This window comes from Vicugna pacos, chromosome 1 (genome assembly GCF_048564905.1).
Source record: "Vicugna pacos chromosome 1, VicPac4, whole genome shotgun sequence".
NCBI lineage: Eukaryota > Metazoa > Chordata > Mammalia > Artiodactyla > Camelidae > Vicugna > Vicugna pacos.
In genome coordinates this window covers 122,980,158-123,254,468 of record NC_132987.1, presented here as the reverse complement: position 1 = coordinate 123,254,468, position 274,311 = coordinate 122,980,158, and the positions used below count along the sequence as shown (strand labels likewise).

Sequence of the window (274,311 nt, the reverse complement as noted above, 5' to 3'; positions counted from 1 at the left end):
GCTGTTTTAGTTAGTGCATCAGGCAAGGTGAGCGCAAGCTGGAAGGTCAAGGGCAGTGGGGACATGGAGCACTTGATCCATTTCCAGCAGCAGCAGGCAGGTGACAGTGCAGGGACGGAGGGAGGGGTGAGTGTACCCAGCAGAGCAGCCCCTGCCCTTGCGAGGAGAGGGCCCTGTCAGGTGCCTTGAGTTTGGAGAGCAGCTCTGCATTTACTTGGGAACATTCAAAGCTGCCTGAACGTCCACCCACAACACCCGATAGAAGAGGAGCAGGGAATGTCCTTAAGGTAGACTTTTTTCTTAGAAGTGTATGCAAATTGTGCATTTGGAGTAACAGACCTGTTGGTATTCAGGTTTTTAAAATGTTGTTACATGAACCTAACTCCCAGGATCTTGGGTCAAATTCACGATTCAGGAGGAGACAGGCCCTCTTTATCCTGTTCTTGGTGCCCTGGGTCCCAGTTTCAGCACTGGAAGTCCCACATCCCAGGAACCCTCAGTCCCAGGCACACGGGGTGGTGCCAGCCTAGCAGTGCAGCTGGGGAAGCACGTACTAATATCGCTCTATGGTGAAACAGGAGATCATTTTTATACTTCAGGACTTTGGTTCCCAAAGATTTAGAAGATACTAGTTTTATTCTGAACTTGCTGGCCTCTCCTGTGTGTGAAGCCTTTTGGTATCACACACCTGCTACTCAGAACCCTTGGGACATGAGAACTGACTGACCAGAGCTGAGGGTTGCCAGCTTTAGCAAACAGAAACACACTTGACACACTTGAATCGCAGATAGGGAACAAGTGACGACCAGGAGGAGGAAGACTCCTGGTTCCCTGGAGGCCCCACCAACCATACCGAGGAGACTTCCAACATGTTGACAACTCATATTTTGGGTTTTTGCCACTTGAAAGTAATCCTGGTACAAGCTGTGCACCACATTGCTGAAAATAATTGAAGAACACACAAGAAAGTGATGTCTAGAAAGATATCAGTGATACAGACATAGATACAGTTCAGAAAATAACCAGCAACAGACAGGCTGTTACCTGAGTGTCATGATGATAATGCTTGTCCTCACCCACACTTCCTGTAAGTGAACAGTGGCGTTTTCCTTTAGTAGGCATGGGAGCCACACCCTCTGACACCTGACTGGCTTTGGGGGGTCAGGGTATGGTTTGATCACAGAGGAGAGGGCAGCTACTTGGACCAGAGGAGGAAACCTCATGAGGATTTGTACAAATCCATCACTCTTTGAAACTGTCTAAAAGTACCATGTTGTTTTCAATAAATCACCATGGTATTTAAAAAGACCTAGTTGGACTGAGTTTTTGTGACACCTCCACCCTAAAATACGCATAATTGTGAGGTTTGTTTGCACTGTTTAATTTTATTCAACTCAACAGATCCTTCTTGCCACGACCATGCCCTGAGGCTGCACCCAGGAACACAGGAGACAAAAAATGGTTAAGTTATATGCCATGCTAGAAAACCAGACAGGACATTCCCGTGGAAAATCCTGCAGAAGAGTATGTAGAATAAGTGTTGTGAAGACAGCCTTTTTTTAAAAAAGGTGCATATACCCTTGCGTGGCAGAGACACAAAGTACTAAAAGTGCTTGCTTTCTTTAAAGTCAATGGAGTTCTAAGAAGCATGAATAAGTCACCGATCACAGTGGGTCAATCAGCAGGAGAACCACCATGAATATTATGAAAGAAAGGACTCAGTAATTTAATCATCTGGGTACACATCACACAGCTGAGAAGCCAGAGCAGCCAGGGGCCTGATGGGGCTGGAGGAAGATGACAGCAGCCGCCCCGCCTCCTGAAGCAGTGGCCTGGGGGACTGCCAAGGGGGTGGGCGGGGAAGTCTGGACCTGCAGCCTCGGGGTGCTGCTGGTCGGCGGGCTGGCGGCTGGGAGGGAGCCCACTCAGAAGCGGGGACGGTGCAGGGTGTCTGCTGCTCTGCTCCGTCCTCAGTCTCCCAAAGCTCCTCTCTTGGTCGAGCTGAATCCAGAATCACACTGACACGATTAAAACGAGCACAATCGCCAATCTTCTTACTTTTTCAAACCTAAAACCTGTGTGAGGACAGCCACGGGGCACCAAAGGACTTCTTCGTGGATGTTCTCACTGCAGCTGCAGCTGGGCCTGAGTCACCTCCTCTGAACTACACGGGGCGACGGCCGGTGAGCCCCGCCACGGTCCACCAGCCGCGGTGTGCACGTAGCGGGCCGGCGGCGTCTCCGTCCCTCCCCTTCTAGAGGCGCCCTCAGAAAACAGTCTGGACGGTGTCTGCTCGGCCAGCACTCGGCCCGGGGCGGCCGGCCCCGCCCGCCCCCGCGCAGTCCTGCGTCCTCAGTCTCCACCCTCCAGCCCCGTCCCGCATCGGGGTCTCCGCCCTCCGTCTCCATCCGCGTCCCCGCCGCCGACCCTTCCCTGAGGCCACGAGGAGGGACCAGGCGGTTCCTACGCGCTCAGCCGGGCGCCCGCTGCTCCGGGATCTTCTGGACAGTCCCCTACAGGAATTCGGACCCCTGGAAGCGGCCTTAACCCCGCAAAGCGGCTTAGGGCCGCGGCGGAGCACGGGGACCGGGACGCGGGGACCGGGACGCAGGACCCGGCACCAGAGCCGCCCCGCCCGCGCGCGCCGCTCCCCGGCGCGACCTCCCGCGCGCACGCGCCCCGCGCCCCGCGCCCCGGAAGGGCTTCTGTGCCCCGGCGGCGACCCGGAAGCGGCCGCGGCGTCAGGCGGGAGGGACGAGCGCTGAGGAGGCGAGGCGAACGGCGCAGCTGTTTCCCGGACGATGGCGGGGACGGCGCTCAAGAGGCTGATGGCCGAGTACAAACGTGAGTTCGGGGCCCCGGTGGCCCCCGCGCGGCCGAGCGCGGCCCGTCTGTGCGCGCTCCGGGCGGCTCTGTCCGCTCCCGGCCGCGAGCCCGGGCCGCGGCGGCGGGGCGAGCCTGGACGGTCGCGCTGGGTCCCGAGCGCAGCCTCGCGGACGCGCGGGGGGCCAAGGGGAGGGCCCCCAGGGGCCCGGAGGCGTCGCAGCCGAGCAGCAGGAGAGGGAGCGCGCTGTGAGGAGCTCGGGGCGAAAGGTCGGGCCCGGCGTCCTCTTCGGTGAGCGGGCAGGGCTTCGCGGCGCCGGCTGCTTTCGCAGCCAGCGGGATTCCCTCACTGGGGAAGGCGGAGGGAGAGGCGCGCCGAAGCCTCCCGCTGGGCTCCCGGGACGGTTGCGGGGAGAAGGCGGGCTGCCCTCGCGTTGGGCGCGCTCTGCCGAGCGGGGCACACGGGGTGGGGGCCCGCCTGCGCGTGCTAGCGGCCTGACCCTCCGCGCCGTTCCCGCGGGGAGGGTCAGGCGCAGCCGGGAATCTGGCGGGTAGCTGTACGTAGTGTTGGCTGGTTTTGTCGTCAGTATCCTGATGACACCCTCGAAAGCTTGAACACAAAGTAAAGTAATAAATGTAGCAAAGTTCCTTGGGAAGGAACACGTGCACCTCAGTTTCCTAAACCACATTGGTGGCCGTGTTGCTGTCTGGCTTGAGCAGACCGGTGTCGCAAAGGCAGGCTCATTAAAATGAACGTTTCAGTAACACGCATCATCCAGTGTCTCTAAAGGAGGGGCGTGGATTGAAGGAGGGCTTAAGGGGCAGAGTTGGGAGAGATGGTTCCCTCCCAGCACAGGCTCGGATGTTGGGGGGCTGTTGCCTCTGTCTCCTCGTGGGACGCCTGGCTGGGGGTCAGATGCCCGGAAACCTGTGCCATTTCCTGCCCTCCTGGTCTGCATTTCAGTGTCTGTCTCAGTCTGTTTAGCCCTGTTTCGAGACTGCGAGCAGGTATTCTTTTCTCATTTCTGTAGCACAGGACTCTTGGAACCCCTGCTTAGGGAATTAAATTTAGGTGGCTGTTTCTGTCCAGTCTTGGCATTGTTCAGCTTGTAGTTCCTAATACTTTCCCCCTTATTGTACTTAACAAAAACCTCATCCAGTAGTTCTACCATATTGTCAATTTGTGGTGATAAAAAAACATAAATAGCCGTTGACTTCCGAAGTTGTATCACATAAGTGTACTGTGTGTGTTTTTATGTGTAAGTATATGACGTTTTGGAGTATGTGTGGCAGACAGAGCTGTGCAGGTGTCTCCCTAAGGCCCCCGTGCCCTGGCTGCTGGGTCAGACTCTAACCGTGGCCCTGGTGTGCGGGGGCCTTGGAGAGTCGTTCACAGGTCACACGTGCTGAGGTTAGGACAGGAGAGTGTCCTGGACTGTCGGGGTGGAACTCCGTGCTCACGTCAGGCCCCCACACAGAAGAGGAGGCGGGAGAGGAGGTCGGGAGATCCGCAGGGTGAGAAGGCCTCCACCCGCCTGGACTGCTGGGCCGGGAGCTGGGGATACGGTGGCCTCTCGAACCTGAGAGTGACCCCTGGCTGACAGCAGTGAGGTATCCAGAACCTCTGTTCTACAGCCGCAGGGAACAGGATTCTGCCAGACACCTTAATGAGCTCGGGGCAGCAGCCCTGCCAACACCTTGACTACTGCCTTGGGAGACTCTAAGCAGAGAACCGTCTGGCCTGCACCGTGTCCAGCCTTCTGACACACAGAAACCATGAGCTCATCAGTGGGTGTTGTTTTCAGCCACTGAGTTTGCGGTAATTGTCACATTACCGTAGAACGTGGATACGGTGCGTTAAAGAGGGGAGTTTTGTTGTTGGTAGTAACATGATAAAGTTCCTCTTAGTGAGTCTTCCGTGCCTTAGCGTCTGGTTTGGCCTCCTGCCACGTTTTAGGCGGCACTAGCAGTGGGAAGGTAGGTTTTAAAGAAACGGCTTCTGTGCGGAATGGGCTTAGGTAGATGTGTGTGGGGCTCAGGCTCACTGTCTTGTATTTGAGAAGAGTCAGAGCAGCAGACACAGGTGGCAAGACCTTAGAAATGATTCTGTTCAGGCCTCTGGTTTTACAAATTTTACAGGAAATTGCATAACAGACAAAATGATTTGCCCGGGTTCTTAACAACCGAAAAAAAAGGAGAGACGGGAAAAGAACCAAGATGCCCTAGACTGATACCTCTCCATGATGTTTTATCTTCGTGCGTCATCTGGCCTTTGCTGGGAGTGTCAGAGATGGACCTAGGGACTGGTTTCCAGGGCGGCCCTGGCAAAGCAGCACAATGTAGGGGGCTTAACACAGCGGAGACTTGCTCTCTCCCGGCTCTGGAGGCTGCCAAGTCCCACATCAAGGTGCCGGCAGGGCCTCGTTCCCCCCGAAGGCTCTAGGAAGAATCTCTCCTCGCCTCTGCTGGCTCCTGGCGGTTGCTGGCGGTCCATGGTGTTCCGTGGCTCGTGACAGCCTAACTCCAGTTTCTGCCCCTGTGTTCGCGTGGCCATCTTTCCCCTTAGCAAAGACACCAGCCGTTGGTTGAGGGCCTATCCTAATCCAGTGTGCCCTCCTTGTAACTTGATTACATCTGCGCAGTCCCTGTTTCCAGATGAGGTCACATTCATTCACAGTTTCTAGGGGACACTATTAAACTGAGTAATAGCAACTCCAAACTTCCGCTTCTAAAACTGAGCCCCTGTGCTCCTGCCCCATTGTGGCCCCGCAGTCTCCCCCTCTCAGTTGGTGGCAGCCTCATTCTTCTGGTTGTTTGGGCTCAAAACAGATTCATCCTTGAAGTCTCACTTTCTCTTTTGTATCTGTTGTTTGGACTTTATCCAGAGTCCCACACTGTCCTGAGCTGCTACCTCTGACCTGTGGCTATGGCACCGCCCTCACGGTGGTCTGCTTCTGCCCTGCCCGCAGCACAGCAGCACCTCAGATCCTGTCCCAGTGCCCAGAAGTCCTCGCGTTGACAGCTCAGGCTCTGCTTCTTCTGGCCCTTCTGCCTCTCTGACCTCGCCTCGTTCCCCAGCCCAGCGCGGCTCTCCAGCCCTAGTGGCGCCGTTGTTGGCACACTCCCCTCTCTCCGAGCATCAGCTCTCCGTTTCACTGGTGTCATCATTACTCTTGCCCTGCTGCCCAGAGACGCCTTCTCTGCACCACCAGTCTCAGCCGGTCCTTCCCGCTACTGTCTTCCTTCCCTGTAATTAATCCCTCTCAGCTTTCTAAAGCATCTTTTATTGTGAAGTATGTCATATATGTAAAGGCTGTAAAAGGTGTATGTTCAGATGGAACAGTAAAATGAACGTCTGTGCCTGTGACCCTGCTTACCAAGCAGAACTCTAGCCGTGGCTGAGACCTCTCGGTGCCCCTTCCCACCCCCGCCGGGGTCACCGCCACTCAGTGCCGTGTGCGTTGTTCTTTCCCTTTTCCTCATAGTTCTACCCCTCAGTATATCCTAAACAACGTGTTACTTACTTTCGCCCGTTTTTATATTGAGTGGAGATGGAATTGCACAGTGTGTACTCTACAAGTTGAATCTTTGCTAAGTGCTGTTTCTGCGATTCATTTATGCTGAAGCATACAGCTGTGTTCTTTTCACTGCTGGGTAGTATCTCACTTTGTGAATAAGCCCAAATTTACCCTTTACATTGCTGCCGGGTATGTGGGCTATTTCCAGTGTTGGAGGATCATGCACGTAGGTTGCCGTGGACATTGTGGTGTGCCTGTGCACGGTGTAGACCTGGATGTAACGCGGTCCTGGAGCGTGCTCACGTCGGCTTTGTGGGTGGTTCCCCATGTGCATGTTCTGCACTGGTCACTTTCCGTGTTCACTGACCCCTTGGTCCCATGCAGGTCTGTTTCCACCCACCCGATGGGTGTGACGTGGCTCCTTGTGGTTTTAATTTGTAGATCATGATTAGTGAATGAAGCTGAGCGTTGTGTCATGTTAATAGATGACTTGTGTTTTTCCCTTTGTGAAATGTCTGTTCGTGTCTTTTAACAGATTTTCGTAGTGTGGTTTCTCTCTCTTTCTGATTTGTAGGAGTTCTTTGTAAGTTCCCTGTCCCTTTTTATGTTCCTAATTCTTTGTTGGTTGTATGTGTTACGAGTATTTTATCCCTGTTTGTGCTTTCTCTTCTCAGCCTTCGTGGTGTCTTGTTCCAGCCACCTTTCTTTAAAAAAGGCAGTTGTATTGGGGTACAGTTGACATACAGGAAGCTGATGTATTTAAAGAGTACATTTGATGAGTTCTGTGAAGCCGTCACCACAGTCAGGATGATGTGTGGAATCCCCACCCTCCTAGGTCTCCTGCCTCTTTGTAATCCAGCTCTGCCTTCTCTCTCCTGCACCCCCAGGTCCCAGGCGGTGACTGATCTGCCTTCTGTCACTCACCGTGGTTGTTTTGACTTTCCTTTCGTCAGACTTCTCTCACTCAGCATGGGTGAATCTCGCAGGAGCCAGGTTGTTGACTGCGTCCGCGGTCCACCCCTCTCACTGCAGAGGAGAGTCCGCTGTGTGGCCAGACCACGGCTTGTTACTGCACTCACCTGCTGGTGGACCTTCGGGTATTACAGATAAACCTGCCATGAGCATTTGGGCACCTGTCCTGCTGTGGACATCTGTTTTCATTTCTTTTGGGTAAACAGCTGGGTCTCATGTGAACTGTATGTTTGATTTTTAAAGCAACAGCCAAGCTTTTCCCAACCAGCTGTGTGTTAGGAGTTCCAGCAGCCCCACTGCCTTGCTTGACACCTGCTATGGTCAGTTTAAAACTTTTTAGCCATTCTGTTGGGTGTGTAGTGGTATCTCATTGTGGCTTTACCTCACATTTTCCTGATGACCAGAGATGTCACGTATCAGCCCATGGTTTGTACGCCATCCAAACACCTTTTTTGTTGATGTTCCTTGAGTCTTTTGCTTACTTTTTACTGGGTGTATTGTTTCCTCATTAAGTTGTAGGAGTTCTTTATATAATGCCGGTACAAGTTATATGTTGGATATTTTGTAAATAGTTTCTCTTAGACTCTGGCTCGCCTTTTTAGAAAACAGCTGGCGCACTGCTGCCCTGTGGCTCAGCGTGCACTGTGAGCTGCTTCCCTCTGCTGGGTGAACGTGTGCCCCTTGCACCGCAGCTCCTGTGGCCTGTCTTGTCATTTTCATAACACTGCCTTTAAAAGAGCAGGTTTTAAGCATTTCTGTGACGTCCAGTTGATTGACTTAAAATATTTCTTGCTTTCTGTGTTATGTTTAAGAAATCATTGCCTAACATAAGATCACTAAGGTTTTCCCCGTGATTTCTTTATACCGTGAGCGCCTACGTTTTGATCTGTGGTCCACGTCAAGGGACATTTTGTATATGGTATGGGGAAAAGGTCAAGGTTTACTTGGAGCTGGTTTGCAGATAGCTGTCCAGTTGTTCGAGCGCTGTGTCAGCCTGCCTGGGGGCTGTAACTGAGAGCCGCGGGCCGGGGCTTGCATCACAGAGGTTCCTTTCTCACAGTCCGAGGTCCAGATGTGGCAAGGCTGGTCCCTTCGAGGCCCCGCTCCTGGGCATGTGGACAGCTGTCTCCTCCCTGTGTCCCTGCCTGGTTGTCCCTCCATGCGTGTCTGTGTCCTGATCTTCTTATAAGGACACCAGTCAAATTGGATTGGGGTCCACCCCATGACCACATTTACCTTTAATCGCCTCCTCAGAGACCTTCGTTAGAAGCTCGTCTCCGCTTTACTCTTCTCACCTGCCGCGCCCTGGAGCTGGTGCGGTGCCAGCACCCGGCGTAGTCGTCATCCCTCTTCGCAGCCGCAGGTGTTCTGTCAGTAGACGTGTCATAATTTGACTGGTCTCCTGTTGATAGAGATTTGGGGCTGTTCCCAGCTTTTTGCTATTACAGAATGTCCTGAGACGCATAGCTTTATGCACGTGTCTTCTCTTATTTTTACCAATGTACCTGTGGGTTAGATTCCGAGAAATAGGACTGCTGGGTCAAAGCATGTATTTTTATTTCATTTTGTGTGGTGTCTATTTTTTAAGCCACTATTTAAAACAATGTTTTTTTAAAATTCAAATTAACATTCTCAAGGAATCAGTGGCAAAGAATGGTCTTTGCAAATTTCTGATAGTGAGATCTTGCTTCTGTTTTTGAGGTTGTTTTTATTATTAAATCTGAAGCTTTATGGGTGTGTGTGTGTGCATGTGCATGTGTTGACAACAAAAAACAAAACAAGGAAGCAGAATGTAGTCCTGAAGTTTCCCTCTGCCTGGAGAACCCGAGCACTGTGACCCCTTGTTGACCAGTAGATGGCGCTGTTGACTAAGGACGCAGGTGGGAGGGCGGCGCCCTGCTCCAGCTGCAGGGTTCAGACTCCAGCTGCAGGGTTTAGACTTTGCTTCTCCCAAAGGGAGGCTGTGGGGGAGGGCAGTCCCCAGGGGAGCCCCACTGAGGAAGAGGAAGGCCGGCCCTCTGGTCCAAGCTCCTCCTCGAGGCTCCGGGCCCCTCTCCCACTAACGGTGTGCCCCCCCCCGCCCCCTTTATCAGCTTGCAGTTCATCTGCCCCCATCTGTGTGAGGCTCTTTCTCACGATAAGGTGATAAGTCCTGGGGAGTGTCATGGACACATGGTGACTCTGGCTAATAATGCTGTGTTGTATGTTTGACGTTTGCCAAGAGAATAGATCTTGAAAGTTCTCATCTCAAAAAAGTTCCGTAGCTGTCTGTGGTGGTGGTGAGGCCGAGTAGACTTCCTGCTGTGGTGACTCCACAGCAGATACAGCGTGGCATCGCTGTGTGGCACCTGGAGTTAGCATGCGGTTACGTGTCAGTTATGCCTCAGCTAAGAGAAGGCCCACCTCCGTACCACCTGCATGGCAAGGCCTCTCCTGATGACCTGGCCAGCCTCTCTGTCACTTCGCCCTGGTCCTCGCTGCGCCCAGCAGCACCTGGAATGCTCCATTTACGTGTCTCCTTGTTTACTGCCTGTCTGCCTCCGCTGGGACTTAAGTGCACTGAGGGCAGGACCGTGTCTCTCAGTCATCACGACCTCCCCGCTGGCTGGAGTAGGTCTTGGCAGAGAAGAAGCAGAAGTGATATTTGCTAGCTGGTACGTGGTTAGTGGTTGGCCACTTCTGGACATTTTGGCCACCCAAAATGGTCGCCCCGTTGCCCTGTGTCTTGTAGAGCCCCTCGGAGCTTCAGATACCACCAAGAAGCACATGGAAGGGGAAGACAGCACCCTGGAGCTGAGTGACTCTGTGATTAGAATTGTAACCGTGCACTTTTCAGCACATAACATTATATAGCAAGACAGAGACACACGGCAGACTTTTAAACCACCGGTTGGAACAGTGTTTCATGATGGCGGGAGGATATTTAAACTGTCCTTTGTCCTGTAAGGTTTATACTCCCTGAGACCTCTCATCAGTGGTGGCTTCTCCTTGCTCCTGCTTAGGCTGCTGTCCTTGGTCACAGTCCGTTCTCAGTCTCTCTTGGGAGAGTGCCCAGTGTTACAGTGTAAAGCTCCTTAATCACATGCAGTGACATTTCACCTGCTATTTCCCCATATTTTCCCGGAGGTTGATTCATATGAGGATCGTTATAATTTGTTGTAAGTTTATCTGCACAAAAGCATGTTGATTGCTACCGAGACTCTGAAGCTAGTCTTCTAAGTCATGACATCAGCATTAAAAAAAAAATTCTTAGACATATCTCTTGGTGCACGTGTGCACATATTTCTATGAGTTTGTGCTCCGGCGGGGAGTTTCTGGGTCGTAGTAGACAAGAGCAACCTCATTTCTAAAGTGGTTGTGCAGTTTACCCTCCTCCTCCTCTGTTTCTGTGGCTCCTCATCTGTGTGGACACTCCTTGCGGTCACCTTCTCAGCTCTGATTACTGGGTTATCCTGGCAGGGGTGGAGCTCTGACTGTGGTGGTAGCTTGCATTTCCCCATGATTAATGAGGTTGAACACCGTGTCGTATGTTTACTGGCCACTTAGATGTCCTTTGTGTGTGTGAAGGGCCTGTTCAGGCCTTGTGCTTGGCTTTCTTCTGGGCTGTCTGTTTGTTCTTAGTGATCTGGGAGGCCTCCTTCAGGAGCTGAGACGGCCCTTTGCCGGCTGTATGTGTCACAGGCGTCTTCTCCTCTCCGGGGCTTTGTTTCGCTTGGGTTGATGTTCACCAGTGGAATTGCTGGGTCTCAGGGTAAGCGTATGTTTAAACTGTTTTCGTTAGAAGTGGTCCAACTGTTTACCAAAGGGGAACGAGACCGTTTGCATCTCCCGTGGTGCATGAGAGATCCGGTTGTTAACTCAGCAACTCTTGATACTATCGGTCTTTTTAATTTTAGCTCTTCTGTGCCGGCTAGTACAGACATTTTACTGAGAAGGTGCACAGCCATGCCTGTCAGTGGCTGTGGCTTCCGTTTCCGGACAACTCAGGGTGCTGAGCACCTTTTCATGTGCTCATTTGCCCCCGTGTCTGCTCTGCTGGTGGGTCTGCTCGTTCTTCTGCCGGGATTAGAACACCTCGCTTCTCCTGTGTTTCCCCTTCACTCCCCCACTCACAGCACTTCTGCCACCAGGCATGTGGGCTTTGTCCCCACACCAAGCAGTTCTTGGACACCAGCTGGGTGTCCTACAGTTTAACGACCTACCTGGAAATCACGGGCGGAGGGCCCAGTCCCACAAGACTCCCCCCGCACCCAGCCTGGAGGTGCCCACTGCAAGTCCGGGTTGTCACCTCTGCTTCTGACTGACGGGCTGTAAATTGGAGGTCCCCACAGCCCCTCCTCAGGTTCGGTTAATTTGCCAGAGCAGCTCCCAGCACTCAGGGATCCTTTACTTACTGGGTTACCAGTTTGTTACAAAGGAGCTGACGTAGGAACAGCCAGATGGAAGAGGTGTGGGGGGGCGGGTGTGGGGAAAGGCGCCGAGCTTCCTGGCTCTGGGGCACTGCCCTCCCAGCCCCTCCACGTGCTCACCAGCCCCCAAGCTCCCCGATCCTTATGCTGTGGGGATGTTATGGAGGCTTCCTTTGTAGGCGTGACCCACTGTTAACCCCAGTTCCAGGCCCCTCACTACCTTGGGGGCTGGGGGTGAGGCTGAACCCGAACTGTGGCCTGGTCTTACCCCCCCCTTCTGCCCCGAGTCCCCCCGGAGCCACCTCATTAGGACAAAAGACCCTCCTACTGCGCCTGCCCTTGTGAATTTACGAGGGATTTAGGAGCTCTGCTGGGACCTGGGGCAGAGACCTGTGTATGTGTTTTCTGTTATGTCGCCTGCCCCTTCTCCCTGTTTTCTCACGCGCTTTGATTTTGTGTGCAGGGAAAAGGCTTTATATTTTGTTCTTAAAGATTAGCGTCGTCTGTGGGCAGGCGGCCCTTCTCCTCCGTTCTGGGTGCTGCTGCCCTCCTCGCGGGCTGACAGCCCGCTCCGGGCGCGCTCCCTTCTCTCCCCCGGTCTGCCGTGTGCGGTGCCGTCGCCTGGCTGGCTGTAGCTTTGTCGGAAGCCTTGATGGCCCGTGGGTGCAGTTCTCCATCTACTCCTTTTGAAGAGTGTCCTGGCTGTTCTTGGCCGTTTGCATTTTCACAGATGTTTTAGGACTAATTACCTTGTAAAATTCCAGGAAAACCTGCTGGGATTTTGGCTGAGGTTGCACTTGGTTTCAGCATGAGGAGGTTTCAGCGTGAGGAGGATGGGTAACTTTGCAATACTGAGTTCTTTAATCTGTGTGATAAAATCTCCACTTATTAAGGTCTTTTAATACTACGTGTTAATAATTTCTGTTCTGTAACGGGTCTTGTACATCTGTGAAGCACTTGTTTCTACACATTACCCGTTGTAATGGTTGTCTTCCCTAGGTTTCCTCTTCTCACTTGCTGTGTGTAGAAATACAACTCAGTTCTGTTTGCTGACCCTGTATTCAGCAGCTTCGGCAGACTTTTTCTCATAATTTACCTCTAGATTCTTCTGGACTCTCCGTGTCGGTACGCACAGCATCTGAGGACAGTGACGGCTCTGTTTCCTCTTTTCCAGTCCTTACGCCTTGTGTTTGTTTGGCAGGGACTGTTAATGGTATGTCTGTCTGGTTTTGTCGCGCTCCTCACTATTCTAGTAGCATCCTGGCGTGGCACTCGGCCCAGACGGGAGGCACTGGCCGTCTGGCCCCGTGGTCCTGCGTGGCTGCCCGTCTCGCCCGCGTCCCCTTCCATCTCCCGTCATCCACTTTCCAGTCCGTCCACATGCGTGGTTTCACGCTGGGGCCTCCTGTGTGCACAGTGAGGAGGCCGAGGGTGGGAGTCACATTCCTCAGCAGCAGCTCCCAGGCGGCAGAGCTGGGCCTCCAGGCTTTGAGCAACTTCTCACCTTCTTAAATTGCCAACAGACGCTGCTGCCGACTGGTTTTCTCCTGTTTCTGCTCCCGGTGTTGGTCTGATACCCTGTGGGGCCTCACGCCTGGGGGCCCACAGGTTTTGTAGCCTGTAGTCGGAGGTCGACAGCCAGCCTGTAGACCACTTGATGAGCTTGAGGATACCAGGCTTTTTAAACCTCAGTGCTATTCACAGCTCTAGTTTATCACCTTCAGAAAGATTTGTTCCAACTTTCGCAATGACAGAAAGTCCATTTCAGTTAGGAAATAATATATTGTGATTGATTTATGAGCTTTAATCAAAATATCCAGAGGGAGTATTTTGGAAAGACAGTTGACTCTCTTGGATGTTTCTTCATTTGTAAGTGTTTACAGTTCTGAAACTGCTCTGCTGTTATAAAGGACTGCTTACAGAGTCTTGGTCAGAAATGTAACTGGAGCAGGCATTCACTTGGGACAAGCAGCATTTTCATCTGTTAATATGTGTACCATGTAATTGATAGTCTTTGGTATGCTTTACACTTTTTAGTTAAAATGCAACATAATCATTCTTTTTCATAATGGTTTTACTTTTTAATTTTGTAGAATTAACCTTGAACCCTCCGGAAGGAATTGTGGCAGGTAAGTTTGGTGTGGAATTAGCCTCTTTATAATTTGCTTCTGGTTGCCAAAGTTGCCCTCAAAGTTAAAATGTGGAATTCCTTCTTTCCCTGCAGGCCCCATGAACGAAGAGAACTTTTTTGAGTGGGAGGCATTGATCATGTAAGTTCATCCCATGTGCTGTTCGGTTTTAAGCCTTGACTGGAAACTAGGCCTGTGAGTCACCTCCAGCGCAAAAGTGTCCACCGGCAAGAGGCCAGGTGTGCTCTTAGGTTGAGGCTTTCTCTCACCTGCTGATCTGAGAGCAGGAAGCAGCACAGACATCCATCCAGAGCAGTGAGAGTGTTTCCTTGGAGCCGTGAGAAGGGCGAGCGTGAGTATTTGTATTTGTGGTTTCAGGATAATGAAGTCTGGGTGTCGTGTGGCTGGATGTGCTGGGCTAGCCGCCGAGTGGGCTTTGGCTGCAAGAAGTCCTGTGAGCCTGGGGCTCTGACCGTGGGCAGGGGGCCTCAGCATGTGGGTGCCGCCCGGGCCCTGCCCTGCCCACTGTGCGCCTGGCTTCCTCCTCACCTTCCTCTCCCGCTCCTCCCCTCTGCCCCCCCCAGTCTCCTCCCCACTTCCTCCTCCCCCCACTTCCTCCTCCCCCCACTTCCTCCTCCCACACCCCCATGTTGCACTCCTCCTCTGCTGCTGCTCCTTTTCCCCTCTGCCTTGTCTGGCCTTCCCTTGTCCCTGACTCGAGACGTGGCTTAGTTCAAAGGTGAGCAGTGTGGTTCCTGTCCCCATTCCAGAAAGATCTGGACTGGATTTCACGGTATTTCCCTCATGGTGATGTTGCTTGAAAAGAGCCCAGTTGACCCCAGATTCCAGCGTGTTCTTTGGCCCACGACCCAGGCCCTTTGTGTCTCTTCTACTTTAGATGTGCAGTCCTCGGCCATTTTTAGACTCAGTGAATTTGTAACAAAATGTGGGCAGGTGTAATTTAGGAAGTTGGGGTTTATCATCAGTTTTGGTATTCTCGCTAGTAAAATGAGGTCCTTTAATTAGGTAGGAAGTTTTCAGGTTGGATTTCGTTGATGGAGAGGTACCCTGGGGGAGCCTAGAGGGAGTGTGACTTTGCTGGAGCAAGCATGAACTCTGGTTTGAGGCGGTAATGTTGACATCGTCAGACTTTCTTCGTTTGCCTGCTGCTTACATCACATTTAGTCTGAGAAACAAGTTGCTGCTGAATGTTGTCTGTGGGTTAGATTAATACATGGAAGTTGATGTGAAAATGAAATTTTTTGAAAAGCAAATTATTTAAAAAATCATCAATAAATGCAGTCCGGAGAAAGGGCATCGAGACTAATGCTTCCCGGTGATCTGAATGCCCTGATTGCTTGGGCCTGCGATGCCTGTCTTTCCTTCGGTGTTTAAATATTTCTGGCAGGAGGATGACTTCGCAGCCTGTATGTGGGTCTAACATGGTATTGTGTCTTCACTCCCCGAAAGCAGTTACGAGTTGGACGGTGAGTCTCCTGGTCAGCAGTGTCCTTGTTTTCATGGAACAGGACATTGTACACTCAGCCCAGCTGCAGCTTTATTTTTAGAGAAACAGGAGATCATGTCATATGAACTTGATTTGTAACCTGTTCTTTTCCTTTATGACGTCATATTCATTCTTTCTGTGTTCGTGCAGACACATAGGCACACCACCAGGGCAGCAAGCCTGGCGGGGGTGCACGGTTGTCGGGGGGCCTCTGTGGGTGCGGAGCGCACGGTCGCCTGACAGTTCTTCCGTCTGTGGCAGTGGTGCCTGAGCACGTCCACGCAGACTTCTTTAGAAGGCCTTACAGGGACGCTTGAGCCTTCCAGGGTGGTTCTTTAAGTGTTTGTGGTTGAGAATCTGTTAGGGTAAAATTACTGATTATAGGTAAAGAGCATAAAATTAAACCAGTATTTTGAAAACCTGTCTTAAAAAGCAATTAGGACTACTTCTAGGTAGACCACTTTTATGTTGAATGAGGCTTTCTGCATTAGTGTGGAATTCCCCTGCTTCAAGATCTGGTGAGTTTGTGGTCTTTGGTCCTGTTCCAGACCCTGGCAGAGCAGGAGGCCGTTCCCAGATGTGCTCAAACACCCATTAAGGAATTAACTGTCCTCCTGCTGGCTCGCTCCCCCTGCTCTTTGGCAGACAGCTGGCTGAGTCCCACTCCATAGCGATGGGTGTTCTTTTCTCTCTCTATTCTTTGATCGTTTCCAGGGTTTCTTCCAGACCCTCGTGTCCCTAAAAGCCATGCCGGCCTCCACCTCTGGGTGCCTGCTGCGGTCGGCCTCTGCAGGCGTGCTCACCTCGGGGCCTCCGTCCTCTCAGCTGTGCAGTGAGGAAAACATCTTTTCCGGTGCTCGAGAGACAAATACAGAGTGCCTGTTATGTGAGGGGATGCAGGCGTGTCCTGGGTGACCCCAGATCTCTACCCTGGAAGAAGAAGATTAGGGACTGGGGTGGGGAACACAGCAAACTAACAGTAGTGACGTTGCCACAGCCTGTTCTCTGATTAAAAGTTGGAAATAAACCTGAGTGACTCCCAGCCGTGCTCACTGTGAAGCCTGAGCGTGTGACCCAGCAGAGGACAGCCGGGCCTTCCAGCCCCCCCGATGGGCAGGCCTCCTGAACTCTGCCTCTCTGACTTTGACTCATTTGGGCCAGAACAGAGGTTCAACGTGGTCTTAGACCCTTGACTTCACCTCTCCCAGCTCTGGGGTGTCTGGCCCGCGTCACCTGTGGGCCTTGGCTGTGGTGTTGGAGGTGGACGTGCCTCTGTCAGGCAGGAAGAGCCTGTGGTGGCAGGACGGCGGTTCAGCCTCAGTGGCTCGAAAAGATGTGAAGTGCCTTGGAGTCTCGCCGCCCGCCTCTGTCCCGCCCCGGCCTTCGTACAGCGGCCGGCGTGGGAACCTCCCTGCCTGCTCCATGGCCAGGCTGCGGTCCCATCTCCAGATCAGGGCCCAGAGGCTGTGGTGAAACGAGAAGGCTCCTCCCCTTCCTGAACGGCTGGGACCCTTGGCTGACCGCACCCCCGCGTTACCGCCAGCGCCTGGGTGAAGCCAGTTCACACCTGCGGGTGCCAGGGCTCCCGGCTCTCGCTTCACCTGGACTGTGTGTGCCTGGCCCGCGCTGGGTGCAGAAGTCATGGTCACCGCCCTTTAGATCAGGCCCCTGGTTTACAGAAGACTGTCTCCTCTCAGCATTGTGCCAAAATAAACCTGAGATACTAAAATAGATGTTTATAATTTGTACTGTATGTTCTCTGACCCAATAGTTCCCACCGTGGGAATTTCTTCATCAGAAGTGTCACAAAGACCTCTGTGTGAGGAGGTTCATTTCAACATTCACTATAGTAATAAAAAAAACCCCAAAAGCATCCTTGTCTGATACAGTCACGGACATCCAGTCGGCAGGATGCCGGCCACACTGCAGCCGTTCCGGCAGAGTCCGTGCGCTGACTGCGTGGACGGGGCCCCCACGTGTTCAGCAAGGCTGCAGCAGACGGTGGGCAGCAGGTCTGGACCAGTGTTGTCACTACGGGTGGCCTCGCCCCGCGGGACATCAGGCTGTGCCTGGAGGTGGTGGTGGTTGTCACGCGGGGGGCGCGCTTCTGCAGGCACCGGCCAGGCGGGCGCTGAGTGCCCTGTGACACCCAGGACGCCCGAGGTGGCAGCAGTGTCGGGGCCAGGACACCCTGAGGTGGCCGGATACGCTTAACAGCTTTACTGAGATGTGACTGACACATCGTAAGTTGTACCTGTATTAAGTGTACGATCAGTAATTCAGCTTTAGAGCATTTATTTCCAAAAGGTCCTCATGCCTGTTTGCGCTCAGTCCCCCTCCCCGCCCTCGGCTGTCCACCTCTTACCTACTGACTCGATCGATTTACCTTTTCTGGACCTTTCCTGCAAGTGGAGTCATCGCTGTCTAGTCCCTTTTTCTCGGAGATGCTGGTGTCAGCGGCTCCTTCCTGTCACAGCCGAGTCACATCCACCGCGGACGGGCCTTCGGCTGCTGCCACACTCACATGCGGGTCGGAGGTGCCCAGTCCTTCCTCCCGGCCGGGCCCGCAGCAGCGGCGCTGCCCCAGCAGTCAGTTCATGTTAACGTTTAGGAAGCTGCCGGACTGTTTTCCAGAAGAGCTCACCGTTGTAGGCTCCCACCGCGCTGTGGAGTTCCCCCCTGCACCTCCCTGCACCTCCCCGGCCCTTCCTGCCCTGCTGGCTGCTGGGTGCTGGGTGCTGACGGCTGTCCTAGTGGGCGCGGGGGTCTCCGTGTGGACTTGTTCCGCGTTTCAGTGCCCGGTGGTGCGGAGCGCCCTTTCCTGGGCTTCTTGGCCATTCTCATGTCTTCTTTGGTGAACTTAAGAACTTTTGCCCATTTTTAAACTGGGTTGTCTTCTTATTCAGCCCTCAAGGTCTTCGTGTATTTTAGATACAAGTCCTTTGTCAGGCAATGTGAGATTTAGATGTTTTCTCCCAGGCTGCAGCTCTCCTGTCCGTCTCCTGACGGGGCACTTTGAAGCTGAGGCGTTTTAATTCCTGTGAAGTGCAGAGCGGCGGTTATTTCCTCGTATGGGTCATGCTTTCGGTGTCACACGACCCCAGGTTACAGAAGTTCTCTCAGACGTTTTCTTTCAGAAGTTTTATATTTATAGCTCTTACATTCAGGTTTTTGGCCCATTTTGGATGATTTGGGGGTGTGGCTTTGGGTAGGGGGCCAACTTTATCCTTCAGCGGGTGGCAGTCCAGTTGTCCCGCACCGTTTGTCGAAGAGAAGATCCTTGCTGCGTTGGGTTACCGTGGCACCTTTGTCAGAATCCGTTGACCCTGACTGTGAGGGTCTGGCCGCGGGCCTGACTTCTGCTCCGGTGCTCTGTCCGTCCTCCCACGAGCACCACACGGTCTCCATCACTCTAGCTCGTAAGTTCTGAAATTGGGAGTGTGGTGTTCTCCCTTTTCAAGATTGCTCTGCCTGTTCTGGGTCCCTTGCCTTCCTGCTGGAATTTGGGGAGCAGCTTGTCAGTTTCTGTGGAGAAGCCAGCTGGGATTTTGAGAGAAGATGCTCTGAGTCTTCAGACCAGTGCGAGGAATACTGGCACCTTAACGATCCTGAGTGCTCCAGTCTGTGCATGTGGAATGTCTCTCCATTTATTTAGGTGTTTTAAAATTCCCCGCAGCAGCGCCATGAGACATTTTTAAAAAATAACCCAGTTTTGTGGGTGCGAGCATGTGAATTCACGCCCACAGAGGCAAGCCTGGGAGAAGAGTGGGGCTTGCCGTGGCTGCGGGGTGACTTGGGAGGGGCAGTCCGCGAGGAGTTCGCCTGCTTTCCTGTGTATACTCGTGTGTTTGAGTCTTCTCTGACCCTCCTACTCATTCTGGGCAAGGTCAGAGTTTATGTCCATCCAGAATGCACTATGAAATTCATATGATTGATGGACTTACTTTGTGCACTTTAAATATAGTTAAAGTGTATTTGATTTGAAGTTTTCAGAAATTTCTGTTGCAGCCAAAATTCGGAGATGACTCTTGGCTCCTTTTGAGCAGATTAAATCCTGAAAATAATCACATGGAAGAAAGCCTGTGTTTGTTGCTTCAGTGATTCCTGACAGAGGCGCCTGTCCTGCCCTCCCCCAGCTCCCAGCGTTGGTTCTTTATGTCCGGGTCCGGGTCGCTGGGGTTGCTTAGCGCGCAACAGAAGAGGAAACGGCAGCAAAACAGCTGCCCGGGTCGTTCCCCGAGACACGGCGCTGAGGCAGGGCTGCTGCCAGCTGGGTGTAGACGTGTAGCCCCGCTGGGACCAGCAGACGCCAGGACACAGGCTGCGGGGGCACTGCCTGGGTGACAGCTCCCTGCGCCCGGCCTGCTTTCCTGCGGTGGGGGCAGCCCCTTCCCGCAGTGTCTGTGCAGCCCGCTGCCGCAGGGGCCGCCTCCGGCAGATGCAGCAGGTGCCGCTTCAGCCTCTTCTTGGGCTGAAGCCGGGCGCCCGGCCCGGGGCTGGGGCGGGCGTACAGCCCTCCGGCGGTGGGGAGACGGGCGTGGGAAGGAGTCGCAGCTGCACTGCGGGCAGAGGGAGCAGGTGGAGCTGGCACCTCTGCTCTGACTCCGTCCCCCGCACGGCTGCCCCGCTGGGTGCTCGCGTGGGCGCTGCAGTGCAAGGGGGGGCACCTGGCCTAGACGGGAAGGGGGTCTGGGGAACCACGCTCCCTTCTTTTCTGTGCTTCAGGTGGTCGTGGCTTTGGAGAGTGGCTGCCCCTCAGTAACCCAGTTCCAGCTGAAGTGCCAGTGAGGGCACTCACGTCCCCATTAGTTAAAGCCTTGTCGCGTGTGTGTTTGAGACGTTCTGTGCACACGCTGGGACAGCTTGGAAAAGAGAACAGCACAGACCAGCTGCCTCCACGCTTGCCGCAGCCAGAGTGACGCGCAGGCTGCAGCCCTGGACCACGCCGCCGGGCAGGCGGCCCCCCTCGCCCCGCGGCGCCCGGCCTGCCTGCCGCCTCCGTCATCACGGAGCGCGGGTGGGAGTGAGGAGCACAGCGCGGCTCCTCTTGCGTTTAACGTTGGAAGACTAAGCAAGCGTGTCTCCACTTTCTGTTGGCTCCGCGATGACTGACTGTTAGTGACGGCATGGTGGCGGCGCCGCGCTGGGCACTGTCCCTCTGGAGGGCGAGCGCTGCTGGGTGGCGGTCGGGCGAGACCAGGGCTGTGACCTCCACACCCCCTTCCCCCGAGGCCCGCACGTCAGCGTGAGCTGTGTGACGCGCGGTTTCTGCGCAGAGTCCAGGTGGTGGTTGAGCTCCACTCAGGTGCTCGCCTCAGAAGATGAGCACACTCACCTCCGAGCTCTGAAGTCACTCAGGCCGTTGCTTTAACCCGTTAAGACAGAAAGTGACCTGCGGCCTCGGAGGAGCTGGGTTTGCTTCTCTCTTCTGATACTCTTCCCTTTTCTTTCTGAAGATTTCGGGCTGAGGCCTTCTTTGGTGGAGGAGAAGGAGGCTGGCCTGGAGCGCGGCAGTGCGACTTGTCCAAAAACAACACCAATTACCACTCTCGTCTTGGTTCAGGAATCTTCTCGACAGCGTTTTCCGTGGCATCAGCAGGTGTGCCGCCCAGCGGGGCCCACCTGGCTGCGAGTCCAGGGCAGCCGGCCCTCTGAACCCCAGTGTCAAACCAGCGGCGAACCAGAGCGTGTGGAAACAGCTTTGACAGTTAAGATGCGGGAGCACTTTAGGAAATGTTTGATCGTGCTTCCAAAGCTACTGGAGGCCCAGTGGGCTTCTTCCTTTTTAATTTTAAAGAAAGCCCTATTATGAGAAACAAAGAACTGTTATCAGAGTATTGAGCAGATTCCTCTTGGCTCAGTCCAGAAACGCGACCCAGACACTCCTTTCTGTTCTGAAGCAGCTGTGCCAGGAGCCCTGGGGCCCGCGCCAGCCCTGCAGCGTGTTAACAGCCTCGCTTTACAGACTGCCTCCGTTTGCCCAGGCTCCTGGGCGTGCCGTTCGAGCTCTTGCCGAACTGACGGGGACCCGGACCGTCGCTTAACCCTTACACCTTCCTCGGAAGGACGCAGGGAGAGCTAACAGGGCGGCTTTTGTCATCTGCCCGGAAGAGCAGGTGAGGGGGGACCACAGACCTCCCCCCAGGTCTGTGCAGACCCTGCCTCAGAGGGAGAGGCTTTGGGGCGTCCACCGTGGGGGGCGGGCGGTTTGCCGCGAGTTGGCCCCGCCCTCCCCTCTGCCCAGGGCTTCGCCCTTCCGGTCTCGGGCCGCATCCCTCCAAGACGAGGTGCTTTCACCCCAGCCTCCCCAGAAACAGCAGGGACAGATTTCAGAGTCAAGGCTTATGTCTTACAAACACTTCTCGCCTTGTTCTTATCTGACCCTCCCCCCACCCCGTGCCGTCCTGGCCCACCTCCAGCGGCTGTCACCACCCCCGGGTTGTCACCACGGGAAAGCAGAGCTGTTTGTACGCCTCCTCTCTGCGGTTTGTGTCTTTGAGCGGCTCCCGTCATGGAGGTCTCGGCCCGTGCGAGTCGCCCTGTCCTGGGGTCATGATGCGTGCAGGGCCTGGCGGAGCAGGGGAGCCGGCGGAGGGGCCGCGCTGTCCGCTCCCGCGGGCAGCGTGGGGGTCTGCTCCTGTCTGCTGGAGTGCTGCGTCTCCCCCGAGTCCTTGCCCCGTGTCAGTGCCTGTAACTCGTGCAGCCGTTCTCCTTTCTTATAAAACTTCGCCTTGGAAAGATGGTCTAAGATTTTTAAGAACTACTCTAAGGTAGATTTATGAATTCAATTTAGAAGTGGAATTTGTAAGGGGTGGAGGAGTTCCTCTCTGTTAATACGCAGGCAGGCGGGGCGGGCTCGCCTTCCTGCCGTGTGTACTGGTCAAGGCAGTGTTAACTTACAGGATAGAATTTTACAGTTTAACAGGACTTTGGAAGCGGTTTGGCCCGTTTCTGCCATTTTCCATGTGAGGAGGATGTCCACCCAGGCAGACAGGCACGTGCGTGTCTGGGGACATTGAGGGCTCAGGTGGCTGTGTCGGCGCAGGACATGGCCCGCGCCCAGGCCACAGGTCCCAGCTTGCAGCCCAGTGCATGTGCACATGCCTGGCCCTTTGCAGCTGGTGTCACCAGTGAGCTCACGTGTGCTCTTTATCTGTTTCTGGAAGGTTACAAAATCACTTCGCACGTGCATTTAAAAATTAAAAATAGCCTTTGACATAACGACTCTTAACCCCTCATTCATTTAATACAGTGGAATCTTGCTCTAACTTGTACCGTGACTTACATCTTTATCCTAAAATGTAATTGTACCAGATAAACAGAAAAATGAAATCCCCAGGGTCTTACAGAGCCGGCGTGAGTTCTCTCCTCTGGTGCCGTTGCTCCGACGTGCTGCTGTCCCACTCTCACCTTTGTTGCCCTAAAACCTGTGTCCGCAGTCGGTCTTTGTGATTTAAACCAGATTGGGAGGGACAGTGAGACGAGACGTTGCTTCCCATTTGGAAGAAAGTACCAATTTGTCGTTACCATTTGGATAATCTTTTCATGTGCATTTGTGAAGCAGTAGAAATTTCCTTAACTCCCTAAAATGTGGTAGATACTGAAAAAAAGCCTTCCTTGCACTCCTGCCAGTGTCCTGTGTCTTCTAGGGGCCCGGAGGACACCTGCTTTGAGTTCGGGGTCTTTCCTGCCATCCTCAGTTTCCCGCTTGATTACCCGTTAAGTCCTCCAAAGATGCGATTTACCTGTGAGATGTTCCACCCCAACAGTAAGTGCCCGGGAGCGGCGCCGGGGGCCCTGGGAGAGGCTGGCGGCGGGGTGGGCGCGTGGACGGCGGTGCAGTGACAGGGGCCGCTGGGCGTGCTCCTCGAACTTCAGCAGGTTAATGATGGTGGTGCTGACATCGTCATTTCAGTCTCGAAGGACAGCTCAGCGTAGATGAAAGAAGCGTGACCCTAAAACTGGACAGCACTTGGCCTGGCTGGGGAGCTCTCAGAAGGGAGCCGGTGGGTCAGAGTCCAGCGTGGTCGCCCCCGCCTCTGTCACAGTGTTGTTTTTAAAGGGGGGAAATTTTAAAGCAACCTAGGTTTTCAGTAGCAGAGAGTTAAGTAACTTGTACTAATCCATGTGTTAGGACACTACACGGATGTTGTAAGTGACCTAGAATAACGTTTAACGGTATGGGATGGTGTCCGTGCTGGAGTGAATGAGAAAAGCAAGTTAAAAGGTTACTGATCAGTAGGCTTTTTTCTTTTTGAAGAAAGTTCATGTGTGAACATATGTAATTGGAAATGTAGCAAAAAATGTTAACAATGGTTATGTTCCAACGGTGGGATGATTTTCTTTCTACTTACAAATCTTGTCTAAGATAAACACGTATGACTTTTAGAAACAGGAATATATGAGGTCCTGTGAATAAATATACTGCGTTTGTCTTGCCAAGTGTCTAGAGCCGGGGATCGGAGTTCCTGAGCGGCAGTGGTTTTTATTGCTTCCTCTTGTAGATGGGGTTGTAGGTAAGAGAATTCACAAGGAAGTATGTTGTATAAAAAGGGAAGAAGTTGCCTTTTACAAAGGATTATTGACACTAATAATCACGATCTTAATGACTGTGGAGAAGAAAAGCAAGTAAGATACACTATTTTATAGAAATGAAATACTTACTTATTTGAAACCGATGCCTTTTCCTGTACTTTTCTACATGGCAAGTCGCTAAAGGCCAGTTTAACCCATGGGTGAATTTACAGAATTTTCTGCGCCCTTGACTTCTCTCTCAGTTCACGGATGAACCGTCTTGGCGCACCCTCCCCTGGTCTGCCCTCGGCTCGGCACCTCCCTGCTTGAAGCCCAGCCGGGCTCCTCCCTCCCCGTGAAGTGTTCAGGGTCGCCTGCCTGGGGAACACGCTCTCCTGCGGGACTTGTGGCCCGAACGCTTTGGAGCATCTCGTTTACTGCTGCTGTTGTCAGTGTAGGTCATTAGCGTCCTCCTCAGAGACCGTTTTGTACTGTTTTCTCTCTTGTCTCAGCGTTAACTCGGTGTGCACGGCAGGTGCTGAGAAACGTTCATGCTTTCAGGAAGTTTGGCGCCGAGCGGCAGGTGTTGAGGTGGAGTGATGCGTGCGTGCGGGTAGTCGTCGAGTTCTGCTCTCTGGTTTGGTGTGTATTTGCATTTTCCAGAATACCGAGTGTAAAAGCATAGTCAGTAGAGCTGACTGAGGAGGTCGGCAAGTTCAAGGGATCAACCATAAAATGCAGCTGTGAAGAGGATTGTGAGCAACTTAAAGGTAGAAATAATAAGACTGTATCAAAGATAAACACGTCCTTTAGAGCAAGCCTGTGACGTGGTGTTAAAGACAAACATGAGTGAGAAGAGCGAGGGGCCAGGCCAGGCACGGAGCTGAGGACCTTCAGGGCTCTTCGCGTTCCTGGGTGCTCACAGAATCCTGAACTCGTGGGTGCAGGTGAAGGAGATGCGTTTATTTAAAATTGGCTGTTATTTTTCATGCTGTAACTTAACGGCCTTGCGGTTTTACAGGTGAGTCTCCCGGGATAGCTGAGCACATGCTAACCTGAGAATCTCCCCAAGCGCGTGTGAGATGCTCGCGGCCTTCCAGCAGGAGGGTCCCCGCGCTGGGCCTTGGACTCAGACCTGTCAGTGGTGGTGACGGGAGGTGGACTGGATAGACTGAGGCACAGCCGACTTCCCGAGACCACAGACGGCCATCTTTCTGCTAGAATACATCACCGAGAAAAATCTTGGTGCCTGTCTTTTTCTCAGTATTTACATAATTCCGGTCACCTTTGTCCTTGCCGTGGGAACATACATTTTACACAGTCCAGTTCAGAGATTTCCTAGTGGAATTAGGAATAGCTAAGAAACTAGTTCTGAGAAGTACTGTGAAAAATCCTGACTATATGAGATACTTTGATGAAATATCTGAGTGCCGGGTGACCTTCATTTATTCCCTTTGGAAATAATACTTTAACAACCCATGTGAAGTGGAATCATCCTGGGTGGCTGGAGCTGTTTCGACCGGCCCAGAGTCCTGAGAGCCAGCGAGCGAGCTGAGCCCCGGGAGCCGGCAAGGCTGCTAGGACCACGTGGGCCGGACGAGCACCCATCCCCAGGCGGCCTGGGCTCACCTGGTGTGCTCTGCCACCCGCAGTCTACCCCGATGGCAGAGTCTGCATCTCCATCCTGCACGCCCCCGGCGACGACCCCATGGGCTACGAGAGCAGCGCCGAGCGGTGGAGCCCCGTGCAGAGCGTGGAGAAGATCCTGCTGTCGGTGGTGAGCATGCTGGCAGGTAACGCCGCCCGGGCCCTCGGGAGCCCTTGCCCAGTACCACGTGTGCCCTCTGGGAGCGCTGCACGGAGGCTGTTTCCTGCTTTCCCCTTCGTGTTACTCGTGTGCGCTTTTCCACGCGTAAGCCTCCTTTTTGTAATTATGGCTTTTGAAGATGCTCTTGTGTTGTGTGTACACACTGTGGGCCGTGGTCAGCCGCGCTCTGGTCCTCGGGCTCCCGTTCATGCAGCAGGCCCTAACGGGGCCCGCTGTGCTGCAGACACGGTGTCCCGGGTGTAAACTCAGTGTGACGCTGACCCCGGGCGTAAGGCCTCACATTCTGAGGGAGGTTGCAGGTACTGTGACACATCCCGGGACCAGGGTGCACGCAGGGGCTCCCAGGCCAGTGCCTGAGGTGGGTTTAGAGCGTGCAGGAGTTAACAGGGAGCGGGGGCAAGGCTTCTGAAGCGGGGCGCTGGCCCTCGTGGCGGGGTGCTGTCGGGGCTTGGGTGTGGCTGGAGTCCGGCGGGGCGGGCGCCCTGAGGAAGTGGGCCTCCCGGAGCCTGCTGCCCGTGGGGGTGTTAGATCATCCGAGCAGCCCCCCGTGCTGGAAGCAGGCTGGCGTGGTCCTGGGCTGAGAGGAAGGGGTTGGGCTGAGGGGACCTGGAAGACGTGGGCTCACTGGTGTGCAGGTGGCTCCTGTGTTCTGACCTGACGGCCTGGTGGTGGGCTGCCGTCTTTGGGGACAGGAATCCAGAGGGAACAGGATTTCGGGACAAGAAGAGTTTGGGGTGTGTGCTGTGCACCCCGGGGGCAGGAGCCGAATCTCCAGGAGCCATTCAGCCGAAGGCTGGTCGTGGAGGTGAGGGCGAGGGGTCATCTCTGGAGGAGACAGTAGGTGACAGGCAGGACAGGGGTAGTGTTGGAAGGGCCTGTGGAAGGAGAGGGCCTTCAAAGGACGCAGGGAGGAGTGGTCTAGAGGTCCCAGGAAAAGGTGCTTCCATGAAGAGGAGGAGCATCGGAAGGAGAGCATTGCGGTCCTGCAGGGAGGCGGTGGGGGGGTGCTGTGACGGCCACCGGCGTCCGCAGACACAGCGGAGCCCGAGCGCCTGGGATGCAGCTGGCACACTGCCCGCGCTCGGCTGGCACGGGAAGGCAGGGTGAGGCGCTGACGCGGCCGTCTCACATGTTGCCCATAAATACTGCTGTTACAAACGTCACAGGCATTTCTGCTGTAAATTCTTTTTTTCAGGTTTTAATGGATTCTGTGCACACTCCTCCCAGAACTCACGTCCCTTGCTCTGCGCTGTTTTCCGGCTCCACGGCCGGCTGCCCCTGGACCGTGCCCTCGGTGCTGGCGCTGCCCCGGGAGGCTGTGGCCGTGGCCCTCCTGACTCTCTGGGCCTGGGGTTTCTGCCGGCAGACACGCGGGTGGGCAGCAGCCGGTCCTGTCCGTACTAGTGGGGCTCTGTGGTTGGGCCCAGCCGGGCAGGGCCTCCTGAGGGCCCCTGCCACCCTGCCTGCTGCTGCCCTCCTCCCCCTTGTAGCTCTTGGTTTGAAAGGAGGCATTCGTGGGTGTTCACGACCTGGCGACCCCCCCGGACGGTGCCTCTCGGAGGGCCTTACGCTGTGTCCTGCGCCTGCCGAGCGCGAGGCTGCGCACGTAGACCTGGTGGGGGAGGGTTTGCCGTGTGCGTGGAAGGAGGGTGGTGACCATGACTGTGGTTGGGTGGAGACCCTGCCCACGGCAGCGCTGGGGGGCGGGTCCGCAGTGTGCGGGCGAGGCTGTGCTCCCTGCCCTGCAGCCTCCTGGCCCTTGCTGACCCCTGAGCACCTCTCTCAGGCTCCGTCCCTTCTGGTCTCCTGCCCTCCCTGCCCACTGGCCTCAGCTGCCCCCGTGTGATTCCCAATACCAGTTATGGAGCGCCCGCTGGCCCCAGCTGGCCCGCCCACGGAGAGCCATCCTAGGGGCAGGTGTCTGCAGGCTAGATGTCCCTGGTGGAGCCCCGCCCTTGCACTGTCCTCGGACAGGTCCACCGGGAAGGGGCTCTGGGACAGAGACGTGGTCTCCAGAGCCCCCCAGGGCGGGAGACAGCGGTGGGTGGGTGGTCTGTGGCTAGCTCTCCCGGGTGGGTGGGAGTGTGTCAGTCATCCTGGTGCTTCCGGAGTGAGACCCAGGTGGCTTGTGTGGGTGCTTCAGACCCGAGGGTGCCGGAACCCTGAGAGGGGGCCTTGCCCGCCTGTCCGCTGACCTCTCTCCCCTTCTCAGGAGGAGGCTCTCGTGCTCAGAGAGCTGATACCCTTCCCCTGGATTCGCAGCTGTCGGTGTTTCTGGTTTGTCTCCAGGAAGATCAGTGATGCTCTCGGGGGTGGAAGGTCTCACCAGGTCCTTCCTTTCTGAGCCCCTTTAAAGTGGACGGTCCCCTCTCTTTCAGAGCCCAACGATGAGAGCGGGGCCAACGTGGACGCCTCTAAAATGTGGCGGGATGACCGGGAGCAGTTTTACAAGGTTGCCAAGCAGATCGTGCAGAAGTCGCTGGGGCTCTGAGCCACGCACTGTGCCCGCACCTGCGTGCACACACACCGCCAGGTGGTTTCCGGTGTCCTCCTCTGGAACGCTTAGTGACAGTGACACTCTGTGCTGGTACCAAAAAAGGCAAGCTTGCAGAACCACAGCATCTATTTTTTTCCCACCTTTCCTACCCCAGACAGGCTTCTCTTCTGAAATTACGACCTGAGGACGGTGACAGCTGGGTGTGGCGAGGCGTGCCAGGAGTGGTGCAGGGAGCCATCACCACCGCCTCTCCCAGCTGTCGCGCCCACACACCCAGCAGTTGGTGGCCTCCCTCCCTCCCACAGTGTGAGGGTGGATGCGCCGGCCCCCTGGGGACTGGAACCAGCAACGTCCTCCCCGAGACCGGGGCCTGTAGCCCCGGCAGAAGGTGGCAGCCGGGATGTGTCTGGGGCCCCCCCTGGTTCCCTGGCCCCCACGAGGGGCATGGAACCCTGTTTCAGTACTTCGTTTTACAAGCGGGTTTTTTTCTTACCATCTAGTCACCTCTTTTCATTTGTTGTGTATTAAAAATACCACATTTAGAAATACTTTGAGGAAATGAACACTTTTTTAAAACGTGGATTAATGAAAAATGGGGTTCACTTAGAAAAGAAGTTTCCCGCTGGTCACAAAGACCGGCGTTTCCCTGCTGGTGTTGGTCAAAGGTGACACTTCTGCTTCTGTCACCGGCACGTCCCCAGAGGTGCGCCCCCAGGGCCGGAGCGTGTGAGACAGATTTTAGTCCAGGTTTCTTCTGGGTCTGCCAGAGTTTTCTTCCAGCCAAAAAACTGGGAAGTTCCGAGCTCTCGTGCGTGGCAGCTGCGGCAGGAACTTCAACAATTGGGACAAAACCGTTCTTCCCAGCTTGGGGTGGGAAGGGAGTCCCCCGTCAGCTCGGAGCACAGAGGCGCGCCGTATCCCGACCTGGACCGCCGCTGCCGCTCGTGGACGTGCGTGGATGTGCGTGGACGCGCGGCGCGCATGCCGGCCCGGGGTGGGGATCTGGGTGCGGTCTGGGCGTCCTCTGGTGTGGGCAGCTCGGCCCCACGCTGGGGTCTGTTACAAGCAATAACAGATGTGTTGCCTGCAGACTCTTAACAGCTTAAATTTCGTAGGAGTTTCTATTTTTGAAGTAAGGGACGGTCTACAAGGCACACAGTGCACTTTGCATTATCCTTCCCCTTTCATAACGCACCCATGGACGGGGTCTGTTCTCCTGAACCCGCTCACGCAGTCTCGGTGTTCAGTGGGACCAACTGGAGGGAGCCCACATCGAGCTTCGGTGGAAACTAGACTCTTCCTCCTCCTCAGACGGGGGATCACCTGAGATTTGAAATTCAGTTCGAGGGCTGGCGTCCGGGAGGGGTGGGAAGGGAGGGGGCTGTGCCTGAATGGTGTCTGCAGGCCTGCTGGATGAGAAGGAGCCCCGCCACAGGGAGGGGAAGCGGTTGGTGGGGCAGGGGTGGCCCCTGCCGCAGCGCGGACCTGAGCATGTCAGCAGGTGGCCTCGGGGGCCCCCAGGAAATCTGTAGACAGAAGAGGGGCAGACTCTTTGCAAAGTAAAGTATTTTTATTCATTAGTATTTATTAAACGGAACAAAAGAGAAAGAACCCCATGGTGTCATTATTCTGTGATGGAGTTTAATTCCTGTTAAAAATAAAGGTATATATTTTCCCCCTATCCTGCACAGTGTTTTTCTTCGCCGCATTTTAATACAATCACGTGGGAACCAGGTGGCCGTGGGGCAGGCCTGAGGCTCCGCAGCAGACTTGCCTTCCCGAGGTGGCAGCTCGGCCTGGGACTCCGCCTCGTTCCCCGCCCCCCCCCCCCCCCCCCGCAACCTCGCCTTCCCGGTTTCCCAGCAGCACCCGGGTAGGATGGACGTCTCCACCGACCTTGGGCCAGAACTCTGCGCTCCCTTCAGCCTGGGTGTGGGCAGCTGACGCCGTCCTGCGGGGAGAAGGCAAGGGGCGCTGAGACCACGCTTCTGTTTCAGAGGTGGTTCTTGCCTCGGCTGCCGACCCGCCCTGGTCTGGGCCGGTCACTGGATGGGAGCACGGAGGCCGAGTCCCCGATCCGCCGTTGCTGCTGCGGTGATGGTCATCGTGGCTTCTCGTGTCGGCCCCGTGACGTCCCGAGCCCGGTGCCCAGGCGGCCCCGCTCCTCTGGGCCCTTGCCCGCTGCCCACCCGGGGTCGGGGCCAGGACCTCGGCCCCTTTGCCAGCAGCACTCGTCGTGCCTTGCCGTTGAGGGGTTTCAGCCGTGCTTGTTAATGTCTGGGGTCTGGGGCGGTGGGAGGCGGGGTTCCCGGTCCCACCTCCAGGTTCAGCGACTCGCTAGGAGGCCTCACAGCTGTGGTTTGTTGCAGAGAAAGGCCCAGGGGCTGAGGCAGCACAGGGAGGGTCGCGTGGGGAGAAGCCAGGGGACACGGGGCACAGGCTTCCTGAGCCCCACCCCCCACCCCAGGGAGTCACAAAGGAAGCACTGACCCGCCAGCAGGGAGCTCGTGGGAGATCAGCGCCCAGGGCTTTCCTGGGGCTGGTCACGTGGGCGCCCTCCGCCTGGCCCGCCCCCAAGTTCCAGACTCCCAGAGGGAGCGCGGCTGTCCATACTGTGTGTGCAGACGGGCCAGGCCCGGGAGGCCCCGCGTCACTCCATGTGCACGTTCCCAGACGCCCGAGGGTGGCGTCCCAGGCCGGCTGTGCGCTTCCCTCCGTAGGTGTCCTGAACTGCTCCCCTTTGGGGATTTTAATTACATTTATTTCAGAACGCTTGTTCGCTCTGTCCCTTCCTGAGTGTTTCAGTCTTCATTTGGGGCCCCTTTTCTGTGGTGCTGGTTTTGTGGGAGATTTGGGAGGCTTGGGTCAGCGTCCACCCTGTTTTCCTGTTTGCCAGTCTGATCCCAGGAACAGAGAGGGAAGTTCCGGGGCTTTGTCTCCTGGGTGTGGGGGCCCCACTGTGCCCCTCCAGGCTCTGGCCCTGCACGACCGGAAACGCGGAGCTCGCAGGGCCCTCGGCCCTTCGGCCCCTGTTGTCTGTGTGTGGGACGAGCGCTTGTCCGATGCGTCCGTCCCCTGTGTCAGCCAGGGTGCCTGGGTGGAGTACATGAGGGAGGCCCCCCCGTCTGCCCGCGTCAAGGGCGCCCCTCCCCCCCAGAACTGGGCTTTGTAGAGGGGACAAAGCAGTGGTTCAGTCCTTGAAGAGGCAGACAGCACCAGCCTTCCCCACCTCTGACCCAGAGTCCCTGAGCCCAGGCCCCTGTGGCATCTGGACCTGTGTCCAGGGTGTGGACTTGCCCCGGGCCCACCACCTCCCCCTCTGAGCAAAGCCCGGTTCTGGAGGACGCCAGCCTGGCCCAGTCACACCCTGAGTCAGCAGAGGTGCCCTCAAGCCCGTCTGCCAGGCCAGCCACCCTGTCACCCCTGAGCCCCAGGATCCTCGGGCACCTGCTGAGGGTTCCTCTCCGCCAGCGCCTGCCCTCCCGCACAGCGGTCTCTGCCCACTGGCCTTGGGAGGCGTGCCCTGCCCCCCGCCTGGTTGTGTCCCCTGCCTGGCTGCCCCACTCTTCAGGCCCCGAGTCTCCTCCCCAGCTGCCCTCACCAGCCAGGTGAACCAGTCACGCCTCCACCGCCCCCTGTTCCTCAGCTGAACAAGGGGTGATGCGGCCTTGGGAGGGTGCCGCAGCGTCCAGGAGGAGAGTGTGCCCGGCAGACGCGGCGCTGCTGCCCTCAGGCCACGCCACTTGGGGCAATCTTGGCCTCACCTTTTATATTTTGGCTAGACTTGCTGTATCTCTGAGTGAGGGAGCTGATGTGTAAGTGGTGCAGAGCTCAGGACTGAGTGGTCCTGGAGCGGGGCGTGTCCACGGTGTGACACTGCAGGTGGGTCTGGGCTGTGACCCGTGGAGCCAGAGGGGTGTTGTCCCCGGCCGGGCAGCCCTGCGCCCCCTCCCACCTGCCTCGGGTGCTGTCCTCAGGAATCCTACACGGCCCGGAAATGCCTCCGCAGCGGGAGCCGAGGTCCTGCGTGGACCTCTTCCTCCTTGGAGTCCCAAGGAGTCTTGGTGGTGGTCACTGTCTTTCAGGAGTGGAGATGAGGGAGGCTGTGTTCTCAGGGTGACGGGCCTGGTGTCCAGCCTTGGGGCGGCGCCAGGGGAGCACAGGTGGGGTCTCATGGGAAGTGGGAGGGGATGGCAGGGCCTGCAGCCTGCTTGCTGCCATCACACAGTGGCGGGCGCAGGGTCTCTGGGCGGGACCTGCTGCCCAGCAGCACAGTGAGGGGCGCCCGGGCCTGTGGATGGAGGCCACGGACCCAGTAGGTGGGTAGGGTCCTGGGGGCGGCTGGACCAGGTCATCGGTGGTCCGAGCCAGCTGCCTGGGCTGGGCCGTGTGTGAGCAAGTGACGGATCCCTGCGACTCAGCTTGTCTCCAGGGGACGGTGGTGCCAGGTCCCTTTCAAGTGGCGCGTGAGCGTGTGCCTGCGCGTGTGGGTTTACCTCCCTGGCAGAGGACCTGACGTTGGAGCTGGCTCAGATGGAAACGAGAGACCGAGGGATTGTCTTGCTAGTGGCTCTTTGAAATCCTGGATAATGCGCTAAATGAGTTGGAACCACATGAAACACGCAGCTTCGGGTCAAAGCCGACTCGGGGAATCTCACGGGGTTCTCCCTCCTGGACCAATTCCCACCCGAGGAGCAGCTACTCGAGGGGACGAGGCGGCAGCGAGGCCCCAGGTGCCAGACCTCGGGCGCCACCTCACCCGGCACGGCCCCCGCCTCCTGCCATGCCCCACGCTCACCTGTGCACATACGTGGCTCCTCGGGGGTGAGAAGCCCCTGCAGACTTCAGGGGTGAGCGGGTCAAGGGTGAGCACCAGCCCGCGCACTGGACCCCCAACTCGCCAGCGAGGTGGAGGGCATCTGAGGCCCAGCCACACAGGGCAGGATGGAGTCAGCCTTCGCTCCCCACCGCTGCAGCCCCTGGGCACTGCCTGGGAGTCTGGCAGGCTTACAGGGTCCAGCGAGGTCTGGGCTGCAGGGACAAGGGAGGGAGGATGTCCTGGGCTGGCTGAGCCGGAGCCGTGGGGGGTACCCACAGGGAGTGACCGGCCGCAGGGGAGGGAGGGGCCCCTGCCCACCAGCGCCCAGTGAAGGCGGAGCGTGGAGGTGAGTCCCACACCTGGCCCAAGCTCCCACCTGTCTCTGTCTCCCCTCCTGTCCCCGGCCTGGGCTGTCCCGTCACATCAGCACCGACCGCTGTGGACGTGGAATCAGGGTGGGCAAATGAGGTGCCACGGGATTGGTGACGCTGCTGCCCAGGGCTGAGGGGACACGTGGAGGGGGCTGCCCGTCGCTGCAGGGAAGTGAAGGTTGCCCCAGATCATTCACCCTTTACAGCACGAGCTGAGTGCTGTGGCCCCAGGGCTCCCAGCGCCCGAGGACGGACAGGACAGACGGAGAGCCTGCGCCCTGCCTCCCACCCACACCCTCCCCGAGTTTGGGATGCCGTGGGGCGAGGATGCCGCCCCACCCGCCCGCACCTGCCCGCGCCACGAGCACAGCTTCCCTGCTGGTCCGCTAACGTGAGTTGTGTCTCCAGACTCTGTGATCCCAGCCTTCCTGTGCTTGGGGGTAAACCCCTCGCTTGTGCCGCCCGCGCTCGCAGCGGGTGGGGCGCGGCTCCCGTCTGCGTCTCGCTCGCTGCGTCAGGCCGGCCTCGAGGATGGCTCGGACTCTCCATCTTTCTTTCTTACGGGATCCCCTGTTCTTGAAAGTTTGGTGGAACTTCCCCGTTAAGCCACCTGGGCCTCCTGCTTTCTTTGAGATTTTTTTTTAACATTTAAACCAGCTAAATAAAGCATTACGTTTAAAGTGGATTTCTTGCAGAGAGAATGTGTTTGGGTCTCGTTGCTGTGTTTTTATTATTTTTTATCTGGTCTGACGATCTCGCTTTTAATGAGTGTATTTATGTTCAGTGAAGATCCCTGCGGTGCTTGGATTTCGTCTGCAGCATTTGACTTCCGTTTGCCCCTCGGGTTTGAGTCTTTCCTCCTAGTTTCCTGTCCTTTTCTAGATTACTTGAGTATTTTTTAGTATTCCCTTTAGTCTGTTGGGGTTTTTAAAACTTTTAAATCGAAGTGTAGTCCGTTTACAGCGTTGTGTTCGTGCCCGGTGCACAGCACACTGACTCGGTTGCGCACACACAGACACACACACACACGTACCCTCCTCTCCGCAGGTCACCGCGAGGCCCCGGGCGCAGCCCTGCGCTGTGCGGAGGGCCTGGCTGTCGGCCGGGCTGTTCGCAGCGGTCGGTGTTGGCCGACCCAGCTTGTTGGCTTCTCAGGTGCTTGTTGGTGTCCATCTTTCAGTGCTTGCTCTGGGGACCACAGCAGACTTCCGCTTGTGCGCAGTCCGTGTTAATGCTGCACCACTGCAGGTGAAGCCCAGAGCCCTTCCGGTCATGAGGCCCCCTGTCGTGTTTGTCATCCGTGCTACACGTGCACATGCGGGTCACCCGGACGATGTTCAAGTTCTGGCCTCCGGTGGTTATTTGAAAGAAGCTGAAGGAGAAAGCCAGCACGTTACGCTTGCTGGATGTTCGTTCTTCCTGTGTCGTCATCTGCCTCTGAGGCCCTGTCCCCTCGGGTGTCACTTTCTGTGTCAAGAACTCCCTGTGGGCACCGCGTCCCCAGGCTTGACCTGCCCCTGTGTCGCTGGAGACCCTCCACGCTGTAGGGTCCAGACTAGGGGCGTCGTCCACTGTCCGGGGGCCTCGCGTCCCCGCCATGACTGGAGTTGGCGCCCCTGAAGCTGTGCCCCTCTCCGGCCCCCTCGGTCTCTGGTTTCACGCTGGGCCATCTCCGGCCCTGGCCTCCCCGAGTCTGTCCTGTCTGGGTGTCATGGAGCTTTGCGAGTGTGTAAATTCGTGTGTCTGCCACATTCGAGAAGCTGGCAGCCACCGTTCCTTGGCACTGTCTTCCCTCTCCCCCTGGGACGCCTGGGACCCGGGGTCGGGCCCTGCGATGCCCCCGGCCCGTCAGAACCTCCTGTCCTCTCTCTGTTCTCCGGGAGTCGTTTCTGCGGCTCCACCTCACGTGCCCTGAATCTTCTGCCACCTTCGTTCTGCTGCGGGCTTTTGCAGGAAGACCCACCTCCTGTGCCGTGTTGTTTTGGCTCTAGGTCTTGTCGATGTCTCGGTTCCCCTGCTGAGAGCTGTGCGCCGTGGCGCTGCAGGTGCGCACGCCCCGCTCAGGGAGGGCGGGGCCTCGGAACCGCTCGTGCTCGGGCCGGCGTCTGCTCCCGGGCTTGCCCCTGGGGCTGCAGAGTTGTACCTGCGCTTCCTGCTGAAGAACCTTTGCTTGACTGCTATGTATGTGATTATTTTGAGTGTCGTGTTTTCAGACTCTGGTTCTGCTCAGTTTCTCGGGAAATTTTTTTCAAAGGCAGGGACTCCGCCCTGCAGGTTCGGACTGAAGCTCTGTCTTGCCTTCTCTGTCCTCGGAGCCTTCGCCGCCGTGTCTGGGTTTGTGTGGCCCGGACCGGGTCAGAGTGGGGCTGGGGTGGTTTGTATCATGGTTTAGGTCTTTAAGCTTTTCTTGCTTCTGTGTGGTGGTTGGCACAGGGAATCGGGGTGCCCCCTCCAGGGCTCTCCCTGCCACTCCCCCTGACCTGTGGCCCCGGCCCCGGCCCCCTTCCCCGGCCCGCTTCCCGGCCGGGTCTAGAGCTCTCAGCCGGGCAGCCTCTGTGCTCCGCGCGGACCAGCACAGCTGGGGCCCGTGCCCTCGCAAGCTGTGGGTGCAGCGGCCTTTTCTCCTGGTTCCTTTGGCCTCTCTTGGGGTTTGGGGCACCTGCCCAGCTGTGACTGTAGAGGGGGTGCTGGTTACAGGCCGGCCTTGGGCAGGGCCAGGAGAAAGGAGAGGGTCCTCTATCCCTTGGCACTCGGCACACCTCTGCCTGTCCAGTTCTAGAAACAGGTTTCTCCTGGGACTTGGCTGTCCACGCTTGCTGCGAGGTCCCTGGTCCAGCTGCCCTCAGTCCAGGCCAGAGACGGGAGGACACGGCTCCCACCGCCCGGGTGAGGGCTCTCACTCAAAGTGGCCTTCTGTGGTCCCTCCGCGGGCCCTCCGGCCTCCTGGGCCCCATGCAGACGGCGGCGCTGTAATCGGGGGCAGAGGTGGCCTGCCTGCTGCACACCCCCACCTCGTTTCTCTCCGTCCACTCGTCAGGACACCCCTGGTTTTGGGTTTTGGTGACAGCTGCAGCTGACAGCGGTGCCCTCAAAGTTCCTGGCCGCAGCACGCGTCCACGCTTTCTGTGCAGTGACCTCGCGCGGCTGCCTGGGGCTGCCGCTTCCGCCGTAAAACCCACCCTCGCTCTTCCCTCCTCCCAGGACCCGGCCACGTGGGGTCAGGACCCCCGAGACTGTCCTCGGGTCCCGTAGTCTGTCCGTTTCTCTTCAGTCTTGTTTCCTCTCTTCCTCAGTTTGGTTCTATCGGTCGGTTTTCTGGCCGAGCCGGCCAGGGAATCACGCGTTTTGGCTGTTCCAGAACCGAGGAGTGCAGCTGACTCGCTTAAGCACCCTGCTGACCTGCGAGGTGCCGCATCTTCACCGTGTGTTCCCTTTGTCCCTCGAACCTGCTCACACACCGCTCGCATCTCGTGGCTCCAGCCCCAGGACCACCTCCCGGCTGCCATCGCCTGCCTCTCCCTTCTTCTCTCATCGGGGGTTTTCCGTCATCGGTGGAGCTTTGCCGCTGAGATGTCCCAGACTCTGGGCTCTTGTCTTCCCTGAAGAGTGTTGCTTCTTGACCAGTTGGTCCTTGAATCGGTGTGAGTTTGGTTTTGTGCTGCGTTGGGTCAGATTGAGGCGCGTCAGGGGTTCCCAAGCTCCCGTGACTCACCGGACCCCACACCCAGACCGCCCCCAGCTCCTGCCAGGGCTTACTTTGGTCTTTGCCAGAGGCTGGGGGAGGTCTGGCGTGGACCTGACTTACGGATGTCTCCCTTAGGGCGAGGCATGGCCTTTCTGGGTGCCAGGGGACAAGCGAGGGGCTGAGGTGGGATCTCCACACGCCCTGCCAGCTCCCTGGACCGCCCTGCCTCTGCCTACGCCCACCCCAGACCAGCTTCTCTGGCCGTCCCCACACGCTCACTGGCGGGTGCCGATAGTCCTCAGCCAAGGGCGTGGGGGCCACGGATTCTGGTGCCGCCCCCGTCCTGGTGCCCCACCTGCACACCCCTGCCGGTCCAGCTCTGTGCCACGTGGGAGCCACCCTGCCCCGGGAGGGTCCCCAGCCTCGTGTCGCTTTCTCTGGGGTCACAGTCTCAGCCAGGCCTCGTCTGCTGCCTGGAGACAGTGCCTGTTGTCCATCAGGCGTGCTGGGGGTTTCGGCCACAAGCCCTGGCCCAGGACCAGCTGCCATCACAGCCCTGGTGGGACTGAGACCGTCACCAACTTTGGTCTGTCCCCTTGTTACGGCCGACGTGTGATACTTGTATGATTTGAAAAACATAAAATGAGAATGTTGGTGAAGTGTCACCCACCCCTGCACGTGCGTCCCCATCCGTGTTTCAGGCGATGCGTTGGCTGGCGCCGGGCGGGGGCAGGGGGAGGGTGTTGGACAGGGGTGTTCCTCCTCCAGCCCCGCCCTGACAGCTTGTGTCGTGGAGGGGACAGGGGAATAAACGCAGGCTTATTTGATGCCAGTTCTTCACCCTTCTGGAGATTACTTTTAAAGTGTATTTCATATTTATTTTTTGGCTTTAGCCTGACCATCCTATGTATGAACCCACACTCTGTTTTGGGGCCTCACATGGACCCTGGTGTCAGGTGCATCCCACGCCTGAAGCAGCAGGAACCAGAACCCCCGACACGCAAGGCCGCTGGGCACTGTGCCTGGGCCACGGCACTGTGCGCTTGTGGTCAGCAGTCTCTGCAGGAGGAAGGTGTCCGCTGTCTGTGGGACAAGCCCCTGGAGGCGGGGGCCCGTGGGAGCAGGGCAGGGCTTCCCGCCACACTGACGACGTGGTGAGTGGGGGGCGGCGGCTTGTGGGGCAGTGGGCGCCTCGGCATCTGGGGCCCTGAGCTGGTGCCTGGGAAGAGCCTGTGCCCCCTGGCTGGCTGTGTCCCCCCACCCCTCCTCTGCTCAGGAAGGCAGGCCCAGCACCTCCAGTCAGCTGAGGGAGTCAGACAATTCCAGAGTGAAGCTGAGTGGGAGAGCGTGGGTGGGATGGGGGGCCAGGACGGAGGAGCTGGGGTGGGAGCTCACTGCAGGGACCCAGGTCTCCATGTCCAGGTGTATCCAGGGAGGGGCGCGGGGCTGGGCAAGCAGACAAGTGCCCTGGGGCACACCTTCACATCTGAGTGCCTGGATCCCCGCCAGGGCCCCCAGCCCCTCCCAGAGCAGCACAGAGGCCTGGCCCCCGCCCCGGTCCCCGTCGACTGGCACCCCATCCATCAGATAGCACTCCGTCCCCGGCAGCGCTCCGCCTCGTGGGCTGGCTTCAAGTATTTTCATGTACCCTCGAGAGAATGATTAAAAAGTAATTAACCTAAATTTAGCCTGATTGTCATAAATAAATTAGCCACATGAATCACCTGTGATTTGCCAGCCTGCACACGCCTGGCTCCAGGTGGACGTGGCCGCGGGAGAGGCAGCTGCCCCCGGCGGAGAGCGGGCCCTGCAGCCTCAGCAGGGGGCCTCGGACCCCTCCCCACGCCTGCTGCCGTCTTGCAGGTGGCAAAGGGGGTCACTGGGTGCAACGTCACACCCCAGCCGGCCCCCGGGGTCTGCCCAGCACTCCAGGGAGGGGCGGCCCCTGGCGCGGGACCCAGCAGGGTCTCAGGGTCTGGCCTAGGTGACTGCTCACTCTGCGCGTGGCCGCGGGGTCCCCAGCGGACGTGCTCCGCGAGCCAGGACAGGCCCGGCGAACGAGGCAGGGACCGCATACCAGGCTGGGGCAGGCCTGCTCGTCTCAGTCCCAGTGCAGGGGCTGCAGGGCTCTGCTCCCCGGAACCCCTCAGCTGTGGGCTCCCTCCCTCCATGGCAACCCCACCCCCCACCCCGGAAGGGCAGAGGGCTCAGAGCCAGCGTGTGAGGGGCCCCGCCAGGCCTGCACACGGAGACCGCGGCGACACGGTGAAGTCTGCCTGTAGCTGGACGAGGAGGTGGCGGGTGGGGCAAAGCAGCAGAGCACGCTTGGCGCTCGGCTGTGGTCGCGCGGGTGTGGGCCGTCTGCACTGGGGACGTCAGGCGTGCCCGGAGCACAGACGTGCGCGTCCTCACGTTGCACATTCACCCCCCAAACGTGTGTTCCTTACCCCCGTTTCAACATGTTCAGTCGCCAGTCATGCTACACTCAAGATTTTCATTACGTTAATATCAGCTAACAGTGTTGCTCTAAAATATTTCTAAAAGCCACAGTTGTATTCAGAGTGTAAACCCTTGAATACGTTTCCATAAACTAAGTGAAATACAAAAACGAACAACAAAAAATTGTTCATTGTTTTCAAATAGTTGTTTCCTTTCACAGTACTCAAAGGTGCGCATTTAAAGTGAAAACGCAGGTTATAATTAATGAATATAAAATGTCAGTAAACATTGTGGTGGGGGGAGGGTGTAACGTGCTTAGCATGCACAAGGTCCTGGGTTCAATCCCCGGTGCCTCCCCTGAAAAACCAAACAAATAAACCTAATTACCTGCCCCTGCCAAAAAAACCCCCAAAACATTAAAATTAAGGTTTTGAAAATCTCATTCTTTTGAAAATGCAAGTAAGTCTTACTGAAGGTGCTTTAAAGGAACAGCTTGCGATCTGCATTTTGAGGGAAAGGAGGTGCCCGGTGTCCCGTGTGCTCGGGACCTGCACCTAGAGGGCGTCTCATCCGGGCCGCGTCCCTGGGGTGCGGCAGCAGTGGCTCAAGTCTGCGCAGCCCTCAGACTCCGAGACCGCCCATCAGGGCTCGAGGGAAGGCGGGACCACTGGGCCTTTTGCTGCTCCGTGTCCGTGTCGGCCAGGCTAGCTCGCCTGCACCTCTTCTCACCCAGCGCCTCCTCCCTTCAAGCCAGGGCCCAGGCCCCTCTCTGCGGCCACGCTGGCTGCGGGCCCTACCCTTCCCAGGTCTCAGGACGCTGGCCTGAGCCCCGGGCCTGGGTGGTGGTGGTGGTGAGGGCACGTGTCCTGGGTGTGCTGGGCGTGCAGGGGGCGGGTCCCACTGCATGTGCCGTCCCTTGCGTACTTTTGTGTTTGTGACCTGCAGGCGCCTGACACGTGGGCTCTTCTGGGACACGGGTCACTTCGCTCACAGCCTGCTGGTCACACACAGGGCTCAGGACAAGGATGGGGGTCTCCGGGGCCTGGAAGGACTGGGGAAAGGCGGTGTCCACACGACAGGTCAGGCCCCTCCTCCACCCCCTCACCGCGCCCTTCCTGCCCTGGGGACTGTGCGCTCGCCTCGGACGTGCTGTCTTCTAGGTGGGGGCCTGCCAGCCAAAATTTTGCTCAGCTATACATTTATTTTTTTTAAACTTTACAGTTTCCTTCTAAATTTTGCGAACGCACGTCAGTAACTATGACTGCTCGATCCTCCATGTCCTCGCCTCCCGCCAGGGAGGCTGGGATGCGAGTCAGGAGGACTGGCCCGCTGTGGGCAGCCTGCTCCCGGGGCTGGAGGGGCTGGGACCTGGCTCAGGGCAGGACCTTCCTGTGCCTGCGGTGCCTCTGTCAGGGTGGGCCAGGAGGTAACGATGATGTCCCACCCTGCCTTCAGGCCCAGCCAGCACGACTGTTTGCACGAGTGTCTGTGTCCCCCTCTGCTCGACCGTCTCCCCGGTCTTGTTCACGGTGCTGATCCCCACTCCTCCAGGTGCAGGGACAGCACCTGTCAGGCCCCTCTTCAGACTGCCAGCACTGCCGGATTTGGCTGGCTGGTTTTGCTTTGTTTTGGTTTGGACTGGTTTGATTCCGATCGGCCAGCCGACAGGGGGAGGTTGTGCACAGACGGTGCTCACACCTCCTCCAGGACGGGGTCCCCGGCTCTGCTTGGTCGAGGGCCACCTTCCTGGACTCCTGCGGTCTGAGCTGTGGTCACCTAGGTAGTGTAGCCCTTTGGGGGTCCCAAAGAGACGCTCGTCTCAGGAGCCCAGGGACCTGCCTTCTGTCCTGAGAGCTTGGCCAGGCTGGGAAGCGGACGCCCAGGCTCGCACGTCCAGCAAAGGCCTAGGGACGGACTGGGCACCTTTCTGGCTCTTGCCTCCTCTTCCCGTGGCCCGTGGGCTCCTGCTGTGGCCGCAGCCTGGGGTGCACGGGTGGAGGTGTTTCCCGTCGTCCCCCGTGGTTGTCCTCCCCCACAGCCCGCCCCTTCCGCCTGGTGTCCTGCTGCCTCCGTCTGCCACCTGGAGAGGAGGCATCCGCAGGTGTCCAGGTGCCACAGGAAACGACAGACGTGCGTTTCTCATGCGTCCAGAGCCCGAAAGCCCAGGGTTGAGGCCGGACTCAGGTGAGAAGCGCCCCTGGCCTGCAGGCGCCCCTTCTCGCTGGGTCTTCGCGGGGCGGAGAGGAAGGCCTGGCCTCTCCCGCATCTTTTTCCTTTTTCAGTGACGTGAAATTGATGTACAGTGTTAGTTTCAGACGAGCAGCAAAGCGGTTGAGTCGTACAGACACATGCGTGTGTATTTTCTTCGTCTCAATTCTTCCCCGTTACAGGTTATTACAGATGCTGAATGCAGTTCCCTGTGCGGCACAGTAGGGCCTTGTCTGTTACCTATACGTGAATGGTAATGTGTATCTGCTGATCCCAAGCTCCCAGTTTGCCCATCCCTCCCCCTCCCCGTTTGGTTTCTGTGTCTGCGAGACTGTTTCTGACCTGCCAGTAAGTTCATCTGTGTCTTTTTCTTAGATTCCACATGTCAGTGATATCGTATGCTATTTGTCTTCCTCTGTCTGACTTCACTTGATGTGATCATCTCCAGGTCCATCCACGTTGCTGCAAATGGCATTATTTGGTCATTTTTATGGCTGAGTAGTATTCCACTGCATGAACGTACCACAGCTGCTTTACCCGGCCACCTGTCGGTGGACACCGAGGTTGCCTCCGCGTCTTGGCTGCTGTGTGCAGTGCTGCTGTGAGCACGGGGTGCAGGTGTCTGTTCATGTTATAGTTTTCCCTGGATGTGTGCTCAGAAGTGGGGTGGCTGGATCACAGGGTGAGTCTATTTTTAGTTTTTTAAGGGACCTCCTTACTGTCCTCCATTCTCCCTCTTCTGGTAAGGACACAAATCCCACTGTGAGGGCCCCACCCTCATGACCCCATCTGAACCCAATTACCTCCTGAAGTTCCCAGCTCCAAACACTGTCACGTTGGGGTGGAGCGTCAGTGTGTGAATTTGGGGGATGCAAGTGTCCAGTCAGTGACCGCCTCTCCCCGGTATAGACAGCAGAGCCCGGCACCAGGTCCCCGCCCCCTAAACGGTCATGGAGTGAGCTGCGCCTTCAGGGGGCAGACGTCCAGGTGCTCTTTCCCACCAAGCTGCCCTGGGGGCCCTCAGCCACCTCCTCCGGCTGGCAAGTACCCCCAGAGCCAAGTGGCTCTAAGTGCCGGGCCCCTCTCTGGGGTCTCAGCCTTTCAGTGCCCTCTGGCGTGCTACCTGTTCAATGAGTTGGCGTCCCAGCCTTGGGACCGGCCTGCAGCCTGAGGAGGGGCCCAGCTCTGAGGCTGGAGCCCTCTCCTCCCACCAGAGCCACGCCTGCTGCTGCAGGGCCCCTCCTGTGGCCGGGGTTCCCCTAGAGGCCCTCCTGCTTGGATGTAGTTCATCCTGAGACCCCAGATGGCAGTGACCCCCCATCGAGGCTTCGCAGACCCACCTGGGGGCCAGCTGAGGGTGTGGCTGGGGAACAGACAGCCCCAGGTCCTGCTTGGAGAGCTAGAGCCTGGCGCGTGGGGGCGCGGTAAGCAGCACCCAGGACAGCATTTGCTGTCGCTTGTCCACATCGCCGCCCTGTGGCTCACAGCGGGGTCTACAGGGAACTGGCACTTCCTACTCAGCTGCCGTCCACGGTGCCCCTCCCCAAGACACTGCGCCGTGAGAGCCGCCCCACCGTGTGTGCGGGTTCTGCAGGGAGCCCCACCCTCATCGTTTCCGGGCACACACGCGTGTCTGGACCAGTTGCCAGCCCCTCCTTAGCGATGGCAGCCGACGACGTCACTCCAGAGTCACGCTCAGAACGCGTCCAGCTCCCTCCCCTCAGCCACCTGGAGATGCAGTCACTCCCATGTCTTCCCCTTCAAAGCCACGGGCCTGCCCCCAGCATTCATCACCTGCGGCAGGTGACGCACAGGCCTCGGAATCCCATGGGGCCATTGTCCTTACTGGTGAGACGGCCACACGCCCGTGCATGGGCGCACATGCACACACAGAGGGCTGGGGGCGGGGCTTCCAGGGCAGCTGGATGGAGCAGCCCGGCCTGGCCCCGTGGACAGTGCATCCAGCCTGGCTGTCCTTCTGCAGGCCGTGGGGCCATCAAGGTTCCCAGAGCCATGCGTGTGGAGTGGCATCTTCAAAGGCCCCTCCTGCTGTGGGGACAGGGTGGGGTGGGAGGCGGGGAGGCCGAGGCAGCTGGAGGCCGTGCAGGGTGGCTGGGGCTTGGAGGCAGTGAAGATGGACATCGGGGCACCTGAGATGGATTGCAGAACCGACAGGATTTGCCAGTGGACCCGCGGAGGCAGAGGCGAGGGGACTAAGGCCCAAGCCACCGGGCGGGCTGTGGGGACGGGGCAGGCGAGGGGGTGATGTGTGAGGCGCCAGCAGAACGCGATGTTGGTTCGGGCCCCGTGCCCCTTCTCCCTTACTCTGGCAACGCTCCCCCCGTTTCCTTGTGGGAATTGTCCCTCTCCACAGCGTGCAGTCAGTGGTCAGGGGAGCATGTAAGCCATACCTCAGCCACCAGGGCTGTGCCTCCCGGGGTCTGAGCCCTGAGCCAAGGGTCCCGGGACAGACGCCCGACGCCCCTGGACGGATGTGGCCCGTGACCCCAGAGCTTCCAGCCACTGCAGTCCCTAGCAGCCAGTTTTGTTCTTCCCAGCTGGAGGAGCCCAGCCCTGGGGCCTCTGAAACTCTGCCCCCGAGGGGTGCATGACACACGCTCAGGGGGCGACAGCAGGTGGAGCACGAAGCCCGGGGGTGAGACGGCAGCAGACATGTTGGCTGCTGCCCGAAAGGGCCAGGGCTTGAACGGGGACATTCCTGTTTGTGATGCTTGCCCATGACTGTCTGTGTCTTGGTGAATTCTGCGGGGTCCTCCACCTCGTGCCCTCACCCCACCTGCGCTTCCTGGCTGCCACTCGACCATCTGGCATGCATGCCTGGCGTTTAAGTCTGCCTGCCACACGCTGCCCCGGCCACGAGAGCGAGGGGCTCACGGTGCCTGAAACCCTCTAGTTTGGAGCAAGAAGCAGGCAGTGTTGTGCTGATTTGTGAGCAGGAGCTTCTGGGCAGAGATGCATCCCCGGAGCGCAGACCACGGAGACAACACGGCTCATGTGCGTCCACAGCGCAGGAGCAAAGGCAGCAGCCACACGGGCTCCCGGCGAGGCCCCCTGCCGCTCAGAGCCAGTGAGAGCCCCCTGGAGCCCCAGACAGCATCTGGGTCCTGGGGGTGCAGGGGCGCAGTGCCTCGTGGGGCCTGGGGACCCCCAAAGTCCACCCAGGCATCTGCCAGCTCATCAGTGAGGCAGGGACGTCACTCATTCGTTCATTCATTCAGTGCTGCCCAGCCTGGCAGTGCGGGGGGAACAAACCATGAGATTATTGGAGAGATCTTGGGAGGACTTGTCAGAGAGCCTCAGACCTCCTGGGCGGGGGCTGGGCAGCCACGCCACCCCAGACGCAGGCTCCAGAGCCCCGTCGGCCGAAGGCCCGCCTCACGGCAGGGCGGACGGACTGAGGGTGGCGGAAGGCCTGGTTGAGCTTGGACCCTCAGGATGCAGCCTGCAGCGTGGGGGTCGGAGCCGGTGGGACCCTCGCATGGAGACCAGGGCTCAGCAGCCAGCCTCTGCCTGGGGCCTGGCAGCGCAGCCTGCCCTGGCCAGGGTGGGGGTAGGCAGTTCCTGGGACCAGCCTGCGAGGAGTTGGGGGTTGGCTGGGTCAGCAGTGAGGTTCCTGTGTCTGGGGGCTCCTGGCCAAGCTTGGCCTCGCCGGGAGAGCTAGAGCCACCCACCCTGAAGGGGATCGGAGCCCCGGGCTCCCCAGACCTGGCCGAGATCTGAACCTGAGCGCTGGTGGCCTGCTGCTCCTGTTCCAGGGGCCCCATTCAGCTGCTGCAGGCAGTGCTCCGGGACGAAGTCCTCGGGCGACAGCTTTAGAGGGTGGGGGCACCCAATGCCAGGCCTCCCTGGCCCAGAGCCCGCGTCTCTGAGCTCAGCACACACCATGTGCCCCCGGCCTTGGGCGACCCCCTGGGGAAGGGGCACCACTGCCCCTCACGGGGAGGAGATGCCCGATCACTGGTCACGGCATGCCCCAGGGGCCATCTCCGTGCAGACCCTCAGCAGGTGCTCTGGGTCCAGGGCCGGCCTGGGGCCGGGCCCCGCGGCCCCCAGCATCCACGGCGTGTAGGTACGGAGCTCTGGGGGGCACTGGGCGGCTCAGCCCGCTCAGCCCGTTGGCCCGCTGACCAAAGCCGGTCTCCGTCGCTGGTTTTGGGGCAGCTGTGCTGACTGCGAAGCATCTTGGGGAGCGGGTGACGTGACTGGCACTAAAATCGTGTGCGGGTCGCAGGACGGAATCTCAGGTGGCTCTAAGTGGGACCTTTTTGACGTAAAATTCGTGTAACATGAAATTAACCGTTATAAGGTGACCGGCACAGCGCACTTAGCACATTCACACTGCTGGGGAGCCGCCACCTCTGTCCGCTCCCGAGCAGCCCCTCAGGCCCGCGCCGGCCCCGCTGATCCGCTGTCTGCGCGGCCCACTCGAAGGCGCCGCGCGCTGTGCTCTGGTCTCTGGCTGCGCTCACTGAGCGTGGGGTTCTGAGGTCCATCCACGTGGCACTGAGCACGGTTTCAGTGAACAGTTGCCTGAAGGGAGTCAGTGCCTGGCGCGGCCTCCCGGCGGGGCTGCTGGAAGCCCAGGGCGCTGCCTTGTTTCGACGCCCCGCCGGCCGGGCCGCCTCGTCCTGAGGGTCTGTGCAGATGCCCGGCTTTTCTGCCGCAGGGACCCGAACCCCACTGTTTCTCCTCCCACCTCTGGCTTCACGCAGCCTCCCATCCCTCCTGATCCACTGCACCCGTGGGTTCTCCCTCCCACCCCACAGCTGTTCCCAGTCCTCATCTGGCATCAGAACCACCCAGAGGACTTGTTAAAACAGGGCTGGGCTCCCCTCTCAGCCTGGGGGGGCCTGAGAATTTGCATTTCTAAGGAGTGCCCAGGTGACGGCCCCGCGGCTGCTCAGACCCTCTGGGAAGCCTTGCCCCTGAGTGTGCTGCCCACCTGGGCACTGGGTGAACCCACCTGCCTAAGAGGTGCTGCCTCGGATCTGACTCAGGTCTGGCCGGGCCCCAGAGAGCAGGCTTGTCTGGCAGGCGGGGAGGAGACCCGGCCCCCGGAGGCGCGCAGGGGCCGGGCGGGGCTGGCCAGTGCTCCGGGGCAGCAGCCCACCTCTTCACTGCCCTTCTCTGCACCAGGAGAAGGTGTGCCTGTGAGAATGAAAGTCTAAGAAGTTCTGTGAACAGCAGGCTCTCAGTGCTCAATAATTTCTTTTGAATTTTTTCTGGATTTTCCCTTAAATTAATTTCAGTACAAAATGCATACAACTGCACAAACATATTATAATTATAGTTTTTGATCAAATATTTGAAACCACAGTAGGCTTTTTTTTTTTTGAAAATGCATCTCTTGCTTAGACGATCTGTGGTTCATGTATGGTTTATTGATAGAACCAAACAAGACTCAGTGGACATTAACATCGATTCGACGACAATGTCTTAGGCCACCCGAAGTCTCGGGCTTGTGTGTGCATGTCTGACAGCTGGCGAAGAGCCCTGCTCGGACTGGAGCTGACCTGGTGCTGCTGTTAGTTTGGTCCCAATCAGATCAGCACGTGACAGGGCCCAGTGGAGACATGAACACAGCAGATGGGTGACCTTGGAAAGGGGTCCAAACAGCTGGGTGCAGGCCCGAGTACCTGGGTCAGCCTTCTGCCCTGTGACATGTCAGCCGGCTGCTCAAGACAGACAGCATGTGCCCCCTGCACCTGTCTCAGGGGGTCGGGACTCCTGCAGCGGCCCCGCCGGGGGTCAGGGGCTGCTGTGGGGATGGTGGCCGGGCTTCCCCATCTGAAGGCTCCACTGGGGCTGGAGGGTTGGCGCCCGAAAAGCCTCCCTCGCAAGGTTGGCCACTGTAAGCGCTGGCTGTCAGCTGGGTGCTGGAGTGACTGTTTCATGCGGCAGCTGGGCTCTGAGAGGGAGGGGTTGGGGGAGGACAGAGAGGGGAGGGGAGGGGAGGGGTCCTGCTGCGTGTGCTGGTCCTCAAGCTGCGTCACTGATCTGCCTGAAGTAAAATGTGAGACTTCAGACCTCCTCCTCCTGGAAATTCAGCAGACCTGCAGCTGACGGGGCCAGGGCGAGCTGCAGGAGCAGAGAGGTGGGGGCGTGGGGATGAGGGTGGAGCCTGGACGTCCTGCAGAGCGCTGTTTGGGTGCGAGAGTCTCCCAGTTCTGAGACCCCTAGCTGGAGGGAGGGCCCAGAGACTTGCCCGGGGCCTCCTGGCTGGACTCAGGGGCCCCCACGCCGCCCTCCTGTCCTGCCTGATGCCCTCGCTCGCTCACGTGGGACTGTCCCGGGGGCTGCGTGTCCTCGGGCAGGTGCTAATGGCCAGCGAAACGGCCGGCGTGAGGTCCTGCCCTTGCGGCCTCCCGCTGCGGCCCCCGCACCACATTCACGCCAGGGGTCAAGGACTGAGTCTGCCTGCCGGAGTCTTGGCCCGCACCCACAGGGCGCCCGCACCCTGGGGAGTTGAGGACCGCGGCCTTGGGGTCGCATCTCTGGTGTGGGCCTGGTTGTCCCCTCCCCCTTGCACATCTCTCACCAGGATCTTTGCACAGGGTCTTGGCCCTGCCCACAGCTGCCCGCTGGCCTCGGTGCTCAGGACATGCGGGGGGTCGGGCCAGGCTCCAGAATCAGAGTTTGCTCCCATCCCTCACGGGGTTCTGTGCCCGTCCAGAGCCCTGACTTCGGGCGGTGACGTGTGGGGTGGCAGAGGTGTGGGGAGGGGTGGATTGCAAGGGAGTGGGCGCTCCCTTTGTCCTGGCTCTGACCTGGGGTGGGGCTGCAGGGGGCCCTGCAGACACTGGGAGGAGCTGGGCCTCAGGCTCCAGGCGGGCAGCCCCTCTCCCCGGTCTCCTAAGGAATGGACGCCAGCGGGCCCAGCGCTCTGGGCGCCCATGCCAGTGACATGGCTGGCTAGGACAAGAGGCAGAGCGACGTGTGTGCGTGTCCCCAGGCGTCGCAGCACATCCAGGGGTCCGGCTGCTGCACCCTGTGTCCGAGGTGCCGAGACCACCCCACAGCAGGACCACGGAAAGCGGCCACTTCTTCCTTCTTGTCGCCATCATGGGTGAGGTTTCAACAGTGAGCCGTTTCACTTGTGCAGTAAGAAAATAGTTGTTTTTAAAGGCCCCTCATGTATGAGCGCCGCCGCCTACTTGCTGGGTGTGGTGGCCAGGACCGCTCAGCCACTGGGGAGGCTCCCCCCCGACAGCCCCTCACGTCTGTCCGCGGGAACGAGCCCGGGACACCTCGCCCGCCGGCCACAGTCCTTGTTCTTCTGACAAACCCGCAGATGAGACACAAGCACATTTTTTCAAACGAGGCGGGGGAGTAGCAGCTGCTCGGGCCGGACGGGCGCGTCGGGCTCGCTGCAGCCTCAGATTTCTCCCCAGGACGGTGCAGCTACCGCAGTCACAGCTTGGCCAGCATCTTTCTCGTCACTGACTTAACTTTGGACGTGTGAGGACGTGTTCACACGGGGCCTGCACCCTCACGAGAAGCATCACTCGGTGCAGACAGACGTTAGTTATCACGTCGCTGGTTCAGTTCCTGACACCGGGAAGAGGGCGGATGCCGTGCAGCGCGTTCACGTAGCTACTTTTGTCTTAATGACTCACTCAGTCTCTGCTGTGACGATGCTTCTATGGGCTGAGCTGTGTCCCCAGAATCCACACGTGGGAGCCCCAGCGCGCGGGGGTCTGTGTGGCCGTCTTTGGAGCTGGATCTGGAGGGAGGTCGCGGGGTGTGCCCTGACCCAGAGACACTGGCGTCCTCATCAGGAGATGGACATGGACACATGGAAGGAGACTGTGGGAGGACACTGGGGGGGTACGGGGGGACACAGGGGAGACACCAGGGGACACGGGGGGACCCCAGGGGGACACCAGGGAGACCAGGAGGACACACAGAGGGAAACCACAGGAGGACACAGGGGATACCAGGAGGACTTGGGGGGACATCGGGAGGATACCCGGAGGACACCAGGGGACACTGGGCGGGACGACCATCTGCCTCTCGCTGTCGCTGCAGCCCAGTGCCTGGACTGTGGCTGGAGTGGAGTGAGTCCCCATCAGTGTTTGTGGAGCACGAGGACGAGACGTGATTTGGGAAGTTGGCAGCAGCTCTGCTGGAAAGCACCACATGCTGTAACTTACACCCACTGGGCATCTGTTTTCTGGGGGAAGTCCATGGGGTCTGGTGACAGGAAGGCCTCAGTCGTCCTCCGACCTCGGTGACCTTAGCTGGGCCCCATCACACATCCGGGCTCAGGCATCGCACGCTTACCAAGCACCTGGATCTGGGGTTCAAGGAACCAGGCTCAGGGGAGCCAGGAGCCAGAAATCTGCACCGAGAGGGCAAGAGGAGCTGGAGGAGCGGGAGGGGGTGGGTAGATGTGGGGACACGAGCCCGAGTGAGGGCGCGACTCTCCAGGGTGGAGGGGCCCCCGGGAGCCAGCGTCTCTAGGGAGAGGGCAGAGCTGAAGCCGTTCTCAAAACGGGGCCAGGGCACCGGGTTCCTGTGCATGGACTTTGAGAACTGCTGTCCGGAGCAGTCCCTTAGCAGATGGAGTGAAGGGCCCTGAGAGGGAGGAGGTGGCAGGGCTGAGGAGGGAGGGGCACCCTCAGGAATGAGGACCCTGGAGAGGAGTGGGGATGGACAGTCCAGGGGCTGCAGTGACCGTGGACTGAGATGGGACACGGCCTCCCCGACAGTGCGGAGCGGCAGCGGCACTGGCATGTGGACCTGGTGGAGGAAGGTGCGGGCGCTGCTGGCCGTGGGTCCCCGTTTCCCAGCAAAGGTGAGGGCACTCAGTGAGGAGAAGAGCTGGGGTGCAGGGAGCCCCAGGGAGGACACAGCCTCTGACTGCTGGGGGCCCCACATCCAGCAAGAGGCTGAGGACGGGGCGGTGCTGCTGGTATCAATGACGAGACTGCATCACTCCGACCCCGGGGGTGGCTGGGTCACGACCCGGGCCATCTCACTGACCAGGCAGAGAGATGCCAAGCCCACACGGGCAAGAAGACGTCATCAAAGACAGCCCCTGTGCGAGGCTGAGAACCCACAAGCGCCCCAAAGCCCGTTTCTACTGGAGCTGAAGACTGTGCGCTCACCACTCAGGGAGACTCGCCCCGCTGGCACAAAACTGACTTTAAATCCAGCGCACGGTGCCTCAGGGCCAGTGTCCGCACACCCCGTGTCCTTGGAAAATGTGGTTTTGAAAATGTCTTAAGGTGACAAGGATCCGACACCAACACAGAGGCCAAAGACTCTGATTTGGGGCCAGACTGGGCCCAACTGGCCATCAGGGAAGTGGCCAGTGGGTGGCCACCCTGAAGCCCACACACTCTTCTCTCCAGGTGGGAACTTCTGGAGGCTTCCCTCCCCAGGCTCCAAGGTCCTGTGTGGGGAGGGTGGGGCCCCAGCTCCTCAGGTGCCCAGGATCCAGCCCCAGGGAGGCCTGCTCTGCCTGCAACGGGTGGCTGCGGGCCCACAGGCTCACAGACCCCACCCCCCAAACGTGGGCAGGCCATGCTTCTCCATCCTGCTCTGGGCCCCCCAGGGCCAGCACTGAGAGGGAGGGGACGAGTCGCCAAAGCCTGGCTTTCTGCACCCCTGAGTCTGCAGGGACCGGCGGAGGGCGGGAGCCGCGGGGTCCCCGGTTGCAGGGCGGAGGGCGGAGGTGCACACCTCCCCTCCCGGACTTGGTGATTCACATCAAACAGAGGTCCCTTTGTTCCTGCCGCACTGCGAGTGCACACGGGGTTTTCTTGCTCCTCCGGCCCCGCTAATTACAGCTCTGCCTGCCCCCCCCCCCGCCCTGCGCCTTTGAAGTGGGTGCCGCTGCCCCGCCGGCCTCGCACCCGGTAATTGCAGCTTCCCTCCAGGCCCAGTTGCTAAGTTTCCCTTGCTCTTTTCAGCAGGTTGCTGGGGAAATTACAGTGCAGCAGCGAGTAGAAGGGAAAACCTGTGCTTTTATCCGGTTTAGATTAATGTGGGTTAATCTGTGAAGAATTTTTTAAGAACATGCTCTGTGTGGTAAGGATGGGCTTTGCCTGGAGGTGGGAACTGGTGCCCCGGCAAGCTGGAAATGGCAGGCTTGGTGACGGAGGGAGAGAGGCAGCCTGGGGCCCTCAGCACTGGCCGAGAGGTGCCTTCCGTCCTTCACAGAGCGGATGTGCGGCGTCCCCTGTCCCGCCTTACCGCGCAGCAGCCACAGGAGCAGCGCAGAGCAGAGGGCCCCGGCCCGTCAACACTCCTGCATCTGCTCCTTTTTCATAACTAGTTAGCAAAACTAACTCGAGTGACTGTACGAATGCAGCGCTTGGTATGTGAAAGAAGCCAAAAGCCAGCCAGTGGGGGAAAAGCAGGGACAGGCTTTCTTCTCAGCCCTCCTGCGCCCCTTCCCACGTCTGCTTCTCCGCAGGAAGGCGCGACGAGCGGGGTCCTCAGGGATGCCTACCCCCGCGGTACTCGTGCTTCCCGAAACAATTGCCTGGCGCTGGGACGCCGGGGGTTGGTACTAGAAATTCAGTGTGCCTTCTCCGGGCGGGCTCCTCGTAACAGGGGGTCCTTCCCCCTTTCTGGCATGGATTCCATATTCACAGCAAAAAAGCACCAACACTGGGCAGTGAGACAAAGATGCAACTTCTGTAATGATACAAAAAAAAATGCACCACAACCAAAGTAGCAAAACACATTAAACAAACTCCTAGAAATACACAAACTTGGGGATAAAGAGGAGTAAGAGGAATGTTGCATACCAGTCGGGGGAAAGGAAGTCGAGGGCATACAGTGATCACAAACACCCATGCCCCTGACGGCGTGGCGTCGGAGTTTATGATGCAGCAAGGGACAGGGCTTCCGGGAGAAACAGAAGAGATCAGAGAGCTCACACACACACAGACGCGCTCAGCCGGAGGATGGGTGGGTCTGCGTTTACTGCTGGTAAACTGCTGCATGGAGGGAAAAATGTGCTCGTGTGCTTGTAGGTGTATAAACGGGTTAGGGTCCCAGACTGAAAGGAAGAACACAAAGCTAATAAAATGTCAGGTCCAGAAAAAAACCTAAGGAACTGGTGAAACATCATTTAACAAGAGTTTTCATATACGTCTGTGTAAGAAAACCCAGGTATTCAAAGGATGAATGAATTACATGACTTCACAGCAAACCTTAAAGTAAAAGTAAAGAAACACAAACTACACACATTAAATACAAGAGCACAATCGGAGGCTTGGAACAGATTAATTTTATTTTAAAGAATAAGAAAGTAATTTTAATTCTTTGGCAGTAAATTTGAAAATTTAGAGGAAGTGGGTGATTTCCCAGTAAAATAGAAGTCATCAACATAAATTATGAAGAATAAAGAATAAACAAACATAAAAGAAACTGGAAGTTTGAAACATTGCTCGTTGAAAGAGTCTCAGCCTGGAACTTAAACTTGGTCACTGTATCAGCTAATCTTACTGGATTCATGGTATTTTTCTTAGATATGATAATCTCATTATAGAAATGTTGGAGCATGTCCTTATTTTAGGAAACACATGCAGAAACACCCAGAGTGAAGGTCATGTTAACAGTTTACACCCAAGAGGTCCAGCAGGGAGAAGTGCTCACACAGGCACGTGCAGATGGGAGAGCGGAGCATATGTGACACAGGGTCACTGCCTGCCACGTCGAAGCACGTTTTCTGTCAAATTTGCTGTAGGCTTGAAAAGTGTTTTAAAAAATTGCAAAGGGAAGAAGGCTGAAACGCTCTTGCAAACGAGGCCCAGTTTCTCGCCAGGAAACAAGTGTCCAGACCAGGACGTCTGGAAAGCACCAGATGACTGTATAAAGCTGGCGTAGCTTGGTGTCACCCATGATAAAGACAGCAAGCTCGCTAGTCGACGGCACACGTTGAAGCCTGGAGCCCCCGGTCTGGGGAGGAGGGCAGACATCATTTAAAGGGTCACCTGAACAAGTGACCAAGACCTCCTGTTGTGGAAAAATGTGTTACAGCTCAGTGTTATAGCTCAGTTGTGCCAGCAACCTGGATCCGGGCGAGAGACCAAGCAGCACTCGGAGAGTCGGAGAACTCACGCTTATTACACCAGCGGGCCCAGAGGAGTTAACACTCCAAGCTCTGGACCCCGTCTGTAGGTCTACACAGGCCTTTATAGACTGCCAGTTTTACACTTTGCAACATCATACGCAAATAAAGTATAACAGAAGTTGACCACCCAGGAACAAGCTTTGTAGAAATGGGCCAATCAGGGGGGAGAGAAATAACCAATCAGGAGTGAGCTCCATGCAAATGAAGTACTACAAATGGACCAATCAGAAGTTAAGGAAGTGGACCAATCAGAAGTGAGAGTAATAACCAATCAGGAGTGAAGGAAATAACCAATCAGAAGGGAGTTCAGGAAACCAATAGAATTTTAGGGGTAAGTAAGCCGTTTCAGAGGCTAAAAGTGAGATAGAGCCTCTGGGCCAGGAAACTGGATGGTGCCAGCAGGAGAGTAGTGGCCCTGCTTGGGGTCCCTGCTGGTCTTTTTATGGGGCTTCCCGCCTCACTCCCTGAAGGAGAGGCACTCAAGGTGCTGAGAGCTTCTGCAAGGAGGCCCCCCAGGGGTTAATCAGGCTGAGGTGGAGGTGCAGGGAGCTTGCCCACCTGGGAGCAGCCACGGGTGGGAGGAGGCACATCCCAGACGTGGGTCTGACAGAAGCCGCAGGCGTGTGTGTGCGCGTGTGTGCATGTGTGCGCGTGTGAGTGCGTGTGAGTGGAGGGGGACCTGCAGCTGGGTGGAAGGCAGGGCCACACCTCAGGCTTGGAGGCTGCACTCCAATATTGTCTTTATTCTGGGCCGGAAGCCCCCGATGGGAGGCCAGTCAGGCCAGGCTTAGGTTCTGAGAGGCCAGGTCGCTAGGAGCAGGTGCAGAGGCCCGAGGGGTGTGGAGACGGGACGTGGTGGGCAGCAACAGTGTGGAGTGAAGGTGGCTGGGCCGGGAAGGTGCGGGGTGGGAGGCAGGAGTGTTTGGGGTGAACTCAGTGGGACTTCCTGGGGTGGGGGTGCCGAGGATGAGTTCCCAGTTTCTGGCCTGCACCCAGGACGGCGCCTGCTCTGAGCCAGGGGCACAGAGACCCCGGTAGGACATCAGGTGAGTATCTGCAAGTGGCCTGACGCTGGGCACAGAGGTGTGGGCTGTGACACACAGCTCTCAGCCTGCAGTGCCCGGGGAGCAGCTGGGGCCCAGCGGGCTGCCTGGGAAGAGAAGAATGTGCGGAAGCGAGTGTTCTAAATGAAACGTTGGGTCAGGTCTGTAGTGAGTCAGGAGAAAAAGGCACCCTGCTCCTGTGTGTGTCACCCCGGGAGGGTCAGGGTGGCTCAGCACTTGGAAAAGGGCCTTGTGATGAATTCCACCGACAAACTTAAAAAGCTAAAATAGAAAATCTGCGAAATCATATTAATCGATGTACAAAAGCATCTGACAAAACGCAGCAGCCATTCCTCCTCTGAGTAAAAGAGGAAAAGAAGAGTAATTCTTTAACATGATAAGGCTTCCAGACTCGGCGGCCAGTCCCACCAAGCTTGGGCGTGAGATAAGCCCAGGGCTGTCGCTGCTTCCGACACGGCTTTGAAGGCCCTGGTCTGTGCCATAAGAAGAAGATAGCCTGGTGCACACGCTAGCGCAGCAGGGCCACAGTTACTGTTACTGGCAGACAATGTTCGTCTAGAAAAACAAGAGACTGTAAAATCACTCACTAAATTTAAGGTTGCTGGACACGAGATAACTGTACAAAAATGGACCAGTCTTCTTTATATGAGCAGTGACCAATTACAGGTGGAAGTGGGGGATTATGATCACGATGATGATGAAATTACAAACTTACCGGACATTTACAGGAGTAACTTTACAGAAAAAGTATAGGATCTCTATAGTCAAAACTGTGAAATTTAAGGGATGAATTTATTTCAACTTCGGAATAAACAGACACACATGTCCTTGAGTGGGGAGACTTCACATCATAGAAAGCCCGTGTTCTGAGTTTACTCTGTGAACTCACTGTCATTCCAGTAGGTTTTCCTGCAACGCTTTTTGCTCGTTTGTTCGATTTTCATTTGGAAGGTGGAGGCAAGAACCAATCATTTTTTAAGTTCGTAGAAGAAAACACGTGAGAACTGCTCATACGTTTTTGAAAAGGGAAAACGAGTGCGTGCACCCTTTGTCTCTGTGTGAATGCTTTCCATAAACCCTGTTGTCAGAATCACGTGCTGGCAAAGGAGAGAGACAGACTAGTGGAACCGAGATTAGTCTGACCCCTCTGGACTGGACGTTTCGAGGTGGTGGGAGGGGGCGGTACTTAATAAACGGTGTGCACACAGCAGCCTTCTGGAAACAGAGTCCTACTCACTGAGTTCCAGTGTTCAGGACCACACTTCGGATGGGCCGGAGGGCGAAGCACACAGCAGAGCAGCAGAGAAGGCCCACACGGCTTAAGGAGAATGTTGCTGACTAAATAAAAAATTGAAATACCTGGCAAAAAACAGAATCATCAAAAAGTAGCAAAAACAAAACAAAACCATTTAAACCAAAGCATCAAAAACGAAATCACAGGGAGAAAATAACATGCAGTAACCCTTCAGCAGACAAAGGGTTAATGGCCTGACCATCCAAAGAACTTTTCTCGTGCCAGGAAAACAAACTCAGTCCCTTCTTCAGTAACCCAATGAGCCCTCTCTTCTTAGATCCCTTTCGAAGTGACTTCCTGCCTGCATTTCCCGGAGACTCTGGGCCTCACCTGCCCCGGGTGAGTCAGTGGCTGACGAGCTCACAGCTGGGCACCAGGTGCGGGCCCGGCCCAGGTGGGGACCTGGCCCAGGAGCAGCCAGCCCGGCCGGCGACTCCTCACTGTCCGAGCTCGCCAGGTCCTCCCAAGTCGATCTGGACTCGCTGTCACCTGCCCAGTGTTCTCTTCTGTTCTTCACAGACCTCTCCAAGCATCCCTAGGACAGCGGTCATTCAATTCCAAATTACAGCCTATTCCCGGAGGAGCGTTTGTGTCTTTAAACGATTAAAAACCACGGAGCTTTAATGGTCTGCGTCAGTGAAGGGTTAGTTCACCGGGGGGGGGCTGGGCGGAATCAGCGCATTTCTGTAACACGAAGTCACCATTTCAACTTTCTCCTTTACCTGCCACGTCTCGCCGTTGCCTCGAGAAGGCATCGCCGCTGTTTGGGATACGCTGACCAGCCCCAAAGAGGCGAGGATGCGCTCGGGCCACAGAGATGGAATTCACCCAGCCTGCTTGCCGGGAGGGGAATCCCGACAATGTAAGGTTTGTTCGGGCAGGTTCGGACAATCACAGAACTCGCTCTGACCTATGAGACGGTGGCCGGGCCACCCCTGACCTTCGCAAGCTCATATGTCTTAGCGGGCTCCTGGGACGCAGCTCCGTGACTCCAGAGCCTGTGATGTGGGAGAGGTGGTTTCCGCAGCAGAGGAGCTCGGGGGACCCAGGGTAGCAAACTGTATGCAGCTTTCTTTGCTGCCGAAGCCTCAGTGGCATCGGCTTGTGGGAGCGTGTGTCCCCGGGGAGGGCGCGTGGCCCTGCCCCTCTCGCGGGGGCCCTGGGAGCCGGCGTGCCCGGCCACCCCGGCGAAGCGCTACCCCATGGGGACCACACCCCTTAACGCACAGGACGTGCTGCGGGGGTCCTCTGGCAGCGCGGCCCGCAGACGCGGTGCCAGACTCAGAGCTCGCGTGAGGCTTGTCCAGGGCCGCACAGGGGCCAGGCTGGATGGGAAACTCTGAGCTTTTTCTGCATCCAGGCACATATTTTTGCTGTTTTCAAAATGGGTAACTTTTTACTAATTAACCCTTGTTAATCATCGAGAATCTTACTGGTGTTACTGGATTAAATGTAACAGAAGAGAGATTTTTTGGAAAGGTTCAAGGTAATGTGATTTTGATTTTTCAGATCTGGTTGTTAAAAAAGAAATACAGGAGTGGGTACAGCTCAGTGACAGAGGGCGTGCCTAGCACGCAGGAGGCCCTGAGTTCACTCCCCAGCACCTCCGTTTAAAAAAAAAGAATCAATCTAATTACCTCCCTGTCACAAACAGAACAAAAAAGTACATGATTTTACTTTTATCAAACTGCGAAGGTGAGCAAGAGCCTTGGGGTCAGAGGTCAGTGGTCACGTGGCGAAGTCTGTGGCACCCCAGCAACGTGGTCTGGGCTTGTGGCCCTGCGCAGGCGCCACCTGCCCATCCTGTGGGACGTCACCGGTCCTGACCTGCCTGCTCCCCCGCCCCCACCCAGGGCCGCTGTGAGCTCAGACTTCTCATCAATTGAGAAAGAAAAGAGAGGAGCTCGAGTTGTTCAGTTTAAACTGCTGTCTTTTCCGCAAAGACCAGGCCTTCGCTCTGTGGGGGGCTGGGTCCTTCCTCTCACCAGGTGATCCGTGCTGGGTCTGTGTTTCACAGCCCCCAGGATCTGGGGCGGCAGAGTCTGAGTGCCCGGCTGGCAGGGGGTTCAGGGTCCAGGAGCAGGGGCGAGGGAGGCCCGCCCGAGGGCTCCCTGCGATGGGAAGGGCCCAGGGTAAGACGGGCCTTGCAGGTTTTCTTCACACGGACCTGGAAAACCGGGACCCGTGACCAGGATGCAGACCGTCCGTGCGTGTTCAGACAGAGGGGAGGGGGACCGTCTTGGGCCACGCGGGGAGGCCTTTGACATGCCCCTCCCTCCCTTCCTCTCCGGCTCCCCGCTGCTCCCGCCTCCCAGCAAGCCCTGACCCGGGTAGGGGGCGTCTGTGCCCCGTAAACGCCTTCTGTGTCAGACCATCCTCTGCGTAGACCTCGGAGCTGGGGCTTCGGGGCAGAGCTTGGGGTTCAGGACCAGCCGCTGCCCGCCATCTGAGACAAGGGAAGGTGCCTCTTGGGGCCTGTGCGCCCCCCCAGCCCGTTTGTCTGTGCACTCTCTCTGAGGGACGGGGGGCAGGGTGTCTCACAAAAGAACAACCACACGTGATAACCGGCCACCTGGGGCAGCCTGCAGGTGGACTGACCGTGGTCTGGGCAGGTCAGGCCCCAGTGACCAGGAGCCTGATGAAATGAACCACCCGCCTCACGGCCACTCCCCTCCCCCGGGCGACGCTCGCGTCTCATTAGCTGTTCCCTTGAAGGACTGACTTCCCTCTGGAGGGAAATTCCTGAAACCCAGCAGTTGACAAACCCACACACCCTCCGGAGGGCTGGGCGCCAGATAAAAGCCCTCCACAGGAGCCCCACCCTCCCGACGGCCGCTGCCTGCCCGGGACACTGCGTTGGCTCTGCTCCCGCCTACCCCCACCCCCCGCCTGGTGGCCCGCGCTCGCACCCCAGAGGGGCCTGCACAGGTCCTGGGGCCTCTGGCTCGCTCTCCGCCCTCCTGGATGCTTCACTTCTCTCCTCCTTCGGGGAAAAGGCGCTTGGCCAATGACTGATCGCAGCCTCGCAGGTGCTGGCAGCTGTCACCTGCAGGACGGGACCCTGCGCGGCTGGAGATGAGGAGGTAGAGCAAGGCTGCAGCCCGACCTGCCCACGCCTGCTGCCGCCCGGCCGCGCGCCGCCGCCCCTGCACAGCCTCAGGGATGTGGCCCCTGCAGTGACCGCTGGCAGGGCCGACCCAGGTGCACGAGGAGCCGCTGCTTCCCGGGCGTGGGCGCGTGCGGAGCCCTGGATGGAGCTTGGGACCCGGGCCCCTCATGTCTGTCCTGCTGGCCCTGTGTGTCGCGCTCCTGCCCCTGGTGACCCCAGGCCGAGGCACCCGGCAATGGGAGCCCTGCACGGGTAAGCGGGGGACGTGGGGTGGGGCAGGGACGTGCCGGGCTCCAGGACGGTGCTGCCCTTTCCCGGCTGGTCCAAGGCCACCGGTGCTGGGCTGGCTGGGGAGCAGCCGGGCTTGGGCTTCACGAGGGAGGCGGCGGAGAAGACGAAAGGCGTGGCGGCCGTCACAGTGGAGACGTTGCGGGGTGGGGACTCCTTCAAAGAGTTAGCCTCCCCAACCCGAGGCCCTTCGCAAGTACTTACCTGCTGGGCCTCCCGGGGGAGGCCTTGCACCTGCCTGAGGAATGAAGCGCAGCCGCTGGCGGGTCCCTGTGAGCAGAGCCCAGGCCCGTGCTGAGCGCAGCGCAGCACAGATCCGGCAGTCTGGGCCGCGAAGCCCCAGGCGTGCCCCCCTCCGAGGTGGAGAGCGCCGTCGGGGTTGGGGGGCGTTCCGCTCCTGCCTCCCTAGGAAGGACGTTGACCTGCCGGCCACCATGCCCGATCACGCCTTTCTGGAGCTTCTCCCGGGGGACTTTATGTACCACACCTCCACAGTAAAGCACAGAGCGCCAGGGACGGGAGACCCGGGAGCAGCAGCTGGGCTCGGGGATGGGAGTGAGTGATGGGCACGTGCGGCCTCGTGGGAGTGGCAGTGTGGGCGGCGAGGGAGACGTGGAAGCAGTGTGTACGCGGGTCCCTGGGATCCTCCGAAGTCCCCTGCATGTCACAGCTCTTTGCTCTGGTGGCACTTGGTTCCCAATGATGTGACCAGGAGCTGACCGATGATGTCCCCAGTTTGGAACACTGACCTGCGTGGGTTGGGAGTGGTCCATAGAGGTCCCCAGCTCCCCAGGGAGCAACCGGGACGTACGAGTGGAGGTGAGCAGGCCCTGGGGTGGGGGTGTCGGGAAGGACTCAAGCACCCGCTCCCGGGCCCCGAGCGGCTGCGCCTGTCGCAGTCACAGCCTTCGGGTGGGTGGTTTGCAGGGCACAGAAGCCAAGTCAGCCTGTAGCCATGAATCCCCATCTTCAAGGACAGACCTACACGCGGGTTCCAGGGTGCAGCGTCCTGAGCGCACGGAGTCTCCCCGTTGGGGGTGAGTCAGAGACATGTATCTTCATGTTCCTTCAGCGCTGGGAGCAGAATCACCCTGCATCTGTAATGATAAAGGTTATTTATAAAGCCCGCCCCCTCTCCCCTGAAGGCACATTGCAAACAGTTAAAAGATGACCTAGTTGCACTAGCAGGAAGGAGGCAAGAAAGATGAAAGCAAGTAAGTAGTCGTGAACTAAACCTGGAGCGCTCCCGAGGCACTGGGGGGGAGCCGGCCGGGACACAGGCAGTTAAGGAGGTCGCCCTGACGCGCTCGGGTGTGGAAAGCACGGGTGTTCACACCGGACAGTGTGTGCGGGTGGACTTCACCTTCCCTGCGCCCTTGCTGGGTCTGTGCACGAAGCGCCCAGGCCCTGGCTGTGACCGTCCCGGGTTTTGAGATCCTGCCCCCCGAGTCTGCGACCACCAGCCGGTGGCCTGGAGTGTGACTGTGGCAGTGAAGGCCTCAGGGCCTCTGTGCCCCTGGGCGCCGTACCCCTTCCCCGGGGGCGCTGTGCTGGGAAGGGGCTCTGCTTCCAGCACTGTCCCGTCTCTCTCTGCCCCGGGGCACAGACTCACTTAGTAAGCAAGTAAGGTCGCTGGAAGGCTGTGGGTCACTACAGGCTGGGATTTTCAGGTGTCCCCAACCCAGCGGAGCAGTGGAGGGAAGGACTGGACCTTTGCCCTGCACGTAGAAAGTTAACCCCATCCAGGTGACGGTGGGGGGCCAGAGTGGCCCAGGAGCTGGGGTAACAGGGGACGCACGTCTGGGGGGCTTCAAGTTCAACAGTGAGGAAGCCTGGGAACGGAGAGGGGGCCTTGTGTGGACACGAAGCTGGCCTCTTCTGTCCGGCCTTCATGAGAACTGGACAGCAGGGGCTGCGTCCTGACAGCTGAGGTGGGCGTGGGGCCTGGGTGGGGCTGGTCGGGAACCTGTGGTCAGAATCTCGCAGGTGTACTGGTCAGTAGGCTCCAGGGCCCCTCCTGCAGGAGGTGGTGTGGCCCGTTTTGCCAACGGGGAAATTGAGCTTACGTGTCTGCCCAGGGTCTGGTGTGGACCCTCTGATGAGGGGTGGGGCCTGGGGCCTGGCCCGTCTACACAGGTGTGTCTGAGGATGAGTCAAGTCTCAGCCTCAGTCAAGCCAGAGAGAGGACCCTGGCAGGCAGTCAGCACAAACGAGGTGGCGGGGCCAGGTGGGAGGTGCAGCTGGGGAACCAGCTGTGGACACAGGACCAGACTCAGGGTGGCGGACGGCAGGGGAGAGGCTCTGGAACAGAGCGGCCAGGGCTCAGGGCAGGCATGTGCGTGTGGGCTGGGCTCCCCTGGGATGAGTGTAGCCGGCAGGGTTCTGGGCCGAGATGCCTTGAATAAGCTGTTGGCCCCCTGACCCCAGAGCCAGCGTGAGTCTTCTGATCCTGAGACCCCTCTGCTGCCCCCCTGAGCTGGGCCAGCTGCCCTGGGACAGAGGGTGCAATACAATTGTAAGACCTTCCAGCTCCCACAAGAGGTTCACCACTCTGGGGTGCCTGATGTGTGTGGTGCCAGGAAAGTGGCAGGGGTGCCCTGCGGGGGACAGCTTGGTGGCCCGAGTTCTGAGCCGGGATCTCGGTCAGGGAGTGAGTGGCAGCTGCGGGCCAAAGAGCCTTTGTCCACCCCAGACTCAGCCTGTCCCAACCCAGTGTCATCTCCACATGGACAGGAGGCCAAGGCAGAGGGGTTCTGTGGGGCGACAGTGGGGAGAGCAGCACCCCAAGGGGCTGGACACTGCTGGGTGCAGGGGGCAGGGCAGAGAGAGGGGCGGGGTGGGGGCTCGGGGCGGGGTGACCTGCTGCAGGTGTCAGAACCGTGTCCTCTGTTAGCCTGGAGACGGTCAGAGGCAGCTCCTCACCCAGGAGTCGGGTGGTGCTGAGGTGTCTACCTGATGGACGTGGCGCCCTTGTCACCCACCTTCCTTCCTTCACTCGCTCGACACCCTTGTGGGGGAGGCGCAGTCACAGCTTTTAAAAGCTGCCCGGGGTGGGGCCACGGTGGGGCGGCTCCCAGGAAGTCCTCCTCCCTGCCCTCCGGGCTCCTTTAAGGAGAATGCTGCGGGAAAGGCAGGTGGGACTCCTGGCGCCCACCGGCGAGGCCCCAGTCGCTGCCGCTGCCGGGAGTCCCGTGTGGGCACGACGCCCCCTGCTGGGCTCACACCGCCTGGCGCAAGGCCCTTGAGTGGTTTGCAGTGAGGAAGCCGCTGCTTGTTTCCTGGTCGGCTGTGCTTTGCCCCGTGGGAGTGGCTTCCACCCTGTCCTCTGGTGCTGGCGGCCGTGAGGCTGCATCTGCGCAGCTCCAGCCCCAGGCAGGCACCCTCGGAGTCACGCCCCGGGCGCCCCTGGAGCTGGGCACGTGGGCGTGCGTCACAGGGAAGAGAGGTGCCAAGTCAGGGTCGTGGGGGGACTGAGGCCGAAAGACCCACTTCACCTGCTTGACGGCTTTGCAACTGGGCACAGACTCCCCCAAAGAAATAATGAGGCTTTTTGTTTTTGTCACTTTCAGCAAAAGTCCGTACATGCCATTAAATGAATGACCACTCCCCTCCCCGACCCCATCGATGCAGGTCAGTCACCTGTGCTCTGGAAGAGACCCACCTCACCTCTCACCGTCCTTTCTCCAGAAACAAGTCTTCGGAACAAAGCAGGCTTCACTGGCAAGCACAGCAGAGCCTCCCCCCTGGCCAGCTCACAGCCCTGCCACGCGGAGCCCGCACACACAGAGCCCCACCACGCGGAGCCCGTGCGCTGTGACCCTCACGCCGTTCCTTTTCCAAAAATTCCCATCCATTAGGCCAGGGCATTGTCTGTCTGCACAGAAAGTAGGAATAAAGGAATCTCCCTTTTTATAATGGGACCTCACACACTATACGCTGGTTCTGTGGTTTTGAATTTGAAGAGGAAATCACGGATTTCCAGGCAGCCTTTTTCCAGGATAAAATCTAGGAAACCCCCAACTCATGCTTCTGTGACTGGAGCCGCCTCCCACGCCCCACCCCCGCCAAACACCAGGTCTGAGGCCTCAGCCCTCAGCCCGGATCCTCCCACCCCCTCCAGCCCCTCCCTCCCTCCTCCCAGGTGGGTTCTGAGCTCTGGGCTGGAATCGGCTAGGGCTGGGAGGGCGCCCACTGCTCTCCATATCCTGAGTCTGGGGGAGCACCCGGGACCACGCCCACGCTGATGCCTCATGCGCGCCATCCCGAGCTCTGCTCAGAAAGCAGAGGGAGAGGTGCTTCTGACCTGAGAGCTGGTTCCTCCCTGCCAGCCTTGGTCCTCGAAGGGGCTGGGGCTTGGGTGGGGGACACCTCTGTTAGCGTCTCACCTTTCATCCCATCCTGGGTCGGGCCGGGAGTGGTGCTGAGGAGGCCCGGGCAGCTCTGCGCTGGGGGAGGGACTTCGTGGGAGTCTCCAGGGAGTCAGGTCTGATGAACATCTCAGGCAGTGTCAGGGACACTCACCCGCCCGCCGCTGGGAGGTGGGCGGGGGAAAGAATGCCCGCTTCGCCTCCCAAGGTGACTCCACGGATGGTTTGCAGCCCCGTGAGCCCCCTCTGCCCCAGCTCGGGCTCCGGTGACGCAGGGGGAAGGAGAAGTGACCCCAAAGGCTGCCCACCTCTGGGCGGGGCGGGGCAGCTCCGACTGCCTGCTCCTCTCCCGGCTGGCTGCACCACGCGGGCCTCTCCGTTGCACCCGCTGAACGGGGGGCGGCTGCCAGCCTGGAGGGTCTGCGGGGCTCGAGGACCAGGGTCGTCCTGCGCTGAGGGGAGGGCGGGCGGTGTTCGTGCACCTGGATGTGAGTGCGCAGGTGTGTGACCACGTGGGCGTCTGTGCACACGCAGGGAAGAACCCAATGCACATCCACGCAGGTAGCCAGGTTCTGGTGTCATTTTGGCCACGCGCCTTTCAGTGGTTTCTGCAGCGGCCGTGGCAGCGCAGAAGACTGAGGTAGACGGGAAATTCTTCAAGGGTCTTCGGCCCCAGGTGGGTGGGCCAGCTGCACGGGCCGGGGCTTGGGCTCTGGGTCCGCGGGTGTCCCGGCTCGGGTGCAGCCGCGTGGGGGCGGGGCGCTGGCGGGCGCTTGGAGGAGCCCCTGCACTACGGAACGACCCCCCCCCGGGATGCCTCTGGGGGTCAAGCGCTGAGTTTGGGGTGCCCTGGGGGAGGGTCACCAGTCGTTGGATCGGTGACTGGCCGCTGCCCCCGTCTCAGTGGGCACTGTCCCCGACCCAGTTGGCTCCATCCAGGATCGGGGCATGGAATCCAGGGGCCTTGAACTTGGGTGGGAGGCACTGCACCTTCGTCTTCATAACTAACCAGACGCAGCAGCTCCCAGCGAGGGTAACACCCGGGACTGTCACGTGCGGAGCCGCCGGCACCCTCGTGTCCCATCACAGATGCGAGCAGACTTCCGTCCGCCGTCCACCTGAGGCCCCGCTCCCCTGTTTAGTTAACGCCTTGATGGAAAGGCCCACGTCTCACTGCGTCGTTCTAAACAAATTCCTTTTTAGTAACTGTGTTTGCACACAGTGGTCTCCCCTGGAAATCTGGAGCATTGTATTTTGTGCATTGAAATTCGTGTTTCTGAGAAGGGGCCCAAGGGTTTCATTAACTGGCCAGAGGGGCAGGGTGCACAGGAAGTCGGGGCCTCCTCAGTCCTCTGGGGGGCGGGGCTGGTGAAGTTGGCCTGAGGGCGACTTGTGAAGGGGCAGAGGGGGCCCTGGTGGGCTGAGCCCTGTGACAGCTGGGGGAGTTGATTTCTCACACCTCCACCTCCTTGGGAGGGTCCCAGGAGATGGGCAGGGTCCCCGGGCAAGCAGGGGCCGGGACTCCCACCAGCCTCTGCAGCCCCGGAATATGGAGGCAGGGCTGGGTGCTGGTCTGTCTGCACCCATTCCCACCACCCGATTCTAGTCGCGGGGGGCCCTCCTTCTACTGACAGGTTCTCTGGGGACCTCCTTTTATCGGGTGGGGGGCACAGTGACCCTGGAACAGCCAGCCCAGCCCAGGGAGTCTGGACCAGGTTCTCCAGGGGACACTGTGGGCGGGTCAGGCGATGTCTTAGGCCTGCTCTGAGTGAGCGGGCTTTCACCGTTGCTCCCTCCCCTTGGGGACCACCTTGCTGGACTTTGAGGCCTCTGGGGAGGGAGGGCAGCGCTTCATGTCAATAGCAGGGCAGGGTCGGGTCACGAGCTAAGAGGTAGGACCAGTGGAGAGTGGAGGCAGCTGGAAGGAAGGTGAGGGAGTGGCTCTGTTCAGGAGCGAGGGCTGGGCATTGGAAGCTTGGGGGCCCAGGAAACGTGGGGCACCCCCGGGGTGATCCTCAGGCAGCAAGCCTGGCCCTCAGACCCTAGAGTGTGGGCCTGGGAGTCACCTACCCCCTGGCCTCTTCTCCTTGACCTCGACCACACCCAGCTTGGACCTGGGGCGGGGAGGGGGTGTTGTCATCAGCCTGTCTGGCACAGACAAAGCAGGTTGGGACATCTGAACATTGAATAAAGCGCAGAGTTCAAGGGGAGGTGGAGGACAAGCACAGGATGCTGGTGGATGGCAGAAATGCTCAACGTCAGCTGTGTCCCAGTGGGTGACAGTCCCAGCCTGCCTCCGGGCCGGAAGCCAACGTGGGCCCTGGCCCCTGCATGTCCGCAGAGTGACCAGGGAGAGCCAGGCCTATGGCAGGGGGCCTTCTCACCTAGGGGCCTGCTCACCAGGTGGCGTTGGCCGCCGGAGTCTCAGACACATGGCACAGCCACCCAGAGCTGCCTTGCGTACAGACGCGGGAGTCAAGGGCCCTGGAAACGACCAGCTGGGCCTCAGACCTCAGAACCCTCAGAAGTGCTCCCAGGACGTGGCTTGTCTCCAAGCTCGCTGAGGCCAGAGTTACTTATGTTCCCCAAGGGCCGGGAATAATGGAATAAAACTAGTTGGGAGAGAGAACTAATTGACACAAGGATGTTTATTCATTCAGCTCAAGATGCCTGCAGGAAAGAGGGGGCGCAGAGCAGCGGGAGGGGGCGACAGGGCAGAGTACGGCCCCAAGGCTGGGAGGAAGAGCGGGGTCAGTGGTTGTCAGGGGTAACCTGGGGACCCCTGGTAGTAGGGGAGGGCCATCTCACATCCATCTGCGCCTAATGTGGAGGCCACAGACGGGCTAAGCCCTGCTTGTTGGGGCCTGAGGTCAGTGAATGTTCATGCAGAGGTGCATACCAGAGCTCGGGCTGGGGTGCTTTCTGAGGATGGCGTAGGGGGCCAGCAATGGTCAGGGAGGTGCCCATAGCACCCGGCTGGCCCTGAGGGGACAGGCCCGGTCAGCAGCAGGACTTCTAGGCCGAGTCGGGGACACAGCAGGCTGAGCGGGAGCACCTGGGGCGGCAGAGCAGGGACACGCAGGAGGCCGGGCGGCAGCAGCTGGGCTGGCAGGAGGGGACAGGGGCACAGCAGGCAGGTCTGCACACGGGGCGGCAGAGCAGGGACACGGAGGAGGAGGGTCTGCAGCAGGACGAGGGGCAGGGGGTGGGCTCACAGCACACGGGCCTGCAGCACACGGGCCTGCAGCACACGGGCGTGCAGCACACGGGCCTGCAGCAGACAGGCCTGCAGCACACGGGCCTGCAGCACACGGGCCTGCAGCAGAGGGGCGCACAGCAGTCCTGCTGGCAGGGGGAGGAGGTGCAGCAGGAGGGCTGGCAGCTAGGCTGCAGGCAGCACAAGGCCGTGCAGGAGCTGGTGCAGGCAGATGGGCAGGGGCAGGGCTCACAGCTCGCTGGGGCGCAGAGGAGGCTCAGGCAAGGGGCCGGGGCGCAGCAGCGGGGCTCACAGCAGCGGGGCTCACAGCAGAGGGGCTCGCAGCAGAGGGGCTCGCAGCAGGGGGGCTCACAGCAGCTCTCTGGGCAGTCGTCCACCTGCCAGGAGGAGCCGGTGCAGGAGTCACAGGGACCGGCCAGGCAGACCCGGCTGCCGTAGCTCAGGTCGCCGGAGCAGGTGGACAGGGAGGGTGCGGCCATGGCGGGGGCGGTGGGGCTGGAGGAGGGTGAGTGAATGTGTGTGAGTGTGGGTGAGGTGCTCAGATGGTCGGCTTTTATCCCTGCTCTGTGTCACGTGCTGCCCCAGCAGAGGCCCCACGCCCGCCCTCCCCGGTTGGTGTCCGGGTCCTGGGCTCCCTCATTAGGGCCGCTTGTTTTCCCAGGAGATGTGGCCCAGCTCGTAAAAGCCCCGGCTGTGTGTTGGGGCCACAGGACGGGTCCTGACCACGTGCTGAGTGGGTGTGGGAGAACCAGGTCAGCTGGAGACGAGGCGGGGGTGGGGGTCGGGGTGCTCTCGGCCATTGGGCGCTCATCCTGGGGACCTGGTGATCCGGAAAGGGGGGTAACTTGGATTCTGGGACCTGGAAGTGGCTCCTTTCTGGGGCGTGTGGTTCCCCTTCTTTTGCATTTGTCATCGAGTCCTTGCAGACGAGGGAGGGTGGAGATGCCAGGGCAGGCCCTGGCGGTGGCGGTGGCGGTGGCCGGCGGCCCTGTCTTGGGCCCTGGCCGGAGGGAAGGATGCGGCAAGACAGCAGACTCTGTGCTGCTCTCCGCACAGACGGCGTCTCCGAGGCGGGGATGTTTGTGGCCCCCTTGCTCAGAGTGTCTCCCCGTTCCACCCTGCGGGCTCTCTGCACCTCTGTGGCATTGGCCGCAGCAGCCGGCGTGGTGGCCCAGCCGAGGCTCGGTCAGGTGGGGCTGGCAACGTTCCCCTCTCGCCCCCACAGCGGGGCTCCCGCTCAGGCTCCCCGGTGCCTGAGGATCGATCAGGCCTCGTGCTTGCTGGGGCTCTCTCTGCCTCCCCTCCCGCCTCTCCGTCTGTCTTCTCAGACTCAGCCCCACCTCCACTGCGTCTTTCCCGGGGGCTGAGCCTGGACTCTGTCCATGGGCTCTTGGGACACTCCAGTGGGACACTCAGGGGTCCAGGGAACAGCATCCCAATGCTCTTCGCGCCAGACGCTGCCAGGTGCGACGGGCAGGGCAGCTGCACAGGTCGGGGGTGGTGGCAGGGTGCCCGTGGGGCCTCCGCTGGTCAGCGAGGCCGGCAGGCAGGGCGGCTGGGACAGCACAGCCACTGTGGAAGTGAGGGGGCTGGTCAGGTGGACCCTGAAGGCCAGGCTCGGGGAGCAGGTGAAGAGCGCCGTCTGCGGGGCTGAGGGAAGCTGGCTGGACCCCTTGGGTGAAGGGCTGAAGGGTTTCTGCAGTGATGATCATTTCTGTATCATCTCGATGACACGTTAAGCCAGAATACTTAGAAAGTATGGAAGCTACGCTTATCATATACATTTGCACCCGTTCCCTGCGGCTGCTGTAACAGACGATCCCACACTTGCTCATATAAAATTGATAAAACCACAGAAATCTGCCCCCCTCCCCGGTCCTGGAGGCCGAAGTCTGACAGCAGGTTTGCTGAGCCGACGTCGGGGGGCGTGTGGCTGGAGGGGAGGCCCTTTCCGCCTCTGGGGCTCCAGGCGTCCTTGGCTTGTGGCCGCGTCCCTCCCATCTCTGCCGGCCGTCTGTCCTTGTCTGTGTGAAGACGGAGGCGCTGCTTCCGTTTTGAGGACACTTGTGGTGGAGTTTCGGGCCCACTCGCTCACCCAGGATAACCTCCCAGGTCTAGGTCCTTAATCAGAGTTCGCTGGGTGACCATCTTGAGCTTCTAACTCAGAATTGTCTGCCCACGTCAGGCAGCACTGGGTGGATCCCGGGGGACCCGAGTGGGGAGGGAGGGGCTAAGCCGCCCTCCGGATTCCTTTCCCCACCCGAGGGTCTGGTCAGCCCGGCCTTGCAGCCAGCGTCAGACACCCCGGTGCCCCTCCGGGGGCTGGGCAGCTGGCAGGAGCGTGGATTACGCGCTCCTCATGTGTGTCTGCCCTGTGTTCTCTCTACACTCCAGCCACACGTCATTCTCCGGTGGGTGCTGCTCACAGGGTGTGGCCATCTCTCAGGGCGGTGCTGCAGCCTCCTCCAAGGCTGTGTCCCTGAGGCCCTCGTGCCTGTGTGAGGCCCCTGTGACTGCTGCTGTGGGTGGAGGGGACTCCCCTAGGGAGCCCCGTGACGAGTCGGACACCACGGTGATGATGTCACCCCAAGGCTCAGGGGCTAAAACATGGTCAGAACTTGGAAACCCGAGGGACCAAGCTGATCTGAGACCACACGGCGAATGACCTGGAGCCTCTGCACAGGCCACGACCCATGGGCTCAGCGCCTCCTTTGGCTCTTACCGCAGGTCAAAATCACGCGGAAAGCAGAGAGAGTTTAGGGCAGCCCAGTGTGACCGCATGTCCGTATGCGACCTCGCTCCTGGCAGTCACTGGGAGAGGGAGAGCGAGGCTCCTGTCCGTACGCGCCTCCCAGCGCCCCTGGGCCCTGGCCCTTCCCGCGGACCCTCCCTGGGCCCGTTTCTGCTCCACCTAAAGGACCTCCTTTGGTATTTCTTGAGGGCAAGTCCGCCGCTGGGGAGTTCTCTCACTTTTGTTTCTCTGAAATTGTTTCACTTCGCCCTCAGGCGTGAAGGTGGAGTGCTGGGTATGGAATTCTCTTTTTTTGGATAGTTTAGGTGCATTTTATTGGTTTTCTTTCTAGGTACAGAATTCCTGACGGGCAATTTTTGTCTTCAGCTTTTTGCTGATATCATTCCATTGTCCTCTGTCTCCCACTGTTTCCGATGACAAGTCAGCTGTTGTTGTCTTTTCTCTTGTTTGTGGAGTGTTTTTTCTCTCACTGCTTTGAAGTTTTTTATTTTTCTTTCTTTTCTTTTTTTTTCTTTCTTAACTTTTGGTTTTTATCACTATTCAGTGGCCAGGTGTGGTTTTCTTTGTATTTATACTGCTTGGGGTTTACTACGATTCTTGGATCTGTAAGTTGTTTTAAATCAAGTTTGGGAAAATTGTCTATTACTTCTTCAAAACAGTTTTGTGCTTCGATAGCATTCTCGCATTCTGAGGCTGAGCTTACGTGTGTGTCAGACTGTTCGATGCTGTCGCAGGTCTTGTCACTTTTGTGCGTTCTTTCCCGTCAGACTGGATAATTTCTCCTGCTGCATCTTCGCTTTCACTCACTCTTTCTGTTTGTCTTCAGTCTGCTTTAGGTCCACCAAGTGGACATTTTATTTCAGCTACTGTGCTTTCTGGTTCTAGAATTCCCATTTTTAATGTTTCCATTCCTCTGCTGAGATTCCCTCATGAGAACCTATTCACTCATGAACATAATATTTTCCTTGACTTCTCTGAGCATCTCCTCCTTTGAGTCTTTAAACAAATAGCTGCTCTAATGCCATGGCTTGCAAAACCAGTATTTGGACCAGCTGAGGCTGCATTACTATTGTTTTGTTCTTTAACTGCGGACTACATTTTCCTGTATCTTTTTATGCCCAGTGATTTTTGATTGTATATTAGCAATTATGATAATACATTTGGAGAGCCTGCGTTCTCTCATGTTCTACTGATTGTTCACTTTTATTCTGGCAGACAGTCAGTTACTAACTGACCACCCTGAACTTGTTTGTGCAGGATTTTACACTTTGTTGGAGCAGACCTGTGGAAAGCTCTATGTGTTGGTGAGACTCAACTTCCAAGCTGTCTTCCCTGGAAATCCTGTCATGGCTTGGCTAGGCTTTGTTGGGCAGATCTAGAGTGGGACCCCTATTCCTAGGGGGCTGACTATATGGGGTGTCAGTGGGATGCCAGAGGGGCTCCACTCTCAGTCCTGCAGCAGTTTCTTGGCAGCCGCCAGTGGCCTTGCCTTACGTATAGACAGCCCCTCCCTCCGGCACAGATCTGCAGGGGACTTGCACGCAGCCCCTCCTTGCTGACGCCCGACTCCTCAGATTCTAGGTGCTTCCAGTGCCAACCACGGGCCTTTTCCTCTTCAGCAGAATGCAGCCTCATGTCCTGCCCAAACCCCAGCTCACTGCACTGCACCTGGGAGGCTGACCCCAGGCCGGGGGCTGGGCACGTGTGGAGGCCGTCTTGCGGGTTTCCCCCCTCTCAGGAGTCACAGTCACTGCTGTGTCTTAACCACTGCCCTGAAGTGGATATCTCATGTGTTTTCTTCAGTGGTCTGGTACCAGTCACTCCATTGAGTTTTCCCAGTATCATTTTGATCTCCATGTTCAACTCCTGTCTGTTCCAGAAGGTTCCTGGGCCCTGCAGCAGAGGCTGTGGTTTGAGCAGGTCTTTGGGTATCTCTCGTCTTTGCTTCAGTGAAGAGCCAGTGGAGAGGCAGCTATCAGGCAGACAGGGGTAAACTCGCCTGCGAGTGGAGGACTAGGACAGGCGTGTGGCTTCTAGAACACAATGAGGCAGGCTCTCCTGTCAGGCCGTCCCAGGGACCCCCAGCCCCGGGCAGGGAGGTCTTTGTGCTGGGAATGCCCTGGCCAGAATGACCACAGCAAGCGCTCTCCCCAGGCAGACTGGTCCCTCCTTGTCCCACAGTCACCCAGCGGGTGACCCTCTCCCGCCTGCAGAGGAGGGAGCCGAGGGGCGGGAGTGCTGGAGGGTGTCTCTTTATGGACGAGAGCTCAGGCGTGGGGAACAGTGTTCCCCTCACAGACGGGCCCTGCGTGGGAGTGTTTGTCTGGTCTCAGCCATGTGTGCATTTGTGTGGTGCCTGAACTGTGTGGAGCTGTGCACCAGACGTCAGGGACCTGGCCTTAGGAGAAAATTTCATAAAGCCTCTTACATTTCAACCCAGCAGCCTCTTACAGGGTTTTTTTCAGAAACACCATTGTCCGCATTAGATTCTCAAAGCTTCCTCGCTGTCAAGGGTAGAGGTGGAGACCCCTGAATTCTTGATAAAAGCGGTAGGGAGGGCTATCCAAGTGCTCATCCAGATTTTACAGCCAGAGCATCCGGGCGGGCAGAGTGGTGCTGGAGACAGCTTTGGGGATGTAGGGGACAGGCCAGAGCCCCAGGGAAGAGGGAGCAGGCGGCGTCTAGCGCAAGCAGCTGCATGCCCTCACCGCAGCTGGTCAACATGCTGCCAGACGAGCTGGCCCCTCGCGCGAGTCCCACGGGGCCCACCTTGACCTCTGTAGGCCAGAGATTGTGCTGGCCGCTGGGGTGCAGGCGGTGCCCGCGGACCATCCACAAGCCACCTGCACCCCTCCTGCCGCCGCCCCAAGGCCCCTGCTCCGTACACACTTCCCTGCGGATATGCTGGCTCCTGCTATTCCCGGAGCTGCATCTCCGTGGCTTCTCATATTGCTTTTCTAACTGCGAGGCTTTCTCAGGACGAGCAGCCAAGGTCACCACCCACCAGAAGTTCTCTGTGACCCGCGCCCTTTATCCTCAGGACCCCATGGGCGAGGGGTCCCTGCATCCTTCCTGTGTGTCCGCTGGCACTCCACCTCCTGCTCGGTGGCCCAGACACCCCGGGACCAGGCAGACACGCTCTGGGGATCCGCTGGGGAGCCAGCTGGACATAGGGAGGAGGACCAGCGTCCCAGAGGGAGGGAGGTCTGGAGAGTCATTCAAAAGTTGCTCAGATGAAATTTTGAGGAACAAGGCAGAATCCAGACGGCGCCAGTAAGACAGCTGGGCAGGCTGCCACGTGTAACAAGAGCTCGCAGGGGGTCTAATTAATTAGTCAGAAAATCTACAGCAGAAAACTGCGTCCTAGGAAACTGCCGGGAAGAAGCAGAAACAAGGAAGTCAACAGCTGTGTCTGTGTGGTCGGGACGCCCACGGCCCGGGTATAAAGGCCGCCCGGGGAGGGAGGCTGCAGACATCACCGCCCTCCTCCCAACGCCGGCCCAGCCCTAAGCCACCATGTGCCACACCAGCTGCTCCTCTGGCTGCCAGGCGTCCGGCTGCGTGCCTGTGACCTACAGGCCAGCTGTGTATGTCCCCGTGAGATACAGGCCAGTGCGTGTGCCCGTGAGCTACAAGCCAGTCGTGTGTTTGACCCCCTCCTGCCAGTCCTCCGGGTGCTTCCAGCCCTCCTGCCCCACCCTGGCCTGCAGACCCACCTCCTATAGCACCCCCTCCTGCCTTTGACCGCGAGCCTCCTCCCAGCATCTCCAGTGCAGATGGGGCCACACCTGTGTCCTTCCTGGCACGAGTCCTCGACTGACCTCCAGGTTCTGCACGTGGCAGATGGAAAGCATGCTCTGCCACCCCCCTGACCCCCAGGGGAGGGAAATGTGCTGAGATGATCTGGATCCTTCAGTAAACTTGTACATCCCCTCTGGGAAGCCCTGGTTCCCAGCAGATTTCTCTGGCTCCGACAGGAAGCCACACCTCACATGAGCCAAATAAATCGTGCTTTCCCGAGGCAGCAATCTCTTCCTGTCTTTCTTTCATCTCTCAGTTTTCTGGCTGGCCAGTCTGTTACCCAGGATGTGGGGCTGGTCCCCTCTGCAGTGATCCCTGCGGCTCCACTGCGGCTCACGGGGTGGGGGGGGGAGGACGGTCTTGGGAGGAGGGAGTGGCCCGGGACGTCATACCTTCCGCACTCGGCAGGTGGCGCGGGCAGGGACTCGCCGTCTTTCCGTGGCTGATCTTCCCCTCAGCTGTGGAGTCCCGCCTCCGGGAGTGAGTACGGGCTGCCCCATCTTGTCGGAAGATGTCCTGTGTCCTGCGTCAGGGAGAGTTGAGCCCAGCGGGGCAGCTTTGGCTCCTTTGGGCATCAGGGTTGCAGAACTGGGGCAGCTCTGGTCCTCAGCTCGCGACTCACTTCCATCACTGGTCCACATATGACTCATTTTTAATCAGTCAACTGATGATCAATTATTGCTGATTGTGCTACAATAGCCCTCACGTGGACAGCAGAACATCAGTGACAGCTCTTGCGCCGCAGCGAGCTCGGCCGGGAACTGCTCGCTGTCTGTCACCTTTGAAAAAACGGAGTTGAGTCACGTCTCTGTGTGTTCCCAAAAGGTGTAACTCGGATTCAGCAGCTTGCATGGTGATAGGACATCACCCTGACTGTGACCTTCGGGGACTCACCCTTCTCACTCTGTGCTACGGCTGTTCCCTCCCGTGCGCGGTGCGTCGGTCTGGGCCCCTCCGGCTGCCCTGCTGTGAGCCCGTGTCAGGTTAAATCTGCCCAGTGGGTGGCCGGGTGCGGGTGCCGAGGGGACTGCGGGCGGGAGGGCCTGGCTGTGGACTGTCCTTGTCCCCTCCCCACCCGCTGGCATCCATGACCTTTCTGTGTGGGGCAAGCCAACCTCCGCGGCGTGCAAAGCGCTCGCGTTCCGTCTGTCTGTCCGGCAGAGGGGAGGACGGCGTGCAGGAGCGCAGGGCAGGGAGCCGTGTGCACGGAGCCCGCCTCAGGCCCCAGGGGGCGCCCAGCCTGGGGTGAAGCTACAGGCAGCGGCCGGAGACCAGGAAACTGACCCCCCCCCCCCCCCCCGCTCCTCGGAAGCACCCACGGGCTCCAGACTCTTTGTTTTGGGGCTTTTTTGTGAGAGTTTTCCCTGGAGCTTTTCTAAGGCCCAGGATGGGTGGGGCTTGAGATATACTTTGTCAGCAGTAGAGAGAGCCCGCCCTGTGGATGAGACCACCGCCCCCGCCCCCGGCCGGCCCGGAGCGCCTCCAGCGGGCCCGCCCTCCCCTCCAGCCCGCAGGGGACCAGATGTCAGGGCCAGGCCGTGGCAGGCCAGCTCTCCAGGGCCGTCCTGGACCCTCCAGTCCCCCTCCCAGCCCCCACCTTCCAGAGGGACCGCTGCCCGGACCTCCGGCAGCAATGATTTGAGTGGTTCTGAGCTTCTGTAAGTGGAGCCGCCTGCACACGTTTCTTTCATCAGCTGTCTTCGTTTGGCGCTCCGGTGGGTCCAGCTCTCGGAGGGAGGGAGGGAGGGAGGGCGGGGGCTATCTTAGTTCTGAATTCCCTGGAGGAGTTTATAGCCGTCTGGAGCTACTTACTCCTTGAACGTCTGGGTCTGGCATCAGCTTGGCTGGTGGATTCTAACTCTTGATTCAAATTTTTAGTGGTTACAGGTTATCACATGTCTTTTTTCGTTTGTTTTTTGGGGGAGAGGCTATTACATTTGTCTGTTTATTCACTTAATTTATTGTAGCGGAGGCACTGGGGATGGGACCCAGGACCTTGTGCACGCTAAGCCTGCGCTCTGCCGCTGAGCAGCACCCTCGTCACCTCAGATTTCTAAAACAAATTGTTTTGGTAAGCTTTATGTGTTTTAGATAATTTGTTGGGATAAAGTTGTAATGGTCACTGATAATTTTTTAAAATTGTTATGTCTGTGGCTCTGCTGTAATTTCTCCTCATTTCCCAGGAGTCTTTGGGGCCCCTTTCCGTTTGTCCCACCGGCCAATCCCACAGGCCAAGGGTCCGTCTTCTCAGAGAACCGTCCTCGCTCTGTTGGGTGATGTGCTTCCCATTTCATTAACTTGTGCCCACGATTCTGCTATTTCTGAACTGAATGTCTTTTCAACTGAAGTGCAGTCAGTCTACAGCGTTGTGTCAGTTGAACGGTTTTAACCGCTTTTCCGTGATGCTCTTCATAGGAGAGCTTTGGAAAATAGCACAAGTGCTTTCCACAAGTCATACTGTGGAAAAAAGCAAAACGGGCAAGGCAGTCCCCTGGCTTAAGGTGACAGTAAAGTCAGGTTCTGATGTGTCACAGCTGAGCAGCGCCTTGTGACGGGAGCTGTTTTGGGGCAACAGAGCTGACACTTTTCTTTAACGGATGTAAAGGTTCAAATGTGCACATACCACGAGCACAAGTTTTAGGCCACAAATGGATGTTTCCGCATAAATCTGGAAGTTCTTTGTGACAAAATGTTCCCTAAATATTAATTAGCCAAAGTCTCATTTCAGCAAGCTTTGTCTGAAGTGAAGAAAAATACTGGAAAAGTCTCAGGTTCTGAATAAATTGACCTTTAACGCTGTCGGTCAGCTTGCTCTGAGGAAGGTGTGTCACGGTCTCTCCCGTGACGCAGGAGTCGTCTTTCCTCCTTGGAATGCACCAGGTTTTGCCATTTTGAGGCTACCGTTTGTGGCGCGTGGAGGCTGAGTACGCTGCGTCTCTGGCGCACTGGACTTTGTTACCACGGGCCAGAGTGCATCTCCATCGGGGCAGTGTTTCTCCCGTAAAGTGCACTTTGCCTGCTGAGGTAATTGCACCGGATGGCTCCGGTTGGATGTGTTTTTTCTCCCCTTTACTTTCAGCCTTTCTGCTGTTTACGTTGTAGGGGCTGGCCACACCCCTACCCTGTGAACAAAAGCAGGAGTCGTCCACTGACCCACAACGTCTGTCCAGGGCCCTCGTTCTACCCCGAGTTTTTCCTAGCCCCACTACTTGGTCAGCTTTCTCATTAATCTATTTGGTTAGTATCTGTTCATCCGCACACCGACCAAGTTGTGACCTCACTGCGCTGCCCCTCAGGTCTCCTCCCGGGACGCCGTCCCCGGCCGTGTGCTAGTGATGGTTTCCTTGGAGGGGATGCTAGATGGACCCATTTATTAGCCAGCCTCTGCGGGGTTCCTGGCTCAGGCTCCCTCTGGGAGCTGGGCTCGGTCTTCGGTGACTAGCCAGAGGCCAGTGTGGGGCCCCGGGGGCGCGCTCCCGTGAAGGGCGGAGCGGCAGGGTGGAGACCTTCGTGGCACGGCCCGGCTGCCGTGACCAGGGAGACGCGGCTTCAGCAGCAGGGGAGGATGGCGCAGAGGAAGGAGGGCAGGCAGACGCAGGTGGGGCAGGAGGCGGCCTCACAGGCCTCGGGCTGGCAGCTCAGGGATGTGCAGCAGGCAGGGCTGCAGGCGGGGCTGCACAGGGACTGAGGGTCGCAGCCCGGGTGGCAGGAGGTGGTCATGGAGCCCAGAGGACAGCACAGCGTGGCCTCGTTGGGGGTGGCCACCCCACAGCACAGGGGAGGGCAGCAGATGGGGACGCAGCCCGGGCGACTGGCGCAGCCCGGCTGGCAGCCCTCGGGGCCGATGGTCCAGCCCATGGTGGTGTGGGGCTGGGCGGGTCTGGCAGCTCCTTCCCCGAGCAGCCTTTATTACCCGGGCCCTGTGTCCCGGCAACAGGTCCACTGTGTGCTGCTGGCGCTGGTTGCACTTTCCTCTTCCTGTTTTGGGGGCCCCGTGAAGCCGGTCCCACAAGGAGACCCCGCACACGAAGCACAGCCCCTGAGCTGGGAGCGGCCGCAGCCCACACCGGGCTGGGCTCTGCTGGGCCGGGGGCACTGGGTCCTACTGCAGGGTGTGGACAGATGGTCCCCAGGGAGTCAGGGTCCTGTGCCCTTGTCCACCGAGTCCCTGAGTGTCCCGGGTGGGCGCCCACCCGTGGGCGCCCACCCTCGCACGCCCCAGTGTCTGTGCACGACAGCCCCCGGCCTGGGGCCCCACCTGGGGCTTCTTCCTGTGGGGATGTTTGGGCGTCCTGCCGGCTGGCGTGGGGTCCTGCTGTTGGGAAGGAGGGGAGGGCACCGGCGTGATGCGCCCAGACTCCCACCCGTGGGGACCACCCGGAGCTGGCCCACGACAGGACTGTCCCACCAGGATGACTGGGGCCCAGGGCCCCGCAGCCCCTGGGGAGAGCAGACCAGCAGGTCACCATTGAGAATGACGGAATTCAGCCCCACGTGTCCCTGCCAGCCCCCTCGCACCAGGCCCTGCGTGGTCTTCTCCACCCACGATTTCCAGAAACCTTCCCTTCACGTCTCTGAGGAAGCAATTCTTACTCCCCTTGGTAGAGTTGAGGCATCTGAGTCTGAGAGAGGTCATGAGCTGGGTTGCAGGCCAGATGGCGGCTGACGAGGACATCTGGAGGGTGACACTGGCACAATGTGGATTCCAAAGGGTCCCCATGTCCAAGATGCTGGACTCTTGGGAGCAAGTTCCACCAGGACAGTGAAAATGCCCCACAAAACGTGCCCAGTCAGCTGTTCACGTCTCAGTGTGCACACTGCCTCCCACTCGCCCAGGAGAAGGATCAGGGCCGCCCCATCCTCCCCCATCCTGACTCATCATTCTCTACGTAAGTGGTTGGCCAGTCGGGGGGCCATGCCACAAGGAGTGGACGGGGCTCCTGGTGTCTGCAATGCCGTCACTCCCTTCCTATGTTCCAAGGAGGTCCTGGGGCCCTCACACCCTGGCTCGCTCAGTCAGGGCAGAACACGCCCCCCTCTGCACCCACCTGGACCTCCCCGACCCCCACACGTCCTGGTTCCCACACTTCTGGGCTTTGCGGACATGTATGTGAGCTGGGAACTGGGACACACGTGCTGCGGGCGTCCCCGCCGCACACACGTGCGCCGTTGTTTCGGCAGACGTCAGTTAGAGACATGCGCACAGGTGGAGGTAAGAATTGCAAGAGAATTCTGTAAATACCAGCTGGTCGAGCAGGTTAACAGCATCGTCAGGCTCTTCTGTCCTTACTGACTTTCTGTCTACTTGTTTGATTGCTGAGAAGCTGAAGTCAGGCGATAATTGTGGGTTTGTCTGTTTCTCCTTTTAGTTCTATCATTTTGTTTGTTTGTTTTATGTGTTTGAAACTGTTGTTAGGTGCTTACACATTTAGAATTGTTAAGTTTTCCTGATGAGTCAGCCCCTTTAGTATTATATCATCTCTCTCTTTATCCCTGGTAATATGTCTTGCTCTGAAATATACTTTATTGATATTAATATAGACATTCCAGCTTTATCTGATTGGTGTTTGTGTGGTATATTTTTCCATTTGCTTACTTTTAACCTGTCTATATTTTTATAATTAAAGTGGGATTTCTGATAGTCAGCTCATAGTCGGCTCTTGTTTTTTTATCCAATTTGAAAATCTCTGTCTTTTGATTTTGATGTTTAGATATTTCACATTTAATATAATTGTTTATATATTTAAATGTAAAAATACAATCTTGCTAGCTATATCAGAGAACCATCTGTTCCTTTTTCTCTTTTCCTTCTTTTCAGGTTTGATATTTTTATTTACTCCATTTCATCTCTACTTTTGGCTCATTACTTGTTGATCTTTTGGAAGCTGATCGATCTAGAGTTTATAACACACAGCTTTAATATAACACAGTCTACCTCCAAGTAGTCTCACGCCGTGTCATCTGTAGCATCAGGACTTCACAGCAGTGCACTTCTGCTTGCCTTCCCTGTCCTCTGTGTGATTGTCATATTTTACTTTTATGTACGCTGAGAACTGTTACTATATTTGCTCTAAGTGTCAGTTATCTTGTAATCGTTTTTGTATTTATCTCTTTAATCACTTCTAGAACCATTCTCTTCCTTGTGTAGATCCAGGTTTCTCCACGCTGTCATAGTCCTTGGCTTGAAGATTTTTTCTTAATATTTCTTGTAGTGAATATCTTCTGTTAATCACTCTCGTTTTTTGTTTATCTGAAAAAGTGCTTATTTGACTTTCATTTTTGAAAGATACTCTGCTTCATAGGACTGACGGATTTTTCTTTTAGTGTTTTAAAGATATCATTCCACTGTCTTTTGGATTGTATAATTTCTAATCAGAACTCTGATATAATTCCTATCTTTGTTCTGTATATAGCATGTCTTTTCCGTGTGGATGCTGTCAAGATTTCCCCTTTACTTTTGGTTTTTGACAGCCACAGTTTTAATATGGTGTTTCCAGTTCATTTTTTGGGGAGGGAGACATTTATCCTACCTTAAGTACTCTGGTATGTTTGAATTCATGGTCTGATGTCTTTCATCATTTTTAGAGAATTTCTCATATTATTTCTTCAAATATCCCTTCTACGGATAAGTAATTTCTGTGCCTTACTCTCTCTCCAGGATTCTAATTATGTGCATCAGTGATGACTTGATATTGCCCTGGAGCCTTGGTGCTCTATTCTCCCCCCACCCGTCGTACTTTTTGTGTTTTAATAGGGCTCTATTTCCCTGTCTTCAGACTCAGTGATTGCACACTTGGCTGTGTCATGTCTGCTGAAGAGCACACTGAAGGAATTCGCCTTTGATGTCGTATTTGATTCTGCACTCTCCACGTGACTCTCTCTCGTGGTTTCCACGTCTCTGCTGCAATTCCCATCTGTTCATATGTGTAGTCTGTGTTTTACATGCAATCCTTTAACATATGAGTCATAGTTATTTTAAAATTCCAGCCCGACAGCTCCAACCTCTGGGTCACTTGGAGTCTAATTATGTTGATGGCTTTCTCTCTTGACAGTGGATTTATTACCACCACCACCACCCCGCTTTTTTTGTATGTCTTCTAAGTTTTGTTGAATCTCAGATATCATGTGTTCATTTCAATGAACATAAAGTGTTTCCTCCTGGGAATGGCTGTGTCTCTTCTGTAAGGCATCAGTGTGTGGGAGGGAGGTTTGAATCAACCTGCTCAGGTGTTGGCCTCGGTTTGGGACTTTTAGGGTACCAGCAACTTCAGATTCCAGTGGGGATGCCAGTGTCTTGTGCTTAGGACAAGGGCTGGGGGACGCAGTGTTTTGCTCTGCCCTATGTTTTCAGCTGGCCCTGCTTGCCTGGCACACAGAAGGGACCTCTACACGTATCTGCCTTTCCCTGGTGGAGACCAGCACTGCTCAGGCAGCTGCGCTGGCCGGGCTGGAGTCGGGAGCCAGGAGGGCTCTCTGGTCCTGGTCCAGGGCCAGCCTTAGCAGGCCCTGTGTGCCCGGAGCTAGGAGGGTGAGGCTTTCTCAGACTTCCTGCCTCTTCTCCTGGGACATCCAGCCTCCCCACTGTAAGTGTGGTGGGTTTGTGTGGGTGTTTCTGGCCCTCCCTGTGTAGTCATCCTTTAGGGACCAGGTGGGACCCAGGCCTGTTCCCTGTCCGCCACTCAAAGGAAGGGAAGTCCTCCCCCACCCACGGCATGAGTCTCGAGGGGTGGACATGGGGGCACACCTTCCTGACCCTCCACTCACCAAGGTCCCCCACCCCAGCTGGGCCGCCAGGAGGAGGCTCTGCGAGGGGCTGCTGTGCTGTGCTTTGTTCACACCTCCAAGGAGAGAACTTCGAAGAGTGCGTGCTTAGCATGCAGGAGGTCCGGGGCATAATCCCCAGTGCCTCCATTACAGAAAACAAGCAAATAAATAAACCTAATTACCTCCTCCTTCCAAAAAACAAACAATTAAAAAAAAAAGAAGAAAACTTCAAGCTGGCGCGGACCCCACGCTGGCCGCGGAGCCGCCACGGGCCCGCCCGGCCCCGATCACCCGCCGCGCGGGTGCCGGCCTGGAGCCAGACCCCAGGCCGCAAGGCGGTGACCAGGGCCGGGGCCATCAGCCCCCTCCAACAGATGGCGGCCTCGGGCGCTGGGGCTGTGGTGCCCTCCCTCCTCATGGCCCCTCGGGGGCCCGCGAGCTACTGCCCCCCCCCCACCCCGGGACTCTGGAGCCTCTCCGGCACCAAACTGCCCTGCTCCCCTCAGCCCGCGGGGAAGCGCCTCCTGTGCTCCGCGCCGTCCCGGGCCCGAGGGGTGCCCGCTGTGCCGCCGGGTGTCAGGACCCCACTCGCTTCGCTGGCACCACGGGTGCCTCTGTGAAGACTGTGGGACACGAGGGCACCAGGACCCTGTGGAGTGGCCGCCCAGCCACCCTGGTGTGACTGTGCCAGCGGCCGCCGTCTGCTCCACCGCCTATGGCCAGCTCATGGCCTTCCTGTGTGGTCGAGCCCTGACCTCAGACCTCTGTGCACCGATGGTGGCCGGTGCACTGGCCCGCCTGGGCACGGTGACTGTGGCCAGCCCCCTGGAGCTGGTGCGGACAAAGCTGCAGGCTCGGCAGCTGGCGTACCGGGAGCTGGGCACCTGTGTCCGAGCTGCTGTGGCTCAGGGCGGCTGGCGCTCGCTGTGGCTCACTGGGGTCCCACTGCCCTTCGGGATGGGCCCTTCTCAGCCCTGTACTGGTTCAGTCACGAGCTGGTGAAGGGCTGGCTGAGCGGGCTCAGGCCAAAGGACCAGACCTCCGTGGGCATCAGCTTTGTGGCTGGCGGCATCTCGGGGACGGTGGTGGCCACCCCGACTCTACCCTTCGATGTGGTGAAGACTCAAGGCCAGGTCACGCGGGGAGCCGTGGAGGCAGTGAGAGCGATGCCCCCGCACGCCGACTCCACCTGGCTGCTGCTGCAGGGGACCCAGGCCGAGCCGGCACCAGGGGACTCTTCACAGGCTTCCTCCTGAGGACCCTCAAGGCTGCTCCCTCCTGCGCCACCATGATCAGCACGTATGAGTTTGACAGAATCTTTTAAAGGCTCAGCCGGAAACAGCCTCTGGGCCCCTGAAAGGAGGAGGAGACAAGGGCCCCCCACCCCCACCCCGTCTTCTGTGGGTGGGGGCGGGGCAGGAGGAGCCTGAGCCCAGTGCCTTCTCCTCAGCACCCTGCGTGGGGAGGGGCCTCCTTCCTCTTCCCTTTCAACTCCGCCCCTCTGGGCCCCACCCCCTCCTCAGACCACTTTCTTCTTCCTGCTGCTCCCCAGCCCCCAAAATCATCGCTCCTTCCCCCCACGTTGAAGACCAAACCTGCTGACTGCTGCCCCGCCATTTCCCTGCACGTTGCTGCAGCTGGGCCTGCCCCCAGGAGCCGCAACGCCCTGGGCCTGGCATAGTCTGCACCCACGCCTTTAATTCCTTGAGTCTAAAGATGATAAACTGCTCTCTAGTGGGGGAAAAATAACAGAAGAAAACTTCAAAATATGTGAAGATAAAATGGAGGGACATGGCTGCATTGCGAAAGCACAGTTTATTTGGCTCACATGGGTGTGGTTTCCTGCTGGAGACCGAGAGGGACCCCGGGAGCCAGGGCTTCCTGAGGGGGGTGCACAAGTTCACGGAAGGGTCCAGGTCATCCGTCCACATTCTCACCCCGGAGGTCGGGGGTTGGTGGAGCACGCTTTCCATCTGCCACATGCAGAACCTGGAGGTCCACCGAGGACTCGTGCCTGGAGGGGCGCAGGTGTGGCCCCGTCTTCACTGGGAGCAGCTGGGAGGAGGCTCACGGTCAAAAGCACGAGGGGGTGCTACAGGAGGTGGGTCTGCAGACCAGGGTGGGGCAGGAGGGCTGGAAGCACCCGGAGGACTGGCAGGAGGGGGCCACGTACACGACCTGTTTGTAGCTCACGGGCACACGCACAAAGGACTGGCAGGAGGGGGCCACACCCACGGTGGGCCTGCAGCTCACGGGCAGGCACACGGGCCTGCAGCTCACGGGCACGCACACAGCTGGCTTACAGGTCAGGGGCACATAGCAGGACGCCTGGCAGGGCCTGGACGTGCAGCAGGACGCCTGGCCGGAGCTGGGCACGTAGCAGGCAGCCTGGCAGCCGGAGGAGCAGCTGGTGTGGCACATGGTGGCTTAGGGCTGGGCTGGCGTCGGGAGGAGGGCGGTGATGTCTGCAGCCTTCCTGCCCGGGCGGCCTTTATACCCAGGCCATGGGCGTCCCAGCAGCACAGAAGCTCACCTGCTGACTTCCTCGAGGTTGTTGCCAACGCCTTATTATCATGGGACGCACTTTCCTGTATTGTTCTTCACCACAAATTAGTTTGGCTTTGAGGCCAATTCCTCCGCCCGTAAGCAGGATGTTCTGGTCTGACTTTACGTGGGGTGTGTGTTGTTCCTCCGGCCATCACTGTGCCCAGCGCACCCTTGCATGGACTCGGTGCTGTAACCTCTTACTCCTTTAGGTCTCATGACGTCAACGAAGACTTTGAGGCAATACTGTACTTGGAGGGTTTTTTGCAGAGGAAAACGCCGAAGCGGGAGCCTGTGGGACAGCGCTGGCCTGCTGCCTGTGTGGCAGCGGAGCTCTGTGGGCACCGCCCGCCTGCGTGCTTAGCGTCCGGGGCCGCTCGCCCGGCCACGCTGAGCTGTGCTGAGGGAGGCCGCGTGACCGCGGAGCCTGAGAGTCTCGCTCTCTGCCCTTTACAGAAAGTTCGCCGGCTCCTGCTTCACAGTAATCAGTACAAGAGCTGGTTCGTTCATGCAACAAATTACACTGCGTGCTGGCGAGAGAGATGCCCCCGCCGCCTGAGCCTTCCAGGGCAGTGAGCAAATGAGTGCATGAAACATTCGTGCATGAGATGATTCCAGAGGGGCTGAGTCCCGGAAAGGAGAGCAGGCTCAGCAGGTGGAGAGAAGTGGGGAGCTGGTGGGTGGTCTGGGGGCCCCGGGAGGGGAGGCGACGCTGAGCTGGCTCTGCGTCCAGAGAGGGGGTCGGGGCGGCGCTCCAGGCAGAGGCAGCCAGGGGGCTGTGAGGACACGGCTGCAGAAACGGGCAGTTCCAGGGGCAGCGGGGAATCCCACAGCTCGGGCCGACAGGGTGCGGGGGCCGGTGGAGGATTCCGACCGTGGGAACCGAGGAGCAGGCGTCACCACCCTGGGCTGATAGAGGAAAGGCTCGGTGGACCTGAGGACACGTCAGTGGAAATCATCCAACCTGAAGAAGGGGGACAAGGAGCTAAGAAAGACGAGGAGGCCTGTGAGACAACATCAGAGAGGCTAACGTGCAAGTGATTTCTGCCCGGGGAGGAGAGGAGAATGACACTGATATATAAGAAAACTGGGAAGAAATAACAGATAAAATTCCCAAATTTGACTTTTTAAAAAAAAATTCCAATTGACAGATGCAGGAATCTCAGAGCACACGCCCAGGGCCCCAGCGCATGCGGCACAATGTGAGGACCCGGGACCCAGGGGGCTGACACCTCCAAGTACCTGCTTCTCCGTCTCAGCGCTGAGACTGTGCGCCCATCATGGGCTCCTTCTGAATCGCCCTGAGGGACCGCCTGTGCACACGGGGCTCCAGCCGCCCCCGGGCGGTGGCAGGACTGGTCATTAATCGGTTACAAGGGGGTCCACGTGAAACGCTTAGCTCAGCCCCGGCACGAAGCTGGAACCCCGTCGCTGTGATCGTGGCAGTAATGTGGCTGCGGCTCCCAGTGAGGAGCCCAACCCTGCGGAAGAACCTCCTGGATCACTGAGTTTCCGCATCAAAGTTGGGGACGCTGTGCTTGTGCGGACGGACACAGGGTCCTTACAACTGGGGCGGACCCTGAAAATACGATGTGAGACTTCCGTCCCCACATGGTGGCCCTTCCCTATCCAGCCCAGGCTCCAATCACAGAAGTCGCAGGACCACTGTGTCACTGGGTGCCTCCCGCTGAGAAGGAGCTTCCTGAACTGGGTCACTTCCGCCGGGAACTCCAGGAAGAGACTGTGGGGAGGGACGAGGAGGAAAAACAGCAGGCGGCCGGGAGGAGGGCACTCGCGTGCCTTGTGGCCAGGATGCCATGGCCTGGGCATAAAGGTCACCCAGGGGAGGAGCCTCCAGACCAGCCCTGTACTCAGTCCTGACCCCACCTCAGTGCCTCACCTCCAGGTGCCACACTAGCTGCTCTGCGGGCTGCCGGCCGGCCTGCCGTGAGCCCGGCCCCTGCCGGCAGACTTGCTATGTGTCACTGAGCCGCAGGCCTGTCGTGTGCGTGCCTGTGAGCTGCAAGCTGACCACGCGCCTGCCCGTGAGCTGCAAGCCCCTGTGTGTGTGGCCCCCTCCCGCCAGTCCTCCGGGTGCTGCCAGCCCTCCTGCCCCGCCCTGGTCTGCAGACCCATCCCCTGTGGTGTCCCTTCCTGCTGCTGAGCCCAGGCCCTGCCGGGACCCCTGCCCGTGTGTGGGTCAGAAGCAGCCAACTCTGAACTCCCAGGGGGCGGCCCAGACATCGTCCTCTCCACACCTTCCGCGCCCAATGCGACTGCGTCGCAGCAAGGCTGCTAGATCCCAGCCGGCCAGGCCGAGGGCCTCATCCCCGGCGGGGTCACCTGCCCGGCGCCCACGCCGGCTGGGGCGGCATCCAGGCTCGGCAGCCTCCCGCACTGAAGTTCTAGTACACATCAGAGCGCGATGCTTGCGGATCAGTGTCTCTCCCCTCCTGCCATTCCCTAAACTGCTTCCTCCGGGGGTGGTTCCCCCCGATTCTAGAAAATTCCTTTTACAGAGCAGGTCAGGTCACCAGATGACCATGTGGGTGACCAAGCTCGTGCCAAAGGTGAACTCCCAGCGCTCAGGTGAGGGACCCAGCTCTGTCCCCTGACCTTACGAGGCCAGTCCTCACCCTGCTCTGGGTGGACCGAGGGCATTAAGGTCCTGAACTCACCCCTTTTGTGTAAAATGTCCTTCTGCGCAGCATTGATAGGTGGCGCTCACATCACTAAATTAAACCCGGATGCTCTGCGGATACGCAGGGCTCCTCCCCCTCCCCATGGGTGGGAAAGAGCACTCCACTCTCAAACAAGAGCAGCCCACGTGACGCCAGCTCCACTGAGACGGCCGGCTCACCCTTGCCCGCTGTCCTGAGGGTTTGTTCCCAAGCTGTCTTTCTTCTCTGTGCCTTCCCAATCAGACCTTGAAACCCTGAGCAGAACAAGTGATGTCTGAACCAACCCCTGGACCCCCTTGAGGCCCACAGGGACTCATACGCAGCCCGGCACACAGGCGAGCCTCCATGCGGGCGCCTCTCTCCAACAGAAGTCAGCACAGGGCTAGTCTTGGACTCTCAGATCCCGACCAAACAGGGTTTCAGCTGCTCCCCAAGTCACCTCTCACCTGGACGGGCAGGGGGTGGGCGTGAGCAGAGGCCCAAGGTGCACTTGGGGTCTAAGCCTTCTGCACCCGGCTCGAGCCCTGTGCTGGCCTTGGCAGGCTGTCTGCCATGGGGAGGGGGCCCTGGGGGAGGAGGGGACGTGGAGCCTGCACTTGGCGTCCTCTTTGAGACCCTATTGTTTCTCAGCTGCTTTGCGCTCAGATTCGAGACTATGTCCTCATTACCTGGTTTTTACCAGACAGAGCCCGACTGCCCAGACTTGGAGTGGTCAAAGTGGCTCAGGGAGGAGGACAAAGTAGACATGGGTCCGTATTTCCCCACACAAACATTTTATTGATGATGGCAGTTGACCTTTGACACATGAAATACAAGCACCTAACCCTGCAGAGGAGGGCTCCCAGGGCCAGCAGTCCCCCCAGCTGAGGGGTTTGTGGGCGGCATGTTCAAGTCCCCTCTAGGCATCAGCTGTGTGTCCACCCACGAGAGAGGGGAGGTCCTGGCGCCAGCAGAGAGGCTCCGGGGCTCCTGAGAGAGGACAGCTGGGCTCAGGGTCAAAGACAGCAGCTGGAGAGAGGCCGGCAGACCAGCCGGTCAGCAGCCGGACTTCTAGGCCGAGTTGGGGACACAGCAGGCCGAGCGGGAGCACCTGGGGCGGCAGAGCAGGGACACGCAGGAGGCCAGGCGGCAGCAGCTGGGCTGGCAGGAGGGGGCGGGGGCACAGCAGGCGGGTCTGCACACGGGGCGGCAGAGCAGGGACACAGAGGAGGAGGGTCTGCAGCAGGACGAGGGGCAGGGGGTGGGCTCACAGCACACGGGCCTGCAGCACACGGGCCTGCAGCAGACAGGCGTGCAGCACACGGGCCTGCAGCACACAGGCCTGCAACACACGGGCCTGCAGCACACAGGCCTGCAGCACACAGGCTCACAGCAGTCCTGCTGGCAGGGGGAGGAGGTGCAGCAGGAGGGCTGGCAGCTAGACTGCAGGCAGCACAAGGCCGTGCAGGAGCTGGTGCAGGCAGATGGGCAGGGGCAGGGCTCACAGCTCACTGGGGCGCAGAGGAGGCTCAGGCAGGGGGCCGGGGCACAGCAGCGGGGCTCACAGCAGCGGGGCTCACAGCACGGGGGCTCACAGCAGCTCTCTGGGCAGTCGTCCACCTGCCAGGAGGAGCCGGTGCAGGAGTCACAGGGACCGGCCAGGCAGACCCGGCTGCCGTAGCTCAGGTCGCCGGAGCAGGTGGACAGGGTGGACGCAGCCATAGTGGGGGTGGTGGGGCTGGAGGAGGGTGAGTGTGAGTGTGTGAGTGTGTGTGTGAGTGTGTGTGTGTGTGATGTGCTCAAGCTGTCAGTTTTATACCCCTACTGGGTAGGTGTGTTGTCCCTGCACGAGGCTCCCACGCCTGCCCTTCCTTGTTAGTGTCTGGGGGGCCCGGAAGCCTCATAAGATGAGTCAGTTGCTGGCTGGATACCTCGATGACCACCTGACCAGGGTATGGCCCTTAGGGAAGCTGGTGTTGGGGCCGAGCTGTGGTCAAGCTGTTCCTCCTGCAGGTTCCCTGATGGTGGGTCAGGGGACACTTGTGGCCATGACTCCTTCGGGGGGGAGTGCCGTGGTGGCTCCTGGTGGGGTTGCTGTGGCTGTGAGGGTTTATTGTTGGTCTGATCCTGGTGCTCCTGGGTTGGGGCACGGAGGACAGCTGGTCCCCAAGGGGAGAGGCCAGGAACGGGCAGGAGCAGAGGGCGGCGCTGTGAGGCTCAGCCAGATGCTGCCTGATTCATCCGTCCTTACGCCTTCACCTGGGGGGGCATGGGTGGTGGGAGGCGGACTGGAGCAGTCTCAGGGGGCAGATGGACCATCTGGGGAGTGGGGGAGGCAGCCAGGGCAGTGTTCCTCATGCCTGCTGGCACACCGTGTTGGGGAGGGGCCCTGGGCTCCGGGTGACGGGAAACAATGTTGAGAGTAGAAGGCAGATTCCTGGAGATCTCAGAGGTTGTGTGACAGTGAGGGGTCTAGGGCAGCTCCCCGGCTTAAGCTCGAGAAGATGCTGGTGACGCAGCGTCTCCTATGGCCTCCTCCCAGGGCCCAGTGGCAGGTGGACAGGGGGCTTGTTCGATGCTCTGGTGTTTCATGTCACATGTGATAGAATTCACAAGTCAAGTTGCCTGGAGTTTTCTTGGTGAAAAGTTGCTTTTTTTAAATTTTGAAATAATTATAGATTTCTAAGAAGTTGTCAAAAGAAAGTGGAGGGAATTCCTGACCACCCTTTGCCCAGTTTCCCTCAATGATCGCACTTTGCGTAATGAGGGCAAGTCACCAGATTGACAGCCCACAGACCTGACTCCCATTTCATCAGTTTTACAGGCACTTGTGTTCTGTGTGGTTCTATGCGGCGTGTTCACGTTCGTGGGTCACGTCGGCACCACCACAGTCAGACACAGGATGGCACCAGCCATCCTGCCACAAAGCTCCCTCAGCTGCCTGGTTAGAACCACACCCACCACACTCTCATCCCTGACCCCTGAGGACCACGAGCTCTCTTCCGTCTCTATCCTCTTGTCAAATTGAGAATGTTCCGTGAACAGCGTCGTACCTTTGAGACTGACTTTCCACCTGCACAGTTCCCCTGAGATCCACTCGGCTGCGGTGTGTGTCAATAATTTGCTCCTTTCTGTCGGAAGAGGACGACTCCGAGGCGCGGGTGTTTTTGTGTGCTCACCGTTTACCTGTCGAAGGACAGGTGGGCTGTGGGAGGGTTCTAACTGCGATTCCGTTTCTTTGTGGATGTGTTCTTCCGTGCGCATGCTTCTCTCAGGCGAGCTTTGGTAGTTTGTGTCTTCCAAGGAATTTGGCCGTTTTGCTTAGGCTGTCAGATTCCTGGGCTTAAAGCGGGTCCGGATGTTCCCTGGTTATCCTCCCACCACCTGCAGGCTCTCTCGCGGTGCCACGGCTCCCACCCCCGGTGTGGTGAGCGGCACCGTCTCTGCCTGACTTGCTGTGCAGTGCGGCTGATGGTGTACCAGCTTTATCAGCCTTCTCAAGGAAAGAGCCCTGGCTTATTTGATTTTTATCTTCCTTTCTGTTACCCGTTTCACTGACTTTCCACTTTGGTCTTTGCTACTGTCTTTCTTCTTTCAGTTTAATGTGCTTCCTAGTTTCTTCAGCTGGAAGCTGAGGCCACTTAGTTGAGAACTCTCTTCTTCTCTAACAAGCACACGCAGTGCCACAAACTTCTCCCTCGGAATTGATTCAGCAGCGTCCCCCACGTTTTGATTTGTTGTATTTTCACTTTCATATGAGTCAAAATATTTTCTGATTTCCTCCTTTCTTCATTATTTTTTGACTTACGGGTTATTTAGAAGTCTATTTCTTCTCTAAATAGTTGGGGATTTTACAAGGACTTTCTGTTACTGCATTTTTCGTTTAATTCCACCGTGGTCAGAAAATACCCAATTTGTTATTTGAATTTTTTCAAAGCCGTAGAAATTTGCTTTGTAGCCTTTATAGGTCTATCTTAGCAAATGTGATTTATCTTGGTACATGTTTTGCATTCACTTAAAAAGAAGGTTTGTTTTGTTTGAGAGTGGAGTGTTCTTTCAATGTCAAATAGCTCAAATTGGTTAATGATGCTGTTCGAATACTCCACATCTTCTCTGATTTTCCGTCTGCCTGTGCTGTAGGTTACTGAGAAGGGCTATTCAAATCTCAGGCTGTAGGATTCCATTAAGATTTGTCTGTTTCTGCAGGTCAGTCACTCTTTGCTTCATACATTTTAAAGGTCTACTATCAGGTGCATACACATTTAGGATCATTTGACTCTTTGATCTTTATGACATGATCCTCATTAACAATCCCTGGCCGTATGCTTTGATCCTGAATCTATTTTATGGAATTAACACAACTGCTGCAGCTTTCTTTTGATTAACGTTAGCTTAATATAGCTTTTCCCCTCTTTTTACTTTTAACCTGTTTTCTTCTTATGTTTAAACTGCATTTCTCATAGGCAGCATAACGTTGGGTCTATTTTTTTTTTTTTAAACTCGGTCCACTAGTCTCTGACTTTTGACTGGAGTGTGCAGACAACTTGGGTTTAGTGTGACTACTGATGCAGTGGGTTTCACCTGTCCTCTTGCTGTTGCTGCCAGCTTGTCGCACGTCCTTCTTCCCCTTTCCCCGTTTTCCGCCTTCTTTTGGATTTGTTGCTTTTATGTATGATTCCATTTTTCCCTTTGTTGCCTCATTAGCGCAGCTCCTTGTTTTGCATCTTAGGGCTTATAGTCTACCATCTTTAACTTATCACGGTCTGTCTTGAAACAACAGTGGCTACTTTGTCCTGCAAGCACCTCAGATAGACGTTGCCATTTCTCCCTGGATGGGGCACATACTCACTCTGGAGGAGTTATTGTAATTGTGTATAAACAACTAAGATCTTTCCAGGATCCAAAAAAAGGTGATACCCATGAATAACAAGTAGATGAAGCCATTATGTTTTTAAATTGAGATACATGAAATCAAGGTGAAAATTGTGCCCAAATTCCTCAGAATTTAAAGGCAACCAGAGGCTGGTGTGAATTTTCCATGTAAGCATGTTGCTCTAGTATGGGCACTTTCTTCCTTCCTTCCTTCCTCCCTCCCTTCCTTCCTCCCTCCCTCCCCCATCTCCTCTTTCTTTTCTCTTTTTTTCTTTCCTCTTTCTTTCTTCCTTTCTTCCTCTCTTCCTCTCTTTCTCTCTCTTTCTCCCTTTTTCTCTTTCTTTCTCTCTCTCTCTTTCCTTTCCTCCTTTCCTTTTCTCTCTTCCTCCCTCCTTCTTTCTGCTCTAAAATGTGGGTGCGTGAGTTAGTTTGTATTCTCCAAGAAGCTGATGCCAAGTGGGATAAGTTTTTTAGCAGTTTATTGTGGGGATGCCCATGAAAGAGTAATGGGGGAGTGGGAGTGGGGAAGAGCCTTAACGTGGCCAGGCTGACCATACTCATGTGAGTTAGCTGTAAGGAGGGAGGGCCAGATGAGCAGTGGCTCCGCCCCTGGCACAGCTCTGAGAAGGCCTGGGGCAGATGGATGGGGTGCCCTGAGCAAATGGCGGGTGTCTGTCAGGAATGGCCCTGCCCTCGCACCCCTGCTGTGCTTGTTCAACTGCTGGGGGTGGCCTGGCGTGGATGCCGCGGTCTCCATCCAAGAGTGGCAGCAGGAACCCATTGCGGGTTCTCATGGGGGTGGCCTGCCTGGCCAGGATGGCCCCAGCATGGAGGAGCAAAGGAAACACTGTTCACTGCCCCCAGGATCCCACCCTGGAGGGAGGGCCATGGCCGCGGAGGAGAGGGCGGGATGTGGCTGGGCTGCAGAGCGCAGGCCTCCTGGGGCCTTATGGTTGACGGTGGGGTGCCGGGCCGCCTCAGCCACGGGGAGCGGCGGGAGGGCTGGGCGGCGCAGATCTCGGCGGGAACTCAGGGTGGCTGCTCCGGGTCTTGCCAGGCCCCGACTCCGAGGTCTTCTGGTTCTCTTACCATGAAAGGTCACGGGAGGTTCCGCTGGGAGTCCTGGGGTTGTATGCACCCTCCCCCCAGCCCCTGCCGCCACCGTACTCAGAGCAGTAGGGATGACAGATGAAGAAGCTTATGAAGTCGAGAAGTAAGGTCATCAGGCCAGGTAGGCAGGTCCTTCCCCGGGAGCAGAGAAGCGGTGGGGCCGCAGTGGGGACTGGGCAGGGAGAAAGGGGCGGGGTGGAGGGGGGGCGGGGTGTCGCGGGGCGGGGCTGCAGGAAAGGCTCCGCTTGGAGAAGGGGCGGGGTGGAGGAGGGGTGGGGTGGAGGAGGGGCGGGGCTGAGTGAAAGGGCGGGGTATCGAGGGGCGGGGCTGAGAGAAAGGGCGGGGTGTCGCGGGGCGGGGTGGAGGAGGGGCGGGGCTGAGAGAAAGGGCGGGGTGTCGAGGGGCGGGGTGGAGGGGGGCGGGGCTGAGAGAAAGGGCGGGGTGTCGAGGGGCGGGGTGGAGGGGGCGGGGCCGAGAGAAAGGGCGGGGTGTCGCGGGGCGGGGCTGCAGGAAAGGCTCGGCTTGGAGAAGGGGCGGGGTGGAGGAGGAGTGGGGTGGAGGAGGGGCGGGGCTGAGGGAAAGGGCGGGGTATCGAGGGGCGGGGCTGAGAGAAAGGGCGGGGTGTCGAGGGGCGGGGCGGAGGGGCGGGGCTGAGGGAAAGGGCGGGGTGTCGCGGGGCGGGGTGGAGGGGCGGGGCTGAGAGAAAGGGCGGGGTGTCGCGGGGCGGGGCTGCAGGAAAGGCTCGGCTTGGAGAAGGGGCGGGGTGGAGGAGGGGTGGGGTGGAGGAGGGGCGGGGCTGAGTGAAAGGGCGGGGTATCGAGGGGCGGGGCTGGAGGAGGGGCGGGGCTGAGAGAAAGGGCGGGGTGTCGCGGGGCGGGGTGGAGGGGCGGGGCTGAGCGAAAGGGCGGGGTGTCGAGGGGCGGGGTGGAGGGGCGGGGCTGAGAGAAAGGGCGGGGTGTCGCGGGGCGGGGCTGCAGGAAAGGCTCGGCTTGGAGAAGGGGCGGGGTGGAGGAGGGGTGGAGTGGAGGAGGGGCGGGAATGGGAGAAGCTGCTGGGCTAGGAGAGACAGGACCCGCTTCCACGACTCAGGCCTGCGCGTAGGTTCTGGGATGACCGTGGCAGCAACTCCTGAGAGACCCCAGAGGACGTGGAGTCCCTGTTCTTGGTGACACAGAGGAGATGGTCTCCAGGTCTTTTCTGGGGGTTAAACTCCTGGAGGACGCCAAATGCTAGTATCGCTGAGCTCAGCCCCTCAGCTGAGGCACCCTAGAGCCCGGCTAGCCCTGGGGGGGACGGGCCCGGTCAGCAGCCGGACTTCTAGGCCGAGTCGGGGACACAGCAGGCCGAGCGGGAGCACCTGGGGCGGCAGAGCAGGGACACGGAAGAGGAGGGTCTGCAGCTGGACGAGGGGCAGGGGGTGGGCTCACAGCACACGGGCCTGCAGCAGACAGGCGTGCAGCACACGGACCTGCAGCACACGGGCCTGCAGCAGACAGGCGTGCAGCACACGGACCTGCAGCACACGGGCCTGCAGCAGACAGGCGTGCAGCACACGGACCTGCAGCACACGGGCCTGCAGCAGACAGGCCTGCAGCACACGGGCTCACAGCAGTCCTGCTGGCAGGGGGAGGAGGTGCAGCAGGAGGGCTGGCAGCTAGACTGCGGGCAGCACAAGGCCGTGCAGGAGCTGGTGCAGGCAGATGGGCAGGGGCAGGGCTCACAGCTCGCTGGGGCGCAGAGGAGGCTCAGGCAGGGGGCCGGGGCGCAGCAGGGGGGCTCGCAGCAGCTCTCTGGGCAGTTGTCCACCTGCCAGGAGGAGCCGGTGCAGGAGTCACAGGGACCGGCCAGGCAGACCCGGCTGCCGTAGCTCAGGTCGCCGGAGCAGGTGGACAGGGCGGGCGCGGCCATGGCGGGGGCGGTGGGGCTGGAGGAGGGTGAGTGTGTGAGCCTGAGTGTGAGTGCGAGGGAGTGTGAGGTGCCTAGGGGTGCCGGGCTTTTATACCCCTCCCTGGCCTGTGTCGTCCCAGCAGGAGGCTCCACGCCCGCACTTCCTCGTTGGTGTTGACAGCTGGTTGCGGGAGCCCTCATTAGTGCTGGCGTATTTTCAATAGTTTTACTCACTAAACTTGTGAGTATGAATGTCCTGAGTTGCAGGATGTTTCCCGTCTCTCCTGTGTTTGGCTCAAAAAAAGTTATGGAAAACATTTGAGGCAAGGTTATGCTGAGCTGAGGCCTAGAGGTGAACACTTCTCCGAAGTGATGAATTGTGGTTCCATCTCTCCTGTGTGTGGGGTGCTTCATTTTAATTTTTTAAAAATTGAAATATAGTCAGTTACAGTGCATCAATTTCTGGTGTACAGCATCTGTTTCAGTCATACGTATACATACATAGATTCATTTTCATATTCTTTTTCATTAAAGGTTATTACAAGGTACCAAATATAGTTTCCTGTGCTATAGAGAAGAAACTCATTTTTAATCTGTTTTTATATATAGTGGTTAATATTTGCAAATCTCAAACTACCAAATTTATCCTTTCCCACCTCTTTCCCCGCCAGTAACCATAGGATTATTTACTATGTCTGTGAGTCTGTTTCTGTTTTGTAGATGAGTTCATATGTGTCCCCCTTTTCGTTTTTTAGATTCCACATATGAGTGATATCATATGGTATTTTTCTTTCTCTTTCTGGCTGACTTCACTTACAGTGATGATCTCCAGGTCCATCCAGGTTGCTGCAAGTGAATTATTTTATTCTTTTTTATGGCTAAGTAGTATTCCACTGTATACATATATCACAACTTCTTTATCCAGTCATCTGTGGGTGGACATTTAGGTTGTTTCCATGTCTTGACTATTGTAAATAGTGCTGCTATGAACATTGGGGTGCAGGTGTCTTTTCAAATTCGAGTTTCCTCCAGATAATATGCCCAGGAGTGGGATTGCTGGTTCATAGGGTAAGTCTGTTTTTAGTGTTTTGAAGAATCTCCATACTGTCCTCCAAAATGACTGCACCAGACTACATTCCCAGCCGCAGGGGAGGAGGGTCCCCTGTTCTCCACAGCCTCTCCAGCACTTATCATTTGTGGACTTTTGGATGATGACCATTCTGGTGGGTGTATGGGACGCTTTAAGTATTTTCTAAATTACATGTAAGCCTTTAAAAACGTAACTATAAAGTGAAACTTGCACATTTTACGAAATATGAGTGGTACAGAGGACCGGTTCACAGAACACCGAGGGCCCCCTGCCTTCCAGGCACCTGTGTCTCCCTGAGCAGATGTTGGGAGTTTCAGGACCCACGACCGGGTCTGTGAGCTCCCTCCTCTTCTGTGACACACACAGGTGCCTTCCTTTGTCCCCTATCAAGCTATACTCGGCGTTTTTTCTGTTTTCATCTTGCTGTGGTGAGGTATCAGACTTTTTCATATATGTTGGTGGTTTTACGTTTTAAGATCTCGCATGTGACTGAGAACACAGCCACTTTACCTTTCCACTTTATGATGGTTTGGTTGGGCACAGAATTCTGGTTTTAAATAACTGTTTCCCCAAAGCGGTGGGACATATTTCCATTGTCTTGTGATGTCCAGATTTCCTGAGGAGAGCCTGAAGCTGTCATCTGTCATTCGCAGCCAGATGTGTCGTGTGTCTAGGAGAGCCTGAAGCTGTCATCTGTCATTCGCAGCCAGATGTGTCGTGTGTCTAGGAGAGCCTGAAGCTGTCATCTGTCATTCGCAGCCAGATGTGTCGTGTGTCTAGGAGAGCCTGAAGCTGTCATCTGTCATTCGCAACCAGATGTGTCGTGTGTCTAGGAGAGCCTGAAGCTGTCATCTGTCATTCGCAGCCAGATGTGTCGTGTGTCTAGGAGAGCCTGAAGCTGTCATCTGTCATTCGCAGCCAGATGTGTCGTGTGTCTTTGTTGACTCTCCAGGAGCGTCTGGGTTTTCTTTCCATCCTTTTTCTCAAATGCCGTGTTTTTTGTTTCTGGGCTTGTGTGTCACTTTCCTTTCTGTGGTTGGGATGCACCAAGACTTTTGACATGAAAGCTCATCTCGGGAAACGTTTTGTGCTATTTAGAAAATTACTTAGTCTCTCCTGGCCTCTCCTTTTGTGGCTCCCGTTAGATGTCAGATCTTCTGGAACTAGCCTTCCCATCTCTTAATTCTTCTCTCACTTTCCAAATGTTTATCCTTTGCTCTAGGACATTTTCTTGATTTTTATCTTTCAGACCACATTTCAGTCTTTCGCCATTTATTTCCAGGCTCTTTTTTGGCCTTTATCAACTTATTTCCAAATTTAAAATTTTCAAACATTGATTAATTCTTTCTCACAGCAGCTTGACTTCGTCTTGTGATGTGAATGGGATTCGTCCCCTGGCACCGCTGGGGCCATCAGTGTGCGTTTTCACAGGCTTTGCACCGCTCCTCCAGCAGTCTCTTGCTTGGACACCAGATAAGGCCAGCTCCTTGATGTCGCCTGTCTGGTTTTAGACTAAGCTTTTTTATTCTTGTGCATTGGAGATCTTGTTCCAGTTTACACACATTACCTGTTTCTCTTTTTGATGAATACATGCAGGGTCCTACTGGGCCTCCTTCTTGTTTACATACTACTTTGTTTAGTTTTTCCTATAACTTTTACACGTCCTCTCGGTGGCTCTTCTAGTGGTGGTGAGAGAACTGTGTGCTTCATCCACGTCCCAGAGCTGAGGAAGTCAGCGTTGCTTCAGGGGAATGATCGGGACACTAAGAACGTCTCTGGTCCGCAGGAGGCATGGCACTTGACCTTTCCGACATGCACAGTCACACCTGAGTGCTTCCTGAGGTCATCCCCCATGCGAGGCGCCCCTTTGGGACCCCCTTGTACAGATGCAAAAATCGGGTTCGGAGGGCAGCAAGCTATGAAAGGGACGGTGGTGGTGGGGGAGCCTGAGCGCCTGGCTGCGAAAGGCTCTGCTCGTGGCACCCCCCCACCCCTTCCCAACCTCCCCCAGGCCTGGTCCCGGGAAGCCTTGGGTTTTGTGAGTGGGAAGGATGGGGGTGGCACTGGGTCTGGGACAAGCCACGGCAGATGTAAAGACGTTCTGCGCTCTTCCCAGAGCTGTGTTGGGTCCAGCCTGATCTAGCAGGTATCAGGGCTCTTCCTCCCTCACGGCCCACACCTTGTTCGGCAGCGTCCTCCTCCTTGGCCTGTGAGCTGTCTGCATCCCAGCTCAGAGTGTCTCTCAAGAGTCACTGCTCTCACCTCAGCTCTTCCAGGAGCCCAGCTGCCCTGCCCTCGCCCTGGGCTGGGCTGGGAGCCTGTGGTCGGGGCTGGCGGGTCGGTGGAAGGTCAAATGACCAAATGACTTTTAAAAACATGCCAAAAAAGGAATCTCTGGGCATCTGAGTGTGAGCAGAAGGGCAGTGTCCTCTGGTGCCGGCCAGGCAGATGGAAGAGGTGCTGGGAGGGAATGAGGGCCCAGCAGACAGTGTGGCCGACAGCGCGCTGCCCCCGGCCCCCCGGCTGTGCTGTCCTTCTGCTTCCCAGCCACGCCACGACGGGGACGCAGTAGAGCCCCGGCCGGGACCGGTGGGACAGGCCCCGTCGTCCGGGTCCTGAAGGTGATGGCGGTGCCTTTGGCAGCTCATGCGTGTCTGTGTGTATGTACGTGTGTGTACATGTGTATGTGTGTATGTATATATGTGTGCATGCATGTGTGTACATGTGTGTATGGGTATGTATATGCATATATGCCTGTATGTGAATGTATCTGTGTATGCGTGTACACGTGTATCCAGGTGTATGTACATATATGTGTACGTGTGTATACATGTGTATGTGTATGTGTCTACATGCATATACGTATGTGTGTGCGTGTATGTGTGCACGCGCATGTGTGTATATGCCTGTGCGTATCTGTGTATGTGTGTACACGTGTACATATGTATGTGCATATATGTGTACGTGTGTATATATGTACGTGTGTGTATATGTGCATGAGTGTATATGCCTGTATGTGTTTCTGTGTGTACACATGCACGTGTGTATGTGTGTATGCGTGTCCATGTGTGTACATGTATGTGTGTATATGTATATGTGTATATCTGTGTGTAGGTGGATATGTGTATATGCGTGTGTACATGTGTCTGTACAAGTGTACATGTGTATGTGTATATGTGTGCATGTGTATACATGTGTGCATGCATGTGTATATTGTGTGCATGTATGTGTGTACGTGTGTGTGTGTTGAGAGTTCTAACTCTCAATGACTTTTCTGTTTCCACCTACTAGCATTGTTAATTATATCATTTCTGAGAACTACTCTGCTTGATAATGGCATATTCTTTTTTTCTGATCTGTAAGATATTAATAGACTTTAAATTTTGTCCTCCACTTTGTTTTTGCTTTTTGTTATAGATTTATTTTTATTAGTTTTTAGGGGGAGGTAATTAGGTTTATTTATGTATTTTTAATGGAGGTTCTGGGGATTGAACCCAGGACCTCATGTGTGCTAAGCATGCACTCTAACCGCTGAGCTATACCCTCCCCCCCCCGGGCATATTGTTCTTTTAATGTATCTCCATATTAAATTTGCTAAAACATTATTTACAATCTCTTACATGACATAGGTCACTAGTCAGTTTCTCTCTCTCCTGGCTGGTTTTGGCATCGGGGTTTTGCCAGCCTTATGAGATAAGCCCAGAAAACTTCTGTTTCTTTCTGAGCTCTGGATGTTTGCAGTATTACAGGAAAGGCCTCCGTGCTGAAGGCTGATGGGTTCCCTACACCTTGAGAACTGAGTCTGTGCCTTTTGGAGAATCAGATCTTTCAACATCTTTTCAACTTTTCTTTGGATTGTGTTGTATTAAAATTTTTTTCAATAAAATTTGTTTGACTAGGAAAAAAAATCTATTTCCATATGTGAAACAGAACAGATCTTCAGTATATTTGCCAAATAAAGGTAATAATCCTATTGGACTAAAATTTTTTCTTTCATTTTGTCAGCCAATGTAGGTAGTTTACATGTTTTTTGAACATGGTATATTTCATTCGTATTTTCAAATTTTAGGATAAATATACTCATGCTACCTTCTTATACTTAAAAACAAAAATAATCTGAATCTGCGAGCATATTCTTTTCTCCCATTTTTAACGTATTTTTTATTAGACTTGCCAGAGTTTTTAACATTTTATCGGTATTTTTAAAGTGACAGTCTTTGTTTTTTATTTCATTAGTTTTTACTTTAAATCTTTTAGAGCTCCTTTCTCCTACTCTTTAAACATTTTTTGAGGCGTCTTCCCTGGCTGACTAAGTTGAATGCTTACATTTTGCTTTCCAGCCCGTACAGTGGAGAGAGTAGATGTCTGTTCGCGCCGCTTCGCCGTTTCCTCTCGCTTCTGGCGCCCGCTGTTTTCAGGGGCATTAGCTTCTCGATGGTCTGTCATGTCCATCTTAGTTGCACCATCGATCAGAAGTCACGTAGAAAAGGATTTTAAAGTTTCCCAGTGGGTGAGCATGTACTTAGGAAGCGGGACCGACGGCCGTGCTGTCACCGGAGGACACCTCTGCGGGCCCTGCTCTCTGGGCTTGAGGCGCCGTGCCGGGCACCTGTGAGCGCGCTGTGGACGGTTGGGAAGGCAGCGCCACTGTTCGTTTTGTAGGAGAAACGAGTACTCTTCCGAGTGGCAGTTTCGGAAGCCTCCTGGGTAGTAAACGTCCCGGGTTCCTGGTGTTTGAAGGGTGCGAGGCTGAGCCTGGGGCAGGGTGGGTCGCCCTCCGCGTCGGGGAGAGGTGGCCCCGCTGGTGGGTCTCCTGTTGGTACGACTGGTTCTTTCGGTGGCCACTTCTCCTGGAACCTTGTGGAGCTGTGTCCGTCGTGTCGCTCTTCAATGTCCCCAGACGCCCCGCGCTCCGGACGTTGTTGCAGGCCTTTGCTGGCTTGTTTCGACCTCGTTCACACCGTCTTTGAGCGCAAGGCACATTTGCTCTGTTGCAGGATTACCTCCTCCCGTCCCGGAGGCTGTGCCTCCTGCGGCAGCGCAGGTTAGGATCACAGATACTGGGTCCCCTGGACGTACCCGCCTTGTGGTTAGCCTCTTCCCATCCTCGTCTCTTTGTCCCGCGTTGCATTCTGGGAAAATCCTTGCCTGATCTTCCCGGTCACCTCTTACCACGTGCAGTCCATGCGCAGACTGTCTGTTGGTTTCCTGTTTGTTCGGAGAGTCATGCTTTTAGTTTCCAGGAACTCTGAGTGTTTCCCTCCCTCCCCTCTGCCTCTTTCCTTCTTTTCTTCCTTCCTTTTTTGTTGTTTTAAACCCGCATCTTGTTCTTATTGTAGGAAGTGGTGGGCCCTCCATTTCCTTGCTTTATCGTTCGTTCAGAGTTTTACTTCCCTTTCGTGTTGATTTCCCTAAGTGTCTGGGGACTCTTATTATTCCTATTTGTAAGCGAGGGTCTGGGCTGTTCAGTGCTCGCTGATGCCTGGTCCGCTGCACAGGCAAACACTCCCTCCTGCGTGGGGAGCTGACGGCCGGGGCCTGAGGAGTGAGGGGAGCTTGTCCGCAGGATGCAGGGCTCCCCTTGTCTAGAACTCTCCTAGAGCGCTGCCTGTCCTCTCCGTCCTGTGACCCTGGCTGGGACCCTCCGGCCCACCCACCCTGGCTAGCTCTTCTCCTGTGTCCCCTGGGAGTCAGCTGGGTGCCCGGGGCGGTGTCCCTCACAGCTTGAATCCAGGAGTTGAGGACCCAGGGTGACACACAGCCTGACCTCATGTGCAGCCCCTGCCGACACCCACTTTGGGGTGGCTCCGGGTCCCCTGGGAAAATCTTTCACAGTCCTGTCACCACCTCCTTCTTTCTGTTGATTTTTAAGTCAGCCTGAGGGTTCTGCCCTGTCATTCCCGGAAACGCCTCAGGAACTCGGGCCACGGCTGGCCTCCTGGGGCTCCCCTCACTGCCCCGGAGTCACTGATTTCCACTCGGATGCAGGGGAGACAAAAGCCTCGGAATCCATCAGAACCGGGGATGGAATGGAATGTTTTGCTTTTAGCAGATTTACGGAGATACAATTCACATGCTGTAAAGTCCACCCACTAAAGCACACAATTTACGGGTGTCGCCGTATTGGGAGCTGTGCGGCCATCAACCGTCACCGTCATTTACCTTCGGAACATTTTCACCACCCATCCCCCCAAAGCCATCAGCAGTGGCTCCCGTCCTCCCCTCGCCCGTCCCCTGGCTCCGAGGGGCTGTCCCTGGAGTGGCCCTTTCTGGGCGTTTCCTGTCAGTGGAATCACACACCACGTGGCCTTTGGGGTCTGGCTTCCCTCGCTGAACATCACCTTTTTCCTGAAGAATTTTCCTTTTTCTGTTTCTTTTCTCTGACTGCAGTGTGGTCAGTTTACAGTTTGTGTTAATTTCTGGTGCACAGTGGAGTGAGTCAGTCAAACGTACGTATGTATATTCCTTTTCACGCTCTTTTTCATTACAGGCTGTTACAAGGTAGTGAATGTAGTTCCCTGGGCTGTCCAGTAAGACCTTGTTGTGTATCTGTTTTATATGTAGTAGTTGGTGTCTGCAAATCCCGATCTCCCAATTTATCCCTCCACCCACCCCGTTCCCCCCGGGAACCATAAGTTTGTTTTCTGTGTCTGTGAGTCTGTGTCTTGTGAACAAGTGCATTTGTGTCATTTGGTGCCACATTCTCGAGGCTCTGCCGGCTGCAGCGTGATCGGTGCTTCCCTGCTTTCCGTGGCTGAGTGATACTCCACTGAGCGGCGGGGCACATTTTTATCCACCTTCAGCCGATGGGCCTGTGGGTTGCTTCCACTTTTGGATTATTGTGAGCAGAACTGCTTGAACGCTGATGCGCACGTTTTTGCTGGCACACCTGTTTTCAGTTCTTCTGGGTAGATGCCCAGAAGTGGACTTGCAGGGTCATATTCTAAGTCTAAAGTTTTGAGAAACTGTTTTCCAAAGTGGCTGTCCTGGGACTGCAGTCCTGGCGAAGCAGAGGGAAGCATCCAACGGGGTGCTGGCCAAGGTGGCGGGGACGGAGTCCCAGGGAGCCGCGCTCTCGGGGCCCGGCCGCGCCGCTGACAGTGCGCAGGCAGCCGGGCCGAGTGCAGGGTCTAGGGAGTGAGTCGTTGCTGTCCGACCCTGCGGTGGCTGAGGCCACGGGGAGGAGGGCTCAGACCCGCAGTGTCAGCGTCGCCTCCAGCGCACGGAGACACTTGAGAGTCCTGACAGAAATGAGCAATAAATAATCAATATAGTAAGAATAGAAAAGAGTTTTATTTGAGCCAACTTGAGGACTAGCCCAGAAGTCTGCTTCCCAGACTCCTCCAAGAAACTGCTCTGGAGAAGCAGGCTTTTCAGCACAGTTTAAAATATATATACATATATATTTGTTTGTTTGTTTATTTTTTAATGGAGGGACCGGGTACTGAACCCAGGACCTTGTGCATGCTGAGCACACGCTCTACCACTGAGCTCCATCCTCCCCCTCGGCAGAGTTTTGTATCTTGTCAAAAGAAAGAACTTTATACAAGTCAGGGATCCATGTGTTCAAGGTCTCATAGGCACAGACGGCATGGCCTCAGCACCTGGGCGGGGTCTTACCGTCGAAGGAGGCCCGGCACCGGCGCCCGGGGAGGGGCGCTTCATCTGCGTTTTCAACACGGACCTTCGTTACTCCTGGTCAATGTGCCCTTTTCTGTAATAATTAAAGCCGATGGACGGTGCGTGTTTGACGGGCCGCAGACGCTGTTTCAGTCAGCATCAAGTTCAAGGGCGCCCACGCACAAGCCAGAATGACCCCCTTACGTCTCAGGATGTGAACATTTCCTTATTCAAGCCCCAGGATGAAGGCTGGGGCCCCTGCAGACACGCTAGGACCGCAGCAGGCAAGCAACATCTCTGTCCTTGGGACCCTCACTTTGTCCCTTTGTAAGGACCTGGCTTGGCCGCCAGGAGGGTGGACAAGGCTGAGTCAGCTTGGTCTCTGGCCCTGGGGGCAGCCCCTGCTGCCTGTCCTGCGGGGTCTGCTTCAGGGAGGAGCGAGGCAGGCCGCTGTCTGGACTGCAGCGAACGGAGGTCCACCATTGTCCCACGACCCCTGGCCATGGGTCCAGAGGCAGTTTTCTTGAGATGGACCCCAGGGCTGCGTGCTGGAGCTCAGGGGGCTACAGGCCTCAGAGTGGGCCTGGCCTGTGGGGGTCACAGAGGCCAGCACCAGGCGTCCCATTCACCCTGCCACCGTGAATCCACAGACAGAACAGGTCGTTGAGATGGAGGTGGCTTTATTAGGACTCAGAGGTGATGTCACGTCCTGGGGTGGGAACAGGCCTGCTGCGGTGAGGACAGCACCCTAGGGTTCAGGGGGTGCAGTGCGTCTCCTGGGGCACCCAAGGGACCAGCATCAGAAGGGACTTGGTGAGCAGCTCGAGTCCTTGAGATGAGGGGCAGGGCCAGGAGGAGGGGCTCATATTCTGTTCCCTGTGGTTGGTAAAGCGAGAGAGGGTGCAGCTGGCTGGGAGGGTGGCCTCCTGCTAGGGAAAGGACCCTGGATAAAAGCAGGAAGGGTCAGCAGCCGGACTTCTAGGCCGAGTCGGGGACACAGCAGGCCGAGCGGGAGCACCTGGGGTGGCAGAGCAGGGACACGCAGGAGGCCGGGCGGCAGCAGCTGGGCTGGCAGGAGGGGGCGGGGGCACAGCAGGCGGGTCTGCACACGGGGCGGCAGAGCAGGGACACGGAGGAGGAGGGTCTGCAGCAGAACGAGGGGCAGGGGGTGGGCTCACAGCACACGGGCCTGCAGCACACGGGCCTGCAGCAGACAGGCCTGCAGCACACGGGCCTGCAGCAGACAGGTGTGCAGCACACGGGCCTGCAGCACACGGGCCTGCAGCACACGGGCTCACAGCAGTCCTGCTGGCAGGGGGAGGAGGTGCAGCAGGAGGGCTGGCAGCTAGGCTGCGGGCAGCACAAGGCCGTGCAGGAGCTGGTGCAGGCTGATGGGCAGGGGCAGGGCTCACAGCTCACTGGGGCGCAGAGGAGGCTCAGGCACGGGGCTGGAGCACAGCAGGGGGGCTCACAGCAGCTCTCTGGGCAGTCGTCCACCTGCCAGGAGGAGCCGGTGCAGGAGTCACAGGGACCGGCCAGGCAGACCCGGCTGCCGTAGCTCAGGTCGCCGGAGCAGGTGGACAGGGCGGGCGCGGCCATGGTGGGGGCGGTGGGGCTGGAGGAGGGTGAGTGTGTGAGTGAGTGTGTGTGTCTGAGTGAGTGTGTGTGTGTGTGAGGTGCTCCTGCTGTCAGCCTTTATACCCTCCAGGTGTGTTTGTTGTCCCTGAAGGAGGCCCCACGCCCTCACTTCCTGTTTGATGTGTTCTCTGGTGAGGACTCTCATTCAGCTGGTTCCACTGTCATGAGATGTCCTTGCTCAACTCCTGACACTGATGATGCTGGCAGGGCACCGAATCCTGGCCTGAGTCCGGCCCCGCTGGACACCTGGCAGAAACGTGCAGCCTCCCCGTGGCTGACCCCGTGGCTTCCCCTGGTGGGTCATGTGCAAGGGGCCCTCTCCAGGGCTGGAGAGACAGCTCCTGGCCCATGGTGACATGTGCTCTGTTGGTCCGCATTTTTTGTTTAGAGCCTCATCTGGGACAGCTGGCCTGGCCTGCGACTGGGGAGAAGTGGGTGGTGTGTCTATTAGGGGAAAAGGCAACGTGCGGACAGGCCCCTCCTGGTGGGCTCTGTGAGCTTCCGTGGTACCCATGTGAGCAAGACGGATGAGGCCTGAGGACAGGAGAGGACCTTCCCTTCCTGAAGAAGGAAATGGAACTTTCTATCGAAGTCAGAGCTCCCTGGTTCATTAGGAGAACCAGATTCAGGGACTGAAATTTGAGTCCTAAGCCACGTCCCGCAGAGCCATGGTCAGTTGCCTGAGAGAGGCAGGTCCTGTGTCATGCTTTCAACCGGAGACAAGAGAGGGTCCGGGTGGTATGAAGCTGAAGGAAGACCCATCATTGATGTAATTTCCATCAAAACCCACAGGGAATCTTTTTCATGGACAAATTGAGGATACTGAACTGCCAGGAAATGTTTGCAATTTGTGCAATAGATAAAAGGTTGATATGAAAATTTTAAAGACCTTAAACTAGAACAATAAAGATATAAAAGAATCAAACAAAATTTAAAATATTCAAATTTCCAATAATCATATGAAAAGCTACTTGATCTCAATAAATAGTTTCCCATATTAAAACATAAATGTCTCACCTGTAAGATCATCCAAGATTTACAAAGCAGATAACTTCCAGTACCACTGGCCATGAGGGCCTCACCCTTAGAAGCCCCTTAGCTGACGTAATTTTTAAAAATTGTGATAACAAATAATACAAAGTTTATGATTTTGTCCATTTTGAAGTGTAGAATTCAGTGGCATTTAGTACAGTCACATGCACAGCCATGCCCACCATCCAGAACATTCTCATTACTTTAAAAGGAAATCCTTGAGGGAGGGAAATAGCTCAGTGGGAGAGCACATGCTTAGCATGCAGGAGGTCCTGGGTTCAAACCCCAGTGCCTCCAAAAAAAAAAAAAAAAAAAAAGGAAATCCTGTGCTATTAAGAGTCCCTCCCAGCCGCCTTCAATCAGTAATGTGCTTTCTGTCTCTACAGGTTGCCTATTTTGCACATTTCATGAAGCTGGAGATTCATACAATCTGTAGGATTTTGTGTCTGACTCCTTTCGCTCAGCAGGATGTTTCCAAGGTTCATCGACATTGGAGCATGGATCAGTGCTTCATTCCTTTTTAGGGCTAATTGTCCATCAAACAAGAGATACCACATTTTATTTATCCATTCATCAGTTGATGAACATTTGGGTCATTTCCACCTTTTGGCTAATGTGAATAGAGCTGCTGTGAACATTTGGTACAAGTTTTTGTTTGAACACCTTTTTTTAATTCTCTTGGGTGTATACCTAGGGGGGGAATTGCTGGGTCAGATGATAACCCTATGTTTAACGTTTCGAGGAACTGCCAGACAGTTTTCCACGGGAGCTGCACCGTTTTGCGTTCCCACCAGCAATAAACAAGGATTCCAACTTCCACACACTTGCTCACACTTTTCCTTTATTTCTTCCTCTCGCCGATAGCCACCCTAATGAGGGCCATCTCCTTTTGGTTTTGATCTGTATTTCTGGAATGCCAATGATTTTGTTCTCCCTTTCATGTGCTTCTTGGCTGTTCGTATATCTTCTCTGAGGAAATGTCTGTCAAGGTGCTTTGCCCATTTTTAATTGCTGTCAGATTTTAGGATTTCTTTATGCTTTCCGAATACTAGCGCTTTATCAGGAGTATGATTTGGTAATAACGTCTTCCATTCTGTGGGTTGCCTTTTCACTTCCTTGACAGTATCCTTCAATTACAAAATTTCCTAATTTTGGTGAAGTCAAATTGATCTGTTTTTCCCACGTGGCTTGTGTTTTTGGCGTCGTATCTAAGAAACTGTTGCAAAATCTAGGGTTATGCAGATTTACCCCTATGTTTTCTTCTAAGAGTTGTAGTTTTAGGTCTTATAATAAAGGTTTTGATGTACTTGGAGTTAATTTTTGCGTATGGTGTGAGACAGGGTTCAACTTTATTCTTTTGCATGTGATTCTTGCTAGAACTTCCAGGACAGCGTTGAACAGAAGTGGTGAAAGTGGGCATCCTTGCCTTGTTCCTGATTGGAGGGGGGACCCCTTGCCTTGTTCCTGATTGGAGGGGGGACCCCTTGCCTTGTTCCTGATTGGAGGGGGGACCCCTTGCCTTGTTCCTGATTGGAGGGGGGACTCCTTGCCTTGTTCCTGATTGGAGAGGGGGACGTTTTCCGTCTCACCGCTGTGCATGACGTTTGCTGTGGGTTTTCCTTTTGCTCGCTACGATGTTGAGGAAGTTCCTTCTATTCCTAGTTTATCGAGTATTTTTATCGTGAAAGAGTGTTGGCTTTTGTGAAATTCTTTTCCTGTTATCAGTTGAGATAATCGTGTGGTTTTTTTCCTTCATTTTATTTATGTGGTGCATTACGTTGACTGGTTTTCATACATTCAATCACTTTTGCATTCTTTGGATAAATCCCACTTGGTTGTGGTGTATAATCCTTTTAATATGCTGCTGGATTTTGTATGATTATATTTTGTTGGTGATTTTTTATCTATAAGAAATTTCAGTCTGAGGTTTTCTTTTTTTGTCTTTGTCTGGTTTTGGTATCCTGATACCAAAATGATACTGACCTCATAGAATGAGAAAGTGTTCCCTCATCTTCTGCTGTGGGGGAAGTTTAAGGAAGATTAGCGCTGGGGATGAGAGCATAGCTCAGTGGTAGAGTGCATGCCCCATGTGCCTGAGGTCCTGGGTTCAATCCCCAGTACCTCTGTTAAAAAAATGAATAAAGCCAATGACCTCCCCCCTCAAAAAATGAAAAAAATAAATAAAAGTTAAAAATAAAATAGCTGGACAAAGCAGGTTTTAAAAAAGGGATTGGTGTTGATTATTCTATAAATGTTTAGTAGAATTCAGCATTGAACCATTTTATCCTGGGCTTTTCTTTTTGGGGAAATGTTCAATTACTGATTTAATCTTGTTAGTTGTTTTATGTCTATTTAGTCCTTTTTATTTATTTTCTTTCAAGTATGGTGTACAATACAGGTGTACAGTATAGTAATTCACAATTTTAAAGGTTATACTCCATTTACAGTTATTATAAAGTATTGGCTATGTTCCCTGTGTCATACAGTATATCCTTGGAACTTATTTTATATGTAATAGTTTGTACCTTTTAATTCCTTGCCCCTATATTGCCTGAACCCCGTCCCTCTCCCCACTGGGAACCGCTAGTTTATTCTCTATATCTGTGAGTTTGCTTCTTTTTTGTTATAGTCACGAGTGTTTTGCATTTTTTAGATTCCACGTATAAGCGGTATCATACAGTATTTGTCTTTCTCTGTCTGACTTATTTCACTTAGCATAATACCCTCCAGGTCCATCCATATTGTTGCAAATGGCAAAGTTTTGTTATTTTTTATGGCTCAGTAGCATTCCATTGTATGTACATATACTACGTCTTCTTTATCCAGTCATCTGTTGATGGGCACTTAGGTTGCTTCCATAATTTGGCAATTGTAAAGAACGCTGCTATGAACCTTGGGATGCATGCATCTTTTAAAATTACTGCTTTCATTATTTTTAGGTGTATACGCAGGAATGGAATTACTGGGTCATATGGTAGTTCTATTTTAGTTTCTTGAGAAACCTCCATACTTTTCCATAGTGGCTGCACCAATTTACATTCCCACCAACAGTGTACAAGGGCTCCCTTTTCTCCACATCCTAGCCAACATTTATTATTTGTGTTCTTTTTGATGACAGCCATTCTGACAGGTGTGAGGTAAAATCTCATTGTGGTTTTGATTTGCATTTTCCTGATGATTAGCAGTTTTGAGCATCTTTTCATGTGCTTGTTGGCCGTCTGGATGTCTTCTTTAGAGAAATGTCTGTTTAGGTCTGCTGTCCATTTTTTGATTGGGTTTTTTTTAATATTAAGGTGTATGAGCTGTTTGTATATTTTGAAAATTAGTCCCTTGTGTGTCATGTCATTCACAAATATTTTCTCCCATTCTGTAGGTTATCTTTTTGTTTTGTTTATGGTTTCCTTTGCTGTGCAAAACCTTTTAAGTTTAATTAGATCCCATTTGTTTATTTTTGCTTTTATTTCTATTACTCTAAGAGCTGGTTTGAAAAAAATATTGCTGAAATTTATGTCAAAGAGTGTTCTGCCTATGTTTTCCTCTAGGAGTTGTATAGCGTCTGGTCTTACATTTAGGTCTTTAGTCCATTTTGTGTTTATTTTGTCCAGGGTGTTAGAGAATGTTTTAATTTCATTATTTTACATGTAGCTGTCCAGTTTTCCTAACACCACTTACTGAAGGAACTGCCTTTTCTTCATTGTATATTCTTGCTTCCTTTGTCATAGATCAATTCACCATAAATGCGTGAGTTTCTTTCTGGACTTTCTATCCTGGTCCATTGATCTGTGTGTCTGTTTTTATGCCAGTACCATACTGCTTTGATTGCTGTAGCTTTGTAGTGTAGTCTGAGGTCAGTGGGCATGATGCCTCGGGCTCCATTCTTCTTTCTTAAGATTGATTTTGCTATTTGGGGTCTTTTGTGCTTCCATACAGATCAAAAAATTTTTATTCTAGTCCTGTGAAAAATGTCATTGGCAACTTGGTAGGGATTGCATTGACTCTGTAGGTTGCCGTGGGAAGTACGGCCATTTTAACAGTACTGAGCCTTCCAATTCAAGAGTGCCGTGTGTCTCCCATCTGCTTGTGTTGTCTTCATTTTCTCTCATCGGTGTCTTATAGTTTCCACAATACAGTTACCTCCTTAGGTAGGTTTATTGCTCGGTGTTTTATTCTTTCTGATACAATGTCAGACTGGAGTCTTTCAACTGACCTATCTTCACATGTACTATCTTTCTCCTGACTCCTCAAATGTGCTGTTGAGCCCCTCCACTGAAGTTTTCAGCTCCAGACATTCTTTTTGTTCCTTTTTTTAAAAAACAAAATTTTTCTCTCTTTGTTGATATTCTTTATTTGGTGAGACATCATTCTCTCAGTTTCCCATAGTTCTTTTCCTGTGGTTCCCTTTAATTATTCAAGTGCACTGAGAGAGTGTGGCGACTTTGGACATCCGGTTTTCCCCCTTCCCTGTAGCTTGTTGTTGCTGATTGTTGTGGCATGTTGTTGTTGTTGTTTTATTCGACGATTCTTCTAAACTAGTTTTGTAATGACTGTAGTCTTTGTCATGTGTGGTCACTATTGCATTAGCTTAGCGCTCAGATAGTGATCTGACAGAGTTCCTTAAACACTGGAGCCAAAAAGCATTTTTTCCGGTCTTTGTCGCTGGGCTGTGTGTGTGTGAGGGAACGCCTTCAACCCTCAGCTAAGCACTTTCCAACTCTGCCTTCACCTCCACTTCCTGCTGGCTCAGACCTGGAAGTGGAGCCGGAGGTGAGTGCATAGGGACTTCTCAGATCCTTCTGGAGCACATGCCCCCTCATGAGTATGCACGAGGTCTCCTAGACGCCCAGGAATCTGTGGAAGATTTGAAAGCCCTGCTCCTCAAAGCATCTCACGTCCCAGCATTGTGTCTTCTGTTGGCCACAACTGATATCTTTCTGAGGAGCAATGACTGGTGGATTTGACAAACATTCTCCGTGTATTTGCCTCTCTGCCTTCAGAGAGTTCTGACTTACAAGAAATGAAGACAAGCCCTTAGTGTGAATCCTTCTAGAAGCCACCAGCAGGTCAGGACAACCACACTTCTTTCAGAACAAGGTCCACTCTGTTCCCTCCAGCTCCAGGAACCTCACCCGGACACAGGCTGCCATCTTCAAGACTGCTACTGAGCTGGGGACCAGGGTGGGGGGATGGGGTGGGGGCGAGCATCACCGAAATGCCGCAGAGCTCCTGCCGCACTGGCTCGTACCGGGATGCACTTGCTCTTTTCTGGATGAGGCATCCTCTTGGCTGTTGTCAACCTCTGACCATGTCCAGAGTTCAGATGAGGTTGACTGCAGGAGCCTCGCCAGTTTCTTCAGTGTTTCTGTGGGGAGCGGGGTGGCCCCTTAGAGCTCCCTGTTCCCTCGCTTTCCTGACATCATTCTTAGCAGGCACAATTTTGAAAAGTCCTTTTGAGGGCATTTATCAGTATCCTCCAGAATTTAAAATTGGTAAATATTCTGGCCTGGAAATCCCATGTCTAGAAATTTAGGCGCCGTGAGAACGTACACTAGTGCACACAGGTGCGTGGTGAGGACCCTCGCAGCGGCGGTGTTCGTGATAGTCATAAAGGAGACCTGGAATGCTTGTTCACTGGGGTAAGTAACTCCGTACTGGTGGCTCCACACTTTGGGATGCTCTGTGCCTAGGCAAAAGAAACCGGGATGAGATTTTTGTTTATCAAATTGTCAAAGATAGAAAACCGTGTGCCCCTCTGTTGTGAACTTACACTGCTGTTAAGGAGACCAGAACCTCTTGTGGGTGCTGTGGCGATCGGCACATTCCCACGGGCTGCACCCTCTGCTCAGCAGTCCCAGTTCCAGGATCTGCTCTCGGATTTGGTCAGAGTGTGTCACACTGCATCTGGCTACATCGAGCAGCTGTGTTCCCGTGTCTCCTGTCTGAACATGTTCCCACACCCTTCTCGGCTTTGTCCACCCTGCCGCCTGGGGTCGCCCTTTCCCACCTGCTCTCCACCAGCCCAGCCCAGCAGGGGAGGCCGGGGGCTGCATCTCCTCTGCCTTTGGCCCCCCGCAGCTGGCACATGCTGGAGGACCAGGCACCTCAGTGTTGGTGAATGTGTGCGGGAGTCCAGGATGCCCGGCCATCTGCAAGGACTGTCTGGACGTGGGGCAAGCCAATTGCTGAGGTCTCCCCTGGTCCCCACCCCAGCACTGCTGGGTCCTGGCCAGGTGTCCCCCGGCACAGCCGCACCTGTGCCCCGGGAAGGAGCTGCCTCCACCACGGGCAGTACACGGGGGTTTGATCTGAGCCCAGTAGGTGCCCACAGGACTTGCCCGAGAACAGCCTTCTGGAGCCCTGCAGGCCCTGGAGTGACGGCCAGATGGCAGAACAAAGAGGTGGACAGGAGCTTCCAGGGGTCGTGTGCAAGCAGCACCCAAGTCCCCCAAGGCTGGTGACATAAAGGGCACTCAGGCCTCACTCCCGCACCCCCACCCCATCAGCATGAAGAACTAGTGAGGGGAGCAGAGTTTTTATTTGAGCTCAGACACGGAGAGTAACACTGCCCGGGGTGGGACCCGGGTCAGGCAGGGCCCAGCGTGACCAGCGAGGGCCATGGTCCAGAGCGAGGAAGCAGGTGTGGAGCAGCCCGGGCTCCTGTGGGCCACGGTCAAGAAGGGGGTTCTGTGACCCTGTTGGCCCCCAGGTCTGGGCTGGGGGAGGTGGGAGCTGGTCTTTCCTCTGTGCTGAGCAAGACCTGGGTAGGATGGGCTGAGGACGCCAGGAGGTCAGGAGCTCCAAGGCACTGGCGGGGAGGGGGATCCCTGGAGCCCGGCTGGCCCTCAGGGGACGGGCCCGGTCAGCAGCAGGACTTCTAGGCCGAGTCGGGGACACAGCAGGCCGAGCGGGAGCACCTGGGGTGGCAGAGCAGGGACACGCAGGAGGCCGGGCGGCAACAGCTGGGCTGGCAGGAGGGGGCAGGGGCACAGCAGGCGGGTCTGCACACGGGGCGGCAGAGCAGGGACACGGAGGAGGAGGGTCTGCAGCAGGACGAGGGGCAGGGGGTGGGCTCACAGCACACGGGCCTGAAGCACACGGGCCTGCAGCAGACAGGCCTGCAGCAGACAGGTGTGCAGCACACGGGCCTGCAGCACACGGGCCTGCAGCAGAGGGGCGCACAGCAGTCCTGCTGGCAGGGGGAGGAGGTGCAGCAGGAGGGCTGGCAGCTAGACTGCGGGCTGCACAAGGCCGTGCAGGAGCTGGTGCAGGCTGATGGGCAGGGGCAGGGCTCACAGCTTGCTGGGGCGCAGAGGAGGCTCAGGCAGGGGCCCGGGGTGCAGCAGGGGGGCTCGCAGTAGCTCTCCTGGCAATCGTCCACCTGCCGGGAGAAGCCAGTGCAGGCAGTGGGTGAGCAGACGCGGCTGCCACAGTTCGGGTCACTGGAACAGACAGACAGGGTGGATGCAGAGATAACATAAGTCCTGGAGCAGCAGGCGTCAGCCATGGTGGGGCTTTGTGCCGGGAGGTGAGCTGGACGGGGCTGTGAGTGGTGAGTGGGTGGGTGAGGTGCTCTGGGCATGCGGGCTTTTATACCCCTCCCGGAGGAGCTGGGCCTCACCTGATTCTCAACAGCTCTTCCCCTTCCTTATTATTGCTCAGAGCACCTTCCACAACAATGCTTCCTCGTTTACTTACTGTGAGATGTTTGTAACACTGTCCTCTAGGCTTCTCATGGCTGGTGCCTGGAGGTTTGTTTGTGTCTTGAAAGCAGTGCTGAGATGCAGACTCTGGTGGTTGAATGGCTGATGAGTTGGGTGTAAAATCTCGGCTCTTCCTTCCATCTGTTTGCTTGTTCATCTTTGATGTGAATTCCAGTCTCAGGGTGTTTTGTCCCTGCAGGTGCTCCACAGGCATCTCAGTCCCTCCTGCCCTGAGCAATGGGTGTCTTGGCCCAAAGGAGTGCCCGCATCCCTGCTCCAGTGGAGGCTCTGGCAGGGTGTCCCCAGCTCCTCCCTGCATGCGTTTCTTCCAGTGTCCATTCCAGACACTGTTCTTAGTTCTCCTATTTATCTCGTAATTACTAAGTAGCATGCATGTTGCGTTAGTTTTGAGTTTTAGTTTTAGGTATGATTTGATTTCCTACTGTAGAAGAAAGCTTTTCTCTTGTTTTCCAGCAGCCCAAAGAGAAGGTTCCCTCTTCCCATCCTTAGAAGGCAGTGATACCCCAATATTTGGTTAAATCCATGTTCAAAATCTTTATTATTTTAATCAAGTGAGTTTATCTGTAGCCAAGTCTATGTAGTGAAACCAGATTTTATTTCTCTGTTTATACATGTTTCACTTTTGCCTGTGTTTTTCATTTCTTAGAGTTACAATTGCATCTTGTGTTTGTTTATTTTTCTGTGTACCTATCGATAAATCACCCTGAAGCTCTCTGACTGGTTCATTCCAAGCTCACTCAAGAGGCTCAGACCTACCAGGTGATCTACCATCTTTATTTGTTTTTTGGAAGCATCTGCCCTGGAGCCCTCTTTATTTGTGGGCTAATATCTATTGGGTGATCTTGGCCAGATGCACAGGTGTCATTCAGGGAGTTCCCTTCATTCCTGTCTTTGGATTTCCCATCACCTCTCTCCTATCCTGGATCTATTATTTCCCAAAAGATGCGTCTTTTTCTTTGTGGGTTTACACCCTTATTTTGGTGGAGCACACCCTCCAGTAGCTTTCTGAAAATAGGTTCATGGAAGATAGATTTTTCTGAGCACCACAGAACTAAAAATGCCTTACCCTGCCCTTACACTTGATGGATGGTTTAGCTGGGGATAATCTTCTGGATTGGAAAAAAATTTCCCTCTGAATATTTTGTTGAGGCTGTAGAACATTCCAGAATTCTAAATGTTCCCTTGTGTGGTCTTTCAGTTGACCCACTTCCCCCAAGGAGGAGTCACAATTCCACCTTCTCTCCCCAATGATGAGTTTTGCCTACCCTTCAGTTTATGCCTTATTTTGCTCAGCAAAAAGGGCCATGTGCCTGCCCACATTGCAGTTCATTCTTTTTCTGTGATACAATCATTGGTTTAAATATTACTTAATGTTCTCTTTCTCAATGACAGAGATTTTGATTATTTCCAAATGTTGGCTAATGTTAATAATGCTGCTATAAAAATTCTTGTACATTTTGCTTTTGGTGGATATGTTCGCTAATTTCTCTTCATTGTATACCCAGGAGTGGAAATGCTGGGTCACATGAAAGGCATATGTTTGGTTTAGCATGTACTGCCCAACAACTTTCTAAAGAAAGTCACATCTCCACTAGTCAGTTTTACGCATTCCAATCCGGATCTCTGTATCCTTTATAAAGTGAGGTATTTGTATCCATTTTGGAAAGTGTGTGGGGATATCGTGCTGTTGCATTCATGTGCGTCCCCAGTGCAGTAAAGCCGCTTGTTGGACATTCAGATATCTTTTCTTGTGAGGTAGCTGTGCAAGTCATTTGCTCATTTTGTTTTTAACAGAGGTATTCATATTTCTTATTTTTTGTAGACATTTATTATACATTCTGAACATGAGTTGTCTGTTGTATCTATGCAGTGGCTTGCTGGTAACTGTTTAATAACTGGCTGTCTGTAAAACGAAAACAAGAAAGCCCTGACTGGTTGCACACACCAGCTTCTGTGGTGTGGACGTTCCCACCACCAGCACCAGTGCGGTGTGGCTGAGCGCGGAGCTGGGAGAGGCGAGGCGCAGCCAGCCCTCAGGAGCCGCCCTCGCAGCTGCGGCTCGACTGGGACAGGTGCATCATAAATCGCTCATCCAGGCCTGGGCTGTGTTCTTCATCCCCTCGATGGTGTCCATTTTACAAGCCAGCCTTATAGAGGTGTAGTTACATACTGTAAATCGTCCTTATTTAAAGTTTCCATTTGCTGAGTGTTGGGAAACGTGTACCCCTGTGAGGCCGCTTCCAGAAGCAAGGTACAGAACTTTCCCATCGCCCCCAAGGTTCCCATGTGCTCTTTCACAGTCAGTCCCATCCCCTCACAACCCCGAACCCAGGAAACTCCAGATCCCCTCTGTGTCTCGACAGCATTTGTCTTTCCTGGCGTCTCATGTAAACTGGATTAGGCAGCGTGAACCCTTTCGGTGCGGCGCTCCCCCTCAGGACGCTGAGGGAGATCCACGCACATGTGGCTCCACGCAGTGGCGGCGGGTCCTTTCTGCACCGAGGAGTAGCCCGCTGTGTACATACAGCACCACTGGTTTATCCATTTAGCTGCTGGGGCTCATACGGCTAGCAGGGAAAGGCAGCTCCTCTGAACAGTCGTGAGAAGCTCTTTGGCCGTGTGCTCCACTTCGCTGGATGACTAGCCCGGGGGCGGCCGGCCCACGCGGCGCGCGCTTGGGAGGCTGCCGGCCGGTTTCGGGGGGTTGTGCCATTTTACCCTCCCGCCTGCAGATCCCCGTGGGTCCAGTTCCTCCACGTCCTCGCTGACACGTGGCATCGTTAGCTTTTCAAATCTGAGTCACTCTAACGGGTGTGTTGTGTTCATGGTGTTTTTTGATGACTTGTTCTTAATTTTAATGAAGTCCAATTTATTGATTATTTTTTCTGTGTTTAGTGTTTTTTACATCCTGCTTCCAAAGTGTTTGCCCGTCTCTACGTCATGCAGACATTGCCCTGTGCGTTCCTCTCGATCTCCAGTTTCCCTTCCACGTTCAGCTCTGAGACCCACCTCCAGTTAGCGGTGTGAGCGAGCGGTCAAACGTCCTTCTTCCGTGCGCACATCGAGTTGTCCCGCGCCCTCGCTACACGCAAACCCGCAGTGACGCGATTGCGAACCACGTGCCGTGTGGGCGCGGAGTCATCAGGCTCCTTCGGCCTATTTGCTGTTGCACCAACGTCTGGATCTGGTCCTTGCTGCCCCAGAAAGCGTTCCCCTAGCTTCTCAAGTTCTTCTGTGACCACAGGCTGTTCAAGCTTTTCATCTTTTCCTGCGCTGATTCCAGCGATGATCTTTTCCTGGAAAATTTCTCTCTTCATCTGAAAGTTTCAGTTGGGTTGACGTAAACATGGCTCTTTTTCTCACAGTTTAAAAGTTTCTCTCTTCAGTCAATATTTATTTATCTCCTTTAGATCTGCCACGTTTTGAATTCTTGCACAGACCTTTTAAAAACAAATGTTTCTTTGTGTTGCCTGTACCTACGATTTCTTCCTTTGTTCTTAGGTCATTGGTTTTATTCATTTATTTCTTTCACTTTCTTTCAGAAGTTTTCCTCACTTTCTGAATTAAAATTTTACTTACTTTTACCCTTGATTCCTTTTTTACCGTATGTCTTTAAGGAGCTGACTGACTCCCTGAATGCTGCTTTACGCAAACTGCACACGCATTCGGAGCTGAAATACTTTCTTCATTTATTTCCAAAGAGTTTGTACTTGGGTTTCCGTGTCTTCAACTAGAGAGGCCACCTTTAAATTTTCCAAAGGAAGCATCTTTGCGTTTTCACAAGTCTATCTTACGGAACCTGGCTCAGGAACGTGGTCTGGGTAACATCTTTTCCACCTTTAGATAGTTTTTTAAATTATAAAACATTTCAGAAAGTTTAGAAAATAGCGTAATAAGTACTCATGCATCTACAAATCGGTGTAAACGAATCTCAGCGTTTTGCCACATGTGCGGAATGTCACAGGTGCCGCCGAGGTCCCCGTGTGCCCCCGTCCCATCCTCCGCCCTCCGTCGGGGTAGCCACCATTCCGAGGCTGGTGTTGCAGATGTTTTGGAGTTTAACAGAGGTGTTCACAGCCGTGAAGACAAAGGATCGCTGTATGTTTTGGCCTGTATATGTGTATTACTGCGTATGTATCAATCTGCATCAAGATTTTTTTTTCACTCCACGCTATGCTTTTGAGGTGCGTCCATGGGTGTGTTTCTCTGGTTCAGCCGTTTAAACGCACCTTCCTTGCGGGTATAGGCTGTGGTTCAATTGTCCATTCTCCTACTGAGGGGCGCTTAGGTCATTTTTAATGCTGCTGTGAGATGGCCGGTGTGGGTTCATGTGCAGACAGGAGGACCCTGCCCTGGAGGCCGCCGGGGGAGGGTGGGCACAGGTGCCGCGTTCCCAGGTGTAACCCACCTGCTCTGAAAACCGGAAATCGCGCCTGCATCTGAGCGGGTCTTGTTTCCTGCGCTCCGGGCCGTGCTTGTCGTGGTCGGACTTGAGCACTTCAGCCAATCTGATTGGTAGTGGGGTCCCTGGGGCCTCCTCCAGTCTTGGTAATTCACTGTGTCTCCCACTACTCAGCCCAGAGAGTAAGTCAGCACAGGGAGAGTCGCGTGGGGAGAAGCCAGGGGACACGGGGCACAGGCTTCCTGAGCCCCACCCCCCACCCCGGGGAGTCACAAGGAAGCACTGACCCACCAGCAGGGAGCTCGTGGGAGATCAGCACCCAGGGTTTTATTGGGGGCTGGTCACGTGGGCGCCCTCCGCCTGGCCCGCCCCCAAGTTCCAGACTCCCAGAGGGAGCGCAGCTGTCCATACTGTGTGTGCAGACAGTTTAGACCCGTGAGGCCCCTGTCACTCCACAGCGGGACCCTCCCCAAGTGCACGTTCCCAGATGCCCGAGGGTGGCCGTCCCAGGCCAGCCTTGCTCTTTCCTGCATGGGGCCAGGGTCTTCATCCTTCTGGAGTGGGGGAACTGGAGACCATCGGGGTTTGGGGGTCACCCCTGTAGGGCAGCTCCTTCCCAGGGCAGCACCACTGTTAGGCCACTCAGCCTTTGCATCCATGAAAACATGTGCTCCCCTTGGACATACACACATCCAGAGTGGTGGAGCAGCTCCTGGACACCACTGAAGGGGCAGGAACTCCAGGGCCCTTGGCAGTGACCCAGGCCCACTCTTACCTGGGGGAGGGTCAGGCAGGGGTCTTTGCTGTAAACAGCAGAAACGAACTCTGGTTTAATGGATCAGGAGAGAATTTATTGGAAAGGACTGACAGCTCACAGAGGAAGGAAAAAAAAATTAAGAAAGCAGCTAGGAACCAGTGGAGGAGCCAGGGCCACGCCAGGGTCTAGGGGCCGCGAAGACAAACCACTTCCCAGTATATGACTTCTTGTCCTTTACTCCACACCAGGGTCCCAGCCTGAGGGGGGCTGGCTGCCTCCCTGGGGTCAGTGCCAACCCAGGCCAGGGGGGCGGCATGTGACCGGGGCTGGGGGGTGTCAATGCTTGAAGAAGTTAGTGTGCTATTCCCAGGACAAGAAATGCACAGTGAGTGGCCAGGTGACATAGTGTCCACTGCAGGGGAGTGCTCCACAGCTGTCCTGGCCCTGAGTAAGGATCCAGGGGTGCAGATGGTAGTGACCTCTCCAGCTTTGGGGTGACCTGAAGATCACTCAGTAGCAGGCGGTGTGGGAGCACCTGGGGCGGCAGAGCAGGGACACGCAGGAGGCCGGGCGGCAGCAGCTGGGCTGGCAGGAGGGGGCGGGGGCACAGCAGGCGGGTCTGCACACGGGGCGGCAGAGCAGGGACACGCAGGAGGCTGGGCGGCAGCAGCTGGGCTGGCAGGAGGAGGCGGGGGCACAGCAGGCGGGTCTGCACACGGGGCGGCAGAGCAGGGACACAGAGGAGGAGGGTCTGCAGCAGGACGAGGGGCAGGGGGTGGGCTCACAGCACACGGGCCTGCAGCACACGGGCCTGCAGCAGACAGGCGTGCAGCAGACGGGCCTGCAGCACACGGGCCTGCAGCACACGGGCCTGCAGCACACGGGCCTGCAGCAGAGGGGCGCACAGCAGTCCTGCTGGCAGGGGGAGGAGGTGCAGCAGGAGGGCTGGCAGCTAGGCTGCGGGCAGCACAAGGCCGTGCAGGAGCTGGTGCAGGCAGATGGGCAGGGGCAGGGCTCACAGCTCGCTGGGGCGCAGAGGAGGCTCAGGCAAGGGGCCGGGGCGCAGCAGTGGGGCTCACAGCAGCGGGGCTCACAGCACGGGGGCTCGCAGCAGCTCTCTGGACAGTCGTCCACCTGCCAGGAGGAGCCGGTGCAGGAGTCACAGGGACCGGCCAGGCAGACCCGGCTGCCGTAGCTCAGGTCGCTGGAACAGACAGACAGGGCAGGCGCGGCCATGGTGGGGGCGGTGGGGCTGTAGGAGGGTGAGTGTGTGAGTGAGAGTGTGTGTCTGAGTGAGTGTGTAAGGTGCTGTGTGCTGTTGGCTTTTATACCCCTCGCAGCTTGTGTTTCCAGGCCCTACAAGCTTCCAGTTCCGGTTCGCAAGCTGGCATAGGGACGTTTGTTGGCCTGTGGCGTGTGTACCTCGTAAACTTCCTGGGAGCGTCTGGCTCAGGAGTCTGTCCCATTGTGTCCCCAGGGGAGCGGGAGGAGGTTGGCGTGATTCCAGCCCTGGTTCTCGGAGCAGGGGAGGGTGGGTGTCGGGGTGGGCGGTGCCTCGGACCCCCTTGGGTGTGCTGGGCATCGTCCTGTCACCTGCCAGGGCGGCCCCGGGCCATCACTCACCTCGCCGGCAGGCGGCATTAGGAAGTTCCCCTCTCGTCAAACACCCCATCCCGTGGGGCGCAGGGATGCTGCCCCCTGTGAGGAGGACCCGCAGTCAGGTCACTCAGTGGCGTCCCAGGGCCATCAAAGGACTGCTCTCTGCTTCCTGCCTGTGTGTCCACTGTCCCCCTGTCCATGCACTTGGAAGGCCACAGGACCATGTATTTAGGGCAAAATCGCGTGCGCTGCAAACAACGCCAGCCTCCTGGGCCGTGGTTCCCATGCGTGGGCCACACGGAGCACCCATGCTGGACTCGGAGTGGGTCACAGCCCCCACGTCTCCCTCTCGCGCAGCCCCCTGTGTTTGGATGGCCCGGCTCCTCCTCCAAGGCAGCCCCTGTCGGCCTTTCCCAGCACCCTGCTGGCCGGATACCCCACCCGCCTCCCCACAGGACACAGACTGCCCGCAGGGTCGCACAGCCCACAGGAAGCCATGGGACGAAGCTGTGGATGGCGTCTCCCTCAGCCTCGTCCCCCGGGACCCAGCCTCCTGTCAGGAAGCAGCCACTCACCCACTTAGCCGCGGTCTCTGACCATGTACGCACGTGCGCACGGGCAGCGCATTCCCGTGACCCACAGGATTGTGTTGTACAAAGTCGCACAGACACTGGATAGTAAATGCTGTGAACAGTGAAGCATCGCTCCCAAGGAGATACAGGGCTGGGTTTCTGCGGGCCTCTGCTCACTGCATTCTCATCAGCCAGGCTCAGTGCTCGTGCGGACGGCTGCGCACGTCCACCCTGACCCCGCGAGCAGGGCGCGTGCTGATCTGGGGCCGCAAACAGATGTGAGTGAGCGGGCGAGTTCACACATAAGGAGCCCTCGGATGCCGGGGCCGGCCTCCCCCTCCCCTCGCCTCTCTCTCTGCCTGACTCACCTACCTCTCAGTCACTTCCCATTGACCTGTGGATCTACAAGTCTAGTTCCTGTTCCCTCTCTCTGTTGGTACGTCTATGTACACGTAATGTCTTTGTGTGTGTAAGTTTTTAAAATGCAAACTACATCACATTCTACACACTGTGTTTTTAAACGCAGCCCAGTGGGGAGCTCCTTCCCTGGGAATGTGTAAAGGATTCCCCCTCCTGTCCGCCGCTGCCTGGAATCCCACGTTGGCCTGTGCGTCCACTTCCTTCTGCTGTGAAACAAAGCACCACAAGCCCCCGGCTTAAAACGGGGCACGCGTGTCGCCTCGCAGCCTGCGCGGGGGCGGGGGGCGCCCAGGCACAGCTGAGCTGGGCTCCCACGGGGCTGTGACCCGGGGTCTCATCTGAAGGTGCAGCCCGGGGAGGGGTCCCTGCCAAGCTCAGGTGGGCCTTGTCAGGATGCAGCTCCTGCCGGTGGTGGGAGAGAGGGCTCGGCTTTTGCTGGCTGTCAGTGGAGGCCACCCTCACTTACTTGCCTCTCACGGGCAGCTCACAGCAGGACAGGAGAGCAGGCTCTCCTCCCTGCACCGGGGCTACCATCTTGCGTAACATAATCACACGCGTGTGATCATGCACGTCCCGTCACCTTCACTGTATCCTTTGTGCCTGTAAGTGTGTCACAGGTCCTGACCACACTCGAGGGGCCGGGGCCACGCTGCCCGCAGACACCGGGAGGCGGGGGTGGGCCCCGGCATCTGTTTCCCGTGGTCTGTGTCATGGAGCTTTGAACGAGCTCATGCTGTGGTGCTTCTGCACAGGCCTCACGCCTGTTCAGGAACACCTGCAGGACCGCCGCTCGGGGACTGGGCCGAAGGCACGGGCTTCCCACCTCGGCGCGTAGCGGCAAGCCGGCCCCGGAGCTGCGGGAGCTGCCGCATCCCGGCTGGGGGCCCGCCGCGCTGCCCTGCCCGCTCCCTGCCCAAGCCATGACCTCGGCGTCAGCGGTTTTTGTCTTTTCCAGTTTGAAACGTGAAAAATGGAATCACTTGGCTGTTAAATCTGTTTTCTCTCATTTTGAGGGGAGTTGAGCGTATGTTTGTGTTTACGAAACATTCACAGTCTTTTCTCAGTTGGCTGGCTGGCTGCGTCCTTAGCTCACTTTCTGTCCTGTTGTCAGTGTTTGTTCGCCACTGGTGGGAGGTGGTTGGGTGTGACTGGCTCTTTTCGCTGTGACTGGCTCTTTCGCTGTGACCTGTGTGACAAATTGTTTCTCACATTGTCGTTCGTCCTTTGACTGCTTATGGTGTTTTATCCCATGTGACTTTAAAGTTTTCATGTGATGAAATTTTCCAATCTTATTTTTATGGCTTCAGTGTTTTACTCCAAACTTCTAATAGCCTTTCCCATTTTGAGATTATTTTTGTCTCCATTCCTATCAATTATTGAGACAGGTATCCCCAAATATGATATTTTTTTACCTTTCCCTATTTCCACATTCAGTTCTGTTGATTTTTGATTTCTGTGTTTTAAGCTATGTTATTAGGTACCTACATGTTTAAAATGATTATAGCTCTCTAGGGGGGTTGACCTTTTAGTTTCATGAAACGTCTTTCTTCATCTCAAATAACACTTCCTACTGCAGAATCTCCATTATCTGGTGTTAATGAGCCAGGCCAGCTTTTTTGGTTAGTGTTGCATCATGTAGCCTTTTCCATCCTTTGACTTCCAGCCTTTCTGGGCCCTTATATTTAGGATGTAGCTTTTGTAAGCAACACACAGATTTTCTTCTCCTCTTTTAAAATCCAGACTAACAATCTCTATATGTAAATTGAAATATTTAATATGTCACCTTTAATTTAATTATTGATAATTGGCTTTATATCTACTATCTGATTATATGTTTTCTATTTGTCCCAACTGTTATATGTTCCTTTTACACATTTTTCCTGACTACTTCGGATTAATCAAGCACTTTTATTATTCACTTCCCCTTTCCTAGTCATCATTACTCACACCAGGCTTCTACTGTTCTTTCAGAGGTTGCCCTGGAGATTACAGCATGCTTTCTTGGGTTACTCAAGCCCGTGCCAGCACCCCTGCACTTCCAGAGCAATGCTGAGATCTCAGAGCACTCCAGCTCCATTGATCCCTCTCACCTGTCAATGTCATCGTGCATTTTATTTCTCCCTGTAGCTTAGACGCCCTAGGACTGTGAATGTAATATACGGCGTCATAACATTGTGAGTGTGCACGTAGGTCAACTTTCACTTCTATTTTCCTTCTTATTTCTCTTTTCAGCTTCTCCTGCTTTCTGTCTTTCAGTCATCCTGTCTGGAGACTTCCCTTTAATGTTAATTTAAAGTGGGTCTTCTGGTGTTGAAGTTGCTCGGTTTTTGTCTAGCAATGTTTTGCTCCATCTTCACCTTTGAACAGTATTCTTGGTGGGCTCGAATTCCAGGTTTGCAGTTATTATCTTTCAGATTCTTCAAGATGCCATTCCATTACCTCCTCATTTTCATCACTTCTGTTGGGAAATCTACTATAAATCTTATTGCTGCAACTTTGAAGTTAATGCCTATTTTTCCTCTGTTTTCAACAATTAGTCTTTATCTCTGGCTTTTATCAGTTCCATTATGATGCACTTAGGTGTTGCTTCATTAATATTTATTCTCTTAAGGTTTAAATTACTCCTTGGATTTGTAGCTTGAGTCTTTGTTTTGGAAGATTCTTTACCATTATCTCTTCAAACATTCCCCCATTCTTTCTCTTTCCTCCCATGTGGGACTCCACTGGGAAAAAAGCGAAATTTCTTCACCATATTCTACCACATTTATTCAATTATTTCCCCTCCTTTTTCCTCTCCAGCTTCATCCTGGATGCTTCACATCTTCCACCACGAATCCCCTCTCTGGCTGTCCATTCTACTTTAAATCCGTCTATCCATTCATAAGTACCATGATTACTTTTTTCAGTCTAGAATTTCTACTTGCTCCTTTTTTCTACATTTCAGTTTTCGACAAAGCTCTCCGTCATTACATCTGTTTTCTTGAGCATATTCTTCACAATTATTTAAAATCTGTGTCTCCTCTCATGCGGTGTCACCTCTGGGTTCATTTCTATTGTCTATTTTGTCTCTTGGCACTATTCCTTGGCATGGCTGTCATCCTTGGTTGAATGTTTGACATTGTGTATGAAAAATTGTAGGTGCTCTGAATGAGTTTCTCTTCTTCTGAGAGATTCACCTCATCCTCCGGCAGATGGCTTGAGTGGGGGCAGAAGATTTTTATTGATGTCAGGCTGAGAGGCGGTCCCTGTAAGCTCGGGTCCATGTCTGGAGGAGGAGGAGGAGGAGAGCTAGTCCTCCTTGGCCTGTCTCTACTCTGGCTTTTATCTACTTGGCAATGAGATTGGAAAACTCTGCTTGGCTTTTTAATGGCTTCCTGCTGGCCTTCTTAGTACTTGCCCTGCAGAGCGTGAAAACCTGGCAAACGCCTCCAGGGTTCAGCCTCCGACTCTGGAGATCTTGGTGCCTCTTGTTTGTCTGGAGTCTTGTCCCCTTGAGTCCTCGCTGCCGCCACAGTCACAAAGTCCCACATACTTTTCTCCAGCCCCATGAGACCCCAGAAGGTCTGCTGGCTTCTCGGTATCCTAGCTGCGGCCTTCTGCCACTTTTCTCCTCCTCGCACCCGATGCCAAGATTCATCAGCTGCACTTAAGGGAAAAGCCATCGGAGAATGCTGGCTCACTGCTCTGAAGTTCCCCCGTCTCCAGAATGTTTGCCCCCAATTCTCAGTTTTGTCCAGTAGCTTTCCAAAGATTTAAGCAGATGTTTGTATTTTATCCGTCTTTCCAAGTTATTCTTAGCAGGAGTATATCTGACTCAAGCTACCTTGTCGTAGATGGCCACAGTCATCCCCCTTTCCTCCCCTCCCCCGTCTTCATCCTCTCTGTCTCCCCCATGCACTCCTAGTCTATGCAGTCCCTTCCTGTATTTCCAGAGGGGCCAGGAGCTGAGCACAAGAAGCCAGGCTCAAAGGTGCCTTACTTTTATAACTCAAAATATAAAGACAGACAACTCAGCTCACAATTTGACTGAAATCCTAGAACCCTGGCTTGCCTTTCATAGATTTCCTAGAAGTTGAGAGGCCTGGGCAGAGCCCCACTGTTGGAAACACAGAAGTGCCAGGAAGGGTGAGAATTTGAGCCCCCAGATTGAGCGAGAGTGTTACACACACCACCTCCCTCCCTGAATCCTCCCACTGGGGCGACAAGGCGCTCTTCTGGGACCAATGCACGTGAGGCTATGCCTGGCCACCACACACATCACGGGTACCAAGAGCCTGCCTTGCAGGGAGGGTGTGGCTCAGTGGTAGAGCACGTGCTTAGCATGCACGAGGTCCTGGGTTCAATTCCCAGAACCTCCATTAAAATAAATAAATAAATAGACAAAGAAAGAAAGAAAGACACCTAATTACGCGCCCCCCCCCATAAAACCAAAGATTAAAAAACAAAGCAAACAAACAAGAGCCCGCCTCTCCCAGGCTGGCAGCTCGGGCTCCACCTGTCGAATTTGCACTCCCAAGGCTGGCATGTGTCACAGGCAGGATTTGTGGCGCAGTGACTGAATTCACATTTGGCAAGTAAAGGACCAGAGAAGATCCACATTTCAATGGCCACTTGGATATTTTTTTGAGGAGGAAGGGAGAAGCTTGGAGGATTTGGGGGGTTCTGGCTGGGGTGACCCGAGGACACGTTCAATTAACAATCAAGAAAACAAACAGGAAACATAAAACAATCTTTGGTTCTCTGTGGAGGCTTTGTGAGGTGGCTGTGCTTCTGCAGGGAGGGGAAGGGCGCTCTGGTTCACACGCACGGTTTTGCAGGTTTGGAGTAAGTGTGCACGGCGGTGGGGGCCAGCGGACAGATGCGGACCTGCGCCTCACCGAGGGGGTGGATGAAGGCGGGGCGTGTGCTGCCCACCCAGGGGAACAGCGCTGCTGCCGTCCCGCTGTCCCACCTTCCCCTGTTCACCACCTGCACCACGCCGTCAAGGAAGCTCCCTGCACCAGAGGGAGCTGAGGAATCACATTAGGAAAGTTTGGCCTCGCACCCTCCTTGACAGGGCTTCCCCAGCCCGGCACTGTGACGCCGGGGTCGCCCAGGTGGGGAGGCCCCCGGGTGTGTGCACGGCGGTCCCAGGCCCCGGCCAGGCCAGATGGACTTAGGACACACTGTTGCAGACACGTTCCCTTTCCACCTCGGTGTTATGTTCTGGACCGAAAGTCGCATAGGCTGCATCAACAGACCTCGAAATGCACTCAGTAGTGTTATAAGCTGAGCAACATTTCAGAAATAAACAAAAACTGGCACTAATGAGAGCTCTCTGGGTTCCAAACACCAACAAGGAAGGGAGGGTGTGGGAGCCTCTGCTGTGAAAACACACAACACACAACACACAACACAGAGGAGGGGTATAAAAGCCGACAGCCTGAACACCTCACACATTCACACTCACACACTCTCACTCACACACTCACCCTCCTCCAGCCCCACCACCCCCACCATGGCCACGCCCGCCCTGTCCACCTGCTCCAGCGACCTGAGCTACAGCAGCCGGGTCTGCCTGCCCAGTCCCTGTGACTCCTGCACCGGCTCCTCCTGGCAGGTGGACGACTGCCCAGAGAGCTGCTGTGAGCCCCCCTGCTGTGCCCCAGCCCCGTGCCTGAGCCTCCTCTGCGCCCCAGCGAGCTGTGAGCCCTGCCCCTGCCCATCAGCCTGCACCAGCTCCTGCACGGCCTTGTGCTGCCTGCAGTCTAGCTGCCAGCCCTCCTGCTGCACCTCCTCCCCCTGCCAGCAGGACTGCTGTGAGCCCGTGTGCTGCAGGCCCGTGTGCTGCAGGCCTGTGTGCTGCACACCTGTCTGCTGCAGGCCTGTCTGCTACACACCTGTCTGCTGCAGGCCCGTGTGCTGTGAGCCCACCCTCTGCCCCTCATCCTGCTGCAGACCCTCCTCCTCCGTGTCCCTGCTCTGCCGCCCCGTGTGCAGACCCGCCTGCTGTGCCCCCGCCCCCTCCTGCCAGCCCAGCTGCTGCCCCCCGGCCTCCTGCGTGTCCCTGCTCTGCCGCCCCGTGTGCAGACCCGCCTGCTGTGCCCCTGCCCCCTCCTGCCAGCCCAGCTGCTGCCGCCCGGCCTCCTGCGTGTCCCTGCTCTGCCGCCCCAGGTGCTCCCACCCCACCTGCTGCGTCCCTGACTCAGCCTAGAAGTTCTGCTGCTGACCAGGCCCGACCCCCAGGGCCAGCCGGGCTCTAGGTCCACAGCCTCCCCAGTCCTGACCTGCGTTGGTGACTGTCCCTACTCAGGACAGAGTCCTGCTATGTCTCCACTGTCCTGACCTGACCCCTGCTCCCAGGACCCCCAGACCTCTCTGTGTCTCGGGGCTCCTGCCTCCCAGGAGGTGCCTTCATCGCCTCTGGGTCACCTGTCCCCCCTCCCCCTTTCTCTGCCTGGGTCTCTTGGCCTCGACTTCCAGCCTGTCAGCACCTCCTCAGGCACATGGAGGAATAAACTCACTTCACCTGATTTGCTTCCTTGTGGTGGTGTTCCTGGGGAGAAACACATGGTTTTGAGCTGGGGTGGGCTCCTCCAGCCACAGATAATTCTGGGAGTGAGCATCTGAGATGTGTGAACGAAACATTAAGGAGCAGCTGCAGGGCCTGCAGGACCCAGTGACCCGGGCAGTGCCCTGAGGCTCCCATCTGGGAGGGCTCGATCTGGCTGGGGGTGTGAAGGACATGGGGGTCTCAGCTGCAGGGCCTCCCTGTGACCTGCCAGCCCCCACATCAGGCCTCTGTGCACTGAAGGGCCCCACAGCAGCCCACCCTGAGGTGAGGACGGCCCTGGGACGAAGTGATAGCTCGTTTTAACAAGGGCAGAAATACCCCAAGACGTCACCCTTGTGCAGGGGCCGGGAGTGTTGCAGAAAGTGGACGCTGTCCCCAGCCTGTAGAAGATCAGACACACTCAGCCCCCCTCGAGCCCGTGCCAGGGACCAGGCACTGCCTTCCCCGCTGTGGGCCCCTCACTCTCCAGAGGCCTGTGTCCGGGAAAAGGGAGCCCCTTTCTCTCTGGGGAGGCTCAGCCTCGTCCCCCGTGGCCCCAGCCACCTCCCACACATGCCACGTGCCCCGTCCGCATTGGTCCCTGCTCACATTTGTCCCTCCACCCTCAGACCCATGTCTCACCCACCACTTCTGTTTAAAATCAGCTTTGTCAGGGTATGATGTACTCCCAGTGGAATTGTACAGTGTGATGGGTGTTGAAACAGGTCTCCATGCTGCGGCCTCCATCCAGGGCTTCCCTGTGTCCAGTCCCGTCACCGCCCTCTGTCCGCGGATCTGGCAGCCGCTGCTCGGCATCCCGGGAAGGGGTCCCGCCGCTCTGGCTTTGTTCGTGGGTCTCGTTCATTGTCTGTATCAGTAGCTGATGCCTTCTTAGCTGCTGAGCGGTGCTGTATCGCGTGGACACAGCTCAGCCGTGCACCCTTGCAGTGTGTTTGGGTGTTGGTGACTACAGATAAAGCCACGACAAACACTGCACCCGGCATAGGACATGTGACCCCGGGGTAGACACCAGGGGCAGGGCTGCTGGGCCACAAGGTGTGCGTCCTGTTTCGTGATGTTCGCGTTTTCCTGGTGACTGAGGGCAGGGTCGGTTTCCCTGCCTTTTGTGTCTCTTCTTCAGTGATGTGCCTGTTCAAAACCTCTGCCCGTCGCTCTGAAACAGATTGTGTTCTTCTCGTTAAGCCGCAAGCAGTCTTCATGTGTTCGGGACGTCAGCAACTTGTCAGGAGCAGGTGTCACAAATCTCCCCGTCAGCGGCCTTTTCATTTTCCTAACAGTGCTTTTCGGAGAGCTGACATCTTTCATTTTGATCAGATCCGTGTTATCACTTTTTCTTCAGTGGTTCTAAGAAATCTTTACCTAAGTCCAAGGTCATACGGACTTTGTCCTCTGCTTCCATCTAAATACGCCCCGGCTGTAACGTTCATGTTGGTTCTGTGATCCATTCCAAGTTAACGTCTGAATGTTCTGTGAGTCGTTCTGCTGAACTTCCCTTGCCAAGAAGTCTACTGACCATGTGTACACGTGGACCTACTTCTGGACCTTCTGTTCTGCCCCCTTTTTTGTGTTTGTTATTTACACCAGTTACACACTGTCTGATTAATTTAGCTTTAATTAGGTGTTGAAATCAGGCAATGTTAAGTCTTCCAATTCTGTTTTTCTTTTTCAAAATTGGTTGGCTAATTTAGATCCTTTACATTTCCCTATAGATTTTAGAATACATTTTGCATTTGTTTGTTTGTTCGTTTGTTTGCTTCAGGGGAGTAGAACCTATTTTAAAATCAGCTCACTGGTTTCTACAGAAAGGTCTGCTGGGTTTTGTTGTAGTTGCATCAAGCCTGTAGATAAACCGGAAGGACTGACATTTTAACAACATCAAGCCTGTCGAGTCAAGTCTGCAGCCACCAGGACCGCTTTTCTCCCCAGCAACATTCGTCATTTTTAGTGCCTGGACCTTGCACATACGTTAAGTTTCGCTGTTGTTTCATTTTTAATGCTTTAGTTAGCGGTATGTTTACTGCTTTTCCAGCCATTCCCCGCTACCGTGTAGAAAGAGAATTGGGTTCTGGATCCTCTAACCTCGATACTCCGCCTATGGATTCTATCAGCTTTTTCTGTCTGTCCCTGAGGACTTTCAACAGTGAAGCTGTTGGACTCAGCGTGTTCTTCGTGGGAGACTTTTAATTGTGAATTTAGTATCTTCAATTGATAGGGGGCTCCTTGTGTTACTTTTGTAGTTTACATCTCCCCAGCTGCTTGTCTGTCTCCTCTAAGGCATCTAAGTTGTCGAGCGCGTCAGCACAACGTTGTCTGCCTTCCCACTTCGTTATTTGAACGTCTGCAGCCTCTGTGCCGATCCGCCTTTAAGAAAGTCATTCCTGACGTTGGCAGCTTGTTTCTTCTCTCCCTTTTTCCTTCGAGGTGAAGCCAGCTTTGCTGATCTTTTCAAACAACTAAACTCGGTTTCATTCATCTTCCCTCTCGCTTGCCCGTTTCCTGTTTGGTGGATTTCTGCACTTCTGGATTACTTCCTTCCCTCTGCTTACTTTTGGGTTTAACCTGTGTCCAAAGTTCTTTATTGCTTCTTAAGGTAGAAGCTTTGGTTTTAGTTCTTCCTTCTTCTCTAAGTTATTAAAGCTACGCACTTCCCTCTATTCACTATGTTAGCTGCATCCCACAAGGCTCACTTTTATTTTATTCAAAATATTTCCTAATTTTTATCCTGATTTCTTCTTTGACTCATGGATTATTCTGAAGTGTGATGTTTAATTTCTTAATATTGGAAATTTTTCTAGATATCTTTCTGTTGACAGTTTCTGATTCTTTTGTGGTCAAATAACCTTCTCTGTATGATTTCAGTCGTATTAACTATACTGAGACCTGTTTTGGCCAGCATGGGACTTATCTTGGTGAATGTTCCATATGCACTTGAAAAGATGTGCATTCTGCTGTTGGGATGGCATGTTGTATGAATGCCAAGTAGATCAGATTAGTTTCTAGTGGTTTTCAAATTTTCTATATGCTTAATAATTTCATTAAATTCAGGAAATATTTGGCCATTATCTCCTAAAATCCTTTCTGCTCTTCCCGACTCCACATTCCCCCCCCCAGGTACTGTAATTACATGCATGTTAGACCCACCTCACTAAAGCTCTGTAAGTCTTTTATTTTTGTTTTTTCATTGTGTCCTTCGGTTTGCATAACTTCTGTGGCGATGTCTTCAGGGTCACTGACCCTTTATCCACAGTGTCTAATCTCCCTTTAAGCTCATCGTTTTATTTTTGTGTTGCTGGCGCTGCGCTTTTCCTCTTTGGAGTTCCACTGAGCTGTCTTCATAGCTTCCACTCCTCTCCTCACTCATCATGTTCCTATTTTCCTCTAAATCCCTGAACATACTTATAGTGGTTGTTTTAACTGCCTTGTCTGTTAATTCCACCCACTCTCACTTCTGGGTCTATTTCCACCGACTGTCTTGTCTCTTGGCCGTGGGTAACATCTCCTCTTCTTCACGCACCTAGTAATCTTTCATGGAAGGCTGGGCGTTAATGAAATAATATGGCAGTGGGTGCGACAGCTGGTCTCCTCCCTCTGAGGAATGCTGGACCCGAGTCCGTCCGGCAGTTACGCTGTGGCCGGCCCGACGCTCCCCTGGCCTCCATGCTCACTGCCGAGCTTTGTCAGGGCGGACCCAGGGAAGCCGTGCTCCTAGGCGGGTTTCTAAGCAGTGACGCCTCTGGGTCTGTGCTGAGTGTCTCTGGTGCCCGCGAGTTCTCTCCACTCTGGAGTTCGGAACTCTGCTGTCCCCTGCCTCACGTAAGCTCTAGCGACCGTTCACCTTAGTGACGCGCAGTTGTTTTTGACAGCCCCATGGTTCTGAGCTTCGAATGCAGGGCTTCATATTCAGCAAAGAACTCAAGGGGACCCCGGGGAGCTTTTCTCTGCACCTCTCCCTCCTCTCCTGCGTCTGCCCTACCAGCCCAGCTGCCTCAGCCTCCTTGAACTCATTCTAGGCCCTTCAGCTCAGCAAAGCCACCATGCATATCACGTGTGCCCACCACCCCTTGTGCTGCGTCTGGGAGACTCTCGGCCAGTGAGCGGGGCAATCTCAGGGCTCCCCTCTTTGTGTCCCAAGCTCCGCACCATCAGTCGGCCAATGTCTGAAAACAAGTGTTTCATATCTTTTGTCCCACTTTCTAATGACTTACGGGGGGAGGATGAGTCAGGTGCATGACGGCCTGAAGTGAAGGCTGCCTGCCTGTCTGGGCGCTCTGTCTCTTCCAGTCCAACCTCTGACTCCCCACTTTGACTTCTCAAGACCTACCCTGACTCTGAAGCTGAGTCTGCCTCCTTCCACTCTGGGAAACACTCCAGCTAAGTTCAGGCCCCGCCTGAGACACGCCCATTGCCCCGGGGACTGGCCCACGCAGCCAACATTCTCCAAACAGGAGCCCTAGCAGTGGCTCCTGGCGGGACATGAGGAACCTCAGTGTAGCTTTTTTGGGCTCTGGGCTCCAGGAGAGACATCGCCAAGCCCAGTTCCACCTGAGGTTCAGCGGTGCCCTGTGTGCACAGGCCCCGTGGGAAATGTCTGTGGGGAGGAGGCTACAGAGTCAAAACAAGGAAAATAGCTACTCAGTGAATGACACGCAGGAGGGGGAAGGGTGCTCCCGAGAGGGCCCAAGTGACCCCGGGCTGCAAAGCCAACCCCACCCTCGGCACCCTTGTCGGGACCCAGCCCAGGAGACAGCACAGGGCCCTGCAGGAGGGCAGAGGCGTGTGTGTGGAGGGAAAGGGGATGTGAGGTTAAGCTGAGGAATAATCGCACGAACACACGGACATCGTACTGCGCGCAGGGCCAGGCGTTTATGGGCGGTTTGCTTAAGAGTCCAGAGTCACTGAGCTGAGGGACGGACACCACAGAGGGAGGCTGAGCTCATCCTCGCAAGAGGCAGAACTGGCAGGGGGCTGTGGCCAGGGGAGCTTCCTGGGAGCCCCCCCCCGAGCCACAGCATTTAGATGGTCTTGGAGTTTTTCCACCCCTTCCAGCTCAGAGAAGGACTGGACTGCAGACACGGAAATGGCCTGAGAGTTGGAGCAAACCAGGATGTGGCTGTCAGACTTGACCCTGTGCTGAGTGGGTCAGCCGCTTGACACAGGTCAGGACCCGACTAGGGAGAAGCTGGGGACCAAGTCAGGGTGGGATCTGAGCCCGGCTGGCCCAGGGGGGACGGGCCCGGTCAGCAGCAGGACTTCTAGGCTGAGTCGGGGACGCAGCAGGTGGGGTGGGAGCACCTGGGGCGGCAGAGCAGGGACACGCAGGAGGAGGGTCTGCAGCAGGACGAGGGGCAGGGGGTGGGCTCACAGCACACGGGCCTGCAGCACACGGGCCTGCAGCAGACAGGCGTGCAGCACACGGGCCTGCAGCAGACAGGCCTGCAGCACACGGGCCTGCAGCACACGGGCCTGCAGCAGACAGGCCTGCAGCACACGGGCCTGCAGCACACGGGCCTGCAGCACACAGGCCTGCAGCACACAGGCTCACAGCAGTCCTGCTGGCAGGGGGAGGAGGCGCAGCAGGAGGGCTGGCAGCTAGGCTGCGGGCAGCACAAGGCCGTGCAGGAGCTGGTGCAGGCAGATGGGCAGGGGCAGGGCTCACAGCTCGCTGGGGCGCAGAGGAGGCTCAGGCAGGGGGCCGGGGTGCAGCAGGGGGGCTCGCAGCAGCTCTCTGGGCAGTCGTCCACCTGCCAGGAGGAGCCGGTGCAGGAGTCACAGGGACCGGCCAGGCAGACCCGGCTGCCGTAGCTCAGGTCGCCGGAGCAGGTGGACAGGGCGGGCGCGGCCATGGCGGGGGCGGTGGGGCTGGAGGAGGGTGAGTGTGTGGGTGAGGTGCTCAGGCTTTGGGCTTTTTTTCCCTCCCGGGTGAGCGTGTTTTCCCCGGGAAGCCTCGCCCCTGTCTTCCTGGCTGATGTCGAGAGCAGGTGCAGAGAACAAGCAGGAGCTGTTTTCGTTCCAGGAGTTGCTCAGCTCCCAAAGCTCCTAAAATTGGCTTGGGGCGGCTTCACTTGTTTTCAGTCCTAAAGCAAGCCTGGAGCGGAGTGTCAGTTACCGTGTTGTTTTAGCCCGTGTCACGGGGCCGAGGCGGAGCGCACAACCGGGGCTGGATCCCGGCCCCAGGGCGGGGTGAGCGCGGCCGGGGGTGCCCCGGCAGCACAAGGTCGCGTGCCTCTGTGGCAGAGTGGAGGTTTATTTGGTTGTAAAGAAAGATGAGCTGAGTCACGCTCTGGACGCGGAGCTGGATCAGCGTCCCAGGGCAGCAGGCACCGCGCCGCAGGGGACCAGCTCCCACAGCAGAAACGTGTCTCTCCCAGTCTGGAGGTCAGACGCCCAAGGGCAAGGTGTGGGCCGGCTGGTTCCTCCTGGCTGAGGGAGGCGTTGCAGACTGTCCTGCAGCTCCTGTGGCTCTGCTGGCAACCTTTCATTTCCCTGGCCTTTAGATGCATCACCCTAGTCTCTGCCTTCGCCTTCACAGGGTGTTGTTCTCCGTGTGTGTGTGTGCATCTGTCCAATGTCCCCTTTTTATATGCACACCAGTCAGCATGGATTAGGGACCACCCCAGTGACCTCATTTTACCTTGGCTACATCTGCAAAGACAGTATTTCCAAGTGAGGCTAAACGCACAGGTACTGGGGGTTGGAGCTGAAGTAGCCTTTGGGGACATGATTCATCCCCTAACCTGTGCTGCCCTTGCTCTGAGGCTGACACGGGGACGGAACCTGGGATGGAAGGAGAGTTGAGCAGGTGTCCCTTCTCCTTTCTCTGGGACAGCGGTGAAGGGCAGGGTGCGGGAAGCAAGTGCCCTGACAGGTTTGGAGCAGACACGTGACTTTCGCGGGTCCAGAACGGCTTGAGCTCGTGGGATGATTTTTTTGTTTGTTTCTTTTATGGAATAATTACACAAAGGGCACAGAGAAATCACGCGTGCCCCGGCCCCAGCCTTGTCCAGCGTTAGCATCTCCCGTGACCCAGATCGACGACCAGGTCTTAGAAATCAGCGTCGGGGTGTTGCTGCTCACTAAGGACAGGCTGCTGCCCGCTTCACCGCTTCCCCCGCGTGTCCACCCTCTGTTCCGCCAGGGACACCCGTCAGACCCCCCCATCAGCTCTGGTCTGGGACAGCTGCTCACAGCTTCCGGGGCTTCTGTGGCCGGGACGCTTCTGCAGGGCGCTGACGCGGTGTGTTGCACACCGCCCCTCCGCCTGGGTTTGCCTGACGTTTCTCACGATGGGACTCGGGCCGTTCGTACCCGGGGGAAGAACCCACAAGTACTGCGCCCGGTGACGCAGGGGTCCACGGTGCTGACCTGTCTTGTCGCTGAGGATGTGACGATTTCTCCGCCAAATTAATAAGTTTTGGGGGATTCTCTGAGACTTTGCAAGTATCCTGGTTCTGCTGGAACGCTTGCCCTGAGGTGTCAGGCCCCTCGGGGGCGGTGCCTCCAGCAGTGGCGGCTGGCGTGCGGGTGGCGCGTCTCTGCGCCACGTTCCACCTCCGCTTGTTAGTTACGGTTCTTCTCTGAGGAAGAGCTGCCCCTCCTCCTCTACTTACTTGTTTGCTCTGCTGTTTGTTTCAACGTGGACTAAAGCATATTTATTTCATTGCGTTCTACTGCAGTGTTATCATTATTTATTTTCTTGTTCAAATTGTTCCAGCTTTGGGACGATGACCCACCTTTGACATCTAGGCCGTTTGGCTCTTGGACCCGTCCGGCAGCCCTGGAATCAACCCCTTCTCCAGGGAGCCCTGCTCCCTTGTAGTGGGTGATGGTCTCTAGAAACCAGACCTGGAGCCGGGCGTGCTCGCTGCTGGCGAGTGTCGCTCCCCCAGGCCGTGTGGCGGGCAGAGCAAGGAGGGACACACAGAAACCAGCACATGCCTGAACGCGGGGGCACCTCAGTGTTCACTGCTGAGGCTCATGCTCACTGCGGCGTCCTAGATCAGCCTTCTCAGGCTCCTCGCCTTCTGTCACTGGAGACTTTACCACAAATGGTTGTTGGATTTCATGAAATGCTTTTTACGCATCTACTGAGATGATTATACAGTTTTCTTCGTAAGTCTGTTAATATGGTGAATTACGTTAACTGAGTTTTTAAAACTTTTTTTGGAAGCAGTTATAGATTCACAGGAAATTGGGAAGCTGGTACCCACACTGACTGATTCCTGAGTGTCGATTTGGTCTTGAGGTGCTGGATAAACCCCACCCGGCTGTGATGTGCTGTCTGCCTCCCGTGTTGCTGGGTGTGACTGGCTGACGTCCTGTTCGGGATTGTCACGTCTGGCTTCACGAGGACACTGGTCTGCAGGCCCCTTTCCCTGTGATGTCTTTGGTTTTGGATAACATTGTCCTCATCAAAGAAGCTGACAAGCTTCTTTCCCAGTTTCTGTAAGAGTTGACACAGAGTGGGCATTTTTCTTCTTTAAATGTTTGGTAGAAATTTCTAAGAAACTGGAGTTTTCTTTGAGACACATAGGACATTCCAATCTGTTTCCTCTTCTGTGAGTTTCTCTAGTTTTGTTACCAAACTCGGGTCCGCTTGCCCCCGTGCAGTGAAGCCAACCTACCGATCCCAGGTGGTGGTGGAGGAAAGCACAGTGTTTACTGCAGGCGCCCAGCGAGGAGAATGGGCAGCTAGTGCTCAAAAGGCCCGAACTCCCGAAGGCTTTCAGGGGGAGGTTTTTAAAGACAGGGTGGGGGTGGGGTGGGGCGGCTATGGTGCATGATCAGCTCGTGGACATCCTTCTGACTGGCGGGTGGTGAGGTCCTCAGGAGTCAGCATCATCCCCCTTCTGGGTCCAGCTGGTCTGGGGTCTGCGTGCCGGGGGGCAGCGTGCAGTCAGCTTCCTCCACCTGGCAGGGGCTTCAGTAGCTGCAAAACAGCCCGAAGGAGGACACGGCTCAGAATATTCTCTCTACCCCTGGAAAGTCCTTGACTTTGTTAAACGGCTAAACTGTTATTTTGTCGTGCTTGATGGTTTTTCTTGCTTTTGCATTTTCTCACTTCTCTGATTAACTTTATTCTTTAGAACTCAGGGAAGCCCGGGAGGCTGAAGTTCTTCTACTAACAAGAGGCAGGAGGAGGACAGGGAGGGGTGGGGGGGGGCGGCTGTCCTGGGAAGGCCCCCTGGGGTCCTGCTGGATCCCAGTTTGCGCCCATCAGGGAGGAGGCCCGTTCCATCTAAGGTCGTGAATGCACGGGTGTGGTGATGTTTGTAGAGCCCCTCGTTATCCTTTTAATTTCTGAAAAATGTTCAGTGATGTCCCATTTTTCTGTCCTTGACGTTGGTAACTTGTTTCTTCTTGTTTTTCTCCCTGGCCAGTCTGCCTAGAAGGTCATCAATTTTATTGATCTTCTCAAAGAACCAGCTTTTGTTTCAATGGCCCCCACGTCCTCCCGTCTGCTCTCTGTGGGTTTCCTTTGCTCTCCTTCTGCAAAGTTCTGCAGTCGGAGCTTAGATGGATGGTTGATTCAGGACCTTTTTTCTTTTCCTTGGGAGCCCTTAGTATCCACCCCTTCCTGCCCTTTTAGTTGCACCTACAAGTCCTCTCTGTGCCGACCGTCCTGGTCTATGACTGGAGGCTTTGAATGGGCCCTTCTCCACGGCCCCTTTCGCTCCGATCCCATGACTCCTGATTCATACACAAGCCTGAAGGGTCACAGCGTCAGGAAGACGTGCACGTAGCTGGGTTTGAAGGCAGCCGAGCCTCTGAGTGTTTGGACTTCCACCTCCTGCAGCCTAAGGCCATGGCGGCTGAGTCATCAGACTCTGTTCATGTCTTCACTCGCCAGGAGGATGTAAGATGAGGGGAGGCTGGCTGTCTGCAGGCTAATCACACCTGGCAGAAGTGTTTTATCACAAAGGTCCCCTGGGGCGGGGGCTGCCCCTCCATCCTCACCTCGCCCACATCTGCTCCTGGCAGAAGACTGGGAGGAGGCATTTGGGATCAGTGGAGATGACTTCCCTGGGTGGGACCCTGCAGGCAGCAGAGCATCCTGTCCAAATCCCCTTGTCCCCATGCCAGCCCCGCCATGACAGGAGTGCTGTCTCTCATCTCCTGAATGTCCACACGCCCGGCAAGGCCGGGCGGTTGCTGGACCCAACAGACAACATTCAAGAAAAGTGAGACAGGAAGGTTCGGGTTTGGAGCAGCCGGCGTGGGGCCGGGAGGCGGATCCGCTCCCGCGCTGCACGGGGCCTCCGCTGCGCCCGCTGATGGGGGCATCCCGGATGCTGCCTGCCCATGTAAAGTGAGCTTAACGCCAGGTGTTCTCGAGCCGCAGGGCTCTTACTTAAGAGACCTACTTGGCCACCCCGGCATCTGCCTTCTTGTGTAAACACACATCCTCCGACGAACTCAGGTGGGAGGTCAAACACTGATCTAAAAAGTGGCCCAGCACAGGGCTGACCACGTGTCAGGTCCGGGGAGTCCGTCTTCAACCGAGGTGCGATGCAATCTGCCTTGGGGAGCACCTTCTGTCTGCCCCACAGCATTCCCAGTCCCTCCCGCACCCCCACAAGGAAGGGGGTCCATCTCCTACTGCTGATGGAGAGACGGCGCCTCCAAGGGGGCAGGTGCAGGGGCTGGGGGACCCGGCGGGGCCCGGGGCAGCTGGGCGCCAAGGCCACGGTCCTCACTGTCCTCTCCGTCCTCTCTGCTTGGCCCTTTGGAAATGGCACACATTTTGAGAACCCTTGACTCCCAGGGGCCAAAGCAGACTTTGGAGGACACCGGGGGCGATAGACGCGTGCAGACTTCAAAGCATCCATGTGTGTGAGCGGCCTGGGAGCACCGTTACGTTTGCTGGTTGTTGCTGGGGTGTGACATTCCGTGCCTCCCCCGCGGCCTCCGTGGCCCGGTCTCACGTGGTCTTTGGCTTCCGGGCTGTGGCTATCCCGTGGACTGCCCAGCTCCAGCCCAGAGAGCCCCGGGCCCGGTCAAAGCCCAGCGGCCCAGCCTAACTCCACACCCCTGATTGCCTTTAAAACAAGTGAAGGTAGGCAGTCCGAGCACGAGGGAGGCAGGGGTCGGTTTCCCGTGCACGCTCCACCGTTGCTTTTTTATTTTCTTTTTCCTTTTTAACCAGTGGAAGGGGCGAGAAGGGATAGCTCGTCGCTGTTTTACTGTGTATTTCTCTGCTGTGTTAGCCTTGGCTCTGGCCGCATCTGGCTTGCTCCTCTCTTAGGTCGCCTGCTTTGAGGGTAAGGATCGTCCTCAGTTTCTCCTTACCGCTGTTCTGGGTGTCAACCCCTTGTCAGTTTGTGGAATGCAGACCCCTTTCCTGCTCTGTCCTGCGACCACAGCACAGCCCACGGTGTCCTTTCTGGAGTGGAAATTCTTGTTTTGATGTGAGCAAATGTGCCAGCTTCTTTCTGATGGTGTGTCCCAGCTGAGAAGTCTTCCTTAACCCCAGGCCATAAAGACAGCCCCTAGTCCTCCCTCTAACTTGGAATTTTCACCTTCCACGCCGCCTGGGGGTGATGACACGTGTCCTGCTCAGGGAGGAATTCAGCCTGGCATTTCTCCCCACCAAAGCCCATTTCTCCCATCACCATCCACTGATCTGCACGGTGCCTGGACCACGTGTCAGCCTGCTTACCTGTGGGTCTCTGAGCTCTCGGATCTCCCCATCACGGTCCACCTGCCTCTTCTTGGGCCCAAACTGGACTGTTCTTTTACTACAGCAGTGTCATCCCTTATAATGCCCCCAGGGCAGCCCTGGTCCCTGGGCACCCAATGAACTCAACAAAATCCAGAGTAAAAAGGATTTTATTGGCCATGGCTCACTCTCCCCACCGACTTCCAGTGGAGGGGCCCACCCCAGAGCCCGTGTGAAGCTGGCTGGTGTCCATCTGGCTGCGGGCTGTGGTTCACACACAGTCGGCCCCTCCCTTATAACCTCGGTCTTCACAGGCCCCAGCGCAGAGAGCCCCTGCAGGACCTACTCTGGGGCACAAGGAGCCTGGCTCCCCGCCAAAAATCCTACGCATGATGGAGCAGGCCTGCCCACAGGTGAGGGCTCCCCGCAGGCCCACGGGGAAGTGGCCCCACCCCAGCTTGGGGCACAGCCAGGGCACTGCCGTCCCGAGGGGCATGCATCAGGGTCTCAGGCCCACCAGCCCCACGCATGGCTGCACTCCCGGCCCTGGAGCCTCCTCTCAGGCCTCCTTGTGAAGAGGCCTTCTCCACTCCCAGCCCTTCCTCCCACCCTCCCCCGGCCCCAGGGCTCATCAAACTGCTCTTGCCCTGGGCTCCCAGGTATGACCCCCGCAGGTGCCCTTCCGTGGGGAGGATGGGGTCTCGCTCACACCACCGCAGTGCGGGATTAGGGCCTTCACTTCTCTGCTTGGCCTCTGCTGTGGTTGGCTCCTGTGATGCCTGGGGGCTCAGCTCTTTCTCCAGCTCAGTTGAGGCCCTGACGGGACAGTCACCACCCTCCCATTTCACAGGTGAGGAGACTGAGGCTCAGAGGGGTGCAGCAAGTCGGTCTGGGGCCAGATCTTAAGGTGCCGGGGTCTAGTTGAGGACCACGCATGTCGCCAGCTTGGGGTTCATCTCTCTGTGGCTACCACGTCCTCTCTGCTAAATTATCAGCACCCGAGGGCAACCACAATCCATTTCAGAAACTGCCGTTTCATAAGACTTTGTGGAATAAATGATCACTTCCCACATGGGCATGAACACAGGCTGTTTCTTCCACACTGGCTGTGGCAGGGGCTCCACCACCCTCACCTGGGTTTGGCAGAGACTCAGATGGGCATGGCTTCAAGGGGAGAAGGAGGCCCAGGTGTCGCCTGATGGAGCCTGGTGCGTGGGGACGCTGGGGGTAGCTGACTGGAAGGGGGCGTCCGGTGTGATGGGTTCGGGGACACATCGGGTTTTCTGCACTTGGTCCTAACTTAGAAGTGGGGACAAAGAATTAGGGAAGCTGGGGGTCATGGGCCAGGTTCTGGCTGTCCTGGGCTGGTGTCTGCCGAGGTTGTAGGTCAGACATCTCTGGCTTCAGATATCCGGCCTGGCCATTGTCCATCTGTCTGTTCAGACTCTCAGCGTGAGTCCAGCAGGTGCTAGTGAATGTGTCTCCCCTGGATCAGAGTTAGTTTGTGGGAGTTTATCACGTGCGCATCTGAATGTCCTGAGACAGCTGGGGCCTTTGTGAACACGGTCACTCACTCACGCCTGCACCCAGCGGGACTTCCCCAAGAAGGGACAACCTCACCGCCCCGTTAACCTGGAAAAACCCCTGCTCAGCATGTGGACAAGGCACCAATGGGGCGAGTCCGCGTGGGCGGAGTGCCTGTCGAAGCAGAGACTGCCGCGCCTGCGCTGGTTAGGGCGGGAGGGGTGGGACCAGGAAGAGGCTATTTTAGTTAAACAATGGAGGGAGAGGCTCACACAGGATTAGCTGAATTTGGGGTCCCCCCAGTTGCCTGTGCCTGGGGCCAGGCCAGGCTGAGGCATGTCCCGGGAACCGGGCGGCCTGCCTCGCAGAGGGGCCAGACCCTGGTGTGGCCGCAGCTAAAACCGAGCCGGCAGGCCCACTGCCAGACAGGGCCCGTGCACCCTGTGTGTGTGTCTCAACTTTGGGGTGAACTTCGAATAGGCGGCACTTACTTAGAGCCGTGCTCTCCAGGGACCCCACCCAGGCACAGCTCCACAGGTCAAGGAATCGCGCCCCCCACCCCCCATCTCCCGGAACGGCCAGCCCAAGGCTTGGGGCAGGGTCCGCTCCCGAGCACAGACCACGCTCCCACCCCCAGACGCCAGGCTCCGCAGGGGCGTGGATCTGGACCCCGCCCCCGGGACACACACGGCGGCCTCCAGGACGTCCCGCCCTGGACGTGCAGGGGCGTCAGAGTTCAGAGCCTGGGCTGCTCGGTTTAGCTGCAGCGGAGGCCTGCCGCCCGCTCGCCCTCTGCTCGTGGCTTTCAGCGGCGTCAGCGACCACACGAACTCACAGCGGGCCCGCGGAGGGCAGCGCACGGCGTGCTCCCCGGCACTGCTCAGGCCGCTCGTCCCTGAGTCCCCCACGCTCCTGCGGCCGGTGTGAGCCTCGGGCCGGCGTCCAGCTCCGCGCGCGCTCGGCCGGCCGCACCCTGCGGGCGCCTCCCGGGGCACAGGCAGCCGGCAGCATCCCTGCCCGAGCCCCGGGCTGCGGGCTCCGGGCCCGCACACACGCCGCAGCGCGCTGGGCGCCGGGAGGGCGCCGGCGGGCACTCCGGCCTGGAGCCCGGGCCCAGCCCGGCCGCTCTCCCACGTTGGCCGCGTGTCCTGGACACGAACCCCTCTGTCCCCTCGACCTGGGCCCGCGCCTCCCAGGGCTGCCCTGGGCCCTCTGCCCACTGACCTTGCCCTCCCGTTTCCACTCTGACCTTGAGCTGCCGGCTCCTCCTCGCTCCTTGGAACTCAGTGTCTTTCCCTGAACTCCTGTTTCGGGGAGACCGTTTTTCCTTCCTAAATTCGGTCCCTGTCTCGGCTCCATCCGCCGGGGTGCGACGCGCCGGCCCCGGGCGCAGCAGCGCCACCTGCTGGCCGCGCGGTGGAGCGCGGTGGCGGCGCGGCCCCGCTGGCCTTGCTGACCGTCCCGGTGGCGCGCTGACCGCGGGCTCCGGGCCCCTGGGCAGGACCGCCAGGCCCCGAGGGAGACAGCCCCGGGGGATGGCGGTTTCATTCACAAGTGCCCGTCATTTCCCCGGTGCACGGGCTGACCGTGGTGGTGGCAGGTCTGGAGGGTCCAAGGGGCGGCCGCAGGCTCTGCTCCAAGCCGGCGCTTCCCTCCCGTGGCTGCGCCCCCACCGCGAGTCACCGATGCTCCCCGGGCTCCGCACTCTCCTTTCCTGTCATCTGGCCTCAGGGGCGGTTTGTTTCTGATGACCTTGAACCTCAGAGCAGGGGCCTGGCTGCTCCACTACTACGTGTGGGGGAGGCCGCGCAGGTGCCAGGGCGGAGCCAGCAGCTCCAGGACGCGGCGCAGACCCGCCGGCTCGGGGCGGGGAGGGCGTGCGTGTCGCGTCCCAGACCCCGGCGCGTCACGTGTGCGAGCCTTGCTTGCTTTCTTTGCCTTTTTCTTTTGTAATTCCTCAGAAGGGATTTTTTAACCCTCCCTCACACAGAGTTTGCAAACGAGGCACAGTATGTGGGTGTCCCTCCCGCCCCAAGGAAGCGAGGAACGAATTCTCCCGGGATTAAGCAGGAAACCAGGGAAGTTAGCGTGTGCAGCGACTGCGCAGGGCCTCGCCCACCACCACCTTCCCCCGGACACGTGTCCCAGGGACGGGCTGCTCCCGCACACCCAGCGCAGGGCCTGGCGGTGGACCTGAAACCCCAGCGACAGGGAATGTGCGAAGCCCGGGGGGGGGGGAGGGCTGGGGAGGAGGGGCCGCAGGCAGGCCCGCGTGGGCGGCCAAGTCCTGGCGTCCTCGCTGAGTAGGTGGGGGAGTCTTGGCCCCCAGCTCCCAGGGGCTCCCGCGAGGCCGCTGTGAAATGCTGGGGCCAGGGCCCGACACACCCATGGCGGCCACCCCGGAGACATAACCCACCTGTGGTTTCCTCGACACAGACCTGCGGCCGCTGGACATCCTGGCAGAGGCGGTCCCTCCGGATGGCGCTGCGGCCAGGATCAGGGTGGTGCAGGTCCAGGGCGCGCGAGGACTCCAGCTGCTGGCCGCTGCCCCCCGCGCCCTCAGCTTCCCTGCGTCGAGGGTCTTCTTCAGATGCGACTTCTTCCCTGAAGAGTTCTCCATCGTCGTGACCTTGAAAGCTCCGAGTCTTCCCCCTAAGGTCAGTGGCCCTGCCCGCCCTCCCTGGGGGCGTCCCTCCCACGTTCCTCTGTGGTCTCAGTGCTCGAGCGTGTGGAGGGCACGGCTGACCCCGAGCGCGGCACCGCACCGGTCAAGGGGCGAGAGCGGCCGGCCTCGGCAGGTGGTGAGGTCCCCACCCTGCGAGTGTGGGGGCAGGGCCCGTGTGACCCCTGGCCAGGGGTTTGGACTGGTGGTTCCAGCAATTACAATTTTCCAGTGTGCTAAACTGTCAAAGGCTGGGGATCATGCTCGGAGTTTTTAGGGACATCCTTTAACAGGAAATGTAATCGAAGTAACAGCAACATACCCGTCTGGGGTCTGTTTAGCTGTGGCTGACAGTCCTGTCCGCCCCAGGTCCAGCTGACACTCCCCACTCCCCTGCAAGGACAGAGGCACCCCTGCAGGTCTCCCCCTGGGTTCCAGGACAGGGCACTTCATAGACGTGCAGCACGTCCGTACCTCTCCAAGTCAGGATCCTCGATTCACCCCCAGCCGTGATGCTCCCTGCTGGGTTCCTGTCATCTGGATCCCGTCCTGACGGATTCCATCCTGGGACTTCTGCTCGCGAACCACCTCTCCTTTCCTTCCCTCCAGTCTGGCCGCTGAGCTTCCAACTCCAGTCATTGAATTTTCAGTTCTATAATTTCCATTTTCTTCTTTCTCTCTGTAAATTCTAGCTCTCAGGTTAAAGTCTGTGTCCTGTCACCTCCTTTCTTGAACAAGACCCCAACCTGGGGGTCACCGGAAGCACAGCCCCCACTGCACGCTTCGGCTCTTCATCACCTGTCATGCCCAGTGGCTTCGTAGCAGGTGTACTGAGACACGAGTCACGTACATGCAACTCACACACACACGAAGGACGCAAGTCAGCGATGAGCACGTGCTGAAGCGGGCCGTGGTCGGGGCTGCGCACACCGGTTGGCGGTGCTGGACACAACTGCTTGTTATTAATTAAAGTGGAAGACTGGGGTATTAATTTGAGACCTTTCTTCTTCTTAATATAGAGACTTAGCAGCTATAAATTCCTCTCTAAGAAGCATTCTGGCTGCACCCATGGGTTCTGGTGCTTTGATCTCTGTTTTCATTACTCCCAAAGGATTTAATAACTCCCCTTTGGTGCCCTTGACTACTTGGTTACTTAGGAGTGTATTGTTTAGTTTCCACGTATTTGTGAGTTTCCTGAATTTTTTCCTGTTATGAACTTCTGATTTCATCCCATTGTGGTCAGAGAACACGCTCTGTGTTATTTCGATCCTTTTTAACGTACCGAGGTTTGTTTTACGTCTCAGCAAAGGTTCTCCCCTAGAGAACGTCCCACCTGCACTTCTGAAGAGGAATATCCTTGTGCTGCTGGTGGGGGTCCTGGAGACCATTTCTCTGGGTCTGCAAGCTCCTGTAGCAAACTGTGCAAGCTGAGAAGGGGGTCACGAGAACCTCCAGCTGGCAAGCAAGTCAGGCAGAAGTTGTGGGTATCTTGGGGACCTGCTACTTGCCTTTGGCATCTGAAGTGGTGGGCAGTCTCGTGGGACCGAGACCTAACCTGCCAGGTCTGCACCAACTCTGCTTAGGGGCAGAACCGAACTGACTTGTACACACCCCTCTGGTTGGTCAGAGAATTTGCTGGGGAGGGGAAAGCCCACGTGTCTGGTGTCGGAAGCACGATGTGTGAGAGTAAAGGAAAACACAGTGCATTTTCCCTAGACACACACAAACAGGGTTCTGTATGCATTAGCTGACAAACGTGAGACCAGAGGCTCATGGGAGCTAAGTCTTTACCTCCCTTAGGAGCGACGGTCCAGTGTTTGCTAACTCAGTGCTTGCGGGCACGTAACACAGCGTAATAACGAGTATTATCTTTGGCTGGATTTACACCTGTGGTTCATCCTTTCGTTTCCTGTGTCTCCCACCTTTCTGTAGCTGTCCCTCTCGTCCTCCTTTCTTTTGCATTTAGTGACTATCTTCCACGGTAGCGGTTTTATTTCTTTAATGATGTTTTTTTTTACCATAGCTTTAAGTTTTCCCTGAATGTTTGCTCTAGGGCCCACCACATGCTTACTTTAACTTATCGGAATAACTTCCGGCTTGTACTAATTCAATTACAGTGACGTATGAAATGTGGCTCCTTTTTTATGCATCGCCATTCCTTCCTGTCCTTTCTGTGGTCTTGATGTTACAAAATTACATCTTAAAATGTTAAACATCCAACAATACTGTTATAATTATTACTTAATATGTTTTGATGACTTTTAAGAAGCCTAGAGAAGAAGGGAAAGTAAGCGTGTATTTATAGCTTTTGTTACCCTAACCTTTTTACTGTTTCTGGTTCCCTCCACTCCCGCGTGCATCCGAGTTACCATCTGTGGCATTTCTCTCTGCAGCACAGCTTTGCTCCCGTGGCCCTGCTTGTGCGGATGCTGTCAGATGTATTACATTTCTATAGATTATTCATTACAATTGTTTTATACTTGACATTGTTTCATTCTACTGAAGTAGACTCAGTTACAGTCTGTCAGTTTCTGGTGTACAGCATGTTTCAGTCAGACATATACAGACATCTATTCCTTTTCAGATTCTTTTTCCTTGTAGGTCACTGCAAGATACTGAATACAGATCCCTGTGCTCTACGGAAGAAACTTGTTGTTTATTTTGTATATACTAGTTAATGTTTGCAAACCTCAAACTCCCAATTTATCCCATCCCACCCACCTTTCCTGCCCGTAACCATGAGATTGTTTACTATGTCTGTGAGTCTGTTTCTGTTTTGTAAATAAGTTCACCAGTGTCGTCTTCTTTTATCTTTTTTAAGATTCCACATATGAGTGATAACATATGGCATTTTTCTTTCTCTTTCTTGCTGACTTCACTTAGAATGATTATCTCCAGGTCCACCCATGTGGCTGCAAATGGCATTATTTCATTCTTTTTTATGGCTGAGTAGTATTCCATTGTGTAAATACACCACATCTTTTTTATCCAGTCATCTGTCGATGGACGTTTAGGTTGCTTCCATGTCTTGGCTGCTGTAAATAGTGCTGCTGTGAGCACTGGGGTACAGGTGTCTTTTTGAATTAGAGTTCCCTCTGGATGTATGCCCAGGAGTGGGATTGCTGGATCATAGGGTAAATCTACTTTTCGTTTTTTAAGGAATTTCTGTCCTGTATTCCATACATATATTGTTTTATAAATTATTTTAAATCAAGTAAGAGAAGAAACGAGAGAAAACACGCATCTGCCTGGCCCTTTGTAATTACCCAGTTGCCTTTACTGTGCCCTTTGTTTTCTTCCGTGGATTAGGGTTTCTGTCTGGCGTTACTTGCTTTCAGCCTGAAGAACTCCCTTTAGTATGTCTTATTAAGGTGAGCTGTGAATACCAAATTCTCTCATTTTCTATTTATTCAAGAATGAATTTTGTCTTCACTTTGAAAAACAGCTTTGTTGGATCTAGGATCTTGATCGGCACTTTTTGCTTTGAGCAGTTTGTCTGTGTGGCCGCACTGTCCCCGGTCTCCGTTGTGTCTGATGGGACGTGAGCTGTTCGTTCTGCTGGGCTTCCCTTCAGTGACCCGTCGTTTTTCTCTTGCTGCTTTCAAGATTCTCGACTTGCCTCTGACTTTCAGCATTTTTACTGGAATTGTGGATTTTTTGTATGTGTCTTATTTGGAGTTCATTGAGCTTCCTGGATGTGTCAATTAAAGTCTTTCAACACATTTGGACCATTTAAAGCTGTGATCTCTTTGAGATAACATTTCTCCACTGCAGTCTGACTGCCGCGTGGTGCTCCAGCAGAGCCCCCAGCCCCGCCCGTCAGAGGTCAGTGAGGCTTCCACCTGTAGCTCCCTGGCCCCGACAAGTTCCCTGTGGAGCCCTGGCCTGCTTTTGCAGAGCCCTCAGCCCAGAGCACCACCAAGGTCCCTGCCCTTGCCCCTTAGAGACTTGGCAGAGTATGGTGGCTGAAGAGCCAGGACACCAGGAGCCAGGGCCAGACGTCATGTGCTCACTAAGTCACGGGTGTAAACCAAGCACTGGGGCAGAGGCCACTCCAAGCTGGCAGGGTCCATGGACAGCCAGGCCCTGCCACTGAGTGTTCACTGTGACAGACTCCAGGAGCTGACAGCAGAGGGTCAGGGCACAGCCACCATATCTCAGTGACCTTCCGCCTGTGGACAGGATTCTCGGGAAGGAGATCTTGTCCTAATTTGCATCCAGAGGCTGCAGGAGTCCCCTGATACCGACTGAGCTGTGAGTGGAGGAGGCAGGTGTGAGCGTTAGGACTCTGTCCAGGGGAGCTTCTGTAAAAGCTGAAGCTGCAGTGAAGCAAAACGCGCTTGCCCCCATGGTCACGCTCACTGCTCTAGCCTGCGTCTGCGTCCCTGCCCCTCTGGGGGCCGGTCCCTGCCCCCAAGGAGGACACTTTTCCTCGCCCGCCCCCGGGCTCAACCTTAGTAAACACAGGCCCCCTTGACTCCTAGACAGCCCGCAGCACCAGCTCACAAGGTGCACGCCGCCACGTGACCAGGCCAGCCGAGCACGTCGGGACCTGCCCAACATGAACACATCTCCTTCTCTCAAAGCCCAGGTTCTGGGACTGGCCGTCCTGGTCCCTTCCTTTGGAGTAGAAGTGTTGCCTGCAAGAGCGGCCCCCTCCTGGGGGAGCAGAGGGTGTCGCTATCACAAAGCGGCCCGACTGCTGCCGTCTCTGCCATGGCATCCAGAGGGGCTCTGCTGGCTTTCCTTCAGGGTCAGACACAGGTCAGCAGAGCCCCGCCTCGCCAGCCAGAGGCACTTACAGTGACCAGTGCTGCCCAAGCACGGCACCACTCCAAACAACAACAAGGAAGGAAAGACTTCACCAAGCACAACACACAACACAGAGGGCTATAAAGGCGGGCAACCCCAGCCCTTCACACACACTCCCTCACACCCTCCCTCACACTCACTCACACACTCACCCTCCTCCAGCCCCACCGCCCCCGCCATGGCCGCGCCCGCCCTGTCCACCTGCTCCGGCGACCTGAGCTACGGCAGCCGGGTCTGCCTGGCCGGTCCCTGTGACTCCTGCACCGGCTCCTCCTGGCAGGTGGACGACTGCCCAGAGAGCTGCTGCGAGCCCCCGTGCTGTGAGCCCCGCTGCTGCGAGCCCCCCTGCTGCACCCCGGCCTCCTGCCTGAGCCTCCTCTGCGCCCCAGCAAGCTGTGAGCCCTGCCCCTGCCCATCAGCCTGCACCAGCTCCTGCACGGCCTTGTGCTGCCCGCAGTCTAGCTGCCAGCCCTCCTGCTGCACCTCCTCCCCCTGCCAGCAGGACTGCTATGCACCCCTCTGCTGCAGGCCCGTGAGCTGCACGCCCGTGTGCTGCAGGCCTGTGTGCTGCAGGCCCGTGTGCTGCACACCTGTCTGCTGCAGGCCCGTGTGCTGCAGGCCCGTGTGCTGTACACCTGTCTGCTGCAGGCCCGGGTGCTGTGAGCCCACCCCCTGCCCCTCGTCCTGCTGCAGACCCTCCTCCTCCGTGTCCCTGCTCAGCCGCCCCGTGTGCAGACCTGCCTGCTGTGCCCCTGTCCCCTCCTGCCAGCCCAGCTGCTGCTGCCCGGCCTCCTGCGTGTCCCTGCTCTGCTGCCCCAGGTGCTCCCGCTCGGCCTGCTGTGTCCCCAACTCAGCCTAGAAGTCCGGCTGCTGACCGGGCAGGTCCCCAGCTCCTCCTAGGACCAACTCTGACTTCCATCTGAAATCTCTGGAGCCCTGAGCCCAGTCTCGGGGCTCCTTCTGCTCCAGAGCCCCTCACTTCTGCTGCCTGGGCTGAGCCCTCACTGCCCGCTGGGCTGGCCCCTAGTTTCCTCTGAGTTCCGACCTCACCAAGTGTCCTCTCCATCCTTGTTGGATTGTGCATTTTGTTCTGCCCCATGTGAGTGGTCAGTCTGTTAACAAATAAAGTCATTGCCAGGTGCTCTCCAAGGCCTCGAGTGCATTCTGTGCGAACTGCGGGGAGGAGCTCGGGGGAGAGTGTGAGCTGGGCTGCTTTGAGACCTGGCCCTGAGCCGCGTCCAGGGCACTAGCCCCATCAGGCTAGGCCAGCCAGGCCCTCCCTCACTCTGCCCGGGCCTCCGGTGCTCACGGTCCCCCAGCAGCTCCAGCCCAGAGAATCCTGTTCACTTGGGAGACCCTGCGTGTCTCTGCTGGTGAGGGACAGGCGGTGGGGCACGTGTCCAGGCACCGGGCCTTGCACACAGGGGACTTGGGGCTTTGCTGGGGACAAAGGAGACCCCGTTTAACAAAGCACCTGCTCTGAAGGTGTAAAGCCCACTGCAGAAACAGCTTCTGGCAAGCCGGCGCTGGCCCTTCTCCAGTGACCTGGGCACAACGGTGGCTGCTCCCTCCGCCTAGAGACGCTGGGAGCGGGAGAGCCTCGTGCCGCACGAGGGAGCCTGCGCTAGTCAGCACGCGCCAGGGGAGCAATTAGTAAGATGTGTATGTGTGCAGAGAGGTTTGTTTTGAGGAGTTGGCTCACGTGATGGCGGAGGCTGGCAAGTCCACAACCTAGAGGGCAGGCTTCCTGGGGAAGAACTGCCGTTGCAGCTGGAGCGCAAAGACAGTCTGCTGGTGGAAACTGCTCCTCCTCGGGAGGCTGCAGTCTTTCCTCAAGGCCTGCAACTGATCGGGCGAGGCCCATGCACATTGTGGCGGGCAGTCTGCTCCACTCAGAGTCCTCTGATTTAAATGTCGGTCTCATCGAAGAAATGCCATTACCGTGACATCCAGACGTGTTTACCCAAACAACCGCACACCACGGCCTGGCCAAGTTAACACATGAAACGAACCATCCCAGGGGCCAGTAGCCAAGGAGGGTGGGATATTTGGAAATGGAAGGTGCTCACTGGGTGCCCCCCAGGAATCTGAGTATTGAGGTAGTTTGCCTTCCTGGAAGACACAGGAAGGAGGGAGTCGCTCTGGTCATCCCTGTGGGGACGAGGCTGAGCAGGCAGCCACCTGGAGGACAGGGTGTACCCCAGTGAGAAGGGGCTTGGCTGGGGGGCCACCACGGAGGGAAACCAGGCTTGGCTGAGTTTCCTGTCACACTCGCCAGTTCTTGCTCCTGGGGTCTCCCCCCCGGTGTGCTGAGTCGGCTTTGGCTGAGCAATGGTCCTCGTTCTGGGACAAGTGTCTGCAGCTGTTTGAGGGCTCCGGTGAAGGCATCTTCCTGCAGAGGGAGCGTGTTTGCTCCAGGGGAGGAGCTGAGCCAGGTATGCGGTAATGACATCTGTGCCTTCTGTCTGGTGGACCCCCAAGAGATGCGACGTGGGCTGCCAAGCGGGTGGAAGGCAGGTCCTGATGGCCCGGATGCTCCCTGCTGGTCTGCTACCAGCAGGGCAGCTCGCTGACCCTGGGGGACTGGCGGGGGCCACGCTCTTCCTCCTTTGCAGTCCTCAGCCTGAGCAGGGGTGGGCTCCTGGCTTTATTTCTGTCCCCTCCATTTGGACAACTGCTCACTGGCCAAGTCGATGCACCTGGTGGAGCCAGGAGGGTGCCTTCCCACGCCGGGGTCCCTGGTGGGGGCTGCTGCTTTCCTGGGGGTCCCCCCGCCCCCTGCCCGGGGCCAGCCCTGCCTTGTCAGTGGCCACACCTCCCCACAGACTGGGATGCTGGCAATGAAACAAGCTTACCCGGATGCGAGGAGTCGTGGCCACTCCTCCCTTCCGTCTGCTCTGATCTCGTACTATTCCCAGACGTGGGGACATGGGGGCTGGTGGGCCCCCATGTCCAGGTCGTCTCAGCCCCCTAGTGGGAAGGGGGGCCTCTGAGTGCGGCTCAGGAGGCTGGCCCTCCCACCGGCTCCTCTCGCACTTTGCGTGACTGTTGGTTGGTGTCTCTGCTTAACTGGGACCGCAGCTGTCACCTTTTCGGTTGTTATTTTAGGAACCATTTCAAGACTTTTTTTCCCGTCTAATAAGAAACATTAGATGAAATTTACTTTACATTGTAACTGATGATTTAGCCCCAGATTCTGCCACATTGATGAAATTCTCTGCTCTGTACGTGTTCTTGTTTCCATTGTTTTTGTCTTCAAGTAGAGGATGTCTAATAATTTTTCTACTGTTCTGAAAGATATATTCTGTTTTCAGTCATACTAGTGAATACTTGTTAACTTTCTCTTTTGATGTAGATTTTAACTATTAAAACAGAAAAAAGAAACAAGATAATGTGAGAAATTTCTGTTTAACAGAGGATCTACTTTGTTTTCTCAACATCAATCCCCCTTGAAGGGGAGGGTGGAGCTCAGTGTAGAGCGAGTGCTTAGCGTGCCCCAGGTCCTGGGTCCAGTCTCCAGTTCCTCCGTTTGAAAAAAAATCTATTCACCCTCGAATGACTAGTCTCTTAGCGTGCTCTAAAGCAGGGGTGAGGCGGGAGGTGCGGCTCAGCGGTAGAGTGCGTGCCTAGGGCGCACAAGGTCCTGGGTTTAATTCCCCAAACCACCCTCAAAAATAAATAAATAAATAAAAACTTAATTACCTGCCCCCCTAAACAAACAATCAAACAAATGAACAAACAAATGAACTTAAAGCAGGAATGAACGATGCACGCACAAGGTCTTGGGGTCAATCCCCAGTACCCGCGTCAAAAATAAATAAAAACCTAATTGCCTCCCCCTCACCAAAGCAAAACAAAGCAAAACAAAAACAAACCTAAAGCAGGAATGAGCTATGTTTCCCCACGGAAATGTAGTTCAAGCCACACACGTAACTGTAACTACTATAATCACCACATTTAAAAGTGAGGAAAGAAACAGGAGACTCATTTAATAAGATATTTTATTTAACCCAATATATTCAGAAGGTCAGCACTTCAGGATGCGGTACTGGCTTCTTTGCAAGGGCCCGGGGGCCACAGGGGGCCGGTGGCTCGCACGGCCCCACGCCGCACCTGCTCCCGCAGGCCGGGGCGTTGCTCTGCACGCAGCGCCGGGTCGCTCAGCCAGGCCCCGCGGGCCCCGTGCGCGTCAGCACCGGGTCCTTCGTCTTACTTCTGTCGGTACTTTTTTCCCAAGAGGGACACGTGGACGGAGTCCTTTCTAAGCTCTTGCTTCATGTGAAAACACGGTGCTGCTCTCTTTCCTTGAGGAAGGCGTCGTCAGTGTCCGGGGCAGCCCTGAAGGCCAGACTCTCCTGGCATTCGCGGGCCCTTCAGTCCAGATGCGCGCACACCCTTGTCCCCTCAGCGCGGAGTGACTCATGCTCAGCTATGCCTCCGATTGTTGTTTTCGTCCTAACTGCGGTTTCTCCCTCCCCAGCGACTGAGCTGTCGTGTCTGACGTCGGAACACACGGTTTGTCACGCTTTCTCTCCCCATCCTGAGGGTCTTATCCTCAGCCTCCATGACTTGGAGGAACTGGCAGTGTTTGTCCTTAAAACCACTGAGCGGATTCTCTCCGGTGTTAATTTCGCGCTTTCCTGCTTCTGCTGTGAACTTTCAGTCCAGCTGCTTGGTGTTAAGTTTCCTGCGACACGTGTTTTCTTCCACGTCCGCCCTGAATTCGGCCTGGGGGATGTCCTGGTTGAGAGCCTTGGTCCTGTATCCCGCTGGCGGCCTCCGGCCCCAGCCCTGACTCTCTGGGCTGTGTGACCTTGAGGGCGCTGCTTCCCCTCTCTGTGCCTGGGCGTCCGCCGCCCGTTCACAGTAACTCCCTCACTTCGCTGATATGGAATTAATTGAGGTAACAGCTGTGAAGCACTCAGATCCCCGCCGGGCCCAGAACAGGTGCTCAGAAAACGGTATCTCACCTCACAGCTGCGGTCAGGGCCACCGTGGAGCTCACGGACCCAGATGCTGACGTCTTCACCGGCGTCAGCCCACTCCGACTTTCTGTTCCGAGCTCCCCGGGACCACGTCTTCTCATACCCACCAGGGAAACCGTCGGCTGCCTGAGCTTCTCGGTGTTGCGCTGGGTGCACGAGTCCCCAGGGCTCACACGCGGCGTCCCCAGAGGAGACAGTCTCCCTCTCCCTGAACTGGTCTTTCAGGGCATCACCCTTGAAGGAGGCAAATTCTGGCCGGAGTGGGTAGTTTGCTCAGCCATGGAGTGTGGGGTGCACAGCGGGCGTTGAAAGGCACCTGGGTTTGAGTGAAAAGGTGAGGAAAAGTGGTGACAGAGGAGAGTCCAGCCCTGCCCCTGGGTCTCCGCGTCCTCACACGGCCCCGGCTCACGCGGGCACCTGAGAGTCCGCGTCTGACCACGGCCCATTAACACTGCTGTCGGGCGCGGTCAGCTGGGCTGCGCCGGGCTGGACGTCTCCCTCTCTGCGCCTCCTGCCACACAGCTGCCGCGGGGGCTGGGGTGGTGCGTGGGCCACCCCCTGTGGAACCTGACCCCAGACCCACCTCTATGGTCCAATCCTCTGAACCACTTGCATTTTATAAGATGTGGAGTGTCACTCTACACCACTTTTTAAAATGCTTAAAAGTCAAAATAATATTAAAGCACCCCACACACAGGAGAGATGGAACCACAACTCATCACGTCACAGAAGTGTTCACCTCTAGGCCTCAGCTCAGCATAACCTTGCCTCAAATGTTTTCCGTAACTTTTCTGGAGCCAAACACAGGAGAGACGGGAAACATCCTGCAACTCAGGACATTCATACTCACAAGTTTAGTGAGTAAAACTATTGAAAATACGCCAGCACTAATGAGGGCTCCCGCAACCAGCTGTCAACACCAACGAGGAAGTGCGGGCGTGGAGCCTCCTGCTGGGACGACACAGGCCAGGGAGGGGTATAAAAGCCCGGCACCCCTAGGCACCTCACACTCCCTCGCACTCACACTCAGGCTCACACACTCACCCTCCTCCAGCCCCACCGCCCCCGCCATGGCCGCGCCCGCCCTGTCCACCTGCTCCGGCGACCTGAGCTACGGCAGCCGGGTCTGCCTGGCCGGTCCCTGTGACTCCTGCACCGGCTCCTCCTGGCAGGTGGACGACTGCCCAGAGAGCTGCTGTGAGCCCCCGTGCTGTGAGCCCCGCTGCTGCGCCCCGGCCCCCTGCCTGAGCCTCCTCTGCGCCCCAGCGAGCTGTGAGCCCTGCCCCTGCCCATCTGCCTGCACCAGCTCCTGCACGGCCTTGTGCTGCCCGCAGTCTAGCTGCCAGCCCTCCTGCTGCACCTCCTCCCCCTGCCAGCAGGACTGCTGTGAGCCTGTGTGCTGCAGGCCTGTGTGCTGCAGGCCCGTGTGCTGCACGCCCGTGTGCTGCAGGCCTGTCTGCTGCAGGCCCGTGTGCTGCAGGCCTGTCTGCTGCAGGCCCGTGTGCTGTGAGCCCACCCCCTGCCCCTCGTCCTGCTGCAGACCCTCCTCCTCCGTGTCCCTGCTCTGCCGCCCCGTGTGCAGACCCGCATGCTGTGCCCCCGCCCCCTCCTGCCAGCCCAGCTGCTGCCGCCCGGCCTCCTGCGTGTCCCTGCTCTGCCGCCCTGCATGCCCCTGCCCCACCTGCTGTGTCCCCAACTCGGCCTAGAAGCCCTGCTGCTGACCGGGCCCGTCCCCCCAGGGCCAGCCGGGCTCAGTTCCCACCAGTGACTTGGCCCCCAGCTTCCCCTCAGTCCTGACCTGAGTTATGTGACTGTCCCCACTGAGGACATGTCCTGCTATGTATCCATTGTCCTGACCTGACTGACCTCTGACCACTGCTCCCAGGACCCCTCGACCTTGCTGTGCCCCAGGGCTCTTGCCTCCCAGGTGACCCCACCTGCCTCTGGGTCACCTGTCCCCCCTCCCCATTTCTCTGCCTGGGTCACTTGGCCTCTCTTTCCAAACTGTCAGCATTTTCTCAGGCACCTGGAGGAATAAACTCACTTCACCACCTCATTTACTTCCTTCATCTCACCTTCATCGGGGTGGGGAGGGGTGTCTTGAGTAGACGTTGGTCTCCTAGAAGTATCTCTAGGGGTGAGGGACTGAGAAATCCCAAAGGGCAGTGGCCTGACTCCTCAGGGCAGTGTCACTGGCAGGGCTTACGCCCTCCCAGGAAGGTCCATGGCTGCTCAGGGCCTGTGGTCCCGCGACCTGGGCGTGGAGAATTGGAGATGCCTGTTCCGCCGGAGGCCCTGCCCGTGAAGTCCTCCCAGCCACCCGCCCCAGCTGCCCAGCCATCGCCGTGCGCATTCTGCCCTCACTGTCGTTTCTGGTTTCCATGCCTCACATGCACTTCCTGAATGCTGACTCATGGGAGGGTTCCCTTCCCTGGCAGATACCTGCAGGTGTCACACGTGTCCCCGCAGCGCCTGGAGTGGCCGGCAGTCACGTGACCAAGCTATGCCAGAGGTCTTGTGCTGTGTTAGGAGTTGAATTAGACGTGAGGACCATGGAGGTTTCTGCTTCTTCAGTGCAGCAGTGCCTGGAATTTCGCTCACAGGTGTACACGGGCAAAGACTTGCTGAAAAGTTATATTCTATATTTATTCAAATTAATCACTTCAGCTCTTTACCTTCCGCCCGTGTGGGTCTGGAAGCGAGCAGATGCGGAGCTGCGCTCACGCGTGTTGAGGCGGCCGCGTCTACGCGGGCCGAGCCGGGGAGCGCTGTGCAGCCGGCGGGGGTGCTCGTGCACGGCCATCGTGGCGGGCGCTACGAGGTTTTAAGACCTGTGGTGAAATACACACAACCTGAAATTTGCCATCTTAACCCCTTTAAAGTGCACAGCTCGGGGGCACTGACGACAGCCACATTGTTGTGCAACCATCACCAGTTTTTTTTCTTCCCCAAACAGAAACTCCACACACGTTAAGCAACAGCTCCCTGCTCCCCACTGCCCGGCCCCCGGGCACCCCCTTTCTACTCTCTGTCTCTGAATCCGGCCGCTCCAGGGACCTCACGCAAGTGGATCGTATACTGTTTGTCCTTTTGTGACTAGCTTATGTCACTCAGCGTAAGGTCCGCAAGGTTCATCCACGCTGGTGTCACAGCTTGCTTTCTAAGGCCAAGTGAATGGACCACACTCACCCACCCATTTCTCCTCTGATGGACATGGTTACCTCGATGTCCCAGCTACTGAGAGAAACGAACATGTGGGCACAGCATCTCTTCAGGACCCTGCCGCCAGCCCTCCTGGGCGTGTACCCGGCGGCGGGGGTGCTGGCTCAGGCCGTAATTCCACACGAATATTCTGTTTTCTGTAACAGCCGCACCCCCCCCCCCCACCGCAGTGCACAGGCTCCAGTTTCTCCACGTCCTCATCAGCTCCTGGTATTTTCCATCCAATTGATCGTAGCTGTCCTCCTGGGCGTGTGCCACACGTCTGGCTTACCAGGGAGCGTGGTCACTGCCTCAGAGACTCGCCCCCAGCTACCCCCAACCTCCTCCTCCCCGCTGCCCTGCCCCCACCTGCCCTGATGCTCCGCCTCCATCCGCCCTCCTCACCTCCCACTCTCACCTGCCCCCTCATCTGCCCCCCCGCCTGCCCTGCCCCCACCTGCCCCCCTCACTTTCTCACCACCTGCCCCCTCACCTGCCTGGCCCGCCACTGTGGGTTCTGTCCGTCGTGGGTTTTGTCCAGCAAAAACCCCACCGCGGAAGAACGAAATCACTCAAGACTGTATCAGGTCAAGAGAGTGAGAGGGAGCCAGAGCTCCTGTCTTTACTGAGAAGAGTCAGACAAAGAGCCAAAGTGAAATGCGCTGTAGGAAGGAGTAAAGGGCACGGTGCGCGTGCAGGGACGCAGGCCAGCGGTTTCAGTCAGTGAGAAACAGAAACATTGTGATCTTAATTTATACTCGAGAGAAGTTACAATATTGACGGTACAAACGGTTATTTTAAGCCCCCAACAATCATGAGCGAGGTTACAGTGTTCCCAACAATTGATAACGAAAACCCAGACCACCGCAGAGTCTCCGCACAACGATCAGAAGTCGTCTGAGCGCGCGAAGCCGCCCCGCTGTCCCCAGCCGGGCGCTCAGGCACTGTCTTCCGCGAGCAGGAGCGGCCCACGCTGTCCGCCTGCGCCTGATGAGCGAAGCGCGTCCTGCCGGCCGGGGCGGGGGACGAGCTGTGGCTTTCCATGAGCGCAAGCAGCCCTGAGCCTAGGACCTCGAGCTCAGCAAAGCGAGCAGGGCATGTCTCTGCTTTTCACGGCGAGGAGCCAGTTGGTAGCAGGTCCTGCCGGCAAAGCGGCTCCGAGGCAGCTGAGCGAAGCTCTGCAGATGAGGAGGGCACTGGTGTCGAGAGTTCAGCCTGTGTGCTGTGGGACCCTTGGCTCTGAAGCAGCAGCACAGTGACAAGCACAGAAAGCGTGGGCTTCGGTTATGCACGTCTCGTGCCTGCACAAAGGAGAGAGTACGATTGGGTAAAGCGATCGTTACAATAGCGAGGCCTGTTAACCCGAGCGCGTGCTCCCACGTGCCGCCCTGTCCCTGCAGAAGAACGAGTACCTGCTCACGGTGATGGCGGAGGGGCTGGACGCCCTGCTGCTCGGCCTGCTCTACTCGGCTGCCCGGCTGCACTTCCTCTTCCGCAGCGAGGACGCGGCGGGAATCTGGCAGACCCGCGTGTCCTTCCGCAGCCCAGCCCTGATGGACGGCCAGTGGCACACGCTGGTCTTGGCCGTGTCCGAAGACTCCTTTTCCCTGACCACGGACTGCGGCCTCCCCGTGGACATGTAGGTACTGGGATGCCCAGAGATCACAGGGTGCCGTGTGCTGCCCAGCAAGATGGGTTCCTGCAGCCAGGTCCCAAGTGGCTGCCCCGTGCGGCTCCTCTTGTGCACATGGGCAGGGCCTGGTGGGGTCAGGCTGGTGGAGGGGTGCCAGGGTCACGGGCAGGTGGACATGAAGCCCACCCCTCAAAGAGGCAGTGATGGGCGGGGGCCCCATGGGTCAGAGCTGGCTGCCAGGCCGGGAGGGAGCCTAGCCTGCCCCTGCCCATGCTGGGGGGATTAAACTTGACCCGGGTACACACATGATGCAGAGTTGTTACCATCAGATGAAGGCCCAGAGGAGGGTCAGAACCAACTCAGGCACCAGAACCAAAAAGGAGCTACGCCTGATGGAGGCCCAGTTCTTGCTCTGTGACTTTCAACACATCACAACCTCTCTGACTCAGTTTCCTCATCTGGGATGAGGATAGATATTCACCCAAACTCCAAATAAACCTGCAAAATAATCCACAGTAGCTTTGATACGACCCCAGGCACTCGGAGCCCAAATCCATCCCTTGTCCCTGCCGTTGCCTGGCTCCCAAGACCTGGCTCCTCTGTAAACTGGCCAGGGCGGTGGTAAGTCCCCGCAGCCAGCCTGTGACTCCCACCAGCCCTCAGCTTCCGTCCCTGCTGGCTGGGGCTGGCCACGCTGTCTTTCTGATCACAAATGGTCCAGTCTACGTGAATCTGTCATTATGGCAGCTACTGCTTTCAGAGGAGACTCTTGCTCTGCTTTGTTGTCATGGAATGCATTTTGTAATTTTAAAAAAAGTATTCTGAACACTTAAACACTCTGTTTAAATATACCTTGTTCACAATCCCTCCCCACCTTGCCCCCAAATACTCTGGGGCCTTTCCGGAGCGATGATCTCAGGTGCGAGAGCCTGCGGGGGGACAAGCCTGGCGCTGGGGGCTGGAGCTGACGGCGGCCGAGGAGGAATTTAGGCCCTGGGGCCGGGCTTCGCAGGCCAGGCAGGGGCCATGGACGGCTCAGCCGACTCAGGAGGCCTGGGAGCTACGCTCAGAGTGCAGGGCGATCTGGGACAGCAGTCAAGAGCTGACCTCGCCACGGCCCACTGCAGCCAAATGGCAAAGGCTGCACAGAGCAGGAACTTTGACTAGAGGACGTGGCGTCCTGGCTGGGAGGTGCTGGGCAGCAAGGGAGCGCACCTGTTTTTTCCGCCCCGGAGGCTCCAGCCGTGCCACCCCTCCAGCCAGGGCCCCCGCCTTCTCTCCACATGCACCTCAAGACCCAACTCTGGCCACGTCTTCCAACACCGCCCGGGTCACCAACGAGGTGAACTCCCTGCTGCCTTGGACCCTCTGTCCCCCTGCCCCATGCTCGGAGGAGGGGGGCAGGCTGGGGACCCCGTGCAGGGAGAAGCCACCAGAGGTGGCACGTGGTTCAGTGGAAGGCCCTTGTCCCAGGGCAAAGAGCAGCCCCTCAACTTCACACCCACCAGAACCCGAGAGTGGGACCTTGCTTGGAAACAGTGTTCTTGCAGGTGTAATCACGTGAAGTTGAGGTCACACTGGAATAGGGAGGCCCTGATTCAGTGATCGGGGGCTTATAAGAAGACCCACCTACGAGAAGGCCGCCGGCCAGGAATCTCCAGGAGCCTCAGCAGCTGGGCAGGCGGGCGGGACCCGCCCCTGGAGCCTGCGGAGGGGGCACGCCAGCCCACACCGTGCAAACTTCCGGCCTCCAGAGTCGCAAGAGAATATGCCTCTGGTGGTCCAGCTGCAGCCAGTGGCACCTCGGTTCGGCCGCCCCTGGACACGGATACCCCTCCACGTGGTGTTGCCCACTGGCCTTTCTACACAAATGGGCGGAGCCTCTGCACTCCCCTGGCCCTAAAACCGCCCTCCAATGTTTTCAGAATGGCTGACGTGCCCTTCCCAGCCACCCTATCGGTGCGGGGAGCCCAGTTCTTCATCGGCAGCCGGAGGAGGACCAAAGGCCTGTTCACAGTGAGTGTGGAGGGGCTGCCCACCCGGCCCTCCCACCACCAGAGCTCGCAGGGCCTGGCACTGCGGGCCTGGCACCCCAAGTTCCAGTTCAACACTGTTGTGTGTGCTCAGCGGAGCCCTATGCATGCTGGGCACACTCCCACCACAGGGCCTTTGCACCTGCTGCGCCCACCGCCTGGAGCTCTGTCCCCACCACTGCTGTGGCTTCTTCCTTATGACCTTGGGCCCTGCCCCATGGCCTCTTGCCATGGAGGACTTCCCCATGACTCTGAGGACATGACCCCCACACCCGGCCTTCTCAGCCCCTCCTCCAATTGTCTTTCCCCTGTATCCCTGACCACCCCCAGACCAGCTATGTGTTTGCGTGTTGTCTGTCTCTTCCTCAGATTGCGGGTGGGGGACCTTGCTCCATGAGGGCTTTTGTTTCTTGCTGTGTCCAGTGCCAAGAACCATGCCCGATGTATAGTAGGTGCTCCGAACGTTTACTGGTGAAAATCTTGGATGGATGGAAGGATAGACAGATAGTTGGGCAGATAGATGAATGGATGGGCGGGGGGGTGGATGGATGGATGGATGGATGGATGGATGGACAGCTAGGTGGACAACTGATGGACATATAGATGGATGAGCAACGTACCCAGTCATTCCAGGTTAGTCCACAGGAAAATCCCTTCCATGGTTTAGTTACCGTAGAGAGGTGTGCAGTTCCCCACTGTTGCTCGCAGTGCCCCCATGCCCAGACTCCTCCCTCCCAGTGTTAGAGCTTAGTGCCCGCCTCCAGTCCTACCCTCCCTCAGGTTCTGGTGGGCCGGGCCAGTGGCCCGGGGTCCGGGGTCCTCTCCGGCAGGTCTGAGCGCACGCTCCCTCTCTCTGTAGGGCCTGCTGCGGCAGCTGGTTCTGCTCCCAGGTGCGGACGCCACCCCGTGGCTCTGTCCCTGCAAGAATGCCGAGCTCGCCGTGCTGTCCATCCCCCGCATCCTGCAGGGCCTCACGGGGAAGCTGGAGGACAACGAGGTGCTGAAGTACCCCTTTGGTTAGTAGTCATGGCTACGCGCCCTGCGCCGACGGCATACCCGGGGCCGTGTCATGCCCCAGCCTCCCCGGGCGCAGAGACAGGACCCCACTGGTCCCCACGATGGAGGATGCTGGGGTCTGATTCCCATGGCCCCCCAGGGAAGGCGGACCGTCCTGCCCCTCCGAGGGCTCCACGGTGGCCGTTTAACATCCGCCTGGACGGTGCCCTCAATGGACCGCACGTCCCGCCTGGACTGGAGCCGAGGGCCCTCGTCTTCCTCCCCTTGTGCCTCTGACTCCCGCCCGCTGCTGCTTTGCCCCAGAGCAGCGTTTGGGGCCCCTCTGCCCTTCCCTCTCGGGCAGACCTCCAACCTCAGCCCCCCCAGTAGAGGCCCAACCTCTGCAAGGTTCGTTTCTATTTTCTGGGTCCCTGGCCTGCAGGGTCCCTGGCTTTTCCGTCTTTAGTTTGCGCTTGTACCTCCCCAGTGCAGAGTCACAATGTCCACCTCACCCCCTGCCACGGAGACTCTGAAGCCCCCTCCCCCAGCAGTCCCACCCACCCCCGGGGGGGAGGAGGCAGCCCCGCTTCCCAGTCAGGGGGGCCCCGAGCACATGGGCCCTCAGACCCAATCCTGGAGCTCCCGGGGCACCGGCCCCGGGGCTGTTTTCCGGGCTTCAGTAACTGCAAGGCGCCTCAGGCAGGAGTCCGACCCCAGGCCTCTGCTGGGACTGCAGGAGGTCGAGGACACGCTCAGTGTCACAGCCCGGCCCTTGGGGTCTCAGTGAGGACGTCGCTGTGAAGAGGCCAAGTAGCATCGTCAAGATGAGTTTCTGACGTGGGTGGGGTCACATGACCAGAAGTGAGGGGGTCGAGGCGCCCCAGAGCTAAGCAGAGTGGAGCGAGTCCCAGCTCTGAGAGGACAGCAGGACAGCCGTGACTACTAGGGGTGTCAGAAGGGCCAAGGTCCCGGGGAAGGACTAGGTCACTCACTGAGGGCGGGAGGCCAGGCTGCAGGGAGCCTCTCCGCGTCCTGCGCGCAGACCCCTCGGGGCAGGCCGCAGGCTCCTGGGTCTCCCTGCCGCCCTGAGACCGCCCCCTGCGTGGTTCCTGGTGCTGGCGACTGAGGGCAAAGGGGGGACCACCGGGGTCAGGGGTCAGGCCCGCCCCGGTTCCACTCTCCCCTGGGAGCAGGGCCCACTGTACGCTCATCCCCTTGTCTCCCCACAGAAACCGACATGAGGGTGACACTGGGACCCCGGCCTCCGTGCACCAAAGCGGAGGACGCCCAGTTCTGGGTTGACGCGGGCCGCAAGGGCCTGCACCTGTGTGTGGGCAGCGAATGGGTCTCCGTGTTAGCAGGTGAGGCAGGCAGGCCCAGGGACTTGGGGTCTTCTCAGGGCCAGCGTCACTCGGGCACAGGAGACCACCCCACGCAGAGCAGCAAGCCTGCGCGTTTCACCTGGAAACACACGCCGTCCTGTGCACGGCGCGGGGGCTGGCAGGCTCTCATCTCTGGTCTGGTTCCATTTAGGGGAGAGGGTGGGCCTCCCTCCAGAGTGGCCCCGCCTGCTGTCCCCACTCCCTCTTCCCAGTCAGGCCAGCAACTGGACACTATATGCCAGGAGCCTGAGAGTGGTGGTATTTGCAGGGAAGGCGGGGAGAGATGCCATGACGCTGCGGGCGGCGGTCCTTGGGAAGAGGGACAGGCTCCCACGGGCCATCCGCGAGCTGCCGTCCCCACTCACTAGTTCACGTTGGGGCACGGACTTTCGGGGCAGCCATGAGCCATGGGACGTGTCTAGCAGGGATCCGACACCTCAGTTCCTCCCGGCTGGTGTCTCTGGGGACCCTAAAGCCCATGCAGGGACGGGCAGCTCCTCGGACACACCTCCCCGCGAGGTGACACGGCTCTCAGGCCGCTCGCCCGACCCGATGCTCAGGGCCACGCCCAGGGCCCTGGGGTTGCGCTCCCGGGACGTCCATCGGGCCTCCGTCCTGAGTCTCCGTGTTTCCATCACAAGCCAAAGAAAGATTGGACTACGTGGAGGAGCATCAGAGCCTGTTCACGGACTCAGAGACGCTGGGGATCGAGGTCTTCGCCATCCCCGAGGCCGGGCTCTTCATAGCGACCGCCAATCGGAAAGCCACGTCCGCCATCTACAAATGGACCGACGGAAAGTTCGCCTCCTACCAGGACATCCCCACGCACCAAGCACAGTCCTGGAGACATTTCACCATCGGGAAAAAGGCAAGTCTGCATTCGGAGACGTTCTCGGTCCTTATTACCTGGGAAAACCCAGAGTCCACAGACTGGGGAGCCCTGTGTGGATTTTACAGGGCAAGTGTCTTTCGTGGTTTCAAAGCCTCACGCAGGTTCTAAGTGGCTTTCAAAGTCAGACACAGCTGCGTATCTAAATTCAGTACGTGACTGAGTAAGTCCATTCGGCTTCCTTAGAAAATAGATCTGAGCTGCTCCCCAGCTCCGTGCAGACCCGCCACTGACAGCTTACAGCCTTTGAGATAACTTGGCCTAAACGAGTCGGCAATGCCGAAACCACATCAGGATGGAAGGAGACCCCAAGCCCCAGCCTTCCTGCACTCGCTCCACAAGCACGGGACACGTGATGTCCAAATGGAGGGACAGGTGCAGGCGGCGAGGGCTGGGGCCCGGGGGCCTCAGGGTAGGGGGAGGCCCCCGCGAGTGGCGCCCCTTCCATCGGGGCTGCGTTGAGGATCGACCGAGGGGCGGGCGCTGCGGGGGGTGTCCTCTTCACGACGCGGTTTCTCCTCCCCGCTCCTTCTAACCCTTGACTCCAAACGGCAGTGTCCCGGGGCCACCTTCCAGTGCCTGTCCCCCAAGTCGCCCACTCACAGCACGTGTGCCGGGTACAGCCCTGCCCTCCCCTGGGCCCACCCGCTGGGGGCAAAACTGAGCAGAACAGACCAGGCTCTGTGCTCCGTCCCTGCAGGCCATCTCGGTCCTGCGCCCTAGTGCAGCCTGGTGAACGAGTGACCAGCTCCCTGGGTTTTGGTTGATGACATTTTAAAGGTTTTTATTTTTTCATTATCAAGAATAACTTCACAGCCAAGGGGAAATTCAGGAAAGTAAGAAAAATCTGTGCAGACCGGAGTGTGCCTGGGGCCACTCCCGGCCCGTGAGCGTGTCCCTCCCTCTGGGCTTCTGGCTCCTGCTAAATCCCGCGACCCGGCCGTCTGGCCTCCGGGTCATGTCACAGGCTGGGCATTTCCATGTCGTCCTCGGCTGCGTGACAGACACGTGCTTCCTGAGGGAGAGCGGGGCAGGGAGAGCTTCCTGCCCATCCAGGTCCTGAAGGAAGAGCACTCTTCCTGGGCCCGGGAGCTGGGGACGGGGCTGGGGGGCTGGCACGCATGGACACGGGTCTTAAACATAATCAAGTTCTGGAGAGATGGTCCAGGCTCCGGTCCTGCCCGGGCCATCAGTCACGGGCTCAGCCCGTCCCGAGGCCGGCGTTCAGCGCCCCTGAGCCCTAGACGCCTCACGCGGGTCCTGGGAACGGGTGTCCTTTTCCTCTCCCCAGATCTTCCTGGCTGTGGCCAACTTCGAACCGAATGAAAAGGGTCAGGAGTTCTCCGTCATTTACAAGTGGAGCCAGAGGAGACTGAGGTTCACGCCTTACCAGAGGGTCCCCACCCACAGCGCCCGGGACTGGGAGGCCTTCGAGGTGGCCGGGGAGCACTTCCTGGCCGTGGCCAACCACCGGGAAGGTAGGGGCTGTGGCCTTCGACCCCAGGGGCAGGGCGTGATGGCCTGCGGGGCTCACTGTGTCTCGTTTAAAATGTATAATAAACCGGGCTTGGCCACTTGACACTGGCACCTGAAGGTAGTCACACCTGAGCACCCCCTCACCTGCCCAGGCCGGGGGGCCCCGCCCTCATCCATTCTGGGCACAAACTCCATGAAGTGCAGTGGGTGTGGTGGGAGACAGGCCTGGGAGGGGCCGGGAACCCCGGTTCTGGGCCAGGTGGCTGCCCTAAGGGACCACACCAGCCCTGCCTGCGCTGTACCTGGAGGAGGAGACAGGGCCCTGGGGGCGGCCAGCCCTGAAGGGTGTCCTTGGCTCCATCAGCGTTCATCTGAGTCTGTATCTGCTGGGAAGCTCGTGGGGGGCTGGGGAGGAGCCCCACACTGCTCACAGGCAGAGGGGACCCCAGGAGCCCCATGCCCAGTGCCCCCCATGGCAGTGAATGCTCCAGGAGTGGGGGGCTCCAGGGGGCACGATGAGAGGAGGGGGCTTTGGCCTGTGCAGTCCTGCCCTGTAGGGGGCAGCGAGAGTGAAGGGGACAACGCAGTGTGAGGCCAGGTGGGGTGGGGGGTGTCCCACCGCCAAGGTGCTGGAAGGCCACATACAGGGTGTTCTGGAGCCGTCCGGAGGCAGGGGCACCCAGGGTTCTCCTCGGGGCAGAGGCGGGCCATCACGTAAAGGGTGTCATCACTGGGGGCCTGGGAGGGTGCAGGAGAGCTGGGCCGATGGCCCAGGGCAGGGCCGGGTGGGTTGGGTCCCGTCTCCCCTCCCTCAGCGCACTGCTGGTCTTCCAGGCGACAACCACAACATAGACAGCGTCATCTACAAGTGGAACCCAGGGACCCGCCTTTTCGAGGCCAACCAGACCATCGCCACATCAGGCGCCTATGACTGGGAGTTCTTCACCGTGGGGCCCTACGCCTTCCTGGCCGTGGCCAACGCCTTCAACGGCACGTCCACGCGGCTGCAGTCCCGCCTGTACGTGCGGCTGGCTGGCTCCTTCCAGCTCTTCCAGTCCTTCCTGGTGAGGAAGCTGCGCCCGCCGCAGGCCCTGCACCGGGCCGTTGCTGGGATGGGTGACACGGGACGGGGCCCCACGAGCCAGGACCTGGCCCCACCTCGGACCCTCCACACCCAGGCCCCCTCCCCAGTGTAAGGCCCAGGCTGAGCCCATGGGACCCCCATACACAGCCTGGGGAGCCTTAAAATGAGGCAGGAGGCAGCCCGGTGCTGCCCTCCCTCTGGCACAGTTTCCAGCAGCATCAGATGCTCAGACAGGCCCCCTGGCCCCTGGGTGGCCCCGCAGTCTGACCGCCTTTATGTGGCTGTCAGGCTTTGCCTGGGGCAGCCGGGCAGCTGGCCTCCGACCTGGCCAGGTACGAGAATAGCACTGCCCACCTCCCCTGCAGACCTGCAGTGTCCCTTAGCTGCTTCCAGTTGCCTGGCTGCCTGACGAGGCCTCTGAGTTGAGGCAGTGAGGAGTCTGTGTTGGGGGGATGGCACTGGAGGCCCCGACAAACCGCGCAGGACGGCCCGTCCCAGGCTGGCAGCCGGTGTTTCATCTCCTCTTTGCGCCCCGTGTGGTCTCACATGACAATATGGGGCCCCAACCCTCCTCCCACCCCCCTCGCCCCTCTCCCCTCTCCCTCCAAGCTGCCTGGCTGGTCCCTCCCAGTATCAGACCGCAGACCAAGCCCCCCGGGATGATTCTAAAATCTAGTCCTGGCCGCGTCATAACATCATTCTTGCAGAGGCAAGAGTGCAGCTGCAATCACTCCCTTCCCAGCGGTCACAGTGGCTGGACAACCTCCGTGCCACCCCTGGGTCAGTCCCTGAATGGGGGTCAGACAGACTCTCCTCTGGTGCCACAAGCCCACCGCACGTGGCTCACTTCACACATGGACCCCATGTGCTGCATGTAACTGTTTTCGACAAGTTCCTGGCAGCTTCCTCCAAAAATCCCTTCCTCTCTCCTTTCCTTTTTGGGGGAGAAAACCACCGTCTCTGCACACAGTCACGTCTTCCAGCTTCTTGCTGCCCCCCAGGAACCCCATCGTCTCCTGCCCCCGCAGCTAGAGCCCCGTGAGCGCCACTCCTGTGCGTTCACCGTGTGCTGGAACTCCCGTCGCGTCTGCAGGGTGTCTGGCTGGCGTGCATCCATGGAGACCCTGCTTCTCCCTTCAGCTCCCCTCTACCCCCACCTCCAGCTCCCCAGGCCTCCCAGGCCTACTGCCTTTAGAACTGACCCCGGTTCCCATTCTGGAACTTTCCTGTCATCTTCGGCTGGAGCCAACCTGTCCAGGTCTAGCACCCATGTTCTGCTTGACCCTGTGTCTGTGGGTGACACCTAAAGGACATCCTCTTCCAAGTGCTCCCCAACACTTCCCAGCATCCCATGCAGCTCGGCCGGGTCATGTGACCACGGCTGGCCAATGGGCATTGAGCAGAAAGAGCAGGTGTCAGTCCCAGGCTGGGGGTGAGAGCTGGAAGGGGCGTCTGGCCTCTCGCCCTCCACAGCCGCTCGGGCCACCTGCCCCGACAGTGCAGCCACAGGCTGGGAAGCCGCTGACCTCACCCGCTTGGCCCAGCGAGATCCCACCTCTGTGGTGTGGACACTCGTGATGGCCGCATCCATTACCCTGCCTGATGCACGTGTGCAGGACTTTAGGTGGAAGTCATTCCCCTGGGAACACGTCTCCCAGCTCCTCTGCCCCCCGAGGCACCTTCCCTTTGACCGTCTCTGCCCTTGGCTCCCTCGGCTTCTCCGCAGCGGCTCCTGTGCCCCGTTGCCTTGGTCTCAGCGCCCTTCGATCTGAAGGCGCGAGCTCCCAGGCCTGGGAGACCCTCTGAGCTTTTCTCCATCGTTTCCGGCTCTCTGGCTCCTCCTCGCTCTCCCTAGAACTCCGGCTGCCGGCTTTCGGGTCTCCTGGGCTGAGTCTGTCTTTTTGTTTCATTCTGCAACCCAGAATCCCTCACCTTTATCCCCCAGCCATGCTGATGAGTGTCTTCCTGTAACGCCAGGAATAGCGTTTCTAATATCCGAGGACCCTTCCCTGTGGACGGCATTCTGTACTTACTCTATCAATGCAATATCTTCTGGAGATAATTGTAATGTTTTAACGTTCTTTTCCGTTTCCAGAACTAGCTCAGTGTTGTCCAGTGGGAGCGTATGTGTATAATTTAGCCTGACTCTCATGTCTCAGGTCTTTTGTCAAACACCTGGAGACCCTTACTTTTCTGTTTCCATTTAACGTGAGGCTGCCGGTGGGTGGCGGTCACGGGCGGCCGTGCTCAGGGAGCTGGGGCATCTGGTGGAGGCCCCGATGCGGTTCCGTGATAAAGGCCTTTGTGAACTGGCCTTTTGTTCAAATGCAGGAGAGGTGGGATCACACTGTTGGTAGCTCTCCGATGATGATCTCCTGAATGCACTTCCCGCCGGCGGCAGGAGCCCTCTTCCCTTCAAATGCTCGGTGGGACAGCCCTGCCAGGGCCCTGTGCGGGTGACCAGAAGGCCGCGCGCCACGCCTGTGAGCCGGGCTGTGGGACTGTGCTCTCAGGACAGCACAGGGCCCTGCTCTGATCCCTGGAAACCATCGCCCCAAATCTCTCAGAATAGCCTCAGCTCCCGCCAGTGTCCCTTGTGCAGTACGTTCCAACCCCCCACCTGGTTCTGGCCAGTCTCTTCGAATGCTCTCCGGGGGGCTGGGCTCCAGAGGGATGAGCACCTGCCGCTCTGCCTTGTCAGACTCCACCTGGGAGCTCACTCCAGTCTGCGCCCAGCCCCGCCTCAGGCCCTAGACAGGCGACATCCTCAGAAGGGAGCCGGGCTTGAGGGGCAGAACGGGGCCAGCTGAGCTGAGGCAGGGGCTGTCTGGGCTCCGTGACCCAAAGGAGAACCAGCCAAGGGGGTGACATCGGCCAGAAGAACCATCCAGGAGACGGGCGGGCCAGGAGCAGGACCACAGTGGTCCTGAGAGAGTGTGTCTCCGGCCCGCAGGCAGGGCTGCCCCAGGAGCCTGACTCTGAGGGTGTGAGGGGGCGCGAAGCCCACGGAGTCCGGGGAGGCTGGGCCTGGAAGCTGCCTTCTGTTACGAGTCACGTCTCTTCACACCCCTGAGGCCTCAGAACCCAGAAGATCCCACCTTTATGTTGTGCCGGCAGTTTTCGCACTGTGCTCAAACCCTTTTCGGCCCTTAATGTATTTGTGCTTGGTCTGGGGTTTTGCAACCCCTTTCGTGGCCGTGAGCTTTGAAGCAGGTCCGCGTGTGTGAGTGCGGGGCGCGGACAGCACGGGGGACCCGCTCTGGAGGGGCGGCCGGGTGCGGGCCGCGGGGCGCGGGCCGGTGTCTGCAGAGCTGTGCGTGCAGACAGCGCTGGGAGGGGCGCTAGGCAGGGCCCCAGGGCTGCAGGGGTTCAGCCCATAGGAAGGCCGGGCTGTGACCATGCTCGGTCTGCAGCCCAGGCGTGGTGGGAGGCTGGCTGCCCACCCTGGGCGCATTCCTCCACCCCCCCCAAATCTCCTCACCCCTCCCACCAGGAATTCTAGAAACTTCCTCCTGGTGGCAGAGACCAAGGCTCCAGCCACTTGGCCTCACCGTCTTGGACAAAAGGAGGTCCAAGGTGGGCATGTCCAAGAAGGAAGGGGCTCTGTCCCCAGGAAACCCAGCCTCCAGCTGCCGGGATTTCGGCTCGCTGAGCTGTCTGGCTGTGGGCCCTGTGGGCAGACTCAGCATGGGGGTGCTGAGGGACGAGAGAGGGAGCAGGGGACCAAGACCGGAGGCTTGTTGCCTGGAGGAGGGGCTGATGGAGGTGCCACTGGCAGAAGTGAGAAGCAAGAGCAGCGGGAGGCTCAGGGTGGGAGGGCCGGCTGAGGGCCATGGGGCCCCATTGGAGAGGGTCAGTGAACCCCCTGGAAGCCGGGCAGGTGAAGGGGATGGGCAGAGGTGCTGCCCAAAGGACAGACAGGCCGGTGTGTGGGGACAGAGGGTGAAGCTGGGGGCTTGTGGGGAACATGGTCTCATCCAAGAATGTAAACACCCAGAAACAGACGGAAAAAAAGGTGAGAAAGTGGGTTGAGAGGCACAGCTGGAAGGCAGGTGGCATGAGTGCCCTCAGGAGTCAGTGCAGCCTGGGCGACCTGGGAGGGGCCGGGCTCAGGTGCTCACAGTGGGAAGGGCACGTCCTCTGTGCCTCCGCCTAGCTCTGGGAGGCAGGAGGGGCAGTGGACCAGGCAGCTCAGGGAGGAGCAGGGTTTGGAGGGGCTGCAGGGCCGGGGGAGCTCGGAGGGGGCCCAGAAGTTGGCCAGGGTGTGTGCTGCCCACTGCGGCCTCCAGGGATGGGACTCTTGCCCACCTAAGCCAACTGCCCACCGTGAGGATGGCAGTGCCCTCCCAGGGCCCCAGCATTCCGCCCCGCCTCCCCTCCCCAGGCACTCCCAGACCTTGGTTCTTGGCTCCATCAAAGCCGGAACCCAAGGGCCTCCTGCCCAGCACCTGACCCGCAGGTTCCTGGGAGCCCTCCCGCCCTTGAGGGAGGCTGTCGGGCTCCAGATGTTCCTGGCTGCCAAGTCCCAGAAGCACCATCATCCCTGAGGTGCTCCGGGGCGGCCGGGCACGGTGCCAGGGGAGGGCTCCAGGGGAATTCCGCTCAGGAGGAGGGCAGGGAGGGCCCCTCCGGCCCAGCAGGTGCCTGGCTGCCTGTCTCCACTCTGGCGCCAGGCGGGGTTTAACGGGGCTGTTTGATGTGGGAATTCTCTCCCTGAGGATCCCTAACGCACTTAGAATCCAGGAGAGGCCTGACAGCAGGGCCCAGGCCCGCACACCCCCAGTGCAGGCTGGTGCAGCCCTGGATGGGGGCTCCCCACCTAGTTGCTTCTGAGCTGGGGCGCAGCCGCTTACTGAGGGCACAGGTCCCAGCCCCACTCTGGGAGAGGCTGCTGGCAGCCAGGCGTGGGGAGGAGTGGTCACTGCCAGGGAAGTGAATGTCAGTGACTGTGACCCCGCGGGGCCCCATGCAGGTCTCTGCCAGCCTCTGGCCAGATGAAACACAGGACATTCAGTTCAATTTGAATTCCAGATAAACCATGAATAACTTTTTAGTAAAAACATGTCCCAAGTATTGCATGGGATGCACATAGACCAAAAAACTACTGTTTATCTGACATTCAAGTTGAATGAGGTGCCCCCACCAGCTGGGCACGCAGAGCGGAGGCCAGGAGAGGGCCACACCCATCTGGATGCTTCTCCCCGCCTCACTGCCTCTGGCCACTTCCTGTCCTTCCTTGCCTCAGGGCGCCCTTCTCCCCCAGTTCCAAAACCCAGGCAGCCCCTTCTCAGACCCCCATCTGCACGCCCCTCCACACTGGGGCTCAAGGCAAGTGAGCTGTCCGAGAGTGGGGTAACTGGGAGCTGGAAGGAGGCCCTGGTGATCTCAGGGAGATCCCCTCCTCAGACCACCCTGGCCCCTTGTCCTGTGTGGGTGTGCATGCGTGTACTCAGGAGTGCGTCTGTACACATGCAGGCTGCGTGCACATATACACAGGTGTATGTGTGCAGACACGCGTGTGCATAAACCGTGTGTGCCTGCAGGTGTGTTTGTACACACGTGTGCTTGCAGGTGTGTACACATGTATACACGCAGGACTGTGTATATGCAGCTGTGTGTACAGGTGTGCGGGCATGCAGTTGTGTGTATATGGGTGGCTCACATGCATGTGCGTGCAGGCGTGTGCACCTCCCTCTGACGTGGTTTCGTCAGCACGGGGTGGGCGGTGCCCATGATCTGACGCCTGCTGCCCCGGGTGGTTTCTGCAACTTGGGGGAGCTGGCCTGTGTGTCACTACCCACACTCGTGCTGTCTCTGTGATGCAGCCACAGAGCAGGTGGTGCTGAGGCCCCCTGGCCCCGAGCGTCTCCAGCCGCTGGGAAGTTGTGGGGTGGCCCGGGGACAGACGTAGTGCCACCTCACGGAGCCACGGTGGCCTCAGCCCAGCTCCTGGCCCGGCGAGGGGTCAGCGATGCCAGGTGTCCTGGTCCCTTGTCCTTGTCCTAGTGGGTTACTCTTTCAGCTTGAACTCTTACTCCTGCCCCCCAGGAAGGGTTCAGGCCAGTTCTAGAGCAGCTCTCAGCCAATGCGCAGGCAGTGGCGCCCTCTGCTGGGCTTGGAGAAAACACCAAGGGGGGCCACGGGGCACCGGGACCCTCAGGGAAGAGGACAGCACACAGCTGTGTGGGCGGCAGGTCCTCAGTCTACAACCGGAGAAGTGACGTCCTGGTTGGTGACTCACGTGTGGAGGAGGGGCAGCCACAGACCCGCCCTCCCCGGTCTGGGTAAAGGGAAGCAGAGCCGCTTCCCACGTGGCCTGGGGATGAGAGTGTCCCTCCAGCACCAGCCGCGCGGGCATCAGGCAAAGCCAGGGAGAGATGTGTTCGCAGATCCGAGTGGCTTCTGCGTCGTGACCATGTCCGCCCCCACCAGGACCACCTGCCTCTGGGGACACACAGTGTCCTCAGGAAGCAGCCTGGTCCCAAGCCAGCCCACTCGCAGCTTTGGACATCTCTGTGTCCCCGGGTTCAACTCCTTGTCTGTACAACCAGTTGGAGCCCAGCGCCAAACCCACTCTGACAACCACTGCTCTGCAAACACAGACAGCCATCTCTGTGCCTGTGGGCACGGGGTGGCCCGGTGGAGGGCAGCCTCTCCAGGGTGCCCCAAATGCCGACCGAAAGCACCTAAGCTGTGTTTTTCCTTGCTGCAGAGGTGCTGTGGGACACCGATCTCTGGGTCTGGTTACCCCGTTCCAGCTTCCCAGCAGCCGCAAAGTCCGACGTTACCACCAGGACGAAGGCACCAATCCTCCACCTGCCGCTCCATCCTTGCCCTCACGCAGTCCCCTTAGGCTGGGAGGTGCGGCCCCGCGTCCACTGGGGGAGGGAAGAGAGGGCCTGTCCACCCCTCTGACCACGCACACTGAGCATCCTCCTGGCCGCCAGCTTGGCCGCCCCCAAGGATGTAACACTACCGGGAAACAGGCTCGTGTTCCACTGGGCAAAGAGCTGACGTCTTCTAGAGCTCTTTTGTAGGCACATGCGATGAAATGGTCAGATGTTAAGTTCGATTATTCCACCAAGTGTAGACGCCCTCCAACCACCTCAGTCAAAGCATAGAGCATTTTCCTCACTCCCGAAACGTGCCGCCTTGCAGTCAACAGCCCCTCGTTCCCGCCCCCACGGGCACCCACCGGCGACTTCCGTGACTAGCCGTTTCTCCTGCTGGATCCTTTCTGAGTCCGACCACGGGCGCCGCTGGCCGTGCACACGGGTTTGGCTGAGGCATGCTTGTTGCGTGAATATGTTCATTTCCATTTGTCCACCTGTCCTGCTGATGGGCACCTGAGCTGTGCCCAGCTTTTCACTATTATGAGTCAATCTACTAAGGGCATCTTATAACAAGGCTTTCTGGGGGCAAGTGTTTTTATTTCTCTTGAGTGAGAACCTGGGAGCGGAATTCTGGGTCAATAGGTAGGCGGATGTTTAACTTTTAAGGAAGTTGCCGGGCAGTTTTCCAAAGCAGCCGTACTGTTTCATGCACTCCCGTGAACAGTGTGTGAGTTCCAATCACCCCACATTCTTACCAACGTCGGTTTTGTCTGTGTTTTTAGTTTTACTCATTGGGTGTGAGTGGCATCGCCGCGTGGTTTTTAAGTCGCAATCCCCTGGTGACGAGTGATAGTGCCTTTCCGGGCACCTGCTAGAGTCCCATCTGCAAAACGCCTGTTCAGGTCTCTTGCCCATATTTTAATCGCGTTGCCTTTTCATTATTGACGTTCAGGAGCTCCTTGTTTATTCTGGATGCAAGCCCTTTGTCACGTATACAGTCTTCTGTCTCCTCTTTGCAGCGTTAATTCAGTGTGTTGCTCCAGTAATCACAACATACGTGTTCAACTTGCTACAATCTATTTTGAATTAATATTATACTTTACACATAATGTAATAACCATATATAATCACACATAAATGTACTCAGCATGATTTCATTTATCCCTACCCGGCTACCAGGGTCCTGTGTGCGCATATACGCTCACAGTTGCGCTCAGGTTACAAGCTGCACAATTTGTTGTTATTTTTGCTGCAAAGCCTTTACACCCACGTGCCCGCCATTCCCAGCGCCCTCTGTGTCCTTCCTGCAGACTTGTAACCCCCGTCAGCCTCCAGCCTTCCCAGCACCCCTCAGTACTGCTTAGAAAGCAGGTCTGCTGGCAACCCCTCCTACCACTTTTGTCTGAAAATGACATTATTTTACCGCGAGGGGTATTTTCACTGTAGAATTCTGGGTTCACGTTTTTCTTTCGTTTACTTTAGAGACATTTTTCTGTGGACGTGGCACTTCTGTTGTTCCCAGGGAGGGCGGGTGCCACCGGTAACGTCGTTTCCTTGTAATGGATGTGTCTTTTCCTCTGGCAGCTTCTGAGAGTCTCTTTCCCTTCCATTCCCAGCTGTTTGAGTGTGATGTGTCCGGGTGTGGGGTTTTTGTGTTTATTCTGCTTGGGGTCTCTGATTTCCTTTAGTCTGTGGTTTGGTGGTTTTAATTAAATTTGGAAGATTAGCCATCATTTATTTTTCCTTTCTTTTCTCTCCTTTCTCTCTTCCTACTTGCCTCCCTTCCTTCCTTCCCTCCCTTTCTCCCTACTGTCACCCAATTACATGCATGCTGGACCGCGCTGTATGACCCCACTGATTGGTGAGGCTCTGTTCACTTTTACTGTAAACTTTTTTTCCCCTTTCTGTGCTTTAATTCAAATAATTTCTGTTGGTCTGTCTTCTAGTGCACTGATTCTTTCTTTTGGATTGCCCAAGTAGCTCTTGATCCCATCGATAGTCCAGCCCTGCTGCCCCCCTCACACCTCACTCCCCAGGTGCTAAGTGATTTTGGAGGAACAGCATGCACAGGAACCCAGCGATGGGGCTGTCCGTAGAACCAAGGAGAACCTCAGGCCAGGGACGGCATGTAGTAAGAAACACCAGAGGCACCTAGGCGTGGCTTCGGAGTTCGGAGCCAGGCGGGGGGGAGCAGGGAGGGCTCCCTGGAAGAGGTGTTCAGCAGCTGGACCTCGCAGGGCCGGCAGCACCGGGGCGTGGGTAGTAGGGGGTGCAGGTGGTAAGCAGCCGTCCAGCAGACGATCTCCTCGGGTCCGGGCAGGCGTGGGCGACACGGACGATGAGGCTGGGAGAGAAAAGCCAGCGCAGAGGGGCACCTGCCGGGTGCCTGGCGCGAGGCTGAGGCTGGGGCCTCGTGGCTGGCGCTCCTGAGGGTCTCTCCGTTCACGCGCGCTCCCTGCCCCCCTTCGCTTGGTCCCAGACGTTTGGCGCCGCAGACTGGGAGGTTTTCCACATCGGAGAGAGGCTCTTTCTCGCTGTCGCGAACAGTCACAGCTACGACGTGGAAACGCAAGTGCAAAACGGCTCGTACGTCATCAACTCGGTCATCTACGAGCTGAATGTCACCGCGCAGACGTTCGTCCGGTTCCAGGAGATCCTCACCTGCAGGTACTGGTGGCGCTGCAGGTTACAGGGAAGGGGCGTGGTGGGGCGGGGCGCGGCCGGGTGGGCGGGGCCGGGCCGGGCCGGGGCGTGGCTTCAGACAGACAGGATGACTGGAGCCAGGGGGCTGCGATGCCACCCACAGCCCCTGCACCCCCGAGGCCACGCGCGCCTGACCCCTCTCAGAGGTGTGCCGCCGCCTCACTCCACACCACAAACCTTCTGGGCCCCATGGAGTGATTGTGGCTCCTCTTTGTAATCTTGACTCTAACTGCTTTTAAACGCTGTGGCTTGTGTTTTTTTTAACAACTCAGTGGAGGTTTTTAAAATGAAATTCACGGATCTGTGCAACCATCACCACAGTGGCTTTAGACCATTTTCATCACCTCGAAAAGAAACCCCTACCCTTTCACTACCACTGCCTCTCCCCCCACCTCCCTCAGCCCCTGGCAACCACCGGTCCGCTCTCTGTCCCTCTGGGCTTCCCTGCTGTGGACACCTCGTGTGACTGGAGGACATGGGACGTGGCCTCTCACGTCTGGCTTCATTCTCTCAGCACGTGTTCGAGGTTTGTCCACATTGCGGCGTGTCAGGACTTTAGTCCTTTTAACCACTGAGTAATATTCCACCACGTTTATTTACCACTGTTTGTTTATCCTCCATCAGTTGATGGACACTTGTCTGCTTCCACCTTTTGACAAATGGTGTGGTTCTGAAGAAAAAAAATATACTTCAAATTACTGTCAACGGACTTACTTTCATGCTGCTTTGGAGGCAGAACAGAAAGTTATGCAGGATGCTTGCCTTCTGCGTGGTTAAGCCAAAGCGGCTTCTGATATGGGCCGTGTGCAAACAGTGTAAGTCAAAGCTTTGCTGTTTGCTTCTTTTCTGTAGGCCTTGGTTTTAGAACTCAGTTACAGTTGGAGGAGTAATGCACGTGGGACCACACAGCTGCCCTGTGCCCACAGCCACACTATATGAAGTTTTTTTCAATGACCAAGTCATAACTGGCCATGGTTAGAAGGGGCATGAGGCAGGATCTTGGCCAATGGAAGAAGGAAGCAATGAGGAGGGAGCCCCCATTGGCCTCGGCCTCCCCATGTGCCCCCAGGTCCCTCTGTGGGCCCTCTCATTCTCAGGGTCCTGTTGGAGCACCCTGCTGTAGGTCAGCACCATCACTTCCCCACAGAGAAGGAACCCGGGTTGAGTATCAACCAAGAGAGAGTGGCCCTCTGCTACTTTAACAGGTCATAGCACTGAGCCACCAGACATAAATGCACTGGCCTGACCTTTGGCTTCCAACTAACTCCTGCTTGTTGCAAGGCTGTGCCTCAGCTTCTCCATCTGTAAAGTGGGCACAGGGCCTGCAGTAATCAGAGAGGTGATTGGAGACCATGGCTGATGCCCAGTTTGGCCTCCTGGGTGGGATGGGGCTCTGGGATGTCCTTCCAGGAGCCGCCTGTTGGATCTGAACCCTTAGCAAGTTCAGGATGCCCTTCCTGAAGACAGATGCAGTGAGTCTGTTGGCAGTAAGAACCACAGCTTCAAAATGTAAGGGGACATCTCTGTGTCAGCAGACCCTGCTGGCACCTGAACAGGCGTCGGGGGAGTGAGAGCAAGCGGGTGACTTCTCTGCCAGTGTCCTCAAGTTCCCGTCTCCAGGGGTGCTGCAGGCCTTCAGGGAGTGACCAGGAGCTTGGGTTTGTTCCTGTGACTATTTCAACCTCTTCAGAGTGTGTGACCTTTGCACCTGTGTTCACAGCATCACTGTTCACCCTGGAACCCAAGTGTCCATCGACAGATGAATGGGTGAACATGGTGGTCCATCCTTACCATGGACTCTTTATGGCTCAGCCTCAGGATGGAAGGAAACCCTGACACCTGCTACAACATGCTGAACCTTGAGGACGTTATGCTCAGGGACATAAGGCAGCCACAAGAGGACAGACACAGCAGGATTCCATCTGTGTGAGGCCCCAGGAGGAGTCAGGCTTGTAGAGACAGAAAGCAGGACCGTGGCTGCCAGGGGTGGAGGGACGGGGACTGAGTGTTTCACAGGGACAGAGTCTCAGTCTGGAAGGTGGAAACACTGGAGGTGGATGGTGGTGATGGCTGCACAGCAACGTGAAGGTACTTAATGCCACTGGGCTGAGCACCTAAAAACGGGTGAAGTGGAAAGTTCTATGTTATGCAAATTTTAGTACAATTAAACTGATTTTTAATTTTAAAAATGAACGACAAATGTGCATTCCCCTGGAATAGACCAACTCACTGTGCAGCTGAGAAAATCGCTCCCCGCTCTGTGGACCTTGGAGGTGGGACCCCATCCTGAGTCCGGAGACTGGGGGAGGAAACGGCTGGACGCCGTGCCCCTAGTTCTCCGGCAGCAACTCCGGGCGCCGCGTCCTCATGTTTGCTCACTTCCTCTGGCAGCGCTCTGGACTGGGAGTTCTTCTCGGTGGGAGAAGATTATTTCCTGGTGGTTGCAAACTCCTTCGACGGAAATACCTTCTCGGTAAACAGTATTATTTACAGGTAAAGACCGTGCCCCTCCCCGCTCCCTCGGCTCACCGGCGGTGTGCTCACCTTCCCTGCGGTGGCCACAGGCTCGGAGCGAGTCACGGGCCACTGGGCCCTGGGGGTCACCTGGCAGCGGGTGCACCTGGGTGCGGGCTGAGTCCAGGTCCCACCCTGGGCCAGCCAGTGACCCGCTTTTCACACTGATGCGCGTGGCCTCGGATGCTGGCTGGAGATGCAGTGTGCGGACACTAGTTTGAGAGTTATTCCTATTTTATTCTATCAAGTGTCTCCACCTGTGGCAGATCCCTATTTTTCACGTGTCTTTCAGTAAGGCTGTGCACGTCCCCACAGAGGCGCCGTGGCATTCTCCTTACACTCACGCTGGGAATTTGCTGAGCTCTGTACACTTCCATCTCCATCTGCTTGTCGGGACAATGAACTTTTTGCGTCTAGCCACTGAACTACAGTATCAGTCCTAATAGTTTTCTGAAGAAGAGTCTTGTGGGAGCGCCGGGAGTGCGGCCACATCTGGGAACGAAGGCAGCTTTGCTCTGTAGTGCGAGGGTTTTTACTGTTCACCTAGTTTTCTCAATAAGCTAGAAATTCCAGGACCGTCTTGAGTCTTGGTGCCAGTGGCCGGTGGTTCTGTCTTGCTGGCTTGATGGGAACCGGCTGGAAGCCACAGTTTGGCGGGATGTGAGCAGTCGTGCGGCGACCCTTCGGCGCTCCTTAGTGCCTGGCGTGGTTCTTCCTGGTGAATCTGTTGATGTAACGACTTGGGACGAGCGCCCTTCACTGATGATGTACAACTATTTCCATGCCCCTGGCAACCAACCGTTAGGACTGACTTCAGATTTTTGCATCTGTAATAGGAGATGAAACGGCTCTGCGGTGTCTTCTGGAGGCCTGATATGGGCCCTAACTTAACAGACGCACCTGTGGACGGGAGTGGGTTGAGCAGCAGGACGTGTCTGCTTCCGTTCCGTGATGTTAAGTTCATGTACAAGGCTGCCTCAGCCTGATCCCTTCTCAGCGGTGCCTGAGCAGTTTGTCTAATATCCTCCGTGGTTATCAGTTTAAGCAGGTTTCCCACCTCTTCTTGAGACGCGTTTGGTCATCTGTGTTTTATTAGAAAAATCATCAATTTTCTTTAGTCTTTCTAAAGTGTTGCTGTTTTCAACAAGACGAAGTAATTTAAAACATTTTAAGTAATCTTAAGTGATTTAAAAATTTTAAGGAATTTAAAAATTCATGTGGAAAAATACATTTTCAAGGATGGCAAGGCAATATTGAAAAGGAGACTAGTGAAGAAGTTCTGGGCAGCACACGAATGAAGCAGTGCGATTTTTGCTAAAAAATAAACAAATGTATAGAAAGACTAGAACACAGTCCAGAAGAGAGCAGCCTTTCACAGCCACTTAGTGTAGTAATGATACATTTCAATTCAGTGAGAAAAGGACACATTACTTAATAAAATAATTTCCTGCAGTTTTCTGTTCATATGGAAGAAAACAGAGCTATATCCCTGCTTCATATTATACACTAAATAAATTTTGTAAGGTGCAGACATCTAAATGCAGAACCTTCAACAGCAGAAATAGTAGAAGAAAAGCTGAAATGACGCTGTAAAACCTGCAAGCTCTACAGAGAAGACGGGAGGGTTTGCACAGGCTGGAAAGAGGTGGCCACGTCGACTGCCTCCACTGAAAGCTCTTCTATGCAAAGGGCATCCTATTCAAAGTGAAAAGACAGGCTGTCCACTGTCCACCACACATTCGGCCGAACAGGAGCTCCACAAAGTAATAAAAGATTTTGGGGGTGGGGGAAAATGGGCAAAAGGCACGAACAGGGGTCTTTGGAAGAAAAAACGGAAAGTGTGAGTAACCGCGGTAGAAGTTGTTCTTCTCAAAGCACGAGGCTGACACGTTTCCCCGTCTGTCTGGACGCTGTTTAAAGACCCGCAGTGCTGGGGGTGGGAGCGCAGGGGCTGCTCCTTTCCCACCAGGACAGGAATCGTGTCAACCTTTCCAGAAAGTCACCTGGAAAAACACTAAAGTAAAACTGCTGCTGCTTTTGATCCAGGCGGCCTGCTCTGGGGCTTCCACCCGATGGACACAGAACTACTGTCAGTAAACCCCCTTTGAAGGGCAGAACTGGGCGTGGCACTCTCATGTGGGGGCGTGGGCCACAAAGCCGTATGCCGGGTGCCACATGCGAGCGGTGCCCGTGTGTGTCTGAGGGCACCAGCCTCACTGTCTGTGCCCACCCCAGGAGTGAGGAGGGGGCTGGGGCTCAGCCCTGCTGTTAACCCCCCCGAGCTGCCAGGACCCCTCGGCAGCCTCCATTCACTGGGGGCACCCAGAGGGCACTCTGGGCTGGGGCAGGACCCTGGGTGGGTACGCAGCTGCGGGGTCTCGGACGGGGAAGTTCCCCCTTCCGGGGCTCATTTTGCTCTTTGCAGGCTGTGACGGCCCCTCCCGGCCCAGCTCCCCGGGACTGTAACCTGGGGAGATCGCGAGGCCCGGGAAGCGTGGCCAGTGGGAAGTGCAGGCGAGGGCCTGGCGAGGATTACGGAACCGCAGGGTACAAGCTGGCGGGGTGGGAGACCCAGGGAGGCGGAGCAGTCCCGGAGCCTGGGCACCCTCTCCCCTCCTGGCGCCAGCGTCCCTGCCTCCGAGGCTGATGGCGGCTCTCCCCGCAGGTGGCAGGGGTACGAAGGCTTCGTGGCCGTGCACAGCCTCCCGACCTTCGGCTGCAGGGACTGGGAAGCCTTCCGCACAGCTGCCGGCGCCTATCTAGTCTACTCCAGCGCCAAGGAGCCCCTGTCCAGGGTGCTGAAGCTGAGGACAGGGTGACGGGCCCGGGGCCCCAGGGCCGGGACCACCTGGCTGCACCCCAGAATCCCACCCGAGAAGCCCTGGAACCTCTGGGGGTGGGGGTGGGGGGGACGAGCCTGGGAGAAGCCACGGCTTCCAGAGTTGCCAGCTCGCCGTTCCCAGTCTTGTCCAGCCAGGGGCATCGTCCCCTCTGCCCTGGTAACTGATGGCCCAATTCGGGCGGCTCCGTGGGTGTCCAGGCAGAAGACCGGAGCTGCCCTACAGGTCTGGTGTCCTGCAGGGACTTTACTTTAAGGAAAAAGTTCCTACAAAATTTTACCTCAAAAACAGCAGCCCTGTCACCTTGCCAGAGCAACCGCCACACGGCTGGACGGGGCCTGGCCAGGGAGCCCAGCAGGGCCTGCTCGGTGCTGTCCGACACACTCATACCAGCTATTTATTGTGTCCTGTCTACACTGAAATATATTTATGATGCTTTTCACAAAAGCGCTGCTGCTTCTGCGTGTGTCTGGCGGGGACTCGACCCTTGGCGAGCGCATCCCGGGCCAAGGACTCACTCTGCCACTGCAGCCCAATGTGCCCCCGGGTCCCTCATCACCAGCGCACCTCTCCTCTGCTGGAGGTTCCTCCTCCAGCCTCAGTTTACCCATGAACGCTGTGGGGTGGGGTCGGGTCAGGAATCCCAAGCAAGCATGGCATGGTCCTGTCTCCTCTCTGAGGCCACACCCATGGGAGACCCCTGGGTGATGGGACCCTCATGCCTCTGCACCCAGGCTGGCCTTCTGGGGTGTGGGATGGACTGGAATGCCTCCTTGGGCCTGCACTTGCCCAGCTCCTCCGACGTCCGGTGCCCTGACCTCACACCAGGCGTGGCCTCCTGCCTCCCTGGGACAGCTGCTAGGTGTGACGTGACACCCTGGAAACCAGGTGGGGAGGGGAGGTGCCACCCCTGCCCCGGGCAGCCTCCTGGCTGGAAGGGAAAGTCCCTGTGCCAGGAGTTTCCCAGGAAGGCCCAGTGGGGTCCATGAGCAGCCAGGACCTATTCCGTGGCCCACGCCCAGGCTGCTCCGGCGTGGGGCGTGGGAGCCAGGGGCTCAGCAGCAGGAAGGCCTCATGCTCTGTTTACGGCTCTGCTGTTTCCGCCTTAAAATTCTCACTGTTTTTTGCCCAGGATTGCACAGTCAGGGCCGGGGAGGCAGCTGCAGCCAGCCCGAGTCCTGGATCCCCCCGGTCAGCTCCACGTGACACCTGGGTCAGCCCAGCTGCCCCAGGAAGGAGTCCTGTCCTGAGCCAGCTCCCTCTCAGTCCAGACCGCACTTGGAACCTCAAAGCTGTTACCAGGGCCCTCCTGATTTCCCAAAGCGGAGATTTTTCAAGAGCCTGCTTCAGGCCTGTTGGTGGGCCATGTGCTTCTGGGAGGCTGGGGCTGAGCTCGGACAAGGATGACCCCTGCCCAGGGGGAATGGCAAAGAGAGGGGAGTGGGGGCGGGGGGTGTGGGCCAGGACAGGGGGCCTGTGCGAGAGAGAAGTCCCAGGGCTAGGGTGTCCCCAGGGTAAGTCTGTGGGCACGGAACCCCCCTCCCCTTGTCTACACTCAGTACTTTGTGCCCTTCGCTGCAACAGCCCCACCGTCCCTGCTGGACCCACATATCCCTGCTGTCACTGTCCCAGAGGCCTGCCTGTATCCCTGCCCTGGGCAGCCAGGGGCCCTAGTGGGTCTGGGCCATGGGTTATGGATCTGCTGGTCCAGGGAGGGTACGTTGAAGGTGCCAGATAAAAATGCAGGATCTCCGGTTAAATTTGAATTACAGATACACAGTAAATGCTTTTTAAGAAATACATACCCCAAATATTGCATAGAACACGTACTAAAGGAATAGTTGGTGTATGTATGAAGTTCAGGTCCAGGTGGGTGTCCCGGTTTGCTTTCGGTTTGCTCACCACCCACCCTCCCAGAAGGGATGTGGCGACAAGCCATGGCCCTTGCGGTCTGCTGGATGCTCTGATTTTAAGTGGGATTTGAGGGAGGACATGAGCAGCTTGTGAGACGAACCAAAGAAGGGCCGTGGGCCCGGGGGCCTGCAGAGAGGCGCCTCAGGCACGGTTGGCTGGGAGCAGTGGCCCCTCACCCAGGGGCTCCTTCCACAGGTGGGTCCCCAGAGACCTGGGGTTGTTGACTTGTGTGTGTCTGGGTGAGATGAACACTTAAATCAGTGGACACTGAGTAAACAGCGAGCCAGCCACAGTGTGGGGGCCTTGCCCAGCTAGTGGCACCCCTTCACCTGCCTCCGGCACGCAGCCCCACCCTCTGCCACACCCCCACACGTGCACACACACACAAACTCACACACTTACATCTGTGCACACACATGCATACACACATGTGCACACACGTCTTCCAGTCCCTTCCTGCCTGGGGCTGCATCTCAGGCAACTCCCCTGGGTCCGGCACAGAGCGGAGGCTCAGTGCTGCCTGATGGTCTAGGTGGCTGCGACTGTGTGCTCTCACGCTGAGTGTCCGCTGTGTGCCAGCTTCCCCACTGGACCTGGAGACACACACATGACCACACAGTCCTGGCCACGCTTAAACCGTCCAGTGACTAGAGCCCAAATTCCTCAGCGTGACCTCCAGGCCCTGCAGGACCACTGGTTGCCTCCCCCTCCCCTGCCCCTGCCCGGCCCCCTCCTCCCTCAGGCTGATCTCCCTTGTCCTTCATCTCAGCTTGACATTGCCCCTCAGAGACGGCCCACACCGCCCCGCACACGACTGCCCACAAAACACTTCCTTTCCTCCTCTGGAATTTTAGTGTAGGTGCTCCAGGTGCTCCCAGCCCCCCCGGGGTGCAGGTGCTCCAGGTGCTCCCAGCCCCCCCGGGGTGCAGGTGCTCCAGGTGCTCCCAGCCCCCCCGGGGTGCAGGTGCTCCAGGTGCTCCCAGCCCCCCCGGGGTGCAGGTGCTCCAGGTGCTCCCAGCCCCCCCGGGGTGCAGGTGCTCTAGGTGCTCCCAGCTTACCCAGGGTGCAGGTGCTCCAGGTGCTCCCAGCCCCCCCGGGGTGCAGGTGTTCCAGGTGCTCCCAGCCCCCCCCCGGGTGCAGGTGCTCCAGGTGCTCCCAGCCCCCCCCGGGTGCAGGTGCTCCAGGTGCTCCCAGCTTACCCAGGGTGCAGGTGCTCCAGGTGCTCCCAGCCCCCCCGGGGTGCAGGTGTTCCAGGTGCTCCCAGCCCCCCCCCGGGTGCAGATGCTCCAGGTGCTCCCAGCCCCCCCGGGGTGCAGGTGCTCCAGGTGCTCCCAGCCCCCCCGGGGTGCAGGTGCTCCAGGTGCTCCCAGCCCCCCCGGGGTGCAGGTGCTCCAGGTGCTCCCAGCCCCCCCCGGGTGCAGGTGCTCCAGGTGCTCCCAGCCCCCCCCCGGGTGTAGGTGCTCCAGGTGCTCCCAGCCCCCCCGGGGTGCAGGTGCTCCAGGTGCTCCCAGCCCCCCCCCGGGTGCAGGTGCTCCAGGTGCTCCCAGCCCCCCCGGGGTGCAGGTGCTCCAGGTGCTCCCAGCCCCCCCGGGGTGCAGGTGCTCCAGGTGCTCCCAGCCCCCCCCGGGTGCAGGTGCTCCAGGTGCTCCCAGCCCCCCCCCGGGTGTAGGTGCTCCAGGTGCTCCCAGCCCCCCCGGGGTGCAGGTGCTCCAGGTGCTCCCAGCCCCCCCGGGGTGCAGGTGCTCCAGGTGCTCCCAGACCCCCCCCCGGGGTGCAGGTGCTCCAGGTGCTCCCAGCCCCCCCGGGGTGCAGGTGCTCCAGGTGCTCCCAGACCCCCCCCCGGGGTGCAGGTGCTCCAGGTGCTCCCAGCCCCCCCGGGGTGCAGGTGCTCCAGGTGCACACTGCTAGAAGACACAGTCCAGCAGGACTGTGAAAAGCACAGCTCTCCGGTCAGACAGAGAAGGGTTATTACCCTGGTTCTTCCACGCACTGTTTGAGCAAGTTACTGAATCCCCACACCCTGGTGCCCAGATCCCCCCAGGCCTAACACAGGGAGGAGGACTCTCGTCCCTTGCGCTATGGTAAGGATTCCGTGTTGTGAGTGCTGGGCGGCCCCAGCACAGTTCCCAGACACGTGGGCAACTACAGTGCCCACGTCATTGTGACTGACCTGCCACCTCTATTTCCTGAACAAAATTGGACTTAAACCACATTTGGAAGACAATGATGGACTTGCGCTACTTTTGGACATAGATTCATTGATGTGAACCACATGCCGCAAATCGAAGCTGTCAGTGCCGCGTGATGCCTGAGGATGGTTTCTTCACCAGCGGAAAGGCGGCTAATATGAGGAGAGCCCTTAAGATAATCCGCTACGCCAATAGCATGTGAGCAAACCCAGGGAAAAAGAGCGCATCTCAGCGAGGCCTGTGGTTCTTTTCATGACTCTGAAATATTATTTTTAATTTTGTTAGGGACCCTTATCTTCGCATGATTTTATTTTGATTCAATGTATTTAATTTTATTTAATTAAAATGCACAGACCTTAAATGTTCTGTTTGGGGAGCTTTGCCAACTGCACCTGTGCATGCACTGGCTCCCAAACAAGGCTGAGTGTTTCCGGCCCACAGGAGCCCCCCGCGCCCCTGTGGCAGGTCCCTCGTCCGCCACCTGCTGTCCGTGGCGGGAGGCCCTTTCTGTTTGCTTTCAGCTCGGTGCTTCTGACTTCCATGCGCACCGTTGCGCCACAGGTTCTTCACTTTCACTGCCGGTCTTCTCGGCTCGCTTTGTGGCTTTGATCCATTGTGTGATGTCCCATCACTTGTTCACCGGTTCTCCTACTGATCTGCTTTGGGGTTGCTGCCGCCTGGGGCTGTGGTAAACATGTTGAATAATTTTGTGTGGACACATGTGTTTATTTCTCTTGGTAAATATCCGGCAGCAGAACTTCACTTTGTAACAAATCAGACGGTTCTCCAAAGCGGGGACCCTCTTCCATGTCTGTAATTCGTGGTAACAGAGAAGCACTCAGGCCAGTGGCCAGCAGTACATTTACCGTCAGACACGTGAGCCCTCAGATTATAATCAGGGACGCACCAGGGGCCTGGCGGCACCACTGTTTACGCACCAAAGTCCAGGCAGTTCTGGCCTCTGCGGTGAGAGCAAAGGGCAGAGAGATGCTGTGTGAGAAAGGAGACAGACAGTGATGCCCTGCAGTCTCTGCCTGATGGAACCTGCTAGAAACAGTATGAGAACTTTGTGGGTTCAGTTGACCGCTAAACATGTGTAAGGATCAGAGCCCACCCTACTCGTCCTGTGTCGAGAGGACAGCAGACTGGCGCCACCTGCATGCCCGCGAAGCAGCGGGTGGTCCGTGCCTTCATTTCCCACATTGCTGTGACACATATCACGCACTTAAAATAACGGAACAATGTTGTCTCCCCGTCCTGGAGGCCAGAGGTCACTTCCAGGTCTCACTGGACATAACCAAGGTGTGGGCAGGGTTGGTTCCTTCTGAGGCTCCTTCTGTCTCCCACCTTTTCCAGCTTCGAGGCGGGCCCACGTGCTTGGCTCACAGCCCCTCCTGCACCTTGGCCGCTGGCCGCGGGCAGTGGCATCCTTATCACGCCATCTCCTCTGTCTCTCTCTGCCCCGCCTTCTGCCCGTAACAACCCTGAAGGCCGCATGAGGCCCACATGGACGATCCAGGATATCATCCGTCTCCCGGGGTCAACGAGCCAGCAAGCCTGAGGCCCCCGCCTGTGCAGCGTAACGTACTCACAGGTTCGGGGCCTGGGACAGGGTTCTTCGAGGGCTGCCAACTGCTCCCGGGGTTCCGACCCCTCGTGACTTGTACCGCCTGGAAGAGCCGAGACCCCCTCCTGCCTGGTGTCCTGGAACCCCTCCTGTTCCCCAAGAGCTCACGGCCAGTCGGGAACTTTCCTGGGGCGGGGGTGGGGGTGAGGGAAGAGGACAGAGCTGCATTCAGTCACGTCCCTTGAGCTTTTCACCTGACATCATGATAACGTTCACAGGGATGCACAGTCTCCCCCAGACACAGCAGTACCTGGTTACAGCCGCCTGAACTCCCTGCAGACAGACGCTAAGGAGACCACAGAAATCCGGCTGCAAGAGACAGGTGAAGACTTGGACAGATCTTCAAACTGATAACCTAACATCATCAAGATTTCCCCAGTTGCTCTGCAGTTTCATGCAGTGCCGGTCAAAACCCCAATGCTGCCCTTTTTAGTTAATGCAGGGACCCATAAGAGCATCTCAAAGATATAATAGGCAAAAACATTTTGAAAAAATGAGGGAAAGGTTGGACTCCAGGGATTAATTATACTAAAATTAAGCAGTTCAACCTGGCATGGCATAATTTGGAAAAATTAAAGTTACAGATGTTGTAAATAGAAGGTCTGGAATAGAATTTCTTTTTCTACTTGGAGGGAGAGTTTCTAAAGGGAAAAACGAAGGAAGGGAATGAAGTAAATGAAAAGGGAAGGCGAGACAGAAAGTTACAGTGTTACGTGCAGTTGATATATTTGTTAAACATGTAACTTTGTATCTTTTAAAAATACAAACAAGTAGACTTGAGATGCCAGGGCAAACGGCAGAAAGGACTACAGACTGGGGCCGGCTTCACTCAGAAGTCAGTACTCGAGTCTGAGGAGCCTCACAGACGCAAACACGGCGCCCCGCACGGGACACAAGCGAATATTCACGGCAGAGGAAGTCTGAACGGTGGAAAACAGACTTAAGTCGGCCAGCTATGCCCATAGGTCATCGAGCAAATGCCACGACAACAGGCGTCCCCAGGCCAGCCACGGTGCCCAGGGCCTGACCAGCTCCTGCTCCTGGGGCTGCTAAACAGCTCAAAACTGCGCCAAGCGGCTCTCCTGTTTGCAAGCTGCCGGCTCGGAAAGCCTCAGTCTTGGTGTTCTGACTACTGCGACACCAGACGGGCGGGCTCTGATTCCAAGGCGACTTCTCAGCCCGGGGCGAGGACGGGAGGCTTGGTGTCCATTCTGAGTCCTTGATCCAGTGACCCCTGTGAGATTGCTAAGCCCAGGGGAGCCTGGCAGGGAACTGGGGAACTGACCACATGCAGGGCCACCTTCTGGCCAAGGCCACTAACCCCGGGTGATGACCACCCGCAGAGACTCAGCAGATCCCAGTCCTGGAGTCCAGCCAGGCAAGGTCTGCCCTGGCTGGTTCCCAGAAGTGTGCTCAGGGAGGCTGCCAGATGAGCCAAGACAGGGGGTTGCCAAGGGCTCTGGGGAGCAGGACTGCGTGTGCCCACCCCAGGGGGCCACCTCCAGCTCATCCATGAGGGTGGGGCCTGGCAGGGGCAGTGGCTCAGAGCTCTGCCAGGGGGCCTAGGTGCCCACCCCGAACACGGTCTCAGACAACGGGCCCCTCAGGGAATTCCAGCACAGAGGTGACTGCTGCCCAGAGACGTCTCCAGGCCCCATCACTACTCTTCCAGAAGTCTGAGTGTGCGTGTGGTTGGGCAGGCATGAAGGGGGTGCAGGTAGAGCCACGGCAAGCATTTTCACGGGGGTCCCTGCCCTGGCTGGCCGGGCACTGGGAGTCAGATGTGACTTGAAATAATAAGGGACTTTCCATAGGTGGCAACTCGGTGTCCTGACTCCGCTCTGAGAGCTACGCTTGCCACAGCTACAAATCGGGTGAACGTGGTCACCATATCGTTACACCAACATGCTCTTCCTCTTTCGGGGTGTTCTTGGCATCTTAACTACCCGCCTGCAGAGGCTTCATGGAGGCTGCGGGACATCTCTCTGCCGGTCACTGCTGCCCGGCATCCTGGTCACACTCCAGCTGACCCCTCACCAGCTCACGTGCCCTTGGGCAAGTCCACTACCACTCGGTGCCTCAGCCTCCCTGTCCATAGTGAGGGCTGGCTGCCAACACGGGCTCTGGGATGGGTGTCCTGGCCAAGCAGCCACTCTCCAACTGTTTCCAGGCTGCTTCTCCCTCCACTGCCTCTGCAGCCCCTCAAATGCCCCTCTTCTCCAAGAGCAGCTGGGCTCAGGAGGAAGGTCGGCCAGTGTGCTGGTCGCTCTGGGGCGCTGACTCTTCACCTCACCTTGCAAGGAACACCAGGCAGGTGTGCAGTTGCCTCTGAAGGCCCAGCCTGGCAGCCAACACTGCACCCACCCTCCTTCTAGCCGGTTGCCATGGTTACAGAGGCAGACCCCCGGCGCACCCCATTCCCAGCGAGGGCATCCCTGCCCCCGGCCAGCACGGCTGCACGCAGGCATGGGACTGGGGAGCCCAGGCTCTGCTCTGCCTCTCCCACTGGCTGTCCTTCAACGTGGTGCTAAACCCAGGACTTGCCTCTTTGTTTTGACAGCACTCCAGGGCCCGCGTGTCCTGAGTGAGAACTTCCAGGCCTGGGCGTCAGAAGGCAGGGATTCCAGCTCTGCGCTGCCCCCAGCAAGCTGACTCCCGGGTCCCCGTCATTTCTCCCCTTGGGTCTCAGATTCTCAGGTTTCTCATCTGAAAATAGAAATCCTCCCAGGCGTACTAGGCCGCTGTGAGAGTCAGCTGCGGGCAGACCCTGTCCTCGCGCCTTCTGCCCCTTCCCGGCCGGCCGGTGGCCCTGGGCCTGTCCTGGAGGCCTGAGCGCTGATTTCACGCCTGGTTCCAAAGAGGCTGTTCAGCTCGGGCTTTGCTGATCCCCGAGTCTCCTCATGTCAGCACGTCAGCTCGTCCTCCACCGGGGCCTCCCACGCATAGCCCGCCCTCACTGGCTCACCCAGCTGCCCTTCCCCCAAGCCGGGGCCAAAGCTGCCGCCCCCTGAAGAGACTTCTCTCCCAGTGCACGGTCCTTGCCTCCGATTCTGGCCCCGCACCCAGCCTGGCACTCATAGGGCCCTCCGAGGCCCCGGGTCAGGGGCCGGCAAGGACTTCCCTCTCTGCAGCCTGTGGTGGGTGAGGCTGAGAGGGGCTCCAGACCTTCCCTGGACAGGGAGAGATGAGTGTGTGTGTGTGTGTGTGTGTGTGTGTGCGTGTGTGCACCTGCCAGTGGGGACGTGTGCCAGTGTGTGGTGTATGGCCCTGTGTGAACACGAGTGTGAATCTGTACAACTAAACATGTGAGTGGGCTCGCCTGATGTGTATGCACAGTGAACGTGAGTGTTTGTGCCTGGTGTGCACGTGTGAACATGTGCATGAGTGTGTGTACAGGTGTGTGTGTAGGACTGTGTCTGTGTTCACACAGTGGACGTGTGTAGTGGAGCGTGAGTGTGTGGTGTGTGCGAGGACCATGGGGGCCAGCAGGGTGGAAGCTTCAGCGCCGCTGCGCCCCCACCGGCGCACTCCCTGGGCCCTGGTCCGGGGGGAGCTCCTGTCTCGCAGGAGAGGGGGTGAGGGCAACAGGATAAGTGGCCTGTGGTCACTCGGCCACAATGTTAAACAGACACTGAGCCCAGGAATCAGGACTCGGTGAGGACGAGCAAGGTGGCCATGGAGCCCGGGTGGCCATCTGCTCCGACCACGCCAGCTGCTCTGTGTGGAGGCTGCGTCAGTCCCTGAGGCTGCTGTCACAGAGGACCACACACGTAGTGGCCTGAACAATATGAATTTATTTTCTTAGGATTCTGAGGCCAGAAGTACAAAATGGGTCTCACTGGGATAAAGCCAAGGTGCGGGCGGCTTTCCCCCCAGAGGCTCAAGGGGAGACCCCATACCCGGCCTCGTCCAGCTCCTAGAGGCGCCCGCACCCTGGCCTGCGGCCCTCCCCCATCCTCACAGGCTCCTGGGACTAGGACTCGGACTTCCTGGGGGACCACTCTTCTGCCCGAACTTGCCTGTCGAGGGGAGGTGCTGTGAACGCAGAATCGGCTCACTGGGGGCAGGCGGGTCCCCAGGGGACCCCAGCAGCGTGCGAGCAACCTCCTCGGGGCAGGAGAGGGGGTCCTGACTGTGGCTGCCTTGAAGTAAAAGCCCTCAAGCCAGCATGATGTCAGCGGGCTCACGAAAGTCCTAAAAAGTTCACAATCGGCCATCACAAGCCGGCTCGAGCCAGTCCAAGCCGGCCCGAGCCAGTCCAAGCCGGCCCAGCACTCACGGCACCGTCCCCAGCCCGGCTCTCCCAAGGTCTGCCGTGAGGGCGGGTCTGGGGGGAGGTGGGGGCTGCAGGGCCACAGACAACAGACTTTAAACACAGAGAGGTTTATTGAGGGTTCACAGGCAGGAGGGAGGACAGGAGAACTGGGTTTGGGGCCAAGCTTGCAGGAAAGACGACCCCCGAAACCGCCCCCAGCTCCCGCCAAGGCTGGGAGCGGCTGCAGGTCCAGAATGTTCCACCTGGACCGCAGTCTGCAGGGCCTCCTTCCCGGGTCACTCAGTCCAGGACCCAAGCCTCATGCAAACACATCCAAGGGACCCGCTGCAAAGGAGCCTGGGAGCAACGCACAGGAAGGGGCCCGCGGGGCCCCGGCAATGCCCAGGCCCCGGGCCACCTCGGCTGCCTTTAGCTCCCAGGAAGGTAGCCTGTGCGTTCCCGCCCTGGCTTTGCTGAGGCCCTGGGACTCTGCTGACCCTCGGGAGGAGCCGTCCAAGGCAGCCGGCCCCGCGGGAACCCCTGGCTGAGGGGGCGTCTGAGTGCACACGTTCCTTGGATGTCTGTGTGAACACGACCAGCTGAGGAGCTAAACCTGACCGGCCCCTGCTTTCCTGTGCACCCTGCCCCATCTGCCTGGAGCAACTTTCCATTAGGAACAGAGCACATCCATTTAACCCTAGTCTCACAGCTAAAACTCGTCACCCGCCCCACAGGTGGACGGGGGGAATTGGGGCCCTGCGGTGTGGGTGGTCCCTGGTTCCCGCATCCAGGCCCTTCCAGGAGAGGAGCCAGTTCACACATCTGAGGGTGCCAGCGCCTCCCTCCCAGCCCCAGCCTCAAGGTGTGTCTACAGCCTGCCGCCAGCCTCCTGGGGGGCCTGGGAGCATTTCTGGAGCAGAGCTGGGAGCCTCCTCTGTGCAGGGAGTCCACCCCACCAGGGACAGCTCCCGCGCGTCAGGCCGGCCCTGCTGGGGCTCGGCAGTACACCTGCTCGCCCCTACTGCTAGACCACCCAAGGGCATGGCCGGGCGGGCCACTCAGGGCCCCGAAGTCCAAAGAGGAAGGGAGGCAGGGGTGTCAGGAGGCTGTGAATGTGGGGCATCCCTTCCCAGGGTCAGGTCAACGGTGAGGCTCCAGTTTCCAAGCGGACCATCCGTGGTGAGGCCAGGGACCAAGAGAGAAGGAAGTCTCATCTCAAACCCGAGTGGCCTGGTCGGGGGACCGGCTCCCAAGGGGCCCCAAGGTGCCCCATGACCCCCTCACTGCCTCTCCCCTCCCCCCACTCTGGCCCTGAGGCCCCCCCAACTCCCACGGGAAGGAAAAGAGGCTCAGGTGGGGTGGTTCTTGGGCCAGTCTGCTCCCGCCACACCTCTGCTGCAGGAGGAACCCCAAAGTCATCCCACCCGGACCCTGTGAAGTGCTACCTCCCAAGGCAAGAGGGGCTTTGCAGGTAGGGGTAAGCAAGGCCATGTGCATGAAGCTCTTTGAGGTCTCTTACCTGGAATGTAACGAGAGCCAGGGGTCACCTGTTTCCCACAAAGGCTGCCATCCCACTGCCTCCCAACAGAGACGGGACAGTTGAGGCACCCCCTTTGCCCTGTCCCCACCCCTGTCAACACAGGGCCCATTCATGGGGCCGGCTTGACCCTGGCCTCTGCAAAACTAGAAGATGGGGTCAAATGCCCGCTCACACCGGGCCCATGGGTGCTGGGGTTGGGGTGGGGAGTCAGCATGAGGCCTGTGGGGGTCTGGGTGTCCGCACACACATAGCTGCAAGGAACAGGGTGGGCGCAGACAGGACATCATCTTTAGGAGCCCCTTAGGGGAGGGAAGGGGAAATCTGAGAAGCGGAAGGGAGGGGAGGTGGGGAGGGGAGGGCTGCACCCCAGGAGAGCCAAGGGCTCCCAGGCACCAGGGGTGGGGGCTCCCATGAGCAGGAAGGGGCTTCCAGGTCCTGCAGTTGGGGTCCTGGTGGTCTTTGGAGGTAGGTATCCTCTCTTGGGAGACTCCACGAGGGGTGAGGAGCCCAGAGAGGCCAGGAGGGAGGGACAGCCCCTGACTCTGGACTTCGGCAGAGAGGGGCCCTTCTGGTGTGCTCCGAGGTCCTGGGCCCACATCCCCGTCCCCACAGGGTGGAACAGGATGCTGGCAGGTCCACACCAAGGGGAAGGTGGGTTGGGGGCTGGGGGCCAGCAGAAGGGAGGGGAGGGGAGGGGAGGGGAGGGGCCCACCCACTCCCTGTGTGCCCCCAGAAGAGCTTCTGGGCGGCATCCAGGCCCTGGGCTGATTCTGCTTAAGAGCAAGTGAAGAGCTCCCAACAGCAGAGAAAGGCCCCGAGGTGCCCAGGCCGGCCCGCACCCACAGGACGTGAGCCGCAGCAGCAGGACCCCGACACTCGCCCCCACCTCCAGCCAGGTCTCAGCCTCTCTTCCCCTGACCCAGGGTCACGACCACCAGGCGAGCTCACCAGGCGACAAGCTCCTGGTGTGACAGGGCCCCTTTCCCTCCTGTGTGTACCCCGGGATGGGTGGGGAGGGGAGACCTAATTCCCCCACGGAGCCTGCCTCCCCTGGTCAGCCAGCAGCCACACTTACCTGCTCCACGTGGCATCTGTCCCACAAGTGGACTGACGCCCAGGTCCACTTGCTTGGTCTTAGCTCTCACTGGAAAGATGGGCGGGCCGCCCGTTTCCGTGAGGACTGGCATCATCCGGAGCATCACCTGAGCCCTGCCTCCCATGCCGCACCCCTGGTCGGGACGGTGGGCAGAGAAGCGCCCACCCGCGCTCACAGCACAGAGCTCCCGTTCGCACCGTGTGGCTGCGCACAGACCCCCGTGAGAGCAGGAGAGAAGCGCCTGGGTGTGGGGGAGTATTGGCATCTCTTGGTTGTTTCTTTTTAACGCCTCACAACTGAAAAATCATGACCTTGTTCAGATGTGCCTCTTGGGCCTCGGCTGTGTGTGCCGAGATATGTTTCCTGCTGCAAGCCACATGACACCTTCCAGTGCAAACCTCCCTCAGTCTTCATCCTTTCCAAGAGTCTGCTGAGAAAGGCTTCTGTCCTTTATCCCTCAGATCCCTAGGTGATGTACCCCTTCTTGCTTCCCCCCAAAGTATTTGAATTAGTTTAAAATATAAACACTCATACAAAAAAAAACCAGTAAAAAATAAAATTGGAAGGACAAGTCAGGGTTACTTAGGTGGAGGTAAGGTCTACCCTGAACTTGAAGTAGGTAAGAAAATTGAGCATTAAAGTTGCTCTGAGATTCCTGGCAGCAAAGCTGGAAAGGAGAGGGAGAGAGAGAGTTCCTGCTGCTGGCGAAAAGGAGTCATCCTACTGATTGGCCTTGAAACATCAGTCAGCCCTCCCGTCCTCTGGGAAGGAGCGGCTTTAGCGGGCAGAAGAGCAAGGCACGTAGCGACCCCAGATGACGGCACCCCTGCCCCGAGCGGGCGCGGGCGGAGGACAGGGGCCAGGCAGGACCCTGCTTGTCTTGACTCTGCCCCCTTGACGAGCCACCGTGGACCCTTCTCAGGTTCCTCTCCATGTTTTTTTTGGGGGGGGGGTTGTTTGACACTTTGCTTTTTGGTTTGGGTTGTTTTTTTCCTTCTTCCTGGACTGAAATTTTGGTGCAAGTGTTACTCTTAACAAACATTCTGAGAATAAACCAAAGAGTCGTTCAAAGGTTAGACACTCCACTCACCTCTCCAAAAACCCTTGGTCTCTACCGCTTCGCTCTGCACAGAGTGCTGTGGTCAAACGTGTTCAGGAAACACTGGGGACGCAGAGGCAAGTCAGTTCCACATACAGGATCACCTGTGCCTTCAAATGACAGAAGGCACCCACTGTCCTCAGGGAGCCTCAATCAAGGGCACACACTCACTCTTGTCTGAATGCTTGGGTGCCCCGGGGACAGGCTACCAGAGTGGAAGGGACACTGAACATGGTGACAGACTGCCCGGCTTTACATCGCAGCGGGTCGTCTCCGGCTGCAATACTCCATCTCTCCGCCCCGGGGCTGACGGTAAAATGACCTGGCCTGAAGGCTGCTACAGCCACTCGCTGCCCTAAGGGAAAGTGCTGTGTAATCAGGAAGTACTGGACAGAAGCAACCGTGTCACCACCTCACCAAGGGAACATCAAAGGCAAGAGTCAGTCACCATCTGCTACAAAAGTGATGGGAGACACATGGGCTTCGGGCTGCTAGAGCCAGTGGGCATTAAGGCGCAGGGCTGATGGGGTCCTTGGACACAGGGGTGCTGGGCAGGGACTTCAGGTACTCCAGGTGCCTCCTGGCGTCCTCCTGGTTCTGGCGCACATAGTACACGACGTAGGCGATCACCATGGCAAACCAGCCGAACATGGTGACCAGCATGGCCACGTCGGTGGTCTTGTGGTGGATGCTGCAGAAGCTGACGCCGGAGTCAAGGGCCTGGATCAGTGGCTTCCCCACGTACTCCTCCTGCACCGAGGTGTGGCAGGAGATCTCATCCACGGAGTCGGGGTCCAGCTTCAGCTCCCACAGGGCCTCCTGCAGGGCACACTCGCAGTGCAGCGGGTTGTGCGACAGGCGGATCTTGGCACTGAGCTTGCCCAGAGCATCCTTCGGAATCCTCCGGATGCGATTGTGAGACAGGTCCAGCAGCCGCAGGCCCCCGGCCAGGCCAGAGAAAGCGGCGGGGCCAATGCTCTCGATGGCGTTCTGGGACAAGTCCAGCTCTCTCAGCTGGTTCAGGTGCTGGAAGGCTCCGTTGGGGACGCGGGCGATCCTGTTGGCGTCGAGCTTCAGGAGCACAGTGTCGGCAGGGATGTCCTTGGGGATCTCCTGCAGGCCCCTCGCGCTGCAGTGGACGGCCACGGCCCCAGCGTGGTCAGGGCACTGGCAGCTCTGTGGGCAAGAGGTCCCCAACCGCAGGCAGAAGAGGAGGAGGAGGCAAGACCCTCCCGTGGGGACCGGCAGGGACGAGGGACTCTGTTTGCCTGTGGGGCCCATCCTGACCTCGAGCGTCTGGGGACAGGCGGCCCGCTGCGCTCACTCACTGCTGGGGGTCCACTCTCCCCCACTCCCTGGCCTCCGCTGCGCAAGTGACCATCCCATACAGACATAAACTCTCCTTCCTCACGTGCCAGGAAGAACGGTGCTCTTTTCAGTTCTAAAAGAAAAAGAGTAATCAGCATCGCTGGCTGTGGTCCAGCTAGAGACCAGGGGGCACACTTTGGCCTCCAGGGAGATGTCCCAGGCAAACGAAAGTGTCTGACCAGAGGGGGCCTGTGTAACTTACTCTGGGAGACTCCCACTGCCACCCAGAAGAGCAAGGTCGTGCTGACCGCTGGCTGAGGGCCAGAGCACAGCAAAGTGGTCTGAGAATCCTGCCACCCTTCCCTGGACACACCCATTGCACACCCTGGGGGCCTGGGCCTGGGCAGCACGGGTGATGGGGGTCAACCCCCTCCTAGTTCCTTGGGGCTGGAAACCAGGAAGACGGGGCTGCAGGGTTTTCCTAGGAAACTGGAATGCAGGGGAGACCGCCAGCTGCGGCTGGGAAGCTGGGAACCCAGGGCGCCCTCATCGCCGCGGGGCTAGGCTGCTGTCAGAAGCTCAGCCCTTTGCTAGTTCCGACAATCCCTTTATAAATTATAATAACAAAAGCGCTCCTCGGTCGGTCCTCAGGGGAACAGTCACCCACCGGCACCGGCACTGGAGTCGGCGCCTTTTATTCCAATAATGTTGGAAAAGAAGGGAACCGAATAAAGAGAAACAGCCAAGCCCCGGGCGCGCGGCCCGCGCTGGGCGTGGAGTGACGGGGCCGCGCCGGGCCTGAGCGGGCGGCGCGCGGTGTCGGGGACCCCGGCCCGGGACCTGGGGATCCCCGAGCCCCGGACCCCAAGGACCCTCGGGATTCCTGGGCGGTGGATGAACGGGGTTGCAGTGTCCACGCTCCCGGGGCGGGGCGGGGCGGGGGCTTTACCTGCGCGGCCGCGTCCGGAGGCTGCCGTGCGCGAGGCTCTCGGCCGCTCTGAACCCGACCTGGCGCCACACCCGGGCGCGGCGGCCACCCGAGGCCTGCGCCCACGTCTGCGGCCGCTCGGGACACACGCGGCTCGGCCTGCGCGGGCGGGGCGGGGCCTGCGGGCTAGGGGCGGGGCGGGGCGGGGCCTGGGCGGAGTCTGGGGGCGGGTGGAGTCCGGAGAGGGGCGGGACCAGGAGACGAGGGGCGGGGCCTTGGGGGAGGGAGCTGAGGCTACACGGGGCGGGGCCTGGGGGGCAGCCAGTGCCGCGAGTTGGAGTCCGGAGCGGGGCGGGGTCTGGACGACGCAGGGCTTGAGAATTAGGGACGGGGCCCGCGGGCGAACGATGGGAAGGGGCGGGGCCTGGACAACAGGGGGACCTGAGGGCAAGGGGCGTGCCTTGGGCGGGGCTGCAGAGGCTACACGGGGCGGGGCCTGGGGTGGGGTTTTAGATGAGGGTGTGTCCATGGGCTGTGGGCCGGACCGCTGGCCCAGAGCCCCGCCCCTGATAGAGTCCAGCCCCGCCCCGCACTGGGGAGAATCTCCGGGCCCAGGCGCAGGGATGCCCGAGGGGCCTAGAGACCCTCGGGTCAGAGCGAAGCCCCTCCTGTGTGTCCCTCGAAGGCCGGGTGCCAGCGGCCGCCAAAGCTGTTTAATGGGATTAGGTCTCCGCCCACCTGGGTCCCTTCGTGTTCCACCTCCCACCTGTGTCTTAGGGTCCCTGCATGCGCACCCAGAGGAACGCTGGGAATGTGGGGGTCGGGGCATTTAAGGTAGACCTGAGCCATCCTTAGGGTTCTTTGAAACAGCTTTATTGTGGTGTAACTTATACTCTGTAAACCACATATCCAAATTTCATACGTTGTGACATTTGTATACATGTGTGAAACCATCACCTCAGTCACAGCAGTAAATATCTGTTTCCCCTTTGTGGTCCATCTTCTCTGACCCTCATCACCAGGCAAGCACTGATGTGCTCTGTCACTGGTTGCGTTTCCTTCCATTTTGTGCATGTTCTCACAGGTCTGTTTGTCTGGCTTCTTTTACTCAGCATAGTTAATTTAGTTAATTTGAGTTCACTCCTGCTGATGGGTTTGTCAGTGGTTATTCCTTTTATCGCTGAGTGTTGATCCATTGCATGAATGTTCCACAGTTTGCATATCCACTCTCCTGCTCATGGAAATCTGGGTTGTTTCCAGTTGTTGGCTCTTACAAATAGAGCTGATATGAACGTTGTGCACAGTCTTTATTGGGACAAATACGCTTGTATCTCTTAGGTAAATATCTAGGAATGAAATGGCTGGATCATATGGTAGCTTATGTTCAGCTTTTAAGAAGCTGCCAAAGTGATTGTAAAGTTTTGCACCCCTGTGCTGTGTGTGCTCCACATCTTCACCAGCACTTGGTATGATCAGGCTTTTTAATTTTAGATATTCTCACATGTGTGTGGGAGTTTATCTCATTGTGGTTTTAATTTGTATTTTACTAATGACTTCAGTATCTATTCAACTGTTTATTTGCCATCTCTAAGGAAGTGTTCTGCTCAAACCTTCTAACCACTTTTAATTGAGTTGCTTTCTTACTGTTGAATTTTGAGAATTATTTGTATATTCTGGATACAAATCTTTTATCAGATATGCAATTTATATATATTTTCTCTGAGTCTGTAGGTTGTCTTTTCATTCTCTTAAAAGTTTTTCAAGGAGAAATTTTAAATTTTGATGAAGACCAATATATCAATGTTTTATTTTTTATGAATCATGCTTTTGGTGTCATATCTAAGACATCTTTGCCTAAACTCAAAGTCACAAGGATGTTATATTTTAGGTTTTGCATTTGAGTCTATTCCCCATTTTGAGTTAGTTTGGTATACAATGTGAGAGATGATTCAAAGTGGGGGTTTTTTGTGCAAATGGATGTCCAGTTTTCCAGGACTGTTGAAAAAATAATCCCTTCTCTGCTGAATTACTTCTGCCCGTTTGTTGAATATCAGTGGTCTGGACATACACGAGTCTGTTTCTGTCCTCTCTGTGTTCAGTTGGTCTATTTGTCTGTTTTTATGCAAATGTTTCAAGCTGTCTTCATTACTGTAGGTTTATAAGGATTCTTGAAGTCAAGTAATATAAATCTTCCAACTTTGTTCCTTCATGAAGTTCTTTTGGTCATCCAAGATCCTCTGCATTTCCTCATGAATTTTAGGATCAGCTTGACAACTTCTACCAGAAAGCTGAGTAGGACTGTGTTTGGAATTGCACTGAATCTGTGGATCAGTCTGAGAGAATGAACACTTTGATAATATTGAGCATCCCAGTCAGTGGACATGGTATAGCTTCTCATTTATTTAAAGCCCTTCTTTATTTCATCTGTGTTTTATAGTTTTTGGTTTACAGATCTCGCACATCTTTTGTCAGATTTATCTTTGGCATTTTTATGTTACTGTAAACAGTATTTAAATTCCAGTTTCTCTTTGTTAAATGCTAATACGTAGAAATAAAATTGATTTTTGTCTACTTATCTGAACTTTGCTAAATTCTCTTACTAGTTCTAGTAACTTTTTAATAGATGCTTTAGGGTTTTCTGTGTGTACAATCAAGTTATCTGTAAATAAAAAGCTCATCACTTCCTTTTCCCAGTCTAGACGTCTTTCACGCCGTTTTCATGACTAATCGCACTGGCCAGAGCCTCTAGTTCAACACTGAACAGGAGGCCTGAGCACAGATATCCCTGCTCCTCCTGATCTCAGGGGGGAGCCTTGGTCTTTCACCGTTAAGAATAGTATTGTCTTGTAGTTCATAGTTGCCCTTATCAGTATAAGGACATTTCCTTCGATTACTAGTTTACTGAGAGTTTTTATCAGGAATGGATATTTGATTTTGTCAAACTTTTTTTCCACATCTATTAAGAGTATTTGTATTGGTCTATTAACATGGTAGATCATATTGGTTGACTTTCAAGTGTTAAATCAACCTGTGTCCTTGCCATAAATCTCACTTGCTCGTGATACATTATCATTGGCGTATGCTGTTGAATTTTTAATGGATGCAGAGTTGCTGAGGTTATCTTTTCCTCGACTGAATGTTGTAGTTTCTGTCTTTCAAGTAGTTACCCATTGCATCTAATCTGTTGAATCAGCACGAAGTTCTTCATCCTTTCAATATAGAGTATGAAGTGATGCCACCTCTTTCATTCCTGATGCTGGCAATTTGTGTCTTCTTTCTTTTATTGATCAGTCAGGACAGAAATTTATCAATTTTACTGATAATCTCAAAGATCTAGTTCTTGGTTTCATAGGTTTCTCTGTTTTATTTTCTTTCTCCCCCATTGGCTTCTACGCTGGTCTGCTGCTTACACCGACTTTAATTTTCTCTTCTTTTTCTAGTAGATTGTGAGGTGGAAGATGAGCTCGCCTTTCTTCTTCTCTAGCACAGGCAGACCTCAGAGATGCTGCAGGCTCTGTCCCAGACCACTGTGATGAGATGAACGTCACCATAAACTGAGTCTCAACTTCCCAGTACATACAGAAGTTATGTTTCCACTGCACTGTAGTCCATGAAGTGAGCAACAGCACGTCTAAGAAAAAATGTGTATACTTCAATTTTAAAATACTTTATTGCTAAAAAATGTTAACTGTCATCTGAGCCTTCAGTGAGCCATAGTAGTAACATCAAAGATCACTGATCAGTGATCACCATAACAGATGTAATAATGATGAAAAAGTTTGAAATATCTCAAGAATTACCAAAATATGACACAGAGACATGAACTGAGCAAATGCTCTTGGAAAAATGGCTCCAATAGAATTGCCACAAACCTCCAATTTGTAAAAAAAAAAAAAAAGACACATCTATACAGTGCAATAGAACAAAGTGCAATCAGTCCAGGTCTGCCTGTATAGACATTTAGTGCTATTAATTTCCCTCTAAGTCTTGCCCTGGCTGCACCTCAGAAACTCTGACAGATTGCATTTTCATATTCATGAAATTTGAAATACTTTCTAATTTACCTTTTGATTTCTTTTTGATGCATGGGTTTAGAAGTTTGCTATTTCATTCCCAGATATTTGAGGATTTTCCAAAGATCGTTCTGGTTTTGATTATTAACTTAAGTCCACTGTTGGTAGAGAACATACGCTGTATGTTTCAGGTACTTTTAAATTTATTGAGATGCATTTTGTGGTCCAGGATATGTGTTAATACCTGTTACATGTGTGCTTACACGTGTGCTCTACTGTTGCTCTGTGGAAGGTTCTAGAAATGTTGATGAAGTCAAGTCTGCTGATGGTGTGGTTCAGGTGTCTCACAGCATTACTGATTTCCCATCTACTTGCTACTTAGTTATTGAGACAGGGGTGTTGGCTTTTCTGAGATCTGTCTGTCTCTCCTTACAGTTCTATCAGTTTTGCTTTGTGCATTTTGAAGCCTTAGATTAGTATGTCCTGTTGGTTAACTGAACACTTTATCAGTATAAAATGAGCCTCCTTACCCTTAGGTGCTTTGCCTTGAACTCTACTTTTCTGACACTACCGTAGCCACTCCAGCTCCCTTTCCATGGGTTAACATGGGGTATCTTCCTCCATTCTTTTACTTTTAACCTCCTAATTATTTATATTTAGTTTCCTTCAGGATTTCCGTAGCCTCAAAGTGTCTTCCTCAATATATTAACGACAAAGGGGAAAACGATAGCTTTACAGTGGAGAAACCCAGCGGAAACCGCCTTACGTATGTAACCCAGGTTAATATCATCAGTAATAAGCCGGGCTGACGTCATGTAGCCCCCGGTGCTGTGCACTGACAAAGACACAGCGTCACTTCTGTGGTATTCTCGCCAAAAATGCACAGCCTCTTTTCAATCATGAGAACACATCACACACACCCAAACTGAAGCATTTCACAAAGTGACTGGTCAGTACACTTCAGAAATGAAACGATCCTCAAAGACAGGAAAAGACTGAGTCACTGGTACAGACTGGAGAAGACCAAGGACAAACAGCAACTGAATGCGACGTTGGGTCCTGGAAGAGACACGGACGCCAGTGGGAAAACTGGGGACACAGGACGAGGCTGGAAGTGCTGTGACGTCCTGCTCTGGTGACGCACATTCACCAGGAGGGTGGGCCGGCCAGGCTGCCGTCTGTCCTCCTCTGTTTCATCCCCATTTGTCCCTCCGCTCTGTCCCCTTTTCCTCTTCTCCTGCCTTCTCTTGGATTGAGTATTTCTGAGCCCATTTTCTCTCCCTACTTGCCTCCCCACTGGGACTCTTTGCTGCTATTTCAGTGGCCGCTTTAGGGGCGGTGTTGGCTGTCGCTTCTCACCACAGCCTCCCTCAGGTCCCATCACACCACCGCCCGGGGAGGGTGGGGTGCTGTGGTCACACGGGGTCCCTCCACGTGTGTAGGAACCCTGCAGAGCATTCCGCCAACTGTCTCTTGATGAGATTAAAGTAGGATGAGCCGTGAAGCTGTAGCTACTTTATCATATGGCAGACGGAAGAGGGTAGTCCCAAAATGATGGACTATTTTTAATATTTAAATAAGCTCAACAAGTGAAACAAGGCCCTACCGTACAGCCCAGGGAACTACAGTCAATCCCTTTCTGTTGCTGGGGAAGGAGGGGCGGTAATTAGGTTAGTTAGTTAGTTATTTAATGGAGGTGCTGGGGACTGAACCCAGGACCTTGTGCGTGCTGGGCACGCCCTCTGCCGCTGAGCTCCACCCTCCCCACCCCCATAGTCAATGCCTTTTGATGGTCTATAGTGAAAAAGAACATGACAAGGAATATACACATGAGTGAGTGAATCACTACGCTGTACACCAGAAATTAACAGCATTGTAAACCGACTCTGCCTCAGTTTTAATAAAAGCACAATGTCACGTCCTCGGGGAGGTGCTACAGGAAAGGGCCCCCCTTAGTCTTCTTCTGATTTTTCCTGATACACTAATGAGACAGATATAAAGTGTTATAGTAAGCGCTGTACCCGTTATTCAGGAAAGAGGAATTGCTTCCATCTGCTGTTCTATTGTTCATTTTGAACCTTAAGTGCAAAGTAAAGGTGCACAGGCTGCTCTTAATTAAAGATAACAGCGTCGTGTCCTGGGCATAACTTTGTGACCGCTTTCATCTTACTGTTTTCTGTTTGTTTGTTTGTTTTCCTATAGAACCAATGAATACCTTGGGTACAGTGAAAAATCAGCAGAAGAATTCAACAAAGTAATGTAGCTGCCACCAAAACCTGCAGTGCGGAGGCAGGTGGAGCCACAGACGTTGTGCAGAGTGGGAGGGGCCGGACACTCGGAGCTCACGCCGTGGCTTCCGTTCTCAGAAAGTTCAAGGACAGGCAACACCCCTGACAGTGGAGGTGGTGACGGGAAGGGGTGTGAGCGGGCATCTGGGGCAGGCCTGATGACCTGGGCGCTGGTCATCAACATGAGTTAAAAACCCACCAAGCTGCTCCCGTTTCAGATTTGTGCAGGTGCCTGACGCTCTGGGAAAAGAAAACACTGTGTTCACAGGTGGTTCTGTGTGTGGGTGATGGGCACACGGATGGACAGATGGTTGGATGGACGGATCTGTTCAGAGTGCTTGTGTGATGTTGTGTGATCCTCCGGGTCCGTCCAGGTCCAGGGCCTGCCTCACTTGGTGAGGATGTCAGAATCCCCACAGGAGGCGCTGGCCGCCGGCCAGGCCCAGGCTGCCGGGCCCTGTGAGAGGCCGGCTCACTGTCCACCGCGGACTCTGAGCCATCCTGGCACGTGGTCTGCCCACTGCAGCCTCCGTTACAACTGTCGCTGAGCTCTGGGCTGATTATCTCATTCATTTATCCACTCAGGAGCCAGACCTCCTGGCCCCAGGGGTAAAGCAGGACGCTCGGGCTGGTTAATTGCTTCCCCATCAGGAAGGCTGCGCTGGTAGCTAGGGCTGAGTGCATCACCCTGGGGACGGGCGTGGAGGCGCAGAGCCTGCCACAGCCACAGGGTGGGGATGAATGAAACATCATGTGTGGCCAGGACGCTGCTCTCCCCACACAAGCAGCCCCAGACCCACTCTTCCTCGGGGTGTGGCAGGCCATCCCCGTGTGTACCAGCCGCCCTGCTCTCCCACCTGGCCCTCCATGGTGTCCAGCTGGACAGAACTCCAGCCCAGACAGAAGCTGCCGGCACTGCCAACTGCAGCCAGCTTGTGGGCGGGGGTGGGAGCTGCCCCAAGAGAGGGGACCCAGGGCACCTGACAGCCCGCTCGCTGCCCAGGAACCACAAAGGCAGGACCGGGCACCCCGAGCTCGCCAAAGAGCCTCGCTGGATGGATTGACTTTGGCAGTATGGGCCAGGCTGAACCTCCCCAACGCTGCCTGCATCCCTGGGTCTCCTGGAATTCCCAGACCTCTCATCTGATCTTGAAAAGCCAGACTGGAAAACCAGGAAGAACCCCTGGTGCTGGTTCCCTTCGCAGGCTCCCTGGGTGCAGGGCCTGAGCAGCTGGAGGGGGGGGGGGCCGTGCCCAGCCCCTGCATCCTTCCCGAGACCCCCAGAACCGAACCGCCTGGTGCTTCCGGCTGCAGGATCTGCTGCAGGAGCGAAGGGCCCGTCCATTCCCCAGGGGAGCAGAGGCTGCCTTCGACTTTCCAGTAGCTGTCCTGGGATTTCCAGGTCAGCCTCCCCTGTGTACCCCGTCCCCAGCACACACACCTCCGCCCAGAACTCTCACTCTTCCTCCTGTCCTAGTTTTGTGGATTTTTCTGCTTTTTTTCAAGAACCGAGTTCAGAATCTGTTCACCATGCCAATTCTTAAATTTTTCCTCTTTCATTAAGCTCTGACCTCATCCCTGCCTGAGACCCCAGGTTGATGCTGCAGCTAATTTTTGAGCTTCTTCAATCATAATCTCAGTGAATTTACTTCCATGCTTTCAATTTTCAAACATGTGCATTGAAGGTTGTAACTGTGCCTCCAGTGTCTTTCCAGCCAGGCCTGCCAGGCTGTGACCTGGGCTCCTGTCACTGTCTTGTTCCAGCTTGCTCCCCTGGAAGGCGCACGTCGCCAGGGGAGTTGGAGGGCATGGAGGTGCCTGCTGGCTCCCTCGGTTTTCCCTAGACGGCGCCCAGCCCGCAGGCCTCGCCCGCCCCGAACCCCGTGCAGTGGGGGTGGCCCTGGGCCTAGCGCAAGCCAGTCTCCAGGACGGTGCCCGCTTCCCCATAGAGGCTCTGCTCTTCCTTCCCAGGAGACGAGATGCTGCGGAGAGGGCAGAGGCCCCCCAGGAAGGACGGAGGGCAGGGGCTGCGGGCCCCCGCAGGGCCTCTCCCCAGACACCGCCTCGGCTCCCTCTGGGGACCAGTCACTCATGTCCCTGGAACCACGAGGCATATTTCCCGTCCTCTTTCGGCGCACGGCCGCGTTCTAACTGGGCTCTTCCGTGATGGAGCTGCCCCGGAAGGTGGCCGGGGTCCCCCTGGTGGCCTGTGCATGGACTTCTGTGAACGTTCCGTGTCTGAGAACCCCGCGCCCCTCTGGGCCTGCTTGCTGCTGTTGTCGGGAGCGGGGGGCAGAGCCACACACACGCAGGAAGTGTGCGCATATGTGTGCATACTCCACGTGGCTGGTTATACAACTGAAAATACGTGCTGTGTTGTACACCTAAATTAAAATACTGCGCATAACGTGCATACAGACACACTTACGTGTAAGTTACACGTAACTTGTAAGTGCACTAGATGATGCATATCTGTGCACAAGGCACCCTAACACGTCGGCGCGTGCCACAGCGCCACCTCTACCCTGCTGATCACATCACTCAAATCCTGCCCTTGTTCTCTTTTGCTTCTTGATTCCTTGATTTCTGAGAGAAAAATCTCAAATATTACTGCAAATTTACCTGTGTCTCCGGGACTTCCTGTCCAATTTGCGCTACATACTTAAAAAGCTATGGTGTCAGATGAACAGCAGGTCCTCAAAGTGCTCCCTTCTTAACGGATTTGTACCTTTTCCCAATCAAATACCCCCTTTGCCCTTAAAACTCGAGCCCTGGGTTCCGACGTCCACTGGAACTGCTCCACACCCTCCCCTTGGAGAGCATCTGCCCTAGGGCTTCCCCATGTTGTCAGCTAGTCCGTGTCTCTTCCAGCTGATGCAGGAAAGATACAGGGATGGGGGTGGAGCTCAGGGGTAGAGTGTGTGCTTAGCATGCATGAGGTCTTGGGTTCAATCCCCAGGCCCTCCGTTAAAGAATAAATAAACCTAATTGCCTCCTCCCATAATAAAAAAAAAAATTTAAAAAAAGAAAAACAGGAATTTAAAAAGCAGAGAGAGACAAAACAGGAGAAATTTGTTATTCTACCCCAATATGAGACTCATAATTTGTATGTGTCATAACTGCATACGCGTGTTGACTACTTCCTATGAAGCATCTTCTAGTGACACCTTCTCTTCCCTCGATTCGGTGGTGACTCTGCCCCGTCCCTCTGGCGGTCTGACGCCGCTCCCGTTTCTGTCCTCAGCGGGCACCCTGGGCCTGGGGTGCACTCACAGGCCTCACCACCTGCGTCCTCCTCTTGGCGCCGGGGCTGGTCGGTATCTGTTTCTCCCTCGTGAGCAGAGGAACCTTCTCTGCACTTGGACTGGCTGCGCCAGTTCCTCTGCCAACACCCAGGGAGACCAGCTGGGGGGCTCACTTGAAGCTCTCATTCAACTTTCTTTTTACAGATGAGAGGGTACAGCTCAGTGGCAGAGTGTGTACTTAGCATGCACGAGGTCCTGGGGTCAATCCCCAGGACTTCCATTTAAAAAATACATTAAATTTTTTTCTTCTTACATTACAATACATACACCTCCACAATGGTAGGACTCAGCCACACATCCTGTTGGTGGTTCCATTGCTTCCACAGAGCTCAATTGTGTGTGTGTGTTATAGACTAAGTGTCTGTGTCCCTCCCCAAAATTCATATATTGAAGCCCCAACCCCCAGTGTGACTGTATTTGGAGAGGACCTCTAAGGAAGTAAGGTTAAATGAGGTTTTAAGGGCGGGGCATGGAGTGAGGGGTTTAGTAGCCTTATAAAAGGAGAAGCAAAACCCCCCTCCTCGCTGAGCACCCCAAGGAAAGGCCACTCGAGGACACAGTGAGAGGCAGCCATCTACAAGGAGGAAGCCAGCCCTCCCCAAGAAACGCCCCGTCCACACCTTCCCTCCACGTCCAGCCTCCCGATGTTGAGGAAGGGAATGTCTGTTGTTGAAGTTGCCCCAAGTGCGGCATTTTGTTATGCAGCCCTAGCTGACTGACACACTGTATTTTGCTTTTCTGTAATTCACCTCTGAAAAATTCTTTCAGAAAGGAATGTACGGGTAGCACATTTCTTGGTCCTTACAATTTTAAAATGTCTTTATTTGGTGCTACTACATGAACGCTAGTTTGACTGGATATGTGACTCCCAAGGCTCCACAGTCTCTGAGCACTGCGGGGGGTGGGGTGCACCGGGGACTGAGGCTCGACTTGGGAGGCCAGAACCTGGGCCTCGGAAAATGGAAAGAAGGAGTCCACGTGTGTGTCTGTGGGGTTGGGGGTGATCAGAGGAGAAACCGTGAGCCTTGGACCTGAGGGGACTGCAGCCTGGACCTTGGCCTGGCAAAGAGGTTTCGGCGGTGCAGATATGGCCTGACCACCGCCCACGTGTGCACTGTATCTGAGGGAAGCACAGAGGAGGCCGGCTGGGCTGACATGGGAAAGCGGATTCGACGTTGGGTTTGCACACCATTCCTGGCCCCAACAGGCCCTGGTGGTTGATGCTGATGGTCTGTGAGTCGCTGATGCTGAACCGGGCAGCCTCCCCTCAGGCCACACCCACCGCCACCCCTCCCTGGGCTCTTGGGGTGGAGGGGGGAAGAGAGGAGTCTGGGCCATGGAAGGGCCCTGCCACGCCGTGCGACTGCGCCTCCCCGCCTGGGTCCTGGGACGGCGCGCCGGCAGGGCCCTCTGCGTCTCAGGAGAAGGCCCGAGCGTGCCAGGCCTCCTGGCCCGCTAAGGGCTCACAGCCCGGGGAACTGGGTTCTCGTGGTGCCCTGCCCTGGGTCAGGTGAGGGTCCGCATTAGGTCACAGTGGAGGGCATCTTGGGAGCGTGGGCCCAAGGAGGGGGGCCACAAGGGGATCCTGGCTCTCCAGGAAATCCAGGCCTTGGGCGATGGACCTCTTGTGGTGGACGCGCTGCCCACAGGACGCAGCCAGGAGGGAACTGAGTCCAGGCCGAGGGCCGAGCAGAATCAGGAGAGGCAGCGTTGGCAGGTAGGGTCCCAGTGGCACTGCCGGGTGGCTGGAGCCAGCTGGTGCCCCACTTGGCTCTCCTCTCAGGGCACCCCAATGCCTTCCAGTTCACAAGCTGGTCACCCGAGCTGGCTGTGAGGGCGGCAGATCCCCAAACCACACCGCACGGCGCCCCCGCAGCGCCCTCACCTGCCTGAGGTCCAGGGCTGCGTGTGCCTCAGTGGCCGGTGTTGGCCTCTGTCCCCTGCAGTCTCCAAGGGGGCCATGGCTGGAAGAGCCCCGCCTGCCTGGCCAAGCTGCCCAGCCTGTGTCCCCGGGTTAGTAGTAAGCCCCGAACAAGGTGGCCACCTTCTGGAGAATGGTCTTGTGGTTGGCGTACAGCGGGATGCGCCGGTCCACCACCTGCCATCGGATGGACATCCCTGTGTCGCAGGAGTGCAGGTGCTGTGGGGACAAAGACGGATCCTGACTCCCTCCCCAGCTGGCCCCGCCTCCACTGGACACCAGGGACTGCAGACTTCAGAGGGTGGCAGGGACGCCACGACCCGGCTCCCAGCCCCGCTACCGGCCCGGCTGGCGGCCAGCTCATGTTATCCTTCTACCAAACTGCAGTAAGATCACCCACTGCAGGCGTGAGTCAGAAAATGCCTGCAAAACTCCTTGAAGGAGGAGAGGGAGGAGGCGCAGCCTTATTCTGGGGTTTCCATCCTGCAAACAATGCCCGGGTTTTGTTCCCTGGGACGTCCCGGTCCCGGTCCCGGTTCTGGGTTAGGGGCACACGGGATTGATCTACGTATAGGGGACGATGTCCCCACAAAGGTGTATGAACCCGCCTCCCCTGGGTGCGAACCTGGAGGCCCCCAGGGTACCCGTCCAGCCTTGGTTCCACCCAAGCCACATGTTGGTGCCCTCTGGCCTCACCCGGGTGCCCCCTTGGTCCCTCGAGGAGGGCTCTAACCCCCGCAGTCCTTACTCTCCGGTGCAGGTCCCTTTGGCCCCAGGCCCGGGAACCCATCAGGCCCCTTCCTGCAGGCCCCGAGGCCCCTCCAGAGCACTGATGCCCCAAGTCCCCCCATCCCTCAGAGCCTGAGGCCCAGGCCACATACAGAGTTCAGCCTTTTCAGCTCCACATCGCTCTGGTCTGGAAAGTGGATGCTCACAGCCACCGTCTCGATCCAGGAGTTGTCGGTGTTCCTCGGGTCATCCACATACCCTTTGTACACCTGGGAGGTGGTGCAGGCATGAGCTGGTCCCCCTGATAGACCCCTGGGTCCCCCAGCTTCCTCCCAGAGAAAGGGGCCCCACGTGTCCCCTGCGCTCCGCCCAGACCTGAGACACTCTGAACACAGCTGTCCACTGCACCCAGCAGCCCCCTGCCCTGTCCATCCGCTCCCCAGCACAGCCTTCATCCCTGACTGAAACATCTCGGGGACTTGTGGCCTCTCATCTCCCTCCTGGTCTCTGGCTTGGCATCCAGACCGGGCTCCACTGTCCTTGGAAGGGTTAAAAAGTGGTGGCAGATGTCAAAACATTACACTAAGTGAAAGAAGCCAGACACCAAAGGCTGCGTAGCGTGTGATTCTGCCTATAACCGTCCAGAGCAGGCGAGCCCACAGACAGGCAGCTCCATGGGAGCCGGGGGCGGGGGCGGCTGCTGCTGGGTGTGGGGTCCCCTTCCGGGGGACGGGAGCGCTCGGGAACCGGACGGCGGCTGTGATCGCACCGCACGGGCAGTGCACTAAATGCCCCTGAGCTGCTCCCTTCTAAATGGCTCATTTCCCGTTTGGATTTCACCTCAGTGAACAAGTTTAGATTGTTTTTACAAAGTAGAACGAGGAGAGGTGGCAGTGGTCCCTGAGGTGCTGCACGGGACACACCTCGTGAAGCTGCTGGGCTTGTAGGTCAAAACCGTGAATGCCAGCAGCTGACTGTCTGCTCCTGAGATGCCCCTGAGACGCCACAGTGACGGGCCGGCACTGTCTCACATGCCTGCCGCAGGGCTGCTTAAACAGGCCACGGCCCAGAGCACTACGCAGTCATAAAAAAGAGCAAGGTGCATTTGTATATACGGACCTAAAAATAGGGCCTTCGCAAATTAACTCAAAAAGCAAGTTGCGTCTTTGTGCCCAGCTGTGCGCAGAGCAAGAGTGAGTGCGGGAAGGAGGGGCCGGACACCGGGCCTGCCCGGCCCGAGGGCCTCCTCGATCTCGGGAGGAGAACACCAGAACAGAGAGGGGAGGCGAGGGGGCCCAGAGCCGAGGCCACGCTCGGTCCCAGCACTTCCTGCAGGAGCTGCGGGATGCAGGCCTGGAGCAGGTGCCCCAGGACCCATCCTGCAGGCCCACGACCAGCGCACTGCGGGGCCCAGGAGGCACAGGTGGGAGCAAAGCAGAAAAACCCCTACCTCCATGCCCTGCGCCAGCAAGTTCTCAAAGGAAGGCCAGAACTCTCTCCGGAGGACCTGCTTCAGCTTCCGGGGCAGTGTCTCTCCCGGTTCCCGGGAGCCCTGAGCGGACAGGGAGGGGAGGCAGGTGGGCAAGGCCCTCCGGGGACCTGCCTCCCCGGGCTGCCTGCCCAGCGTGGGCAGCTGGCCAGCCCCCTGGAGCCACAGGCGGACAAGTGTCTGGCAGTGGCTACTTCAGAGCCCGAGTGACATTGTCCAGAGCCCACTGCCCACGTCAGCCCACGTCAGGGTGGGGTGGGTGGGTGTCAGGCCAAAGGCACAGCCTCTGAGGAGCACACACTGGGCACCGTAGGGTAGCCAGCACCCTGACTGCCACTGCCCCAGCCACCTCGTGGTGTGTGTGTACCCTGCACCTGTTTTCAGCCTCCGCTCTGGCACGCCGGGATCCCTGGCACCCCTGATGCCACCTGCCCCTGGACACGGGCCTGTAGCTGCATTCCCCTCCCCAGCCATCCAGGGACCCTGCTGGTCATGTGAAGTCCCTCTCGGTCCATGTCATGTCCATCCCCCTCGACCCCAGAGGTACTCTGGCCCCTCACTGGCTGTGGCAGCGGGGACCATCAGATGTCCCCAGGACCCCACTTGGGGCTACAGGGACACCGCTCAGAGGATGCCTGTCGGCAGGAGAGACCACAGTGCCGGAGAGGGAGGCTGGGTGACTCTGGAGGACCTGCAGGGGGCGGGGCTGGCCTGGGCTCGGGGCTGGCCTGGGCTCAGGGCTGGCAGGCACAGGGCTCGGGGCTGCAGGAACCAGAGCCACCCACGGCCCGGGAATCCTGGTTCGGGTCTGAAGACCCTCAGGCGTACCACTGCCCCCACGTACCCATCCACTTGCTGCCCCAGCAGAGCAGCCACTGGGCCACGGCTGAGCGGTGGGGTGGGGGAGGTTAGGAGAAACCGGATGGCTCCCTGCTGAGCTGGGGTAAACCTTGGATTCCCCCCACCCCTGGGGAACAGCTCAGAGAAGAGGCTCCCAGACACAGCCTCACCAGATACTGCACACCAGCCTGGGGCCTGGCGGGTGGCCATCCTCCTGCCAGGGTGAGTCTGTTCTGACCCCAGAGCAGCGATGGGGCGGGGGGCAGAGGGCAATTTGATGGGGCAAAACCAGAGCGGCTGGGCTCACTTGGACAGGACAGTCCCCATGGGGCCCTTCCACACCCTCAACTACGTCAGTCACCATAAGGCCTCTGGGGAGCATGCCGGCCTTCAGCCCTGCACCCAGCCATGTCTCCGAGGTGAGGCCCGAGCTCCCCTAACCCCGCCCTGGACAACGCAGTCCTGGCCTCAGGGCTTAGCTCCGGATGCAGGCGAGGGGCAGGTGCACACCTGGGACCTGGGCAGCCGCCTCGGCCCCAAACCTCCTGAGCCTCACAGGGAGGGAGCCCCAGCCCTGAGCCCAGCGCCCAGGATACAGTAGGTGCTCAATCAGTGCTTATTCTCCAAAGAGCATCTGAATCTGTTGTCACAACCACAAGATGAGAAATAGAAGGGAGAAATTCTCCTAAAAAGGCAAGGCCCAGCCTTTGCCATTCAGGACCACGGACAGGGCTCAAGATGTCTAGGACAGTGACTGCGGGTGGGTGGTGACCGGTCAGTGGGCAGAGTGGATGAGGGCCCGGGCCGGCACTGGCGCTGGCTTACCCCCGGCAGGGCCCAGTGCTCCGAGACGGGGAGTCTCACCGCCAGCACTTCCAGCATCTTCTTTATGCCTTTCCTGCAGATGGCACCGTCCTGGTTCCGCCTCCAGCTGCAGAAGGGACCGAGGCTGTCACCTCCCCACGTGCTGATGTCAGCCCTTCCCCGCCCCGGGGGCCAAGAGCAGCCCACCCTGTCTCCAGAGCACCTGCTCCCGGGACAGAGATAGCAGCCACCACGGGCGTCCGCCCGGCCCCACACCGCTGAGGGCTGGAAGGGGTCGGCCTATGTGGAGCACATTCTTCCCTCGAAAGCCTTACAGGAGCACATGCCTGGGCTCGGCCGCCCCACCCCTGTGGTTCTCTGGAAACGCCTGCGGATTTATACGGATTTTCATTTTGTCCGCGTGGTGGGCCCGGGACCTGGTCATTTTGTCCACGTGGTGGGCCTGGGCCCTGGCTTTGTCCCTGACCCCAGCGGCCTCTAAGGGAGGAGGGCCCACGGGGAAGAGAGGGCAGCCTCAGGGGAAGGAAAGACCTGGGTTTTGGGGAGGGGGCATGGACGTCCCTGCCCTGTGTTCTGGGGTGTGCCGTTTGCCCAGGCCCAGCCAAGTGCGAGCCGTCCTCTGGGCTCTCTGAGCAGGGGGTGAGGCGTGTGGGCGACTGTGTGTCCCCATTTGGGGCTACTCACCGGGTGATCACAGGCTGCAGTGTGTGGTTGGGGCCAAAGCAGCTGAGGCCCCCGCGCCCGCGCAGCCCGGTGCGGCCCATGGGGTTCCTGGGTGGAGAGGGGTCTGCAGCTGGGGGAACCTGGGCGGGGCAGGGAGGGGGCAGCAGGCGGGGGCCCCACCCAGACCTGCCCTGGTGCAGGCAGTCCCCCAGACAGGAGCAGGAAGGGGTCACCCTGTGAGGAGCCCGGACGGGACGCCCGACACCTGCCAGCCCCTCCACCGTCTGGCGGACTCCGCGTCCCCCGCTGGGGCTGTCCATGCCAAACCCTAACCCTCGGGGACTTCAAGGGTGAGGCGGGGGCTTCAGGTTACCTTGGGGGGTTAAAAAGGAAAGAGGTCTCCTTGGGAGCCAAAGCCCAGCCCCACCGCAGACGCGGAAGGCATCACAGTCCCACAGGGAGCGCCTGACTGAGACCGACCACCATGCCGTGTCCGGAGGCATGTTGTGAGCCGGCAACCGACGGTGCCCCAGCCCGTGACAGTCTGTCCTGCTCTCTTCCTCAGCACCGCGTCCCCCACCCGCTCCCCTGTCCAGGGCTGGAGCCGCTACTGGTCACGTCTGTTCTCGTGCCCTACCCGCCTCCCACCACCTCCTCCCATGGCCTCCGCCACGGCAGAGTGACCCACTCCCTGTTCCAGAACATTCCCGGAGAGGCCTGCCACCTGCCTCCTCCCTCAGGCCCCTTGGATCCTGCCCACTCCATGGGGTCCCCGCGTCCCAAAACACCTGTGGTCCCTCCTCCGATTCTGACAGACCCTCCATAGGCTCCGGCCCCTGGTGGTGCGGCCTCCCCAGTGACCCCGGTCAGAGGAGGCTCTTTGACCTCTGAACCCCAGGCTGGCACACAGTAGGTGTCCACTAAGTGCATGTTGGGCCTGACGCCGTGGGTTACCTTCATCTTTGTGTTTGATGTCCCCCCCTGTACATTGGGGTGCAGTGCCCATCCTTACAGAGGACAGACCTGGAAACATCTCCGTCTCCGACGTGCAACCCAGGGGCCCTTTCCCGGCTCCCCCGCTTCATTCTCATGCACAAGGGGCCCCATTTCACCACCCCGGGAGTGGAGTCCTACAGGTCACGTCAGGGGAAGAGGGTGCAGCACCCGGGCCCCCACCTGCCCACGCGTGTCCAGGGAGGCAGCAGGGAGCAAGCCACTCGGGGTGGTGAGTGGGCTAGGGAAACACTTGATGTTGAGGGTGTTTCTTCCCTATTTTGTTTCTTTTTAGCAGAAAACACCCATTTTGCGGAAGAGGAAAGCTGACGCTGACGCTGGGAGGAAAAGCCCGGAGGCCGCGGAGGAGGGCCAGGCAGGGCTGCACTCACAGAGGGAGCCCGTCCCGGACGGCATAGGTCCCGTGGAAGCTGCGTCGGTCCAGGTGTCCGTCCACCGCGTTGTAGCTGATCCTGGACAGAGGCTCCAGGGCGCTGGGAGCGAGATGAGAGGTCACGTCCCCGAGAGAGACGGTGGGAGGCAGAGTGGCTGCGGTGACCCTCAGAAGGTCAGCCCGAGGACACAAGGGTCCCTCCCCAGCCCTTAGGGAGGACAGACAGGAGGCAGGACACTCACTCTCCCATGGGGTCCACCGAGTCCTTGTCCCTCCTGTTGGCCGTGTGAAAGGGCGGGTCGTAGATGAGGAACTCCACCTGCAAGCAGGGCAGCGCCCGCAGATGTCACCACCCGGGGCCCGGACGGCCCCGCAGGGCGCGCGGGGGCCTGAGCTTGCGGATCTGAGGATGTGCCCACCCAGACCTGCCGCAGGGCGGGGCGGGACGGTCGAGGGGGGTCTCCCGAGGACGGAGGTGGGGGCGGGGGGAGGCTAGGCTGGGCTCTAGAGCTGAGAAGGACTCCCACTGGCAGAGGCGGGGGAGAAGGCGGAGGAAGCAACAGCCCGGAATGTTCCAGGAAAGCCAGAGAGTCCGGGGTGGGCATGATGCCTTGTCCATCTCGCTCCCTTTCTCCCCGTCTCTGGTGCTTGCACTCACCTGGCGCTCAGAAAGGGGGCAGTGACCATCTGCTCGGGACAGGGGTGTAGGACAGGCAGGGCAGAGGCCCACCGGCATCCTGCACTCAACCCCCAGCCCCACCCCCTCCGGCTGCGTGGATCTGTGTGCTCTGCTTCCTCGTCTGTCCATTGTGTCCCCGTGAGGCTGCAGTGGGCCCACCCACCCAGGGGTTTGGGGTGGGACCGCTCCCCTCAAGAACTCCAGGCACCTGCAGCCAGGACAGGCACTCACCTCCCAGGGCACCTTCTCGTTGGGCACCGGGAAACGCAGGACCGAGGAGCCGGGGTAGAAGAGGTGCCGGGCGTTCACGTGGTAGGCGTCACCAGGGTCCTCCGCCTTCTGCCCTCTGTCCAGATCAGGGTCCTGCCCCTCCGAGACCTTCTGGGGTACTGGGAAGGGGAACAGCCGCGCGGAGCCATGGGCAAAGCTGGGCCTGAGCCCAGGTGTCTGGCCCGCGGGACAGGGCCATCCTCTGTGGTCTTCTCTCCTAAACTTCCGGGCTGCCTCCACCTCTCTGAGACTAGGTCGAACACTAGCCCCAAATGGGACGTCCTCCCCGAGGTCCTTCGCACTGCAGCCCTCGGAGGACAGAGGCTGGGGGTCAGGCACCTGCTTCTGCATGTAGAGCCCCCGGCAGCCAAAGGGGCTCGCAGGCCTCACAGACGCCCGCCCCGCTAAGGAGAGCGTGCCTGCTCCTCCCGGGCCAGCAACACCCCAGGACGGTTACTCATGCCGATTTCTCGGATGGCTGCCAATTTGGAACAACGGCTCTGTGTTCTGTCATCCGGTCGATGGGACTGGGCCTCAGGCGTCTCCTGGAGCCGCCCCTACTTTGTAGCATGACGCCCAGGAGGAGGATGGGGGCTGTGGCCAGGCCACCTCTAGAGTCCCCCAGCCTGGTCAAACTGGGGGCTTGGCTGCATTCGGCACCTGTATCCGTGGGGCGGGCCCCACCCCCCGAGGCACCGGGCCTGCTGCCTCTGCTCCCCACAGACCCCAAGGCTCAAAAGAACACAGGTGGTGAGACCAGCTGCTGGACGACACCCACTCACCCAGGGTGGGGACGCCCTCCTCCGAGCCGAAGCCACTGGCCCGCAGGCTCTTCACAACCCAGTGCAGCGCTCTGGTCGTCCGGGCCACCTGAAAGGCACATCCCCAACAGGAAGTCCACACAGAACACCCGGCCCCTCCCGGCTCCCTGCTGCCCAGGCAGCCGCCAGCGCCGCCAGGGCTCTGCCGGAGTCACGCGCGCTGACCGCTGGCAGCACCTGCCGATGAGACACAGTGACCCTGGGACTGGACACCGGGGGGCCTTCGGACCAACGTGAAGCCCCGGTGAGAGATCTGAGCCCCAGGAAGAGGGCAGCGCACAACTGAGGAAAGGAACGTCCAGAGGCCAAACGTGCTCAATTACAGGCGACCGTGGGACCCACCTGTGACTAACAGGGGCCAGGAGAACGCAGCTCCGTGGCGCCACACCCATTTCAGGGGTGTCGGGGGGGAAGGTGCCGGGGCAGAGCCCCCGTGCAGCGGTCCCCAGGGCAGGGCCGAGCGGCCTGCTCCCCGCCCAGCACAGCAAGCCTGCTTGGGCAGCACTCGGCGACAGCGTGGGGGCTCAGGGGCTGCTCGGGGCAGCAAGGGCTCTCGTTGGAGAGCATAGGTTCTGGGGATGGGGCAGTCGGGGTGATGAGAAGCATGCAGGGCGGGACCCAGGGCAGGCCCGCAGCGCGGAGGGGACAGGGTTGGAGCTCAGCAGGAGGGCCAAGGAGGGGCGGGTGCCTGACTTCTGCCTGGTCCACCGTCTCGGCCCTGGAGTCCTGAGGCCTCCCTGACCACCAGCCTCTGCGTCCACCTTGCTCACTGTGCGCACTGAACTGCACTGTGACAATGGACCTTTGCGTCTGTGCCTCCTCCCTAGCTGGATGCTCCAAGTGTGAGGCAATGCCTGTTACCCCGACATTCTCAGGCCAGCCCTGAGTGGGCATGGTGGAGGTCTGCAGGAAACACGGGGTGGGTGGGTGGATAGATGGACAGAGGAGGGATGGGCAGGTGGACGACTGGGTGGTTTGGGAGGCTGGGTGGACTAACATGCATACTGTCCCTCTGCATTGCTCAGGCGCCGAGCCCAGCTGGCCTGCAGGGTGATGACTCTTGGACGTGAGGCCGCTCGGGGCTGCCCTGCTGGTAGGGGGAGCATCAGTGGACACTGAGGTGGGAGGGGTGGGTGGAGGCTGCTTGTCTATTGCCTATGGGTCACCTCCCTCTCGTCTGGGGCTGGTCCAAGATGTCCACACACTGCTCTCTGATGTTGCCCCTCAGTCCAGCTGTCCGCACGGACATTCACACACACCCTTGCTGGCCCCCGCGGCCTCCCTCCATCCCAGCACAGCCTGAGAAAGCAGCTGAGGGCCACTGGTAATTTCCACAGCCCCCTCTCAGGTTCTGGGGGAGGAGTCTGGAGACAGCGGCCATCTCAGAGGACAGCTCCAAGGAGGCCAGAGGAGGGGACAAGTTTGTTCCCTCAGACTGGCCCATGGCGTGGCCACCTCACAGGGTGGCGTGGTGGAGCTCAGGCAGCGGAGTGTTTGGCAGAATCTTCTAGAGGACTGGAAGGCCCCCTGCTGGTTGGGAACAACTGTGCTGATGTCCCCACCTCCTTCTCCTGGTCAGTTTCCCAGCATGCTCCTTCTCGAAGCCACCACACTGCTGAATGACCGACCAGGGCCATCGGATCCAGGCCCAGAAACAGAGGCCCCAGCCCAGAACCCACCTGCTCCTCCAGGGAGACCAGCCTCTGCTCCATGGAGCCCAACCGCTTCAGACGTGCCATTTCCAGCAGGTCCACCATGGTGTCCACCCTAACAGAGCACATGGCTGAGCCCAGCAGGCCGGCCTGGGGGCCTGGACATGGCACCGTCCCTCCTCAGGACCAGCGCTCCCCCCACCTGTGCCCTGAGGCAGTCTGGCCCTGCGGCACCTGCCAGGGCTTGGGGAGGGTGGAGGGAAGGGACCCAACTCCGACCTCACACCCTGGAAGGAAGCTGAGAGCAGAGAAGGTGCGGAGTGTGCCTGGGCTCCAGGCCGGCTGCCGAGGCCCCCAAGGAGCTGCAGCCAAGCCGAGTGCCAACGAGCTCACTGCGGGTCCTCCCAGGCCGGGGGTGGGCCTCCCCGACCCCACCTCCTACCACGGAGGAGCCAGGGTCAGCCCAGCCGCCTGCGGGACCCAGAGGGAGGGCCGTGGACACAGGCCCAGGGCAGGGGCCGCGGTACGGGGCTTTCTGCCCAGGTGGCAGTTGCGGGGCCTCCCCCGGGAGCGCGTCCTTGTTGTGTCCTGGACCCGCAGGGGCTGCGGCGTCCGGCCTGAGGGGCCGGCGCCACGTACTTCTCACTGATGTCCTGGACCTTCTGCTCCGGGAGCTGCTGCTTCTGGAGCTGCTGGCTCTGCAGGTAGCTTTCCTTCAGGTACATCTCCCAGGACAGGAGGGCCGCCTCCTCGTTCTTCTCCAGCTTGTCCTCTGCCGGGGGAGGGCAAGTGGACAGAGGACGTGGGGCTCTGACCCATTGCCCCCACTGCGGGCCCCGCCGGGAGGGCCGAGACCCTGGGGGGCCGGAGGAGCCCGCCCCAAGTGGCCCAGCAGGAGGTCAGTGGCCTGGGGGCCTGCACATCTGCTGGCTCCCAGGAGTCTAGGAGCTGCACCCCCTCCCGCCCCGTCCCACCCCAGGACCCGGGAGCCGCTCTGGGGACAAGGGAGGGGACAGCGCACTGAGCTGCCTGTGCCGCCTGGAGGGGATCTTCAGGACGACCCTCCTGACGAAGAGGTGCAGGTGGCTGAGGAGGATGAATGGGGGCGGCGCGGGGGGCCGGCCCTGGTACTCCTCTATCAGGTCGTGGCGTTGGAACTTCCAGATCTGGTCCGTGTGCTCCTGGACCTGCTGGAACGTGTAGCTGGTGGGGGCAGGAGCACGTGGGTTACGGGGCAGGACCACAGAGAACACGCCCACAACCGCCCCTAAAAAGCAGACACCCCCCACCCAGGAGGGCAACTGCAGATGCAGAAAAAGGCAGCTGACCGGCCAGTCTCAGGATTCTGAGCTCCCTGGGAGCCAAGGGGAGGAGGAGGAAGAAGACCCAGATTTTAGATTTTATAAACCTCCCTAAAGGATAAAGCAACGCTGCATGGGTCGAGAGTTGGATGGTGTCCTGCACTGAAGCTGCCCAGCAGAAGGGACGCTGTCTTCAACAGGCCAACACGTTTATTCTCTGCACCTTGCGGGTCTCATCAGGGACTTCACCTGAGCCAAACCCTTGACAGAGGGAGGCCCTGGGAGGGGGGCCGGGCAGGGCCGGGACGCAGCCGCACCCGCTGGGCGTGCTGCAGGCACAGCGCCCTGCCCACTGGCCCCTGGCCGCCCTCTCACAGCCCGGCACACGGTCGGGGTCTCTCACTGTTCAGAACACACGCTGAATCAGAATATGGCCAAAGCGAAGAGCAATGGTGACCAAACCAGGAGTGAAGGGACTTTCACTGGAGCCACAGGCCCCACGGGCCCTTCTGCAGAGGCCGCGAGGGGCTCTGAGGGGCTGGCGGTGCCCTGAGCCACGGGGCTGTCGGCCTCAGCACCCCCAGGGCTGCCCTCGTGCCCCTGTCCCAAGGTGGAGAGCGGAGAGCGCCTACGGGTGGTCCAGCACCGCAGGACCCCCAGGAACGCTGCTGCCCCACCCCCCACCTCCTCGCCTGGAGAAGACCTCAGACCATGGCTGCCCTCCCGCTCCAGCCCGGCTCCCTTGTCTGCACCGGGGGAGGGCTGTACCGAAAGCTCTCCCCGCTCATCCCCGCAGACAACCCGTGACATCGAATTTTCCCCAAGGAACAGGGGACTTCCCGAGTGCCCTGGGCATGAGTCCCCGCTGTTCCCCTGCACAAGGCGCACCAACATGCATCCTCCAGGGAGGCTGACTCCCCCTCTGGGGCGCCAGTGAGTCTGCAGGCAGTTCCAGCTTGGAGCGCACCCCCTCCCCCGGCAGCCCCGACCCCAGGGTGTGGAGGAGACAATCTTCGGTGCCCCCCAGTTCATAGCCTCCAAGCACATGGCCCGTGGCCGGTCCTGCAGCTGCAGAGCCCTGGACGGACGCAGCAGGGACCAGGGAGATGGCTGTGCATGGCCAGCCCAGGCTGAGCCAGCGTCCCGGGTCCCAGGTCCCGGGCTGGCACTTGGTCGGCACCGCCAGCGGGGGCGGGCAGCGGGGCCAGGCAGCCTGGCCAAGCCCGTGGCAGCACTCACTTGAACATGGCAATGAGCAGGTTGAGCAGCAGGATGTTGGTGAAGAGCAGGTAGAGGCAGAGCAGGATGACCGTCAGCCACTCGGGGAAGGCGGGCTCCTGCCGCACCATGTCGCTCTCGGGGCACTTGGGCTTGTAGGGGTCGGTGCCGTTGGGGCTGCACTGGTCCAGGTTGAAGTTCACACCTGCATCGGGAGGCAGGGGCAGGTGAACCCAGAAAGCCAGGCGGAGAAGCAGGGTCCTTGGGCAATGGTCCCCACAGGCCTGGGCGCCTGCACGTCGGGGTGACCTCAGCTGTCAGCCCAGGCCCGAGGAAAACCCAAAGGGGGCGTCTGTCACCTAGGCTTCCCCACGGGCAGGAGGTGTGGCTGCGTAGGGAAGCCGGGAAGCCACAGGTGAAAGAAAGGGCATTACTACCAACCTTGCAAAAATAAAAAGAACCATACGAAAATACTGCAAAAAATTATATGCCAACAAATTAGATAATTCAGAAAAATGGACAAACCCCTAGAAAGACACAAAAATGACTGAAGAAGAAGTAGAAAACATGAACTGACCTACAGCAAGTACGAAGACTGAATTAGTGACTTTAAACCTTTCCACAGAGTCCAGACCCAGACGGCTTCGCTGGCGAACTCTGCCAGATACTTAAAGAAGAATGAAGTCCAATCCTTCACAAATGTTTCCAAAACATAAAAGAGGAGGGAATACTTCCCAAGTGGTTCTGGGAGGCTGGTCCTGCCCTAACAGCAGAGCCAGACAAAACATTACAAGAAAACTACAGACCGGTACCTTCTACAAAACAGACACAAAATCAACAAAGTGCTAGCAGAACCGAATCCAGCACATGTAAAAGGAACTAGGCACCACCCGTGACCCATGAGGCACGTCCCCGGGATGCAGAGCTGTTTACAACTGAACATCAATCCATACGTCATCTCAACAGCAGAAAGGACAAAAACCACCGGAACAGTGTCAGTCCCCAGTGCTTCCACTGCAGCTAATAACAAGAACAAAACAGTAAGTCAGTAAATAAGCCTAATTACCTCCCCCTTCAAAAAACTAAGCAGTTACTTCTGAAAAATAAAGTACGTCTCAGAAAGAAAGAAAGAAAGAAAGAAAGAAAGAAAGAAAGAAAGAAAGAAAGAAAGAAAGAAAGAAAGAAAGAGAGAGAGAAAGAAAGAAAGAAAAAGAAAGAAAGAAAGAAAGAAAGAAAGAAAGAAAGAAAGAAAGAAAGAAAAAGAAAGAAAGAAAGAAAAAGAAAGAAAGAAAGAAAGAAAGAAAGAAAGAAAGAAAGAAAGAAAGGGAAATACAATACATCCAGGTTGGAAAGAACAAGTAAAGGGGTCTCTACTTACAGGTGACATGACCTTGCACATAGCAAATCCCCCCAAAACCCACTTAAAAACTATTGGCACTAATACAGAAGTTCAGCAAGATGTCAGGAAACAAGATCAAGATACAAAACACAGTGTGTTTCTATGCACTGGCAATAAACAATCCAATTAATAAAACAATTCTACTTACAACGGCATGAAAAAGAATAAAACACTTAGGAATACATTTAGCAAAAGAAGGTCCCTTTATACACTGAAAATTACAAAATAGCATTGAAAGAAATCAAAGATCTAAGTAGGTGGCAACACATCCCACTCAAAGTCCTAGATGCCTTTTTTGGAGAAATTAACAAGCTGATCCCAAAATTCACATGGGCCCCAGGGACCCAGAGGCCAAAAAATGTTGAAAAAACAAAAAAACCAAGTTGAAGAACTCACGCTTCTCCATTTTAAAACCTACTACAAAGCTACACTGGCCAAGTTTACCTCCAGTGTGGAATTGGCAAGAGGATGGACACACAGATCCATCGATGGGGCTGAGAGCCTGGAGGTAAATGCTTTCATTAATGGTCAGCTGATGTTTGACAAGGACGCCAAGACAGTTCAGTGGGGAAAGAAGAGACTTTTCAGCAAATGGTGCTGGAACAGCTTACTATCTGCATGCAAAAGAACGCCTCTTACCTGACACTGTATACGAAAACTAATTTAAATACATCAATGGCCAAAAGTAGGAAATAAAACTATAAAACTTAATTTTTTTTATTGAGGTATAGTCAGTTTACAATGTTGTGTCAATTTCTGGTCTACAGCACAATTTTTCAGTCATACATGAATATACACGTATTCATTTTCGTATTATTTTTCACCATGAGCTACTACAAGATCTTGGATGTATTTCCCTGTACAAAACTATAAAACTTTTAGAATAAGACCACAGGTATAGGTCTTTGTGACTCTGAGTTAGGCAATGGGTTCTTAGATATGACACCAAAAGCACAAATGATAAAAGAGATTCATCAGGCGAATTTCAACAAAACTAGTAACTTTCGTGCTTCAAGGAAAGTGGAAAGACAGCCCACAAAATGGCAGGACTTGTTTGCAAATGATATATATGATAAGGGACTGGTAACCAAATGCAAAGAGCTCTCACAACTCAACAAAAAGACAACCCACTTGAAAAATGGGCAAAGGATGCACAGGGAACTATATTCAATACCTTACAGTAAATTATAATGGAAAAGAATGTGAAAAGGAATGTATGTGTGTGTATGTATGACTGAAACATGATGCTGTACACCAGAAATTGACACAACATTGTAAAGTGACTATACTTCAATTTAAAAAAAAAAAAGAAAAAAAAACCAAAAAGCAGAAACAACTCAAATGCTCACCAGCTGATGAATAGATAAACAGAATGCGGTATATCTGTACGATGGAATATTATTTAGCAACAAAAAGGAATTGAATACTGAAACAGAGTACAATATGGATGAATCTTGAAAATATTATGCTAAGGAAAAGAAACAAGACACAAAAGTACATACTACATTATCTGATTCATATGAAATGTCCAGCAAAGGCAAATTCTGTAGCAACAGAAAGCAGACTAGGGGTTGCCTATGGCTGAGGGGAGAGGGGAGGCGGAGTGACAACTAGTGGGCCTGGTGTCTTTTGGGGGTGATGCACTGTTCTAAAATTAAGCTCTGTAAATATACTGAAAAGCACGGAAGCACACACTTCATGAGCTTTACAGCATGTGAATTAGATCTCAGCGAAGCTGTTGAAGAGAACAAATCGGTGTGCGAAATGTGTCCTCTCCGTCCAGAGGACGGGTCACTTCTGACTTCAGTGGGAAGAAGAGAAGGAATAGGGTGGAATTTAACGGTGCTGGGGGGTCACCTGATGCCCCAGGGCCCCAGGCACACTCTTGGACCTTGGTCTTGCCACAGCTGGTGCAGCCCAGGCTCCCCCAGCTGACGCCCTCCCTCGGCTGGACACACACGCACCTGTCTCCACCACGGGCACCGCAGGAGGCGTGCACAGCCCCCGGGCAGCACGGAGCCAGCGGGAGACACCCAGCCCTCCCGCCCGCCACCTGAGAGCTTGCAGGGGCCCCTGGAGTGGGGCGCCCCCTCCCACGGCTGTCAGGGGCCCCGTCCCACCGTCGATGTAGGCGGGGATCTGCCCGAAGATGGTGAGGTAGGAGTGGTACACGACACCCCGGAAGATCCACTCCACCCGGCTCTCGTTGTGGATGAGGATGGCCTGCTTGGCCACCCCGAAGGACACAACCCACACAGCCAACAGGAACAGGAAAAAGAAGACATCCTTCATCTGTGGAGACAGGGCAGGCGGCACCGGCTGCAGCCAAGTGCACCTCAGACGCTCTCCCTGCCCGCAGGTGGGCTGTGCGCCCAGCCGCAGGGGAGACTCCGTCCACACCCACCATGGCATGGACGCACGGAGCCGGGAGCAGCAGGGAGACAGCCCTGGGCTGCCCCCACACCCTAGCGGGGCGCTGGGCACCCTGCCTGAGTGTAGGAGGGGTCGAACGTGACCATGACCCAAGGAGGGGAGTGATAGGAAGCAGGAATGAGCTGTGGAGATCAGGGAAGGCTGCCTGCAAGGGGCAACATCCAGGCAAAGACCCAAGACAGGCGTGCCCGGGGGTGGAATCCCAAGGGGCAAAGCAGGGCCCTGGGAACCTATGGGGGGTGCCTCACTTGCAGCTGGCATTGGGAGCCCCCCTCCTTCACTTACCATCCGCTTCACGATGATGATCTTGGGCCCCAGCGTCTTACTGATGGTGAAGATGTGCATCAGCCGCAGGCAGAACATGATGAAGTCCAGGGAGAGGATGATGCGCCCGGGGTACAGCAGCCCCGGGACAAGCCTGGCGCCGGGTGGAAGCAAGGACCTCAGCTTGCCGCCCCCGGGGCACGGCCCCAGCTTCCCACTCCCTGCCACAGCCCATGTGCGGCCCCTGGACCCCGAAGTACTGAAACCTGGGTGTGAGTCTGGGAGATAGCCTGCAGCGAGGCATTCTCCAGAAGGGTCCGGAAGCCCCACCTCGGGGGCACCCTCGGAACCGGAAGGCTGGGCCGGCCCCTCTCGCTTTGATGGGCAGTAGAGAGGTTCCCAGGGCCACAGCCAGAGGGAGCTCCCAGGCTGGGACGTGGGCCCAGGCACCAGGCAGCTACCCACGTGACAGAGTCTGAGTCTCCCTCTTGCGTCCTCTACGGTCTCCGGTGCCCAGGGTGGGCCGGGCACCCTCGGGACAGGTGCGTCCAGAGAGGAGCTAAGCCCAGCTGGGGGCCCGGCTTCCAGCCTCCTCTGGGGCCCACCCCGCGGGTGCTGCTGCCTGGCCGGGACGGGGTGGGGGGCGCCCCGCGTGGGGCCACTCACCTGCAGGTCAGCCCTGCGATGAAGAGCAGGATGGCACCAATGTCCAGCTTATTCCAGAAGTCGCTGAAGTACAACGCGGCCATCTTCATCAGCCCACACTCGTCGGGGTCGTAGAGGAGCTGGGGAAGATGCGTCGGAGCCTGTGTGTCACCCTCTGACCCCCACCCCAGCAAACTACTCCTTGCCTCCTGGAGAGCCTGGCGAGCTGGGGAGGAGGCCGATTTCCGCGTCCCGCCCCCAGGGCAGAAAGGGCGGGAGAGGTGCCGCGGGCAGGGTGTGCGGCCAGGCTCGGCCAGCCCTCTTGGACTGCAGCACTCAGGGACGTGCGTGGGGAGCCTCTCCCGCTGTCAGGGGCCAGCCGCCACCCCCAGGGTCTGTGCTCCCTGCCTCCTGCAGCAGCCCCAAGAGGAGGGTGAGGCCACGAAGGGGACCTCGGCCCTGCTTGGCCTGCGCGGCAAGAGTCCCACATCCTCCTTGGGTCCTGGCCCCTGACCTTGGCAGCTGGGAAGGGGGGGCAGGCAGCCCCCTGGGAACAATCGGAGCCCCTCCCCGGGACCACCGGGCAGACTCAGGGAGAAAGGCTGGCCCTCTGTTTGGGGCTTGCACCAATGAGGCCAGGGCTCAGGGAACAGGGGCTCTGGACCCCTCCTGAGAGGGTCTGGCTGCAGGGGGCTGTGGGGCACGAGGAAGGGCCAGCAGAGCCAGCAGGGCACCAGGCCTGGCCCGCCTCAGCCCCGCGCCTCCTTGCTGGGGCTCTGACAGCCCAGGGCCCCCAGTAGGTGGCGGTGCTTCCGAGCCTGAGCCCAGCCAGCTGTATGTCCGGGGCCCTTGGCTGCCTAGTGCGGAGAGCAAGGGTGAGTCTAAGGTGGGCGTCCCTAGTGGGCTGGCCCCTCCACACCCCAGTCCCGAGAGTCACGTTCGTCAGCTGCCACCAGGTGCTGGCACACTGGGGACAAAGTGGGGACACCCTTGTGACGTGAGGGTCAGCCTTGCCCAGGGAGCAGGCTGGTCCTCTGCCCCAGGCCCCAGAGGAAGCCTCCAAGCCCTGGATGGGGCCCTTTGCTCACCAGGAATCTAACAGTGGGTGGGGGGCAGGGAGGGCTTGGCCGCACAGGGTCAGCTTGACGTCATGGGGGCCGGAGACAGGTGGGCCACACGTACGCGACCCTGCCCGCTGAGGGGAGGTGGCAATGACGTGGTAACCGGCAACCACGAGCTGCCAGCTCAGGGCATGGGCGGGTCCTTCTGGAGAGTTATCACACCCCGGGGACCACCCTAGAGTCGCCGCACTCCGCACTGCCCTTCACAGCGGTCCGAGGGGCCTCACACCCCCAAGTCCAGGCCCGGGGGGCCTTCCCCTCGGGGTGATCAGAGCGGGTTTCAAGGAAAAGTGATGCCTGGGGGTTCGGGTGGATTGAGGAGCCAGGGTGGGGTGCGGCCGGCGGGCCGCAGGCCACCCTCCCCGAGGGTCCTCGCCTGCCTCTCAGCAGCCGTGTGAGCCTCGCTGGGCACGGCGCTTGGCCAAGGGCAGGCGTTCCCCGGGTGGGGCTGGGGTCCAGGGGAGCACACCTGGCGCAGCTCCTCGCACACCAGGGAGAAGAGCCAGACGTAGACGAGGCACTCGCAGCCCGAGGGCGCCGGCTGGAAGTCCACCATGAGCACGTAGGCAAAGAGGCAGAGGAAGGCGAAGTAGGAGAGGATGTTCAGGTGGAAGACGACCACGGGCGCGCTGAAGAAGGCGCGGATGCGGGGCAGGCCCCACACGTCCTGCAGCCGCCTCTCCCTGGGGGCAGACACGGGGGACCGTGGGGCGTGAGGGGCCCGACGGAAGCCAGACGCAGCCACCCAGGCTCAGGAGGCACATCACGCCGCAGAGAAGGGAGGACCAGGACGCGTGTGCGGCGGCCGAGCCCGCACACCCAGAGCAGCAGAGGGCGGGACCAGGTGGCCTGTGAAGGGTGCCCCAAAGGGCTCTCTGCTGGCTACTCTTCAATTGAAAAAAAGAATAAATGTCCAAACGGATTTAAACAAACAAAAGATAATAGAATGAAAAAAATAAAACGGGCAACGGAGGGGGAGGGCCTAGCTCAGCGGCAGCGGCCTAGCTCGCATGCGGCCCTGGGTTCCGTCCCCAAAACCTCCGTTAGAAATAAATAAATAAACCTATTGGCCTCTCCCCCCAAAACTAAAAAAACAAAATTCTAAAGGGCCCTTTGGTTCTTTCAGGCATGTAACAAAATACTCAGGCCCCGGGGGATGGGGAGGCAGGGTGGGCGATGCACTCCCCCTGTACCTGGGGACAGCAGGTGTCAGCACAGGAGGCCCCTCCCTCCCAGCATGAACCCACTCCATTCTGGGATGGGTGGCAGCAGTGAGGACACACAAGACTCGCTCCCAGCAAGGGCACTTGGGAAGGCAGGTCCCAGCCCCTGGCCCCCCAAGCCCGCGGCCTGGCAGCCAGGCGCACACCTGAAGGAGACGAGGCCGGTGCAGAGCAGTGGGAAGGCCAGCATGCACAGGACCACCCGCCAGAGCCCGTTGTCCTCGCAGAGCTGGCCCCACCACACCTTGGTCAGCAAGGCCTGCAGACAGAGGACGCCGGCTTCAGGACGGTGGGCACCCCCACCCTGACCCCGCGCTCGCTGAGCAACCCCGCCCCCCAGGAAGAGTGACTGCACACTCCAGCTCGCGCTCTGAGCCCTGGCACAGGGCGAGGAGGGCGGCCCCATGCGAGCCCTGTCATCTGCCAGGTGGGCTCTCCCGGGGGGAAGGCGCAGGGATCAGACCCCGGCTTCCGCCTTCCACTGCCACCAGCTGCCCCTCTGAGCTCTGCCGGGTTGGGGGAGGACAGGGCTCCCTGCCACCACGTCCCCGGGATCCAGCACAGCTCACCCACGACGGGGCTCTGTGGACGTAGTGGCAGCAGGAGGCCACACTCCAAGGATGTGCCAGCATCCCAGGACCAGAGCAGCCTGGACACGGCGCCCCAGGAGGATGCCCCGCCCCTCCCACGGATCCCTCCAGAGGCCCCAGGCGGTGTAAGGGGGGCAGCAGTGGGACGTGAGGCTGGGCCTTGAGGACACCTGGGGGCCTGCACCCAAAGCACGTGTCCACAGGTGCCACGCCCCCCGCCCCGCAGCACCGCGGCAGGTGATTCTGGAAGCAGGCCCCCAGGAAGTCACCTGGACGCCCCCGTGAGACATGAACTTCATGTCCTTGGCCTCCAGCGCCAGCTGCAGGCAAGTGGCTTTCCCCCAGGCCTCCGACACGCGGACCAGCAGCTTCTGGGCTCTCTCCTCATCCTTCCGGTAGCACTCGGTGAAGACCCCTGGATGGGAAGGCATCCGGTCCCAATCAGTGACAGCTGGGGAAAGGGTTGGAGCGCAGCCCCTCCAGCCAGAACAGCCTGGACAGGAAGCAGGGCTGAGGCCTGGGGCAAGGACCCCCAGGTGACACCGGCGGAGCTGAGTGTGGCCCGAGGCCGGGGCCCCGAGGCACTCACCGATGGCTCTCTGCTCGTACTCATCAGCGAGCGCCAGCATCTCCTCCAGGCTGTCCGTGTCCTCCTCCTCCTTGGACAGCTCCTTCAGGATCTTGCTGCAGGCCAAGGCTGCCACGATGCAGTCCTGGCTCTGGGCCCCGGGGAGAGCCACCGTGAGACCTGGATGGTCTGGCCCGGGGAACCCCAGGCCCTCTGCCCGGGGTGACAAGAACAGAGACTCCGAGATGGCACAGGCTGCGGGGCCATGCCCTGAGGCAGGTCTTGCCTAAGGCAGCCATTGGTTTACCCTAGGCCAACACGTAAGCCCTTTCCAGTGACTCAGTTGCCTACACCGGCCAGTGGGAGTGGTCAGCTTGCCAGGAGGCCCACTTGCCCACCTGGAACACAGACCAGATGCAGGCACTGACAGCCCTGCCAGCACCAGGCTCAGAGCTCCCCCGGCACCTAGTCAACCAGGGCATGGCGTGCCCTGAAGGTGTCAGGCCCTCGCAAGTCCCTGTCCAGCCTTGGTGGCACCGCCAGCCCCAGGCACCAGAGAGGGGCTAAGAAAATCTCCTGGAGGCATCAGGTCTGAGACAACACTGGCCCAGGGCGAGGGGCTGGTGTCAGAGCCTGGAAATCCAAGTTTGGCCTTTCCATTGCCTGAGCCCCACAGGGCACACCCGAGGCCACAGTCAGGCCTGGATCTGCCGCCCACCCCAGGCACTTGGGAGACGGCGATCCTCCCAGAACCAGAGCCTCTGCTGAGGCACTGCGGGGCGGGCTCCTCCAAGCGGTCTGGAAACACCAGTGCTGGCAAGTGGGGCCTCTGAGAGAAAACTGCAAAACGTTACTTCCTCGTCCAGAGGAGAATCTGCCTGAACTAAAGGAAAACCACACGGGAGGACTCGGGCCTGCGCTGCTGTTTCTCAAGGAGCCGTCTGGCGAGTCCCTCCTCCTGGGCGATGAAGCCACACGTGGGCCCAGGGTGTGAGGGGCCGCTCGGCCAGCTGGCGGGGGCTCCCTGATGGCCTGCCAGCAGGCTCAGGGCAGCAGCACCCGGGAACTGCCCACATTAGGAGCGGATTGTGTCTGAGACCCCCAGCTGTCAGTGGAAAGAGAAGGCGGCCCCTTTGCAAATGGAGTTTGCCTGCAGAGGCTCCTGACAAGGGCGGCCACAGCAAGTGCGCTCACCACCAGAAAGCGTGGGGCACAGAGGTGGCCTGGCCTGCCCGGTGTGGGTGCCCCGCGAGCCTTTGCCGGCACAGACCGCAGGATGAGATTGTGTGGCATTCCTTTCCAAAAACCCTCTTCTCGCCTAGGGCCAAGCTCTCTGCTCTTAGACCCGGACAGGCTGAGTCCCTTCTGGTGCTGCGGACACCCACTGCCCTCCCTCCACGGCCACTGTTGGCATAGGGTTCTCTGGCCCGGCTCCCCGGCCGGAGCCCTGTCACTGGTCCACACAGAGCCATGTGTGCCGGGAAGCAGGTCTGGTTACCTGAGCCCAGATGATTTCTGCCAGCTCCCAACGGTTCTGGATGATGGCCCAAATGAGAAGATCACGGACCGGGTCCATGGTGAAGGCAGCATGGCCTGGTGAACGCTTGTACAGGGACCGGAGACTCACTCCCTGCACCTGGTGAGCAGCAGACAGTCAGAGCCCCCACTAATACCCCACAAGCATCAGAATCCCAGGTGGCCTGCTGGGGCGCAGGTCCCGAGCTCAGCCCCCACGGTCCTTGGAGGCCCAGCCCTGCAGCAACACCTCTCTCAGTAACCCCTAGGTCCTTCTCCTGCACACTGGGGTTTTAAACCGCCACTCTGCAGACACGTAGAAACACCCAGCAAGTGTAACACCCAGCTAACCCCTTCAGCAACATTGCAGGCGCCTAACGTTTCTTAGTCTTATCTACCGGCATCAGAACCATTCTCTGTACAGCAAAATGCAACCCAGCGTCTGTTCCTGGATTCACGGCCGTGAGCTCCTCAAGGAAGCCCACATAGTGTGTCCTGCAGAGAAGGCCGGTGAGAGCAAGTGCTGGACAGACAACGAGGCCACACATGAGCGGCAGGGCCCTGGCCCCAGAGACACTCAACCCACAGTGACACCAGAACCCAGGCTTCCTGGCCCATCAGCAAATAAGCACGTCCTCAGACAGCCTGGGAACAATTCCCAGACGCACAGAACACATTTCCCACACCACACACAAAACTGCACTTCCTTTAAGTGGTTTTTGAAATTTCCTGAAAGCTCATTTTTATTAAAAAAAAAAAAAGAAAGAAAGAAAGAAACACTGCTTCATTGTCTTAAGTTACAGACACAGTCAAGTGTGAGCTGCCACTCAAGACCTTAGCATGCTTTCCAACCGGGCATCTTAAACACACTGGGGTCAAGAAAAGCAGGACTGTGAACACTTGAAAGCAAGCCACAACCACGTCTTCCTCAGGGGTCAGGCATAGCTCACTGGGGACAACAGGTTTGAAAACCTGCAGGAAGTGGATAATTTTCTAGCAGGAAAAAACCCAAAATCAATTATGATCTTAGAACAGACAGAAAACCTAAACACCAGGCTCATCAGGAAAGAAAATGAGAAAGTCATCAGGGTTACTACCCAAAAAGGCACTGGGTCCCGACGGGCTTGTGGGGAGGCTGCCGAGCATGGAAGCAGCAGTGAAGCCCAGCCACATAAACCGCTCCAGAGCAGAGAAGGCAGAAAGGCTTCCCAGTATCTTTACAAAGCTAGTGCCAGGGCCTGACAAATTCAGCCCCCAAACAGAACTGCCAGCAAAGGCTTAAACAACCTGATGCAAAACCCTGAGAACACTAGGAATCCAGCATCATCTTAAATTTCTATTACACAGCAATCAAGCTGAGGTTCAAAACAGGAATAGGAATATATGTATACATATGTGTATGACTGAACTATTAGGCTGAGCACCAGAAACTGACACAACACGGTAAACTGACTATACTTCAACTAAAACAAAAAACACATTACTATTGTGGAGGGTGGGTGTAGCCCAGTGGTAAAGCGCTTGCTTAACATGCATGAGGTCCTGGGTTCAATCCCCAGTACCTCCATTATAAATAATGTTTTAGAAAACCATATTACTATCAGGAAATCTATTAAAATAATTCACCGAATTCATAGATCAAAGAAGGAGAGCAGTTCCTCATCTCAAAAGGCGTCGGTACTGAGGCTGCATTTGTAAAACCCGAGTGAGCCAGGAGGTGAGGTGCCCTCACGTAAACACGCATGCAAACACCGCACCCAACACGGGGACGCTGCAGGACTCCCGTCAAGTAAGGATGCAGGTGAGAAAACCCCCCTTCTCCTATGGTCCCAATATGCGTGCCCCTCACACAGCCCCGGGAGGGCCATGCTGACCAGACCGCAGGGAAGCCAGCCACACTCGGGGGCGGGACTCGGGGTGCAGGAGCAGGGACGACCATTTTCCCTGCAGCATCTCTTTAGCAATGCAAGTTTTCAGGGGAGCTGTGGACTGAAGTATGTCCCCCAAATTTCGTATGTTGAAGCCCCACCCCCGGCATGACTGTACTTGGAGAGGGGCCTTTAAGTACATGACTAAGGGTAAACGAGGTCATGGGGCCCGGAGCCTACAGAGGCAGGGACGCGGGGCCCGCGCTCCGCGTGCTGGGAAGGAGGGCCGTTCGCAGGCCGGGAAGGGAAGCCTCCCTAGGACCAGCCCTGCCTGCGCCCTGACCTTGGACTTCCGGCCTCCAGACCGCGAGAGGTAAAGCCGTCGTTCGGGCTGCCCGCGTGTGGTGCGCGTGCCGGCAGCCGAGCAGCCTGGGACAGCCTTCGGCACCGCCAGGTGGGCGCAGCTGTAACACAGGCCCCGCGGTGAGGAAGCAGGGGAGGGCGGGCCCGGCTGGGGTGGGTTCCCGTCTGGTGGAGGGCGGGCCTGGCTGGGCAGGGTCTCCCGTCGGGGGGGGAGGGCGGGCCTGGCTGTTTAGGGGAGGACACTCCCAAGCAGGGTGCTGAGGGAGCTGCCGGCTTCTCCTCCAGCTGAAGGTGAAGTGTGGGAGGAGGGGGAAGCTGAAGGAACAGTTAAGCAAAAGGAACCGAGACTGAAAGGTTTGGTCAATCCTGAGCAAAGCAGGAGATGCGTGCTGCGGAGAGAACACTGCGGGTGGCTGGACCCTTGCTTCATAAGGAGACGGTGGCGTGAACATGGGGTTGACCAGCCGCCTTAGCAGAGGCCAGGACTGGAGACGCTGCCCGTCAGGACAGAGGGGGTGGAGAAAGCGGGAGGGGACACAGGAAGGTGTCGCCTCTGGGCTTCTACAGGACAGGACAGCAGAGCCACCCGCTGTGAACAGGCCTTCAAGGAAGGGGAAGGCTGACCCTGCAGGTGACTCAGAGGCCATCAGGGCTGCCCGCCCACCACACGGGCTGGGCAAGGCTGTCTCCTCCTCAGTTGCAGAGGCTGGGGTCCCTTCCTTGGGCCAGGATGCCCCCACCTGGTGCCTAAGGGCCACGGGGGTGACAACACCAGCACTGTGGGCCCAGAAGGCAGAATGTTGAACCAAAGAGGAGGATTCTCGAGGCTTAAGTCTCGGGGAGTTTCCTGGCTGGGTTTTGGACTCACTTAGAGCCTGTCAGCCCTTCCTCCTTCCGGAAGGGACTTTCCACCCAAGGCCTGTCCATCCAGTGTGTTCTGGAAGCACACAGCTTGTCTCTGCCAGGTTCTCAGCAGGCGAGGACTCTCCCTCGGGGCGCACCTGCCTCGAGTCCCCCCCCGCGCCCGATTTACGAGGGGCCTTTGGAGTGGATGCTGGAACAAGCTAAGATTTGGGGGCTATTGGGATGGAGTGAGCGTGCTTTAAATGTGAGAAGGACATGAATTTGGGGGTCAGGAGCAGAAGGCTATGGTCTGAATTGTGTCCCCCAAATTCATCTACTGAAGCCTTCAGCCCAGGGGTGACTGTACTTGGAGATGGGCCCTGAAGGAGGCGATTAAGGTTAAATGAGGTCGTCACGTGGGGAGGGCCTTGATCCAACAGGATGGGTGCTCCTATGAGAAGAGGAAGCGATACCAGGCACGCTGGGACAGGCCACGTGAAGACGTGCCAGGAAGCGGCGGTCATCTGCGGCCAGGAGGGGAGGCCCCCAGAAGCCCACCCTGCCGGCGCCTGGACCTTGACCTGCAGCCTCCAGAGCAGCGAGAGCAAAGGCGCCTGTTGTGGAAGCTGCCCGTCTGTGGCATCTTGTGGCAGCCCGAGCTGACTTCCCTCATAAAAATAAAAGCTAATTTTTTTGTTGGTTTTCTGGTTTTGGGGGCCTCGTAATTAGGCTAATTTATTTACTTTTTTTGATGGGGGTACCGAGGGTTGAACCCAGGACCTTGTCACGCACGCCAGGCACGTGCTCTTCCCCTGAGCTATGTCCTCCCTAATAAAAAGCAAACTTTTTACAGCTGGGAGGACGCGGTGGCGCCTGGAGCCCCGCCGCCTGCACTCACGTTCAGTCTGATGTTGGGCACAGGCAGCGAGAGCCGCGGCCGGTCGCTGGAGCGGGGCCGGGGGTACAGCGGCTGCGTGAAGTCCCCCAGCAGCTCCCGCAGCACCTGGGCTACGTGGTGCAGCTGCAGGCGGGGCGCGGCGGGCTCCTCGGCCAGCACCTTCTGCAGCTTGTAGTGGAACAGGCAGGAGGGCTCCAGGTTCTGGTACAGGTAGAGCAGGGTGTCCCACGTGACGAACTCCTTCAGCTGCACCCCGTTCTCCAGGAAGAGCCTCACAAACTCGGGCTTGTTGGCGATGAGGGCGGCTGTCATCATGGGGTGCAGCTCTGAGGGCTGGGAGGGATACGTTGGGGGCCGTGGGGGCTGTGCGAGTGGCCATTGCCCCGCGGCATCCCGGTCTCTGTGCCCCTGGAGACAGGGATACCGCTGCCTCCCATTTTGGAGGATGAGACTTGCCGATTGCCTTCAGCAAGGGAAGGGCCACCCTCCAGCTTCCGAGGCCCAGCAAGTCTCCCCCTGCCCAGGTCAGCCCTGAGCATTCCTACCTTCCACTGCCACTCATCGGTGAAGATCTCGCTCCGGGCGATGTCCACACGGTTCCACGCCACCGCTAACTTCAGCTGGTGGTCCCAGTTCTCGTGGCCAAAGTAGTCATGGCTCCGAGAGGCTGCAGGCAAAGCACATACATTGGGGACTTCGATCTGGGTCTCAAAGCCACTCCCTGTCAGCACCCCTGCCATCTAACAAAGTCACAGGGGGAGGGGTGTGTCACCAACCCCAGTCTCTATCATTTTCATTGAATAGATACGGTGCTCAGTCACAAAACCCCCCCATCCCCACCCGACACACACACCTGTATGAAAGCATGTTCCTCTCGGTGGTGGAGTCAGAGAATCTGGTTTTCCACCATCACCCCCACACCCCTCAAACCCGCGCCCCACCCCCACCCTCCGGTCAAGCCCCTCCATCCTAAGTTTAAAGCAGACGGGGTCTCTGAAAGGCAGGCATCTTCACACTGACGTCAAAAGTTAGACTCCAAAAGCCGTCACATTTCCTTTACTGCCTTGATTGTAGAACCACCACCTCACCCAGTTCTCAGTGCAAGTATTTTGTCCAACTAGTTTCTGCTCTTTCCGGAGTAACATTTTAACACACGGGTTGTTACTTGGGGAGGAAGAAAACAGAACTTTGACACTGACCTCACACCACACACAAAAATTAATCTGAAGTGAATCACAGCCCTAAACACAAAAGCTGTGCCCACAGAGCTTCCACAACGAAACAGAAATACACGTGCAGCCGCGGGGAAGGCAAAGATTTCCTGGGATGCAGCGAACAGGAACCGTAAAGGAAAAAACTGGTACATTAAAATGCATTAAAGTTTCAGCTGCCTGCTCTTCAAGGGCACCTTGAAGGACGTGCAAAAGCAGACCACGCACCAGGAGAAAATGTCCTCAGCACGCACACCCGGTACAGGCTTCGTGTGAGAACAAGACAAGAGCGCTTACAGCTCAAACACAAGAAGACGAACAACCAAAGACACACGGACGGAAGATCTGCAGACGCGTCACCGAGAGTCTACACCGATGGCCAACAAGCCCAGGGAGGCGCAAACCCAGACAACCCCGAGGTCTCGTCCCGCGCCCACCAGGGAGGACGGGCCAGGGGCAGAGCACAGAGGGCAGAGGGCAGAGGGCAGACTAGGGGCGGAAGCCGACCAGGAGCTCTCCTGTCCACGAGGATGAGCTGCACTTGGCCCCTGCCCTGCGCTGGAGGCAGAGGAGTTTAAACACTAGACAAAACATGGGGGACAGGAGTGGATTTCAAGGTTCTTTCTTTCTACCCTAAAATTTAATCAGAAACTATGAGACCACGAAGGTGTAAGTCAGCATGGGCTACGCTCAGATTTCAGTTAAAAAGGTAAGTTGAAAAAGGAGTCTGTACCCCAACTGTGGCAATGGACACCCACCTGCCCAGTGGGGCTGCGAGGGGAGCCCAGCGTGGTCCACCGCCAGCTGCCCTCTGACCGGTGCATCTGCCCACAGGTGGGGGTTCAGCTCCTCTAGACCAGGCCTCAGCTCTCCCCTTGTCCCCCTTCACCTGACCCTCACCTTTCAGCAACGCCTGCAGGATGGCCACGTCCACGTCCTGCTGGCCGTCCTTGCCTTCCCGGAAGATGGTCAGCAATTGCCGCTTCCGGACGATGTCTTGGATCTGCAACAGATGTGCCCCGAGTGAGGGACATGGCAGCACGTGGGCCTCCTGCCTCCTCAGAGGGTGCCCAGAGAACTGAGGCCCCAGACATGGGGCCAGAGCCCCAGCAGGAGTCCTGCCTGCCTGCCCGTGTGGCCAGGGCCACCACCTCGCCTCCCCATGCCACATGAGGACCACACGCTTGAAGTTTCTGAACGGCCTGTCGGGTGGAAAACACAGCCCAAGTGTCAGGAACCTTCACCTCTCTGATCAGGTGGTGTGTGCAGAGCACCCAGCACTGCTTAACTCCCTGGTCCTCTGTGTCCCGCCTCACCCCACCTGCCTCCCTGCCTACTTATCTGTTTGCCCACCCACCCATCCTTCCATCCCCCTGTCCATCCGATCACCCACCTACCTACCCACCCAGCAGTCTGTGTGTGTACGTATGTGTGTATCTACGGATGTATTACCTGATCACCCCACCCACCTATCCACCTACCTACCCCATCTATGTACCTAGGTATTTATCTAGCTGTTTAGTTATTCACTCTAGCTGCCTACCTACGCACCTAGCTACCCACCCCTCCTTTCCATCCGTCCATCCACCATCGCCTATCACCTGCCCATCTACCTGCCATCTCTTAGCTGCCATGCCTGCTACCAGTCGCTGCCCCCTCGACCCCCTCACCCTGAGGTGAGGGTGGCCCTTCCCCTAGCTCCCCACCTCCCAAGGCCCAGAGATCTGCCAAGCTCCCCAGGCCAGCCCGCCCAGCCTCGCCTGCCCTCCCGCCTCCTCTCCTAGCCTGGCCGCATAGCTCACACCTCTGTACAGACCTCTCCCACCTAGAGGGCCCCTCGCACACCCTGCCTCTGCCTCTAAGACCCCAGCCTCCCCTCTCCCTCGGGGGCCAGCTTCCACATCAACTCCAATGCCCCCTGGTGCCCCTCCCCAGTGCCACCCTGTCCTCCAGCCAAAGTCTCTCCTGGGTTTAGCTCAGCTCTTGATTTGCAGGACAGGGCAGCTATCGCGGAGTGCTGCGTGGTCCGTGCTGACCCAACCCTGAGCACTTCCAGCGGTGATGGGGCTCCATCCTCTGAGTCTAAGCAGTAATGATCCCTGTTCTGCAGACAAGAAAGCAGGACACCGGAGCAGTTCCTCCTACGTGGTGCCGGCGGCGGGCCTGCACGGAGACTCCCAGCTGATGTCCCCGTCCGCCAAGGGCAGCCCCCGAGGGAACAGGCCCTCCTGTTCACCCCCAGACCTGCCACAGGGCAGACCAGCTCTGAGGCTTGTGGAGCGAAACACTGATCGTGGCTGTGGGGTCCCCTCCCCCCCGAACGAGAACCCCCGCTGAGTGCAGCCCCTGCTGGAGACAGGTGTGTACGAAACTCCACTTTCAGGCCTCGACTCAGCAACGGATTGAAAACACTGGCCCCTTTAAGCTTCAGCAGGTTAGACTCAGTTCTGAGAACTGCCTGAATAATTTACAAGCTCACTGAGGAAAGGCCCCAGCCTGCCGGCCAATCCCCACCCGCTGGGCCCACTGGGAGCGGAGCTGACGCCACGGCAAAAACAATCTCACAGAACGTCAGCTTCTAAGGACGTCACTCTGAGGCCACAGTCAGACAGACAAGAGCAGGTCCCGGTGCTGCCCAGGAAAACTGCCCTGTTTCCATGGGAGTGGGCCCGCGGCCCAGCCCTCAGCCCCATCAGGGCCCCAACCCTCAGCAGCCCTTCCCGCACCCACAGCTCCTGAGGGACCGTCCTCCCACCACAGGCCACCTGTGGTGCGTCCCTGCGGTCTCTGGTGGGCACAGATGGCTCACATGGCCCAAAATAGGACACAGTTGGAGCTAAGCTGCTCCACAGACTTGCCCTGAAGAGCACACATCAGGCACTTCAGGGTGAACTTCCATGAGTTTTTACAACCTGGCTTGGCGTCCGCAGAGCCGCGTGAAAGGCACAGCCCCAGTGTACTGATGGGGAGACCGAGGGTCCGAGAGGCCCCGACTGCCCCCACCCCAGCAAAGAATCCTGACAGGAAACAGGTCAAGTGGCCTCAGGACGGGCAACCCCAGTTCCTGGGGCTCAGAGCGCAGCTGAGACAGCCGGTCAGCACGCCCACAGGTGCGGGAGGCACGGGGGCTCTCGGGCAGCTCGCTCGCGCTGGCCAAGGGCTTCGTGGGCCGCTGGGCGCTGACCCAGCCGCTCTCCTTCACACCTACCCTCCTTGCAGGCTGGGGTCATGGCCGGGGCTGGGGTCCCTCTGCAGAATTCACTGGGGCCTTCAAAATCTGGACCAGGGAGACGGCCACTCTGAGGCCCATTCCAAATGCCTGAGGTCTCCCAACGGAGGCAAATAGCCTCCAAGTACATGAGAAAGAAATTCTAACTCCCTGTGAGGTCCACTGGAGGAGCCCGTCTGCAAGGGGTCCTTGCAAAGTCCTCACCCATCTGTAAACAATTTTATCCCCACTGCAGGTATGAGAGAACGAAGCACCAGTGCGCTCTGAAGCCAGACGACTGAGACGCAAGGCAGCTATGGTCCTGGGCCATCTCAGCTGTGACCTCCCCAGGCCAGGGGAAGGATCCAAACCAGGGCTCTCGGGGTGGGACTCTGCAGTTGAGGGGACAAGCCCAGAGCCCCCAGGTGACCCCACCCCGTGCCCAGAATGATGCCACGGAAACATCTCTGGAATCCACTGTGCTAGCTCGGAAGTGTCACACTTAAAACAAAAAAGGAGAAGAAGGAAAAACAAGACAATAAAGAAGACAGGCTAATGGTTCAGATCCCGGGACAGAAAAGGGCCATCGGCGGGTCAACGTGGCAACTGAGCGATCCGAGTGGAGCCGCAGCCGTGAGCCAGAGCTCACCTCTCAGCTCTGACAAATGCACTGGGCTCGTCAGGACGCTGGCGCCAGGAAAGCTGGTGAAGGGCGGACAGAAGCCTGCTGCTGCCTGTGTGACTTCTCCACAGATCTAAGATTGTCCCTGAACAGGGAGAGGACAGGCGGGCGCTTGAAGCAAGGCTGCCCCCACCCCCTCCAGAGGTCTGTGCTGAGACTCGCCAGCCGCAGGGTCACGGCCCCGGACTCCGTGATTCCTCGGGCCGGGAAGGACCCTCCCTTTGGGTGCAACTAACTCTTCCCAGGTCTCGAGTCTCTCAAACCCCATGGAGATGGGGGAGTCCCCTGGAATGCTGCCCCAGGCCCAGCCCACCCCGACACCTCTCTGAAGGAGCCCGTGAAGCACCCCCCAAATCACCACCCGGTTCCGGGGCCTCACCTGACACGTCTACGGGCCTCCCTGCCTCGCTGACCCCAGAAGGCCTACGTTAATCTGCCCGGGTGGCCTTGAAGTCACCAGGCCCGGGGCCTGGGCCAGACCCTGCCACCCACAGCCGTCACCTGGCAGCACCCCTGCTGCCCAAATCTCGGCTCCCCGCCCCTCCGCCACCCCCAGGCCTCACACCGGCCTCCTGACCGTCCCATGAAATGGGCTCCCATTCCTACGATGTCTCTCGATCCTGCAGGCCCAGCCCGGGCCCGGAGTCCCGCAGCCCAGAGGTTCAGCAAGTCCTCCCTCACAGGACAGCGTGCAGTCTCAGCAGACAGCTTCCCGCCTGCTCTGGGCCCTCTGACGGCCCGGCTCAAAGCTCCCACCCTGTGCCGACCACTCCGTGCCTGCTCCAGGCCCCCGGGGCCTCCGTTTCTGGGTTCCGCGTGCCCCGGCCTGCCTGCCAGGCTAACTAGTCAGCAGCAGGTTCACGCCCGGTGCCCGCATGCCCGTCTGCCTCACCTTTTTGGTCCACTCCACAATCCGGCTTTCAGTGAAGGTCTCAAACATCTCCTGGAAGAACATGCCCAGCTTCTGCTGAATCAGGGAGACAGTGATCTCAGAGATGGGCAGGCCGGCTACCTGGGCAATGACGTCAGCCACGCGGCCCGAGCCCGCCATGATCACGCAGGGGGTGCCGTTGGTGATGGCGTTGTAGATGGTCTGCAATACAGGGACGGCCGTGAGCCGGGGCCTGATGCCTCGCCCGCAATGGCGCTTCTGAAACGGAGTGCTCTCCAGCGGCGCTGGCGTCTGGCTGTCATGACGCCGACGGAGGACACTCACTTGCTAGCACTCTGCTGCTCGGCGGGAAAAGGAGCCGAGCCTGCTGTGCTGTGGGGGGCACACCGACACCCCCCTCCTTCTGGCCTATCGCTCACCGCCACCGTCACCAAGGGTTAGGACGCTGCCACCCCCTGGTCTGTGGGCACGAGAGCCGTCTCTGAAAAGAGGGCGTGCTGCCGGGGCCGGAGCTCTGCTCCCCCGTTAAGGCCCAGGGTGAGACCAGGACACTGAGGGAGACCCAGGGTGAGAGCAACGCGAGGAGGGGCCCCAACCCCAGCAGGAAGGACGCCCTGCTCGGGACGTGAGGAAGCAATCTGGACGCCGTCTGCGCAAAAACAGCCCGGGGGACCAGACTCAACCCCCGCCCGGGGACCCCAGGTCCTGTGCTGACCGCCTGCGATTACTAAGCATAAACGGACACTTTCCAGGATCCCCTACTTAAGACGTCCAAGCTCTTGCCCCACGTCTGCAGGCTGTAATGTCGGCATGCGTTCCTGCAGCGGGAGGCAAACTGGCCCAAGTTCCACGAGGGAAGCGAACCATGCCATGGAGGCTTTCTGAACACAGGTCCGCGCCAGCGCGTGAAAACCACCGAGGAACCTGCTTTACGTGCAGCTGTTGGCCCCACGGGGCTGGGTGGGGCCCGAGGGCTGGACTTTGGGTGCAGAGCAGCAGAAACCCCCACAGGCAGCCCTGGGGTCCTGGAAGCAGGGGACATGTGGTCCATCCTTGCCATAGTCCCCTCAGTAGCCCCCACTTCTTCTGTGCCAGTCAGGCACCAGGGCTGAAGCCAGCGCACCCGTCCCATGGCAGGGTCACTCAAGGGGCTCCTGTCACACCCACCGGAGAGGCCCGCCACACGGCACACCTCCTGTTTCATACCTACTGGTGGGCAAGCCCCTGCCCTCCCTCGCTGACCACCTCACTGGGAGGCTGTCATCCCACGTGCAGCAGGACGTGACCCCAAGAGGCCCCGCCCTCCAGGCCGGGACTCACGTGCAGCGTGCCGGGCCCGCCCTCCAGCACCACGCAGACGAGAGGGATCCTGATGGTCACACCTAGGACCAAGCGGCAGCCCAGGTCAGGGACCGTCCACTTGGCCCTCTCCCCACCTCCAGCTCCAGCACACGCACGCACGCACTCCCGCCCCTTTCTGGGGTGGAGAGGGGGCTGTGGAACACCAGCGACCCCCAGGTCCCCAGCCGGTCTTCTCTGCCCTGCAGTCCACAGCGACCAGCCAGCTTTTCTCTGCAGCCCTTTTGAGCCTCTACTGTGGGCCTGGCTGGGGACCTGTCAAGCCGGTGGGCACCTTGTGTGATGCGGGAGCATGGCGTCGGAACCCCGTTCTCCACACCAGCCCCACACCGGGCCTTCCATCCAGCCCAGCAGCCAGGAAACACCTTTCCCTGGGAAGCAAACTTTCTGTCCAAGTGCCACAGGGCCGCACCGTCCCCACACACTCGCACACCCCGAACGCTCCCACCCAGCTTCTCTCAGTCAAAGCAGGTTCTCATGGTGTGGTCCCCAGGCCAGCAGCGTCAGCGTCACCTGGGAACTTGGGAATGTAAGTCCTCGCCCACCCAGACCTGTGAGTCAGAGACCCTGCGGGTGGGCCCGCACTCTGGGGACTCTGATGTGTGATGAAGCTTGAAACCCTCGGCTCAAAGGTGCCCGGACAACCCGCAAATCACGGGCAAAATCTTGTGCGTCTGACCTCCCGACGCCCATAACCCATCCCTTCCCGCCCACCAGGGGCAAGATGTCAAGGCCAAGTTTTGACTCCTGCACGTTCTGATTCTGAACCAAGACCGTGCCGGTGGTGCAAAGTGACTGTAGGGAGTGCTGCGACCTGAGCCAGCAGAAAGGCCACGGGCCTGCCCGGATTCTCCTTCCTGGTTCAAAGGGGCGAGAGAAGATGACCTCTGCACCCCAACTCTGAACAAGTAAAGACCTCCAGGTGCGTTCTGACCGCCCCCAAGGGCCCCGGGCGGAACGCCCTGCTCCCAGCCAGCCAGCCCAGACACCCTGCCCAGCGGCTCCTCTCCGCCGAGCACCCCGCTCACCCCCTCTTTCCTTGGTCTGCTCCGATACGAACTTCTCCAGCTTCGCCCTCAGGGGAATCTCGACCCCGTAGCGGCCGTGGGTCCCATCGTCCACAAGGATGAAGTGGGAGTGGTTCCTGTCCAGGCAGGTCAGGTGCCCCTGGCCTTCCTCATCCATGATGTACTCAGCAGGGAAACTGCCCTGGGGACGGCCAGAGAGGAGGTGGGCCCAGGCAGGCGGAAAGTTCCACATCTTTCACGCTAGGATTGGCGCTCCGGTGGGCTGGATGAACGACCCCCGTGACACCAGGGCCTAATCCCTGGAAACTGGGGGTGCTCCCTTAACTGAGAAGGGGTCCCTGCTGATGTGATTAAGGATCTCAGCATGGAAAGATTGACCTGGACTGTCCAGGTGGGCCCTAAATGCCCTGACGAGTGTTTTCACACGAGGAGGTGGAGGAAGAGGAGGAGGCCACGTGACCACGGAGGCAGACACTGGAGGGACACAGCCACACGTCAGGGAAAGCGGCCGCCCCCAGAAGCTGGAGGAGGCAGGGGGCAGCTTCCCCCCTCCAGCCTCTGGAGGAAACCCAGCCCTGCCAGCATCTTGATTTTGGCCGAGTGGTACTGGTCTCGGAGTTCTGGCGTCCAGAAATGTGAGATGTAAGTACATTTCTGTTGCTTCAAGCCACCAGGTCTGTGGTTATCTGTTCCAGCAGCTGCCAGACACAGATCCAGGGCGCAGGAGGGACGGCGGCTGGACCAGCACACACAGCCCCTGGGCCCACAGGGAAGGCAGGGTGGTACCACGCAGCATCCTCTGGACTCATAATGGGGAGAAAGGTCAAGAGTGATGCTGGCAGTCACTCAGTCTCTCTCGGCCTCAGATTTCCACTCCGTATCAGGAGCGTTCCAGACAGAACTGGTCCCGTGCACTGAGCACGTCTGTGACACTAACACCAAAGGACGACAAGGCCCGAGGGCAGGCTGGCCAGAGGACGAGCGTTTGTGACGACAAAAAGAATCGCCATCCCAGACCAGCTCTCCCCAGGAAACGAGCGCTCGCTGCCACCAGCCAGGAAGGGAGAGGACTCCGCTCAGGAGCCGCCCTCCGGGGGCCGCTGTCACACCACCTCCTCGGCCAGTCGCAGAGACGTGTCTTTTGGAGCCAGTGTTTTCCCTGAACTTTCCTGACTGCATGAATTAAGTGGACAAGTGCTCATTATGCCAAATCTATGTCCTCCGAAAATCTTATCGTGGGAATCAAATTATCTTTTCCAACTCAGGTCCCCATATTTAAGCCGTTGCTTCTCAGGGATGCACCAGGGAAACGGAGGCAAGAGGGCTCTGTCCTCAAGCTCAGAAGGGGAGCTCTCAGCAGGGACGTCAGAGTGTTGTCAACCCCCGGGCCAAAGGGTCAGGCCTGGGACCTGACGACTCAGATGCCACTGGCTCTGAAACCTTGGCCAAGCTACTTCTTTCCGCAAAGTTTGTTTCGCACCAGAGAGGCGTCAGGAAGAGCCCCTGCCCAGTGGTGGCCCTGTGATCTCAGGGGAGGAAACCAAGTCCAGGCAAGCCAGCTGCCCGTCTGGGGTCCCCAGGGCCTGGGGTCCCCGGTCTGGGGCCTGGAGGACTTGAGCCCTCGTCTCCTGCATCCCTGTCCAGCCTTGTCCACCCAGACTGCATCTGCCCTGCTGCCCAGGTGGCGGTCTGTCCACTGGGCACCCACCAAGACCCCACACACCCTCCTCACTGTCCCTGGAGCCCGCGCACCCCGGAAGCAGGCTGCTCACCGTGGGGTGGACGAGGCTGTCCCGCTTGTGCACGGTGCCCCACGTGGCGATTCCAATGGTGACGACTTCTCCTTCGTTGTAGCTGCTGCTCAGGCTGAAGTCCCGCACAGCCTCGCCCACCTGCTTCATGACGCCCGTGTGGGACCCCCCGGTGATGATCCAGGCCCCTGGGGAGGAGCAGGGGACTTGAGGGTCCTGGCGTGCACCCGGTGCCGCCCACGCCCGACTCCTAGCGCCCTGCGTGCCTCTGGCGCTCCCTGCCTGTGTCTGCAGAGCCCCGGCCCGAGGGCTTTCAAACTCGTCGTCAGGGCTAAGCCTCAAAACCAGGGCTTTGGGGAAGCCCCACCACCATCACGTCTTCCTGTGACAGCCGGGAGCAGAGAGTTCCCACGTGCTCTGGGAGGCGGGGCGACAGGGACCCCTGTCTCCTGACTGCAGGCCTGTCTTCTCTCCCCACCTTCCTGCTGCCCCCTCTCTGTCCCAGTCTTGGGAACACGACGTCTCAAACTTTCTCTGAAGGCTTCTGTTTCAAAGCATCACTAGTGGGGAGCCAACCAGAGCCTTGTCTGCTGTGAGCAAGCTGGGCACGGCAGCAGGAGGCGGGCAGACGGCCTTGGAGAGTCTGACCAGATGCTCCCCACCCAGCCCCGGCCTGGCCTCAGTGACCCCCAAGGGCTAGCCAGTCCCAACGCCCTGACTGCCTCGCACGGACCCCCTTGCCTGGCACCAGCTGCTCAGACCGCCCATGACTCCTAGCCTGAGCACCAGCCGGGGTCTGAGCCCCGGGTCCTCCCCCCGGGTGCTACCTGTGGTCTGGGCCACCTTGACCAGGCCTCTTCGGAAGACGCTCTTCAGCCTGGGTTTCATGTTGAAGTCCTTGGCCCCGCCTGTCACTGAGATGAGGAGGTTGGGGTCGTCCAGGCCCCAGTGCTGGGTCATGAGGTGGTAAATCACACTGGAGGGTGTGTCCTGGGAGATGCGGACATACTGCGGGGAGGTCAGAGGTCACAGAGTGTCAGCGGGTGGCCCTCCTGGACCCAGAGCCCAAACATCCTGCACCAGCCGTGCCTGAGACCCCCAACCAGGCGAGGGGACACCTCACACCTGGGTCTGGACTCACTGAGGAAAAATGGCCGCACCCAAGCAGGACCCAGCTTGCTCACACACCTGGGGCCCCTTCCCCTCCCATCAGGGACACGGACTGAGAGATAAGCCACCCAGAGGAGACCAGCCCCTGGTCCCCGTCACCCCCTCGGCCCAGTCTGCACCCACGGTGCCCTTTCTACACCTCCTCCCTGTCTCCGGAGCGCCCCCAGCCTGAGGCCCCACAGCCCCATTCCAGTCTCTCATGGGGGACTCTGGCCACAGTAAGAGCAACAGTGATGGTACCAACCTTTCCCACCTTCTGGCCCAGGCCCTTGAAGACGATGTCACCAAAGGCGTCTGTGGGCATCTCCTGGACGTGCTTTTTCGGGTCCCACTCCTTGCCCTGGAAGGCACGGGGCCTGGTGGCCTCCTCTAAGTGCTGCTCACGTGTGTAGCCGCACTCACACACCACCTTCCTGCAAAGGCCCCGTGGTCACCAGGGGTGACCAGGTGCCTGCCCCTCCCTGCTGCAGGTGTCAGAGGAGGCCCAGCGGAGCCAGGACTTGTACCCCACCAGTGGTAACAAGGCTCCCCAGCCACAGAGCAGTGGAGGCCACATGGCGGGCAGTTACCAAGCACCTCCGTCCCTCCCTGCCAGGGTGGGATCAGGGAGGCCCACTGGGGAGCTGGAAAGCCCCCTGTGGGAGGAAGAAGCCCCTCACACCAAATGTCAGTTGGACTTCCAGCCCTACAGAGTACAATGAGGGGGTGCCCTCCTTTCCCACAGACACATCATGGGGATCCAGCAAAAGCACACAATCCGGAGTCTCATCACTGAACACCTAAAATATCAAGATTTCAATAGAGAATCACTAGTCATATAAAAACCCGGAAAATCGCAACTGGAATGAAAAAGACAACGCAGCAGCACCAAGAAGGCACGTGTTGGAATTACCCGACAGGATTTTAAAGCAACATAAATGGTAAAGTCTTAGCAAAGAAATAGAAGATATACCAAGTGGAAATTTCAGAACTGAAAAAGGCACTGGCCAAAATTTTTAAAAAGCCCCTGATGGATGAATTCAGCAGCAGAATGGAGGTGGCAGAGGAAAGAATCTATGAACTTGCAGACAGAACAACAGAAATTCCCCCAACGTGAACAACAGAGAGAAAACAGCCCTAAATAAACAAGCAAATAGCCCCAGACCTGCAGCTCCAGGACACAAGATTAGACACTCATGTCATCAGAGTCCCAGAGGGAAAAGAGAAAGAAGACAAAGTTTTAACAGCATGTAAAGAAATTATGATCAGGTGGGAGTTTTCCAGGAATGCAAAGTTGGGTTAACATTTAAAAATCGATCAATATAATTTATCATATTAGCAGGACAAAGGAGAAAAGTCTTATGATCATTTGTTTGGATGCATAAAATGTTTTACCAAATTCAACACTGACTCATGATACTAACCCTCGACAAACTAGGACAAGAAGAGAATCTCCTCAACCTGATAAAAAAAAAAAATCTATGAAAATCCTACTGCTAACATCATGCTCATGATGAAAAGTTGAATGCTCTTATCCCTAAGACTGGGGACAGGACAAGGATGTCCACCCTCACCACTGCTAGTCAGCCTTGTACCAGAGGTCCTAGCTGGTGAAATGAAAGAAAGAAGGAAGGAAGGAAGGAAGGAAAGAAGGAACCAAATTTTCCCATGTTTGAAAAAGAGGACATAAATGCACAGATTCAAGAATCTGAGTGAACACCAAACAGGATGAACCCAAAGAGATGCATGCCAAGACACATAATAGTCAAACTTCTGAAAACTGAAGGCAAAAAAAAAAGATCTTGAAAGCTGGAAATGACATCTCACTTTTCAGGGCAAAAGAACTCAAACAAATGCTTTCCCATCAGAAGCAGAAACAAGTGCCAGAAAGAAGTGACACAACATTTATCAAAAACTAAAAGAGAAAAAACCACCAACCCAGAATTTTACATCCAGCAAAAACAGCATTTGCACATGACAGGGACACCAAGAGTCTTAGACGAAAGAAAACCAGGGAATTTGTCACCAAGAAAACTACCCCAAAAGGGATGGCTAGAGGAAGTTCTCTGAACGGAAACGATAAAAGGAGGGATTCTGGACGATTAAAAAGGAAGAAAGAACAGGGAAAGGGTGAAAATACGGGCGAGCACAACACATTTTCCTCCTCTCGAATTTTCTGAATTACATTTGATGGTGGAGACAAAACTGCACCACCGTCTTCCATGGTTCTCAGGGCACATGGAGGAACTTTTGTAAACGAGTGTATTATAAATGGGGAAGGGCTAAGTGTTGTAAAAGGTGGTAATGTTTCTACACTTCACTCAACTGGCAAATGTCAACACCAGGAGGTTGCGTGAGTTATGGATACATCAGCAGGTCCGCAGTTACCATGGTATGTGATGTTACACATGTAAATACCTGGAACAACCACTAAGAAAAGCTACACAAAGAGACATGGTCAAAAACAGTGCAGACGGGGGGGGGGGGGAGCGCGCGCTGAGCACGCACAGGTCCTGGGTTCAATCCCCAGTACCTCCGGTAAAAACACATAAATTTTCTAAAAATTGAAAAAAACCCAGCATAGATAAATCAAAATGGAACTCTAAGGAAAGTTCAAGTGACTCACAGAAAGGTGGGAAAAGAAAAACAGAGAAATGTAAACAAAAAAAATACAATGGCAGACTTCAGTCCTAATCTATCAATAGTTACATTAAATGTAACATTCTCTACACACCAATCCAAAAAAAAAAATCACAGAGATCGGCAGTGTGGATAAAAAAATAATAAGACCCAGTTCTTTTCTGTCTACAGAAACCTCACTACAAATATTGTGATCAAGGCAAGTTTTCTCCTCAGCAACAAACAGCGAACCACCAACACGCATGACTCCAGTGGACACCAAAGGCCTTCTGCCGAACAAAACAGCCGGTCCCAAAAGATCACATCGTGTATGATTCCATTCACATGACATTCTTGAAATGAAACAATTACAGGAATGAAGAACAGATGAGTGGTTGGTCGCCAGGGGTTACGGATGGTGGGGAAGAGTAGGTGCTGGTGGAACCCCTGGTGGGACCAGGAGATCTCGGTGTAGAACTTTGCAATTTCCTATAAAGCTCTAGCTATTTCAAGATACAAAGGTTTTTATTTTGTAGAAATAATTTGTATAGAAAAATACCATATCACTTGTATGTGGAATCTTAAAAAATGAGATAAATGAACTTGTTTACAAAGCAGAAACAGATTCATAGACATAGAAAACAAGCCTGTGGTGACCAAAGGGGAAAGGGAGGAGGGATAAAAGAGAGTTTGGGATTAACAGATACACGTTACTATACATAAAATAGATAAACAACACGGTCTTACTGTACAGCACAGGGAGCTACAGTCAATACCTTGTAATAAACTATGGTGGAAAAGAATATGAAAAGGAATATATTTATATGTGTGACTGAATCACTATGCTGTACACCAGAAATTAACACAACATTGTAAACTGACTATATTTTAATAAAAAATTTTTTAATTTTTTTAAAAAAGATTAAAGAAAACACACACAGTGCAGGCTGGAAGCAGGAACTTCCGGACACAGGGTGCAGAGGCCCCCCAAGCTCTCACGCTCCCCAGGCACAGAGGGGTGCCTCCCCTGGGGAACCACAGAAATCCAACCTGTGCTCTGCTCCCAGTGAGAACGCCCCCACTTCTTTTTTCAACTCTCACCTGCCCTCATCTTCTTTGGCTTCATGGGTTGAAATCTTTTTATTCCTTTACTTCTATTCTTTGGGGTTTGGGGCGAGAGAGGAGACAGACACTGCGTTCTGTGCAGCTTGTTTAAATGGAAAACTACACGTTGTTGTAGATTCCTGCTTTTTGCTAGTAACCAATGACCCAGAAGACTCGCTACGGATGAGACCACACGGGAACATCCAAAAGCAGGTGAAACCTAGGCCAGCAACCCCGGGGAGAGGCTACTGGACCAAGACAGAGAACAGTCCCGTGGCCACCTCCCAAGTGTGTGGCCTCGGAGGCTCTGACCCTCCACTTCTCAATCACTAAATGGGAGAAATAAAACACTCTCTTACCCCAAGCCTGCAAAACTTGTGAGGGCCAAATGAGGTTCCAGATGGGACATGATTCATAAAATCAGTGCAGATTAACTAACCACGCAGAGGACCAAGGGTTGGCTGGGAGGCTGCGGCCCACCCCGCGCCCAAGCCTCCTGGGCCCGCCTGGGCTGCACTTCCACCGACCACCAAGCCCCCAGTCCCGTGGCTCATGCCGGGGCCCCGGGGCTGTGGGCACAGGGCCCAGCCATGAGGAACTCAAAGCACACCCCGTACACCCTCCTCTACGACCCTGAGGGAGGCTCAAGTCCCTTCCAGACTTGAGAGACCTTGGCGAGCACCCACTGTGGCAGGAGGGAACTGGGTCCAACGCAGGACAAGGTCGCCGCGGCCTCCTGTGTCTTGGCCCACGGCTGCCCCAGCCTCCGTTGCAGTTTCTAACAGCGAGCCTAGAACCTTGCCCTCCGCGCCCTCCTCCCTTGAAGCCCGCCCCTCGGGCGAGGTTAGATCTTAAACCTCTGTGCCGTCCCCAAGCCTGACACGGAGCAGGAAACCGCAGCGAGCCCGCTGCCCAGAAGTTAAACCACGAGAGCATTCCCTCCCGCGCTCCGGGCCCACGTGGGCAGAAGCGGGGCGCCGGCGCCAGCACCTCGGGACAGGTGCAGGACGAGCGCAGAGGGCAGCGCCCGAGTGACGGCGCTCTCCCCACAGCCTGGCTGCCCCTCGCCTCAGCCCTGATCTGATAAAGGTGTCTCTGCGCTCGGAGCCTGCCGAGCGCCAGGCCTGCAAAGCACGACAGAAACGCTGAACGAGGAGGGGGCCCGTTCCTGCCTCCAGTACAGACTGCACCCCCAACCCTCACAGGCCCCTGTCAACGTTTCTCCACTGGCTCAGAATTCAGAGGAAAGGAGGCCGGGCTTCAATGGTTGGCACCCGGGGACCCCTACCAGCCAGACCCAGATTCCACAGAAAACGTCTTCAAAGTGATTTGAAACCAGCAATTTCTGCACGGGAAGCTGTGCACCACAAGTCTCTGAGGCTGTTGTTATAAACCAAGACTAGGGGGAGGGTGCAGCCCAGTGGTAGAGTGCGTGCTCAGCGTGCACGAGGTCCTCGGTCCCATCCCCATAACTCCATTAAAATAAGATTCATTACAAAGGGAAAAACCCCTAAAACTAAAGACCTCAGTGCAAAACACTCTGTGCAGATTATCAGGACGACGGGTGAGAACCTGAGCCACCAAGTACCCGGGAGGGCACCAGCCTTGAGGCTGTCCGCTGGAGCACGGGGGCAACTGTCCTCTAACTTCAGGCTCTGCTCCCACGACTCCCCGGGGAGAAATGAGGTCTCTCATCCCAAGAGGAGCCCGCTGGAGTGTGAGCCCCCAAACAGGGCGCTTTTGGTGATAACAGCCTGGGTGCGTCTTGGGACCCCAGAGGCAGCATCGCTGGTGAACATTCACATCTGATTTCAGATCACAGCCCTCGCCTGATGCCTCCCCACAGGACGCTCTTCCTCTCTGAATCGTCCAGCAGCATGAGCTGGACGCTAGCTATTTGTCCAGCGGGAAAGTAATAAAGTGACTCATCCTCGGTCAGAGCTCAGAACTCGCAAGAGCAAGAACCAGAAAACCACACAATTGCAGTGCTGTCGGCAACTGGTATAAAAAAGAAATACAGAGCGGGGGCGGGAGGGAGAGGTTACATCTGGGACTGGTCAGGGAGGGCTCCATGGCAGAGGCAGCGTCACCAGGTGACAAAGAAGCGGACGCAGGAAAGGGTGAGGCTGGCTTGTGGCACAGCACCGACCAGGCTGTGCCCAGAGGGAAAACGCAAACTCGAATCGGCACTGCGCTTGTGGGGGACGTGAAAATGCACCCTAGGCCACTGAGGCCCCAGTCGGCTCTGCTCGGATCAGCCACCCACATGGGCACAGGGAAGGGGCCGTAAACACAGGACAGGCCACTTACCCAGCATCAGACAGCTTGGGGCTTTCCACAAAGTACATGCATTCTTTCTTCTTGATGTTTTTAGGAATCCACGAACTCAGGTTTCCTTGCTGAGGATGAAAAGGGCACCTGGAGACCCTCGGGCAGTTGGAGCAACGCTATCCCGAAGCTCACATCCCACGCCTCTCAGACCTGCCTGTGCACCCTGACACAGCTCGGGGGTCTTTTCAGAGATGGGGACGGAGCCCTCCCTCCCCCCACCTGCCAGAGGCCCGCAGGTGGGGACCCCGGAGGGAGGCGCGACCCTGGGGAATCACTCCCTCCTGGGCCCTGGGATTTTCATAGCCCTTTACAGGTTACACTGTGGCATTCCAGCATCTCTCCAACACAGATCTGCCCAGGGCTCTCCGCGAAGCCAGCCCAGGACCTAGCTGGCGCCCCGCGCCTTCCCTGTCAGATGAAGGATGCGAAGGGGGGCTTTCCGGGAGGGCCTCCAGGACCCCAGGACTTGCCCAGCACTCTGGAATCAGACCAAGGACAGGAGCGGCCCCCGGGGCACAGACCCGGCTGCCTAGCGCTCCCTCCGAGTTCCCCTCCCAAAGCCTCCCTGGGCTGGAGCCCCTGGCTCTGTCCTCCCTGGTCACTGACTGTGCCCCACCAGGGCTCCAGCACACCCAGCCACCCTGAACCTACCTTGTCGCAGTTGCCGAAGAGGAGCTGCGACCTCTTGCTCTTGCAGAGGCTGCTGTTGCTCCGCCGGAGGTGGGGGACCATGCCCCCGTCGACGACCTTACTGGGCTGCCCCCCAAAGCCCTCCTCCTGCCTGGAGACAGCCGTCCTCCTCGTCGACGGCTCCATGCCAATGGCCCCGCTCCAGCTCCACAGCTCCTGCTCCCTCAGGACGGGCTTTTCTCCAGCTTTCGAGGCCGAGAGGTCTGGAGGCAGGCCACGGGGACCACTGCAAGGGGCTGGGGGGATGAGGCACGTGTTCCCTCATGGGTAGCCCGTCCACGTGTCCATCTGCACAATTTCCTGACTGCCTGAGCTCGGTCCCCATCGGGCACTGGGCAGTCGAGGCACTGGCACATCCCAGGCGCCCAGGAGCCATTCATAACAGGACAACGCAAGTCACTGTGATGCACCAGAGAAAGAGCGCCAGCCCCACCCCACCACTCCCAGATGCCTGGCAACGCCCACGAGCCCGAGGATGGGGCAGGGGATCGGGGTCGGGGGGGACTGCCCGGTCGTCACACATGGTGCACATTCTGGGGTCCAAGCCTCATGTGTCCAGACATTCATCCACTTATTTTGTTTTCCAAAAAAGATGGGGAGGGGCATGGCTCTCTGCTCTGAGACACAGGCCCTCGAAACACAACAGGTCTCCGTTTCTCCAGCCCCTCCCTCTGGCACTGACCTGCTCTCCATCACCGGGGCCCCGGGAAGCAGCAGTTTACAAATGGGAGAAGATAAACACGTGTAAACCCCACAGGCCTTCCCTGGAGCCATAGGTGCCCATGGGTGACATCCCGTGACGTCGCCCTTGATGTCACCCCATGTCACCAAAGGTGCCATCCAGGGAGGCAGCCCCCCAACCCCTGCTCCAAGGGTGTGAACGGGGCCGCCTGGCCCGAGAGCAGATCACAAGGTCTCCCCCACCCCCACCCTGGAGCCCTTTCTGGCCACATCCTCTTCCCACACGTGACAGTGACAGACGGACAGTCTTTTCTCTGCCCGCTGTTGGGGCCCAGCGTAGCTGGCCCCAAAACGTGACTCAAAGGCATATTGATTATTTTAAATTAAAGTTACTTCAGAAACGGCCGACACACGAGGGACCCCCTGCCCCTCCTCTCCGTCTCCCTAAAAGCAGGAAACGAACCCCCCATGTGTCAGGTCCCCCCGCCTCTGGACATAGAAGGACACCCTGTCGCCAGAGACGGGGATTCAGGCCGAGAAGCCTGGGTAAACCGCCCCCGGGACGCCTTTCCTTGGCGGCCCCGAGCCCAGACTGTTTAGATTCTTCAGTCATCGGGCACGCAAAACCCGAGGCTCTTTGTCCAGTCAGTTGCTGTTTCCTTGTCTAAAAAGTATAAAAGCTGCTCCTTTGGCCACACTTTAGGGTTCACCTCTGTGGGACCTCCAGGCACACGAATTCAAATTCCGGTTTCTTTTTCTCTTGTTAACCTGTCTTGTGTCAATTTTACGATTAGTCCAGCCACCAGAACCCAAGAGGGCTGGAGGGGCAAGTTCCCCACCCCCGCCCCCACAGCATCGTCGAGCTTCAATGCGTGGTCACCGCGCACCAGGGGGATGCAGGGACTCGTCGGGAAGGGAGGCGCCTACCCAGCTCTCACCGGGCCCACCGGGCCCACCTGGCCCACACTCTTCGGGGCCACTCAGCTCAGTGCTGGGCCTTGGGGTAGAGTCACCTGGTCGCTGGCACTCAGGGCTCAGGCCACCCCTCCTCTGTGCCCTCGCTCCTCCCCCTGGGCTCCTCCCTTCCCGCTTGCCCCTGTGCCAGGGTCCCCCCAGATGCCCACAACAGCTCAGAGGAAGGGAGCTAAACCTCCCTCACATGAAGCACCAGGATAACACAGGGCGCTGGCAGCAGGACGGGTGCTGCAGCCACAAACACCCGCAGAAGCGGGGGCAGCTCTGGAGCTGAGCACGAGGCAGAGCCGGAGGAGTCCGGCGGGCAGGGGCCCTGGAAAAAGCCTCCCCGACCGCGGACAGACAGGAGTCTCCTGAGAGAAGAGCTCAGTGGTCACCAGCAGGGTGCTGGTAGAAACGTGACTAAAGGCCATTCTGCTGAAATCTCAGATGGAAAGGAGGACAGTGTGATTGGAAACTGGAGGAAAAACAGTCGTGTTATAAAGGGGCAAAGAGCATGCCCAAATGGTTCCGCATACTGGTGTTTTGTGGAAGATAGAACTTGTAAATGACAAAAGTGGAATCTGGTTGAGGAAACAGCTAGCCAAAGATGCACATACAGACTGGCTTCTCCTGAAAGCTCCCAGTGCAATGCAGGGAGAGAGAAAGGACTTAAAGACGGAACTGTTCATCAAAAAGGATGCAGAATTTAGAGATCTGGGCGGCCTATCGACACTGAAAGTGGTGAGAAAGCTCGTGCAGGAGAGAGGATGGAGGGAGCGGCCGTACTTGCTAACGATGCAGGGGTGGCTGGTCATCTCAGGAAGCTGGGAGCCCTTCATCCAGCTGGGGGAACGCATCGGTCATCTCAACAGAAGCCGGGACCCATGTCCACACAATAGAAGACTGAGCCTGAGGCATTTCGGAGATCAGGGGCTGCCCTGCCCCGGGAGGGCTTGTGGGACAGAATGATTTCAAAGGAGGGGTCGCAGCTACCACGCACCCCTCCCATCTTGGGCTCAGCTCCCCAACCCTCCCCACCCATGTCCCCCTGTCCAACAGTCTAGGCCCTGGGACAGTCCAGAAACCCAGGGCTGACCATGAGCTGACAGAGTCCCCCATCCAACCTTTCCTAGGGTTCTTCTCCCCTAAATCGTATCATCAGTTGCTCTCTTCACAAATCATCGAGAAGCAGACTTGTCCCCGTTTCACAGCTGAAATTTTCCACAAGCAGTTAGCATGGGTGTGTTGAGAAAACTCTGAAAGCAAGTGACTTCTGGGGGCGAGGGGGTGGATCTACAACATAGCCTGAATACACAAGTCACACCACACGCACAGCTACAGGCGTCACCTAGCAGGATCCTCGAGGGGCCCGTGATGGTGCTGCTAAAGAGCGAGGGGCATGAGCAGGAGCAACGGGTGACCGCCAAATCAGGACCAGAGGGGCTCAGGAAGACAGGGCTCCTCCTGGTACCCTGCCCACCCCAGCCCAGAAGACTTACCAGGAGACAGAAGCCCCAGCTGGCCAGGCACACTGGACTGTGTGTGGGGGGCTGGCCTGGGCACACTGGCTGCGGCTGGGTGTGCGCCCCTCTCTCTACTTCTCTAAACCCTGTAGCTGCTCTGGCTCCAGCATCCTCTGAAATCTTGGCTGTGAAAGCATTTTCCAGACTATAAATAGCCACATGCGGGTGAGGGGAGAAGGAAGTAGCAGCCACAGAAGTGGGCCATGAGGTCTTGGGGGGTAGGTGGAGTTCAGAGCAAGAGCCTGAAAGGCCAAGTCCCTGAGCTCCCCACGACCGGGCCATGCGCTCTGGTCAGACCGCACCCAGCCCTGTCGCAGCGCCTGCGCCCCCGCGGCACAGCCCGGCGGATGCCCGCACCCTGCTGCGAGAGTCCCTGCGCTCCGCGCCACCACAGACCGGCTGCACCCCCGCACCCGGCACCCGAGCCCGCGCCCACCCCTCTGCGTCCCGGCTCACCCAGACCCGCGAGCCCGCACTCGCCCCGGAGCCCCAGCCGCGCCCCAGCTCCCGCCCCCCAGCCTGCGCTCTGCTTGTGCCTGCCCGACCCGCAGCCCTGCCCTCCGGCGCACCCCCCCCCCCCCCGCTCCAGCGCCGCCCGCCGCCTCGTCGCCGCACGTCCTCCATCCCCGGCGCGCTACCTGCTCCGCGAGGGGCCCGCGCCCGCGCGTCACCCGCGCCGCTGCGCAGGACGGTCGCCCTGGCCCCGCGGGGCCGCCCTCATCTCGGGCCGACGGCGCCCCGCAATGCGCTCTGCGTCACGGCTCCGGGGAGCGCAGCCCGCCGCGTCCCGCGCCCGCGGCTGGAGCCAGACACGCTCACCGAAGCCGGCGCGGGCCGACCTCCCGAGCGCCCCCACCTCCCGCCGCGAGCTGCGGGTCCGCCTCCCCGGGGATACCTCCTCCCAGGGGGCTACGGCGAGCGCCTGCCCCGTGCAGCGATTCTCCGCGGGAAGGGCCGGAGCTGGGCAGGGGTTGTGTCAGCGGGGGTGGGAGACCCCGTGGGCGTGGGGCCTGGAGAGCTACTTCCCCCAGCGGCGGGCCGGTGCCCTCGCCATCTTCCTGGGGCACCCAAGGCCAGGAGACCATTCCGGGTAAGGCAGGACTAAAGGGGGCAGGAGGAGCGGGAAAGATGTGACCACACAGCATCCACCCTGGCAGGTGCTGGCCACTGGGCCCCACAATGCCTGATTTCGACCCTCCTGGCTGGAGGACTGAGGACTGAGTTCTGACTCCTGAAAACCTGTTCTCAGTTTTCCCTAAAGGTCCAAACTCCCTGGCCACAACTCTCTCACCCTGCAAAGGCTCCCTGCCCTCTCCTTCCAGGCTGCCAGCCCACAGTGCCCCACAGCCACTCCTGGGCCCCCAGGGAAGTGAACAGGGTCCTGTTGCCTCTCTGATACCGAGGCCCAGGGGCTGCCAGCTGACCCATTTCCTCCTCTGGGTGCACTGACCGAGTGTCCAGACACCTGCCCAGAGCACCCTCCTCTGGAGGGCCCTTTGCCCCCACCTGCCCCGGCTCTCTGCTAGGAGCCAGCTGGCAGTGCCACAGGTCCATCGGCCAAAGGGTGGCCCCGGCGTCATTCCCCCACTATTGGGAGGTCTCTGAGCAGCTTGGGGAAAGTGTGAGAGCCCGTCAGAGCCGCTTGTACAGCCCTGGTTTGTTTTGTTTTTTCAAAACGCTTTGATACACGTGAAGGTAGCTGGAGCCTCTCCTCCAAAGCGGTTGGCAGCATGGAATTAAAGAACAGCAACAGTGGGAGTCGTGCCCCGGCTCCGGCCCGCAGGCCCTCACGCTGCAGGGCACAGCCCCCGCCCAGCCCTGCTGCATTCTCCGGGCCCGGCAAGCAGTGAGCGCCCAGTGAGTGGCCGCCCAGGAGTGAGCCTGCTGCAAGAGGCATCTGAGACCCCAGTGAACAGGCAAAGGAAGTGGAGACCCACCCGTGTCCGCAGCTGGTTGTGGGCAGCTGTGTCCAGACTCTCACCCAGCGCTCCTTCCCTGATGCCCTCTGGCCCGAGAGCCATCTCACTGACGGAAAGCATACGGGGTACAGTTAATATTTCACAAGACAGCAGTAACTGCAGATCCGTCTGATGGACAGGCACGGACGGGCTGGCTTTTGTTTCTAAGTATCCCAGGGCCTCCATGGGAACATTGCTTGAGGTGAAGTATTTCATGAATCAGGCTTCTGATGAAACATCTGTGCCCACACTGTCCCCATGGGGCTCCTTCCCTTCTAAAGAACCACATGTTTCACAATAAGGCCTCGTTCCATCTGTTGGACACCCTGCAAGAGCCATTCTGAAGGCTTCCCATCAGAACAGAAAGCAGGAAGCAGCAGCAGAGACACAGCAAGTGCTGACCTGGATGGACGGTCATTTCAAGGTCAGAGAAGGGAAGGCAAGGCTGAGGACTGTGTCATAGTGCGGACAGTGTGTCCAGGGTACACAGCCCCCCGCAACAGAAGGCCACAATCCCTGAAAAAGACAGAGATCTGACCCGTGAGTGTGGCCACTCTGGTCATGAAGAATACACCAGAGCAGAGAAGCCAGGTTGCCGGCTCCTGGGAGAAGAATGAAGGCAGGCGGGGAGGGCCTGAGGGGTGGAGGGTGCGGCCAACACGGCCAGAGCCTAGAGCAGGGGCTGCAGACGTCTTCTGTGTAGGGCCAGAGGGTAACTAGTTCAGGCTTTGCAGGTGATGGTCTGCGTTGGAGCTACTCAGCTCTGCCCATGCAGCCAGAAGGCAGCCACGGGCAAAACATCAGTGAGTGGGCTGGCCGTGTGCCAATAAACCTTTATTCACAAGAACAGGCAGTGGCTGGATCTGGCCAGTGGGCTATGGGTTGCTGACCCCTGGTCTAGAGAGAGGACCAAGAGAAGTGGGCTCCGGGCCGGGGAACAACGTTCTTGTCCTTCATCACTTCACTTCCGAGGTCAGCAGATGACCTGCATTCCAGTAGCATCTTATCATAAAGGACTGCCCACAGGAGCAAGTGGCCACGGTGGTGCTGCACAGGGGTGTGAAGACTGTGGCCGCCCTAGTGCCGCAGGCCCGCCCAGAAAGCTGGGCCAGGTGGCCCATTCATTCCACAGCAACCGTGGGGAGAACAGAGCTGGAAATGACCCCAGGTCTGAACAATCTCTCAGGACACTGAATAAAATGAATAAACACAGGCCGTTCTTCTCTGCTACTGTGAAGGAAAAGCCCAGCTGGGCTAACAGCTAACTCACAAATCTAAGTGTAACAAGTGTCGGATTACTGATCTGAGTTCTGCTGGGCTGACTTGTAAATCTGAGTTAATTATTGTTGGTTTGCTGATTCCCTGTTCATGTCTTTTTTGCTAGCCAGCTGGGTTTTCAAAGAGACATATCTGGCCTTGAAATGTTGGTTTCCTGCCTCCCTGCCTCTACTTTTGTGATAATGATGTTGCTAAAGCTGTTCCATGCCTATTGGCCAAATACCCCAAGCTTGTAATTAACCCTATAAAACCTCATGCACATGTCTTGGAGGTGCTCAGAGCTTCGGAGCAGAAGCCCCTCTGAGCCCGCCGGCGTAATAAATCTGAGTACTCCAACCCTCCGAGTGGTGCTTGTTTCTTGGCTGGCCTGTCATTTCCGTAACATTTCAAGTCCACTCTGTGGTTTGCTGCAGAGCCCATCCGTCCTGACCACTCTGTGTACTGGCCAGGGTCACCTGGCAGGGGAGGAGTGGGGAGGGCAGGGAGGCCCGTTCACTTAGCAGGTCCCCCCTCCACATGTCAGGCTCCTCATGTCTGTTTGCAGACCTCATGACCCAGTGTGGCGGGAAACCTCCTCACTCCCTGGAGATGATGGAGTGGGGACTCCGGGACCTCCCAGGGCTGGTATGTGAATGCCTCTGCAGACCCTGCATGCATCTCGGTCAGCCAGCCCACAGTCGTTTCCTGAAGCCTCACCACAGGCAGGCCGTCTAGGGGCTGGGCTCTGGGAAAAGGAGGTGCTCAGACCCACAGTCCAGGGGAAGAACAACGGAGACCACCTCAGGTCATGATAAACATCGAGGAGTCGGGGTAGGGGGGCGGGGCTTGGGCAGGAGCTGGAGACAACGGGGCTGGTGTCAGGCCAGGCTGGAGGGCCCTTCTGAGCTGGGCTGGGAGGAAGTAATGGATCGAGCTGGAAGAATCTGATGAATGGCATCTGAACCCAGGGACAAGCAAGTGCAAAGGCCCTGAGGTGAACTCTAGTTGTGTGTCTGAGGACCAAGAGGCACACCATGGTGGCTGATGGAGTGTGCCGGCAAGTGTGGCATGAAATGAGGGGAGGTGGGCAGGGGCCAGATCTCTCAGGATCTTCTGGCCCCTTGATCAGCTGCCTATTGCACAGGACCCTGTGCTGGTGGGTCAAACTGCAGTGAGCCCTCAAACCGTGGTGCTGGCTGAGGCCCCGGGAAGGAAAGCCAAACCCAGAACGAGAGAGTGTCTGTCCTGCCCAGGTGCATCTCAGTCCCGTCTCCCCGTCCCTCTGTCCCAGCCGCAATGGCCGCCCCCTTCCTGATCACCAGCTAGCACTGGACTGGCTGAGGACAGAGGCTGATGGTCGTCAGCTGGCTAAGGCATTGCCCTCCCAGGCTGTCTAGCGTCTCGTCTGTGCTGGACACCCCAGTGGCCTAAGTGTGGGGTTTGAGAATCTCCACACTATGGCCCACCCCAGTGCCTCTTCCAGACCTTCTTGTCCCCAATTCTCCAGTCTTACCTCTTTCCAGCCCCCTATCAGAGGGTAAGTAAGGCCATTCCTGCCCTCCCATGAATCCATTTGTGGTCAGTGCCCTCTCCCAACATAGAGCAGAGGAGGAGGCGCTCCACGTGGGGCCCGGGACCTCCCGCTCACCTACGCATCTTGCTTATGTGCCAAGGCTGTGAGGTCATTTCCTCGGGTTGGTCCTACAGCTGGTAACCCTGAGAGCTGAGGGAACATCGCCCCTAGACCAAGATGAGGACTGCTCACTGCTTGCTGGTAAAGGGTGGAACCAGAGCCCTCTGTTCCTTTCTGGTATTGCTGTGCACCCGAAAGCATGTGCAGCAAGCATCCACCGAGCCCCTTGCGTTACTCCCATGGAACTCAGGGGTCAGGGGACTGATGCAAATGTGCCAAAGCCATGAGGAATAAACTGACTTTTGTCTCTGACCCAGGAGTCAGTCTCCTGCTGGCATTTGTGAAGGAGTAACAGGCTTAGTGACCTGTAGGTGGGGTCAAACCAAGTCCCAGGCCAACACCTGGCCGTTGCAGGCATCAGCCTTCACCTCTGTCCTCCAAGGCCACCTGAGATAGACATCCAGCAGCTCTGTCCATTTCCACCCACACACTGCGCAGGCCACCCTTACCAGCTGATCAGAGGAGCCCCCATGTGGCCACAGGCACTGGTACAACGGTGGAGGCGGCGTGGGGGGCTGGGCCACCTGTGCGCCAGCTTTCTGCGCCCTGCCCCACACCCCCTCACACCCGGTCCCACTCACCTGGGACTCTTGCTGGGCCCACACACCCTGAGGCAGAACCCAGGCAGGGAAGATGGGTCTCAGGGCGAGAATCTGACTGATAAACTCTTCACAACGCTGCAAGTCCCAGCAAAGCACAGCGCCCAGGACAAAACACAGAAAGCACAGCGGCTGTTAAACTACTGCGTGGGAGTGCTGCTCCCTTTTTCCAATTCCTGACATCGTTTTTACGACAAAAATGGTGGGGTTGGATGGGACGGAAGGTCCTATAGCAAAATCCCACTCTCCCCCACTGAATCACCACTCCTCATCCTGCCACGGGTCTCTCCTACAGGCAGGTCCTCCATCAGCCTCCGGGACCCTGGGCTTCAGATGTTGCTGTGATGTCCTGGGAAAGCAACCTTTGACCTCTGTGAAAGAAAAAATTATTCTGACATATGTTAAAAGGATAAGGAAGACTTTACTCCAGATTACTGCATTAGAGGAGAGAGACTGGGCTCAACTCCAAGTTCAACAAGGAAAAGGGGGGCTTATGAGAGAGGGGTCCATAGATAGAAAGTTACTAAGAGACTTCAAGGGCAGGGGATGTTGCTAAAGACAGGCCAAGAAGACTAGATACCACCTGGGGGAACGAGGAGCTTAATCAGATAATGAGGGCGATCAGAGACCAAAGGTGGGGGTGACCTAGCAGGATCTTTGCTAAGACTGGGCTGGGCAGGCCAAAGACAGGACCAGGGCCTGGTGGGGAGAGCTCCCCTAGGAGGCTAAGTTTGGTCTTGTCGCCTCTAACGGGTCTGAGATCCCACATACCTGTCTTAATGTACCGTGCTGCTGTGAACGAAAAGCTGCCTGCCACGTCAGTAAACAAAGGACGCTGCGGCCATCAGGTCATCACCCATGACCACAGCCCTGGTGAGCCAAGGGAACTCAGGAGGGAGACAAGCGGGCAGCCCGGCCTCTGCAGCCACCCCCAGCGGTGCCCCCGCGGGGACTCAGGATGAACAGCGAGGTGCACGTCAAAGGGACAATTTCTACGAGCCCAGACTTCGCACTTTCCCACACAGAAAAGTGCTAAATCCCTTGACGTGAGAGGTCTGGTTTTCTTCAGTTAACAGTCATTTTTTGCTGTTCCAACTACCCGGTCTTTGCTGCAAAAGCTCCTATATCCTGGCTTCTACCTTGCCACTTCGGGGCCGTCCCTCAGAGCTCTGGGAGGCCGCATCCCAGCCCGCCTGCTCAGGAGGGTGCCATGAATAAAACACACGTCTCCGACTTTAAGACGCCCCCTTTTTTCAGCGGACACCGCCCAAGTAACCTCTGACTTCTAAAATGTTCCAGGACTCGTGAGGTCTCTCGGGGCTGGCCCGCACTTTGGCCCCCGCCTCCTTGCCTGAATGCTGAGGGGCAGGGGGTCAACACAGCCCTAGGACTGCCCTGGCTGTCTCCTCTCGATGCTTTACATCTCTGTAATTCAGGGCAGTTTAGAGACCACCGTTTCCAACGCTCGGGGCTGGGGCTGGGGCCGGGGGCTGGGGGCGGGGGCGGGGGGCTGGGGGCTGGGGGCAGGTCCCACCCCGTCGCAGTAGAATTACGTCAGAGCCCGGCGTCTCCACGCCCGGCAAGCGCGGGACCAGGCGCGGGACCAGGCGCGCGGCCCCAGGGCCGGGGCGCAGCGGACGGAGGCGAAGCCAACGCAGGGGAGCGGGAGCCCTGCGGCCCCAGTGCGCACGCGCCTGCCCGCCCCCTCACTGGCGGCCAATGGTCTGCCGGGACCCGCCCCTGACGACGCGGCCCCGCCCCCTGGAGACGCGCCGCCGCGGAGCCGACACCCTCCCAGGTAGCGGGTGGCTGGAGAGCTTGGCGCGGTCTGCGGTCCCGGCGGCGCTCCGCCATGAAGCTGACGCGCAAGATGGTCCTGTCCCGGGCCAAGGCCTCGGAGCTGCACAGCGTGCGGAAGCTCAACTGCTGGTGAGGCCCAGAGGCCGTGGTCGCCCCCGCGCTTCCTCCCCGCTGCCCGGCACCCCCTCCCTGGAGTAGGGCCGGGAAGAGCCGCCGGAGAAACCGAGACCCCAGCCCAGCACCCCCGCCCTGGAGCGGGGACCGCTGCCCGGCATCGCTGCTCTGGGGCGGGACCGAGGAGGGTCTGCGGAGGCTGTAGAGGGGGCAGGCACTGCCGCCTCCCCTTCCCGGCCCCTGCCCCAGGCCGGTCTGCTCCAGAGGTGCTGTGAGCTCAGGTGGCCTTGGACAAAGATCATCCCAGAATTTGCACCCCTCCTGAGTGGTAGTGTTTCACACAAGGCTCCACACCTCTCCTTGCTTGAATTATTGGGACTTACGTTGAAGGCTGGCTGTTTGGCTTCTAGATAGCTTTGGTGGGGCGGATGCTGCACTCCGTGGACAGTCTCATTTCTGAAATTGCCAGCAATAAGGTGGGAGATCAAGATGATTGACACTATTTCTAGGGTAAAGAAAGGGAGCAGAGACTCCAAAGTAATGCTTCAGTGAATGTTTTTGTAATTGAGCCCCCCGCCAGGGGCAGAGGTGTGGGGGCTGTCCCTGAGCGACTCACTGTCTGGGAGGTGACAGGTCAAGATACAGGTGCTGTGGGGTCAGTGCAGGATCCAAGGCAGGGCAGCCAGGCCGAACTGAGCCAAGGAAGGACAGAAGTGCTTCCAAACCTGCAAGTTTTACACAGGGTCACTGGGAACCCAGAACACGGCTCCACGCACCTCTGTAAACTGGGCAGGTGGGGAGTGGTGCACTCGGCCAGAAGCAGACCCTCGTCCCTCTGGTGTCAGCAGACTGACTGCAGTGAGCTCTGCCTGTTCATTAAAAAGCCTTTCTCTTTGCCCTGCACATCTGGTATTTTGGCCACAACATCCCTGTCCTTTGTTTTCAGTAATGCACGTCTTTGTTCTGCACAAGGAGGTCACCCTTCCGCTAAGCAGGGAGGAACAACAGCCCTATTTGAGGCTTTCTGAAGTGTGTCTCATAAGTCGCATGTTGAGCCCTTGAACTTGGCCTCTTACAAAGGCTCCCTTGTTTATCTACATTAGTGAGGGAATTATCCCTCTATGCAGCAGCCTTGAGAATGAGTACATCTTTGTGTGCTTCAGATGGCATAACCTCTGCCCCTCCTTAGTCTGAGAAGTAGCCCTCTAGTGTCAAATAGTTTTATCCAAAATCAGCTAAGAAACAATTTGGGGCCCCTTTGTCAGTTATCTGGGAAAGCTTGCTTTTACTTTGCCCTTGAAATCAGAGACTCTTAAAGTTTATAGAAGTTTGTCATTAATTGTTGGAACTTTTTTTGTTTTTAAATTTATGTATTCAATTTTAACAAAGTAAAAGTATGTATGTGTTTTCTTTCCCCAGGGGCAGCCGCCTCACAGATGTAAGTATTGTGCTGATCACCTCCAAATGGTCCCTGGTCCCCAGAGGATTGTTCAGGTGACCGGACCTCACTCATCCAATCCTGGCCCCAGTCTGCTTTGTTCATTTAGCAGTTTTTGTAGGGCAGCGCTGCTAATGAAAAGAAAAGTTCTGTAGCATCCAAGTTTATTCTGAAGTTCCTTCAAACATTCTCATGTGAATGAAGGGCCCCTATGTTGTGCAGAGGAGGGAGCAGTTCCAGGATGCAGACCTGCTCTGACCTGGGGAACAGCCTCAGGGGCTCGGTTTCCTTTAAGGAGCAGTGCATTTGGCTTGGGGTCTTTTTTAATAGGTTCCTGGACTTCACGTCCCCAAGGAGGTTCCTCACTTCGGCAAGTCCTCTTGGTCAGTCCAGCTTCACCCTCTCCTCCCTCTTGCCCCCACCAACGGTAGGAAGAGATAGGGCTGGGATAGGGGCGCAGCTTGTGCGGAGCTGAACTGAGTTGTGAGTCTGTGAATGCGCCGCCCCCTTCCTCTCTCACTCCTAGGATGAATGTCCCCAACTTGCACACAGTCTGGGTGCCAATCAGTTGGTTCTAAGCGACTTCTGTCTTGTAACTTGAACTATACCTTTCCTGAAAAACATAGTTGGAAACACTGAGTGGCTGGGCTGTCCAGAAAAGCTGACTCCGCTTCATGCTCTAACTGAAATGCTGCATATGTAACAGCGAAAACAAACAAAACAAAGCAGCACCGTGGCAGAAAACACTTGTGTTGCAAGTATGAGCATCCTGGCCAGAGGGTGAGCTTATTGAGGTCGGGGCCCCGTGTGACTCCGTGCCTGGCGTCTGGCAGCCACACAGACTGGGGCTGCTCCGCTTAACAACCTGACAGGTTGGGGGGCTTCGTGAATCAGCCTGAGCCCCACCGCTCTTTCCCGCTGAGTCAGTGTTACTGTGGTCTGAGACCCAGTTCCAGGCCCGCCTCCCTATTGGCGTAGCTCCGTTGGCAAGAAGGGGCTTCTGTCCTTTGTTCTCTCTGTGTGTGTCGGGGACGGAAGGAAGACAGGCTCTCTGTCCACTGCGGCCCCTTGCTGATGTCCTCTGAGGGCATCTGAGATTAGGGGTGCTCCGTGTCGATGACTGCAGCGTTTGGTGGTAATGGTGCTGTTTAAAGTTGTAGAGACGGTGCCCGTTTCTCCATCAGCTGGGGGGACGTCTAGGCTGCAGAGGGGCGTGGGGCAGAGCCGTGCGTACTCCCGCTGGGGTGAGGGAGGCCACCCCTCTCAGGCCCTGGACGTGGGGTTGCTGGCGGCTCCAGCTAGGTTCTCCGTGGGCTGCTGGAGAGGTGTGATGCCGCTGCGCCCGCGCAGCGATGTCGGCAACCACGCTGTCTTCCCCCTAGATCTCCATATGCCGGGAGATGCCCAGCCTGGAAGTGGTCACCCTCAGGTACTCAACACCCCCCGGCCGTCACTCTTAAGTCACTGGGCTTGAAGAGGAGGAGAAGGCCCAGATCCCTCCCGCAGGCTGCTAGTCACCCCAGAGTCCCGGCCAGGCCTGCAGCCCCTTGGCCCCGCTCTCCTTCCTGGGGGGCACTCGCCCTGCTTGCCCTGCCTGTCTCCCTTGGTGAGCCCCCCGCGTGGCTGCGTCCGCCCCGATGCCTCTGTCCCTGCCCGGAGCTCGGCTGGCTTCCCGGCATCACAGGACCGTCACCAAGAGTGCTCTCCTCTTCCACAGTCGTTAGCATTTTAACAAATTAAGGAAACCTTGGATGAACCAAATACTGCCTTTGGGCTTCCAGGCCGCTGGGGAGTTTGGAGGGTCAGGGGGAGGGAGGAGCACCCTCCGCCCCTGAACTCTTTCCTGCCCACTCTGGGCCCAGGGTGGGTGCTGTGCTGCCAGAGGCGGGCAAACCCTCATAGGGCCTGAAGGTCTGCAAGGAAGGCAGGCAGTTCAGAAGGTCCCGGGACTCGCCTGCTTCTGTGGTGGTGGCCCTTGTTCTGCGCGGACCCCTGTGACTTGCCCTCCTCACCACACAGCCAGCCACCCTGCTTGTCCCCAGCTGCCCTCTGCTTGTTCTTTGCATCTTCTGAGGTCACCTTACGGGTGCCCTGCCGCCCACCTCGTGCTCTCGCACCCCCAGCCCACCCCGACAGGCTCCGGCCTGGGCCCCGGTTTCCCCACCTGTGAGGTGGGGTGTTCTCGGTCTGTCTGGGTGTGGGGGGGGTGATGACACCGCTCTGTCAGCTGGAGCCTGTGGGTCCCTGCCTGGTGGCTGGGTGATGTCCTGTCTGACATGCTCATGGTTTAAGCCCAGAACTGTGTCTTTTGTGCACACAGGGTTTGGAAGGTCAGTGCTCAGGTCTTAGTCACGTGGAGCTTACGCGTGCCATGGGTTTTTCTGGCTGCTACTCACTGTGAGGCACAGGGGTGTGTCTGGGCGGCCTCAGTCTCCTGTCCTATAAGGGGGAGACCTCGCACCCCCACGTTGACGCCCCGAGGCCTGAACGGGGTAGGGGCTGCTGCTCCCACCTGCAGCTGCAGGCCGTCCCCCGTAGAGCTTTGTCCCGGCCTGGGGCCTTCCTGGACCCTGAGCCCCTGAGGCCGGTTCTGACCGGGGCGGGGGCCGTGGGGCAGGCCAGGCAGCGCCCCTGCCTGTGTCGGGGACCGGGCCGCTGTCGCGGGCTCCCGGCCGCGCTGACCGGCGCCTCCGTGCAGCGTCAACAGCATCTCCTCCCTGGAGCCGGTGAGCCGCTGCCGGCAGCTGAGCGAGCTGTACCTGCGCGGGAACCGCATCGCCAGCCTGGCCGAGCTCTCCCACCTGAAGGGCCTGCCGCGCCTGCGCGTGCTCTGGCTGGCGGGGAACCCGTGCTGCGGCGCCTGTCCCCACCGCTACCGCATGACCGTGCTGCGCACCCTGCCCCAGCTGCAGAAGCTCGACAACCAGGGTACGTGTCCCCTGGCAGGCGCCTGGCGTGGCCTGGGCTGGGGTGGGGGGCCTCAGCCGCCGGCCGGGGCGTCTCTCTGCCCCGCCCTGGAGGCGCTGAGCTGCGGTGCCTCCTTTCCACACGCCCCCTCTGCTCGACACTCATCCACACAGCCCGGGGCGTGTCACTGCCAGTCCCCAGGGCCCAGGGGTGGCGGTGCCCAGCGCCCCTCGCCCTCCGCCTCGGGGTTGCCGTCCTGGTGGAGATGCCGCCTCCCTGCCGTTTTCACCTGCGTCTCCTCCGTCATTCACGGCACGTAGCTGGCCAATGTGTGGGCCATCCGCGCTCCCTCCTCGGGGGGGTTCCAGCCCGTTTCCGAGGACTGTGCTTTTTTCTGGTTCGCCCGCTGACGTTCTCTGTGCTGGTTCCTGATCTTTGTTTTATTTACACAGTGATTTTCTCCCAGATGAACAGTTTTAATATAAACAAACTTCAGGGAAATTGCCGTATGTGAATGAAATAGAAGAAACACAGTGTATTTTGTTCCTTTTTAAAATTTGTCTTAATTTGGGGCAGGGTCCCCCATGGCTTTTGGCAAATGCTGGAATTTAGCTTTACAAGCAGTTACTGGCACCTGCCACGGCGGAGATGCAACCGTGTTGGGACCTGGCTCTGTTCTGAGGGAGCTGGCCATCAGGTGCACAGACAGACACCTCTTCTTTGAAGCAGTCTGTGCTGAACACTGAAGGGGTGACAGGGCCACAGTTCAGTGAGGCCACTGGTGTTTTTGTCCCTCTCCCGACCCCCCAAAGCTGTGACAGAGGAGGAGGTGTCCCGAGCGTTGATAGAGGGAGAGGAGGTCACAGCCCCCAGCCAGGAGGACACGGGGAACGGCCAGCCCGAGCTGTCATATGCGCTGAGCACCATGGACGCCACCACTGAGACGTCACAGGACCTGCTGAGCCTCAGCGAGGAGGAGGCCAGGTGGGGCCAGCATGGCTGCGCCTCTGGGACTAAGGGGAGGGGGTACCCAGGTGGCCCCAGCCTGGTGTCAGTGGCCCAGGGCAGGGAACTTGTGCGAGTGTGGAACCAGCCCTCCGCAGGGACTGTGGACTCAGGGCAGTAGGTTAGCGGGCATGCAGGGCCAGCGGGGTGGGAGGGAAGCCCAGTGGCTGGGGCCGTGGTTGCTTGAGCCATTGTGCAGCCTCAGGGACCCCCAGGGCCGGCGGGGTGTGCTGGCCAAGGACGAGCCCTCCCTGACCCACGGCACACGTCCTGTGGCTTGGCGGCCTCCGAGGGCAGCTGACTGACTGTCACGGACATTTCTGAACAGAAACTAAATGCGGGGAAGGTGGTGGAGACTGTTGTTCACAGTAGACCCCTGGCTGGGTGTCCACTAGCGGATGACCCCGCCTGTCTTGCTCTCCTGCACGCCGAGGGCCCATGGGTGATGGCCAGCGGGGGCAGTTGCAGGCCCTTCTCCGTGTCTGCGGCTGGAGCTCTGGGTGCAGGGAGGTTACCCTGTGGGTCAGAGAAGTGAGTCCTGCCTTCCCCTCGTGTCTGGGGCTCCCATCCCTCGAGAGACAGTCGTAGAGTGGGAGTCCCTGTGGATGGGGTGAGGGTCCACTTTGAGGTGTCTCTCCGTGGCTCTGGGATTGGACTGCGGATGTTGTGTGAAAGGTGCGGCTTTGGGGCCCCGAGCTCCTCGGGCCTCACGCCCCTTGTCCTCCCCCGAGCAGCGTCCAGGGACAGCTCGGCCTGAAGCCCCCTTCGCGGGACCGATTTCCGTCCTTCTCACAGAGGGAGGCCGCAAGCAGTCTCAAGAACAGGGTGAGTATCACGGTGGCCGCTGGCTCCACAGCCCGGAATGTGGAAATTGGGGGCGGAGGGCGGGGGACAGTGGCTGGAGACGCCACAAGGCCGTGCACAGCCAGGCCCCGGAGGGTGGGAAGCAGGCCGTCCGGGTCCAGTGTCTGTGTCCAGGTCCAGGCTGGCTGGACGTGGCCAGCGAGGGTGAGCCTGAGTGTGCAGCCAGGCCTCCCTGCGCCCACCGCCCCCAGGGCCCGTGTGAGGCCTGTCCTGGGCTCGGCAGCGTGGCTGTGGCAGGACCTACAGTTGGAGAGTGCTGCTTGTCAAGAGGCCTCCAACCTGGGGTTAGAAGTGGGGGCCCTCCTGGCCAGGGCGGGGTGGCTTCGCTGTGCAGGGACCGGGACGCAGGCCCTGCGGCTCCAGAGGCTCCCTGCAGGGACAGCAGCTGCTGGCTGACAGTGAGTCAGTCACGGGGCAGCTGGGCGACGTTGTCGAAGACCCGGTCCCGCCAAGGTCTCTGCCGCGCGCACCACTCTGGCTTCTGCTTGGCCTCGTCCCCTGCTCACGGGACGGCCCTGCTCTAGGCTCAAGGGCAGCAGGACAGGGCCACTTCTCGCCAGGTGCGTCCTCTTAACTGGCACACAGCAGCTTTTCTGGGTGCCCCTGCGCCCCAGCAGGCTGGGCTCCAGTTCCTGAGCCGGAGGGGCTCCCGAGCCCAAGCCCAAGTGGGTCATTGGCAGGGAGCACAGGGGGCCTCGCCACCTGGTCACGCGGGATGGGGGGCTGTGTGAGCAGAACCGGGCTCTGGAGGGCCGTGACCCCCCAGCCTCTGCTGCAGCAGTTGGCTCGGCCTGACCAGAGCCGCTGGGTGCTGGGACCCCCCTGTGGTCTCATGCAGGTGGGGCTCCACGGTCCGGGGGGCTGCCCAGAGCCACGGGCTGGGACTTACCTGTTATTTCAGTGACCACTTGAAATGCACGTGGAGCTCATGGGAGGTTCAGAGGGGGCGAATTGAGGCCCCGTCCTGGGGCGGGCCGCCCCACCTGGAGGTGTCACCACGGGGCTGCAGACAGCTGTGACCACAGGCTGAAGGCCAGTCTAGGCAGCAGTTGCTGGACCTGAGGCCGGTCTCCCCAACCGGCCCTGTCCAGCCCATCATGTCCCCTCGGGACCACACTCTCCTCAGGGAGGTGGTGCGTGGGGCAGCTCAGGGTCCCTGCACATGTTACAGGAGGAGCCCCGAAGTGGATACCGTCCTGGTGGCAGGTCTGCCCTGTAGGTGGGATGAGGCCTGAAGCTCCCCCCCCTCCACTTGCACGTGGGGTGTCTGCACAGGAGAGGGGACCAGAGATTGAAAACACTGGTTCAGAGCTGCGCTTTCCATAAAGACAAAAGGTCATTCCACCCGTTAATGGGACGTCTGCTGCAGAAGCAGAGAACGGAAGGGCCCTGCCCTCGAGGATCTAGCCAGGCTGGGGTCCAGGGGGCAGCGAGCCCCCGCAGGCCTCTGAGTGCAAGGTGCTGATGGCCGGGGCAGTGAGGTTTGTAGGGAGCTGGAGCCTTGGGGCATCGCAGTGGCCAGGGGTCAGTGCCCTGGGAAGGCTTCTGAGCGGACATGGTCATGTGGCTGTGTGTGTGCACGCTCCAGCTCGCGGCTGTGTCTTCTCACTCCAGAAGGAGGATCGGCTCAAGGAGCTCCTTCATGCAAAATCCTCCCCCAAGTTTCCTAGTAGAAACTGTAACGCTGCCCTGCTCGAGTGAAGGTGGAAAGCGGGTGTAGAGATGTGGACGCCTGTGCGTAAACACCTGAGCACGTGCGCATCTGAGCACACTGCCCAGCGCCTGCTCTGGCCCCTGCCCTGTCACTGAGCAGCTGTGTGACCGAGGGCCCGTTACTCAGCCTCTCTGGGTCTCGGGGCTTGGAGCAGGAGGTAAGTCAGTTTGTAGGAAGTTGCTGCAGGCGGTGGGCACCCTCCCAGTGCCACGGCTGTGACTTTAGTCCTCCCGAGTCTCCATCCGTTGCCTGGAAAGCCCCCTCCTGAAGGCTGTGCGGCCAAGATGCACGCATGCTGCTGGCTAGGCCCACGCGTCCGGGTGTGGGCAGCCCACCTGGGAGGCGTGGCACTCAGCCAGTGACCCTGTGTGCCCCTAGAACAACATCCTGACGGCCATCCTGCTGCTGCTGCGGGAACTGGACAGTGAGGGGCTGGAGACCGTCCACCAGACTGTGGTCTGCAGGCTGCAGGCCCTGCACAAGCAGGAGCTGCAGGAGGACATGGAGTGACTCTGGGCGGCGCCTCGAGCTGCCAGTTCCTCCTCTCGGGACCGTGTGCTGAAGGCCAGCATCTTCCCGAGCACCTGGGGGTTGGAAGCACAGCCGCGGCCTCGCCCCAGCACACAGGGCTGCGTCCTCAGGCAGCAGAGCTCTCGCTGTGGACGGGCGCCCGGCGGGGGCCACTGGGAAGGCAGGTGCCGGTGGGCGGACCCACCCCTGTGCCCTCCTGGGCGGCAGGGCCCACCTTGCCGTGGCCTCCCTGAAGGGGGACTTGGCGGCCACTCTCCGTAATAAATGTTTTTCCAAAGTCTGATCTGGAAGCAGACGTTTCCCAAATGCCAGGCGGGGCCTGGACGTTCCTGGTAAAGGGGAGAGCCGTCGCTCACACGTGTTTTCTGTGTCAGTTCTCTGGCTCGGCCACGGGATGGATGTCTGTGGACTGTGGGAGACTCCCAAAACAACGTCAGCCTTAGGGACAGGCTGCCTGCCACCTCTGGGGGCGTTCTGTCTCCCTTTTTGGGAGCCCAGCATGACGCAGAGGGTCTGCGCTGCCCCTGTGTGAGAAGGTTCAGACGGACAGGCCGAGCTTCTGCCTGGGGACCCAGGTGTGGCCGCGGGAGAAGCAGCTGCATGGGAAAGGACAGCCTTCCAGAGACTGTCCCACGTTTCTTCCTTTAGGAAGAGTCGCAGCCTCGCCGTGGTGCCCAGGATGTGGGCGGTGACCCCCCGTGCCCCGGCGGAAGGGGAGGAGGGTGACCTGCGAGCCGCTAGGGGAGGGCCGCTCCTGCTGGGTTGGACGGCGGGGCCTGTGGCAGAGCGGGCGTCTCTCCACCCCCTCGCCCTGCCGTCGGGGAGCATCTGTGTCCGGCAAGGGCATGTCAGGTGTGTGAGGGCTGCACAGACCCAAGGGGGACCAGCCACAGCGTGCTGGGGAGCCAGGGCCAGAGGCGCCTGGGAGCCCACCAGCGGCTGGGTGGAGAAGCACTCCTCCCGGGGCAGCCGTCACGAGGCCGAAGGCAGTCGCACAGCGGCCTCGTGGGAACCCCGGGGAAGGCAGTGCGCCGCCTGTGGGGCCCTTCAAGGTCTCAGGGCAGGGGCAAGCTCCCACGGCAGGAAGAGGGGACGCGCCACTCGGGGCACCTTTGACGAGCGGCCACCGGCCCCGTGCACAGGCCTTCGCCTGTAACTGTGGGATCCAGACGCTCTCAGTAAAGCCCGTCTTGCTGCGAACAAGTCGGGTGTGGTGATGTTGCATCAACACCCTCCCTCTCCCCACCCACTGGGCACAGCTCACATCCACCTCCCCGCTGCCCCACGACCTGGGGCACCTCCATCCGGGACCCTTGAACTGGACCCCTGATGGGGTGACCTGCCCGCCTCAGCCCCTTGCCTCCACCCCACCCCCCGCCTTCACTGCTCCCTCCCCAGAGTCTCCAGCCACCTTGCCGGTTCCGCTCCCAGCCGCCTGCTCTCCCGGTGCCCCTTTGAAGCCCTCAGGCTGAACGAGAACAGTACGCCCACCCCTGGCCCGGATCCCCGGGCCTCCAGTCTTAAACAGGGTCGCGTCGCAATCCCCGCTCTGACCGTCCCCCCAGGTAACCCTGGAGGCGGGGTTCCCCAGCAGAGCGGGCGCTGGCAGTACACCCGTGTGTGTGTCCTCTTGGCCTGAGACCCAGGGCACGTCGCTCAGCTGAAATGCTGGTCGGTGCAGCCAGAGGCGAGCCAGAAGCGTCCTGTCCTCCCTACGAAGCTGCTGCCTAGGAACAAGGGTGTCGCTCTGTCTCAGGCCACACCAGTGGGTCACCCGGGCCAGCAGCCAGTGTGCTGCCCTGCAGGATCCAGCACTCTTCTGGTCCTGACTTGACGTGGGGCACTGAGTGGGCCAGGCCACAGCATGGCCACAGCCAGGAGGTGGGAGGTGGCCTCTGTCCCCTCACTGGAGCCTCCCACGTGCCCAACTGCTGGGTGGGTGGGGACCCCAACCCTGAGCCACAGACCCTCCTCCCTCTGCCCCGACCCCCAGGTCAGGAGGTGAGCTCCGAGCCCGGGGAGAGGCACAGCGCAGTGCCCTCTGGGGTGACTTTCAGGGGAAGGAGCCTTCTGGTGGGGGGAGGCGCTTGCTCATCTCTTCCCCGTGCCCAGGGCCGCCCTGTTTGCCGGAAGACACGGGAACTTCTCTCTGATGGTCACCCCTGGGGAAACATTCGTGGGGGGCCCCGTCCCCAGAGGGGGCTGTGGTGTGCTCACAGGCTCCCCATGGGGGTTCTTGAATCAAATCACTTGGGAAATTAGAGAAGAAACAAGGAATCTTTGCAGCCAGGTTTCTCTGAAGACAGTGGTTCTCCAGAACTCTGAGTGGACCCGGGATTCACTGTCTTCCTGGGGAGCCTGCAGTTCCAAAGGCCCCGCAGGGGTGTGGGAACACAGGGTACACTGAGCAGGATGCCACTGTGGCCATCACCCAGCCCAGCTAGGAGTGGACACTCACGGTGGCCTCACTGAGTGAGATGCGGGCCACGCGTTCACCCTCCCAGCAAAGGAACTGGTTTGCTGGCCTGTGCGGCCAGCATGAGGGTCAGGCCTGCGTGCACCCCTGTGCCCCTGTGGCCCGCCCAGCCAGCCGGGACGGCGGGCACACAGGACCCTGCGCTCGGTCTAGCCCTGCTGTCCCTGTCCTGAGTTCATCCTTGTTCAACAAGGGGCCTGGTCTCTGGGAAGTCGGCATCCTTCTCCTCCTGCAGGGCTGTCACTTTTTGTGTTAGGAGGAAATATCCTTTCTACGTAAAGGGCAAAGCTGCCAGTCAGAGCATCACGGGAGGGAGGGGGGCGGCCACAGCTTCCCCCACGCCGTCCACAGGGACTGGCAGGCAAGGCAGAGTCGGAAAACAAACCTGTGACTCCCAGCCTGGCCAGGGGTGCAGTGTGTGTCAGCCTTCCCTCAGAATGTCAACAGGTAGGAAAGCTGAAACATTGTCACTGCACTGCCCCCATGCGGCCGATGGGTG

General features: G+C 57.6%; 13 protein-coding genes, 1 long non-coding RNA gene, 1 other non-coding gene and 2 pseudogenes across 21 annotated transcripts; 8 read left to right on the top strand and 9 right to left on the bottom strand.

Moving 5' to 3' along the window:
* The first annotated feature begins 2,479 nt into the window (after positions 1-2,479).
* Positions 2,480-28,745, top strand: UBE2G2 (ubiquitin conjugating enzyme E2 G2). 4 transcript variants are annotated; one of them, XM_072970252.1, is made up of 6 exons: positions 2,480-2,844; positions 13,816-13,851; positions 13,947-13,992; positions 23,008-23,126; positions 25,525-25,649; positions 28,079-28,745. In XM_072970252.1, the coding sequence occupies exons 1-6, from the start codon at positions 2,802-2,804 to the stop codon at positions 28,379-28,381; spliced, it is 672 nt and encodes a 223-aa protein (XP_072826353.1). In that variant the 5' UTR covers positions 2,480-2,801; the 3' UTR covers positions 28,382-28,745. The 4 variants fall into 4 exon arrangements, with proteins under 4 accessions (XP_072826353.1, XP_072826364.1, XP_072826369.1 ...); XM_072970263.1 differs by having other exon boundaries at positions 2,484-2,844; positions 25,525-25,665; positions 28,079-28,330; XM_072970258.1 differs by lacking the exon at positions 2,480-2,844 and adding an exon at positions 3,001-3,115.
* A 28,317-nt stretch (positions 28,746-57,062) lies between these two features.
* TSPEAR (thrombospondin type laminin G domain and EAR repeats) lies at positions 57,063-181,304 on the top strand. Of its 3 annotated transcripts, XM_006204946.4 has the most exons (12): positions 57,063-59,550; positions 143,578-143,798; positions 158,202-158,440; positions 160,360-160,450; positions 161,327-161,483; positions 162,693-162,824; positions 163,487-163,713; positions 165,026-165,212; positions 166,045-166,274; positions 175,607-175,794; positions 178,222-178,323; positions 181,010-181,304. In XM_006204946.4, exons 1-12 carry the CDS (start codon positions 59,466-59,468, stop codon positions 181,161-181,163), a joined length of 2,013 nt encoding a protein of 670 aa, XP_006205008.2. In that variant the 5' UTR covers positions 57,063-59,465; the 3' UTR covers positions 181,164-181,304. The 3 variants fall into 3 exon arrangements, 2 of the variants coding, with proteins under 2 accessions (XP_006205008.2, XP_072826276.1); XM_072970175.1 differs by lacking the exons at positions 175,607-175,794; positions 178,222-178,323; positions 181,010-181,304 and adding an exon at positions 167,265-168,580; XR_012076781.1 differs by lacking the exons at positions 143,578-143,798; positions 158,202-158,440; positions 160,360-160,450; ... (6 more) ...; positions 178,222-178,323; positions 181,010-181,304 and adding an exon at positions 63,156-63,290.
* LOC140698802 (uncharacterized) lies at positions 66,584-67,711 on the bottom strand. The gene has a single exon (XM_072970157.1). The coding sequence runs from the start codon at positions 67,647-67,649 to the stop codon at positions 66,969-66,971; it is 681 nt and encodes a 226-aa protein (XP_072826258.1). The 5' UTR covers positions 67,650-67,711; the 3' UTR covers positions 66,584-66,968.
* On the bottom strand, positions 73,692-77,864 carry LOC140698804 (uncharacterized). Its single transcript, XR_012076775.1, has 2 exons — positions 75,536-77,864; positions 73,692-74,502 (listed from the first exon to the last, which is right to left on the bottom strand). It is a non-coding gene; the product is annotated as an uncharacterized lncRNA (long non-coding RNA).
* Positions 80,252-83,656, top strand: LOC140698799 (mitochondrial glutathione transporter SLC25A39 pseudogene; annotated as a pseudogene).
* LOC116283958 (uncharacterized) lies at positions 84,139-86,770 on the top strand (annotated as a pseudogene).
* Positions 87,469-88,495, bottom strand: LOC116278387 (uncharacterized). Its single transcript, XM_031673400.2, has one exon. It carries the CDS (start codon positions 88,411-88,413, stop codon positions 87,763-87,765), a length of 651 nt encoding a protein of 216 aa, XP_031529260.2. The 5' UTR covers positions 88,414-88,495; the 3' UTR covers positions 87,469-87,762.
* LOC140685402 (uncharacterized) lies at positions 102,924-104,951 on the bottom strand. The gene has a single exon (XM_072970232.1). The coding sequence runs from the start codon at positions 104,867-104,869 to the stop codon at positions 104,249-104,251; it is 621 nt and encodes a 206-aa protein (XP_072826333.1). The 5' UTR covers positions 104,870-104,951; the 3' UTR covers positions 102,924-104,248.
* On the bottom strand, positions 112,453-113,519 carry LOC107033590 (uncharacterized). Its single transcript, XM_015239814.3, has one exon. The coding sequence runs from the start codon at positions 113,514-113,516 to the stop codon at positions 112,812-112,814; it is 705 nt and encodes a 234-aa protein (XP_015095300.3). The 5' UTR covers positions 113,517-113,519; the 3' UTR covers positions 112,453-112,811.
* On the bottom strand, positions 118,890-133,864 carry LOC116281925 (uncharacterized). Its single transcript, XM_072942030.1, has 3 exons — positions 133,410-133,864; positions 133,232-133,349; positions 118,890-120,173 (listed from the first exon to the last, which is right to left on the bottom strand). The coding sequence occupies exons 1-3, from the start codon at positions 133,802-133,804 to the stop codon at positions 119,328-119,330; spliced, it is 1,359 nt and encodes a 452-aa protein (XP_072798131.1). The 5' UTR covers positions 133,805-133,864; the 3' UTR covers positions 118,890-119,327.
* On the top strand, positions 126,847-127,920 carry LOC140698814 (uncharacterized). Its single transcript, XM_072970206.1, has one exon. It carries the CDS (start codon positions 126,906-126,908, stop codon positions 127,599-127,601), a length of 696 nt encoding a protein of 231 aa, XP_072826307.1. The 5' UTR covers positions 126,847-126,905; the 3' UTR covers positions 127,602-127,920.
* On the top strand, positions 148,718-149,764 carry LOC140698816 (uncharacterized). The gene has a single exon (XM_072970212.1). It carries the CDS (start codon positions 148,794-148,796, stop codon positions 149,472-149,474), a length of 681 nt encoding a protein of 226 aa, XP_072826313.1. The 5' UTR covers positions 148,718-148,793; the 3' UTR covers positions 149,475-149,764.
* On the top strand, positions 154,599-155,656 carry LOC116281909 (uncharacterized). The gene has a single exon (XM_072970184.1). It carries the CDS (start codon positions 154,671-154,673, stop codon positions 155,304-155,306), a length of 636 nt encoding a protein of 211 aa, XP_072826285.1. The 5' UTR covers positions 154,599-154,670; the 3' UTR covers positions 155,307-155,656.
* A 5,679-nt stretch (positions 181,305-186,983) lies between the features above and the next one.
* LRRC3 (leucine rich repeat containing 3) lies at positions 186,984-197,285 on the bottom strand. Of its 2 annotated transcripts, XR_012076791.1 has the most exons (3): positions 197,162-197,285; positions 193,785-196,345; positions 186,984-187,040 (listed from the first exon to the last, which is right to left on the bottom strand). XR_012076791.1 is itself a non-coding variant. In XM_072970188.1 (2 exons), exon 2 carries the CDS (start codon positions 196,183-196,185, stop codon positions 195,412-195,414), a length of 774 nt encoding a protein of 257 aa, XP_072826289.1. In that variant the 5' UTR covers positions 196,186-196,345; positions 197,162-197,285; the 3' UTR covers positions 190,689-195,411. The 2 variants fall into 2 exon arrangements, 1 of the variants encoding a protein (XP_072826289.1); XM_072970188.1 differs by lacking the exon at positions 186,984-187,040 and having other exon boundaries at positions 190,689-196,345.
* Positions 197,286-207,536: 10,251 nt separating this feature from the next.
* On the bottom strand, positions 207,537-262,427 carry TRPM2 (transient receptor potential cation channel subfamily M member 2). Its single transcript, XM_072970134.1, has 35 exons — positions 261,735-262,427; positions 261,226-261,334; positions 260,946-261,041; positions 252,257-252,531; positions 251,585-251,673; positions 245,817-245,985; positions 245,230-245,410; positions 244,424-244,590; positions 242,652-242,832; positions 241,585-241,646; positions 240,265-240,465; positions 236,383-236,485; positions 234,817-234,938; positions 234,272-234,604; positions 230,283-230,420; positions 228,806-228,935; positions 228,486-228,631; positions 227,773-227,885; positions 226,873-227,086; positions 225,304-225,422; positions 224,659-224,791; positions 224,061-224,232; positions 220,563-220,746; positions 219,044-219,225; positions 218,662-218,794; positions 218,050-218,137; positions 216,332-216,419; positions 215,511-215,668; positions 214,843-214,919; positions 214,599-214,700; positions 213,235-213,321; positions 212,551-212,656; positions 210,847-210,948; positions 209,549-209,665; positions 207,537-208,886 (listed from the first exon to the last, which is right to left on the bottom strand). The coding sequence occupies exons 4-35, from the start codon at positions 252,419-252,421 to the stop codon at positions 208,761-208,763; spliced, it is 4,488 nt and encodes a 1,495-aa protein (XP_072826235.1). The 5' UTR covers positions 252,422-252,531; positions 260,946-261,041; positions 261,226-261,334; positions 261,735-262,427; the 3' UTR covers positions 207,537-208,760.
* Positions 212,540-212,597, bottom strand: LOC116279137 (Z6 small nucleolar RNA). Its single transcript, XR_004188499.1, has one exon. It is a non-coding gene; the product is annotated as a Z6 small nucleolar RNA (small nucleolar RNA).
* Positions 262,428-262,676: 249 nt separating the features above from the next.
* CFAP410 (cilia and flagella associated protein 410) lies at positions 262,677-271,619 on the top strand. Its single transcript, XM_072970137.1, has 7 exons — positions 262,677-262,892; positions 264,297-264,315; positions 265,698-265,744; positions 267,014-267,243; positions 268,035-268,206; positions 268,962-269,052; positions 271,184-271,619. Exons 1-7 carry the CDS (start codon positions 262,816-262,818, stop codon positions 271,313-271,315), a joined length of 768 nt encoding a protein of 255 aa, XP_072826238.1. The 5' UTR covers positions 262,677-262,815; the 3' UTR covers positions 271,316-271,619.
* The last annotated feature ends 2,692 nt before the right edge of the window (positions 271,620-274,311 follow it).

What these genes read in the sequence shown, in the direction of transcription:
- UBE2G2 (XM_072970252.1), top strand. Translation starts at nt 2,802, where the DNA reads ATGGCGGGGACGGCGCTCAAGAGGCTGATGGCCGAGTACAAAC. An exon ending in GAGTGGGAGGCATTGATCAT is followed by an intron (nt 13,993 to 23,007) that starts GTAAGTTCATCC and finishes TGTGTCTTCTAG; the next exon opens with GGGCCCGGAGGACACCTGCT. An exon ending in TGAGATGTTCCACCCCAACA is followed by an intron (nt 23,127 to 25,524) that starts GTAAGTGCCCGG and finishes TGCCACCCGCAG; the next exon opens with TCTACCCCGATGGCAGAGTC.
- TSPEAR (XM_006204946.4), top strand. Translation starts at nt 59,466, where the DNA reads ATGTCTGTCCTGCTGGCCCTGTGTGTCGCGCTCCTGCCCCTGGTGACC. An exon ending in GGTGCTGAAGTACCCCTTTG is followed by an intron (nt 161,484 to 162,692) that starts GTTAGTAGTCAT and finishes GTCTCCCCACAG; the next exon opens with AAACCGACATGAGGGTGACA. An exon ending in CAGGAGATCCTCACCTGCAG is followed by an intron (nt 175,795 to 178,221) that starts GTACTGGTGGCG and finishes TTCCTCTGGCAG; the next exon opens with CGCTCTGGACTGGGAGTTCT.
- LOC140698802 (XM_072970157.1), bottom strand. Translation starts at nt 67,649, where the DNA reads ATGGCCGCACCCTCCCTGTCCACCTGCTCCGGCGACCTGAGCTACGGC.
- LOC116278387 (XM_031673400.2), bottom strand. Translation starts at nt 88,413, where the DNA reads ATGGCTGCGTCCACCCTGTCCACCTGCTCCGGCGACCTGAGCTACGGC.
- LOC140685402 (XM_072970232.1), bottom strand. Translation starts at nt 104,869, where the DNA reads ATGGCCGCGCCCGCCCTGTCCACCTGCTCCGGCGACCTGAGCTACGGC.
- LOC107033590 (XM_015239814.3), bottom strand. Translation starts at nt 113,516, where the DNA reads ATGCCCAGAGCACCTCACCCACCCACTCACCACTCACAGCCCCGTCCA.
- LOC140698814 (XM_072970206.1), top strand. Translation starts at nt 126,906, where the DNA reads ATGGCCACGCCCGCCCTGTCCACCTGCTCCAGCGACCTGAGCTACAGC.
- LOC116281925 (XM_072942030.1), bottom strand. Translation starts at nt 133,804, where the DNA reads ATGGCCGCGCCCGCCCTGTCCACCTGCTCCGGCGACCTGAGCTACGGC. An exon ending in TGCAGGCCCGTGTGCTGCAG is followed by an intron (nt 133,350 to 133,409) that starts GCCCGTGTGCTG and finishes TGTCTGCTGCAG; the next exon opens with GCCCGTGTGCTGCAGGCCCG. An exon ending in GCTCCCACCCCACCTGCTGC is followed by an intron (nt 120,174 to 133,231) that starts GTCCCCGACTCA and finishes GGAAGCTTGTAG; the next exon opens with GGCCTGGAAACACAAGCTGC.
- LOC140698816 (XM_072970212.1), top strand. Translation starts at nt 148,794, where the DNA reads ATGGCCGCGCCCGCCCTGTCCACCTGCTCCGGCGACCTGAGCTACGGC.
- LOC116281909 (XM_072970184.1), top strand. Translation starts at nt 154,671, where the DNA reads ATGGCCGCGCCCGCCCTGTCCACCTGCTCCGGCGACCTGAGCTACGGC.
- LRRC3 (XM_072970188.1), bottom strand. Translation starts at nt 196,185, where the DNA reads ATGGGCCCCACAGGCAAACAGAGTCCCTCGTCCCTGCCGGTCCCCACG.
- TRPM2 (XM_072970134.1), bottom strand. Translation starts at nt 252,421, where the DNA reads ATGGAGCCGTCGACGAGGAGGACGGCTGTCTCCAGGCAGGAGGAGGGC. An exon ending in GCAGACCAAGGAAAGAGGGG is followed by an intron (nt 241,647 to 242,651) that starts GTGAGCGGGGTG and finishes GCTTGGTCCTAG; the next exon opens with GTGTGACCATCAGGATCCCT. An exon ending in AGCTGAAAAGGCTGAACTCT is followed by an intron (nt 208,887 to 209,548) that starts GTATGTGGCCTG and finishes TTGTCCCCACAG; the next exon opens with CACCTGCACTCCTGCGACAC.
- CFAP410 (XM_072970137.1), top strand. Translation starts at nt 262,816, where the DNA reads ATGAAGCTGACGCGCAAGATGGTCCTGTCCCGGGCCAAGGCCTCGGAG. An exon ending in CTCAGCGAGGAGGAGGCCAG is followed by an intron (nt 268,207 to 268,961) that starts GTGGGGCCAGCA and finishes TCCCCCGAGCAG; the next exon opens with CGTCCAGGGACAGCTCGGCC. An exon ending in CAAGCAGTCTCAAGAACAGG is followed by an intron (nt 269,053 to 271,183) that starts GTGAGTATCACG and finishes GTGTGCCCCTAG; the next exon opens with AACAACATCCTGACGGCCAT.